This window comes from Pezoporus occidentalis, unplaced genomic scaffold (assembly GCF_034315485.1).
Source record: "Pezoporus occidentalis ecotype Australia unplaced genomic scaffold, CSIRO_AGI_Poc_V1 ctg13, whole genome shotgun sequence".
In the NCBI taxonomy this organism is placed as follows: domain Eukaryota; kingdom Metazoa; phylum Chordata; class Aves; order Psittaciformes; family Psittacidae; genus Pezoporus; species Pezoporus occidentalis.
This window is the reverse complement of record NW_026913103.1, coordinates 13,054,811-13,307,603: the sequence shown is the minus strand read 5'-3', so window position 1 is coordinate 13,307,603 and position 252,793 is coordinate 13,054,811. Positions and strand designations below refer to the sequence as shown.

Here is a 252,793-nt window from a genome sequence, read left to right as displayed (position 1 = left end):
AGTTGTTTATGCCTTGTCAGGATTATAAAAGGCTGGGGGCATATAGAATCATGGAATAGTTTGGGTTGGAAGGGAGCTTTAAGGATCATCCAACCTCCTGCAATGAGCAGGGACATCTCCAAAGATCAGGTTGCCCAGAAGCACATCCAGCCTGGCCTTGAATGTCTCTAGGGATGACGCATCCACCACATCTCTGGGCTACCTGTTCCAGTACTTTTCCACCTTCATTGTACAATGCAAGTATTTTCCAACACAAAAAATGATAATCAGGGGCATTTCTAGATGTCCCTGCTTAAGTGTACTGAAAGTGAAGCAGGGTCATCCATAGTCTATGCTAACAGTCATGTGCTGATGTCAGATTGGGCAGATTATTGATCTCCTCTAAGAAAGAGCCTTAGGGAGTATGTAAAGGCGTAAGGTGATTGGCACTACAGAAACAGATCTTGTTGCATACTTATTCTTTCTTCCCAGTATGCAAAGCTTTTTCTGGGGTGGGAAGAAAGTCTCCATTTCTTCCTAGCTATTACCATGTATCTGGCTAATTTGGTGTAGAACTAAGTCTGACTAGTAAAAAGTGTTCTCATGTATCAGCAGCTACAAAAAAAAAACAACAAACACAAAACCCAGAAACATTTTTAAAGACACATGGTGAAACTAGAACAGTAGCAATGAATTGTGTTTGTTCTATGTGACCTTCCCTTTCTGCCTGCAGTGGCTTGACCCCAGCCAGCAGCTGAGCCCTTATCCAGTCACTCACTCACTCTTCTCTACGATCTGGGATAACATTAGAAGTGTGAGCATAACAGCAGAGAAAAAGGGTTACATATTAGAAATGTATTATTCCAAAAATTATTTTACATCTATGACGAAAAACACTGATGTAGTACAATCAGGAAATAACAAGAATGGGGCTGCCCCACAAGAGAAAACAAGTGAGAAGCAACAGTGCAAAGATCTGTGCCTCTTCTGACAGAGGCATAGACCTGAGAAGGGTAAGAATGGGTACAATTAGAAATGCTATTTACAGTCTAGTGATGATCTGAGATATGCAAAGTAGCCAGCCAAAACAAGCCAGGAACAGAACTGAGCACAAACATACCTGTAACATAATTCAGGCAAGGAGCTTAACTGTGGTTCCTGGAGCAATGGGGCATAGGTGAAGGTCAAAGCAATTAAAACCTGTTGATGTACTGAGGGCCATTACAATTAATTTTTTAATTCAGACTGCTAGACTACTAAAACTTTAACTGGAATAAAAATACATTCTTAGCTTCATTTATGTGATACGCTGCTTTTTGCCCATAACAGAATTTGAGTCTTACAGCATCTCTTTTAATCCAGCAGCTACAGCTCTAGCGATAGCCCTGTTGACAAAGAGCAAACGTATGGACAAGCCTGTGCCCTGATATAGTATAAGTATGACCACTCTCACTACCTGGGTGAATTTCCTTTTAAGCTGTTTCCAGTGATACAGCGTAGTAATTAAATTGCTTCTTTAGAGCATTTGTACAGATACTGCCTTAGGCCTGCACAGCTGGATTCCTGGGTGCAATGAGCACAGCCCCCAAATAGTTTTTCTGCTGTAATCTGGTGTTACACTCTGGTGCTACAGTACTATGCAGCACTACTGGCACTCAGGAAAGGAAAAATAAAAAGGAAAAGAAATGTAGACCAAATCCTTATCCACGCATATACATTCACACACACAGAGCCACATGAATCAAAACAGAGGATTAAATTTACTTGCTTGATGTCCCAGAATGGGCAGTGAGAAGGGAATGAGGTTGGTATGTGAACAGTCTGTTAAACTTTGATTGCTCTCAGCTAACACTCCTGCTCATCTACCTCCACATCTATGTAAAGAGAAAGTTACTCTCTGTAACCTATAAAACATGAAATATATTATCTGATAAAATTTGTATTTATTATTAAAAAATTCGTGTCTCAGGAGAAAGCTTTGATTTCATTAATACCAAACAGGCAAGAGCTTGAAAATAGCACAGATACTTTTTTTTTCCAGCTGTTAACATCTGTTTAGAGTTTCTGTTGTGATACTTTTGCTTCTGTGATTAGCGCATAGCTGGGTATGCATAGATTTACAGACTAGAATCCACAAGATTTGTATGCAGGAAGAGCAACGGAATGTACCACATACCTATGTTTGTTCACTCTTATGCTCCAGGTAATAAGCAAACAATCTGAGGAACTTTTCAATATCACGTAGCTGAATGCTGCAGTGTCATGTTTAATTGTTCTGTAACATCTTCACTGTAATCATTAATGGTATGTCCAGTGAGGCTGTGCAATTTTATATGATTTATTTTGTACATGGAGCACAGCACATACACATTATTCTTCCATCTGAATATATACAGTATTGAATATAAGGATGTTAAATATTTTGTATACACATATACATATATTTAAATAATGAAAAAAGGTGAAACAAGCAGGTTAACAACAGTCATTTGGGAAGTAACAAGCTCATACACTTTACTCAAAATCTGCTTCCAGGTTGTAAAAATTGTCATGCGGAAGGTGGAAGAGGATTTCAAATGATGCCTGATGCAGAATGCAAAACAGTGGTCTGAATGCTGACTTGCTAAGTGGATGCTATGCTCAAGGAAGCAGTAGACAACCTAGGCATAAACTGGGTCGGCTTCATGGGAAGTAGTCCAAAGTCAAATATAAGCTCTCAGTGCAATTCTGTTAGGATTATTCCTATAATCATTACTGCTATAACCATCTTTAATATGTCAGAGCCTTTCAGAGAGGCTCCTTATTCTGCTTACACTGGGTTGCTCATACCTAGACAAGAACTCAAGTCGTAGTATGAATGCACTAACCTGTGTGGTCATATTTGTATGTGGGTCTTTGTTGCTGTTAGTGAACTAAAGTAAAACCCCCACAACCTGAGTTCCCTCAAGTTATGAAAATTCAATTCTGGTTCTTATGAAGGAGAACCTAAGGCATAAGCCTCTCCCTGAGAAAGGAGGGGTTTTATTACAAAAGACCGCCTAAATAGACATGCTCAGGCTAACATTGCTCAGCCATCCACAGTCTGTTTATGGAAGCTTATCCATGCAGCCAGAAGCAAGAAAAAAGTTATATTTATGTTCTCTGAAATATAAGCTATCTCATGTGTGCTGCATTTACAGTTTAAGGTTGTTGGTTTAATGCTTTGCTGTATCATACAGCACACATAAACATAGGTACTGTAACCTGGGATTCTGTGATTAAATATGATTAAAATTAAATGGTGAGCATGAGTGAAATTACACAATTAAATAATTATGTAGAATAATTATGTAGAATATTTTTATTTCCTTGAAAGTTACTGAACCGAACATTCAGTTGCCTCTAACCACTAATAGTGGTTCTAAGGCTTTTAGTTGTTGCAGGTCTCAATAGAAAAACCTGGAGCAGACTTGTGTGTGTGTGAGCATGCATATAGTGCAACAGAGGGTCAAGAAAATAGGATCATAAAAAACAAGAATGTATATGTTTTTCACTATCAAAATAATGACATGAAAAGATGAAAGTATTTGCTGCTGTATGTTAGAAAATGGGGGGAAAAAAGTGTCCCTTCCTTTAGAAAGGACCTTGTAACTTTCTCCTCCACACTTTTTGCACTTAACCTAAGCGAATATATGCCTAGTCTGCGAGTTTGTGATTAACACGAAGGATCCTTAATGATGGTATCATGCAAGCACATGAATGCATCATTACTTTACACAAGGCTAGTAAAAATCTACATATGGAAACCTCTTACATGTTCAAACAAATTATTCTCTTTCAACACAAACCCTAATGCAAGGTAAGCCTCAGAAGAAAGCATGCCAGCACAGTCATGACTAGAAGTTCCTCATGGGAGAATTTCAGTTTCTTTCATCAGTCCATTTCCAGTTCCCCTGCAAGTGCACTTCTGAAATTTCTTTCTCTCAGCCCTACCCTTAGTCTGATCCCTAGGACAGCGCTGGTACTTCAACCAAAACCAATCAATATTCCTAAGAAAAGAATTTCAACATTAGTCTTAACTTTAAAAGATGCTCCTGAAGTATCGTTCTAGGATTTCTCTTTCTCACAACAGCAACCAAAGCCTTAATTCCAAATCCTACAATTTAGTGGAGTGTCACAAAAGGCCAGATGAACTTTATCCATACTGAAAATCAGCCACAAATGCATTTTCCAGAACTCCAAGTTTCCTTTGGCATCCTCTTTCCAGACCTTGTCTCCCTGAATGTCTGGGTTGCTTCTTTTCCTCAACAGACATAAGCTTAGCTGTGTACCTTAAGCCTAGCCTGGGAGGAAACCCTTCCTGTTCAGAAATACGCTTAAATAAATACTATGCAATTCTCCACTTGTAGCATCAGCTCTTAACAGTGGAGGGTATGTTGTAGCCCCACTACAACTTCATGTCTGTGTTCCCTTTGTTTCTAAACCCCCTCTAGCTCCCACAGATGCTTGGCTGATGCATGTGCCAAAGATAGTGCTTCATGCAAAGATTCAGTGCTCTTCTGAGGAGAATATTAAAGTCTGCCCATGGATTTCTTTGTCAGATGCTGCCCATATGCAATCAAACTTAGCTCTGGACATTCAGTCAAAAATAACCTTAACCCAAACCCTAAAATGAGCCTTAGAAAAAACATGCCAGTGAAGATGAAAAATTCCTAAAGAAACAACTATTTTTGCACCACTCAGTTCCTTTAACAGCTCTCTAAAGATTGAGAGAAAATGCCTAGAGCTACAGCTTGAGTGGTGAAGGAGAAGTGCTGTCTGAGAAAACTAACCCTGTAAGCTAGATTTCCCCCTGAAGTAAATCCTTTTCTGGGTAAGATGAAGAGGGCAGTGTCTAGGCTTATTTTATGCTAGGGATTATATTTAGGAATAAAAATGCAGTTAGGAGAAAACGAGAAACTGTGAGATAAGTGTGTGTAGGAGTCTGGAAAATCCTGTAAGAAAATGAACAGCTGATAATTGAATTTTCCTCTCAAGAATGCGGAGCCTTTGATAGGAGCAGGAACCATGGCCAGGGTGGTCAGCCTAAGGATTCTTAAGGTGCAAGAAAACACGACCACAGAAAACCAGATGGAATGGAGCTGCAAAGGGCCTGCCAAAGAAAGATGTAGGCTGCAGAAGGAATTAGCCCTTGGAGAACTTTTTTGTCTGGGCCATGGCTCTGGTTCTTGGGATGGGACTCAGCCAAGACAAAGGCCAAGATCAGCAGTTTGGAAGCGGAGAAAGCCATGGTTAGAGCGCAGCAGCAAAAGAGCTGCCCATGGAAGGCATAGGTGGCAAACAGAATTGTCTTCTGGGAATCTGTTAACCTGGACCCTTGCTCAGTGTGCTGGGATATGATCCAGGCAAGACCAGTGTCAAGACCTAACCTTAGGACTGTGGTTAGGAAAAAGAGAAAGTGGTTGGTGCAGTGGTTGGAAAGGTGCAGAAAGGCTGCCAAAGGAAGGTGTGGTTTGACAAATGCATTGTCTCAGAATACTTTTTTCATCTGGGGCATCTTTGTCAAAGGTTCAGGTTCCTGATGCCAGGAAAGAGACAAACCATAAAACTAAACCAATCCAAGCTAAAATGAACCCTATGCCAAGACCCAGTGCAAAGAATATTTTCGCTTTTCCTGTCCTTCTTCCTCACCTCTTCACTTTAGATTCCTTCAAAATATAATCTACCTATTTGGAGCATTTCAGCAACTGTGAGGTGCCTTCTAAATCAGTTGCCATTTCACCCCTGCCTAACCTTGCATAACTTGTTCAGATGCCTGCATATTTTAACGGATGTTATTCCTCCCAGGTGGCGTTAGCTTCCTGACAGAGGTGATTATTTTGAGCAAGCAGGTGGTTTTTCTGAATTATGTAGGCCCTTGCAAGTACTATACACTGTGTGCAATGTCTCAGCTATGATGAGATAAAGTTAACTTTTCATTGTTAGCAAGTACAGGAAAGTATGGGAGATTATTTTAATGCACATCTGAAAAAAGCTAGTTCAGGGAATACAAGGGAAGCCTGGACTTCTGTCACTAGAAACTGGGAATGATGTCTTTCTTTCTTCCATGTTACATTTCCAGATCATCTTATTTAATGATTCTCAAATGAAAATAAAATCTAACTTAACATGAAACACATATCCGTGTCATTTAGTGCGTCAAAGATTATTTATAGACTAGATTGAGCACTTGCGAGACAAGGAAAATCTGAAGTTTTCATCAGAACTTTTGCTGTGGTATTTCTACTATTAGTTGTTATTTAATTGCAAAATAGATATAACTCAATGAAAACTTGCTTTGTATTGAATCATTGTTCAGGGAAGCAAACTTCAACTGTATATTGTTTCCCTTTATAAAATGTTTCAACATTTTAATGGAAGTTCCATATCATGTCGGACATTCATTCACTTGATAACAAAGATTTACACCATGAATTTTATTCATCCCTAGAGATGAAAATTCAAGCTTATTTTGGTTAGCAATGGTTGTACTCAGGAAAGCTTGCTTCTTTAATTTATTGGGGAAAATTTGTGAAATGTTTTTGCACAGTTACTATTATAATTTTAAGTAAAGTGGCAAGAAGGGAATTCAGCCTTCTGTACATTCCATTTTGATCCTCAGCTTTCCTAGAGATTGATACAACTTTATACATTTGAATTACCTATATTTTGTCATTTCTGGTAATACAAAAGGGTTAATTATCAAAATTTATGTAAATTCTTACTTTATAGCATGGGGAATTATTATTGCACAAATTATATCCACATAGCAAAATATGCAGTGCTATTTATTTCTCATGGCCTGAAATATTAATTAGATTGTATTTGTAAAATTGCAGTTCACACATAAGATGACTGAAATTCTGAAATGATTTCAGGTAATAGATGTCCAACAATATCCCTGTATCTATTAAAAACACACCGTTCATGAGCTATACTTGCACAGAGTGTGTGTAGAAGAATTTTTTGTCCCAAGGCTTTGGTGTAAATTCTTATCTCCTGTTACACAAGACGCATGTATTGAATGTTTGTATGACGTAAACATATGAACATATATTTGAGCAACAATAATGCCTTTTTGCTACTTACCAAGTTATTTCACAGACAGAATTGATGAGTTACTTCTGTTACTAAAACTGACTGGAAAACTATCATAAAAAGGACCTTGCATGAGCACATGGGAACACTCAATTTTATTAAGTTCTGCACATCATTCTCCTAGCTTAAGTTACCTCTCATTAAATATGAAAGAATCATGAGACCCCACTTGCAGTTCTGGTGTCCTCAACATAAGAAGGGCACAAGGATGATAAGGCGGTGTAGCACCTTCCACATGAAGACAGGCTGAGAAAACTGGGGCTATTCAGCTCTTTAATTTCAAATTCTCTTTCCTTTCTATGAACTCCTTCAAGTTTGGCAGCATCTTTTTAGTAAATTCTGGGGGGTGAACACATGCTATCAAAATCCTGTGCCTTGCCACTTCAGATTGCCAACCTGTCTCATTCACTTTCAGCTTTCACCCTTGGTACTTCTATATCATTAATCTTACCCAGACCTCTCCAATGGACTGAGTATTTTTTTAATCTGTTATTAATTGGATTTCACCAGATATACTAGATTACCCTTTTGTATTTTTTTTTTTTTTTATTATTTTTCCAGTAAAAAAACCTCATTTTTCTCCTTTTGGAGCAGATTTCTAATCTCTCCAGGTGGCTGTGTCATGTCATTTAGCTCATTGCTTTCCACAGCTTTGTTCAACACGGCTGATTTCAGATTCCTGTCCTGTTCACTTTATCTACCTGGTCATCCTTGAAGAGCTAACTGAAACCAGCACTAAATCATCTCCAAAGCCAATCAGTAGACCATTACCTTCCACTCCTGTTTAGGTCCTGTTTATCCATGATAACCATTTTTAGGCTACCCAATTTGAATGGTTCCTCTAAAAAAATTTTTTATCATGTTCTTTTTCATTTCAAAGTATGAATGAAGCCATTCCATACCTGTCTGCTGAAATCAGCAGCATGCCTTAAGCCAGTCTTCCAGCATGGACTGTAGATGGTATAGAGTACATTTCAGTTTCATCATTGAGAGTTTTTCGTGTGCTCTGGCTTTCATACCTGGTTGTGATGATGAAATTGCTGGGTTTTGAGGTACTAAAGCGTCCTCTGGGTTTGGAGTATCCATTATGTTGCATGTTTGTAGATATTCCTGGATGATTAAAATATGAATGGGGAGGAAATAATCTGATTTGCATAATAACATGAACGATTGATTATTGTTTCTTGTACCTCTGTGAATGGTATTTTTTTTTATTTATTATTAAACCAATCTATTTTCCTTGACATTTAAGTGAGACAAAGGCTGAATGCAAAATGATACTTGTTCGCTTCAGCTGGAATACCTACAATATGAGAAACTTATTAGGAGGAGGAAAAATGTGGAAGATTTATTTGATTGAATAATTCAAATCTTTTATCTGCTTAATATTAATTGTTAATATTATATTAATTAGATACATAGAAAGAGGTGAATAAAATCAGGTTAGATTTGAACTAATAAAAGGTAATAGTCCTGTAAAGTCAAATTTTAATTAATCTGTTAGTGTGCCTAGCTTTTAATGATATTATTCTGCAGTTCTGGAGTTGTTAATTCAACCCGGAAGTCAGCAGCCTACAGGCTGTTTTTTCACAGATTGCTCCAAATTTGCAACTTATCACTTGCTTCAAGCATTCTATGTACTAGCTCAATTCGTGCACTGGAATGAAAGTCACAAACAAAATATCCCATTGTGCTATGCAATAGTGTGGAAATGATACCAGATGCTATAAGCAATTCCTTTTTAGCTTTTTTCTTTTCTTTTTTTTTCATCTTTAAAAGTATAGTTTGGTTTCTGACCTGCTGCAAGGCTGTGTGATGCCTTGTTGCCATGCAGACAGTGATTATAGTGAAGTTGGGTTGAAATTGCATTGAGTGAGACCGCCCATATTAACTTTTAGTTATTGTCTGCATGTGGAGTATTTTCATTAACTATGTGCTGGAAATGTCCTGACTGAAATAAGCATCTCCTGCTTTTTTGATTTGTGCCTTTGAATGCGTGTATGTGTAATGATTACTGTGATACTTAGAGGAATGCCAGAATAGCATGTAGTCAAATGTGAAATTCACCTCCGGGAAATTACATGCTGTCAAAGAAATCAGTTTCTACAAAGCCTTTTAATTGCCAAGTAGTCAGGAAAAAAAAAATCAAAACATCCATAGCAACCACTGTCAGAGTTGCTGACCAAGTAAAAAAGTCTGTTGTGAACTCTGTTACTAGAGATATCTATGAAATACAAGCAGGAGTTCCTAATTTTGTTTCTTATGAATTCCAGACCTTTGGCATGTTGCTTATAGCCAGAGTGAAGAGCTGTTGCATCTGTCTCATTCATCAGCTGCAAAAGCCAACACAAGGAGTAGTTAATTCCTAGGAAGAAAGGAATAATTCATTAGGACACATCACAGAAATATGGAAGGTAACAGAAGGAAAAGGTAACAGAAAGGTATGTAGTAGGCAGGAGCAGAGTGAGAACTCATAAGAAAGTAAAAAAAGGATAACTGTATGGTGTTGCTGGAGGATTAAGACATTTGTCCCTCTCAGGCACAGTACAGTTGTACTCTTCACATCTGTGTGGTACCATATCTGAGAATACTTCTCAGGTTCATGCCATGCATGTAGTAGTAAACCGGTCTACTTTTGACGGCAGGTGGCTTATGAACGCTGAAGAATCTGTTCTTTTGTGAACTGGATTTACTAAGCCCTCCTACAACCAGCTTTCTGCTGCAAATAACCTTGCATAGGTCTCTCAACTCTGTAGGATATGGAGAGTCTCACAATTTTACAATATACTGTACAGATACATCAGACTTTTGTGGTATGAGGTGGCTGGAAAAGAATGAATGTATTAATGATTTATATTTTCTCATCTCTGAGTTCAATGTGTGAAACATTAATGCATTAGCAATATTTATAAGTGGTAGTAAAGAAGATTAATTCACTTGTAACAACCACTGATGTGCTGTTTTTCCTTAATGCTTCCTTTTTTATAAGAAGATTTAAGAACCTAACTCTTTTTATTCCATCAAGAAAACACAGGTACTTTATTCCCTTCTTGTATTATTCAGTAAGGGCATAAAAGAAGGCTAATGGCATCCTATGCTGCAGAGGGCAGGACATTGCCAGCAGGTGGAAGGAAGTGATACTTCTCTACTCAGCACTGGTGAGACTACATCTGGGGTACTGCGTCCAGCTGTGGGTTTCTCATTAGAAGGCAGACATGGACATACTGGAGAGAGTCCAGTGGCAGGCTACAAAGATGATTGTAGGACTGGAATCTCTCCTATGAGGAAAACCTGAGAGAGCTATGACTGTTTAGTCTGGAGCAGAGAAGGCTCAGGGGAATGTTATCAATGTATAGAAATGCCTGAAGGGAGGGTGCATATTGGACAGATCCAGTCACTTTTCACTGGTGCTCAGTGACAGAACCAGAGCCAATGGACACAAGCTGAAATACAGGATGTTGCTCCTGAGCATCAGTAAGCATTTTTTTTCCACTGTGAGGATAACCAAGCACTGGCACAGGTTGCCCAGAGAGGTTGTTGTGTTTCCAGCCTTAGAGATACTCTGAACATGGTACTGGGCAGCCTGCTCTAGGTGACCCTGCTTGAGCAGGAGGGTTGGACAAGATGACCTCTGGATGTCCCTTCCAACCTCAGCCATTCTGCGATTCTGTGCTTAATCCAAAGTGGTATTGGTAAGGAGGGGATTTCAGAAGAGTTACAACAGACTTCTAGCCAGAAATGATGAATGTACATGCTGCAATTCTCTAATGGGACATGGTATGTGGCTTCTACTCCTCTAAAAAGAAAGTCACATATAGTTCAAAAAATGTTAGCTGTGGCTTTGTATGTTAAATATTTGCAAGAAAGGAGGACTTTCTGCTATGTGTGAAAAGTCTTGCAGATCCCACTGATATAATGAATTTTACCACAGTTATTTATTTATGCTATGTCCTCTCATTACCTGAAACTCTTGTTTCACTTTCTTCTGTTTCACCAACCAAGGAATGAAAAGTTAAAAATACCAACAGAGGTCACCTTCATTCAATTAATTGTAGACTCAACCACCCACTGCATCCTGCTGATAGAAGTGGCACTCTTCTAGTAAGGTATACCCCTTGTTTCCCTTCCTTCATAAATCCTGCACAGAAAATTCATATAGTAGTTAGTAACCAGACTAAATCAGTTCACAGCAGAATAACTTTATCGCTGTTCATATGTTGAAAGCTTTCAGAAGCTGAAAGAATGACCAAGTGTAGAGGTAGCTCACAATCAGGACCCACATGGTGGCCAAAACAGTGGACCAGCTGGCTGGAGTCCTATTTCTGCTATCCAATAGAGTATGACTAAAGAGAAAAATTATTAGAGACTGTTCCTTCTTCATGCCTTCTCTCAGTCAGTAGCTGCAAATTCCAGTTCAATGACTTTAACAGCTGCAGTGAGTCTAAATCCTTTAAACCCAGTACATTGTAAAAGAAACTGGTTTGCTGAGAGCCCTTGCAGAAAATGACTTGTTTTACTACTAGGGATGATTTGATAAGTTTGCCGATGACACCAAGTTGTGTGGTTCTGCTGATACGCTGGAGGGAAGGAATGCCATCCAGAGGGACCTTGACACGCTTGTGAGGTGGGCCAATGTCAACCTTATGAAGTTCACCCATGGCAAGTGCAAGGTCCTACACCTGGGTCGGAGCAATCCCAGGCACACCTACAGACTGGGCAGAGAAGAGATTCAGAGCAGCCCTGCGGAGAAGGATGTGGGGGGTGTTGGTCGATGAGAAAATGAACATGAGCCGGCTTCAGTGTGCGCTCACAGCCCTGAAAGCCAACCGTATCCTGGGCTGCAGCAAAAGGAGCGTGACCCGCAGGTTGAAGGAGGTGATCCTGCCCCTCTACTCTGCTCTTGTGAGACCTCCCTTGGAGTATTGTGTGCAGTTCTGGTGTCCTCAACATAAAAAGGACATGGAACTGTTGGAACAAGTCCAGAGGAGGGCCACGAGGATGATCAGGGGGCTGGAGCACCTCCCGTATGAGGATAGGCTGAGAAAGTTGGGGCTGTTCAGCCTGGAGAAGAGAAGGCTGCATGGAGACCTCATAGCAGCCTTCCAGTATCTGAAGGGGATCTATAGGGATGTTGGGGATGGACTACATTAGGGACTGTAGTGATAGGACAAGGGGTAATGGGTTAAAACTTAAACAGAGGAAGTTTAGATTGGATATAAGGAGGAAGTTCTTTACTGTGATGGTGGTGAGGCACTGGAATGGGTTGCCCAGGGAAGTTTTGAATGCTCCATCCCTGGTGGTGTTCAAGGCCAGGTTGGACAGAACCTTGGGTTACATGGTTTGGTGTGAGGTGTCCCTGCCCGTGGCAGGGGGGTTGGAACTAGATGATCTTAAGGTCCTTTCCAACCCTAACTATTCTATGATCCTATGATAACAAAAATATCACTGGATTCCTGATCTTTACATAAGTTGGAGTAATTCTAATCAGGAGCACAAGACCAGTAAATCAAAATTCATACTCTTGCCTTACTTGCACCACAATTATATTTTACATTTCTAAATGAATGCATGCAAATGTCCACTTAATCTTAAGGGCTCAACCTGCTCCACACAGGTGTACATGGTAGCAATGGAACTGGCTCGTGATGGGTTACTGACATTACAGAAAACAGTCAGCTGTCTACTACTACTTGCTAATCTGCCCTTAGAAACCTCAGAAAGCATATAATTTAATAAGGGTTGCCATATCATGTAAAACTAACTCTAGATCTAAAGGGTGCAACCTATTGTATTTTGGTACAGAGCCCTCTCAATTCAGACAGAAGGAAGAATCTCCTTGAGAGCTTATGTTTGTAAGGGTAAAGATACAGGTTCTGACAACCTGAATTCCACTTTAGTCTCATTGTACAGTGCTCCCTATTAGCCACTGATCTCTGAGGACCTACCAGTGGGGAACAGAAAATGATGGGAAGGTGCATTGGAATGTAATCAACACCACCAGAATGTGTGCTCATGCCAAAGTCGTAATGCCTACCATCAGCTCTCAGGAGGCTTTAAGACGGAAATAACAAAGTCAGCAAAGTGGAAAATCAGTCATGGGAGAGATGCATGACAGGGTAAGACTGTCTCAGAATAAATACATACTACACTTGTTAAAAGGTAATTTCTCTCAGAGAGTATCAGGCAAAAAGTTTACTTCTGAGAGGAAGAAAATAAGACAGAAATATCATTAGCAATCTGTGATTTGTGGGTTGCTGGAGGTAAAAAGCAATATTTTTAAGGAAAGACATATGAAGTGACAATTTTATGATAAAAATGGAGTGAGGAGAAACAGAACAAACAATGCATCTTGATTTCTTTCTAAAACCTATATCTCAGCTTCTGTTTCTGTCAGCAGTGCTAATAAGTTTGGTAGTCCTTGTTGAATAAAGGTCATTTGTGTTTTCACTTACAGACCAAATAACATAATAGTTAATCAAACCCAAAGAGAACAAAGACAGAAAGAAAAAAGATAGGGCAAAGTCTTCCCAATCTCTTCTCTGCCCACCTTCAAACAGGGAATTGTGTAAAGTTGAGGTATGGGAAAGAAGCCAAATATTTTTAAACTTCTGGACATGAAAGAGTTTCAGGTCTTCCAGCTAATAGTTTGAAAATAGAATCTCATAGAAGGACCAATAGTGGCTTATCCCAGCTGAGGAGCTGACTTGCTGCATTACTGTTCTCAGAGTTTGGTGAACAGTTTAAAGACACATATTGCTGTATCACAGCAATGCACCCAAATGGGCTGCATTAGCTGGAGAAAGGATACTGACATGGTGAAGCAGCAATTTGCACATACCACTGCTTATTGAATTCAATGAAACATCTTTTGACAATGGGAGCTTCACATTCCTCCTAACTGTGAGTACAATTTTATGAGCAAAAATTAGATCCTACTTTTGAAAAAAAACAGCACTGTTCCTGGGCAATTCTCAGTATTTTACCTTCTTTCACTCCCCTCTGGTACTATTCTGATTTTATGCTACTCATCATTTGTGATTACTGTTTTATTTTCTTCAGGTATCTGAGATATGCTTCACTTCATCAGTTTGATACAGGGACTGAGAAAGTACTTAAGATGCTTGGCACTTATTTATAGTGGCCTGAGGTACTTTGCAATTATAAGTTAACACTACAAATAGTAAAGGTTTGAAGTCTTAGCAGTTTCAAACCGTCATATCTGTTTCGAACACTCATACAATAATTAAGTACCTGATACACAACAACCTCACAAGTGTTTGCTGTAATAGGTCATTGTATTGTCATGTCTTCTGCTAATTTTGTGATTTAGAATTGTTTGATGAATTGGTCCATATTATTTTTGTCCCAAGTACAGAGATAGCAAGAGAAATTGTAGATCCACTAATGATACTGAGAGTGATTTGTGGTAGACCCTCACATCATAAATTTTTCCTATCAGCTGCTGTTCAGCTGCTACTGTAGAGAGGAAGTCATGTACTGGTGATCTGCAGGGGATTACTAAATTATGGGTCCACAAGGTGAACCAAAGCTACTGAACTTTTGCAACATTGCTGCTTGCATTGCATTAATTAAAAAATCTGGAAAATTCTTAGAGAAAAAACTATCCAGCTTGCAAAGCAAGTAGTTGAAAGGGAGACTGGGAAGCCAACATGTGGCTAGATTGCTGGCTATACTTGTAGAGTCTCTGTAGATCTTCATAAATAGAAAATGGCCCGTAAGAATCTTCTTATATATTACTTAACATGTAATGCAAGAGAAATGGTAGCGCCATTCAGTTTTGTGATATTCATGCTGCAGAGGAGACTGATTAACAGCTGAAGACTACAGTACTGAGAAAAAAAGAAAAAATCAAACAGCTTCAAGCTGAACCACCAAATATCTGTCCATAAAAGCGAAGAGGGCAAGTAAGTTAAGTCTGTATATAGAGCTCCCCGTGATAAAAGATTTTTAAAAAAATTGAGATAATGCCTTTTAAATATTTTTCTGAGTGAAAAAAGAAAGCAAATAAATGGGACACCATTGTTAGAAATGATGTCTGAACACAGGAGAGAGCAATTTGATGAGTTCTGAGACAAAAACTGTGGATCAAAAGATGTTCCAAAAACTTGCACAGTTAAGAATTTTTCCATTCCCATGTGATTTTACAGAAAGGAATCCCTAATCAAAGGCTGAATCTCTTGTGGAGTGTGTGAATTCAGCTTAGTAGGAAGACTTATGAGAAAAGCAGCTTTATCTCTATAAAGATATCTCCTATTGAATGTCAGGGAGAGCACTAAAGTAAAACAGCCATAATTTTGGAGCAAGTGAATCAAGCTAAAGGAAGACAATAGATAAAACAAAGATAGAATAATGAAGAAAATAACCTTCATAGGCTGGTGTGCTGCAAAGAGCAACAGAAATTTCAGGAAGAAAAAGGTCTACCCTTTCGGCTATCACACTGAGGAGGGAGGGAAATTAATCCAAGTAAAATCCTAAACATCAGGTAGCTTGAGGAGAAAATATTTTCTGTGTACACTCACTTAAAATAGCTTTATAATGCACAGAAGTACACATCTAGCAGATCTGTATGTTCTCAGCACACAAACTTGGCTGCCAGCAATTCTACTGACATATTCAAGACCAGTCCAGCCATCAGTTAGGTTTTGGCTGGATATTTCAGCCAGCTGCAACATTATCTCAGTGATAATCATAAGTGGTAATGTTAACTCAGAAAAATGCAGCGAAGTGATGTTAATGTTTATACAGCACTGTGTTCTGGACAAATAAAAATATCAATGAGAATCTCAAGTAATTGAAAAAAAAAATGCTAGACTTTCATTCACATTTCTTTACAGTAGAAATTTCTTCCCAAAATATTGGCTGTCAGCTACCTTAAAATATGCTGAAGCTTTTGCTTTAGAGACAAAAGTAAAAGAGAAATTACAAATGAAAAAAAATATGGTTAATATGTTTTCTATGGAAAAAAGATTTGGGATGATAGAATACATGAATGTTTGTGTGCTAAAATAGCCTTTAGGGGTCTACTCTTGTTAATTTTTTATACAGTTGATGATAACTAGCACTCAGAGTCAAGTCTCCTCAACTGAAGACTGGTAATGTGTTTATGTTTTCACTCCTAGCAAAGAAGTGCTCTTAAAGCAGCTGGCTAAATTCCCTGTGGAGTAAATGCAGATGAGTAGGTGCCTTTAGAGATCTTGATGACCATAGTTTAGGCATGAAAGTTAGTTGGACAGTAAGTGCTTCTAAAAGCCATCAGAAATAATACTTCTTTCCATACAGTGATAATTGTGCTAAAGCACGCACACAGAATCACCAGCTACCTAAAACTGAGGTGCAAATGACAGGCTTGAATTTGCTTGACTAGTCTGCAGGCTAGTTCTCCAGTTTGATGAAAATAGGTGGATAAGTGAAGTACTTTGCATATGCAATACCTGAGGCAAGAACACCTCTGGGAGCTCCCCCAGTGGAGCCACTGGACAATCCATGTAGGAAGGAGGCTGAATTTCCAGCTGGAGTTAGTAGAGATTTTTTATTTACAAAAGTCTGCTACATTGGTTAAAAGTTCATGGAAAGCCAGGTGTCCTCAGTGCTGGAGCCTGTGGAACTACATGCTTGTTTGTAGTTTACTGTAGTTTACTTGCTTTTTACTTTGTCATAAGACTGCTCCAGAATGTAGTAGACACCGATGATGGAGCATGGCAGAATTACACGTATCAGTAATGGTGAAGTACCTGTCCTGTGGAGCAGCTTGAGGTGTTACATTTATCACTTGAACTGACTGCGGAAGCACATTATATATGTGAAATGTCAGTTCAAAGAACTGAACCTCATCAAACCTTCTGCATTTTACAGACTAATACGGTTCATTTTGCTGGAAGTGTTGAAAGACAATAACTTCTTTCTCACTACATCAGTGGTTCCCAGACTACAGGATTACAATTCAAGGTGAGATAACACAGAAACAATGTTACTAAGAAAACTTTGGAAATTTTGGATTGAAATGTTTTTTCTCTTGAAGAGATCAAGAGATCTACTTGAAGAGAGTGAGGGAAGGTCAATTCACCACATCCCTGATGTTTAGATTGTTATAAATGTAAGACTTCTGATTTTAATATGACTGGCTTTTTCTGTTAGATCTGAGAGCTCTTTAGTATTCGGTATCATTCAGAAACACACATACAACCTGAAATAGTCCTCTGCCATTTGAACAGGGTCTGCATCTACCCTCTACTGCAGTAGTTGGCTTAGTGGGAATACTAAACCCTGTTCAAATCTGCTGTGTTCACAAAATAGTCCCTCCCTCTGAACTATATGTCTTGCATGTCCTACATATTTTAGTGTAGTGCATCCTGCCTTAATGGACTCAGTTTACTGAGCAATTTACCAAGTGCACTGGTGTTTCTTCATCAATCTTGCAGCATTTGATATGATTTTATCAGCAGTGATTTTATGTTATTTCCATACCACTGAAGAAGATACTGATTGGCATCATCTGTGTTGTCAGACCCTGCAGATTTTCCATAGAAAATAGGCCTAGGCTGGTATTTTTACAGGTCCTTTTCAGTGGATTATATCAATATGTTGGAATTAATAATCCTTCATAGATCATGCTCGTTTTGATGAGATTTTCACAGAGAGATTTCTCAGATTCAGGAATATCTAATAAAGGTAATAGAATTCCCTTCTAGAAAAATGAGATATACACCTCCTAGGAATTTGGAATGTCTGATAGCAGATTCCTCTTTTTCTTGATTCAGCTAAGGATTGTATTTCAACCCAAATTACCCACATCCCAAACAAAATGTTTTACCATACTGTAGTCATTCCTAGGAGGGTCTCAATACCTCTTCTTTGCTTTATATCTAGAGCTAAATATTCACTGGGTAAGAAGGACAAAGTCCTCCCTGGTGAGAAGTTCTGTCTAATTTTATAACCGTTTCTACCACAAAATGCTAATGCTTTTTTACATTAGTATTGTCAGAGGCAAGAAAACCTTTTCTAGTTTGCTCCAGTAGAACAACTAAGTGATAGTGTCCACTGACTTTGGGGGGTTTGTCAGCTGAATGATTCTTAATTCATCGATCATACAGACAACTAATTTTTAAATCTGAATTTTAGTCATCAATGCTTAACTACTTAATTACACCTCTGCATTTATCTTCATCAATCAGACCTTCAATCTCAGCCAAAATTAAACCTTATTTGTTTGATAAGATCTATTTTCCTTCTAGCCAACCCAAGTGACATTAAATGTATTCTTATCCTTTAATTATTTCTTACCTGCGTCTTGTTCCAACCTTTTTGTAACAGAAAAGGCAAGGGGCATGATTAAGAAATTATGAGTTACTTTATTTTACAAAATAGGAAACATGATGCAATAGAAAATGGAATTTCTAAGAACAAAATGCAGTGTAATGAACGAGACATGACTCTTTAAGATTCTTCTCCACATTTTCCAAAACAAAAGCAAAAGCACCACCCAACCAACCAATCAAAACCAACCAAACAAAAAGGCCATAAGCAAGAAAAATATCCTGTAAAGTATATATTTTAAATAGCTAGAACATTGCTGAAAGTTTTTCATGAATCACTTGATTTTTGAGAAAGAAGTCTGGTGTTGAAAAAGCAAAATGCATAGGAAATGCATCAAAGAGCATAAAAAGACATCTCATCTCCAATTTTCATATTGGCCTGATTAGAGGATTAATTTCTTAGCCTTTTTTGTTAAGCATGGATAAAGCATAAAGCATCATTTCAGTGACCTCTGGTTATGAATGTGCCCTCAACTGTATTAGGCTTTGATATAGATCTTTGCTGATGTGATTCTGTATAGCTCAGATAACTTGATTGCTCAGAGGAATTAGTTGCTTTAAATCACTCTAGTAATCTAGCCTGAAATAGATCATTCCAGTTACAGAGTTATCAAGCATCAGAATACTCCAGCCATATTGCCTTACATCCATCTGACCTTTTTTAATGGTCCAGCTATTAAAGCCATCCTGCCTTTCTGAGGCAGTGCCTCATGTAGAGACTTGACACAATAATTTCCTGCCAGAGTCAAAGGGAACAAAATTCTTTCATTCTTTATAACTATCCCCCATGCTCCTGCATAGTCCAAAATCATCAATTTGCACACCAAGACATGGCCAGGAGTTTTTTTTTTTGTTTCTTTTGTGTAGAGCAGGCCAACTCCTACACAACATAATTTTCTATAAAATACTGGGTTTATCTTAGTAATAATAATAAAAAAAATCTATTAAGGGTTCTTAAACCCTCATTTTTGCTAAATTTAAAATGTTAGTTTCACTTAAGCATTAACCTGGATCTCTTCCTGTCACTAAAATTTCTTCACATCTGTGGATTAGGTGCTTAGAGTCCTGCCTTACAGACAGTCTGTAATCTGTGTTTCCCAGATGGGTTATAAGTCTCATGATGCCATATAGTAGTAGCCTTTTGATTGAAACATGTAAAGATTCGTAAGTGTCAGTACATTGTGAAAGATGAAGTCCTGAGCACTGCTTATGAAGTAGATTATGAGCTGGTGATGGTACAGCTCCTGTGAGACCATGTGAAATGGCAGCTAATCCAATTCGGTGTCAAATTGACTCATAACACAATATTTAGCTATTTCTGAAACAGATTTTTTCTGAAGCTTCTGATGAGAAAAACCTCAACATTTGGACATTGATTTGGAATGAGATGATGTTTTTCCAAAGGATTAGAAATTCAAACTTTTGCCTATATTATTTTTGCAGTATAATGCAATAATCCAAGGGCTACAAAATCCTACTGAAGGGGCAACCTAAATCACAGGCTGCCTTGGATCATGCTATTCCCTCCTTCTCCATCCTTCCCGCTAAATCGTTTTTTTTTAATTATTGTCTTTCTACTACTACTTAAGTGATGCCTTTTGCAGGCACCACAGGTTGTGCTTTCCTACCGTTCCTTGGAACTTACTTTTACAAAAAAAAGCTTTGGTCAGAGAAAGTAACGCAGCCACATTTGAAACACTGTTAAGGAAAACTGTCTAGATGGAGAATACAATTTTTTCTCCTATTTGAAAGATATAACAAACCAAACATAATTCAAAATTACTATTTCCCTTTTGCTTCCTAACCAGTAACTCAGTGGGAAATTCTGCGTTTCTGTGGTAATTCAAAATTGAAATCATGAATGAGCCACTGCAAACAGAAAAAATTTGGTACAGCATAATCACAGAGAAAGGGTCCAAAAAGGTCTGAAGAGCCTTGCTGCGGGATAGTGGCTGTCAAATAGTGATAACTCTTGCATCAACAAATAACATTAACAGCTCCTGTTTAATGAATAGTAACATGAACTAGAGTGTGATGCTTCAGAGATTAAAAAGCTCAATTCTTGCGCAGCCTACAGTTGTGTGTTTGTAACAATTGTACAATTTGCAGTTTTGATTGCTGGGTCAGGCCTTCAGTCAAAAGAATAAAGCTTTCTAACAATAGTAACTTTCTGTGGTTTGGGTTAAGAAAGGGGAAAAAACCCTTCATCTTTAATAGGAACCTGCCATTGTGGTTTCACTCAAAAGTTTCAGGGATTGAATAAAAGAAATAGTATTTTCATATGGAAAATGATTTGGATTTTTTATCTAAAGGTAGTTAAAAAAAAAAAAGTAAATCAGTTAATTCCATCATCTAGCATATGTAAAGCATCAGAGTTCCTGAGAGTATTATGCATTTTTAGATATTTCTATCCAGATTCCATACAGAAAACGCTTAGTTTTCAAGTGCTCTTGGCCTCTCCCATAAAGAAATTGTAATTTCTGTTGCCATTTTTAGCTAATTTAGACTGGTGAAGGTCTGAAAGATATTTGATTCCTATAATTGTCATGAAATAAAAGTTAACAAGAGTAGTTCTCTGCTAAAGGAAAGGATGAAGCCAGAAACTGACTTTATTAAAGACACTAAAGGATCTACCCTTTCCGGCTTCAGGTTGGTCATAATGTAGAGAGAGCTGAAAAGCTTTTACTCAGGCTTCTTGGACAGGACTTAGAAATTTGCTGTATAAAATTATCCTAATTTGGTTTGAAGTTCTCCAAGGTTGAAGAGTGAGGCAGGATGTGTTTGCAGTGTGTCCTGGTCAGTGACCGGATATTACTGTGGGAAGGAAGGAAGAAAAGAAGGAAGGAAGGAGGGAGGGATGGAGGAGTGGGTCTGCCTGACAGAAAGAAAAACCACTGCAAGGGTTTCCCATGGTTACTAACAATGTTCTCATGCTTGTCATTTTAAAAGGCTGATTAAACCTGAGACCTTTTGCGCCAGCTGCCTGAGAAGATGACAGTTGCTCAGCAGCTGTGGTCTCAGGTGCTGAGAGCTGATTTTCCAAGGTTCATCATAAAAGCATCAACATAAAAATGAAAAGCCTTCAAGGTGTTTTATTCTATCTATATTATCTTATCTATTGTCTTTGCACACTGCAGATCTCTATGGCACCGAACTGCTGGTATATCAATTCCTAAATCAAGCACCACAGGTGTAAATAGAGTTGAAATTAAAGCCCATCCTCCAAAAAAAACCCCAACCAAAAGCAGCTGCCTGCACATATCCGTCAGGAGTGGGAGAGCATATCCTCACTTAGAAAAAAATACCCACCCCAAAAAACAAACCACAAAATGAATTCCTGTATGTCATGTTCTTCCAGACCCCTTGCTCTGCCTTTCCATATGGAAGACAAGGTGTGTTAGACTTCCCTCTCTGATATTTTATGTAAAACAATTGCGACTGGTAAGGTACTGATTTTAGTGGGGGTTGGGAGCACTCACTTAAAATGTCAGTGAATCAGGTCTTTGATTCTGCTTCTACCTTTTACTTTGGGTAAGTGCAACAGGAAAATTATTACATCACCTTTCCATTTAGCTGTTAAAATGGAAGTGTTGGAAACTGAAATTATCAAGAAATAGAATCTGATTTTTTTATTGTTTGCACCAATTCTCACGTTTTTCACCTGTGTAAATAAACTCGGGGTTTGTGACACAGTATTTTTCTTTTTTCCTGTTTTTTTTTTTTTTTCCCCTGCACTTCAGCTTTACATCAAGGAAGCAATAGAGCTCAGACTGGACAGGCAATATTTTACCAGTTTCTTCTTGACATTTTCTGTAAGAGCTGGGAAGCCCTGAAGAGTAAAGAGACTTAACTCTATACTTATTTAGGAGTATGAAAATTATCTGCACATGGACAGACAGCATCTGCCCTCTCAATTATTTAATATTTTGAGATATATAATGCAGCCTTATGAGTGTTTTCATATCTAATATTCTTTTATATGCTAATGCTTTGATAGGAAATGCAAAGTCCTGCACCTGCGGACAAATAACCCCATGCCCCAGTACATGCTGGAGGCTGACTGGCTGGCAAGCAGCTCTGCACAGAAGGACATGGGGCTTCTGATATGCAACAGCTCGAACGCGAGATAGCAATGTGCTCTTGCAGCAAAGAGGGCGACAGCTCCTGCATTTCCAGCAGGTTGAAGGAGGCATTCCTTCCCCTCTGTTCAGCACTGGTGAAACACATCTGGGGTCCTGGGCCCAGATGTGGACTCCCCAGTACAAGGGGCAGACAGGAGAGAATCCAGCAAAGAGCCACAAAGATGATTAAGAGGTTGAAGCATCTTTCCAATGCGGAGAGGCTGAAAGAGCTGAAGTTGTTCATCCTGAGGAAGGGAGGGAATGCTCAGGGGGTATGATCAATGTGTATAATGGGACTGATAGGACAGTGTAAGAAGGCAAAGCCAGACTCTTGTCAGTGGTGCTCCGTGACAGGACCAGAGGCAATGGGCACAAACTGAAATGCAGGAGGTTCCTTTTTAAAAGTAAGAAAAATATTTTTTACTGGACTTCTGAGTGTACAATTTGACTCACAAAGAGAAACACAGTTTTTCCCAGACCTTGTAACTATACAGATAGAGCAAAAAGGAACTGTTAGCTATTGCAGGGTTTCCTTAGTGAAAGACCTCAGTTGTACAACCAGAAGCATGGCTATGGTAATAACAGGAAAAGAAATTTGGAAAAAACCCTGTGATGGTAAGCAATTGTTCTCTGAGCATGATCAGTAGACATGTGGACACTGCTTAACATAATTGCTTGTGTCCCTAGTATTGAGCTTGCATGTTGTACATTTTCTTCTTCTGTTGCATTTAGCTGTGTTGGAACATGCCCCCAGGAAGTGCTTGCACCAGACTTTAAACTGGCCAGTAGGGATGCCAGGGTCTCATCTTCTGCATGCAGTCGTGTCGTTCCAACATTCCCCTCTGGTGCCACTGGTGCTTGGGAAGCTCTGCAGAAAACTGACTTTGTAGATGGTTTGCTCCCACGATAAATACCTATAGAAATATAGACTGAGTTAGATCATCTTACTGATCTGGCTCCTTGGTTTCATGAATGTCAGTGTAAGGGTTGGGGAGACAACAAGTTGGGGAATCAGGAGTGCTGCAACTCCCTGATTGCTGCAACTCAGCTGGAATGGAACTTGACTACAATGCCCTAACCCTTCAAGTCATGTTTAGTTGTCTGTCAGTCTGAACAATAAGATTTTCACGTCAATAAAGACTTAGCAGTCAGGGAAAGTGACGCATGATGTAAAGCCATAGTCCTTCTTGCAAACTGTCACTGCATGCTGGCATGGGGCATGAGCCAAGTCTTGTTTTAATTCAACTGCCTCTGACCTCTCTCTGCTTTTCTGCCAAGGCTTTTCCAGCCTCTAGTCCTCTCACAGGACCTGTACACTCCATAGCTAATCCATTGTTTGCATATATATATAAATGAGCTGTATTGCAATGCAATCTAGAATTTTATTGCTATTTTCTAAAATGCATTACTCCTAAATATGTTTTTATTTTTGCATTGTTTGATTAATACTAAGCAGGAAATGTTAGCTCTTAAAGGAGTAAGTGGTGAACTCACTTGCATATCTACCAGCCACTTCTTTATTTTCCATCTTCCGTATCTTCATAAAACAAAATCCTGACTACTGTAAAGCAGGTTGAGCTTTAATTTTACTGTAGGGTCCTTGGTTTTTGCAGAATTCAGGCTTTGAGAATCCTGGCAAATATAAACAAAGGTTTTATTACCCTGCAGAGAAAGGCTGTAATGTCTCATATCTGTTTTGTTATGTACTCAGTGCCAAATTGTCACAGCTCCTGCTCCACAGTGAAGAAAATGAGTTCTTTTTAGCTGGTGACAGAAGTTTCCCTCATGAGAGTGGAGTCATGATTATGGATTTGTTTCTTTGTTTTGACATTTAGTAAGGGGTGAACTTCATTGCAGAGGAAACAAATGGGAGATATCTCCTCTACTTAACTTGTCCTCAACCCCTCCCCCAAGCACTTCAGAAGCAGATATCTTTGAGCTTTTACCTCTTTGTGAAGCTCGATACCCTCTGAGTTCAAATACTTTCAAAGATAGATACATAAATCAACACAAAATGACAAGATCACATAAGCCTCTTTTCCTCTAAAAATGAAGCTGAAGAATGCATGAATCCTGTCCCTAATATATTCGTCTGAAGTTATGTGCCTTCATCTGGATTCTGCTTAGGTTTTCTTGAAAACAGCTTTACAGATGTTTAAGGAGATGAGTATCTGTAATTCCAGGGACAAAAAGTCAAATATTTAAAGCTTCATAATATGATAGTTTAATATAAACTAGAAAGATGCACTTAACTTTTCCATAGAAGTTTAGCATGCATTGCTCTTCATATGGAATTGTTAGCGCTACTGGGAGACTGGCTCACTCCCTCTCTGTCTGTTATTTTTCTTTCTTTTTCCTTTGGATGATATGATCATTCCTTCTTGGCGTCTAATTCAGCCTCTCTTCTTTCCAATTCTGACCCAAACCCTATGCTTTATTGCCAGATTATGGGTTTAGTATGATGTTGGCCTCATATTTGTGGTAAACAGTTGAAAAAAGAGCCAATTCAAGGTAAGGATCAGATGGAAATTTGTTGACATTACGTGCTGGCTTGGTGAAATCGAAATATTTCTCAAAAATTATTCTTTTTATTGAAGTTGTAATGAAACTGTGGGATAGATTTAATGAGGTCTTCTTTACAGAAAGCCTTCAGCTGGAAATTTGCCAGAGTTTTTGCCAGTTTACTTACCTGATGAATTCCAGCTCTTAGGCTCCTTGGCTCTGAAGCACCTTTCCTCTAAAATAATGGACAGCTGTGAAACTGAGGATAAATTCCTGCTAACAGAAAATTGTGACTTTTCCAAGAGGGGAAAAAAAGCATAATTTGAAATATATCTATATCTTCTTCTGTACTTTCTTGCTCTGTTGAGTGTATTGAGTCCTCCTCAGACTAACATTAGCTTGTAACTATAAATTTATAAGTCCCTGTTTCTGACATACAATGGATTAACTCAAAGCAGATGTTTATATAAAAAGAAGAGATGCATACATCAACTTCTGTTTTGTCTTGTTGGTGTCAGGGTGCAATGGGGAACAGATGCTCCCTAAAGAACAGGGAGCTGAGTGTGACACTAGATTAGGCAGAGTCCTCACTGATGAGGCTCCATCTCATAGGATCTTAGTATGCTGAGGCAGGGCTGGGTGCTGCTAACAGGGTCCCTTGAGAGTTCTTAGCCTGAAAAGTGAGCCAAGTCCAGGCTCCAGACAGGAAGACCAGTCAGGAACAGAAGGAGATATGGCCAGAGTCAGGGCTGGTAACAGCTGCGACGTACAGTTGAGGAGTCCAATCCAGGAGCAAGTTACCTAGAACATAGGGCCTGGGTTCATCCAGAGGGCTGTGACAGACACGGGGTAGAGACAGGCGCTCCTGTGGCATTGCTGGGGAGTGATGACTGATGACTCCAGGCTGTGCAGGACCTGTGGGCAGAGGATACACCTCCCCAGCATCTATGTTAGGAGACTGTGCAGCCTATTAAATTGTATCTATAGAGGTGGTGCCCAGAAGCCAGTGTCCAAGTTGCTTATTTACCAGGGGATTTTGTATCATATAGGATGTAGTCTGGTTGTATGGACTGACTGTGCTTCAGTGTCTTGCACTTACGGAGCTCATCTCTCAGTTTAATGTCATCCAGAAGAAGTTCCTGTATTTTGAGTCCACTTTGCATTGGGAACCAGAGCGTTGTAAATGGGGTCAATCTGGAGATTTGCTTCAAAAATACACTCCTGATCTAAACTAAAATGCTAGAGTAGACCCAAAATCCCTCTTTAGCTTTCCCCTGCCAGTTGTGTCTCTTAATTTTCTCATGGAGGAGAATGGATAAGGCTTGAGCAGATTCTCTAGCTTCTTTGATCTCCAGATTAGCTCTATTATTTGAATTTCAGAAATGCATATAAAAAACACCCAGAAAATTGGTGATTAAATCATACTAATGCAATCTCTGAGACATCTTGTGCTGCCCAGAATATCCTAGGCTGAAAAGCAGTTCCCTTCAGCGTAAATATCTCCAACTGGCAGACAAATTAAAAATCCCAGAAGGAAGCTGTAATACTTAACAACGATGCAATCAGGTAATGGCAGGGAGAGAGACATAAGTGATATCTGTTCCTTGCTAAGGGTCAGAACTGCTGCCACCTTTGAGCCTTTTAGCTTAGACTTCAAACTTAAAATGTGAAGAGCCACCACAATGGCCCTCAGAGGGTTTTAATTCTCTGGGTCTCCTGATGCTCATGCTGAACTTCACAGGAGGAGGTCAGGTGTCATCCAGCTTACTTGGCATGTCTCTACCAGAGCTGCCATCTAACATTGGTCCATCCAGGTGGGTTGATTTGCCGGCAGAGTGGCTAACTTGTCTTTTCCATCCCTATGTAATTTATCTGAATCAGACTGAACTTTGTGAATTTGGCTCAGAAACAAGGCAAAGATTTGGGCCAGTTTCTTCTACTGCAGGGTGTGGCTCACCTTTACTCATTGCAACCCATGAGTTTATTAATGGATCCAAATATAGCCAGTGACCTTCTGTAACAGATGGTGAATTGTATATTACTTCCAGTGCATAAATTAACATTTTAAAAGGATTTTTAAAATGCTGTTGACTTTAGCAAATGAAATATAATAACAAGGATTTGCTGAAGTATGATGCCATAAGTTTGGATATGATGAAAATTCATTGTCTGAGGAAAAATCTAGTATTAGTGTGCCATTAACAAGGACACTGCGAGGTGCCATTTGTTTTAGAATGATGTATGGTTTATGATGCTGAAACTGCCATCACAGACAAGTCATGATTATTTGCCTTGAAGATGATTTATGAACCATGACTCTAGAGGAAATAATTTGTCTCACATAGGTTGTTGGAAGTCAGTCCCCTTGGCATTAGATTTCATCAGGAAGGGTATGTCATGGCCCTCAAAATTTTGGTCAAGACTTCCTAAACCTTTCCCTCTGATTAAATAAAAAAATATTTTTCTCATTGGTTTGGACATAAAGGGTTTAGTTATGTTTTTTTAGCCCATTTTTTTTTTCATACTATGTTTAAGCAACATTGTCAGAACATGGTAACACACAATGACCCAGATAAGATGTAGATAACTAAGAGAAGATTAAGTTATATATCTGAGCATGAGTGTGAAGTAGAAGATACAGTAAAGAAATATAAATATCTTGCAGCATTTTACTCTCTCCCTGAAAAAAGTTGCATTAGCACAGTAAGAGCAATACCCATGGACTGAGCCCCAAGGAACTATTCAAACCACAAGGGCATGAGTGTTTTATATAGCTACTATAGTTTTATTATGTCTTTTCTCCACTTATATAATATGTGGGATAATACCCATCATTGTCATCTCTCATACTGGAACAGCAGCCTGCTATTTTAAATGTCAGCGAGAACAGAGAACAACTAAATGCACATTCTTGCCCTTCCCTCACTCCTCTTCCAGCTGCAGGTGGGAGGATCTTTCTTGTAGATATGGAGATGTTGCTTAATGATATTTGGATTCTCCAAATTAACTACTTATTTGTCTGAGTCACTGAGATACTTCCATGAACTGGTGATACGTGAAACCTGGAGAAAGCACAGAAGGTGTTAAGTGTTCTCCTATTCAAATATAAGCAACTCAGAAAAAAAATGCATTTGGATGGATGCAAAACCATTCAGCCCCTCTGTTCATCCTACATGCAAAATTAGAAAATTCAGATTCTGACAGTGAGCTTAGAGATTTCACACTGCAGAGCAAGAAAGCCCAGTAGAACCGGAGTACAAAAAGACATGGAAAAGAAAAGGTCTGACCTAAGGCAATTTGGTGCTGCTATTAGTAAACATGAAGTAATGATGGAATATAGACCAACTTTTGTGGATTACAGTGTAATTACACTAAGCAGATCTAAAAGTAATTAACTAGTAACCTGCAGTGCTGCTTAGAAGACAAAAGTCATATATTTATCTCATAATCACATGGATACCACATGAAAATTAAATACCATGTAATTATATGATCAGTATTTACCATATTCAGATAGTATTTGTGCCCCTTTAATTTGAAATGCCACTTAAGTTTGAAGTACTAAATTACAACCCCCATGTGACTGTGATCTAAATCTAGAGTAGTAATCACTGTGTGTGGTAAAGCATGTAAGAGAAAAAGCCATGAATGCTGAATGACTCAGTTCACTTTCTACGTGCTGTCGTGTTTTAAACCCAGTCAGGTAACTCATTCACTCACTCCCCCCCTTCTTTCCCTCCCCCTACTCCCAGAGGGACAGAGAGGAGAATCGAAAAGAATGCAACTCCCACGGGTTGAGATAAGAACAGTTTAGTAACTAAGGTATAACACAAATCACTACTGCTACCACCAATGATAATAATGATAAAGGAAATAACAAGGGAAGAGAATACATCATCTCACCACCAGCCGACTGATAACTCGCCCCCCTCAGCCCAACCAAGCACCGACCCATACCTCCTCCAACCCTGCAGACTCCCAGCCCTTCCGGCTCACTCCCAGTTACATCCTGGGCATGACGTGCTGTGGTATGGAATACCTCTTTGGTCAGTTTGGGTCAGGTGTCCTGTCTCTGCTTCCTCCCAGCTTCCCCTCCTCCCTGGCAGAGCATGAGGCTCACAAAGTCCTTGGCCAAACCAAAACATCCTTGTTATCAGCTCTGTTCCCAGGCTGAAAGTCAAAACACTGCACTGCACCAGCTACCAAGAAGGAGAAACATGACTGCTACTGCTAAACCCAGGACAGTGCACAAGGGAAAAAAAGCATCTGGCTGATGGAATTTCACTGAGTGTCCCTCTTCTGGATTATTTTTTCATGTTCTCTCTAAAATAACTCTGTTTTGACAGACCTGGAGGTTTAATCTAGTTTAGGTCAAGACAGCATTTAAGTGTATGCTCAAAGCTAGCTACTCTGCTTGAAGACAGAAGGGTTAGAATATACTTTAAGGTTGGGGCAGTATTCAGTGCTATGTTGCAGATGAGTAAGTCATGGCTCTGAGCTAATTTCATTTTCTTAGATGTAGCACAGCAATTTTCAGCAGTGTTGGCAAAATTTGATATGCTGCTCTAAAAAGGCAGTTCAGGTTTTGATCGACCCTGGGTTACTCCTGCCAGAGGAACAGGAGGAACCGAAGAAAGGAGACAGAGATGGATGAGGTGCTATGGGAGAAAACCTGGGGAAACCAGCTTGCTGTTTTAGTAGCAAGAAGGATGGCAATGGTAAAGCACAAAGTTTAAAGCTTTTATGGGGGTCAGAGAACCAAGCAGTGGCCTTCACCTTTCAGCCTCTCCTGGGTGGTGGCAGCAAAGCAAGCCAATTTTTCAGGGCAATGAAATAGTTATGGTGAGCAGTGAGCCATATCCAGCTCATCCTCCTCAGCAGTGTCCTGCCCAGGGCATCTGCTTGCTTTGCCTGTGCTTTAGGTCTGCTCTGTTTTCTTGAAGCGAGAGGTATTTTTTCTTCACGTTGGTACAGTATAGTTAGTTTGTATGTGAGATCCTGGGTGGTGGCCTCTTACCCTGTCTTGGTATGGAAAGCAGGAATGGCTTTTGGGGTTGAGAGGAAAAAAAAGTCTGCTTTCAGTTGTCACTGAAATTTAATTGCTGTGGGAACGTGTATGATAAGAATATCTGCCCTATAGTAAACTCTCTGAGACCATCAGCTACTACTGATATTTGCAAGGTGATAATATCCAACCATTCATTGGCACCTGGGGTGATAGAATAGAGAGAGTTTGCCTGTCCTGAAAAAAATTTGAAAATTAATAGAATAGTAGCACATAGCAAGTCATTGCCTTGGATTGAATAAAAATTAATGAACTAGAGTGGAAAAGTCTTTAACACAGTCTGAACCTTTGTAGGAGTTCCTCATGCTCCCTGACTTGTTTTCAATGCCTGGTTACAAGTAGTACGTTCCTTCAGTGCTTTGCATATATGGACAATTACGTAATGCTCCATGCAGGTGAGCTTTGGCCTCTGCATGTGAAGGCAGCAGAGAAAGAGTAGGATGCATCTCCGGAATACTGAAGCAGAAATGCAAAGATTTTCATCACTGATTATTCCTCTGAGGCAACATATTGTTACCAACCTCTCTTTGAAATCTACAACATGCAGAGCCGTAAGAGGGTAAGTATGAGATGTACAGAAAATCTAACCCGAGATCTGTCTGATATGGCTGGCTACTCCTAAACTCTCTTGATCTTTGAGAACTGAAAATACATCTCTTGATCTGAAATCTTCTAGTTTCAACAGCTGCAAAATGAAAGGACTGTCATTTTCCAGAGCCAGCTAGAAGTGATAACATCCCAGATGCTCCACCTTGGTATAATTCACTTCGTATTTTGCTGGTTTTAACTTGTATGTTTCCTAATTGTCTCTTTTTCTTGGGCACATCTTTTGAGATTTCTTTTCCAGTTTGGTTGTAGTATATGGAAGTAGCTATGTGAATGGTATTATTCATTATCCTTTGAGTAGCTTATGAAGACATCTATTCAAACACATCGGTAGGTCATCATTTTTGTGCTAACAGCATGAAAGGAGGTACAGTGCTGGGCAAGAAAGCTAAAATTTGCATAGATATTCATGGTTTCATGTTTTTTTTAAAAAACAAAGAATGAAAGACACCCTCTGCCCAGAAATTCTAAATGTATGAATACAGAATGTCTTTCACCCCTTACTTGTTAAAGTCAGAGTCTTGCAATCTCCACATTCAATGCTACCCTGTCAAATGAGATTTATTTTTCATGCTAGCAACAGCCATAGTGGATAAAATCCTTATATAAAATCAATAACTTTACTCAAGTTAGGCCAAAATCAATTGATCTCACTTACTGTTTGTAGTCCCAAACTCTCCTAGCTCTCAGTGGCTATTTGTCTCCTTTGCCTTTCACCATTTTAATTATTCTCTGCTCTGAAAATCTAAGTTGTTAAGCCATTAATTTCTACTGCCTTTCTATATTGGACTAAAGAATGTTATGTTTGAAAAAACAAAATGCCACTCATTATTCATCAATAGAGTGAGAAAGTGGCTTCCAATTGCCTCTAACCATGAACAATGAGGGGGGTAGAAAGAATTCTTTGAAATAACATTGTGACTTTTAAATATAAACACTTGTTTACTCACAAAAAATGCTTTGGGATTCATCAGGATGACAGCTTCTTTAGGAGTCCTTGCACTTGGGAAATTATTTGTTTGCTTTGTTCTATTTATCACAAGCTGATCAAGGGGTAGAAGCTGTCCACAGTTTTGTTTTGTGAGTGAAGTTTTGGAGAACCATTGGAGAACTATTCAGTTAAGATGGCTATATTTGTCCTTTAGTTGTACTGAAATGAATCCAAAGGGATTGCTGATTGAGGACTTACAGTAGATTTATAGCAGTACAAAGAGCAGAACTGAGGGTAGGATGGTGCATCTGTATTTGTATGTCTAAGGGAAGGAATTTATCAAATGATATACAGTATGAACTGGCATATTCACACACTGATAATGTGGAGCTCTTGCTGCTTTTAAATTTTTTTCTGGTTATCACAGAGCAGCTCAGTTTCTTATTTTTGAATGCTAGAAAATATTATAATTTTGAAGCATATATCCCATTTCCAAATTATCAGACAAAAGAGAAATAAGATTCAATGTATAGGTTGGGATGGCTCAAAAATGAAGATGATAGACATATATTTTGGTCTTCTTGATTGATTAAATCTATACTTGTGAAGGTGAAACAATCTGATATGATCTGTTGTTCGTACATTAAAATGACCATTCTTATATGGAGTTGATGTGGGGTGCTGAAAACACTTGATGGAACCCAGCCTTATAAAAAAGTGAGCAGCAGAAAGTGATGTGCTTTTTTCAAACTCTTAAACAGGCTTTTGTTTGGCAGCAACACACAACACTTTTTCCCTGCAAGTTTTTTGCCTATGGCCTCTAATACTCACTAAGGCATCTATGGAAACTGTCAGGACTTCCAGGTAGAGCTGGACTTTAAGGACAATTGCTATTACTATCTTTGAAAACTGAGACACTTAAAACAGTTCCATATTTCTCAATGTTAATATTAAAGTTGAAAAAATGGTTACAGTGTTTTTTGATTCTTCAGATCGAGAATGATATTCCCAGTTTTGCTTGGTTTCTATTTTCTCATCTAAGCTTCCTGAACATAGAAACTGCAGGTCATAAAAATACCATCTGCTGGGAGAAAGAGACAGCCTACATAATTTCTGGGAAGATGGTGCAGCGACTGCCAGTACTGCAACTCTGCCTTACACTGTGTAATGTGTTGCAATTAAGTGTATGTGCTTGAAAATGCTACATAGCCTTCTGGTGGCTTTTCCATAGACAGGATAAGACGCATCGTTTACATAAAATTGCAGACAGTTTTTCACTTAAAGTGGTTTTGGAGACTTCTGTTTCTGGAGCTGAAAGATGTTGGAATTACATTCATTACCTGTTCTTGACACCAATTTTATGCACCCTTATTTTGACACTTCTTAAAAATGTAAAAAAAAAAGCACAGCAACAGAATTAAATCGGAGAGGAACGTAACATTCAGACTAGGGAAAATATGTATGCAGTGACACTCAGGATGATATTGTTGCCAAAGACTGTGTTTTCATCTGTAGCAGCAGCATCACACATTTATTAACCTAATAATAGTATTGAGGATTTTATTGGCAGAGCACTTTGACACTCAACGCTTTGTCCTTGTGGGACATACTTCTCCACAGGAAGAAAATGTAAACCGCTTTTATGGCATAGCAGAAGGAGTCAGCATGACACCTCACCTTTTGCCTCAAAATACTTCATAAACAATAACAGACACTGTAAATATCACTACCCCTATTTCTATAGATGAGGAGAACATAATTTTCTTTCACAGTGTCATGAGTCATTCTGAGCAATTTCAGGACTGCTCAATTTCAATTTCTGTGCTCTTAACAAAAGCAGCATAGTGATGAACAGACTACTATTACAGCCTCTCAAGCATAATTATTCCAAGCTACAGTCTATTTACATTGGGAAATGTGAGTTATGTGTATACAAAAAGCTGTGAAGGCAGCATAGCACACCTACTATGTGACATTCATGCACATGTAAAGCTGAGAGAGAATGAATTAGAGGTTTAAATTATTTGTTCTTAATCAGAAGCTTAATATTTCATACTCGTGATGTTAGTTATTCAATCCAGACCTTTAGTCAATTCTAATTAAAAATGATGAGTCATACGAAGCATATAACATTTTAAATCAAGTGCCAATAACATGATTACTGCCCTAATAAAAATGGGCAGTAATATCAGAGATGATATCACAAATCAGAAAAACTGATTCTTACCAAAGATGTTAATAGCTTGCTTTATTGTTTATTGACACATATATTCCTGATCTTTAACCTCATTGACTTTACAGAAAATGGCCAACGTACCCTTACCTCAATACAATCTTTTATTCCATAAAGGTGAAAAAAACAGGATCAAGGAATATCTTTATGCAATCATATTGTACAGAAATTATTTCAGGTTTTCTAATGATGAATTGTGCAAGCACTATGAATTGAACAATGAATATTAGTAAATCTAGTATTAGATGAAATCACTGAGCTAGCCAAACACATAACTCAAAAAGTCCGATAAGATACAATATCTGTTACTAATATATTTTTCTTCATCTCACGACAAATTACAGTAATGTAAAGTTAATCTTGGAAACTCTGATGAATTTACTTGTGTTATTCCAGGCCACTTTTGTGCCATTATTCATAGGGTAATTTCCAAAAGCTGAGTTAAGGCTGGGGTGGAAGTGCGGGTATGCTGCATTATCGGGATTTATTAAGATTAAACTACGTTCTTTTTGGAATTGTGGTTTATTGCAGAAGGTTTACTGCAATAACAAGATGACTGTGTATTTTGAGTGGAAAGACAAATGGCTGAAAATGCTTGTCATACCTGTTGAGCATAGTTAAATATTTTCCTATGTAGGTGTAGCTCTTCATAAGCAGGAGAGGCTGAGGGTGACTTCATTTAGCCTGGCATTTTCATGGCATTCATGAAAGGTTCACTTTAAAGCACCAGATCTCTGATGACAGTTCTGGCTTCATTCTGGGTCTCAATTCTCTTTTAACAAAGTCCCAATACCAGTTACGAGTGGGCAAGGAGACTATGCTGTAGCATAACGAAGTCAAAGTTTTAGCAACATGCTTGTTGGGATCCCACATTCAGGTCACTCTGTTTTTTCATACACCAGACAAAAAAAAAAAAAAAAAAGAAAAGTTTTTTTTTAGGAGTTCTAAGAAGACTTATGGGTGCTATTTTTATAGCTATCTTCACATTAAAGCCATCCAAAGTAATAATTCAGAAAGAAACTAAAAAAAATAATTATCAAAAATAGTACTTACACTCCTAGATATATAATAACCTTGTATGCTTAATCAATGAAGTTTTAATATATATTCTTTTAAAAGTATTCCTACATGTGTATGTTAGAGAGCAAGATAAGCAAAAGAGCGAGGAAATATGATACATTGTAACCGATGAAGGATTCTCTGAATATTTAGATCTAGAAGTTATGTTAAATTTGTTTCTCCTTTATTCCTTCTAGTCTAATACAGATGCTTTCATTTGAGTAGAAATCTTTAAAGCTAAAGTTCTATTATAAAATTCCATTGCAGTTTTGAACCATATCACAAATATATGCATGTGTTTAATACTGCATCAGGTTGTTTTTAAGAGAGGTTTTGTGTCTCTGTAGGAGCTTCATAAGAACCATTATTAACGTATAGCAAGTTATAAGAAAATCTACAGAAGCTTTTCAGTCTTTAAGTCTGGATATATCATAGTGAAATAGAAATACCTTGTAAGAACACAGGATTTACATGTTAGTCTACAGTAGAATATAGGAGCTGACATAGCTGACCAGTAATCTGTCTACCCAAACCACTGGCCTATGCCAATGGAGTCCAGAGCCATGAGGTCTGTGCAGATGCTAAAAAATCTGTGCCACATTTTGGAAATTCTCCTGTCTCCTGAAATACCTCCTGCAAAACCTCTGCAAGAATGCTCCTGTAGGCAAAAGTATGGATGAATGCAAATGTGGACATCAGCCTGGTAATGTAGAGACAGACATTGTACTCGGATTGAATACATACTAAGTAGACACCAATTTTGGTTTTGTTTTTGTGGGGAAACTTGTCTGCAATACAAATTCTGCATTTGCATGTGTAAGGCTCCATATGACAGCTATAGCCCTAAACTTGAGCCTCAGGTAGGATTTTAAAATATCAGTAAAAGCCTGCAGCCTGACATCCTGGTTTATGGTGTTAGACTATAAATATCTCTGTACAATTTTACGGGCTTATTTTTAGTTTTACAGACACTTGTTCTGCCTATGCTTTAAGCCAACAGGATACTACCTAGCTTTAAACAGAAGGCAGCGTATTTGAAGTAATATAGTAAGCCTTGCTCAGAGCAAAGTGCTGCTTAATGATGCCATGTGGTTTCTGGATGAGACCTTGCTTGCATCCAGCCAGGTCTGAGCACAGGGAGAACAGGCTCAGGGCTGTCTGCAAAACATTTGCCTGAAATGAGGCACTGAACATGTGGATAATGGCTAGCTCCCCAGTTTGGGGAGAAAGGATAAGACCAAACTACTTGAAAAACAGTAACATTAGGCCAGTATTTTCCCATAATTGTGGAGCGCTTGCATGTAGGTCCAGTGCTGTATTCTACTGTGTGAATACAGCACAGATTTATTTGAGGGTAATGAACAAGCTTTGGTTCAACAAACATAATTTTTTAATTATTTTTAAAGTTTTTAGACATTTCTATTATTTTAATGTGGATGGTCTTTTTGGGCAACAATACGGAATCAATATATATCTGTATTTGTGTACATGTGCAATGCATCCCTGTATTTGTACTTCTCTGTGATTATGTTTGTTCTTATTCATAGATTCTTTAGGAGAAAAATAATAAATTATTGAAATAACAGTGGGAAAGTTAACATAGACACTGGAGGCAGAAGGCAGAATGCTTTCAAGTGTGTCAGGTGAAGGTAAAGCTAACTCCCTGATGTAAATTCTGATGAATAGTCCATTGCTTGTTTTCCAATATTTGTACTTGTCCTGGGTTCAGCTGTAACAGTTATTTTTCTCCTTCCTCATAGCTGGTACACTGCTGCGTTTTCAACTTGAGTCTGAGAATAATGCTGATAACACACCAGTGTTTTAGCTGTTGCTCAGCAGTGCTTACCCTGATCAAGGACTGTCTCTCATGCTCTCCCAGTGAGGAGGGGCACGGGAAGCTGGGAGAAAGCAGAGACAGGACACCTGATCCAAACTAGCCAAAGGGGTATTCCATACCACAGCATGTCATGCCCGGTATATAAACTGGGGGGAGTCACCCGGAAGGGCAGATTGCTGCTTGGGTAGGGCTGGGTATTGGTTGGTGGGTGGTGAGTGGATTGTGCCTCGCTTGTGTTTATTATGTTTTTTCCCGTTAGTTTTATATTCTCTCCCCTTGTTATTTGCCTTATCAATCATTATTATTAGTAGTAGTAGTAGTTTTGCGCTATACTTTAGTTACTGGACTGTTCTTACCTCAACCTTTTTACATTCTATAGATTCTCCTTCCCATCTTGCCTGGAGGGAGTGAACGGCTGTGTGGTGCTGAGTTACCAGCTGAGTTTAAACCACAACAATGCTTGCATCATTCATAAGATATTCTCTTACTGCAGGCAGTAATCTTGTGGGAAGAAATCCTGAAATCCTTATGCTTTAGCCAAGCAAAACTGTCAGACAGATCAATTATTCCTGAGTGGATTCACACCAGCAAAACATGCTTGTTATCTGTTGTTTTCCACAAATTCCATACGATATTAGTATGCAGAATGCAGATTAGGTCTTGCTGTGCAGAGAAGTGCAGCAAAGGGGTTAGACTCTGATACTCAAGGCCTCATCTCGTCATGCCTCTTGCCTCTCCACACTGTGTGATTGTAGGGCAGCTTATGGAAGGGGAAGAGAAAGTCTCTGTGACTAAAGTGATGATTTGGTTGTTTTCTCGCAAAGCAAGGTAACCAGCAAGGATTGAATTCTTATTCTCTGGGTCTCAAGATACAGACTGCTGTGTTTCTGGGGTAGTACAGCTACATGCTGCTGGCTATTCAGGGCTCAACATAAATTGACAGTCTTGCCCTTAAAAAATGCTGGATTTTCTTAACATGAGAAAAGACACTCTTGGAGTGACACATTTCAAAGTGCTGTAAATAGCTCAGCTCTGTTAAACTTGGTGGAATTTGACTGCTAACATCAGTTCAGGATTTTGATATTTTGGCAGAAATGAGCCTTGAGGTTGAGCCATAGTGAGTTCATTGTTACTGTTATTTTCGCTTTAGGTTGCACAGCAGGGAGAAACGAAATGAGTGTGAAATCTTGTTAGCTATCTGAAGATCATGCATTTTCTTAACGAATGCTGCACTCCTCTTGGAACCACGAAATATGCAATACTGTATGTTGATTCTAAAACAAATTGTGTGGAATTTCAACTTCATATATACACTGAAGCTTCCTTTATTTAGCAGATTCTCATGTGAAATCTACCAATGCAATATCAATCATTTAGCAGCTGCTACAAGAAAGAGCTCTTATAACGCTTGGCTTAGTCTTGCACTGGAGAAACTATTTAGTGACTATAGACACTTGATACTATCCAGTAAGGAATTCTGAATTTTAGCTTATTACTTTTTATGATGACTATGTTCTTTAGTGTAAACCTGTCATTGCTTGTAAGCAGCCTATCTATGTTACAGCTATAAAACACAAGGATGGGGGAGGAAGAATTATAAGTGCAGCCTACAAGAAATCCTTTGAAATCCTTTGAGGAAACCTCCAAATAGTACAAAATGTTAATGAAGAATAGCAGTAAAATATTCAGCTGAGTTTCACAAATGAAGATGGGTATTTCATAAGTGTCCCAAAAGACCTACAAAATGTCAAAGCTTATAAGCCATTAAGTATTAGGCTGCTTAGATTCTGAATTCAGACTTGGCGTGGTTTAATTTTTGCATTATCATTAACACAATTATGCAATACATTGAGGTTTCACAGAACCTTTTAAAAAGCAAGATGCCATGAAATGTGGTTGGGGAATAAGAGACAGGCTGTGCCAGAGAATCTCCACTGCTCCCACTTACTAAAATAATTGATACTTCATTATATGAATACTGTGGGATCTGGGACAGGTTTGCTGCTCCTAAGAGCAAATGCACATCCAAGCCACAACCTAACTCCCTGCTGGAAAAGAAGACAGGCATAAACCACCCCTAGAGCAACCTGACCCTGGTTTCCATGAAATGAAATTTATACTACTGAGGGGAAGAAGACCCTGGTGTACTTCCCACATAATCCAGTTTGGACAATGAAGGGTCAAGGCTGAGAATGGTGCTACAAAATATACCTGAACTGTGAGCTAGGTGGCCAGGGAGACAACTTTTCTGTAAGTCCAATTAAATTCTTTGCTGAATGTACCTAACATTTACTTAACCTAGTCCACTCATTACTTGAAGAAATAGGATAGAACAGTTTGGCTTTACAATCTATAAATTGCTAGGTTTATAAGAAACTACCTGCTATAAATGAGGCATGGGAAAGAAAACTTACATAAAACGAGGATTAAAATAAAAACCTGTCAGGGAACATTAAATTTAGGTATTGTTACTACTGTATGAATATTGCAATTAAGCATCTTCTTAACTTTGAAACATTAATTGGTCCCAGATTAAATGAACTATTTGAATATACTACAAGTCTGAGTATACAGTGTTTGCAAAACCAGCACCACAATGGTGAATGTGCACAGCTGCTTTTGGTTGTAACCTTTTCTTACATGATTAAATGAAATTTTTCCTATTCATTTGTATTCCTGAACCAGGGACTATGCCTTGGAGGAGCTGCATATCTGTATCTACATAAGTGGAAGGAGATTAAGGCATCCAATAATACCTCTGTGTAACAGGAAATTTAATTCTTGAAGAGACCTTACAGTCTGAGCCTTGAGAAGCAGAGGTCAAACTGAGGAAGCTCCACAGTGATGTTCCTGTATTGAAGAATCACAAAGAATGAAGCAAAAGGAGCTGGGGGTTTCCTGGTTAGCTATTTGACACTGGTAATCAACAAAGCAGTAAACAAAACTGTGGCAAGAAATAAATAGTGTGGTGTGCTTACAGTTATTTGCATTTGTTGTCATAGTCCCTTGTCTTTGCAGAACTAAGGACTGTTTCTAGATGTGTTGAGAACTTTATTGTAACGGCAAATAGAAATTAGATGTATATAAAGATTTTTTATATGGGTTTGGGGGACTTCTACATTTTGTATTGTTCAAGATAAATCTTTACATGTGCTTGGACAATTAAGGTCTCTTAAATACTGACTGGTGTGATACATGCATTCCACAAAGCAAGCTGATGTGTTTTGGAAATGTAGGTGAAGAATTTGTATATGTTCAAGTGAACTGCTACATTTTTTAATTCTAACTGTTGAACTCTGCTTGGGCTGTATGAAAGTGAACAATTGATTTTTCTGCTTTGGTAGCTAAACTGAAACATTAAACGTTAGGAGGAATAAAAAAAGGCAAAAGAAGGAAAAGAAGACGCATGTGTGTTTAACTGAAATAAGCATATTTTCATGTTTCTCACTGAAAAAAAAAAGGACAATGCAAAGTCTGTATTTGATGCCAAATGAGAGATTTAGTTTCCTGGTTGGGTCATATTTGACAGAAAAGAAATCAGTGAAAATGTCAGGTAAGAGTTAGGTACCTGGTAGAAGCTCTGCTTGGTGTGGAGGCATTACTTATACTGAGTACAGTAATGTTCTGTTGTTCCTATTCTCATGCTGGCTCCCTTCACTGAGTGGGGGGAATGGGGAAAAGAAGCATCTCGAGTGGGCAACTTCCTCACTGCCTGGCAGTTCCTCCTCCTTTTCCTTCTCTTTCCCACTGTTTGGTCTTGAAATTCTCCCTCACAGAAATCCCTCACAGAGCAAAGGATTGTATGAAAATCAGATAGAAACCCTCAGGTCCCCTGATACAGAGGACACACCATTTCAGAAAAGGACAGAATAGAGGATTTAAGGACAAAGGGATAAATGTTTTTCAGGGAATGGAGGCATTAGTTGATGGGAGGCCTGACTGAGGGGAGGCCTGATAGAGAGAAATCTGTGAATGACTTGGGTTTTGGTAAGCAGAAAGGTTATGTGAGAATATGCACTTTAGGGATGGCATCCTACCTCACTCCTGTGCCCGTGTCTGGGCACAACCTGAACAGCAGTACATCTGGACCTGTCGTGCAGAAGCCAGAAACTTCACACTAACTCTAATTCAGACTCGCATGCTGATGATTGTACTATCCAATGTGGCTGCAACAGAGAGGAGGTGCCTCAACACAGAATTAGCAGGTTTTTATGTCTCTCTGGTGTCTTTACCTGAAGAGCAAACTGCTGCATTATATAGAAATGATCTTCCCCTGTTGGGCAGCCCATGTATTGTTCCAATACACAGCTTTCCAATTAGCTGTGCTGACATTTTCAGAATTGAGAGCTATTTCACTCTATGTTTCCCTGGAATTTCCTACCAGTGCTTAAAAGGAACATGTGCAAAGAAAATCTGAATGTTTTCTGTGGCTTGAATTTTCATCACACACCCCATTGTGCAGGGATTAATCTCTGAAGTGAAATCTTGTGTAGATCTGTTTAGACTTAATCACAATGTATTTAACATTATAATATATATAAGCTGGGGAACTATCATATGGGATGCTGTTTAGACCACATTCATTTCTTGTAATATGTACATTGTTAAATTCAATAATATTTGGTGCTTGAGGGTAGATAGGATTAGCTGCAGGCTCTGTTTTGGCAAGCAGGAAGCAGCTGCTTAGGATGTGTATGTGGGGGTACTGAAAGTGAAATGAAAAGCAGCAACTGGTAATGACAGTTGTTCACACTGAACCAGAAAATAATATCAAATGAGGCCTTGCTGAGTTTTCTGTTTGACTTAGCCTTTTCAGTGCTTGAGTCTTGCTATGGCCTTGTGTGTCTTGCCATGGTGTTGGTGGAGACTTGATGGTCTCTGCATGACCATAGCAGGAGTCCCTGTAAAGAGGGGTTTCGTAACTCATAGTGGCTTTGTATTCTTTCTGTAGAGTTCAGAATTCCTGAGCCTTCAGTACAGCTTATTGCAACTTGCACCTTTCTCACCCCTACAGGCACTCATGTAGGACAGCAATGGAGAGATTTATTTCCACATGCTAGCAAGGATGCCATCTTGTGAACTGTTGGATATCTGTATCTCATTTCAAAGTCAATCAAAGCTGAGGGCCCTCAGGCTTCTCCAAGACCAAATAGATAGAAACCACAATGTCTTCCAGGAAAGGAAAAGAAACTCTGTCTTAGCCCTAATCCTACTTGTTTCTAGGCTTAGTCATTCTTTTGAAAAGCATTGGTGCTGGTTTCTGTAATTTCTAACAATCCATTTGTAACTGCTCCTATTAAAAATATAAAATTTTGAAATTAAATGGGGCCATGAAAAGACACTCCACTTTAAACCGAAAGCTAAGAATAAAGTCAGGCCAATTCAAAACTATTGATGTCATTCTCAAGGCTACCCTTACTGTTAAGGTGATTCAGATGTTAAACCAGCTTAAACCCATAAACACCAGGTGAAATTCTAACACACTAATTTGTTATGTCTACTCTTCATTCACAACACTGCAAAGCCAGGGTGTTTTTAGAACTCCGATGTTTTATTCATAAATCCATTTTTAAAACAAGACTAAATTTTAAATGCTGCTAAAGCAAAAAAAAAAATATTTAAGTTAGAAGCAGACATAACTACTTCTTTTCAACCAAAAGTTAAATAGGGATTATAGTATTATTTACTTCAACAATTAGAATTATATTTTCCTGTATACCTACTTTGCCCAATTATTACCTTATTGTAAGATAAAGAGAAAACAGAAAGAAAAAATAAAAGCCAAGTGCCCATCAGACAGCATAGCTTCACATAGGCTTCAGAGCACAGAGAATGAAATGGAAACCATCTCTGCAGGAAGAGTGCTTCATAATTCAAAAGTGAAGTACACAAAAATCAACTGCTATGTGTTACTGCTTTGTATGCCATATGAAGGGTGTTATCACTCATACTTTTTAAATAGCTCTTTAAATGGCTTGTTCTGTATAGCTTGCAGCTGTTTGCATTTTTATATGTCTGGAGGAAATGTACAAATTGTGGACAGATTTGCACCCATTCAGCATTTTATCTCAAAGATTTTTCAGAGATAAAGCCACTATAAAAACAATTCATCAAGGAAAACCAAGCTTGGATAGACTTGACTTTGTCTTATAGAAATGGTACAGCAAGAGATTTCCTTTTCATCACCATTAATTTATGTAGAATCATAGAATAATAGAATAGTTCGGGTTAGAAAAGACCTTAAGATCAGCTATTTCTAATCCTCCTGCCATTGGCAGGAACATCACACACTAAACTATGTCACCCAAGGCTTCGTCCAACCTGACCTTGAACACTGCACTCACAACTTCCCTGGGCAACCCATTTCCAGTGTGTCACCACCCCCACATTAAAAAACTTCCTTACATCTAACCTGAACTTCCCCTGTTTAAGTTTTAACCCATTACCCCGTGTCCTATCGCTACAGTCCCTGATAAAGAGTCCCTCTTCCAGCATTCTTTTAGGCCCCCTTCAGATACTGGAAGGCTGCTATGAGGTCTCCATGCAGCCTTCTCTTCTCCAGGCTGAACAGCCCCAACTTCCTCAGCCTGTCTTCATATGGGAAGTGCTCCAGTCCCATCATCATCCTCGTGGCCCTTCTCTGGACTTGTTCCAACAGTTCCATGTCCTTTTTATGTTGAGGACACCAGAACTGCACACAATACTCCAAGGGAGGTCACACAAGAGCAGAGTAGAGGGGCAGGATCACCTCCTTTGACCTGCTGGTCATGCTCCTTCTGATGCAGCCCAGGATATGGTTGGCTTTTTGGGCTGTGAGCGCACACTGAAGCCAGCTCATGTTCATTTTCTCATCGATTAACACCCCCAAGTTCTCCTCCACAGGGCTGCTCTGAATCTCTTCTTTGCCCAACCTGTAGCTGTGTCTGGGATTGCTCCAACACAGGTGTAGGACCTTGCACTTGCCATGGGTGAACTTCATAAGGTCAGTATTGGCCCATCTCTCAAGACTGTCAATGGCATTCTTTCCCTCCAGCGTATCAACAGAACCACACAGCTTGGTGTCATTGGCAAACTTGCTGAGGGCACACTCAATCCCGATGTCCATGTCACTGACAAAGATGTTGAACAAGACCATTCCCAGCAACAATCCCTGAGAGACACCACACATTACCGGTCTCCAGCCGGACATTGAGCCATTGACCACAACTCTGCATGCAGCCATCCAGCCAGTTCTTTATTCACCAAGTGGTCCACCTATCAAATCGATGTCTCTCCAATTGAGACAAGGATGTCATGCAGGACAGTGTCAAACACTTTACACAAGTCCAGATAATTGACATTAACCTCATCTTAAACATTATAATGGTAATTGTGGATTCTCTTAGTTTCCAAATAGCTCTCACGTACAACTCGTCCTTCACTTTCAGCCTTCAAAACTAACAAGCAGAAAGGTGTGTGCATCTTGATTCTACCTCTTGCTCCAGAAAATTAACATTTCCCCAGAAAATCTTCCTTTCCAATTTACTTTATGTTTTACTCATATTGTAATCCCTTTTCCCTCCCTTTCACTCATTAATCCTCTCTGCACACTGCAACAGTTCTTTGGTCATTCAAGACTGAAAAGACTGTGCAAATCAAAATGATGTTATTTCATGCTAGACTTCTAAGGTAGGAATTCTGCCCAGAATTAATATCTAAACTTCATTTACAGTCATGGAGAGAGACAGGCGTCATCAAGTATATATTCATCTTACATATCTAAGATATATATCTCATTAATTATTCCTTGGAGATATTTGAAAGGAGAAAGTCTAGGTGGCAGGAATAAGATGCAAAGCTACATGACCAACCTTAAGACAGCTAAAGTTAAGTGAGATGAAGCAACTGTACTAAAAATCTAGTCGGTTCCTAACTTCTCATACACTCATTCCATCTGGGAGGCCACTATTCCCTATACGTTTCCAAATTACTTCCTCCATATTTTTTTTCACTAAGCCAAATCACATTTAGTAATGATATTTTCAGACATCTCTGTTGCTGGCTATTGAGGTGAGAGGCAGTCAAATTCACATCAACTAACATAATTGAGGATGTGCTAGAATAGTTAGCTTCTTACTGAGGAATAACATAGGAAAGTCATAACAATTTCATAAAAAGTGATCTCTTCAGGGTTTCTCAGATCTAGGCAGCTACTGAATGTTTACATTGCTTATGAGCTAGATTTTTTTTTTCTTTTAAAATCTTTGATTTTCATAATAGTTGATGTTTATCCCTAGAAATTTTGTGTGTGGAACAAATGCAGGGAATAGTATAAGAGGTATAAGAGGTACTGACCCTATATTATTTATGTCATTAAAAGAAATGGAAATAGCTTAATAAAAATGCGTGTTCTGTTTGGACAGCACAATACAAAGCAGTAAAAGTTTTTTTTTTTGTTTTTTTTTTGTTTTTTTTTTTTTTTTTTTTTTTTTTTTTTTTTTTTTTTTTTTGAAATAGCAAATTTTGTGGTTTGTGAATGGTAATTTCTAAGAAAAGTCTTATTTGTTTTACACTTCCCTGTCAGATGCTTCTGTTTGAACCTGTCTGACTTCTATAACTTTTAATCATTTTTACTCCTGTCTTTTATCCAATAAATCCCAATTGCCCAGTGTTTGTTCCTCCTTCTTATAGTTCTACACCAGCAATGAAAATAGCATAAACTGTCCCATTCCCTGCTTTGCTGCTACGACACTGCAATTTCTGTGTTCCCAGTCCAAATCTATGCCTTTTTCCTGTGCAAAAGGCAGGGAGCTGGTGTTGAGCTGTGGTGCTTCAGCAATAGGTGTCTTCTCTCTAACTATAGCTGTGCATCATAGCCCTACGAGCTTGAGGGAGGATGTGATAGGTAGAAGAGTTCCCTTACCACGTGGTTGGACATCAGAGAGAATTCTGTGTTACTTTACGCAGTTGCAGACATTCAGTCTTATTCACATATCTGCTACAAGTACACTTTTGAAAATTACACAGGCTTTGGGTTTAGGCCCATGAGCTTCCTCAGCTGTATTGCACACTTTCCTGGAGCAAGCAGGCAAGTGATGTGTGACAATTCTTTTTCACCCCTCCGACCACACAGAGTTATTAAATTCATATTTCCATCACCTGGACTGAATCAGGGCCAGAATATTCATCACCTCATAAGACAATAGGATCCTTTGGTGAATGTGCATGATGAACACGGCATCCAGTCCAGCTCACCATATTATCAGACAGATAACTTCAAAGAGAAAGTCATGATGTAGGTTTCCAATTTTAGCTGCTTTTGAATTTTATCAGTAAAAATCTGCTGAATTTAATAGCATAGCAATAAAGAACAACGTAACCAAAGAGAAAACCCAGATTGCATTAAATCTTTTGTTTTTCCTACCTGCTAAATTTTGTGAAGCAGCCTGTTAATCTCACACTGTGATGCAATGCGTGTTTACTTGTCAAGTCTTCACCACATCAAGTGATACAGAAATACAGCATAAAGAATGGGATTTTTAGTCTGCGAGGAGAGTTCAGGTTGGGTCACTCAGCCTTTTTCTGATGCTGTTAAGATATCCTTATTGATGATCTGGATAACTGAATAAAGAATAAGCTTATTAAACTTTTATATAATGCCAAGATGGATGCTTTGAAAGCACTTTGGAAGAATCAGAAAGATCAGAATTCAAAAGTTCTTGATGACTTGAAGAAATAATCTAAAACTGAGGAGACAAAATTCACTGAACACGTGTATGGTTCAACATTTAGGAAGAAAAAATCAAAGGTGTAAGTACAAAATGAGTAATGTCAGTTGTCAGAGATATGGCACTGAAGGCTGTGAGAGTTGTAGCAGATCACAAATGAAACATGAATCCCTGCTGGGATGTTATAACAAAAAGAAAAAAGTGTATCTCATTCTGTGATGTATTAGCAAGAATGGTGTATAAAGGAACCAATTACTTCCTCTATTAAGTACTGGTGAAAAACTGGAACTTGGGCAATACAGTTAAAGAAGAATCTGTAAAAAAAATAGAGAATACTGAAATGAAAGAAAAAAGCACTTCTGAAGCAGTTGATCTTATTTAATCTAAAGAAGAGAACAGATGGGAGCATGGCAGCCGGCTGTGGCTACCAAAATGTCAGCATAAGGACATTCTCCATAGTTATCAGTGGCAAGAGAAAGGTTACTTTGCAGCGAGGAAAATTCAAGGCAACTACTCAAGGGAAAAATGGGTTTATTCCCACTTTGGAGTATAGGAAGGTGCTTCTTGGATGGTTTTTAGCATTTTATTTTGCTGAGATGGTGTCGTTCAAATCAGTTTACTTCCAGATACCACACTCAGTTCTTAAATTGCCTCCCTGACAAAAATGGTGTTGATTCTATAACAAAATCTGTGAAACCAGTCAGTCATTAAGAATACTGCCTGTTTTATTTAGTTACTGTGAAAAATGTTTTAGAAGAGATAAATATAGATTGTCCTAACTTGAGAGACAATGCAAATACAAAGAGAAATACATGGAAGATTATTTATTCTACTCATGGGATTTTATTCTACTGTGGGATTTTACCAAAATCTTCCTTCCAAAATATTTAAAGAATTAAACAGATGGGCAGGAATTTATTCTTGCTATGTGTCTACTAAATTATAATTTATGCCTACCAGGTGATGAGCTTTGTCCAACAGGTGACCCATACCTCTGCAGATTCAGTTTTACTCATAGATTATATGCTTAATAGAGAAATAGGTGGGTATCCTTTGAAAAATCAACACACATGAAAAAAAACAAAAACAAAACAAAAGCCAACTAAGGCCAAAGGATACTTTGGAATAATTTTAGAACAAAATTTAGTGAAAACAGCTTTGTATCATTTTGGAACCAAAATCTGTTTTCTTCAGCAGACTTTATTTTTATCCTAGGCCGTTGGCAGATAATCTAGCATGTCATGCACTGCTAGTGATGATCCTTAGTGAATAAACCAGCTATTCACCTAAAAAGCTGCTTGGCCACATTAACTTGGATAAAGAATTGTGTTAGAATGAATTGCCAGTGGGTTCAGAGGCATAGTACACCTAGAAACTGGACTTCCTGAAATACACAAAAAAGACCAAGTAGCGTATTTTCCTTGATGAATTTGAGAGAAATTAAAAAGTAAGCAAATAGAATTACAATAATTAATTAGCTCCCAGTCTTGCCTGGAGTTGTATGAAGGTTTAATATTATAATCATGTGGCAGTCAAACAAGGTTCATTCAGGAAAAAAGGTAAGTGAACACATCCCATCCCTACACTCAGCATGACCTCAAAGCTTCTGAGTAGTGTGGGCACAATTGAATGTTGCCATACCAAGAATGAAATAGGAGGGCCTTGTCATGATATTGAGGTTTCTGCCAAAAAATGGAAGAAGAAAGATGGGATCTGGGTCAGATTTAAAAAACAAGTTAAATAAAAATCTCAGAATATGTAGCTTTCATTCACTATGCTAGATATCAGGCAGCATCATCTTCCTGGCATCAGACTGATTCAGTACCGCTTGGGATACTGGATGCAAACTCAGCTCAGCATAACTTGACTTTTTCATAAAAGCCATTGTTCTTCTAGACAGCTGTAACCAAATCTCATATTTATGTGGTGCTGTGTTGAGATGCATATTTGTTTTACCAAGTTTTGATGATGAAACCATAACCCATTAGAACCTTACAGAAGAATGTTGTGCCAGTGAAGAATTTTGGATGGAGGATCTTATTTTTTTGTACTGTAGTGAAAATCAGAACATAAGGAAATAGTAGTGGGGTTCATAAACAAAATATAAATGCATTTTTTTTTGTGTGGGCAACTTTTAGATGTTAAATTTTAGATCTACTAGGTTTCACATTCCTTCATCAAAACCACAAAAAATACCCTAGGTGAAACAATGCATTAAAAACTATTACAATACTATTGTAATTTGTATATTTCAGGATTTTTGTCTAAAAGGTACAACATCTTTACCTAGCGATTGAATTAATTTCCTAACTTTCTTTTTAAAAGGGAAGTGCAATATGTGAAATAATAGGTGAATTTGGAAGGGCTCTGAACTTCCATTCAGTTAATTTGCAAACACTGCAAATTTTAATTTGATTCATTAAAATCCCTTCATGTGGGGCCTCTGACCTGCCACAGTGCATGCTTCTCCTTTGCTTCTATAAATGTATTCAGTCCCTACTAGATTCATTAAAAAATGTGCGCCCAGGTTCAAGAATTTTCAACAGATGCTTATCAAAAGAGCAGAATTTCTTCTGCTTACTTTTTTTTTTTTGTCTTGCCTATCAGTTCCAGTTCTATGCAGCTCATAATTTGAAATATGAAGAGAATCTTGCCTTCTATTTCAATTATATGGAAGCTATCCTTTTTAGGGAGGAAAAATGTCTATCCCTGAACAGATACTGTGTGCTGGGATTTAATGAATGAACTCTTTAATTGAGATCTGCCTATTCTCCAAATATCTGAACAAGAATGGATTTTCACATGGTTGAACTCTGCAGGAGGACTTTTATAGTAATCAAGGTAAGGAATGTCATCAAACCACACAAAATTTAGATACAAATTAGGTTCTCATTTTATGTAATAGCGGTTGTAAAATTTTGGTTTCATTATGAAGAAATTGCCACAAAAAGAGGATAAATTCACATTAAATACAGGAGCGTAAATTCTCATAGTGCTGCCAAATTGATCATTCACTGAACTTTAACAGCAAAAGATTTTTCCTAAACGAGTTTATAGCTCTTTCAGCATAACATGATTACTATCCCCAGAGAATATGACAATGCCTTTTGCAGGTGGTGGGATGTGATGCTGTTATAGTTCATGAGAAAGACTTGGTTCAAGAATTTAATTAAGTACATAGTATTAAATGATTAAATCTGTACTTTAACTGCATTTTACTAGTGAAATAAATTCATGACCATTCCCTGAGACTAGCCAGTGTCCACACTAGTCAAGTCTATCCTCCAGAACAGAATAGTCTCAGATTAGGTGTCTATCAGCATGAAATGACTCCTGAAACATGATAGGGAGGTTACTGGGAGTGCAGCAGCTGGCCTGAGGCATACGTTGTATCAGGGTTCACTCTAACAATGTGATAATATAAATCGCTCTAACAATGTAATACATCAGATTACAAAGTCTGGGGCATGACAGAAAAGTTGACCATACATATCTAATTCTGACTGTATCTACATTTGAAGATTTGGCCCATAGTAAGGCAGATTTCAGAGAAATTTGATAGTGCCCATGTCACCTTAAGGGCAGGCGAGGAAAGCATATTGGTGTGCCTGAAATATGCGGGAAAGCATGTACACAAGCAAATATTCTGATGTTCATGAGAGAGGACTGAGGGATTTTTCACTCACCTGTAGCTTCCAGAGGCTAATGCTGGCTCTGGAATTGTATTTTACAAAAAAATATGGTAACAAACAGTCTACTTGTGATTCCCCATAGAATGTCCTGATGCTGACAGTAGTAGTGAGATAGCTCTATCCACACAGAATGTCCTGATGCTGAGAGTAGTCGTGAGATAGCTCTATCCACACACTTCTGCCTCTGAGGTGTGCAGTTAACTTGCACATTCCTGGCAGCATGTTTAGCACTTCTGTGAGTTAATGCAGGTATGGCCAGATAAGCTTTCAATTAACACACAAGACTTCCACTGAAATAAACGCCATTAGACAAACTACCATCTGCTGCCAGATCTAGGGCCGACTGAAAGTTGTGTGCCACTGTGATTGCCTGAAGAGTGCACCCAGACTGATAAGTATCTAAGGAAGGTATCTTAGAAACTGGCCAGTGAATGTGGTGCTGCCATTGGTCTCCAGGAATTAAAAGCTCTGGGCACCTGCCGGTCAGTTTTCAAGTGCTGTCATGGAAAGCTCACCACGGCACTCCTGTGTGAGGACATGAGAAAGATTAAACTGAGTTATACTTAGGAGTCTGTCTAGCCTGGTGGTCTATCTCCAAGCACAGACACAAGCAGATGTCCAAATGCGCAGTATAGTAGGCTGCCTAAGAATTGTTTTGTCATGGCTGTTTGGCTGCATGGTTACTTGTGAGCAGCTTGTGTTGGAGTGAACAGTTGGGGGATGGTTGTTATCAGCAAAAAATCTTAGCTGTCATTCTCACGTTTAAAAAATTGTATCTGGACACTCAGGGAACATAGTCTTTGTAGATAAGAGAAATATTATGTGGAAGGAACTGAATACAATTCTTATAAAATCAAGACAGTAGAAGAAGGAAGAGGTTTGAAATTGGATGAAAAGTGAAGCAGCATTTGCTTCATCACAAAAAGTGACTTTGTCTTTCATGTTTCTTCAAGGAAGGTATAAGGGTGAACTTGTGTTTCTCTAAGGGTGTGCAAAAGACAGATATTTATACTGCTGCATAGTGGAAGGAGATATGTATCAGAATTAGATATTTTAGTCATTTTCCAAGGATATGAGGCTTAAGGGATAACTTTGCCTCCTACCCTGCCTGTCTTTACCTTTGTTCTCTTTTTGTCTCTCTCTTTCACACTTCATAATTTATCATCATGAGTCAATTTCATAGTGTTAATGGATGCAAAGATAATATGTTTACATAATGTTAATGAAATTAGGTAACTAGATAGTTCAAATAGACCTGTAAAGTCTCCCTTCTGAAAAAAAACCTGACTCAACCCCTCAGAGATGTCTGGGAATCCGCAAGATACAGCTATTATGTGTGTCCTGATTGTGGGAAAATCTTTAATCAGACATCACAACTAATTATATGCTAGAGAATCAAACTACAAGACCTGAATTCACAAAACTAAGCTTTCTTGCTTCATCTACTAGAGAATCTTAAAAGAAATAAATGTCTTTTAAGAGGATGGGCCTGGTGATAGACTTTGTTGAAAGACTGCTGTGGAGCAGTATTGTTATGTTTAATAAAGAGTGAGAAAGAGCAGCATGTTGTCTAGGTAAGAATGATGGTGAAGAGGGATGTTTTGAGAAACTTTTTAAAACCAGAATGCTTTGCGAAGCAAAACCCATAAAGGCAATTAGCTTCAGAGGAGATAAGAAAGCTTATTAAACACATATTCTTCTTTCTTAGGGAGATGTAGTATCATACAATGGAGATTTTACTGCACATATTAGAACAATGCAACCAACAATGACTTGAAATTAATGTTTCTGGGCACCACATGTAATTTCAATTATATTATGTTAATATGTTAAGAAAACAAAATTTATGTAAGGCTTTTAGATAACATTTGAGTGCTGAGCTGGTAAATGAATGAAGGGAATTCTCCTGTAGTGGGAATAAGGGACTGAGAAAAAATTAAAGGGAGGTAATTAGAAAATGCTCTCAAACTGAAACAATCAACTATTGGGAGAACAATAAGTAATCACTATAAGATCAAAGACATCATCAATAAAGGACTCTTTGGGGAGGAAGATGGAAAAAGAATCAATAATTTTAGAGAATTAATATTGAAGCTGCTTTTACCAAGCATCTTAAATACTGTATAGATGTCTAGTCACTCAGATTCAGAAAGGATAAATTCCTCTTGACAGCTAAGAATATCAGGGCACTGCAAGACCATGATGTGAAGAGCAAATAGAAGAGCAAACTAAAAATGGAGAAGGGTTGCAACACTATGAAAACACATCATGGACGTAAGCTTAAGGAAAAGTTTCCCCCCTCTTTAGCTGAGGAGCAGTGCTGTCACAAGATGAGATGGGCTTCCACAAGAAGGAATAATTTAACTACTTGAAGCACTGTCGTGGTTTAAAATCAGTCAGAGGGCTTGTCCACTCACTCCCTCCCTTCTTGCTCTCCCCCTACTCCAGGAGGGATGGAGAGGAGAATCGACTAGAATGCAACTCCCATGGATTGAGATAAGAACAGTTTAGTACCTAAGGTATAACACAAATCACTACTGCTACCACCAGTAATAATAATGATAAAGGAAATAACAAGGGAAGAGAATACAACATCTCACCACCAGCCGACCAATAACTCGCCCCCCCAGCCCGACCAAGCTCTGACCGATACATCCTCCAACCCTGCAGTCCCAGTCCTTCTGGGTAACTCCCAGTTACATCCTGGGCATGACGTGCTGTGGTATGGAATACCTCTTTGGTCGGTTTGGGTCAGGTGTCCTGCTTCCTCCCGGCTTCCCCTCTTCCCTGGCAGAGCATGAGACTCACAAAGTCCTTGGCCAAACCAAAACATCGGTGTTATCAGCTCTGTTCCCAGGCCAAAAGTCAAAACACAGCACTGAACCAGCTACCAAGAACGAGAAAAATTACTGTTACTGCTGAACCCAGGACAAGCACTGAGATTCCAGTGCAAAAAAATTGCTTCGAAAAGAAATTTTAAGCTTAATTATGACTAGTATGCTTAGATTTGCTGATAATTGATAGTTCTGGGTGTGCTGGCATAGAATGTGTCCTTTCCAGTCTAATCGTAAATCTTAGAATATCAGGTTGGGTTATAGAAGAAAGATATAAGCCTGCAGAGTAGAAAAGCAATTCATAGGCAGAAAACAGCTACCTTTTCATAAGGATATTAGCATTAAATGTTTTACAAAACCTTAAAGTGTTTCATTGAAGACAAGTTGTAGTTGCCTTAAAATGATTGTTTTGAGAGTTTAAGAGAAGAACCTCTGAGATATCTTTTTTAACTATGTGGTCATCTGTAAAGTCAACTGCTTTCTAAAGGTGTGCATTAATATCCACCACAAGGAAATGCTCCAGGGTAATTTTGTCACAGGTTTCATTACAAGATTAATATTTTAGAAAACCACCGAAGGACTGTTTTCTGACCAACTTCACTTGCATGGAAGATTCTAAATATTTCATGAATGCAAAGGTTTAGCAGATCCCTTGCAGAAGTGCAATGGCTCGAAGTGAGCTTGCTCAGGTACTGGGACAGTGCAGGCATGTTATACTGTTGTACAGCTGTGCATGCATTCTGCTCATGATCGTACTGGGCTGTACAGGTGGCCCAGCTACCCAAAGTGTAGTATGTCATTCATAAACTCTGCCTTGACTCTTTAATGCAGAAGATGGAAGCATGAGTTTTTATTCAAGGTGCCAGTTCGTCTGGAAAGTAAAGGCCTGAATTATGCAAACACTTGCAGCAGATGCTTTACTTAAGTGGGGAAGGAGTCTCAAAACCATTTAAGTCTACAATTTGCAACACCAAGGAAAAGCATTTTTATAGATGCTGAAGGGTCAGATATATTTCACTAACTCTTTGATCTCCTTGGTTGAATAGGATTGGTAGCAGTGACAATTATTATCATTATGGTGCATATTCCTGCATCTTTTTCTGATAAAATAGAGCTCATGAACCATGTTTTCACTTGTAAATACATATTTGAGCTTTACAAAAAAGGTAAATGAGCTTTACCTTGCTATACAATATGTTTATCTGTGAAAAGCATTAATCTTGAACACAGACTAAAATGTAATGCATCAGAGACACGTGAAATCACCACAAAGATTAAGGTTTTGGTCCTATAATTTGTGTAAGAGGTTTTGAGTGATAATATTAAGTGCCATTGCTTTCAGAGCTAGTGAGAAAGAGGATGCTTTTCAATATCAAACAAATAGAAGATAAAAGAATTTTTCAGACATTGAACATGAAAGACATGAAAAAGGATGGAGACAAAGCAGGCTGCACTTTGAACATACTCTTTTGTTGACCTATATCTCATTTAGCCAATGGCTTGCCTACAGGCTCAATCCTGCTCACCAGGGAGTGCTATCCAGTTCTCAGGGATGCCTAGAGATGCATCTGCACTGTATAATTGATGGGCAGCTTGTCCAGGGCGCTGGAGAGTTCTGTGGGTCTGTATGATGCTCTGTGCTAGCCAGAAGCCAGAATGCTAGGTGCAGACTTCAAGGGATGTACTGAGACAGAGCTGATAAACCCTGCTGGACCTGAGCTGAGCCTGTGCAACCAGATATCACTGTAGTAGATGATATGATATCTCTAGCCATATCTGGGTTTTTTCCTTATTAATCAGGATTAATCAAATAACACCTCAGCAGATGGTTATCCTGTGCTATTAGTTTGTCTCCTCATTATCACTTTGTGTCTTTTTGCTCAGGACTGGATTTAGTATGGTATAACTGCGTGATACCTTTGAGCTGTATTAGAAAAAAAGGTTTCAAGGGTGAAACCACCACTCCGGATGTAATTGACACATTCAGTTGGTTGCATTACAATTTATTTGGTTGACAAGCAGAACTCATTAAAAAGCACCTGATTGCCCATGTACCTTATTACATTTAATTTCAGTGCATTAAATCTAATGTGAATTAAATTGAATTTAGTGGCAATGAAAGAATAGTGGTGTAAGGGTATGGGGCTCACTAGATTAAGGTTGCAGAGGCTTGAATCATTTTAGCTGGAAATGTATATTTTTCCTACGTCAAAATGCTGACCGAGAATGTGAAAATATATAGTCAATGTAGAGAGGGGATGATATGGCTGAGGAAACCAAGTGGACATAAAGTGGAGGCAATGTCAACAAATGCCAAAAACTGTAATGGTGCTAATAACACGACTAAGCAGCTTAAAAACCAAAGTGAACTGCTAACTTCAGAGTATCTGTTTGAAAGAGAGATCAGCTATTAGATGAATGCTCCTATTGCAGGAACAAAATGACTATGGTATAGCGGCAAGTCTGTGACTATATAGAAGTTATTTTGAAACCTTTTGCAACAACTCTTCCATTTTGATTAGCCACAACCCATTGAGTATGTGTTCTTCACATGACAGAACTCAGATGACAGAACCCAAGAAAAGAATGAAAATGCAGTTGATGTCATTTTCCTCATTCAAGAATCCTCTCATTGAAAAATAGCCTCCTTTGGGAAAAAGAAACATCTGGTAAGAAGTGTTGAAATTAGTATACAATATCCCAAATTAATATTATTTTAGCTACTACTGAAAACTTAAATATTTGATTAAATGCAAAATTTTTTGAGAATGATTTTGATCTTTCATAAAAGTATCAATTCAAATATCACAAGCAACTAATTTTAACTGAAAAAAAAAAAAGAAACCTGGCAAATTTTCACCTTTCAACACAAGCAGCTTTGTTCTTTTTCATTTTTTGTGACTTGTAGATCAAAATCAATTGTAATAATGATTGCCATAGAAGTGCTACTTAACATGTTATTTTTTTTTGTGTGATTTTAGGCAGGATTAAAGATGAAGACACACCGTGTAGGTAAGTTGAGTTTTTCTTCGCCTCCATTTACTTTTTTAAACCTGTGACTCCTTTACATGTAGGGGGAACTTAGAAATTTGTTATGCCTCTATACACCTACATGTAGAAGTCTGCTCTGAGATATCTCAAACTACAGTCATGTTTTTTGTCTAAAGGCTTGTTATCTGATCCAAAGACTTCACTGGGGTTAAAATGTATATTGAGGCAATATATTCCTTGAAAGGAAGCTGCTGTTTTAGTCAGAGTGAGAATTTACATGGTGTATTTTGAACTGTGGTGAGCCAGGATGCAACCTGCTAATGGGCTGAGAAGCAGCATAATTTTTTGTCTTACTTTCTTTATTAGCCTTGTTGAGAGGTGCAAGCCTGCTCTCAGACTCACACTGACTGCATGTTTGGTTCAATGAGCTGTTTTGTGCTGAAGGACCAACCTGTATAAAGCTTATGTGGGCTTACTGCTTGCTTCACTGTTCCAGGAAGTTGTGCTACATCATCCTTATCACCCACAAATGTGGCTTCTGCATTTGTAATAGCCTTCCATTGCTGGCAGTGTTAAAAACCTGCACACCTTCTAGGCATGACCATGGTTTTCTTTCTGATTTCACCTCAGTGCTGTGCTTTCAGAAGCAGATCATCAGGTTGACTGTTTCTGACCTTCAGGGGCAGAGACCTGGCCTTCCAAACACACAAAGGCTTTGTGTCCAATAGGTTGGTGTATCAAGGGGGAGGTTGTAAGCAAGATGAAGAAGAAATGGATAATTGCAGAAAAAAAATTCTGGTTTAGACAGAAAGTTGTATGTTCTGTCCTGCATTGGCTTTCTGATGTGGTATTTGAATGTAAGGAGAAAATGGGAGGGGGATAATGAAATGGAATAAATGTGGCAATGACTTCTTTCCCATGTACTATTAAAAACATAAGTCTGTCTCTGTACTCATCAAGGATGAGTTCAAGATGACTATAAGCTTGGTTTGAGTAAATGGCATAAATTAAATACATTTTTAAAGAATGTATCAAGTTAGCAAAGTTTTATTAGCTCAGGAGGAAAGCAAGTTTGCCCGTCTGATAGAGAGGAAAAGGATTTTTGAAGTCACAAATCCATTCATTCTTCAAGCTGCACAGTAGTCAGGCATATTGTTCTCTCTTGGATGAACTTTGTGATCACTGGGACCAAATGCTCTGTTCCACTGCATTATTTATTACATTTATTTCAGTGGCAAACCTGTTTTCCAGTAGCAAACATAAATACAGAAAAATCAAATGATTGCTCAGACAGTGCTCCATAATTATGTTGCTAAAAGCAAGGCAAAGTAAGTTGTAGTACCATAGTGATTCAGCTGTATTGTTTGCTGTACGCAGCAAATGAATGTAACAGTCCATATGAATTCAGTCTGACCCTAAATGCTTACAAGACTTTCATGTGTAAGACCTTAAAAAAAACTAAAATGCTGTTTGTGATATCTCAGCCAGAAGTCATGGGAATGAGTAACGATCTTTAGCGCAGGCTCTTCATGAGAACTACCGCAAGAGGAAAAAGGATGACATTAGGCCTATGAAATAATAATCAAAGACTATGGTACGTGGAATGTTCTCTTTTTATTTTAAATATACCTATTACAATAATTTGTTAGGCTTATATAGAGCGCTACTATTTACATAATTCAGTGTTTATCCTTTGGGGAGAATTCCAGTGCTGAATAAATATGAGTCAGTGAGCTGCTTGTTAACCATCTTGGAATCAGAGTTCTGAAATATTAGTTTCATATAGATGATTAAAGTCCTTGAAATGGTTACAGTTTCCTGTAGTTTCATACAGTGAGTATCTTCTGACTGCAGTCAGATTGTGTTGAAAACTCTAAACATAGCTATAGGGAATCAGAAGAAAGTTTAACAACAACATCAAATTAAAAAAACCAAAATTCTGAAAAACATCAGTGGTTGAAACCCTACATTTTTCAGATGCATTTCAGGATGATGGTATTGTTAAAAGGAACAAACAATAAATTTGGTAAAAACTTTGCTATAAAATGTATAGATCATGGGGTGAAATATACAATCAATAAAAAATACAGATTTTTACAAGGTCTTGTTTGAACATGGCATCTTAAAATGTGCTTGCAGGTAAGAATGGTTTTCATTTTTTTTAAATAAAATTCAATTTTCCATGGTTACTATTTCTTACGCATGACTTTATGCATCATGTATATACTATGTAAAACACATAAAATATTAAATTGTCAGTACACGGAATATCATTAGCTGAGAACATGAAGCAAGGGTTCATATAAGATCCCACTCAATGCTATGTGTGTAAGCTCAAATAGAAAGGGACTTTGGTCCTGATCTTGCACTAAGAAAGTAAACGTGGTCCCATGTTTCTACATACAGAACCTTACTGTCTTTACAGAGATCATACTAGTCCTGTATGTGTCAACCATCCCATTTTCATGTAACCCACCACAGAAAATGGGTTTGAATCAGGACAAGCAGCTGAAAGGTTTTTTTCTCCTAATTCTCATCAATATATTTCAGAGGTCAAGTCCATGGCACATTATGTGAGTGTCTGAATATCTATGACATTCAGCTATGGCACTCAGTTTCATTTCCCCAACATAGAGAAGGACAGAATGGAAATGCAGCTCATGACTACCAGGCATTTATCTAAAAAATATAACATTATTAGCATTATCATGGAATAGAAACTAATTGACAACACAAGCCTGTGTGTTCAACAAAACATCTTTGATTTCAGTAGCATTACAGTTTGGCAAAGAAGAGTTTCTGAATTATCTTTGTTACAGATTTGAATCTGGCACATTTAAGACACCCACCCACCTATTAAAATAATATTTTAAAGCAAAATTAATGTCTGATATAAAATAACAGTTGTGTTGTAAATGTGGAAAAATAGTCTACAAAAAATAAGTATAAAAGTGATCTCAGATTTATGACTATGTTTCATATAAACAAGTCCAGGTGACTATTCTGTCTGTTAGAAATGGCCCTTGGTAGGCGGTGTCACAACAGTACATCACAGTTTTCACAGTTTACTATAACACAGTAAGATTCACAATGTGATGACACCTAATTTAAGAAAAATAGTATTTTACAAACTATACATTTGGCATCTATTTTTAGATTTTTTTTTTGTTTCTTTTTCAGTTCCTTTTTTCATTTCCCTTTTTTTTCTTACAAAATAGTGCAAAATTACAGTGTGTTAATAGAAGGTTTTGTAAATCCTAATAAAAAGTCAGTATATTTAACTGTTTTGCTCATTCACTGGAAACAGTTTGGCACGTTAGGATTTTGTATAGATGGAAAAGCTTCTCATTTTCTTCTCTTCAGTATATCCACTGAATCTTTAAAACATTAAATTGCACCAAGGAGTTAATTTTCCAGATTTTAAAATCTCATCTCTTATAACGTGTATTACAAAACAAAACAGCAAAGGAATATGTAGATTTTGGGTTATTTGCCAAAGAGCATATATCAGGAGGGCTTTTCCTATCATGTTATAAAGGGATTGATGTGAACATTTTTCATCTGGTGACTGCTGAAGTGTTTAGTTAGAGCTTCAAAGCCCTATAGGAAATTTATGCCAACTTTATATATATGTAAGTGTTAGTTTACTTTATATCTTTCAAATTTTGCTATCATGTATGTGCGGGTATCTGGCTGTATTAAGCCATGGGGATAAAGTTTCATCAAAGCCTGATTTTGACTGGACTGATTCATATAAAGAATAACAAACAATCACTTTTGCTGCCAATTTGTAATGATTAAATGATTTTCCTACTAATTATTTACTTAGGAATGTTAATAAAGAGCTCCCCCTGTAAAAATACTTCTTCATTTTTACAGACTGTCACCATAACTCAGAAAAATACCAGTGTTCATTTCTTGGAACAGTGAAGTCTTCTGCATAAACAGGTATGGTACAGACTGCAGGAGTGAGAGTGTCCTAAGTCATCCCGTGAGTGTGTCAAGAAATACACAGAAGAAGTCCGATGAGTTTTGGTTCAGTTCTATGCCTCCTTGGCTGAAAGCAAGAATGAGAAACCTGACTAAGATCACCAAGTCACCTACAAGAGGTTGCCAAGCAGCTGTATGTACCAACCTACTCATAATACAGGCTATTAACCTGGAGGTAAAAGGCTATCTGCCACATGAGCAAACCTCTGAACTGTTCACTGCACAGGGACTGCTGGTTTCAGTTAACTGAGAATATGGTAACATAAAAGATTCCAAATTATCTTTCCAAAGGAGTAATGAAGTGACTTTTTTCAATATGAAAACTGAAGGTTGATGTCTCTTGACCTAATAATTTCCCATGAGTTTATGTTTTTATCATATGTATCAATCTGTGGCATTTGTACCATCAATTAAAATTACTGCTGCACTGTTTATTTAATAAATTTCTTGGTGTTTCTGTACCTTTTATGAACATATCTAACCAGTATGAATTTTATACTGATTTTATGAAGGTAGAATTTGTTATAGCACTCGAGCTAGTTATTCAGATATTAGAAGAGAAACATCCATGAATAAGAAGGTGATTTTTTACCCCAGCCATTCCACCCTTGGCTCAGTGCATTACTAGCACGGAAATTTCCCAAATCACCTGCTGACTTTCATGGAAGATTTGCCTGAGCAAGGAGTGAAAGATGAAGCTGAAATAACTATTTTCTATTAATCATATTGATTGACTTCTGACAATTAAAACTCACACTAAAACCAAACAAAACAGAACTGTCAGTCACTATTAATGAAAAAGCCTACCAACTGGCAGATAAACAAATATTTCCCCTAGACTGTCTTCTCAGTAATGTACTAGTTTTGACCAAGGAAACACTTGAGTATTTGATTAACTTTCACTGTTTAGTTTAAATAGGTGAGAAGCCTCCTTATCAGCCTGTACAGGCACAACTTTTGTTCCCACTCTTCATGTACAGTTGATCCCTCACAGAGTCCCATCTAGGCTGAATCAAATATATTCCTCCAAAAGGAAAATGAGGTATGGCTGAGACTGACCGTCTCTAGGGCACACTCAGTCCAGATTAAAAGAATGCACACACGGCCAGGTCCTTGAAATACTATCTCAGCAAGCCTCAGCTCCTCTCAGCTCCTTACATGACATGCAAGTTCATTCACCCTGCACAGCACAGGCAGGAGGTTGGGTGGAGTGCCATGCTGAGTGAATGGCATGAGGCAATGGTAGCATATATAGTATGCTGAAGCAGAAGTGTAGGGCCAAAACATATTGGATAAACTCTAAGGCAGAATTGGTTCAAACAGTTTTCAGTGTGGAATAGCCAGTCTACTCATAGAATGGGCACACATAATGCAAAAGGCTGTACAAATCAGCCTCTGTTGCTTACAGACTGTATTCTCTGGCACAATTCCAAAGGCAGTAAAAACATACTGTTTGAAGCCCCAGTGCATTAAAGCATTTAAGATGCTCTTAAATTTAAGCCCATGCTTGAGTCTCAGGATCATATGCATATGTGCTGAAGGTTATTCTTGAATCAAGTCCAGAAAATCTTACTGCATAAGGACAGGAAGATTTATTTCAAAATAAAAAAAGAAAAGAATAGGATTCTTGAAATCAGATAATAAATATATTATAGCTTGCTGACAGACTTCACTCTTCCCCTGAAAGTTACTTTTCTGTCTAATAAAGGAGGTAATACAAAGCAAGCAGGAATCCCATCCTTGAATAATCAGCAACAGTTGTTGCTTGTTTAACTGAAGCTTGTTTGATTAGAAAATTACCTTATGTTGTTGGTTCTTTTTAAACATACATAAGTAGCAAGAAAACAGTAAGTAGCTGTTTACTATGCTGAGTAGTGCCAGTTTCACATATCTTGCTCAGCCTGCATGAACTGTAGATATCTCCACATACATTCTTGCTCAGTCCAACATTCATTTTATTTGATATATTTCTTAAAAGACAAATATGTTGTTGGATGTGCCTTGCAACTTCTGGGGGCTTTGGTCAGACTGCTGCTTCATTGTGAGTACAGCCATCTTAGACAGCAAGAAGTATTCAAAGAAACTGGCAACCAGGATTCACTAACAGATGGCGATCTGCTGAGCAAGAGCTACTATGGTCATTGAATGTTTGTGAAATTAAATTAAACTCTGCTTTAGAAGGATCTGCTGCTAGTTCTGACTGATGTATGTTCACATTCAGCAGAGTAGCGATGCATCTGCAGTTAGTATTTTATCTGGTTTGGGTCTTACTTTCCACACTGAGAAAGGCAGTAATGTTGATAGCTCTGTGCATGACAGAGAGCCTAAAAACATCCAAAAGAAGTTGTAAAAGGAAGAATAATGATTACTGTCTGTCTTCAGTGACTGCTGAGTTAACTTGTGACAAGTGCATATGGAAGATTATTGTGGACTGGCAAATAAAATAAACTGAATACTTGACATAAATTTGTTGAGAAGATAGTAAGAATTGGTGTGATTTCTCATCTTTCATTTCTCTTTTCTTGTACAGCTACCTTCTTTACCAGTGGTAGCAAGGTGTAAATAATATCATATTCTTTATTTGAACTAGTTCCATATATTAATTATATATTTTAATCCATACTTAATTGGTTTTGCCCATTCTTCTTCACAATGATTTACTATTTGAATCTATTTATGCTAGGCTGTTCATGTAGGGTAGCTCACTGAGTGAGCACAGACATCGCAACACAATATTACGTATCTAGACTGGAATCAATCTTCTGTGAGTTAGGCATATATGTTTAGGTAGACTGCCTTTATCCATGCAAGGAGTTCAGATGTTTTACATCCTTCACTTCACATCATTTACTACGTAGGCTGGACATGCCCTAAGGTGATTCATCTTCTGTCATCAAAGCTCTTTATATCCAGAACTGCTTAAGGTTTGATACCTGCAGATGCACATTACTTTAATATAAATGCCTGGCTTACTTATGTTCCAGCCCACACTCCAAGAATGTCAGTGAAGGTGAGGTCATGTCTCTTCATCTCTCTTGCTTAGAATTTGGTCATGATTCTTGGTCATTTCAATCTGGATTAGATTTCTCTCCTGTTTCATTAATCTCTGAAATGATTTTAGCAATGTGTCCCAAAAGCAAAGTATACTGGCCATGTGTGGAGTTTCTGTAAAGAGAACAGCTCTCCTTCCTGTTCCATCATAAGATTTTCAATTACTTAAAATTTCAGATTAGCCATGCTGACTGGATCCAGTGCTCACAGAGGTAATGACATTACTTACAGGCTTACAAATCAGCATGTATTTCAAAGCTTTCCTGTGCATACACTGATTGATATTTGTAGTAACAAATCATATATCTTATTATTGGGCTTACTTGCTATTAATATAAGAATTTATTGGCTAAATCTTGATGCCAAGAAACCAATCTGATTTGATATAAGGCCTCGTGACACACAAAACAACTCCCACTATCTGAAATGAGGAATGAATTAAGTGACTGTGCACATTCACCAAGGGGTGAATGCAATTCCACTGAGATCAATGCAAATAACTTCCAAATTCCAGCATCAGGGGAATCAGATTATTCAGCCAAAGCAGTAGCATATTCAGTGACAGAGGGTTTCACTGCCCTCCTGAAAACAAAAGGTGTTATATCCTAGAGGACAGACTGTAAGCAATAGCCACTTGCTTTAAAAATGATGGAAATACTACTCACATCTACTTACATATACATCAATACCAGCACTTTGTTTTTAGAAGTCTGGTTTCATTATATTGCATTAATTTGCAAGGTAAGCTCTCTTGCTTTGTATTGGAATGCTGGTGAGTATAGGAGGTTCACAGTATATATTGCAAACTGGCTTTTAAAGACAACAATAAGTAATATAAATAAATATCTCTATCAGAATCCAGCTTTTGAAGCCATAGGGAGAGCACAAGTGTTTCTATAACCTTCCTGTGGAGTTTCCTGGTTTAGAAATTTGACTACATTACTCTTACAGTCTTCTGTGTTTCTATTCCAACCTGGGGTAAAAAAAAAATAAATCTGGCAAATCACCATATCTTTTGCTAAATGTTTATCATAGTTTATCCCTTATTTCTTACTTCAGCAATGCTCTCTACAAGTTTAATCTTAATTAAATATATGACCAACTACTTTGCTTGATCAGGGTCTTATACATCAATGGTGCTTTTCCAGTTAAACTTTTTTTTTTTTTCCAGTAGAAGATGTGATTTGTAACACATTCTGACTTGAAAAAACAAGCTTTCACTTGATACCAAAACACGTCTGTACATTTATGTCATGAAACCAGCCTTGTACACATGAATACGTATATAGCAATCACATATTTTTGTTCTAGCTGAAACAAATAAGTAATAAAATCACAGAAAAGCAGACATTTTAAACAATCATGACAATCATCACATTTTTGTATTTGCTATCAAAGAAAACTTGACACTTAAGAACCTATTTATATATTCAAAATTCAACTGGTGCTCTTGAGTGCATTTTTTGTACCTGTCACATAAAATATTTTCAAAAATCAAATTTCATTAGCTTAATAAGTTTAATGGTTGAATGTGTCAGCCTGATAACTTATTTACTGAATTTCAGCATATTTCTTTCAGAAAATAAACTCTTTGGTCATTTTTTTGTTTCTTCACATTCATCAGTCATAACAGCAAGGTGTTCAGCTACAATTAAAGTTCAACAGATACAATTTTGCAGAACTGGGGACAAATTCACAATTATTTGAGAAATTATATGAGAGAAATTGATAAAATTTTCAACAGTCTATTTCTAAAAATCCATTACTACCAGCTGAATTCAGTGCATTAGGCTAATGTAATCAAACACCTATGTTAAAATCTGTTTGTCTCTGTATCATCAATGTGATACCACTTACAGCCCTGGTTCAGGTAAACAATATTTGAGACACAATGAGACTTAAGGACATGCTGCGTTTAAATGCACTCAAAACTTGGATGAATCTGAGATTTGGCCACTAAGGTTGTACGTCTTCTCTATATCTGACTTTATTCTTCAAAGACTAAGAACAGACATATTCCTAACATAACTTAATGGAGAGATCTGTTAGAACACATCTTATTTTTAGAAACAAAGACTGTCTACTGCTGTCATACCTTTTAGAAATTATATTTCTAGGTTTCTCACCCTTAAAAAGGAGTGAAATTGATAGTATTGGACTAATGGCAGGTATTTAACTTTACTGTGTTCTTAAAATGTAAGAAGAACCATAAAATACTGTCTTTTTAATATTACACACATTTCAGGCTGGAACAGCAAATTATGTTCTTAAAGTTCTCTCTGGCATTTAAAGTTGTGTCCTCATTTTCCAGATAGGTTAAACAGCAAACGTAATGTTAAAAAAAAAAAAAAAAAAGAGAACTGTTAAAAATGACTACTTTAAGTGTAAGACTGGGACATATTTCACAGAAAAATCTTGTTTAAAAATCATAGTAAACAATCAAGTATTCTTCAGTGCACATAATTAGTATGTACATTATAATTTAAAACCAAGTATTGATGACTGCTGCTGCTGATCTTTTAAAATCTCTTACAAAATATAAATAGGATAGCCAAGAGAGGATAGCTGATAAACCATGACATAATGTTCTCTTTTCCTTCCTTTTTTTTTCTTTTTCTTTCCTCTCCACTTGCACTGAAGTTTCTTCTGGCTTCTTCAAGAAAGTGCACACACATACACACACCAATTAATTAATTCCAAAACCATTTTTCTAAATTTCCAACGGACTTGTATTCTTGGTGTCTTTTCACATGATCGCAAGCAAGACATGCATGTGATTCCCAGAACCTAGGAAGGTGTACTGAGAAATCCTTTTTCCAGTTGAAATAACTAAGGTACATCTTGTTGTTTTTGTCAAGCATCAGAAGGTATTCTGCCAGCTCTCTGGGAGAGAGAAAATCTTCCACATGTATGAAAGAGTCTGCTGGAATGTAGTTCTCATAGTTTTCTCTGGAAGGGCCCAGTACAACTGGTACTGATCCAGCCAGAAGAGCATTGTAAAGTTTCTCAGTAATGTAATCTTTGTGGATTGAATTTTCAAAGGAAAGGTAAAATTTGCAAGTGGAAATAGTTGGAATCAAGTTTTTGTCATTGACGTAGTCTCCGAAGGCTTGTCCATAGGTATGGATTTCAATGTATTTGCTAAGCTCATTGTAATACTTGACTCGAGCGTGCTCAGGGTTCCAGTTACTTACAACCCAGCAGACCAAGTTTTCCTTACTTGGCACTTCAAATGTAAAGGAACTTGTACCGACCATCATGAAGCCATAAGGCACCTGAATATCTGAATCACGCCGGTAAGTCAGGGTCAGGTTAAAGAGGTGTTCAATGCCACTCTTTTGTGGAGTATGAGTTGGAGACTCCAAGTTCATCCAAATCCACTTCTGGAATGGTGGCCTGGCTTGTTGAGGTAAGTTAGTCAGATCCCAGCTAATATCCCTGTGATGAATGAGAACAGCATGGGATTTGTTATATAATGAGCGGTCAATAGTCAGATGGCACCCGTGGATATTGAACATTGTTTGGCAGGATGTTAGATCAAATGTTTGACCAAATGGCCAAACCCAGATCAAAATAGTAGTTTCATTAAGATTATCAGTTTTGGAAGAAAAAAAGCTCTTCATTTTCAAAACTGAACTGGCTGATTCTATGGGACCAGAGATCCAGCTATTTGTTGGTTTGATATAAATTAGTATCAATGCCATGAAACAGCCAAGGACAATGAAGATAATAAAAAATGGCCGGAAAATTCCTTTAGATGTCGATGTCATAATTTGTTCTGAGAAAAAAAGAGAAGAAAAGAAAGAGAAAATAACATCAGGTATTAAATTTCATGTCCTGTTAAAGTATAATGAAATAATTATAATTGAAATATATTTTACTATAGAAATTAAATATGATCATAATGGTATAATTATATTATATGTCTGGTTAGAGCAATCAGATATCAGACATCAAAATGGATAGGACTCTGGTATCACCAAGCTGTAACCTCAGAAATTTCCTTTGAGTGGAGACAGTAGGGGCTCTATTCATAACAAAGATACAATATTTCTCCTCTTCACATCAAAAGCTAATTGACATTAATTAAAAGCAGAATTTTAATGCATTTCATACTTGGTATAAATCAGTATGTATCTTGAGAAGTCTTTTTGCTTAGAACCTAGGCCAAGAATTTTAAGAAACACAGAGAAAGCAGACACAATTACCCTTTGATTCTGTCCTTGTGCCTGTAAGAGATAATATGCTGCAGATTTTGTCCACCCATATTTGTGTGCATATATGTATGGAGGATATAGGATTAAAGGAATGAAAAAGGAAGGGACTGGAACTTAATTCTGGAATCAGTAATACTGTTAGAAAACCAGTTCATGCCTAAAGGCTACATAGGGATGAACATTCGTGCCTTCTCCAGAGGACTCCTGAATTAGCTAGGGAAGGAAAGCAGCAACTGAGCAGCAATAGGGCAGCTTCTCTCTCTGTTCCCTTATGCAGCCTCCCATAGTTCCCACATAAAGAAAAAATAGTAAAAAAAAAGTCCTTAAGTATTTATGTTTTTATGCCACAGTTCTGTGTTAAGAATTAGAGAAAGTAGAGATAAAGCTGCATCTTTGTGAGCTACCATTTTTTCCATGGAAAAAAAGAGGTGAGGAGTTCTCATAGCTTCCTTTATCCTCTCTCTGGTTGTCTCTTTCTAAGGGAAGTGATAAAGCTCCTTCCCGAACTTCTCTTCCACATGGTTCTTGTGAAATCTAGTAAAGTTAGTGGTTGCTTACTGTTAACCTTTGCTTCTGAATGTAGTCCTATAACTTGGAGGTGTTCTAAAAATGAAAACGTTTAACCATGTAAAGAGCGTGAGCATGAAAACTAATGTGTGAGTGTAGCACTTACGGTTACATCAAAATGTTTTCAAATTTGCTGTTGAGGAAATGAAAAAGGAGGGAATAGCAAGCTTAGCTTTACTCTAACATTATATCTTGAGGAAAAAGGAATTAGCCACAGTGTGTTATCTGTTTTGGGACAGCAAATGGTCTTAATTCTGATTTTTGTTATTGTGGTGGGTTAACCTTGGCTGGCTGTCAGACATGCCCCAGCATCTCCTCAGCAGGACAAGGGGGAGAAACTCAGACAAGAATCATGTGGGTTGAGGTCAGGACAGGGAGATTACTTGCCAATTACTGTCACAGGCAGAACAGACTCACCTTGGGAAAATTAATGTAATTTATTGCCAATTAAAATAGGTTTGGATAGTGAGAAACAAAGACAAAAGTTAACATAATACCTCCCTCAACCTCTCCCCAGGCTCAACTTCCTTCTTCATTCCCAACTCCTCTACCTCCTCCCTGCCCCTGAACAGTGCAGAGGGATGGGGATGGAGGTTTGCAGTCAGTCCACAACATTCCTCTGGGCTTCTTCTTCCTGCTCACATTTTTCCCCCACTCCAACATGAGTCCTTCCCATGTGATACAATCCCTTCGGGAAAAAACCCTCTGTTCCTGTGTGGGCTGTCCATTGACTGCAGTTCCTTCAGAGCATATCCCCTCACTCTGGTGCGGGGCCCTTCTTGGGCTGCAGTGTGGGTACTGCTCCACTGTGGTACTGCTTGGTTGTGCTGCAGGGAAATCCCTGCTTTAGTGCCTGGAGTACCTCCTTCTTCCCCGACCTTGGTGCTCACAGGGTTGTTTCTCACATTTTTTTCCCTTCACGCCTCAGTGCCTGTCCCTGCCTTGAAATACACTTCCCCAGGGCCGCCACCATCTTGGCTGCAGGGCCCAGCCATGACCTCTGGTGGGTCAATTGGAACTGGCTGTGTCCTGCACAGGGCAGCCCTGGTCTCTCCTCATGGGGGCCCCGGCAGCCCCTACTGGGTGTGAACATGCAACACAGTTATATAAAATGTACTGGCATGTTGAGTCTCTTTTGTCTGGGCCCTTCTTTTTAGGACATAATTTAGCAGGTCCTCTCTGCTCTTAGCAAAACTATCCTGAAGGGATTAAAAGGGAGGAACTGCAGCGTCCATGGCTTTTGCACTTATCCTCATCAGTTTAAATACCTCTGAAAGAAAAACGTGGGTTTACAGCAACATCACACAGGCTTTCTTTAGCCTATTTTGGTTTTTGCTCGAAAACATGTCTAGAAGGGAGATTTTGACCTACAAGAGCAAGAGGCTGCTTCCCTGCCTTATTATAATGGAAGTCAGAACTGGGTCTCTGAGGAAGAAGGGATTTATGTTGAGCAGCTCTAGGAGATGAAGCTCAAGGAAAAAAAAAAAAAAGAGGCTAAGCCAATCCTCGTGTAACTTCGTTCTTCAGTTCTGTCGTATTGAAACCAACACACAGAATAGGTATAGCTTTTAAATGAACAGATAGCATGAGCTGAATCTGAACAATAGATTTGGAAAGGTTTCTATTCACAGAGACTGATCATTTTCTGAGGATTTAAATGGATGAGAAATCAGAAAAGGGCCCTAACATTGTGCCTTGTAACTTAGTCACCCTCCAGCTAATAGTCCTTTGACACAAGCATCTCTGATAGGGATTATTTTACACTAAGCTCTTCTCCTAACTAATAAAAAGCCCTGCATCATCACACGGCAATTCTTGCTACATCAGAAATAACCAGATATTATGTAGTCTGTTCTCTGCTTTAAATTCTAGTGTATCACGATTTTGCATTTGTGTAGGAAGCTTTTGAATTGCAATGCCAACGTGAGGATAAACACTTGCTGTTTGCGTTACCCAGAATACAAGTATTAACATCTCACAACACTGAACAGGTGAATATCCTTATTTTACCCCTTCCAGATCTGTTTTCTCACGTTGCTTTGCTGTCCTGTGAACTCATGTGCCCCCTCCTGACCAGGGATCGTGTTTCTTATATTTTGCCTTTCACCAAAACACTGGCCTACAGCCAGGGTAATCTTTTCTAGTTTTTCATCCTTTGGATTCAGAGAACTAATCATTTATTATGCAGACTCATTCATCCATTAGATGTATAGGTATCAATGGCATGCTTCATTTTGAAGCTACTGCTAATGGGATGGTCGCAAAAGGTTGTGAAAGCAAGACCCATTAAAACCTGGAATGAGAAATTTGCAAAGGAAGCAGAAGACCTGAGCAGACTCGGAAACCCCAAGGAGCTGGACAGAATTTTGTCATGAAATTCTGTTTTTCTATTCCATTTTGTGCTAACTCCAGTAATAACTGTGAAGATGTATACTGGGAATAGCAATAGCTTTCAGGATGAAGTGCTAACCTCAGATACAATAACTTTTGTGCTTCATAAAGCAGATTGAAGAACCTATGGAATGGGCCAGCAAACTCTACGTTCATGGCTTTTGAGACTGAGTCCTGTGCACAATACCGTGAAGGCATGATGTAAACACCCGTTGACAAATACTATTATCTTGAGAAGTAACTTGTACTGTTAGGAAGTATAGTTGCAGTTTTTTGTTTGTCCACTAGAATTCATGGAATATCTTTTTCCCGATATTCTCCAGAATGTGGAGTCTTTTCCATATTTCTTTTTTCCTTCTTCTCTTTCATGCCCAAGATAACTACTGATCTCCTGCAGTAATTCTCACAATAAAGGTGTCTCTAAGGAAACACTAGTTAGAAGACATCCAGCCAAGTAACCTTAGCTCACCCGTCCTCTTCCATGGTTTTCCTTCTACCACAGAATCACAAATTTCCTTCTTGTGGATCCCCTCCCCCATCAATTTCTGACATGCCAGACCCACTCTGAAAAAAAAATTTTGTCCAAAAAAAAAAAAAAGTGTTTGCTGAGACTTTTGCCAACCGGAAGAATTTGGTATTTTTGATAGTTTTGTTTTAAAGTGTATTTTAGAGTGTTATGGCGTAACAAGTGTTTTCTAGATGCTTTTGTTTCCAAGTTGAAAGTATACTATTTCATCAGTACAAGACTATTTTTCTCAGTACAAAACCTAGCAAGGCTCCTTTTTAAGTGCAAAACTTGGCGTTCCATCAGCAAGCAATTCCATTTACTAGCAACACAGACAGGGAGGTAATAATGGGGTACCAACAGTGTTAACCCCAAGTACACCAGCCAAGGCTTGCAAAAGTATGTCTATTTTGTGAAAGCATGATGCTCACTAAGAAATAAAATGGAATTTTATGGAAACTGTTTTATCTTGGCTTCATTACAATAGTGACTTCTCATTCATTCCAGCTGGGATAGACAGGAGGTTTTTTTTCTGATTATGTTAACACTGTGTAGGGGAGAAAATGTAACCCTTTTTGGTAAATAAAATCAATACCTGTTTCCCTGGTATATATTTTCATCAGTTTGTCTGGTATACCTTCAAGGTTTTGCCAGTAGCCCAAAATATATCACTGCTTGCAGAGCTATATGCTAGTCTAGAACAGATTTTCTGAAGGTAAAGGCACAAATTTAAAAGTAAGCTGAAGAAAAGATTTTTGAAATCATGGATACTGAAAAATGAATAAAAAAAAATCACTTCTTACTTTTCTCATCTTAGAATTCTTAAATGATCTTTATCATCACTGGGTCTCAGGATAACTCAAGAAGATATACTTAAAAACCTCAAGATAATCTCTGAAGATCATTCCTGGCATCAAACAGGGCATTTCTGGCACAGAGGACTTACGAAGATTTTGGAGCAGAAGAACACAGAGGCAAACAGAGGTGTAGGCCTGTTTAGAAGCAGACAGGTAGCTAGGTAGATGATCTAAGTAGTAAAAGGACAGTCAAATGCAGTGGGAACTGATAAGAATCACAAGCAAACAACTGTTAGAAAGAAGGCTTGTTTGAAATTGCTCTCCCTGTCCTCTGGCACGTTTCATCAGCTTTGGTCATGGCATATCTGCATTTATGCTAAGAACTGTGTTTTCTTAGACCACACTTCCAATTAACTGGAGCTTTTTCACCTGCAGTACTAAACGAAAACTGATTGCCTCAGGATAGACTTAGTGGGACTTCTTATCTCCAAGTTGCTGCTGTCTGTATGTGCCCCAGACTGCTTTGCTTTAGCCCTCTGAGAATGAAGAATGCTTCTTTTTATTGGAATTAACTCTCACTGCTCCTGGTTATTGCTCATCTGTTTCAACTGGAATGGTGGATTTTCACCCCACTACCCAAACACGGGTTTGCTTCCAGTTCTTTCCACTCCTGTCCCACAGATTTCTGAAAGCAGCCCAGTATGAAAAGGTTTGACAGAGTTGCATAGAGTTAAAGGCTGAAAGATGAATGAGCTGCTAACCTCAGATGGCATGTTTTCATTCTATTGTTTGCAACATTCTTTTTCTTCCCCTTTCCTCCTCCTTTGTATTTCGGTTATTTGTTCAGTTCCACAGATTCCAGTTTTATGTATTTGCACTTTGAGAACAGCACAGAATCATTTTATACAATAGTGGTAATTTTTGTTTTCAACAGTTTTAAAACAATTATCTAAGAGCACCCTGAGGACAGGTAGCCATTAAGATAGACTGCTTAGGGATAGAGCTGAACCTACCACTGGGGACTGTTAAGAGCAGAATACACAAACACCACTAAACGATGAGACATCAGACTCTGCCCCCAGGTCCAGAGGGTGGGCTAGATGACCTCACTTTTCAGAGAATCGTAGAACTGTAGAATCATAGAATCAACTAGGCTGGAAAATAATTTTAAGATTATCTAGTCCTACTTTTACTTGGGACCGCCGAGTCCACCACTAAACCATGTCAGTTGATTCCTTCCAGCCTTGTGCTCAGTGTTAATATTAAACCACAGATTATTGTAAAATTCACCTAATAGTAGCATAAATTGGCAGCCTAAAACTTCAAAGAATTGCTGAAAAAATGAGTAAAAAAATTCTCCCATCTTGAAACTTGTATTGCAATCTATGAAACAACTATGCTGTGCACAGTGAAAATGTGAAGGAAGATGAAAATTGCATGGACAACAACAAAAAAGCCCCTATTTTCAAAGGCTAAATGTAAAGCGTCCCGGCAACTGTGAGCTGGGATACTGCTGATTTTAGACAGTTTCTGAATCTTGTCCCCTCAGGCTTTGCTGAGGAAAACCCTGTTCTCAGCAACCTTCTCCCAGTTGCTGTTCAGCACACAGCATGCTGCTATGGCTCAGTAATCCCAAACCCTCCCCTGTGATTGTCATCTACCCTCTCCTCCCCAAGGCAGCGACACACTGTCACTCTCCAGCTGCTTAGGCAACAGCTCAGTGGTTCCTTTCTGCAATCCAACTGTACAGCAAAAGGCATTAGCCAGGAATACAGAGTGTCTCAGAATAACAGACTAAATAGCTACAGCACTGCTCTCCATACTGGAGTGACCCTATATTCACCCCCACTGCCACATATCAAAATAAATAAAAAAAAATAAAAATTGAAATCCTATCAATAAGGAACTTTTCCAGGCAATCTGGGATTAGTGTCAGGACACCCCACTTCACAATGTAGTTGTGCCTCTTTGTAATTATGACCTTTTAGGTTTGTCTCAGAAGAAACATGGATACTCTCCATTCCCCCGCTTGGCACAACTGGAAAATACATGCATAGCACAAAGCTATCAGAAACTTCAGCAGCATTGAAGCCTTGGTAACATACAGATACAGGATCATTTTTACCCTAACTTCCACATTGGCTTGCTCACATCACAGCTAATTTATGACTGAGCATTCTGTGAAAGGAGTGGTGGTTTTCCATACTTGGTTAGCTACAGAAAAGGGAGTTTTTCACCACAATAGCTTAGTAGCTAACTTTATCTGCTTTGCCAGATTTTTATCTTTGTGAAGACAAAACTCATCCTAGTGCTGCAGAATAAGACAATCCACACTTCCTTCAAAAACCCTGAAAGGGCTCTGCAAAAAAATGAAGCTGAACAAAGAAAAGCTGCTCCAGAAGCAAATGGTTTCTTTCTTTCTCTTTTCCATGTGGCTTGAGGACAGCAAACTGCTGTTCTCTCTGATTCTGCCAGAACTGCAGAAAGAGCTCTTCTGTAGCTTTGTGGCTGGCTTGTAAAACTGCAACCAAGCAGCTGAAATATGAATAACATACCTGCACAAGCTGTGTATCTGTGATCGTCACCAGCCCACCAGAAAGTCCTGGTTAACTCACAGTAGCTGTGAAAATGGTGTGAGCTAAGCCAAACAGGCAGCATGAAGTGGCAGAAGAAGAATCATAGGCTTTTGTGTATGCGTGCTCAAGTCCACATCCTAGAATCATAGCTGCTTCTGGCTGATTTCCTGGTATATAGTTCCCTTGTACAATGGAAAACACCTCCCCATGCAAATCAGACAAATCAGAATCAGGAAAGAGCAGAAGGGTGCCTGCTTATAATAGTGAACACTTACTGTAGGGGACATGACTTCTGTGGCAAAGCAAGACTTTTGGAGCTCTAAGCAGCAGCTGTTTGTGTAGTATGATTAGACGGAGTGCAGTAGTTACACTGCTGAATCTTGCTGCTTAGGCAAGCTCAAAAATTTTAATTGGGATTTAATGCTCGGTTTTTTGCAGATACAATTGCATAGATCTGGATGATTCTGCCAGTGGCAGCATAACTCCTGAAACAGCCCTGTAGCCTACAAAGAAATCCTGAGAGGCCGCTAAAAAAAATACCATAAAATCCTCATAATCTCTACTTAACATTTCACTTCTCTGCCAGCCTAGCACCTTTTCCTTATGAAACTGATTATAGCTCTGGGTTTAGAATCCCTACTGATGTTAACTGTTTTTTTTTAGGATGCGGGTCAATGTTCTTGCTGTAATTTGCAAAGTTGTAAGTGCTATGGGTACTAGTCACCAGAGAGATAACATCTGCCCTAGAGAGAAAAGAAAGCAACTAATGTACTCGAACCAATTGCAATATGCTCTATGGCTGAAAGGGAGAATGGCATTTACTAATACAGTCAGAAGAAACGTGGTGAAGAGAGGTGATGATTTATAAGCCTATTTTATTTTTTTTTAAATATGCCCATAATCTTTGCAAATAAGACTTTTTTAATTTTATTTTTTTTCCCTTTCTCCTCCCTTCACAGGGTGGGAAGATGGACGTTTGGTTTAGAAATCCTGAATTCAATTCAACTGAATTGAATCTCTTGTCTACTCTGAACAAAGAAGTAACCAAGTATTGGTCAACAGAACTCATGATAGCCAAGAGACTTTAGCCATGTTCTACTAGTTATTGTCTAAATGACTCAAGCAGACATCCTCACTACTCTTTCAGTATAAGAGCATTAGTGACTCAAAGTTTCAGATTAGAGCCTGCGTACAGAGAATAAAAATCCTTTATATCATACTGAGTGCAAAAAATGATGGTTATTTTCCATCTGGGAAAAGTGCATTTCAACTAAGTGATGTAGAGCACATGTGTGTGCAAGTATAGCAGCACTAAATTAATGGACTATTGGAAAAATAATTTTCCCATTGCAGGCCACCAGCTATGTATTTAAGGTGCCTTGTGTTGGTAGTCCTAAGCATTTTAAAGAAAGAGGCTGGTGATTCTAAAACAAGACTCTTAAATAAAGTGCTTTGTCTTACTGGAGCAAACAAATTAGTAATTCACTACAAAGAATAGACAAGTTTAGACACTGCAAACAAGAACAGAAGACTTTTAAGAGTCCAGTCCAAGTGGCTTCTTCCTCATGCATAAAAAGAAAGAACCCATACAAAGTAAATTCAGAATCATTCCTAATAATACTATGAGAAGTTTAAATAAATGCATACACACAACACAAATAAAATCCTCCAAAACCTGAAACATTGAATACAAAGATTGAAAGCATAGTTTAAACAGAACATATATTTTAGATAGTGTATATTGTAGCATCAGCAAAAATAACAACACTTAAACCATTCACACTGCACACTCCTGTGAGAAAGCAAAATCACAGTTGAGAGAAAACAATGGTCAATTTCTTTGTGTGTCTTTTTGTGTGCATCACAAAAAGAAGAGCAGAGTGCTGGAACTACTAGTATGAGAAGCTGAGAAATGCAAAGCTTAACAAAAAGTCATTGAAGACTTTTTGTGTAGAAAAAAATATCCGTCAGAAATAGTAAATACATAAGAGGAATGGGTTGAAGGAACAACAGTCAAAAAATCCACTGGTAGTTACAAACACCTAGATGTTCTAAGGTGATGTCTTCCTGTTACCACTTACTGTCTGGTTTGCATTGATGCCTCTGAGAGCAACTCTCAAGGTTAGAATACAGTAATGAAGAATATTCTGCACAGGCTGTTGACAGTACATTGTACAAAGCAGAACAGTAGTTAGTGCAGAGATCATACTTCATTTGAAAAAACTCAAGCTATTTGCTATTTCTTAGCTTAAATATTTATGGTGTAAGTTAAAGCAGTTAATTCTGATGTTCAGTCACTGGGTTTTACTGTCATACATTATTCTACTCTTAATAGAGCAAAAATTCCACAATGAATTAATAAATTTTTTAGCACTATATTAACAATTTAATATAAAATTACTTTCTATATCTTAGAAATACAATTTGCCAAGCAGTCTTTTTTCCTACCTTAAGGTTTGCAGCCCATAGTCGTTCTCTGCTACAACCCTACTGTACAAAAGAAAACCAAGTGTTTAAAAACAGGGCAAAGAAAGAGTTTTCCTTTGTTCCTACATGAGGAAGAATTTATATAGCCATCTTAAGCAGAAAGTAACTTTCTAAGGAAAGTCAGCTGAGATAGCTAGGAGGAAATACACGGGAAAAAAGAGAGAGTAAGAGAAATAAATTGGAAATGGGTAAAAAAGGAGCTAGATAAGAGGTCAGCAGAACTCTATTTCATTCTGTATTCTGCTCTAAGGACAGCGGTGTAAAGAAAAATCATGTCAGGCAGTTGCTTTTGCAACCAGTTTGTGAATCCCTGCAGTTAATACAGCTTAGCAAATGTGGGTAGGAATGATTTGATGACTAGAATAGTAAGAGGGACCTAAACCTCTGGTTGATTAGTCTACCCCAAGCCCTGAAACAGGCAATACTACTAGGGATCAGGGGAAATGCTGGCATCTGGCTCTGAAACTGCAACCCTGAAAACCTCTGCTTTTTGGCTTTTAGTGTGGTCATGCTTAAACTCTCCCTGGCCCTCTGCCTTTCAGGCTCTTGTGCACTTAGCAGCCTGCTGCTGGCACATCCCCAGAAGGGGCTCATTCTTCAGAGGGAAGGGCCACTCAGAATCAGTGAATCAAGCTATTAACTCAGCTCTCAGCCCTAACGATGTAGTTGCACCTACAAGAGCAGATTTCCTCTTATATGTGGTGGTAACAACTTTTATTTCTTTTTGTCTGATTTTTAAAGAAAAAGACATAGGATGAAGTCCCTTTAAGCAGTAGTTAAAGCTATGACGTATTAGATATGGAATCCTACTTTAGCCTATAGTAATTCAGACCTAGTTATTTCACTTTCCTTAAAGATTTGCTAGCTCCCAGGCAGAAATGGTTGTCAATTTTAAAATGTGTGAGGAGCTTTAGGATTAGAGATGAAGAATCCTTCCTCCTTAATGGAGCTGTAGCTGCTAATCAAGAAACTGATGTTTTCCCTTGGTATCTTTCTGTCTATTGCTTGTTGACTCCTTAATGATTTATTTCCAGGGCCACAACTACATCAGTAGAGAGCAGAATCAACTTAATTCCCTGTGCAGTTGACAACCCTCTAAAGATGGCAGAGGTGGTTTGAATTTCCTTTTTTTGGAAAGCTCACTAAAACTGGGCTGGGTTTCTTTTTTTTGGTGAATCCTCCTCTGACTGTGCTCCAAAAGGTGTAATTCCCTCATTTCTTTATAAAAGAAAGGGATTTGGGGCTACCTTGTCTCAGGGGAGGATTCCCAGCTCTGAATCCCACTCCTTCAGAGCACTGGATGTGCCTCGGTGAGGGATGGAGGAAGACCACCCCACCCCGTTCTCGGCAGTCTCACAAGCACATTGCTTGTGCTGCAAGTCTCCATCTTTCGGTGCCTAAATTATTTCCTGTTTTAGGTAGGTGTTCTAATCAGCCTAAGGAGGCTTTTGGGCAGACAGCCAGACATGCTAATGTTTGGTGCACAAGCTGCTTTTTGAGTGCAGCCTTTGGTTTGCATGATCACATGTGGTCAGATGTCTCACAGAACAAAGATTAAAATACCACAAAGTCTCCCCCCCCAGACAAGATAAATGGAATTTCTGCTGGAATATATGTACTGTACGTTTTACCAGGGCAGTTATAGAGCCTGTTAGTGCTCTGACAAGTCTGGCAGAGGACAAAGTGGTACGAGGACTTCCTGGCTCTTCTGTCAGTTTAATGTGAGTTTAGCTGAGTGGGATTTAATTTATGTTAATTTAAGTGTTAATCATTTTCTATCTCATAGACATATAACATGATGCTAATGACATATTTCCTCCTTTGAAATCTACAAGTTACAAGCAAAATAAAATCTTGCTCTAGTAATAACAATAGTTCCATTTCTGAAATGCCTTCCATTAAAGAATTTTTGGGACTTTTACAAGCAGTAAAGAAGTTTTAATCACAGCACAGTTAGAAAATTATTCCTGAAACTGCTTTATGTGTAGTAAAGGAGGCATGAAAATCAAGTCCCAGAAAGATAAAGTGATTTTCACAATATCACTAAGATTTTAACAGATATTTGACAGTGATGACTTCAGTTTACATCAAAACAGTTGAGTCTGTCTATTGAATATTTTCCCTCAAACAAATGTCACCAAAACCTAGTCATATCACATTTATTCAGATCTGGCACATATTTTTGTTTCAAATCTCTGAAAACACATCCTAATCTTGTTTGCAGTAAATTAGTAAAGGGAAATGGAAGATTTAATCAGATTAAAGTCAATGACACCTTGATCTGTACAATCACAGAAACCACAACTCTTTTTCAGAGCTATAGTTGAAAGTGTCAGCAAAGCTGGATTTACTGAAAGACAAGAAGTATCAAAGATTCAATCTTTCTCAAAGAAACACTGCAAAACCTATTAATTTCAGTATGCTTAAGGTTTTGCTCTTTCAGTTGATTGCAGCAACATATCAGAAGTGAGAAAAATAGCTCAACAGATATTCCTTTGTGATGAAAGTTAACTTAGAAATGAAAAACCTAAGGCAACTTAGGAAACAGCAAGACAGACGGAAGTCAGAGCTCAGGGAACCTAAACACTGGAACAAGTTACAAATAATAAACACTCCCATATACAGACATAGACACAGGCACACACAATCTGTAATGTTAGGAAAGATTTAATCATCCATTAAATGTGCTTCACAGTTTTCACACCTGCACCATTTTATAAATAATATAAATATACATAAGTATAAACATAAATATAAATAAAAATATAAATATATACACCATTTATGTGGCATTTAAAGCACACTTAAGTCTTTAGATTCCCTGAATCTAAAGACACCTGAAATGTGTCTTACCAATTCTGCTTTATGTTTCTTCGTAGGCATACCCTTACATTTATCTGTATGTATGTAGTATATACACATGTACATGTATGCTTAATGAACACCTAGGGAACTACTGCCCAACCTGCTGCATGTGGACAGAGGCAGTGAGATGTGCTACTGCTTTGCAATGTGACAGCCAGTAGGTGCAGAAGGCAATGGAGCGACTACTACTGCCATACTGGCAAATAGAAGGGAGAGAATCAGAGCACTGAATTCACTGAAGCACTGAGGCAGGGAAGGAAGAGGTGGTGGAAAGTGGATACGAGGATTATTATTATTTGAGAAATAATATCTTTTTCTGTCTTATGAACCTTAACTCTTTTACCAGAAAGGCCATGACACAAGGCAGTGCTCTCAAATACTTCAGCAAAAGCACAGCAGCAGGCTGACTACTGCAGTCCTGAAGATTTTTTACAGCATGAGATGCATGAGACCTCTGTATAAATACCTGGAGATGGGAAATCTGCCTTTAGACTTTTGGAAAAACTCTAGCAAGGAATAGAAGGCAGCTGCTGCTGAAATACGACATGGGGGAATGGGGTGGATTTACTCAAGAATCTTTCATAACAAACAAACAAGCATGTTTATTGACACAGTTGATATAGACAGAAAGCTTCAAAGAGAATGGATTCTTAAAATCCAATTTAGTTTCCATTTGTACTATACCCCTTTTTGTATTTTCAGTATCAGCAATTATAATCAGCTCAATTTTTATTACCAGTCAGTTTCTTTAAAGTTTTCTATGCTTCTAGGTTTTGAGTCATGAATATAACAAATATGATAATTATTTTCAAGCAGCTATTTCTAGTGGCTTAATATTAACTGCAATACAAAGGTCTAAGATTTACGTTCATGTTTAGTTTGTTGGTTTTATTTTTTTAAATAAAAAATTCTAAGGACATTGTAGAATAAATTCTTTCAAAGTTTGGTTTTTTGGGGAGTTTTTTGTTTGTTTTTTTTTCAACATATTGCCTGCTTTCATGTAATCTTAGTATCTTCTGTTCATTTTCTGAATTATTCCATTCAGGTTCCTATGTCATGCTCGACACCTTAGCATCTGGGTTTGTAATTTACTGTTCTGCATAATCATGCTGTACAATGCCAAAAGGGAAGATTAAAATGTAAATAGAATACATGGGAATTAATTCTATTTAAACAATTCTGTACTCACAGAGGTGGTTGTTTTGTTCTGTCCTGTATGCAAGAAGAGGATGACCTGAATGCACGCATACAGTTTGCTTTCTTAGCACTGTTAAGGCTAGCTGCCTGCCTGGGAAATGTACCTTCAGCAGAACTCGGCTTCTGTGTAGGATCAGTCTCTTTCTTACAGACCACAACCTTCAGCAACAGAGAGGGTTTCTTTCATGGAGCTTTATTCATCCTGCAGACTGATTTACCACTAGAGAAAGTTTGGCCGAGTTGGAACAAAGAAGGCATTGTGCGAACATAGATGCTGGCAGGAGGAGTTTTCATAACTGTCTTTGGTGTCCATTATGGAATAATCATCAGGTGGCAGCTAATATGTGCTGCGTAATAGGTAAATACACCATATGTAATATGCATATTAACCAAATGCATTTTGCTTCCTTTAAACAAGTAGAACAAAACATGCGTGTTTCAAACTGTTAGAAACTAGACATATTCATTAGAAACCTGAGGTTGAAAACCTAGCTGTGAGTCATTTCTATCTTATGTCAATCTGTTTGAGCACATAATTAAAGTGAATTCATGATTTTATTTCTTGGATGTTGAAGGAGTGGCAAAGAGCCTGAAGATGCAGTTGCTGGTGGCAGTGAAAACATTCAGAGCATGTTAGAAATTGGATGGCCCTTTACAAAGCGTGAGAACCATTTCAGGCTCCTGAAGGAGCTCTGGCTGGTTTGGAAGCACTGTTGATGAATGCAGGAAAGGTTAATGCTGCAGGACCCCAGGGTGGTCTAGCCCTCACCTTCGTTTGGAGCTGAATATCATTGTGAAGCTATAGAGAAATTCTGAAACAAAGCCTATAAGGATGCTGGGGAGGGATCTTCATTAGGGACTGTAGTGACAGGACAAGGGGTAATGGGTTAAAACTTAAACAGGGGAAGTTTAGATTGGATATAAGGAGGAAGTTCTTTACTGTCAGTGTGGTGAGGCATTGGAATGGGTTGCCCAGGGAAGTTGTGAATGCTCTATCCCTGGAGGTGCTCAAGACCAGGCTGGACAGAGCCTTGGGTGAGATGGTTTAGTGTGAGGTGTCACTGCCCATGGCAGGGGGGTTGGAAGTAGATGATCTTAAAGTCCTTTCCAACCTGACTATTCTATGATTCTAATAGTCTGTGCACACATAAATGTCTAAGAACTGAACGAACAGACAGTGAGGGAAAGCAGTCAGGGAATCCTTTTCAGAATTGCAATATGGCTTCAAAGCAGACCACTTATGCAGAGGACAATCACAGCAGCAGTCACAAGAATAATCAACCATGCTTGATTATTTTTTACAATCTCAACAGTAAAATATGCCAAGACCTAGTATGTTTGCCAAAGGAACAAAAAAAAAAACCCTGACATATTGGATGTATGCTTAATAGTATGTTAGCATAGTGTATCTGCAAGTTATTTCTGAACTTGCCTGCAGTTCCTAGTGAGCTCCCAGTGACACCTATTATTAACAATTGATTAACAGAGGAGGAGAAAGTCTATGTTTAAAAATCTGAGGAGTACGTCTATAAAGTGAGTTACTTCAGATCGTTAAGTGTAACTACATGTGCATAATGCTTTTTCTAGTTTCCAAATACTGTAAAATTAACTGCAAGACACAGATTTTCAGGTACTAATGAAATATTTATAAAATTCCTTAAAGCTCAAAGGAAGTCTTCCTGCTTTAAGCTGTTTGTCTGAATGCCAAGCAAGCATTTATTCAATGTCCATGGGGTAAGCATTTAAACAGAAAGTAAAAGATTACTTAACAGAAATTGTGTGTGATTGACAGATATTGGAATTTGACTGCATTTCTGAGTTATTTAAGATGATAACAAAGGAAATGTGTGCATCCAGAAAAGCTGGTTTTGGATGGCTGACCTTTACTTCCTGATGAAAGTAAAATGAAATAAATTACATTTCATCTTCTCTGAAACTGTCGTATAATGCTGAGCTGAATTGTAAATATTTCACTAGGAGACTTCTAATAGGTTCTCAAGGATTTTATTTTTCTTTTCTAAATAGAGAATAAAATATGATAATCTCCCAGGAGACTTCTGGAAGGATATTTTAAATTGTCATTTTGTGCAAGGAAGCAAGACAGAGTTTTGTAGAGTTGATGTGTTGATAGTATGATTGCTGTAGCTAGATTTATTTTTCCATTGGGATTTTACATCACTGTTTTATTTAACTGCCACATATAAGAGAAACTACATAAAAGAGATAGTGTTCAGGCAAAGTGGTACAGAATTTAGCTTTGAAATAACTTGATTTACAAAAGCTAAAAACAATAGCAATGTTTCCACTACTATTATTGTTTGAAATGCAGAGGAAAGATTTTTATTACTTTACAAATTTCTGCAGTGTATAAGCTGTTTTTCTCTGGTAGCGGAGGACAAGCTCAAGTTTGCTGGACAGTTTCTATAAACTATGTTGGGAATTACTTTCTTGTTTTCATTGGACAAGGTGAACTAAGTGCCCTTTGTTTCCTATTCTCTCTCCATTCTCCATTGGTTCTCAAATGATTTTGGATTCTGATGAACTAGGCATAAAACTATATTTTGATCTATGAAAATTCAAGGAAACTTGATCACAAAATGTTGTGGGGTTTTTTGTCCATTGTCAGTTTGTCAAAACTAAAATTTTTTTGAGAATGTCATGTTTGTTAACATTTTCTTGGGGATATTTTTTGTAAGATTTTGAATAAATTTTCAGGGAAGCCCATAGCTGCTTTAATACCTGCTCACCTCATCAGGGAGGAAATGGTTTGAAATTTAACGGTGATAAAAATTAGAACATTTTCAATATCACAACAATTTTCAGAGGAAAAGAAATCATTCCACCTATCAATTTATGATACCCTTTAGGGTATCATATGGAAGATTTCTCACCCCCCCATCAAGCCTGGAGGACAGGAACACAGTGTCACGGGCTGTCAGTATCGATATGACAACACCACCATGTTTTTCTCCTTGAGCTATACAACTGGATCACCCTCTAAAGCAAAGCAAGGGTAGAAGAAACATAGCTCTCCTTGATACAGATGTAGTCTGAGTAGTTTCCATCAGTAGATAATCCAGCAACTGTTGCTCTATCAGCAAGCACCCAGAAGAGTACCATGCTTCCCAGTGTCCCCATAGCTTTTAGATAAGGGTACCTCAAAGGATGTGCCTTAAAGAGCTTGTACCTGTAACATGCACATGTACAATACCTCTGAGATAGATACCTTTTGAAAATTTCAGTCTCCTCACTGGTCCTATACTGATCACCTCCAAAACAGGATGGTGATAATGATAGCTTCATGGTCTCAGTCTCAGACATTGTGATTCTTATTAAGAACATCTTTGACCCACTCTCTTACTTACCTACCTCTTTCTTTTTTCATTCTACTGCTGCTGAAAAAAGATCTTTTCTTTATCCTCTGACCCTATCTTCATCTTTACTTCATTCCTTTTTGGGGCAATATCACACCCTTTATCAGAATTAGGGAAATCTGGCAGTTCCAGTAATATCCTAACAACATACTGAACTAATCAAATACTATGGCCAGTGTCACTTTTCCTATCCTTTGTCCTGATTTAGAGTTTACTATTTCTTGTGTATTTGCCCATTTTAAGGCATATCAACAGAACTTTGAGTGTTCTTGATAGGGCCCAGCATGTTAATCCAACAATTATTACACATATGGAAATCCTGGAATAAAGTCCTGTGAGAAGGCTGGGAGAACAGCACTTGGAAGCAGTGCATTATTTTTTCTTCTGGTATTACTCCTCAGAGAGGGGAAAGATTACCAGTGCCCATATAACTAGAGCTAGATAAAGAACTGGAAACCTTAAGACTTCAAGACGTTCAGGAAAAACAGGATCTCTAGACTGTCCCAGAGTAAAGATTGAAGAATAGAGGCAGTTTCTTGATAGTGTTATTCGTTTTTTTAAACATATTTTGTATTATCTAGATTTCCTACTGTGTCATTTATTCTGTATTATCAATTCAGTATTGAAGATCTATGGGTTTACTGTGTTATTTGCCATGCAGAATTAATTTCCATTCCTACAAGTATATACTTGACTAAGGGTGTTAGTTTCTTTCATGGAGACATGGTGCAGCATGTATTACATCCCTGACATTTCCTGCAAACTTATTTCTTAATCTTACATGCATTTCATACCAGCCTTGCTCTGCTTATTATTCATTATTAGAGTTATTCCTCATTCCCCTAGCAGCAGACATTTCAAGTTAAAAATGGCTGCAGGATCCAGATCACTGATGTTTTCAGGTGAAAACTTTGCCTGATTAATGAGCATGTATTAAAATCCATTTAATTTAGTTATAATACCAGTGTTTTGCATATATTTTCTGGACCTAAGGTTGCAGGCTTCATGTAGATTACTACGCAAATGCCTCATTGGAAATAAGAGGCATTATGTTCTTCCACCTTTGTTCAGCTCTGCCTGCTTCTAACCCCAGTTCTCTCCCTGCCCTGCTTCTCAGGTCTTCTGGGAGATGCAGGTGACAGTGCTGCCACCACATAATGCTGCTCTGAACCACCAAGTCACTTCTTCCTATGCTCCTCAGTAAGCCCATACCAGAGACATGCTCTGGCCTGACATCCAGCTGACACAGGTCCTGCCCTGATGTTTGGTGGGGCTCCGTGCTGTGCTTCACTTTTAACTTGTTTTTACCTTACCAATTGGGAATTGCTGTTCTTAAAGATACTCTAATGGTTGGGAAAGTATAAATATGACCACTAAGCTATTAAAATATTTACAGTCCATACCAGTCAGGCTATGATACCACAAAAAGCAGCATAGTAAACAAAGACACAAAATGACATAGAGAATAATTAATACCAAATAGAAAACAGCACACTAAAGTAATTCTTGCTGTAGCTGTTAAGGAGAAAAATCACTTAGATACAGCAAAGAAAGGAAGGCTTTGAAAATAAATCATAGAATCAGCAAAGTTTCACATCATCAAGTCCAACCGCTACCCCAGGATTGCCAAGTCCACCACTAAACCATGTCACTAAGGGCCTCGCCTACACAGTCTTTGAACACTTCCAGGAACGATGATTCCACCAATTCCCTGGGCAGCCTGTTCCAATGCCTGATCACCCTCTCTGTGAAGACATTTTTCCTAATATCCAATCTAAACCTCCCCTGATGCAGCTTGAGGTCCTTTCCTCTTGTTCTATCAGTTGTTACTTGGGAGAAGAGATCAACCCCCGCCTCACTGCAACCTCCTTTAAGGTAGTTGTAGAGCAATAAGGTTCTCCCTGAGCCTTCTCTTCCCTATACTAAACAACCCCAGTTCCCTCAGCCATTCGTCATAAGACTGCTTCTCCAGACCCTTCACCAGCTTCATTGCCTTCTTCTGGACACGTTCCAGCATATCAGTATCTCTCGTGTAGTGAGGGGACCAAAACTGAACACAAGATTCAAGGTGCGGCCTCACCAGTGCCCAGTACAAGCAAATGATCACTGCCCTGGCCCTGCTGACTACTCCATTTCTGATACAAGCCAGGATGCCATTGGCACTTTCGGCTGCCTGAGCACAAGTTGAATCCTGTTCAGCCGGCATCAATCAACACCCCCAGGTCCTTTTCCACTGAGCAGCTTTCTAGCCACTCTTTGCCAGGTCTGTAGCACTGCATGGGGTTGTTGTGGCCCAAATGCAGGGACAGGCACTCCCACTCAACATAGTGTCGCCTGCAAGTGTACTGAGGCTGCACTCAATCCAATCATTCATATCATCAGTGAAGATATGGAACAAGACTGGCCTTAATACCGAGCCCTGAGGGACACCACTAGTGACTGGTTGCCAACTAGATGTGACACCATTTGCCACCACTCTTTGGGTGCTGCCATCCAGCCAGTTTTCCATGCAGTGAAGACAATTCTTAGCCCTGTGCTTTTGGACTTTGGTGGCAAAGTCTCCTAAGCAGAACAATTTCAATGGTGTGATAAAGAGGAGTACCAGAAGGACTTTCTTGTTAAGTGCAGAAAGATACGGGCACATCTCCCACAAATGTGGGCTTCCCTGGTCCTCAATCAGCACTTTACCTTTTGCTTGGCAGCTTTGAAAGCTGTTGTTATGTCTTGAATAATAAGGCCCACTTTCTCTGTATTAATGGTGGCAGATGTTTACTACCACGCATCATAAGTCTGAAGGTGTATTTCCATTGTAAATACAGAGGATGAAACCTACTATTTGAATGTCATTCCCACAGCTCGACTAACACTCTGTCACTGTCATTTTAGCATCCTAATTACATCAACATTGTCCTTTGTGACTCATACTGCAGATTTCCAATCAAAATATCTCTGATGAGGCAAGTAGTATTATGGCAATCAGGCAGCTGAGCAACATCTCTAAATAATCCTAGCCAGTGCAACATCCCAACTGCACTGTAGAACATAGATTTGAACAGCTAAATACAGCAGGAAGGTACACATCACTCTGAACTGCTCTAGCTTAGCTAGCTATTGAGGAGAAATTAAATATGCATGAGAATTGCCAGACTTCAGTGCATCTCACCCCTGGAACCTGATAACATTGAATGATGGTAAAGAAACAGCAAGAAAATATAATTTATGTCAGTTGGCATCTTCCCTGTGTGCTTGCATACATGCAAATGGATTCCCACAAAAAAATTCCCACACCATAGGCTTATTAAAAATGTTTTCCCCAGGAAGCCTTATGTTCCTGGGTACTGCAGCACTGTGAATGCACAGAACTTCCATTTTCCTGAAGAAATAAATTTCTAGGAATCGCAGCTGTCGAACAAAGGTTCAAAAATTAACCTGGTTCACTCCAAAAACTAGAGAAGAAAAAAACACAGTACTGACTAAAAGAAATCCTGTTATGGGACTGTGGGAAAGCAGCTCTGGAGTTTCACTGTTTGGTACTTTCAATACAGTTTAAGGAACTTGCTTCTTGTCCTCTCAAGGCAGAGGACTTTTAATGTGAAGGTTTGAAATAGTCTCAAACAAATGCTCTTTTTTAAACTTTTTTTTCTTTTCCTTATATGTCACACAGATCCAAACCATGACTGCAGAATACTTTGTGTCTTGAGCAAAATTAGGCTGAATACACTTGGCTGCAAGGCTTCATTAGGAACTGGTTTAGCAATTGAGTAGACCCAGAGAAGAAAAATGCTTGAATGAAATTCTTTGTATTTTGGAACTCATCAGAGATATGGCATGGATATGGTTTGAACTGCTCTAACACTATTACTGGCACAGGATGACTGCTATAATTTAGAGAAATTTGCCATTGATTAGATGATCCCATGATGTTTTACTGCATGTCAGGGCTATGCTAGTTGGGATGTGCTGTGATGTACTTTCTGGACAGTTTTGGGTGGATTTTTTTGTTGTTGTTTTTTTTTTTTTTCCTCCTAAAATGAGCCATGAAGTTTTGTAGCTTAGAGTCCCATTTTTTGTTTAGTACTCCAGGACTAGGACACTGGTAAAGCAAAGATTCTTGCTGCTTAAGCTTTTCTCCTCCCTGAGAATGGTATGCCACTGCTGTCTGCACATGATTGCCATTTGATAAAGAAAACAATGCCTGTGGGTTGCCAGCAATTCTGAAATCACTGCCCTCACTTCTAAAACATGAGGTGAAATTAAGAATGTTTAGTTTGTGATAGTGCAAAAATACATAGAACTTTTATTCTTCTGGGGAAAGTTATCCTGAAATGAAAAAACCCAATCATTTCAAAGCTGCTTATGCTATAAGTAGCTAAAAGAGATCTGGGATCTGTTCTTGGGCAGGAATCCATCAGAACTCTCTTCTGAATAGGTCATTGATCTGCAGCAAGTCTTCCCAAATGTGTGTGTTCCCCATTCACATTCTACTCTTTTCCACAGATTTTCCTCTGGTTTTTAATCTTAATACTCAATCAAGGTATCAGTGTTTAAAATTGCTTCCAAAGGACTGCTGACTGTTACAGCATAGGTTTATAAGTGCTTTATATCAAAGGCATAAGTAGCCTGCAAACAAGCCTCCTTTTCCAAGTAACTGTGGAAATAATAATGACTGGGCTGGTATTAAATTTTGCTGTGAATGAAAAGATTTATCTTATACAAATAAAATCTCCCTCTATACAAACAGGGAGAGGTTTATCTCAGTGTAACCAAGACCTGTTCCCTTGTACTGATTGAATTCTCTATTGAGTAATTGGGATCTGTGACAGCTTTGGGCTTGCAAATCAGCACAGATGAGATCCAGGAGACTGGAAAAATAAAAAGGGAAAAGTAATCAATCAATTTACTTTCTAATATCAGTGTCAAGTTCATGAAATAGGTTGCACTGATCACTGAAGAGACTAAGCTGCACCTCTGGTAAGTTCATATCATTGGATCGTAGCCTTGGCACGTGTGCCCTCCAAATAAGCCCAAAGTAAGCCATTTAGGTTCAGATATCATGTGAGCACAAGCTGTAATCTATGTCCTTCAGGAGGACTGTCTGCACTGATGCCCTTAAACACAACTCGGAGCAGAGCTGGCTTGCTTCTTGAGTATGGCCAGAACGGTTATACAAGATAAAACTTATACAGCACAAACACTGTGACAGTCCTTAGAAATTATAGTTTGTTAGCAGTTCTATTAATTTGTGCAAGAGGGCAAGGAGGTCAGAACTTTGCTCACAGAAGGTATGCACTGGTAATAGTACACTACATACTTTACACTTTTAATGTGAATTAAATACATACTTTACACTTTACTTAAGTGTAAAGGCTTTGCCATCAGAAAGATTGACATGCACTTTTTTTTTACTTGAATGCTCGAAAGAAACCATTCTTACTCTCAAGGTGATACTAAGAAAGGATAGATGGATACAGAGGAAGAGCAGAGTAGGTAAATACACTCCAAGCTGATATGCAGTACAGCTATTATTTTTGTTTCCTCTCCCTTTGTAGATTGTGTACTTAGAGACTTTGTGAAGATACAAACAATATGCTATAAAAAAGCAAATGTTAAGTAAAGATATATTCATCACAGGAAAATGACCCAATTTATCATTCCATTTTCTGAAACATAGGAGTAGATAGTATCAGCAGTCTCTGTTCATCTGTTCATTACTTTCAGAGATGTTTCAACTGCTTTTTAGTTTGCATGGATTTAAAAAAAGAAGAAGGAAGGAAGGAAGAAAGGAAGGAAAAGAAAAAGAGAAAGAAAAAGAAAAAAGAAAAAGAAAAAGAAAGAAAAAGAAAACGTAAAAGAAAAAGAAAAAGAAAAAAAAAGAAAAAGAAAAAAAACAAAAAAGGAAAAGAAAAAGAGAAAAAAGAAGAAGCAGTAGAGTGTGGCATATATGCAGTAGTAAAAAAAAAGAATATTTATGGACATCTGTCCTATTTTAACTCTTTAGTGCATGTTACTGTTGTGTTATGACATTGTGGCCTGTTGCTATTAAGACACAATAACAAAGGAATTTGAAAAAGATTTTTTTTTGGTTGGTAAAGTTTGGTTTGTTTAAGTTTGGTTGGTTTTGTTTGTTTGGTTAAGTTTTTGGTTGTGACGGACTCTACTGTCCATAAGGCAAAAGTTAGCCCTACTTCCTTCCTTAGTTCTCTACTACTCAGTTACCTCAGATTATTTCCCCAGATCATGATTTCCAATTCAGAGCAATTACAGATGTGATCACCAGTAGCTCCTTGCAATGAGACTGTCCGTTGCAAATCTGTAAGAATATGCTGTTTGTAAACTCATAATATAGTTTTATGAACTTAGTCATCTTGTCATCCATATGGTTTAGAAATCCACCACTATTTTCAAAACCTAGGCATTTTAATTAACCTAGAGTCTTCAATTTCTTAAAAAAAGTTAGATGTCTGTTCAAAGTTGTTTTTATAGTCTACTTCTTATATTAAAGGAGAGAGCTAGACATCTCAGTAAGTAATTCAACTCATCATAAAATAACTGTCTGGGAGGGAGAGTAGATACTTATTTTTTATTTCCCCTTGGGCTGTAGAGTCATCAATCCTCTTGGAGTCAAGTGTATGAAGCAAGGTCAATCCTTTCTGGGTTGGCAGGTAGGGGATGTAAGGAGCAGCTCTCTGTAACACTGGTCTGGAAAACAGGCAAATCAAATCCAAACCCCTTCTATGTTTGATTTGGCTTCCTATCTTCTAGTAAAGAAGCTTAACATCCTAGAAGACATATAGAAATAAAGGCCTTCATGCATTCCAGGTGAAACTTAAATGTTTCACTACTGTAGCAAAACATGAACCTGACCAAAACTGTGGCTGTGGCGACAAACGTCCTCCATCTGTGAAGTATCCCAAAATACAGCACCTTTATGTGAGAGCCTACAGCAGGCGTAAATCTCTGCTTCAAAACTTCAAATAAAACAGATTTTAAACATCATGGAATTGTAGGCAAGTACTTTGAGCTACATGTCAAACAGATATCCTTCCCCTCTCTCCGTGCTGAGTCGTGAAGCTCAGGCGTGCTCCCAAAATGGCAATGGAGCCCAAGGATGTAGGTAACACAGGGAGAACTCATGATTTGAGAATCCTAGCAGGGTAATTGTGTAACCCTGGGCTTTCAACTGTTCAATAATGGTAAAAGGGTGCTTTGTTTCCTCAGAGCTCAAGAGCCAATATATGGACTTCTAAGGTGAATACTCCACTGACAAAATCTTGGGATGCAGAGATCTCCAGATAGGGGAATCCTATGTGGCAGCTGAGAGGGTGTAATGTCTCACAGGTGCCTAAATGCTTGAATTTAGCAACATGAAGTGCCTATAGGTCAAATGTTTTCCTTTTATGTCAGAACTTAAAAATTCAGCTAACATGCCAGGGTGAATTTTATAGTTTCTGGGTGTTATTGTATTCAATAATTAGCATTTATGCCTTCAAATACTGCCTTTTCCAACCCTTCTACTTACTTTTGAAAATGAGAGGTTAGAAATTGTTGTATAACATGCTTTTAAAAGCTACCTTCCCCTTTCTTCAGAAAAATATAGAGCCTTTGATGTTTCAAACAGTGCTTTAATTTTCATAACAACAGGTTTGCATAGAATGTTATGGAGAAGAAATAAAAAAGGAGAATGTAAATGCTAGTCTTTTAGGGCTTTGATACGTTTGAAAGTGGAATCTAATTAAACCTCTGTATTTGATAATCTTTGTCTTCATAAAATTTCTGTGGGTGTTATTGGCTGTTTTTACCATGAAAACATGAAAAAACAGCATGATTATTTTCAGATTTGTGTTTTGGTTTTTTGCCATCATAATCACATGAGAAGACTGCTTGAATATATTCAATATTAAAATCAGCAAATAGTTTTTAAAGGAGAGAAGGTAGTTCACTTTTTAATGATGCTTTTAATTTAGACTATGCATGAGATGTATCATGAGTGAGAGAGACTTTGCAGAAAAAAGACTGTTTTTTGGATAAAGATCCAAATGGGAATCAGCAGAATTTGAGTTTATTTTCACATCTTCAGCAGACTTACTGTGTGACCTTAACTAAAGTATTTAATTATTCTGCTCCACAGTTTATCTATGAAATGGAAATAAGGACAGTCAACTTGCTGAGAGGTTGTGGGGATTAATTATTTAATATTTAGATCTTCAGATAGAATACACATAGAATTGCAGATTATGATGGATGATTAACATTCTTTTTCTATTACCAAAATCTGAAATTATAGCCTTGCTAATTTATTGTAGAAAAATCTTCATTTTTTATAGCCCTTCATCCAACAACTACCCTTCCTGAAATGTACTGAGCAACAAATGTAAAGTTCTTCTCTTGACTCTTAAATCTAATTAATATCCAAATTACTCTTAGAGGCAGCAGAGATCAGTAATGTGCAAGTCTACCTTTGTTGCTTGCACCTGCCATCTCCACAGAAGGATGAGTTCAGGGTATCATCTCCTGGATAATGTATACTTAGCATAATCTAACATTTTAAAAAATAACCAAAACCAACAGAGAGCACATTGACTGCAGGCTTAGCATGTAGGTCCAGGAGGTGGAAAAAAAACCCAACTTTCTGCTGCTTGTCAGAGCTGAAGAGTATGCTCACAGGCAACAGAAAAAAATTGTTTTGAAGATGCTGGGCTTCTGAAACACAGATCTAGCCAACACAGTTGCTGAATCTGGCTACCTCAGATAGCATATTAAGCAAACCTCTCAAGCAGTAATTGAAAGAAAAAGGCCCCATATACGCACCAGAGGTGTGCCAAACGCACTCTAATTGACACTGATGAATTGTTCAGAGTGGTGTTACAAGTACCCATTTTGAACCAACAAGTAATTACCAAAAATGTCTTTGAAAATTCAATATACAAAGGTAAATGGTCTTTTTAATCCAAACACTTTCTGATGTTACTGCCTGTACTTCATGAATTATTACTTTGATTGGGGTATGTTGGCAAAGGTCTTCAACTTCTTTAAACACCTGATGTAAGGGTTGCATCAAGTACTGAAACAGTTTAACTTCCCACCTGATTTGTCAACACACACTAGAAAAAGGTGGTATGTAACATTTCTGGTATTAAAATGAAGGAGGTGTTGAGTATAGGATTGATATATCTTTGGCCATATCCTAAGATGAGTCCTACACACCAACATCCTGCTCCTGACTATGGGCAAGGCACATAGCAAAGCCCGAGTTAGCTTACAGCTCATCTGTGGTCTCCTCCTACATACGTGGAAGGAAAAGTGGTTTTCACTGTAGGGCTGAGGCACAGTTTGGAGAACAAAGAACTCATGCAATCATTTTGGAGAAAAAAGAGAAAGCAAGACTCCACTCTTTCATAGGAAGGCACCAAACAGATTTAGAATAGATGAGAGAAATCCAACAGTTTTACCTATGCTACTCTTATGTGTGAGAATGACACTAAAAAGGGGGGGGTGGGGGTGTTACATCAACCTCATAGCTTAATATGAAATTTTTACAAATGCACTTGATTCATGTCTTCATGAACAAAGAGATCCCCTGTGAAAGGAAGATTAATTGCATGAGCCTTGGGAGACCATCCACTGTGATGTTTAAACCAGGGGTAACAGACAAGAATTAGCCTATGATCTTGCAATGCTGGTGCAAGCAAAGATTACACTATACAAAAGGATCTGTCTATAAGGGTTCATGAAGCTTGAATTAGGCTTGAACAGTCTAAATGACTTTCCTTATTTTTTTACTTTCTGTGACCACCATTTCTGAGTGTGGCGGTATAAACACAGATAATTTTAAGTACCCTCACCTATGTAAATACCATTTAGGAAAGATCTTCCACCTGTGACTTGACTCTCTTCTGGTACTTTACATATATGTTTCGCCTTTGAACTCAGAAACTGTTTCTGATAACCCTAGGTCCTGCCCTGCAGTAAACATGGATTCTCTTCCGCAGCTGCCCGAGAAACTTTTATTTCTTGGTCTTGATGAACAAACAAAGTCCTGCTAGTTCTACAGCATGAAAAAGAGTGAAACCAGCTGCTCTGAATCAGCTCAGTTCTGGTATGACTGCTGCTCAGAGAAAACCATACATTAGGCAGCCAGAAAAATGTAACATGAAATTTCACTATATTTTCCTCACATAGAAGAGAAATTCATGTTTTGAGGGCAGCTAAGCCCACCCGAGAGCCTTATTCAGAGCCTATGAAATCTGAGGATCAAGATCTCTTAGATAAATCCTGCCGGCTTTTGCTTCTTGAGAAGAAGATCCCAGATGTGGTGATTCCCCAATGTGAAAAGTCATCCTAGGGCTAACATCTTTTTGTCCAGTAAAGAGAAAAAGAAATCCACATCTTCATGCAGAAAAGTCTAATATCATTATAAAAAGCATTTTCTTTAGCACAGAGAAAAATCTAATGTTATCACATAAAATATCTAAGATGTATTGTCATGAGCAGTAAGTATGAAATGCAATGACATCAGAAGCATTCTACCCCTTGTCTATAGACTCAGTTAAATTGTATAAATTGAACTGGTATAAGGTGCAGGGTAGTGTATATACACCTTTTCTCTGTACATGTCTTATCTAGCTTCTTTCAAAATAAAGATTTAAAGACAGTGTCACTAGTTATTGTGTTGCAGATTATGAGGAGCCTGTTATTGGTTAATTCCCAGCACTAACCCAGGATCTAAATTCCATCATGTAAACACGAGGACATTGTAAACACGAAATAAAAAAAAAAAAACAAACCAGAAAATAAAAGCTGCTCACAACAAACCAGATCCAAATATGTTTTATGATAGTGATGTGGCAAAGAAAATATCAGAATAAAATAATTAGAAAGTAGGAAACAAAGATTGCTGTTTACTTAATTAAAATGATAATTTCATTTTTATCATTTAAAATGGTTTTAGTAATGTAAACCTATAAATAAGTTTTACTGTGACGAAGAAAAACAGTGTCTTTTCAGGACAGAATCATAATCTTTTATATCAAGCTCAAACAGAATTAAACATATGTCAGTGTGAACATTATGAAATTCACAAAAAAGGAGGAAGAAAGTACAATTTCATATCATTGAATGACAGTTATGGACATCAGAGCCCCGGGCCATGACAACTGAAAATGACAGATCTGAACCACAAAATAAATAAAGTCCAAGTGTGTTCTGTAAACTAAGAATGCAAAGGAAAAATCTCCACTATTTCCAACTTACAGGTCAGAAAATTGGGGATGCCCTTAGGAGGACAAGTTGCCAATATGTCAAATGAATATGATTATATTTTAACACGTCAATTACATTTACAGCCTTGGATACGCATTTGCAATCTATCAGATTAATCTTAACTGTCAGATGTGATTTGAAGTAACAGAAGGAAGCAACACAATTAGAATACAAAAAGGCACAACATGTTTATCCCTTTTCTTCATGTTGTTCTGTCAAAGTTTCCCATATGTTTGTCACACCTCTCCAGTACGAACTCCAGGAAATACAACCAAACATGCAAAACATCAGGTATCTTATTTTGCAGACTCATAGCTTCTTTTCCAATTTTTTTTTACCCTTTCCTAGGCATTTTGAACCCATTAAGTACTTCAGTTGTAGTTTAGGTCTTTTCAAACTTAATTACATTTGTAAAGGTTACAAATATGAAAAATGTTGATTTTTGTATGCTTCGTACACACTAAAAGATTTCACTTAGTTCACTGCTGTTGACTATCTCAGTACATGCCTGAGTTTTGCTCTTGATTAGTCTTTGTTTTTCTCTGGATTATGCCACATTCTCTTTCAAAACTGAGGTCAAAGTCTTTTGAATATTCCCATCTTGCTGCTGTGTAGGGCAAGGATTTCAAGTGAGTATTGAAGCTTGCATCTTTTTGGTCTGCTAAGGATATAGCGAGGCTTGTGCTAAATGCACCAAATGCACAGGACGCTTCGGAGCACAGCTCCAGGAGATAACAATGATTTTGCACACCCTTACTTTCAAGCAGTTGATAACTCTTGGGTTAGAGCATATATTAGATACGTGCTTATAAAGTAAAAATTGTACTGCAGGTAAACATGCTAACTTAAAATGGAATTAACAGCTACTCGCTACAGTAAGATTTACCAGTGAGAAGTCTTCTGGATACCCTGAGCAGTTTCTAACACAAAATATTGTAAAATTACAGCACAAAACCTCTCAATTCTCTACATTTACAGACAGTATTTTTTTCCACTCCCTCTGCTCCAACAGACTTTCATCTCAGTGTCCCTGTTTACCCCGCCAGGGAAGTAAAACGTGAGTGTGTGTCTTTGTTCTCTTTTGCTTCATCTCATATCGTATTAGCTCTCATTCGCCTGCATTCTCATGAACTTTCAGTCTGATCTCATCTAGGAATCATAATCGTTAGCTCAGCTGAAACAGCAGTTTACAAAGACATCACTAGTATAATGTAGACAGTACAGAGTCAAGGTCAGGTTGCTTAATATATGCATTTGTTCAGGTATTTTTGACTTTGCGCAAATGTGAGCTTGGGAACTGAGTTAGCAAGCTCAATTTTCTCAGAGATCATAAATGGTATAATTAAAGGTAAGTTTCTTCAGCGGTATCTGCAAAATTGGGGATTCAGACTGGGCTTTTAAGATTTTTTGTGGTGTTCTTTTAAAGACTTCTTTTGTTTTAAACATTAGCTAATATGTATAGAAAAGACATAAAGTTAGAGGGCGTTACATTACCTGAGAAATACTGAAATGCACGGAAATGGTGACTGTACTATAAAACATACGTGGAAAAGAACAAGGTTAAGACTGCAAACGTAACTTGTCATTTCCTGGTGGCTCTAATCTGTGCTGCTATATATTACTAGAAAAATTGCCACTTTTCTTCCCCTCCACCCCATACCACACAGAGATGACTTTGATCTTCTGGAAACGTGAAATACTTTTTTGCATACAATATCTTTTATTATGAATATTATTAGTTCAGTGAAATTTGCCCTGCACTTTTCTATTAAGAGTGCTGTCTACCTTATGTAATGGATGATAGACGGAGCCTACTCCATAACTGATCTGATTTGGGTCATGAAGTGGCTCAAAATTCTTTAATATTTTGCAAAAAAATGTATGAGCACAGAATCCTCCCCTTTATAAAGGTGTATGAGTTTGGCCAGCTGATGTGCCACTTACAGTTTGTAAAATACCACAGAAATATCTTTTGGCAAGTTCCTGGATGACCCCATCAGAACAGAAATTTGGTTGTATTAGCATTAAGAACATTCACATGCAGGCAGAAAACTTGCCACAAGGAAAGTTTTGCCTGAGCTAAGATACAATAAAGGATTGCAGCAAAAGATAAGACAAAGATAACAGAGGTAAGACTGGTATATCAAGCATATTGCGTGGAGAAGAGATTCAAAGCAGCCCTGCAGAGAAGGACTTGGGGGTGTTGGTCGAGGAGAAAATGAACATGAGGTGGCTTCAGTGTGTGCTTGCAGCCCATGAAGCCAACCATATCCTGGGCTGCATCAAAAGGAGCATGACCAGCAGGTTGAAAGAGGTGATCCTGCCCCTCTACTCTGCTCTCATGAGACCTCACTTGGAGTATTGTGTGCAGTTCTGGTGTCCTCAACATAAAAAGGACATGGAACTGTTGGAACAAGTCCAGAGGAGGGCCACGAGGATGATCAGGGGACTGGAGCACCTCCCGTTTGAAGACAGGCTGAGAAAGTTGGGGCTGTTCAGTCTGGAGAAGAGAAGGCTGCGTGGAGACCTCATAGCAGCCTTCCAGTATCTGAAGGGGGTCTACAAGGATGCTGGGGAGGAACTCTTCATTACAGACTTGTAGTGATAGGACAAGGGTAACAGGTTCAGACTTAAACAGGGGAAGTTTACATTTGATATAAGGAGGAAGTTCTTTACTGCCAGGGTGGTGAGGCACTGGAATGGGCTGCCCAGGGAGGTTGTGAATGCTCCATCCCTGGTAGTGTTCAAGGTCAGGCTGCACAGAGCCTTGAGTTGACATGGTTTAATGTGAGGTGTCCCTGCTCATGGCAGGGGGGTTGGAACTAGATGATCTTAAGGTCCTTTCCAACCCTAACTATTCTATGGTTCTATGATTGTTTAGTATATTGTGCACCTGCAATTGGTAGCCATAGTGACATGGTTACTGCATCTTATGCTTGGGACAAAGTGAACGTCTTGAAACAATAAGGAATTCATGGGCAAAACCAGATCCTGGTGTTGTTTGAAAGATCAAAGGAGAAAATTCGGGATTGGTAGTACTAAAGGATGAGTTATTTGACAGTTTGGCAAAGTGGCCATTTGATTACCTGACTTGGCAATGAAACTAACTTTTCAGGTGTCCTGATGTGAACTGCCTTCATTATAATACTAAAAATCACACCCACAGGTCTAAATGATCCTGGTTCAGGGGAAGACCCCTCCTCTGAGCATGCATGGTGATTAGAAGGAATGACAGAGCAAACGTTATAATTATATGTAGATAATGGATTTAGACCATTGGAACTGGGAGTGTGCTACTTTGTAACTTCTGTGTATATATGTAACGAGAAAGCTGGCATTGGTGTGCTTGATTTGTAAAAAGATCCGTTGAGCTTGCAGGCCTGAATAAACACATTATCTCTCCTGAGTGTGTGAATTGGGTTACTGCACACTGGGCACTAATCCTCTTTTCAGTCAAGATCATGTGTTTAATTATGCATGTCCAAATTGCTTTAGAAAGCTTAAAATAGATCTATATCAACCATCCTGATTGCTGGTAAATTCACATCAGGCTACTCTTTTTTTTTACCTTTTATTTGTTGGGTTTTTTTTGGTTTTTTTTTCCAGTACTTATTTTGTTTGCTTTTTTTTTTAAGAGAAAAAAAAGGTTTCTTTCCACACAGTGTGTCCTTAGATGTTAATGGGAAGATCAACTTTAGGAATCTATTGTAGCATTAAGGGGCTTAGAAGGAATCTGGGAGATGTTTGCCACCAGCCATAACAGCAAAGGGAGTGAGGATGGACATGTTCCAAGGTGATGTGCAATGGCAAAAAAACAAAGGCTGACTCTGACGTGGTAGGAAACAGGGCAAGAAGGTAGAGCTTCAGTACAGAGGTGAGCCTGCCATAATGACTGACATGACTATTCTGGCAGCTCTATTTTTTATGAGCAGGAATGTGCAGTGAGAAGACTAGTTAAAAACCCAAGGTAAGAGGTTTAGCAGCAATCACAAGAAAACACAATGTAAATTCCTTTGGAGGAACAAGTGGCCATGGATGGCCTTATCATGACAACAAAGGCAATGGAAAAGGAGGAAGTGAATATTTTCTCTAGCAAGTTGAAGGGTCACTGTTGTTTATACCATTTGGGTTGTCCAAACACTTTGCAAATAATGCCTTGTGTCAATCCAGATTAATGGTGAAAAGGGATAGTGTAAAAGAAACACAGTGTCCTTATGTCCACACACTAAGTCAATGCGCTCACTACTGCTCCTTAGTTTATTCCCTTTCTCTCCGGTGTAATTTATAATTGTTCTATGTAGCAAATATTCCCCAGTATGGTCTTAAGTCTCTCCAGGCTGATTTCTATTTGCTCAGTGCTTGCTGAATCCCTGAAATGATCCAAATTCTTTAATCCTAATTGCATTATTTATTAGCTCAGTGCTTTTTGAGCAGTCAACTAGCTTTGCACATAGCTTCTGCGGTGTTAGAACTTGCGAGGATACTGTCTTGGCTGCCTCAAAAGCCAGCATCATCTCTTTTGAGTTCAGTAGTGTGGTCATAACAGCAAAGTTACTCTCATCTTGAATTTTTCAATGAAGAGGCTTTCCCTGCAGGATATGTTGTCTTTGTGTACAGGTAAGGAAAGAGCTTTATGAGAGGCATTTATACTCAACAAGTAGAGTTTAAAAGACACATATAACTAATCCCATGGGTTTTATTTCTATGAATTGTGTCTCAATAATTACATTGCTCCTGTTTTAAATAATTTCCTTACTCATTTTCCCATCAGTTTTCTCTGTTGAATCACAGGTACATTATCTAAACGCAAAATTGCCCTAAAAATTACCCCAGCATACTAGAATCTTCCCAAAACTGAAAATTTCCATCCCAGATTACATTTCACAAATCAGCTTTCCATCTTACAACTACTCCCTTCTCTTCACTTTAAACACTTGTCTCCTAGGTGATATCATCTTAAACACTTTTTGAAACAAATTCTGCACAGGAGTTAAGTGCATTTTCCTCTGCTCTGAACTCATACATCTTCTATGAATTGCTGCAGGCAGTGGAGTGACCACTTTTTTTCTGTTTTTTCTCAGTAGAATTATGATTTTTCTTTCTGCAACAGGTTGATTATAATCCAACTCTCATGACAATTTTTGTAATTATTTTTCTCTAGCGAAAAGGAAAACTAGAGAATGGAAGAATACAGTGCTCAGTGTCACTTGTCTTAACTAGAAAAGGATTCAGGCAACTACAGCTTAATGCTGCGATACCTAAAAGTTACACACTTGGAACCAAGAATAATGTTTGCAGTGAAAAGTTCAGTGTGCTGCTAACAAGTGGAGAATCTGGAGCAGGGTTTGCAATAGGAAGTCAGGTGCCCCTGCTCCCTTGAATGAACAAGATGTCTAGAAGCCTGCAAGAGGGATTTGCACCTGTCAGAAAGTGAAATGTTTTTTATGCGTAAACCTTTCCAGAGCAGGGTGAATTTACAATTCTATTTGTTACAAGTAGGCATCTTAAGGTGGTAGGTAGTCATATTTCTTAAAGTAGAATAAGAACCTTGAAGCCCAGCACCTGAACTTTGACTGGTCTTTGCTTCCTATGATGTGAAGGACACATGACTAGAGTACAGTACTCAGTTGGAACAAGTAGTCGCAGAAGATTGTCCAAGTCAAAAAGCAGTGACTCATTGCGGAAAGAAGTTGATGAGGTAACTTTTCCTTTTTTTTTTTCTCCCTGTTGCAACTTGCGGCCAAGAATATAAAAGACATGATGTTAGTTCAAAACCAAAGCTTGAAAGGCTTGTATCTTGCATAGCTTGGGAACACAGAGCTTTGTGTTTATAACATTCACATGAGAAAGAGCATGCTAGAGGTCTTCTGCCAGTGTGCTCAATTGTAACTACTCAGTAAATGTATTGTTTGACCTGGAGATAATTGAAGAGATAAGAAGTAAATTTGCCCTGTGTTGAGGAGGAGGCATCACAGTTACATTGCCTTGAAACACTCATCTTTAAAACAGAAGCTGCCTGTGAATCTTAGTTGCTACCTGGAGGTGTTTATCTTTTTCTATTTGAACCCTCTGAATGTTTACACTTAAACTCAGCAAAATTACTCATGAATTTAGCACTGAGCACAGACAAAGTATTTGGATGGCCATGGACACAAAATCAGGTACACAATGATTAGTAGCAGATAGGAATTTCAAGATACGTCTATCTAGGTTAGTATAGACTTATCTCCCTTACTTTCTAACTCATATATACAACTGGCATGACTACTTTGGCTCCAAATGACGAGGTTCCTACTTGATTCTGGTCTGCTGGGAAAGCCTCTCTTCAGGAAAGACCTTTGTGAGTCTTGAAAGCCTTTTTTCACTTTCTCCAGCTTCATCCAAGAAAACCTATTTGGTTTTCATCTTGACATTATGTAAATTCTTTTGATGGAAATGAGGCTGCATGATACTTTCTAGAATGGGACTAGTCTCTTGAGACCTGAAAGCCCTTCTATATTAAAGTGTTGGTTATTGATGATTTCTTGCTTGGTTCACACAGGCATAAAAATACCAATAAACATCTCTGTAAAATCCAGTGATGGTCTAAATATCATTGAAAAACTGAATAAGACTTCCCAGTGTTCTATTGCAAAAAGGTATGCTACACTACATAATTGTCTTTGTTAAGACCAAATGCTTTACAACTGTATAACATTTTATCTCCTTTTGCTGCCTATGCGTTCAGCTGGCATATAAAAGCAAGTAATCATATAAAAAAAAATTGAATTTGTGGCTAAAGTGAAATTCTAGTCTTTTTATAAAACAAATCTGCTGCTTCAACCTCAGGTAATTTCTTTTTCAGCATTATTAAGCTGATTCACAGTCAGTCCACATTTTTCATCAGAAAAGTTGAGAAAGCCATTTCTACCACAAGTTCTTCTCTGTTACTTTAAAAAGATCAAATAACTTCCTGTATCGTTCTAGTTGAAATGGCATTCACCGTATCTAAGATTTTTTTTTTCAGTTTTATGCTTCTTTTCTATTGTCTCAATTTAGTCTGATCCTATTGTTGTTTTTTTTTTTTTGCCTAGAACTGATCTTTTTTGCTATTTCTCTTAATCCGTAATATTTTTTCTTATGTTATTTCATATGCTTTTATTTAACTGGTTATGATATATATCTACCCAGCTCATAAAAAAGATGGTTTAACAATACTTTCTTGACTAAGTTACTTCAAGACACAGAATAGATTTTAGTATAGTTTGCAATAGCAGGCAAACAATTTCTATAAATTAATAACTAGAATCACTTTGTATTTCTCACAATTCAAAATACTGTAAAGTTGTTACTGTTCCTTATTTTATTAAATTTCTAAAGGAACTATCATTTACATTCATGTATTCTTGCAATTCTACTGACCTACATGCAAAATCATTTCATAGGAATAATTTTAAGACAAAAATAATCTTTGTGTACATATTTAGAGAACACTGCTCTGGAACAATTTAAATTCAAGCACCAGATTTTTGGTTTGCAAAAAGCAAAATTAAGACACATACACATGTGTTTCTTCACACCTGCATATAAGTGCTAATATTTTTGGCACCTCCATCTAAAAAAAATGAATATTGCTTAGGTAGCTGTAACGTGAAAAATATCATTGTAGCTTGTCTATATAATATATTAAAAAAATGACATGACATCCTTCTGGAAGTTCTGCATGAATGGTTTATGATAAATTCCAAAATCAATTCCCAAATCAAGGTTTATATGAATATTTGCTCCAGCATACATGTCTGTGTCCTGTGTCCTCTGAAGACACTGCAGCTACTTGTAGGCAAATACAATAGATAGCAGAACAGGCTTAATAAAAATCAACAAGAGATTTGTTTGAATAAGGACTGCATGACCAAGTTATTTACCAAGAGGCTGGCAACTATCCAACGCTACACGACCTTAGAGGGAAAAAATACTCTACACAAACAGTGAAGACAGGCTGACATTTATAGAAAATATTAATTTAGAATTTGAGAACTACTGTCTTGGGATACACAGCAACATTATATTTCTGCTATATTTCAGCAGTGCTACCTGTGTGGGTCCTAGAATTTCAATCTGTATGTATTAGGGCAAACTATATAACTCACAACTACATTCTGCTCGCTGTTTCCTGTTATTTTTCCTTAAAACCGGGGCATGTGACACACATGAGTTGGCAGTACTAGAAGTAGCACAAGCGACTTTTTGATGTATTTCTCTCTTATCTACCTAAAAAGATTAAGTGATGTAACATAGGTAGCATGTAACATAGGTTTTATATACAGAAGATTTTACTTGCAGAGAATTATGTTTACATCTACTTCTATGAAACTTATCTTTAACAAGTAAAATAATCTGAGAACAACATGGCATTAACAAGTGATTTCCATTGTTTTCTCTCAAAACTCTTAAACAGTGGCACTGTGTCCTTTCACATTAAGTTTTAATTATAGACACATTTATGCTACAGTACTAGAAAGGTTTATGCACCTTCTTGTCACTTTGCATTGTAGAGATGTTAGTTAAGCTAAACCTCTGAGCATGCCTTTGCAGGATCAAAGCTTACCTGCTTCAAATTTCAAACAATAATGACATGACATGCCTGGGTCAACTTCTCTACTCTTTCAACCATCTGTTTCTATAGTTGTTTTTGTTAAATACTCTGTACTAACACACATAATTAAAGTTGTTGTTCAAATTCATACTTACTTAGTGACTTATTAAAATAAAACTGAAGCGACCTCTGCATGGTAACTGGTTTTGAAAGAAAACCACAAAATGAATAATGCAGGTCAAAATTTTTGAAGGCAAAATAAAACCAAACCAACAGGTTAGGTAGCAACACAGAAAACTTGAGACTCATTTAAAGACGTGCACAGAAGAAATCTTTCTTACAATGAAACTGGGAAGACAAACAAAATTGTTTGCTTACTGATTAAATGCCTGTGAATAGCACAATGCAAAGATTGCTCAGGTATTTCAACTGAAAGCATAACTATTTTTCAAAGCATGAAACAGCTCCATAGCTGGACATAAAATAACTAATGGAGTAATGCACAGTGTAAAAGTTTCTTTGTTTCACTCTAACAGATTCTGCAAGTGCAGCAATCAGATGACACTTATTATCCTTATGTTTTAAATCATTTGCAGGAACTTTACCACATGACTGTCTTACCTCAGAAGATTTTTCTTCCTTTCATTTAGAACTAGTTTGTACATTCATAACATAATGGTTTGCTAGCTGGAAAACCCAATATCTTTAAAACAGACTTCCTGATCTGGGAGCTTTGCTTTCTAGATTAAAGGCAGAGTAGTCAGACTTTATGTCAGGCACTCATGAATTAATCTGACTAGGCCTGTCTATGGTGGATGTTAAACTGCTGATTAGTAACAGATAGAAGTGAGCTTTATTGGCTGCTAAAGCACCTAATAGCTTAGAAATGTCCAAGAAACCTCCAGTTTATGAAATGTGTATAATAATAATCTAAGGTGGATTAATTTTGTCTCTTACTGCAATTCTTACTGCAATCAGCCTTCAACTTCATTATGAACTTGGAGAATATGCACAAGAGACAAGATCTGTACTCAGTCCCCAGTGTCACAGTGCTGGGTGACCTGTGGAATCTGGGAGAAAAAGGGAAAGTCTTTAAGTCTTTTTCAGTCTGCACAGGTCTGGCATGTCACATTATCGGTTTAACTAGGGTTTGCGTGGGGGATTTTTTTTTTTTTTGTGTGTGTTTTTTTTTTTGGGGTGGTTTTTTGGGTGGTTTTTGCTGGGGAGTTGCTTGTTTTTGTTTTTAGTTTGTTTTGGTTTTGCTGTTGGGTTTTTTTTTGCTTGTTTGTTTTTCAGCTACGTTACTAGCTATGCTATTGAGCATATATGAACTGAAACACCTCAACCAGAAAAATCTAGTTCAAATGATTGAAATTTTATGAATTGGCAAGGAACTAAAAAAAAAAAAAACCAAAACACCCAAACATGAATATATGAATTATTAGCTCTGGCTATTAGAAATGACATGACCTTGTCTGTCAAGGTCTGTCAAGCTGACTCTTAGGCCACTTCTTCACCTCTTCTTTTTGCCTTCAGAAGACGTTGTCAAAAGTTCTGGATGGTGGTACTGACTGCTTTTGATTCATCCACGGTTTATTCTGGACTAAGTGATCAAAGTGTTTGGCATTATTTCTCAGATCCTGTCTTCTGAGTTTGGTGATCTATGGACTTTTCCAGATGGTGAATAATGTTCATAAGGTAGTAAGACAGTAAATCATGATCAGAGAAAAATACTGTCATCTGAGGCTGAATAGGAGCAGGATACTTTCCTGTATCTAATGATCTTCCAGTCATGCTCCATATAATGAACTACCTGATCATCCACAATCTACTTATCCTAGTGTTGCCATGCTCTATGTTCCTAGCACTAAAATTAGCAGCACATTTGTTTCTCTAGCTGCCTTACTGAGTAGCAGTTAAATACAACTAGACAATTACTTCATAATTTGTCTGTGTAACTGGGCTGTCTTATCATTTGTTTCAAATGGTGCATGACATTCCCCATTATCAAATACAATATGGAGAAATATTTGTGGTGGTGCAGAGGCATGTAGTTGTGCAACTACTATTGACATTAATAGAAGCCATACATCCTGATTCTTTTAAAACTTTCTATAAGTACACAAATATTCAAAACCTTGTTTAAGAAACCATAATTCCAATCAACTCCCACGTCAAATATTTATCGGTATTTAGACACCTTGATGCCGCTTCTTAATATTCTCCCACTTTGCCTCTGTCAAATGAAAATCAGTTTCTCTTGGATCACTTTTGTGTTATTGGCTAAAAAGACTTTAGCTTTCTTGCAGGACAATAGTGCCTTTTGAACAGCTGATCCTTTATTTCTTCAATCACTTTACAACTTCTATGCAGAGTGAGTCAGAGGTCATTTGGGGAAAATAGGATGTAATCATGTAATTCAAGTTTTAATAAATGGATTCATATGAGGGTAGATTGAAGACTGACAAACAGCCTTGATTCTGGCCTTTTCTTCCTGGCTTTCGAAACCAAGTGACATTCTTTGACCTATATTCTGTGGGTCAAGAACTGATTTGTGTGAGTGAACATTTGTAGGAAGTGTGATACATACAAAGGAATAGTCTGAACTAAATTCCAATGTTGCAAAATTCCCAGAGAAGGGGATTTCATTGTGTATCATGTAGGCTAAGAAACTTTTTCTATTTTGCTCTCAGAATGCATTGACTTGACATCATAATGTTTCTCTTTAGTTTTCTGTGCCTCTGAGGCAACTCCTCTGCTCTTCATCATAGCTTGTAATTATCTTCCAGGTATGTTTATCTGTGGCTATCTGTATATTCAGCTTGCAGGTTACAAAAGTGACTTGATTGAATTTCCAAGTTAGTCTGCAAGAGATCAGTATTTGAGCTTTGAAGTTTAAAGGCAGAGCAATAGGAACTTTGGAGGGATTTTCATATGCTGTTACTCTGCTATGCTAGTTTTTGGTAGAAGAGAGCCTGTTTGGTGTAATAGGCTGCATTCTGAAGTAAAAAATATACTCCTATAAATCTATGTAAGCTAAATCCTAAGGATCATATAATCACCGTATCTTTTTTGATCTATCCTGCCTTGAGGGAACTGAGACCTCTCTCTGATAAGGAACCTTTGCTCAGTTCTCATCACTCACCACAACAGCTTGATGGATATTAACTATGAGTTTGTTAGCTGTAAACAGATAGCAACAGGATGTTTTTTTTTTTTAATGTTACTATTCTGAGATTACATTTGAGTCTGCAATTGTCTTATTAAAATTAAGTGAGAAAATAAAAGCAAACAGGCAGTTGCACATATAAACCCAAGCTACCAGGCCACAAAAAGATGACATATTTACCATAATTTTAAGACAGTGTGAAGCAAGCAGTAGATATTGGTCTCAGTGAACAAAGCTCCATCTTTTCCTTAGTAAGTGGACCTGTAGATTTCTAGAGCAGCAATGCCATAATAAAGACAAAGGTGCCTGCCATCTGTTCTGTTTTATGAAGATTATTTGTTGCCCTTGTAATGCAGGAAAGTTTCCAGCAAATGTTGCAGCAAATTTGAACACAAAAGTAATCAGGTATGAGGCATATGACCATTATTGTGTCTGATGTACTATAAAACATGAATCAGCAAGAGAACACAAAGGAGAAGATAAAAATAGAGCACCAAGAAAGCAAATGTTAATAGAGATAAAGGATATTTGGCATTTTTACCATTTCCACTGAAAATTAGTAATTCCACACATAAAAAAAAGGCAATGTTAAGGTTGTGATTTCAAACAAAAGTATGTTGTTGGTGAATTCCTGATCAATTTCACAGAGGTCCCTAGTGACTTTGGGGAAACTGCACTGCCTGAGAGGAGCTCAGGCAACTGTAAGGTTTGGAGCTTGTGACAAAGATGACAAGGTACTGACATCGGTTAAAATGGATGACAGCAAACAGCTCTAAAAAAGAAGCTCTAAACAAATACATGGATGACACTTTAATTAGGAAGAAATTACTATGAAATCATTACGTTTGGAAGAACTGATAAGAGGTTAACACATTACATTTGTCTCATTTTTGAGACACTGCTCTTTTAGTTTGATTTCCTCAAAATTTTAATTGGAAATCTCTGAAGACACAAGAAAAATATTTAAAAATACCACTCACTCCTCAAAACCTGAATGGAAAAAAAGTCTCAGGTTTCTTTTTCAGTTTGTTTGAGTTTTGTGAGTTGGTATTAGATGTTTAGTTAGTGCCTCTAGAATCTGGAATAAAGCTAATGCAAGACCTAGAATCGTTATGCAAAATGAACACTGCTGTCTCAGTTCTCCCTCAGTATAACTAAGCTTAGTCTTACAAAGTTCTCCAAAATTGCCAGTAGTGTATTTGACCAGCTAACAAACAAATAAAGTGTCTATTTTGCAAAGAGCAAAGCTGTCACCCATAGTGAAGAGAATAGAGGCTGCCAGAATTTTCAGGGTTACCAGAGAATAAAAATATCCTCTAGCTCAGGACTACTTTCTATGTTTTTGCAGGTAAAGCCTGTTTTCATGTTAGGATAAATAAACTCAGAATGTAAAAAACAGTTTGTTTTGAAGATGTACTATAAGAAATAAAGAATAAAAGAAGAAAAAAAAAACAATAAAAAAAGAGAATAGTTCTCTGTACCTCAGCGGAAGGCACAGTTCTGGACATGGTGTTGTTGAAAACAGAGCAAGACATGAAGTAGAAGCAAATTAATAAAGAGTTCTGGAGGAACTGACTTATGAGAAAGATCAGAAAGGTAAAACAAATCTATAGCTAAACAGTGAGTAAGGATGAAAGACAGCAATGGAATTTGGCATGCTTTATAGCCATACAGAGACAACAAGACTAAATTTTTAATTTCAGACTTGTTAGCAGATTTGTGTTAAACTGAAGCTGGAAGAAAGAATTGATGGTGCTGGACGCTATAGTGGCTGGCCTTAGCCTGCAGCAGTTGCCTTTTTTCAGTGATCATCTCCTGCATTGGGCAAGGATAACATATCTACGATGCTAAGGTGCTTGTGAGACAGGAAAAATTCTGTCTAAATTCAGTGCATGAGACTGTGGAAAGAACTGAACCTTGGTCACTGTAATTAGTGCTTAAGTCTCTGAATTCATCTGCCATAATCAGCTATTGTATGGGGACAAATGAAGGACATCTCACTCTAGTGACCACAGAAACATTGCGTCAGCTGGAGAAAAACCCTTTTGTTGACCTGAAATGAAATACTGAAGGACTTCTCTGGTGTCTTGAGTTGATGGGAAGATCTTTTAATGCGCTGTAAAAGAGGACATTCCTAGGTTTATCATATGAATTGCAGTTTGGCAGGTACATCTGCAGGAGAAAAAAGCCAGGAGGAAGGTGTTCACCTTTTCTCTTTCAGATGAGAAGAGACTCCTTGAATACTCTAGTGAGGGAAAAGCACTGCATGTATATGAATGGAGCTGTCTGCCAATGGCAAACATGGCTCCAGGATTTCTGGCACTGAAAAACCAATGAGTGGGATTTAGCATATTAGGAAAGAGAGATGATTCAAACAAACTTGATACAGCTTTCAACAAATGTAGTTCAGATCCTGCGTCTTTCTGAAACAGCCCCATTCTGAAGAAAAGCAAATCCCAAAGGTGTGCTAACTCAGCAGTGATGGTCATTTGGGGGCATCCAAAATAGACCTTTCAATAAAAAATTGTGTTACTGTGGATTAAGAATGCCTTTAGCCTTCAGGAGTTCTCCAGTTCTCACTGTTCAGCTGATTTGTTGAAAACCATTACCCATGCACACCAGCTACACCATCTATGAGGCTGCTGCACTTCACACAGGATGCAACTCCTTCTGCAGGAGTCTCTTGTGCCTGTAAAGCCATAAAGCCATGTTTGTGCCCCAGACCATAACCTAAATAAAGTTCTTTCAGCGTTCAGTGCTGATATTTTTCACATGTAGTACAGCAACTCTCTATGAGCCGCGTATCAGGAAAGCCAAATTTCCTATGACAAGAGACTCTGTCATCTCTTCAACTGGGAAAGTTTTCAAAGACTTCTGTCTATATGACTAAAGTGTTTCTTGGTAAGGGGTGTTTTGGTAAAACTTTATTTTTTCCCTTGGGAACAAGTAAGCAAAATACTGGGGTCTGGCTGGTTGGGGAACAGCTCTGCCAAAAAGGACCTGGATCTTGGCAGACAGCAAACTGAACATGAGCCATCAGTGTGACCTGGCAGGAAAGCAGACTAGCAGCATCTGGGTCTGCATGGGAGAATAGCCAGTAGATCAAGGGAAGTTATTGTCCCCCACTGTTGCACCCTGATGACACCTAAATTCTGTGTCTGGGTCCCTCAGTTTTGGGTCCCCCAGTACAGGACAAACTGATAAACTGGAGTCAGTTCACTGAAGGACCACCAAGATGTTTAGGGGTCTGGAGCGCTTGCCCTGTGAAGATAAGCTGAGAGACTTGCTTTTTGAGCCTGGAGAAGTGGCTTTTGGGGCACTTAGAAGCACCCCAGACCTATGTACCACTCTAGTGGTACATGGTGACAGAACAACACATGATGGGCATAAACTGAAAAAGGAGGCTCAATCTAGACAGAAGAAGAAACTTTTTCATGCTGAAGACAGGCAAGCAATGGAGCATGCTTCTCAAAGATGTGCATTCTCTATCCCTGGGAGGTTTTCAAGACCCAGCTGGACACAACCCTGACCAAACTGGCATGACATAAGGTCTGAGACTGTCTTGAGCAGCAGATTGGGCTATAAATGTCATGAGGTCCGTTTCTACCTGAATTAGCCTAGGGTTCTTAATAAATGTTGAGGAAGTACAAAGCACAGGAAGGATTACCTAAAGGGAGCCTACAAGAAATCTGGAAAAGGACTTTTTACAAGGGTATGTAGTGACAGGACAAGGGGGAATGACTTTAATCTGAAGAGGGGAGATTTAGATTTAGATAAGGAAAAAGTTCTTTACTATGATGGTGGTGAGGCACTGGACAGGCTGCCCTAGGTTGTGGATGCTCCATCCCCTAGAAGTCTTTAAGGCCAGATTGAACAGGGCTTGGAGCAACCTGGTCTAGTGGGAGATGTTCCTGCCCATGGTGGGGGGGTTGGAAGTAGAGGACCTTTAAGGTCCGTTTCAACCCAAACCATTCTACGATTCTATGAAACTGCAAGTTCAAATGGGACATCTTGCACGGTCTATGCAATTGGAATATACTGAAGGACTTAAAGGAGAGTATTAGATTGAGCTGAAATCAGAGAGGACTGTAACCAAGAAATTTGTTAGAGTACTAGATTTAATACCAAAATCTGTTGAAATGTATCATAGACTTAAATAATTTCAGGACTTCAGCTGCATTTTATTTAAAAGAAATTAAAAAAAACCCCAAACTATATGTGTATATATATATGTATATATGTATATATACATAGGTATATATAGGTAAGCTAATTTCTGCTCACAGGTATAGTGACTTAAATGCTTGGTTTTCCATCTTATTGTATATGCAAAGAGGAGCACTTTCAGTGATATCCTAGTAGCAGCTGAAATATAATGATTCAGTGTGCAATCAAGGGAAAATGAGCTGCACATGGAAATGATATTACTCTTTTCTGGTTTACCTGTATAATTTACAAAATCTCTAAAAACCAACAAACAAACAAAAAGTCTCAGCAGAAAGAAAAGAAAACACATTTTTAAATGAATTGCACCCCAGAACATGATTCATCCCATTAATTCTGTGTATTATTTAATCAAGCAATACAGAACTCTTGTTATGCTACAAAGTCATTTTAAAAAGCAAGTAAATCATGCTCAAATGACTGACAATGCAGCAGCACTTTCCCCAGGCTTCATTTTGAATCTATTTAATCCAACAAGCATAACAATGCAGAAGGCAAAGTAGTCTTTTCTGTTTTAAGTAAAGATATAGAAGGGAAGAAACTACATCTTTCAGAAACTATAAAATTTAACTTTTTTGCTTGATTTGCCATCCACAAAACTGTTTTAAATAAAAGGACATCAATTTTATCCTGTAATTACCTTTATCAAGGTTATGAAATTTATACCTAGGTTTAGCCAAAAGAAAAAAGCTGCTGATATTTTTTTCTTGTCATCTTCTTCTCTGCTAAAAATATTATAAAATGAACTGAAAGGCACTTGCAGTGCACCTGGAAGATCTACATTTAAAATCTGTACACACTATCTATATTAACATACATTATCATTATAACAAAGGTGCAAAAGCAAATATGCTATGAATTGGATTAACTTGGTTTAAAAGTGGACACAGATTTTCCTTTATGTTTGTTGTGCTGGGTTATGAATCTCTGTACCAATAATAAATATGGATTAAAATCATCTTTTTGTGCATTCTCTTTCCTTTTACCTTCTGAATGCTTCCTTTCTTATGTGTGTTTTCTCTTTACCTCCTTTTACCTTCTGGAGGTTATCCATGTTATCTCTATATTTGAACTGCACATTCCTTTTCTGCTTACTCTCCAGCACCCTCTTTCCTTTCTCTTCTTTGGTACAGACTCATCTCCCTTTTATTCTAATCCATGACTTGACATTCATTACTCTTAGGACTGGATGTTCTGGAACCTGTAATATCTCATGAGAGATAACAGCATGGAGCGGGAGAAGCATGCAGCCTATTGAAAAGAGGAAGGGAGAAAAATTCAGTTTTTCTGGAGGCTGGTTCATCTGAGAAGGGAACAGTCCTCACCCTCCCTTAGATATCTGGATTCTAAGACTGATAAATGGAACACCTGTGTCATGAAACATCAGCAGAGGCCTTGCTCAAGACAGATAGGAGGAAGGCAATATCATAACTAAAATGTTATATATATATGAGCCATCATTATTATTATATTTTGAGTTTTTGCTTTCAGAGCTAGAAAATCTCTAATATTTCTTTCCGTATAATTTGATATCAGAATTGATCTTTAATTTTAAACACTGCGTTTCGGTTGTCAACTGCATGCTTTCACCACAGGCTGCATAATTAAGAGACTATTGTGACTATCCTAAAATAATGAGTAACGTGCAAATTAAATTGCCTGTGGAAGATGTTACAAATTTCTAATTATGGAATTCATCCCCTTGGAATATGAAAACAGAAAAGTAAACAAGTCACAGCACTGCTTAACTTTCATTCTAAGAAGACTGTAATTACATGCAAGTTATACACAAACACCAGGTATTGAACTATTTATTACAGCTATGTTCTCAAGTCATAGTAGAAACATGCTTCTGGAATTATAGTCAAATACAAGGGTATATACTTTTTATCAGAAGAGTTGTGATGCTTCAGACTTCTAATGAAACAGTTACTATATGAAATACCTGCATTGTAAAATGCAAAAATTATCACTTTTCTTAAATTGAAATTAATTTCATATCACATTAAAGATGGTGACAGCTATTTTTGTAAAACTGGGTAATTTCCAAATTCTATACTGTAGGATTTAAAAAAAAATCCAGCAAGCAATTAAGGATAATAGGAGTCACTGTCACAAGTAATGAGGACATTTTGTTTGCAAAATATTTACTAAGATTTATTCAGGACAGGAAGAACTGATTTGCACTGGGGATTGAAAAGAGACTTTTAATGAGCACTTGAAGTACTTATACATCATATACAAGTTATTACAGAAGTACTGCATGCCTTTTGATGAAAATATTGAAATAAACTAAGTTAGAGGAAAACAGGATTTATTGGTGCATGTAAGTCACCATGCCTGGTTTCTGTCTCAAACTGATGATTTTTTAACATAGAGACATGCTGTGATTTTAAAACATGGAATATCTTCTTTCAAGTCTGATATTAAAGCACAAAGATTTGAATTGTCATTTTTGATGTTTTAATACAATAGGTGGTCATACCCTACTTCCATGGGTGCAATGTAAAGCCCTAGGTGTTATTAGCCAGCCTTTCCAAGAGAATTTGGGATCATACTTCAACAAAATTTAAGTAAAGTGGCAAGCACATACCTGAAAGAAAGAAATACTGCCCATTATGGGAAGACTGTTCAGGCCATATGGTACTGAAATTCCACATCAGAATTTAATTTGGTTTTAAAAATGAATTAAATGAGCAGGTGTGGGATAACATACCATGAACAGAAAGCTTTTAAAACATGAAATGCTCAGTAAAATGGGTAAGTTACAGCTCAGATTGGAAAAACACAACATAACTCCACAGAGATGTTTGCAAGCAACTGTCCTGCACATTAGACCCTAATCAAATATTCTGTTCATCTCTTTTTTTTTTAAGATCCCTAATAGCCATCATTTTCATTAATATTCTATTAACATCTTTATTGAAGAGAAAGATGAGACATCAATGTATGCCATCATGCACAAATTATCCCAGACTCTCAATGGTGTTCGAAAGACCTCATCTTCCCTTTCATCCCATGTGTTTCTTCCCTCATGGTCACTAGGGATAAAATGGACTTTTGACAATGCAGGGGGGGAAGGGACAGGTCCTGTCCTGCTGACTAAGAGCCATCCCACTGGTAGTTCACACTAACAAAAAGAGGAAGAAAAGACACATTTGTTGTGTGACTCAACACACACTCTACTAAAAGGAAAATTGCCTCTTGAAATTGCATTCCTGACACATTTTGGAGTATGTGTAGGCAAAGGCATTTTAATTAGGATGTTGTGATCCCAAAAGAGAAAGACCTCCATGAGATAAAGCAGTGCTTCAAAAGTGCTTTTAAGTTTTATATTGTGTTCTTGGAGTTAAATGCTAACATTTTCACCGTGTTCTCTGAAGTGCGATGAGAGGTGTCTTCATTTGTAAGATCACATGCCATTTCTTAGATAAAATGCTATTATACCTCCAGCCCTACACAGATGATCTTGTAATTATGCAACCTACTTTTTTTAGTTCCTTTTTTTTTTAATGTTTTTATGCTAGTGCTACATTTCATAGTTCTAAATACATTTCATATTGAACCACATTTTTTACAATTTATATTGATCACTTTCATGTGATCTTCCCTTTGTTCTGACACATGCTTTAGTAATTGTCACTGCGTACATTTCTTACACCATTAGCAGAAAATGTTTCTCTTTTGCAGATAAATCCCTATCTGACCTGCAATCTGCTAATATTCTATTTCATAATTCTTTCTTGTGTAGCTCAAATACTGAGTATACTGAGCATAATTTTTTGGGTTTCTTTGCTATCTATTCTCTTGACTGAAAACAGTAGACACTACTTTCTCAAAGTACTGAATATGTCTTAAAAATATTATTAAAATATTCAATGGATGGAATGCATTTAAAAATATATACTTAGTACCATATTTATAATTAGAGGAATGCAAATATAAGGAAAAATGTACTTCATCTTTTCAAGTTGACATGTTTATGTTTTCAGTTGCAAAGACTAATTAATATTGCAGTTTAATGACAATCAGATATTTGTGCTGAAACACAAGGATCATTATTCAAAGAAAATATGCCAAATTATTTTCCATGTAATATAATGAATATGAGAACAAGGAATGAGGGCAGAAAGACACAACAATAGAATAGCAGTGTTCACGTCATACCAGGATCAGACATTTGTCACAATTTGGCTAATGTTTGGCAGGATAATCCAAGTCAAGATTATTTATCATGCTATCTGAATGGATAAAACATGGCTAATTAGATAAACAATGGATGAGATTTTTGTGGGCATCCCAGAAGAATGAAGCTATTGAGAAGGGATTTAAAGGATAGGGTAGAAGATCTGTAGCTATCTTGATAATGGTATATAGGCAGAACACAGAGGAAAGAAAGGGTCATGGAAGAAGCGAGACCAAGAAGCTGAGGCTGAGGTACCCACACTGAAGAAATTGAGGTAGTCACAGAGCATGCAGACTGTATTACCACTGAATTCTGCACTTGTAGGCTAATAAAACGGAGGGAGTGCACACATGTATAATCCTAATGGCAGTGAAAAAGAGCACAAAATTTGGGAATAGCAAAGAGGAATTAGAACTGAAGGAATAACAATAAATATAATAGTGACAAATGCTTGTAGATTTTTAATCTGTGTGAAAAAAAAAAAGAAACATAAACAAGTAGTGCAAAGACACATCATTTAATGCCCAGGTTTTAGGAAGCAAGCTGTATTGAGGAAAATAGCTCCTGGAGAAAATATAGTTGCAATTCATTTCTAAATACATTGCTCTAAAGAGCAATGTGAAAATGGGCTGTCATACTGATACTGTGTTACAGGCCTATATGGTGAGTTGGAAATGTGTTTCACTCACAGACTGATTATTGAGGTTTTTCAGGGGAATTGTTTACTGGGCACAGAATAAAATGTAGTCCTCCAAGAATATGTGCAAGTGTCTGCCTATAGGATAAAGAGGGAATAGTGCCTGAGATAATATTTGATTTGAGCAACGTTATTCAAATACAAAACACTACAAGAATACAGAAATCTTGTAATGCAAGGATTCTGGTATGTATGATTAGTTTCAACCTGTGGAATCTTTACAACTGTGACATTTCATTTCAAATAATTTAGCTTCATTTACTATGTTAGTTTACCAGAGAACACTAATCTAAAAAGTTTCCAAAAAAGGGACTTTATCTAAGGCTGTGCTATTTCCTGAAAAAAAATAAAAACCAAAGGGACACAGTCTTGTCTTCACTCAGGTCAAGAGCCTGAACTCACGTCAAGAGTCTGAATTCAAACAAGCATTTTCATACCCATCTGGTACTGCAATCAACTTTGCTGTGATGCTAATGGGGATGAAGTTATTCATCTGCTCAGTGAATCCCAGATCCAATACCTGTTCCCTGTCCCATAACTTTTGGATTATGAGTACGGAGGTATGAAAGGTAAGTCTAATTCATGTACATGCCTAAAAAATTTGGTTCCAGCAAGTAAGTTCTATTAATTAAAAAAACATTGTTAAAGGATTCAAGATCACATTTTCATTTGTTCAAAAGCTCCAAAAATCCTATTTTCTCTTTAACTCTGGTTCTGGGCCATAACATGTCACAGGGACTGAGCAATTTACTAAGCACTCATTATTGAGTGTGAATTTGCTCAAGCACCTAGCTAATGAGTTTAGAAAAAAACAAGCAAAGGAATAACCAGACTGTTATTTCTCAAATTAATGTCAGTGCCTTAGCCAATTTGCTTGTGGGTAATACCTGTCTATATCGCTTTTGCTGTTCCAAGTGAAAAAGCTGTTCTTCCTTTTTCACCTTTGAACTTCTCTGTTCTGTTGATATGTGCCATTAACCTGATGTTGCAGTTTACCTCCAAGCTGTTTGGTTTTGTGTCTTTTGGTTTTGTTTTCTTTTTGTTTTGTTTTTTTTTTTAATTCCTTTTTTGTTTTTTTTTGTTGCTCTAATTAACAGTGCTCACTACATAAGGGGCTGATCCTTTATCTTCAATTTACATCTATGCTCTTTAGTTGATTTACATTTATACTCTACTTACCTGGGTCATCTAGTCCTAAAAGTATCAGTTTGCAAAAAAATGACCTTTACAACTCTAAAGCGCTTTCAGATGAAATAGGAATTACTGTTCTATAGCAGATTCCTAGGCCCTCTGCTGCAATCGCTTGCTTCTTTTTGTAACCAATGTTACAGTACTTCAGAGAAAGATTTTAGAAACACGCTGTTTTTTTTTCCAAATGTTTTCCTCACTTAGGTCATTTCTCCATATCTTACAGCTAGAGACTTGTTTCAGCCTCAAAACATGAAGCCCCAGGACTTTTCATGTTGTAAGTAGTAATGGCAATGACTATGGTAGGTCTTGTTTTTATTCCGTTTTTATCAAATGACACAAGATATATGCAAACATGATCAGTTCAGGATTGATCTCACTATATTACATCTCATGTAACTGTTCACACATCTGCTAAGCTGGTGTAAATACCTACACCATCAGAACCGTGATGCTCTATGTCTGTTCTGGAACTACCCTGCACTGGTAAACACGTGTGTTAATAAAGGTGGGGGCCAACGGGAGAGAAGACAGAGAACTAGAGCTCCCCAGTTAAGACAGAGTTTCAGTTCATAATGGAATTCCTGTAAATTATGATCCTAGTAAGTGCCTGAGCTCCAGTAAGCTAAATGCCTTCTAAATTTTGTTCCTAGATGAAATTTCAGAAACTGATTTAATTTTTCTTACAATTCAAAACAGATGTTTCTAACTTGTTAGAAAAAAGATTCCTTCACAATGTGGATTATTGAAATTATTTTAGACTTACTGTCAAATAAACTCAGTTAACTATTCAGAAAGCCTTGCAATTTTCATTCTACTTCAGAGAAAGTCTTGAACAGTGAAAGGAGTGGGCAGTAGGTAGCACATTAGCTGAACATGACAAAGGGTAACCAACAGAGAAAGAAACCACTCAGCCTTTAAAATTAAATCTTGCTCTGTGTGCTGTGTATAATATATCCTATATGCTCTTTTTGCTGTTCTTGAAGTTCTTTTCTGGTCCACAGCCAACAGTTATTAGTGTAACTAATCTGGATAAATGTGTACCATATTTAATAGCATATATTTTGATAAATACAATTTTTATTCAAATAATCCATATCAACATATAATTATCCACCACAACTTTCTCCTGGAATATTACCAGTAAATTTCTAATGAGCTGGCTGAGAAATAAATATAACTTAAACTCTAAATAAATATAATATAAGCTCTATTTCTGTAGAACTCTGAGATCAATACCTCTGAGGCTGTGGAATACTCTAGTTTTATGAATATGATGTGAATTAAGTTACAGCCATGACTGATGTGCTAAAATGCATTATTTATTTCATCCCAGTCTCACTGAAACCTTTGGCCTGCTCTGATATAATACCTGAATTCTCCTCATTTTCCCCCAGTTACTAACTGGTACAGTCTACAGAATTGCTCTCAGTAGAGTCTAAGGCAAAACTTCATTTGCTTCAGTAGCACAGGGTGAATTACAATAAAACTGGTCAAGACAAAATCAATTTCTGAATTTATTTCTTTTATGCTTAAGATTTACTCTCTGTAAATGTGTGTACTGATGAAAGACATGCATATGAAACCAAGGTATGTGTACTGGTAAGTGTATTATTTCAATATGAATATAGAGTTTAAATGTAGATTGTGTCCATAGTTCTCTATTTCTGGGTATTTTCTGAAGCCTTGAGCCCTGTTTGAATATAAATTCCATGACCTTTCAATTGAGAAGTATCAGAGCTAAATCCAATGAAGATATAAAGGTTTATAAAGTTCCGTTTCTATGCTAGCTATGCATGCTATGCTATGCCATACTGTGCTATGCTGTGCTATTTCTGTCAAATTGCATCTGTTTACCACGTCTCCTGGATACACCACTTTTTTCAATAAAGAGAATTTGAAGGGACAAAAGTTTCAGCTTGGCCAGAAGGAAACAGGAGAATGTATGAAGAAGTGCTCCAAGGTCATAGCACTATTTAGCTGGCGGAGATGATCCATAGAGAAAAAAAAATGTACAAGTAGAACCAACCACATGTTGGTTTGTTTTTGTTTTTTTTTGTAGTGAGGGAATTAGAACAATCTCCTGAGATGGAAGAGGAGAGTTGTTCCTTAAAAGTCAACATTATGATCAATGTTGGCTGTCAGCTAGGGAGTTTAATTTCAGTTCTGAGTCATCTAGAAGGGAACTAGATGTAGACAGTGCATCTTGTAGACCCAGTGTAGTTCTGCTCTACATCTGTATCTAAACTGTAAAATGGCTTCACTACAAAAGAGAGAACATGATTTAGAAACAACCTAGCATAGTTTCTGTGATATCCAACCTACTCTTAAAAAGACTTGCCATGAGTACTATAGTCTATTAAATCCTGTAAGGCTGTAAGGCAGGAGGAAAGAATGAGTACGTAAGAGATACGGAAGGGTAGTAACGAGAATTGCTGGAGGAGATACAAAATACTGGGTCACCTGAAAAAAATAAAATAAAATAAAGAGACATTAGAAAAGAATGTATTGGCTACTCTAGTTTTAGATGCCATATATTGCCAATGCTGGGAGATACAGATGCTGTCCTTAGATGTTAACTCAGCAATACGGATGTATAGAGGAGTGAGCTTTGGTTTTAACATAGCAGATTAATGGAAGCAGCTGATGGACTGGTTTAGTATTTTTCATATTTCTTACACTAGAATCATATTTGGCAGTGTACATGCAAGCATATACTTATGTCTTTACCAAAGAGGGTCCTAAATTCAGATGTGGTAGTGCTGCAGCAACTCTGAGAGCCAGCTTCTGACTGTTCTGTATAAATGCTGAGTCACAAAACAGCATTAGTGAAGACCTTATGCCTTTTATTTCCTTTTTCAAAATGATGAGCTGTGGCTGATCAATAATAATTCAAAAGAAGTTTGTAGTGCATGATTTAAAAATAGAAACATACAGTAAAATACAATTTTGCTTTTTGCACACAATAAAAGGAGTAAATATGGATAGAGAGTTGAAAAAAACTGTAATTCAAATGTAAGTAATATATTTAGAACATATATTTGGATTCTGTATTTTTCTACAAGAAAATCGTGAGTTGTCAGAATCAAAGCTGTTCAGTGAAACAACAAATCCAAAGAAATGTTCTTTTTTTCTAGGGAAGTGCTCTGCAATCTGGATGCTCTAGAATAAAACCTCTGGTCAAAACTAGAAGCATGACCAGATTCCTCCTGTCTAAATTATCTTTAACCCAGGACTGAAGGATTATGGTCAGACACTGAAGACCCAGTTCAAGTATCTGATTCAAGGACAGCTTATTGCGATGAATCTAGTCACATACAAGCCAGAGCCAGAGAATGGCTTATGCTCAGATGGCTTTGCACAAACCTATTTCTCTTAAAATGGAGCAGATTTATCAATACAGCTAATTGAGCTAGTTCTGTGCGTTTTACCAGTCCCCAAACCATGTTTTGGAATTTATTAGCACCAGGTAAAATCAAAGCAGGGAGCACGGTAAAAACTGAGCTGTGAAGGATCATGCTAGTGACTCACTTATTTTACTAGCTCTGATGTAGCCTTAGTGTCCTGTCATCCAGTCTCCCCTTCTTTTTCAGGTTCAGCAAATGTTTCCCTTCTAGTTCAGCAAAATGCAAATATTCCCTCTCAATAGAAAAGGGCATGAGAAGATCAGCTCAAGACACTTCAGTACAGTCACTTCTGAATCCATGAGTACAAAGGCACTGGTGACAAAGCATATGAAGCAGGACTGAAGAATAATGGTGGTGCTCATTTTGACCAAAGTAAGGCCAGTACTGAGAAAGGCCTTAGCCTAGTTTTTGACAGCACTCATAGAGAAGTCTATGGCAAGTCACCAAACATCCATGTGACTCGCTTCTCTCCTTTATTTGGTGATCTTATTATGATGCTTTCAACATCAGAGAATATGCCTACGAGATTTACTCTTCTGATATGTAGTGCTAGTTACTGTGGCACTTGGCTAAACTGATGTCACCACTCTGATGATTCTTGCTCTGGAGCTTGCTTCTTTGAGCTGGGAACCTATATGTGATGCAGCAGTGAGCTGCATACATACCTTTCATAGTGTTGTTTGAAATAGCATTGTGGCACAGATGGTTACCCTACTGCTCTATATCATGTATGAGGATGCATATGTTGTTTTATCCTGTGAGTACCAGTGGCTTTGTAACCAAACAGGAGTGAAAGCACTGTAGTTATGGTTTAAGCTGATGCTACTGCTCATGCTTAGAATGAGATGTGCTCTAATTAGCCTCATAGGTACTACTTTTAGATGAATCTGCTATTTAAAACGAATATCACAGCATGTCCAAATTATTGACCATATATGGATTCTGACTGCAAAACTTTTTTTTCCTTTCTACTAAGTAGTCTCACCTGTGATGAAGTTTTCTTACATAATCTTTTCTTCCTATATCAATTTATGTTGATCTTTTTTACACATATATCAGGTTTCACAAGGTTCAGGATTTAAATTTCTCTCAATCCCCTTTACAGCAACAGCTATGAATATATCTTTTTGATTCTATTTTTTCCCCCCACAAATAATTATTACAGATGCTAAATAAAGTTCCAGTAACCAGGTAAAATTACAGGAAATACTGAATAATTAATCAGACAATGCACTCGTGCTTATTCTTTTATTTAGTCCTTCAGAATTTGCACTGTATAGGTTTATAATCTTAAATGAAGGTAAAACGATTCTGCCCAACTTTTCATGGAATTCTATCAATTTGTTTGGTGTGAGGCCCATGCAGATGAGCTACATCTTTGGCAGTTTAACAGCATATCAGTCTATGTAGACAGTAACGGCATAGATTCATATAATACTTTGTAATCCTTATAAGAAGACCTGTTATCATGTATTATAAAAGCATATTATTAAGAATCATTTAAACTACACATCGCTGATACAATACAGAGTAAGACTGTACTGTTTTACCTGCACTTCTATAAATCATGTCTGAATTGTCAGCTCTTTTAAGACTGGCAGGATTTTGGCGTGATTGTTACATCTGTACATTATGGTAATAGAATCATAGAATCATAGAATAGTTAGGGTTGGAAAGGACCTTAAGATCATCTAGTTCCAACCCCCCTGTCCAACCTGGCCTTGAACACTGCCAGGGATGGAGCATTGCAACTTCCCTGGGCAACCCATTCCAGTGCCTCATCACCCTAACAGGAAAGAATTTCTTCCTTATATCCAACCTAAACTTCCCCTGTTTAATATTTAACCCATTACCCCTTGTCCTATCACTACAGTCCCTGATGAGGAGTCCCTCCCCAGCATTCTTATAGGCCCCCTTCAGATACTGGAAGGCTGCTAGGAGGTCTCCATGCAGCCTTCTCTTATCCAGGCTGAACAGCCCCAACTTTCTCAGCCTATCATAATAATGTAATTTAAAGTAATTCCCATAAATGTACAAGATCCATTTATGCAGTTGCTTGAGAAATCTTTTTGTGAAGTATGAAACATGAAAAGATATCAATTCCGGCAGGTAGGCCATATACTTAATTTTTTAAACACATTTTTGAGTGAGATCAGGCAAGGAATAGTCTTCCTCATTCAGCAACATTCAGCAACAGCAGCAGAGAAATATGAGCTATTCCTTCCATCTTCCCATCTCCTTTCACCTCAGGATCCTGGAATTATATATATGTATTATATATAAAATAGATATAAAATAGACAATATTTATATATATATATAAAATATATGTAAATACATCTTCCACTGGCATATTGTCACAGTTCCATACACACAATAGGAAAAATTGATATTCATCATGAAAAAAATACAAAGGTTCCTCACCAGTAATACTGAGAACATCTTATTCATATTTTTAAAATGTGCACTTTCCTTAAGCTCCGTGTAATACACAGTTCTGATGAGAAAAATTGGTTTAGAGTCAACGTCGCAAAGGAAGTTCAGTCACTTCTCATTACACAGCCTACTGTACCAAAAACAGTTAAAGAAGACAAGAGAATTTATTAGTATTCAAGTGACCTTTTAGACAGACTGTATGGAAGTCCTGATGGCTAATTTACGGCTAAAGTAATTAAGATAGCATATAACAGTTAATTCTTTCCTGTTAGGATGGTGAGGCACTGGAATGGGTTGCCCAGGGAGGTTGTGAATGCTCCATTCTTGGCAGTGTTCAAGACCAGGTTGGACGAGGCCTTGGGTGATATGATTTAGCCGGGGGGGTGGAACTAGATGATCTTAAGGTCCTTTCCAACACTAATTATTCTATGATTCTATAACATACAAGGTCAGACTGTGGTCTTTCCAGAGTTTTTCTGTCTGAACAAAACACTAATTCTTCATTGTATTATTAAAAATAAAAACAACCCAAACCCCACAAAAAACCTTATCTGAGTCCTAACACATGCAAAAGATTTAGGAAACTGAAGAATAATGAATCTCAAAAGGAATTTAATTCCAACCTCAAAGCAAAATTGTAAATAAATTCTTCATTTCTTTCTTGGAGAAGCTATTGATATTGTGTAAAGTGCAAAGGAGATTATACTGAACTCATGAACTTTAATGAGTTCTTACAGTTTCGGCAGAGAAGGGATTCAGAGCAGCCCTGCAGAGAAGGACTTGGGGATGCTGGTTGATGAGAAAATGAACATGAGCTGGCTTCAGTGTACGCTTGCAGCCCAGAAAGTCAGCCTTATCCCGGGCTGCATCAAAAGGAGTGTGACCAGCAGGTCGAAGGAAGTGATCCTGCCCCTCTACTCTGCTCTCGTGAGACCTCACCTGGAGTATTGTGTGCAGTTCTGGTGTCCTCAACATAAAAAGGACATGGAATTGTTGGAACAAGTCCAGAGAAGGGCATGAGGATGATCAGGGGACTGAAGCACCTCCTGTATGAAGACAGGCTGAGAAAGTTGGGGCTGTTCAGGCTGGAGAAGAGAAGGCTGCATGGAGACCTCCTAGCAGCCTTCCAGTGTCTGAAGGGGGGCTATATGGGTGCTGGGGAGGGACTCTTCATTAGGGACTGTAGTGATAGGACAAAGGGTAACAGGTTAAATATTAAACAGGGGAAGTTTAGGTTGGATATAATGAAGAAGTTCTTTCCTATTAGGGTGGTGAGGCACTGGAATGGGTTGCCCAGGGAGGCTGTGAATGCTCCATCCCTGGCAGTGTTCAAGGCCAGGTTGGACAGAGCCTTGAGTGGCATGGTTTAGTGTGAGGTGCCCCTGCCCATGGCAGGGGGACTGGAACTAGATGATTTTAAGGTCCTTTCCAACCCTAACTATTCCATGATTCTATGACTGAGAGAGGTGCTGAGTTCTGTCATTCAATCATATTTTCAACCATCTTTTCCTTAAATCATAAATAAATGCAAAGTTGCTAATGATGCATTAGTCCAAAGGTTGGGGGGGAGAGGGGGAAAGAAAAAGTTAGAAATGGTATTCAGAGGGAAAGGGACAGATCAGAAAACTAGTAAAATAGAGCAGTGATCACAAACTACGTGAAGTAAAAGCACCATTGTTTATATATATTAAAATTTGAATCTAAAAGTGGAAAGCACAGGTTGGGTGGTTATGGTCACTTTTTGCCTTAGGAGTATTCAGTGTCTCCGTAAGCCACTATTGACTGAATAGGCTTATCAGATCACATGGTGTCTTCTTTCCCTTTCAACCATAAGTAATCATTACTTTTTTCCACAGCTGCAGCCCTGTGAAAGTCATTGATCACTTCATAGCATTTATGGCCATAAGAGAACATTGCAGCCATTTAGTCCAACATACGATGTGACACACGCAGTAAGACCTCACCCAATAACATCTACATCAAGTCCAATAATTTGTGGTTTAATACAGTACACCTTTTAGAAAGAAACCAATATTGATTTTAAAATGTTGTATGATGGACAGAAAATCTACTACTTTGCTTCATAAATTTCCCCAATGGTTATTTTCTCTCAATGATAGCAATGCGTCTCATATTTCAACTTTGAATGCGCCTATCTATAACCCGTAGGCGGTGTTTTTTGTTGGAGCTATAAGTAACATGACACCCATTAGACCTCTCTTATTGCATAATCCTAATTTATTATTGTTATAGGTCTGTCTCCTTTTCCCCTTATAGATAGATTATTTTCTCCAATATTTCCTTATGAGGGAGACTTTGAGTCCAATGATTTATTATTTTGAGTAACAGAGCTCAAGCTGGGTTTTCAGCCTACTCTTTGGAACTGTAAACTAGAGATCTTTGATTTATAGAGGCAATATAAGCTTTTGAGTCTTGTTTGGTACTTAGCTGTATATACACAACATAACTTTTTTTATTTAGTGTACACTTTAAAATTGGGGGGTGCGTGTGTATTATTAAGTCCTAGAAATTAGGTCTAAACTTGGAATGTTCTTAGCAAATCCTCAGGTAAATGCACTGGCTGATTTTCTGTCCTTATACTCTCCTCAAATGTATTGTAGAGGTCCTATTTCACAAGGGCCAGTAAACTCTCTATTCTAGATTTGGAAATTAGTTTCTAGACTTTGAGCAGTCCTTTTCTGAGTAAAGCTTTCTCTGTTCTTTCATAACCCAATTTCCAGTTTAAACCACTGTTCTCAAGCACTGCAAAACCAAATGAGACATTGGTGGGTTTTCTGAATTGTTCTAATAGCCTAACCAGGTTTTCACAAAAAGCAATGGGAGCATTACCAATTATTCTAAAGGAAGATAAAATGGCAAACTTGAAAAAAAATCTAAACATGATTAATCAGCATTTGTGTTTCTGATAGCTCTGTGAAGTTGAGTTGTACTTAGGAGCCAACAGAATGGCGGGATACCTAATGTTACAATTAGTATGCAGTCTGTCAGAAGACCTTCTTTTTTGAAAACAATACCACACTTTTTTCACTTGAAACCTCTTCATTTGCTGATAGAGAAGAGCTGATAGTGTTTGGACACTTGGTGAGGAAAAATCTTGTATTTACAAAGGACAACAGGAGCAATAATTCCTAGAACTATGAAAGACCAATTTTAGGATTTGAGGATTTGTTTGATCTTATTTTAGCAGTATAAAATTTCAGCAATATATAAATTCAGCAGTAATCAATCTAAACTTCTACAGTCGATGTAGGGAGATGGTAAATCATTCATGACTAACCTGATTGCTTTCTTTAGTAAAGTGAATGGATCTGTAGACAAGGGGAGAGCAGTGGATGTTAGTAGCATGGGTTTTAGGAAGGCTTTTAACTGTCTCTGATAGTGTTATTGTAGTGAATGGTAGACATCATGGTCTGTTTGGGTGCAAAACTTTATGGATAGAAAGATAGCTGAAGGGTTAGACTCAGAGGATGGCATTTAATAAGTTATACGCTAGTTGAAGGCCAGTAACAAGTGAGCATCACAGGGGTCCAAATTCGGACATTTCCTCTTTAACATTTTTGTTTGTGACCTGGATGAAGCAATGGGGTGCAATGGGGTGTACTCTCATCGAGTTTGTGTATGGCACAAAACGGAGGACACAGGTCTTTTCACTTGAAAGCAGGGTTGCCATCCAGAGGGACCTAGACAGGCTGGAGGAATGGGCCGGGAGGAACCTTTAAAACTCAATGAAAATATTAAGTCTTGCACCTGTGAAGGAAGAATCCCTTATGATGATACAGATGGGAGACTGGTTGGGTAGTACGTTTGTGGAAAAGGACCTGTGGATCCTGGAAGAAAGGAAGCTGAATGTGAAACAACAGTGCACCCTGGCAGCTAAGGCCAACAGCATTGGAGGCTTTATTATCAGGAGATGAGCCAGAGATCAAGAGAAGTGACTACTCTCCTTTATTCAGTATTTAATAGGCAACATCTAGATATAGCATCCATTTTTGAGGCTCTTCCTCCTCCTGACCTCATTCCCCACCCTCCCAGTCCAGGAAAGGCATCAATAACCTGGAGCAATCCCAGCAGAAGCCACCAAGACACAGAGTGAGCTGGAGCACTTGCCCTGTGAGAAGACATTGAGGGAGCTTAGCTGGAGAAGGGGCAACTCTGAGGAGACTTAAGAGCAGCCCACTAGTAGCTACAGGGGGGTCATTGAGAAAGTGGAGCTAGTCTCTGCACAATGATGAATGGTGGAAGGACAAAAGGCAATAGACATAAGCTGAAACAAGAGTGGTTCAGACTTGATATAAGGAGAAATGTTTTCTGCTGAGGACAGCCAGACCAGCAGAATGGGTTGCCTGGAGAGGCTTGTGCTGTCTCCATCCTTAGAGGACTTCCAGGCCCAACTGGAAAAAACAGGTTGGACTGGAGATGTTCTGAGGCCACTTCCATCCTGAGCTATCCTATGATTTTAATTCTTCATAAGAGCTCATTTCCCTCACAAGGTGCCTAAGTTATGGAAAAAAAACCTTGCTTAGGTTAAGATGCCTGATTTTTAAGGTGCTGATGTCAAATTGGAATGTTATCCTACGAGGGAACTTAAATGCAGCTAACAAACTGAGTGGTAATATAGAAAAGGGCTCTTAAATGACAAGCCACTATTCCAATCTCACCCTTACAATAGTGAGGGAGAAAAAGGCTTTTTCCTTGAAGCCATTTTCTGTTCCCATCATGCATATTTATACATCTTCCTCCTTCACTCACACCTTGTTACATACAGTAAAAATACAGAAGCCGTATCAGCACTTCCCCTGGTTTCTGAATTGTATTTATGCCTATTTTGCATACCTCAGCAAGCAGAAAGTTACTATAACTTCCTGTTTATGGCTGGTGACATAACGGGTTAAAACTTAAACAGGGGAAGTTTAGATTGGATATAAGGAAGAAGTTCTTTACTGTGATGGTGGTGAGGCACTGGAATGGGTTGCCCAGGGAGGCTGTGAATGCTCCATCCCTGGCAGTGTTCAAGGCCAGGTTGGACAAAGCCTTGGGTGACATGGTTTAGTGTGAGGTGTCCCTGCCCATGGCAGGGGGACTGGAACTAGATGATCTTAAGGTCCTTTCCAACCCTAAATATTCTATGATTCTATGACATGAGACCCTGAAGGACTTTGCTATTGTTGTTTCTAGGCTACTTCTATTGTTATTGGTCTACACTTTTTAATAGGATGGTCTTCTTTGAAAACAATTTTTCTACGTAACAGTCTAATCAGGTGAAATAGTCAAAGACGAAAGTGCTGCTGGTCATGCTTTATTCAAACAGTGGCTGTTTTTCCCTTATTTGCTAGCTTCCAAAGGAGTACTCGGCTTCAGGTCCAATGCTCTTACAAATGTCTCTGACTAGCTTTTGGCTTTTAGCTCGTTACAACTATGATCTACTAACTCATGCATAGAAGAGTAGTTAAATTACAAATGCAGTGTCCTTTGGTGTCAAGAAGGACAAATGTCTTAAGTGACAGCAAAGTCAAAAATGGTTTCAAGGAATATAAAGAAAGTTATTGTCTGGAGCAGACGTGTGATGATGAGATGAGCACAAGGGGAATGGATAAACTGGAGTGAAACCTGACAGAAACCTGACATAAATTATGCCTGCTTTATTCTTAGATGAGTATTCTGCTATCTTTATTAAAAAGTAGGATAAAGAGATATAAGATGTAAATAGCCTTGAAGATCTCTGTAAGGAGGATAGCAGGAAGTCCAGGAGCAGACACGCAGCCTTCCTGCTCTTCCTTGCACTCTGAAATGAGTAGTGGGAGCCTGAAAAGCTGTAGACATCTATGAACAATATGAAAAATCTGAAGACAAAATATAGACTCTTTCTTCATAAGAACAAAAAAAAGAGTTATTTGTGGCTTAAGCCTTTTATCTCCATTCTTTCCCTTCAGCAGTTAGGAAATTAGTAAATTTAATTTGTAAATAATCCGGGAGCATTTCATTTACATTATTCCAGTATACATACATTAACAAATTAACACAGCTTTGAAGAACTCTGTCCTTTCTTGTTTTTAAACTCCCAGTCACGCCATCTGGTCTTTTGCAGTGGCTGCTTAAATCATTCATTTCCTTTTTAAGCTGACCTTGGGTTGACTTATTCACATTCCATGTAACTGATTAAATTTAGTGACAATTATTTTCAGACATTATAACATAGTCTCAATCCTTTTTCATGTACTTGCCAGAAATCTAATTTTAAAATAAATTTGCACATGCAACATTTTTGCTGTTTGCTTTGCGTGTATAATTATACTTGCACCACTGTGCAGGCACCTTCAGTACGTTCTAAATGGGTATAAAAAACTGCCTGTAAATGTATTCACAAAGGTAATCTTGGCATCATCTTTCGAACGTACAGGTAATGATGAAACAAGGTCAATCACACATTCTTTAAAATTTGGCCTGTAGTAATGCATATGTTCTGGTAGATTAATATCTCAAGGAACATAATGTGTAAAATGCCATCTCAGTCATCTATTCTATTCATGTTGGAAATTTCTTGAATCTTTGCCATATGCTAAGGCAATCCCAATTCAGTAGGCTTGTCAAATTACTGAATAAAATTCAAATGTCATGCGGGCATTTTGTCTCCATAACTTGACTTGGTATTGTCATTTATACTCAGAAGTTATTATAAATTAATTAAAAGACCATCTGAAACCCCTCAGGTAATTTCCAAACACAAGAAGAACCTCCCTTTTAGTGATACCGCTGTCCCTGCCAGTCTGTGGATCTTTTAATCAGACATTTTAATTTTACTGCACTAAAACAAAAGGGGGAAATGCATAGTTATGGTCTGTGCCTACTGTCAGTAAGGCATAAATCTACTGGCAAAAGTAGGACGCACAGGCTGTAAGTCAATGGCACAAACCCAGTATATTATTTCACTTGAAGTATAGCAGCCTGTAACAAAGTAAAATATATTCTGTAAAGGCTGTCATGTGTAAGAAAGCCAAGATGCAGAAGGATTTGTTTGACACCTTTGGCAATTAATATACATACGTGTTATGATAGCTCATGGATAGGTTGGCAACAGTACCCCCTAAAATAGCAATGTAGCTGAGATGCTTAAGGATTTCAAGAAATGCACTGATGACGAAAGGTGTCTGTCTGAAAGCTGCTTCTTTCTCCACATCTTTCTCCCAGTCTTCTTAAGGTTCTCAGCATGCAACCTAGTTCATGAGCTGTCATACTGCTGGATGGACTGGAAGATGATTCTTCTCCTTCTCAAATTTTCTCTTGGTTTGGTCTTGTGCAATGTTGAGACACCCACCATCTCCTTCTCCAGGCAATTTTGTTCCCAGATGCCAAATAACTTCACCTTAATGAAAATATAGCTCATGCGATTGGTCTTTTACTGCTTTTCTGCTCATGCTGACATCTCTGTATTAATAATTAGCTATTGCAACACATGCTTGAGCCTTATTTTCATTTTATTGTATCAGTATGGAGTCAAAGCTCCCACCGATTAACAGTGGCTTTTAAAGATGTTGCTGTCTTTCTATATATATATTGACCTACTGTTGTCTGTTACTGCTAACAAAAGTGAAAGTGCAACCTCTGGGTTGCCACAATTCACAATCTATGACATTTATATAAAATCCACACATTTCAGTTTAGGATGATGCGCTGAGCCACAGGGTGTCATGAACAGGAGGAAAATATAAACTTCCTCCTGCTATTATGGCACAAAAAATGCAGAGCAAATAAATACTGATGGTAATTTCTTAAAATATGTCACCTGGAATCAGGCGACCTCGTTATTCACAGCTAGCTGTATTGTTCCTTCTGAACCTATTCCTACTCTAAACCTAATAGGTTTGCACAGAAGCAAAATTTTTAGTCGTTCTTCTAGAATGGAGAATGACAAGAAATTGTTAGCAGCTTGCAAACTAATCTGGAAAGAAGCAAGTTATGTTTTCATTAGAGGTTGTCTATAGTTTGGTGGAAGCTTTTTATATCTTTGAAGGAAGCCATGTTTCTTTAGCTATTCCTAATAATAATAATAATACCTTTTGTTTAATCCTGATTCCCAGCCATGGATGTTTGAACCTATAATGTGAATGAGATAAAAGTAAAGTAAAAAAATGACAAAATTTTTCAGTTTGCTTATGAGCTTTGCAGTTTTGTATTTTTATCTTCCTGTTACCTGTACGAAAATGAATATGACAGAAAGTGTTAGTGAACTGTCCTATAGAAGAGGCAGTCCTGACTTGGGTTTGGGTTTTTCCTGTTACCCTACTGTAACTTGTATGGAATCAATGCAGAGAAAGGAGGAGAGCAAAAGAGAAGGGGGCCCACTTTTTGAAAGCTGATCAAATCAACTATCTCTAACACAGTTTAGTGTTTGAAGGAAAATATGTATCTTCTAGGCACGAATACAATGATTGCAGTTCTAGTCCTAGGTTCTGATACCATCTTTAAAGTAAGCGTAGATGTTTCTAATCTTAAAATGTGGCAGATAACAAGCTACTTTAGGACTGTTCCTGAATTTGAATTCCATGCTCACTCAAAATGGAATATACTGTTCTGTAGACTGGACTTGCAAAGTCATGTCCCTTTTGCTTTAACTGGCATTTAACCATTGTTCTTTAAAATACAGTGTCATTATCCAACACAGGACTACTGCCACAGCCTTGTAAACTAAGTGTTTAAAAATCAACTTGAGAGGAGTGTGTCAAAGAGTAAAAAATAAAGTAAAATAAAGCAAATATCACATATTTAGGTATCTACCATCCACAAATGCATTGCCTTGTTTGTTTGTTTAGTTTTTTTCCTATTTACTTAAAGTTTCCTATTTATGTAAAAGAATTTTAGCACAGCATATCTATGCCCACACTTAATGTGGGATTGATTTTTTTTTCAGTGGGGCTGAAGACATTTATATGAGCCTATCATTTACCAGTGCAAGGTCCTATAGTTACAGATAAATGACCATGCACAACATGTAAAGCCCAGCTAATCATTTAGGATACCACTTTGGATGCATTTTAGTAGCTTTGCAAGCAGCATCAAAGCAAGCATCACTGTAGGATTCACAAGCTGTTTAGGGGGACATCAACCTACTGACATTATTTAATTTGTAGAAGGAAAACTGCCCAAACTGCCCAATTGGGAATTCAGTTAATTAGATCTTGTGGAAATCAAACAGATGAGAACACTTTTTGTTTAAAAAGCTCAAATACTTCTTCACTATTTACTCACAAACAGCACTAGTAGAAGGCAGTAATTCCAGGCTGAGTCAATTCCAGTATAGTTTATTCTTTTGGGGACCAGTGATGGTCCCATTATCAGCAAGAGAAATTAATTTTTAAGAGGTAGTTTAACAGCCTCCATTACTCAGAGGAACAGACAGTATAACAAGATGCTGGCAGAACACCACTCCTGCTAAAGGAAAGTTACTTTTAAAGGTTAACAGCACATCATTTACAATAATTTTTTCTCTTGACTGTAGCAAAATGTGTTGAACTCTCCCAGTGCTAAGACTAAAAAGCATACCGATTCACAATTTTTTTCCCAGGTCTTGAAATCATTCATCACTTTACTCTCCTAGAACCTCTGCTTTCATGTGACATGCCAGAAAAGCTACATTAGTGAATCATATTAGCTGTAGCAGTACTTACAATATGCTCTGAGGTTATAGTCTTAGGTAAGCAAGTAATGGGTCATTTTAAAAATACATTCTGCTGCTCAGACACTTTTAGAATGAGATATTAAAAAAAGGAAAACATTACATGTTTTCATTCTTAAAATGTATTTTCTGGCAGTGAAAGAATCCAACTGACAAAGAATTTCTTCTAATCTTGGGCACAATTTAAACATGCACTTAAATTTAGTGAGCAGGTTAATGTCCCTCCAATTGGATCTCAATTACATACACTTCAGTTCTTGCATTTAGATCGTTGTTCTCCTTAACAAATCAATAAATAATTCAGCTCCCCAGGGAATACACTGTTAAAACAAAATCCAGTGGACTTTAAGAGATGTATGTTTGCACTTTCTAAGCAATATTAGAAGTCCTTCATCAATTGTTGTGCAAAGCTTCAATAAAATCATGCTGTTAATGAGACCACCTTGCAGTTACATTGGCATCACTTACTCATTTTCCCAGTACAAGCCATTGTCATGATTTATTTTTTCTCAGCTGCTTATTTTGGTTAGCAAAAATTAAATGGCATTGCTCAATTTTCCGCAGCTTCAGTGAACACTCTTTTACTTTGCAGCAACCAATTATCATTATTTATTCATACATCCCAAAGTGGGCTGGTGCCAAAGAAAGTCCTTCACAGGGCTGAGAGCACTGGTGGACCTAACTATCCCTGCCCAGATCTTCCCGGACTACCCCTACCCTGCTCACAACACAGGTCCCTATTTTAGCACTCTCCAGAGATGCTTCAGGGTCTCCAGCCCTGCTCTTGAACAGTTATTTGGATTTCCCAGCTTCTCCTTGTCCCTGGATTGTTGCCTTGGATTGGCTAATGTTCATCAGCCTGTCAGCAGGGCCTGTTGCCACCCTGTCTGGCTCAGCTGGTTCAGGTGCTGCGGGGCTGCACTCCAGCAGTGTGGGCACAGCCCCCCTGCACTGTGCCTGCCCTTGGCCCCAGTGCCCTTGCCCTGAGGGAGCTACAGGCCTGCAGAGCACCCTGGCAGTGAGATCAGACCTGGAGACTGGCCCCTAGCCCCTGCTGTCCTCCAGAGCTGCCCTTGCCCCACACCACCCCAACCCTTCCACACTGACTGAGCAAGGGTATGAGGGTTTCTCCATCAGATGTGGTTAATACTCCTTGCTTCACCCAGGGGACAAGAGGTACCAGACCCCTGGCACCATTCGCTCCTGGCTTCCAGGAAGGACCCCAGATGATGTGCCCCCAGTACTCAAATTGGGTAGAAAGTAACCACAGTTATGGTAAAGGAAGATGAACTTGTGCTGGGGAGTTGGACTAGGTGTTTTCAAGAGGTCCTTTCCAATCTAAATGATTCAGTGATTCTGTACAAGAGTCAATTCAAAGGTGTGCTTCAAAGACAAAGATGGTAATAAAAACAGAACTAGCAAAGGAGCAAGAGAAGTCAGCGGTGCTTTACGTTGGCATGCAGTTTCCTACAAAACCTCACTCTCAGAAACTGCATCTTTAATATAAATAATGTATACAAATAAAAAGTGCTATAACACTGCTGAAAGGTAAATTTAAGCCTAAAATTTGTGACTCGCTTCATGCATTACAAACAAGAAATACAGTATTTTACCTTCTCAAAGTCTGAATTACTGCTTTTCAAAGAGAAGCATTAATTCTGTGGTGCTTGAAATGACTTAATTAAATCCTGGAACCACTGAAGTCTATGGAAGGTTTGCCACTGTCTGGCAGAATCTTGCTTAATTTATTGTCTAGTAAGAGTCATTACATATATATGTTGAAATTCCTACAGTGCACCTGTAAATACTTTAATGAAGTAATTCCTCCCATCCCCCTCCATTTTGTCTTACTAGCGTGTGCATTTTCCCTAGTGGAGAGGACGCTTGCTGGGCTACACTTGTCTTTTCCACAGCCTCAGTAAAGCTCTGGCCCTGTCTTCTTCTGTGTCACTGGTACAGCACTATTAGCACCACAATACTGAGTAGTTCACTGAACACACAGCCTGTAGAACTCAGCACTGACATGAAGCATTGAAGATGCATGATGCATCTGGATCCTTCCTCATACCATGCCAATAACTCTGCCAAGACTCCCCAACTGCCCAGCACAGTCAAATAAGTAGAATCAAATGAGCACTGGAGATCCTACATAAAATTCTGCAAATCTGATCAATGAAATACATGTGCAGACTTCTCTGTGCAGCCTTGGTGTCTCGTTCTAGGGACAGCTCATGGTCTCTGTTACATGTTATGACAACTTCCAGTGACTGTAGTGGAATGCACATCAGAAATTAAATTCTACTAAAGATGACACCACATGAACAAGTGTTAGGAAAAGTAGATAAATGTGACAGATTGGATTCACTCTTGCAAGATGTGACATGCTTGACCTTTTACCACCAACTGGTCTAAGGAAGGAATTGTGACAGAGCAGACTTCTGCCTAATGTAGTTTGAAAATCCCATGCCACGGGTAAGGAGTGATGAGAAGCAGAGAAATATTCCATTTAAGAAAAATAAATAAGCAACCAAATTAACAAAATCCTGTACAAAATCAAAATCCTTAAACAACCTGCCTCTATTAGAGAACCTGCTGTTTTCAGCACAAACTTCCATTATGTCTGAAAAAATAACTCTGGAAGAATAGCACAGTTATAGACCTCAGTGTCTATCTGTAACCACTGAAGAACATTCAATATCCTAGACTCGACTAGTACATACCCGAGACCACCAATTTGCCCTGGTGTGACATAGGATAGTGAGGTGTTTAATCTCTTCAGTTCATATGGCTGAAGAACTAATCTGTGTTTCTGAATGATTGATGATCACTCTACCTGTTGTACTGTCTAATTAACATGAGGTATGAAACACTTGTGTAATGGACAAGGTTGGAGGGGTACATCCCAGGTCAACTGGAAAGAGTAGAGGTTTTAATAGTGGTTGTCTCTAAAGCGTAATTAAGTATCATGAGCAAGTGTTCCTCAGGTTTCAATTCCAGGGCCAGTCCTGTTCAATATATTTATCAGTGATCTGGATGAGGAAGTTGAATGCACCATTAGCAAGTTTGCTGATGATACCAAACTTGGAGGTGCTATTGACTCTCTTGAGGGACAAGCTGCCTTGCACAGAGATCTAGACAGATCAGAGTGCTGGGCTCTAACGGGATGAAATTAATGGGATGAAATTTAACAAGTTGAAATGCTGGATTCTGTGCCTACGGTGGAACAACAAATAAAGGCTGGGAGAGGAGAAGCTGGAGACCAGTCCTGAAGAAAGGGATCTGGAGGTGCTGGTTCGCAGCAGGTTCAGTAGGAGTCAGCAGCAGCCAGGAGGGCAAACCACATCCTGGGGTGCATCAAACACAGTATAGCCAGCCAGTCAAAAGAGGTGATTCTCCCACTGTATTTAGCATTGTTGCAGCCTCACCTTAACTATTGCATGTTGTTCTGGGCTGCACCGTTCAAGAAAAGTGTGAAGGTCCTTGAGCGCATCCAGAGGAGGGCAACAAAGCTGGTAAAAGGATGGAAGGAATGCTTTATGAGGAGCAGCTGAGGGCTTTGGGCTTTATTAGCAAAAAAAGAGACTAAAGGGCAGCCTCATTGCTCTCTACAGCTTCCTGAGGAGGGGAAGTGGAGAGGGAGGTGCTGAGCTCCTCTTCCCGGGATCCAGCGACAGGACATGTGGGAATAGTTCAAAGGTGTGCCAAGGGAGGTTTAGACTGGATATTAGGAAGCATTTCTTTACTGAGAGGGTGGTCAAACATTGGAACAGGATTCCTAGAGAGTCAGTTGATGTCCCAAGCCTGTAAGTGTTTAAAAAGCATTTGGATAGTGCCCTTAACAGCATGCTTTAACTTGGTCAGCCCTGAACTGGTCAGGCAGTTGGACTCAATGATCACTATTAGGTCCCTTCCATCTGAAATAGTCTCTTCTACTCTAACAAAGTAATGCTTATAAACTACAGACTGCAAGTGACTGACTGTAGATATGAACTTTCAACTAGAGATGGAAACTTCACCTGTGTAGCAGCAAGTTTTTCCAAGAACTTTCTGCTGAGCACAGAAGTAACTTCTGATTTACTTCAATCCAGGTTCCACTGGATGATCTTTGCTCCTAGGTGAATTGTGTCTAGATGCTGCAGTTGTTAACTGCTCTTGAATCAGTCCCTATGGAAATGGAAATAAAACAGATCATACTAAAAGGTTGCTAGGAAACAGCCAGATGATGATGATGATGAGGACACTATCCTGTCTTCTTCTGGGTAGGCCTCTAAGGTTTGTCAATCAAGACTGCTTTTGACAATCTACCAGTTACAGGTGCCACTAAAGAATTCTATTAGATAGAACATCAGGAATACATTTTGTACCTGGGCTTAGTAAGACAAATGCAGAATTGCCTTTCTAATGAGATTTTGCTGCCTTCCTCAACTGTACATGGAACTACTCTTAAAATTCATTTTAGCTTGGGCTGATTCAGAATGCAGTAGATTGACAAGTTATATAGTACATTTATTATGCTTCCTATTTCTCTTTATAGAATACTCAGAAAGAATATTTGAGTGTCTTCCAGTACTGCATTAAGCAATGTGACTAATGCTTGTTACATGTTTATTCTTTCATTCCTCTCCCCAGGGGAAAATGTGTCTACTATGCAATGTTTTGTTTTACAACATATAATGCTTGTCTGATTGTTTGTCTAAATGTTTATGTTACAGAAGGAAAGGTTAAGGAAATCCAATTTACACTTGCAAAGGAAGGTGACACTCAAGCTTGCGCCAGTCCTTGCCTCCTGGAGAAGTCAATTTCTCAGTCTCAGACTGGCCCCAGCAAAAGCACTGTTTTTTATTTAATAAGATTTAATGTCCTCGAGAAGGTTTCCCTTTGCCAGCAGAATTAAATCGTCAATCACTGTTTTCGTTCTGGGACTTCAGTTTAGATAGCCTGGGCCCTGGCCACAAAAAGCCTCAGAAAATCAGAGCAACTTTGAATCCAGCTCTGTAGCTGATGGGCCTGGAAATAACACTCTGTAAACTACATCAGCTGCTTGTCAGCTGGAAGAGTTCAAAATTCCCCACAGCTCACCATTGTCCTACCAGAAAGACTTCCTCTTGCCACACAATATCCAAAAGCACTGCAGCCAGGAATTACTTTTACCGGAAGTAGGTTTCTGATGGCATATGCTTTGGGAGTAATGCTTATTTGTACAGGAAGCTTCTGAATATGAAAAATATAAGGATTGGCAGCAGTTAGACTGCCCTAGAAAAATCAGATTCCTGGAGAAAATAATAGCTGGGAAGACGGAGAAAGGGTTTGTGGTCTTGTTTGTTTTGATACATTGTTAAATCTGAGAATTTTTGAAATACGTACTTTCTCTAAATGATTTTTTTTTTTTTTTACTATTTTTCCAATACAATGTAGAATTATTTACTAATTAATCAATGTCATGAACCATAAATTACCTGAGCTGCAGGCATTTGTATAAAAAGAAAGTATAAAAGAAATATTGATTTCAGTTTTATCTTTATTTTACATGTACTCTATAAATAGAAGAATTTTTAAATAAAATTCTCGCTTCATGTTTATAGTATTTTTATATTTTAGTTGCATTATTGTAATTACTGTATATTTTCCATTTCAGAGAATAAAGTGTTTCTCGTAGCAATAGTAATGTCTTTCTCACTAACAGGCAGTCTCATAAAGGCACTTGAAGGTATGGTATTACTTCTGGAGATCAGCTTTGCAGCAGTCGGGACCACATGCCCAACCGAGAACACATGGAACGGCCCCAAGGCTCTGGATTTGTATACTGGTGAAACTGAAAATAAAGAGTTTAAGCAGATGTTAGAAAATTCAGAAGAAAAAGGTTACCTTCTTGCAGCAATGAGTGGATCAGGGTCTCTTTGTTAACACACATCATTCATTCTTATTTATCTTCTTTTTTTTTATATGGCAAACAGATTCTCATGCTTTTTCTTTGCAAATTGCAATAATCTTTAAAACTCAAAAGATACTAATGGATCAAACCTATTTTTACAAGTATTTTTTAGGGAAAAAAGTTATGACTACTCTAAGACATTAACACTTTTTTCTTCTCTGTTCTCCCTTTATATTTTAATAGATACTAATTATAGTTTGTCAAAACTGCATCTGAAATGCTTGCTTTTCTGAAAGAATATAAAAATAAACCTTTTGTCTACTATACTCTACTAAAGAAAAAAAATCCATTGTCTCTTTATGTCCTGTGTTTAAAAACATAACATTAATTGGATATATGTAGGCAGATTAAGATTCCTTTTTATATCTTCTTATACCATGAAAATGTAGTTTGATGTTGGTAAATTTAACTCTTTAACATTGCTGGTTTTGTGATCTCTCCAGTTAGTTATAAGTAAATCAAACAATCAAACAAATCCTGTTGGTGACAGTGACCTATCATTTACTGTAGCAGTGATGATGGGTCCCATGGCTTAAACAAATAATCTTGCTATCGACCACAGGACTGAACAGAAGTGTTGAAAAGAGTTTACTGAAACATCAGTGCTACAGAATTTGCTGCCAAAACACAAATTGACCTGCTGGAAATTCTCTTCTGAATGCAGCCCAGGATACCATCACGATTTAATGACAATGCAACTATTTGTGTGTATGATTATATTCATGATTGCATGCAGTGACAATTGATATAGTTGAGATGTTATTGGAACATTTATTCATCAGCCAATGATATTTCAATGTAAAACCTGCACACAAACTAAATGGGACAATTACTGTCAAGAGTTATAATGATGAGGACTAAATCTGTAACTGCTGCTACCTGTAAAAAAAAATAGTAACAAAAAGTGATCATTAGCACCATCACCATACATGTTAACTGCATCTTAACTTAGCATTTGCTCTGCAAATCTCCTTTGGTGTGTATGAGCTTTGGTTTCAATAAGAAATAGTGAATATAATGTTAGATTGCTGCTAACAATGTTAGACGTCTTGCTAACAGCCAGACATCTTCTTTTGGTTTCAGCTTTATCAAAGCATTGTTGCTCCTTGCATGTGCTTTACAGTGCTACAGAAAGTGATTTACCCCTGCAGCCCAGAAAGGGAGACTTGGCTGCAGTCACTGCCTCAGAAATCATGTTAACATTACTAATCTTTATGAGGATGTGACCAGTCATCAGTGGACTAGGATTCACTGTCACTTCAATCTTGGGATTTACCAGAATTCCATGACCTGGATAAACTGAAAACAGTAACAACAGGAGTAGCTAGTTATAGGACCATGGTCTGAAGGGTTAGAAGAAACATGAAAAAGCATGGAAGCTACACAATGTGCAGCAGAGAGGAAGAACTAACAGGTAAGAAGGACAGAGCAGAATGAATTAATTAATGAAAAAATAGGATGGAAGGAGAAGGAAAATTCTAGACAGAACTAAGTAAAGTTAGCATTAGAATAAAAATGAGCTGCAGTTGGAAGAAGTTGTTGGTGAGTTCAGCAGGGACTGATATATTTAATTGAAGAAACAAGAATCCTGAAAAAAATTTAAATCAGTGTTTATGAAACCACTTAAGCTTGCTTTGTGTTGAGGATGAAGGACAGTATTGCAGAAGTGACCCTGAACTTGAGTTTTGAAGAAGCAATACGTTCTATATAAGAGGTTAAATAAAGTCTATCCTCAAAACCATTTTACGCAGAAGACAGCAGAGACAAAGCTTGATCTGTGTAGTTTAATTCTAAATTTGAAACAGCACAAGACAAAAAAATATGAATTATTTACAAACTGTTGTTCCATACTGTCCTGCATTTTTATTATTATTCTCATTTGTGGAAAAAGGCAGATGGATGAAATAACACATTTCATTTATAACAGCCAATTTTAGCTGTAGGCCCTTGTAAAACCTATGTAAAGTCAAATGCATCAAAGGATTGCTGCTTAGAGCCTGGAAAGTTTAGAAGCAGAGCAAGTTTATTGCTTCTAAATATCACCATTAAGCAGGAAATACATATGCAACAAGATCATCTAAATTTATGTACCAATTACAAGCAGCATTTGCATGCTTAGCTAGCTTTCCTCAAAGGCTTACCCACCTCTTTTTATGCTCCAAATTACACAGATGATTTCTATTATTAGGTAAGCAGTACAGATGTATCTGTCAGAAAATTCAACTTCCGAAACTTAAAAGGTGAAAAAAAAAATGTTGGGAACTAGTAGGCCTTTCACGATTAATATCAGACTCTGACTCTTACATCTTCTCCTGTGTCACGTATCTGACATGGAATTCAGGCTCTAGAAATGAAATCTTATTCTACTGAAGCCCATGGGAGCTACACCACCTGCTCCCTGTCTCTTCAGCAGCAAAGCAGGACCTTCAGCAACATTCTGCTTGAGAAGACATTGAAAATTGGGTAATAAAGAGGCCATTTTTTTGTGGTAGCTTTTCTTGATCTTTATACTATAATCAAACAAAGCTATCATTTATAAACTTAAAAATATATGTTAATCACCAAAAGTTTGGCAATATAGTACACAGATATTTGTGAATGGGAATATATCTTAAAACAGTTTGCATAAGATGCAATTGCTTCCTTTTCCAGTGAATTTGGAATGACTTTCATGAAGCATGGAAAAGGGAACATTCAGGGTGTTTTGGAGAGGATGGTAGTTAGTTAAAGAAAACAGTTGATCTGGTCTTTTTACATTCATTAGACTAACCTTGCAATTAAACTGGCTTATTTCAAGAATTTATCTTCACATAAAGATGTTCTTGAGTGCCATTATGTGACATGTACAAGACAACCAGGTGATCAGACCCAGTCGTCATGGATTTATGAAAGACAGATTCTGCTTGATTAACCTGATCTCCTTCTGTGAGGTGACCCACTTAGTGGATGAGGCTGTGGATGCTGTCAACCTAGACTTTGGTACAGCCTTTGACGCTGTTTCCCATGGCATTCTCCTGGATTCAACAGACTGTTCATGGCTTGGACAGATGTACTATTTGATGGGTAAAAATCTGGTTGCACGGTCAAACCCAAAGAGGTTCGCTGAATGGAACTAAATCCAGTTGGGGACTGGTCACAGGTGGGCTCAGGGCGCAGTACTGGGGCCAGTTTTGTTTAATGCTTTTATCTGGAGGAGGGTGTTGAGTGCAGCCTCAGTGAGTTTGCAGATAACACCAAGTTGGGTGGAGTGTTGTCACACCTGAAATCCTGTGTTCAGTTTAGGACTGCTTGCTTAAAGAAAGACATTGATGTGCTGGAGTGTGTCCAAAGAAGGGCAACAAATCCAGTGAAAGACCCTCTAGGAGTAGCTAAGGGGACTGGGGTTGTTTAGCCTAAGGAAAAGGAGGCTCAGAAGAGACCTTATCACTCTTTATAACTACCTAAAAGGAGGGTGGAGTGAGGTGGCTGTTGGTGTCTTTTCCTAAGTAACAAGCAATAGGACAAGAAGGAATGGCCTCAAGTTGTGTCAGGGGAAGTTTAGATTGGATATTAGGAAAAATTGCTTCACCAAAAGGGTTGTCAAGTTTGGTGTTGTCAGTATGTGTGCCTTTCCGTTACATCCGAAAATCCTTTTTCTTAACATTTCCTGCTAAATACCTCTTCAGCATTCCAGTCTTATTCTTGCTGTAAAAAGCCCTAGTCACCAGCAGAGAAATCTCTGCCTCCCTGATGACACAGACCCAAATTCCCATTTTGGTGCTGACCACCTCTTGAAATGTGTATTGACCTTGTATTTCTCCAGTCTGGGCATTACACACACTTTCAGTATTTGGGAGCATACAGCCAGGACTACTCATGAAAACAGAAAAATCATGCATCAGAATGAGATAAATATTGCCAGTCACTTGATAGTCACTTCTACCTATCCTAACTACAAACCTCCATTCAAGGAGGCATGCTTTACATTAATCATCCTATGTTATGCAGCAATCATTTATAAAGATGATTAGAGTTGTGGCCTTTGTGTGGTTATTGACAAGTCTCACTGTGCCTTGGTGATGAATTGCTCTTATTTTATTTGCTTCCCACGCCTGTTTCTACACACACAAACCAGTATTTATCCTTCAGGGTATGTCATAGATTCAGCTATGATTCTCTGTTAATTAGACATTTAGCATTTATAGGAATGCCCCTTTTTATTTGTTTTTTATATATCTTTGCTTAAGCATGTTTTATGTAGCAATTATTGAATTTGAGTTCTCTGCAAACTAGCCATAATTTAGTTTCTCTCCTTTCTGTGCTGACTTAAAATACTATTAGCATCTTTTTTAGGTAAACAGAAAAGTGTGTAAAATACATCATTAGCTGGGATACAAAAAAAATGAAGCGTTTCTGTAGGGAAACTAGTTTTGATTATGCCTCCTTTTCCCACACATTTTTCAATCTATTTTAAGCTCTATTCTCATTGGCATAAGGGATTCTGCACTATAATAGCTTCTTCCCTACCCTCAAAGGAACTAGAAGTGATAGCACCCTTTTATATTAAGCAAGCAGCAGTGAAGTCAGTGTGATGACAAGATGTTAATTTTTTTTAAGTTTTCTCATTTTTTTTTTCTGATATTACTTCATTGTAGATAATTGGCCTTGTGTGCATGTTTTAAACCCAGATGGCAATTGTGTTGTTGCCTGCTTTCCCGTTTCAAAATATTTGTAAATTAATCCATTAACACTTCAAACATTTGTTTATATATTTTTCACACAGGATTATTACACACTTAGGTTTTATTCATTTTAAAAGGTTATGCTGGGTTAATTCTTTAAAGGAATCCCAAATCATTCAATTATGTCCTTAAATGTAGCTTTTTCTTTTTTTGGAAGAAAGCCAGTTTCCCACCCTTAGCTCTCTCCCTCACTGTCCCTGTCCACTAATTCCAGTGGTCATGAAAAGAGCTTTTCTTTCAACACCAAGTGCTCCTCTCTTGTTAAAAAAGTCAAGCATTTCCTACTAAAAATTAAACTGACATTCTTATTGTACTGCTGATTCTGCTGATTGAGACAACCTCAGACAAAAGGAGCCTGTTTAAGGGAACTATTCACAGGAGGCACTTCATTTCTCTGGAATGGGGAAAGCTTTACCTAGTGACAGCTAAGGCCACCAAAACAGAACAAAACTGAATGCAGTAACAGCACCTCAGGTTTCCCAAGCTGAAAGCAAATGTGATCAGTTACAGGCTCTAGCATTGACCCTTTAAAGGCAGAAGATAATGAAGCTGAATATCAAACAATAAAAGGAGGTGGGTCAAGCTAGATGAGGTGGTATTTCCTCTTCCTAGCTTTTAATGCTATGATCATTAAAAATGATACAGAAAAAGGAAGATTGAAAATACCACAACTGCAGAAGAGTCATTAAACAGACTGCTCCCTACTAGTAAGACCATCAGTAAGAAGCAAATTGGAATGAAAAAAAATTCATGCGTCTTTGCTAATAAGTCAAGACTTAGAAGTTAATATTTTGCCTACTTCAGTACCTAAACACAGCCCTGCCTCATTTTTTCATTTAGGATTAAAAAAAAACAATTTGCCACCTGCTATATTTGGCTTTAAATAGAATTAGTGGAAATTATTTTTATTATCCATTAATTTGTTTGGCCAGCTCTAGTCATAACGAGTTAGGGGCTGTTGCAAAGAGGGTCAAGCACAATCCCGTTTTTGGAGGTTTCCCTTCCACAACACTTTCTTCAGCCAGTATAAAATTTTCCTAGTGTTCATGACTAGTACACAAGAATTTCAATTCTTGGTATTAGCCACCTCCTGTGTCTGACAATGATGATCCCTAAATCAAAGCATGAACAGATTCTAACAGATCCCACAGATTCTCTAGAAAAAGGACTATCCCTTACTTAACTATGCAATTTAAGTACCAGTCACTGTTAATGTCATTAAAATGAAACAAACAAACAAAAATAATAATCTTTTATATAATGTAACACTTGAACAACAGTTTAGTATTGAATCTGAAAGTCTGGTTAATTCCTCTAATAGAGAAAATGATGTCTTTGACTACTTTCAGAAGTTTACTAAAGTAATTTTTGATTTATTATGTATGATTTCTTTAAATATATTTGAATATACAAGTTTTCTTAGATTTTCTGGAACAGAGGAATATGTTTAGCACTGAGAATATGTTTCTAGCTCCATGACTAGGCTTCATGTGCTGCAGTTCCCCAGAAAAATTTGTTGTGGAATTTTTAGCTCATGAAACATGCACAGGGAACAGCTATCATTTTAAATTGGCATTGTCTCATATCTACGGACATGAAAGATGGCCATCTAACTGGAAATTATATATGGTCCCATTCCCTGACAGTGCCCACTTCCTTGTTTTCTAAAGAAGAACCTACTTTTAACATAAAACAGATTTCATTTTTCCCACTGAAAAATCCTGGGTAAATCTGCTATAAGTGACATGAACATGATCACTTTTGCTGCCAGTCACACTGGGCTTTTCTTTTCCTTTTTTTTTTTTTTTTAAGCAAAGTATTCAAGCATTTCAAGTATTTAATATGTGACTACCCTCAGAAGGAGATTTTGGCTAGAATTCGAGGTACACGCGCATTTACACGCTTCAGAAACCAGGTTGTATAAGTTAGGTATGTAGCACCTATTGCTTCAAAAATCATTTGTCCCTTAGAATTTATGCTAACAAACAGCAAGATTTTTTTTTTTTTTTAAATAAATCTACTTTCTTTTCTTACTAATTTTAAAGGCAATTTCTATTTCACTATCTGGAAACACATTTAGAAATTATTTCCACAATTCAGCCATTGTGGTTTCAACAATTGATCTGCAGTGGCTGTTGCAGTCTTCAATACTTCTAATACCTTCTCTCTTTTGAAAGGATAAAACTGGTTTATTTCATTTTTTTTCTGCCTTTGTTTTCCTTAGGACCATTTCCTGGATGTAAATTCTCACTTTGTTAGATGCTGCCAGTGTTTCTAGTCAGCAAAAAAGTCTTTTTATCCCTACCTCTTAGCACAATATTGAAAGGTCATTAAAACACCCACTTTGAATGATAAGTTCACTGTAATTTCTTCCTGATAAAAATCTTTTATCATAAAGAGACAAATCATCTCAGGCATAAAGTTGTCATTCACTAACCAAGTTTCTTTCAATTTTCTTAAGAACCAGACAAACCAAACTAAGATTTCATCATACTGGTTTTGCAAGGAAATGCTACCTCCTTGAGAAAATGGCAGAGCAGGTATGCTCATAATCACTCAACTACAGTAATATTTGATGAGTCCACATTAAACTACAGATATCTGAAAAAAGAAGTGTTACATCTTAAACTTGTCATTATTCATTACAATTTCTGTTCCTTGCAAAAAAAAAAAACCACCCAAGCCAAACAACAAAACAAACTACAGCCCCCCACAAAATCCATTCAAAACAAATGAAGATTAAGAAAATTTCTAGAATTTTAATCACTGAAGCTCTATTTGCTTTTTTTCTATTTCAGTCAATGGATTTTTAAGGGCTTGGAAAACAGCCAGTGTGAATGGAAATATAAACTACCTCCATTCAAAAGAAACTTTGTGAGAAACTGTTTTGGTGGGTGTCATGGTTTAAACCCCAGTCAGCCACACAGTCTCTCTCTCACTCCCCCCCCTTTTTTGCCCCCTGCTCCCGGAGGGACAGGGAAGAGAATCAAAAGAATGCAACTCCCACAGGTTGAGATAAGAACAGTCCAGTAACTAAGGTATAACACAAACCACTACTGCTGCCACCAATAATAATAATGATAAAGGAAATAACAAGGGAAGAGAATACAGTATCACCTGCCAACCGATAATACCCAGCCTGACCAAGCACTGACCGATACCTAGTCCTACCCCGCAGAGCACCAGCCCTTCTGGGTAACTCTCAGTTATGTCCTGGGCATGACGTGCTGTGGTATGGAATACCTCTTTGGCTAGCTTGGGTCAGGTGTCCTGTCTCTGCTTCCTCCTGGCTTCCCCTCCTCCCTGGCAGAGCATGAGGCTCACAAAGTCCTTGGCCAGAGTAAACATTACGGAGCAGCAACTAAAGCCATCGGTGTTATCAGCGCTGTTCCCAGGCCAAAAGTCAAAAACACAGCACTGCACCAGCTACTAAGAAGGAGAAAAAATGACTGCTACTGCTGAAACCAGGACAATGGGGTTTGTTGTTTTTTGTTTTTTTGTTGCTGATGATGTTTTGATTTGATTTTGTTTTTTTTTTTGGGGTGTTTTTATGTTTTGTGGGTTTTTTGAATCAAGCTATTGGTATAAATAAGAAAGTTCTAAAATTAAAGAAGAAAAATGGATTCTTAATCATCAGTGCAATAATTTCACCCAGAAAGCAGATTTCTTGCATTTGCTATCACAGCAGGAGCTTTTTATATTACCTCTAAAAATATATGCGGAACTGAGTTTAATTACTTTCTTAAATAAATAAAAATGATTATTGCTGTAAAGAGATAGTAAAAATCAAAACCAGAATAAATCTGAAGTGCTAATAAAAAATAGATTATGCTGACCATACCCAAGCAATTTTTTAAAATTAGCATTAAAGATCTAATTTTATGCATGTAAAGTTTCACATTATTTAATTAAATATATGTATATTCAGCATAATTCAGTTTCATTTAGTATTCACTAAGCAGCTATATGAAGAAAAACTTCCTTTTTTATCCAGTGAACACAGTCATAAAAATAATCTTAATTTCCAAGGACTTAAATTTATCACTTTTAGCAAGACTTGGCAAATTCTGGAGAATGGGCTGATAACTATACTATGGCTGTAATACACAGAAATCAAATTACATCAAATGTCCCCTTAAACAGTATATAACAAAGATGACAAATGCCAATTGTGGAATATTTTGGCTAGGAATTTCAGATGGGGTTTCTTCTGGGTTTGGCGAAACAAATAATTTCCTTAATTAGAAAATAATTTATCAAGCAATTTTATTCAACAGCTGTGAACAGGAGATGATCAGGATTTCTTGGAGGATAGGTGTTACAGGGGCCTTTTCCCTCCATTTGAAAACAAGCATATAGACCATGGCTGGTTCTACAGTCTCTGTGAAGAAGATCTACTATCCCACAACTTCCCAGACTACTCTGGGAGCCTGGCATAGTCCTAGTGAAGGACTGTGAGGTTAAACTTTTCGCTTCCTCTCTGTGGTGTGTTCCTCATGACAGCCCTCCAGCTGATGGGTGTCTGCAGAGAAAGCCCAGAGGGCACCCAGCGTAGCTGCGCTGGCTGCTGTGACCCTGTATGAGGAGCTTCAAAGAGCTAGGAGTTGCAGATCTTCAGGACACCAATAACTGTTTCTTTCTCTGGATGCTCCAACACATCTGTGATGCTACAACCTTCCACAAGGAAACTGGGTCACAGAGCAACAGGAATGATGCTATGAAGGGTTTCCTAGAGGCCTGCACTTATTTTATGTGCTTGCACAACTCCCTAAATGGAAGACTGCAAAACTGAAATAGCAGGAAGAGTATGAAGCAAAATATACTTCCTTTGATAATATTTGCCAATGTCTGAAGCAAAATTATGTGAGCTGCAAAACATGACAAGCATTCAGGAACATAAAATCTGTCAAAATACACATAAAAACTGAATATTCTCTCCTTACTCTGAAGTCTGGTGTCCAGCATTAGCCTTCTGAATGTCATTCAATGGCAGTTTATAAGAATTGGTTCACAAAAGGATGGTAACTCAGTGCTTAAAACTCTTCACGGGCTTTCTTAGTAACAGAAGGAAAAGGTTGAAATCTATCAAAAAATCTATATTTATCTGTATAGCCAGCTGATGATCCTTCAATAGATATAATAGGACAAGAGCACAGTGGTCCCTGAGTCACTCAGAGGATACGCTGTTGGCCTACACACTAGTTAGGTATCACAGTAAACGAATTGAGCTTTTCTATTTTCAAAATCCATTTGACAAATAATAAATAAATAAATAAATAAAAGCCTGTGAGCCAGACTCCAATTTAATGAGACTGTAACAAAATTCAATTATCTGAATAAAATACAGCAAACCAAAAGTTTTCCTGAAAATATTGGAAAGAATTTCATATTGTCATGAAATCATTGTTTTTATAAGTATTTAGAATACCATGGTCTAGAATGTTGTATGGGAATAAAATTCAAAATAGAAATGGTTATTGCTTGGGGGTATTATTACCAGGAAAAAATTGAAAATATTTTTAATTTCTAAAATTATCAAGTAGATAATGTATTTAATCTGTTACAGCACGGTGCTAATAATAAGAATGTACAGACGCTTATGGAGTAAAAAGTATCTAAAACAGTAAAACACACATAAAGCTTAAACTCAAATACAATCCACTGTAATTAATGATAAAAGAAATTACTTAATAAACATGAAGCGTAAGTCACGGAAATACTGCTACCTCTTTTTCTTAGGCAAAACTCAAATAAGAACCTCTCCTGTGAAAGTGGGAAATCATCAGATGCACAAGATATTAAACAATACCTTCTCTGTCCGTTTGGAGGGCTCAGAATGAATGTTGGCAGTACACAGCCAAGGACCTGAGTATTTTCCAAGTGAAAGCGATAGTCAGAAGAACAATTTGCAGTAAGTGGCATGCGCTCATGTGCAGACATTTAGCTCTCAAAACTGCAGTAGAAAAACATACACCCCTAATTTTCTGCACCTCCACTGTTTTTGCTTCAGCTGGGTACCCAGTGATTCTGACCCCTTTTTCCCATTATTTTCTTAAATTCTAATCTAAACCTGCTTGTCCAAACTTTCAGCAACTTCTGCAGAAGCAAAATAGAAAACACAGCTGAAAATACTTGACAATCTTGAAACACACGGTAGAATAAATACAACAAATGAAACAGTAATAAACAAAGAGCAAGACCTAATGAACAAGTAAAATATGCAGAAAATCAAAGGCTTAGTATAGGCCATTATGTTTGTTAGGAAAAGCAGCTGCTCTGGAAAAGCTGCAGCTCATGGCATCAAATCATAATAAGTCAGCATCGCCAATTCCCCACACATTATCCCATAACAGAAAGACATATTAACTGAAGATTCAAGTGTAAGGCTGAACTCTAGATATGAAGCAAGATGAGCAGTCAAGGGAAGTGCTACTTTGGAAAATATTATAATTATAGCATTAGAGATTTCCATACTGATTACCCACCCTGATTTATATTCATGCTGGTGAGTAATCACACTGATGTCAATAGTAGTACCTACCTAAGTATATGATCATCAGAGTATGGGAGGTAAATTGGAATTAAGATTCACCAAGGTTAAGACAGTTCAAGTTCTATCTCAAAACAATAATTTCTTAACAGTTTGCTCATGAAAACTATTCCATGTAGAAATGCAGCCATTTTATTCCTACTGACCTTACTTTCTTATCACAACAAGTAAAACTTTTATAAGCCAGAAAGATGCCTTTATTTCTGCACAACTTCATAGTTCTCAAAAAGGGTGAGAAAAAAAAATCTTGGAGATTTTTCAAATTATATAAAAAGTATGTGTAAAAAAAGTCTCCTGTCCCATTTTTGAAGCACAAATTTATCTGACTTCAGTGGATTCACTGAAAATCATTGTGACTCTCCAGGTTCCATCTTAACTGCCACACAGGTACAGACTGGACTGCAGAAATGTCAAAAGAGCCCAAAAAAATGGTAATTCAAGCTATAAGAGACTATGAGATTTGCTCAAAATTATGTGATTTAAGCAACTTTCAAAATATGGTTTTCTTATTTTTGTTTTGTTTTGTTATGGGATGTATTTTGAAGCTGTCATCTACAGTCATGACACCTAGAAACCTAGAATTCATAACACATCATCCAGTGTCATCCTTTTGCTACAGCTAACTTTCATCGCCCATCACTCCGTTAGCTGAAAGTTCTAACTTCTGTGATCTAGCAGTTCTATTGCTCATATTAGTATATGCTCATATAACTTGTTCATAATTTGTTTCAGACTAAAACATGTCATCTAACCTAAATCATTAAAATAATATTTGTTTGCTAACATAACTGAGAAAACAATAATATTTATTAGTCTTAGAAGAAGCATTATGCATAGAAAGTGTACCATGTATATTCCTAGCTTTCTCTTCTGTTCTGTTTAATGGCCTTTCAGATTTTCATGCAATGCTCTGATTTTCTAAGTTGGAGCACTAAGAGAAAAAAAAGCATAGAACATATCATAAAATAATAAGATTAGGTATCACAAGTCTTTTCATGTGCCCATAAACAGTACAGAAATTACTCAGCAAATTTGTAAGTGTAAAGTGAATATACTGCTGTTATAAAACAAATTTTAGTTCCTTTTTTTTTTTTTTTTGTATGTCTTTTTACATTTAACCAAAAAGCCCAGTAAAGCACTTGTGTATATATAAAAGACTTGAAGTCAGCTTTCTGTCCAAGAAGACAGAGCTGGATCTGAAACCTGCTGTCTCCATTTTCTTCTCCTGTAGCAAATGTAACTTAGGAAAATAGACAAATGCTCATGCTGTCCTGACAGCTCACGGGCAGGGGCATTCGCAATTCCCTCTCAGCAGATCAACTCCCAACATACCTCTGCTGAGAATAGCAGCGATGAAAGTAATTGAGCCTCTGTATAATTGGTTTTGGATTTCCTTACACATAGATTTTTATTTCCCAAGCTAGAAGGACTTTCTGGTGAAATAACATAGTACAGTCTTTGTGAAAAAGAGTAGCAAACCAAAATGGGGAACAGCCTTCATCCCAATGTAAAAGACATTTCCTTTGGCAAAGACAAATTTGATTCTACCCAGTCAAAACAATTCCTCTTAAAAAACAGTATGCAGCACTAATATTACAAGCTCTAATTTGAATTATTTCCATTTAGGAGTCAAAATGATAGTAACTGCACAGAAATTCAGATTTGCATTGCAGGCTTTCAGAGAAGATTGCAGTTTTATCCTCCATAGCCTTGCAGTTCTAAAAAGATGTACTGATATGTCATGCACAACTTCAGAAATCTTCTTTGGAATAGTGCTATGAGCATTTATTGTGAGGTTTGTATTGTGTATCCTTTCATTTTAGCAGTAATTAATGGTATGCACTTGTCTATTAGTATTCAGATTGTCTTCATTCACACAAATTAATGAAAGGACTTTTCTGCAATTAAATTAAGTTACATCACTACTACTACTCCAGAACTGTGTATCAGGATGCTCTCACTTTTTCTATGATTGGCGTAGCCCTTAATATAGATAAGCTTACATATAAAAATAGCAGGAAAAAAGGAATGATTGCACTGCTTCCCAGGAGAGTATGTATTCTGTAACAGAAAACAAACTTGTACAAGATGTGTTTAAGCTTGCTGAATTTTTATGATGATTTGTTCAAAACCAAGTAAGAAACTGGAAGAAAATGGTAAACTGGAAAAACCCTGCTAAATATAAAGACTGTTCTATTGGTCTATTTGCTATAAACAAATTTCATATAAATTTGGGTACTGTGCCAGTGAATGAAGCTGGTTTCAGCAACATTTTTTAACTCAGTGTGCAGTGCTGCATGAACACATCTGTGCTGCTCTAGTCCCACAATGGTTTCTGCACTGCCAGCTCAAACATCTCTGTACCATACTCCACTGCTTTCCCTACTGTAGGGATAGCACAGCAAGCTCATCTGGCTCCTTTCCTGTTCTCTACACACAGCTCAAGTCAATCACAGGTGATTACACTGGAAACTGAAAGTCTTATATAAATAGAAATTATAGTCTTAATACTATGGCATTTTTTAAGAAAGTTGTTCTCCATGGTACTCAACTGAAGCTCCTTTATAGTCCTAAACAGATTCTCTCCTATATAGAAGGACAAATTCCCTTAAGACAGAAGTCCAGAAAGTGCACTCAATTTCCCCCTGGAGATGTCTTTCTCCCTCCTAACTAGAGAGGATACCTCAAATGTTAGCTTAGTTTTGGTGGCAGAAGTTAGATGGGAGGAAAGCCACTCATGAGTGAACCTCTCCAGACTCACAACTTTGGGTCAATTATAGTATTACAAGTAGGATCGTTTCCCTCAGTGATAAAATACTTCTAAAGGAGATGGGAAAATACAGAAAACGAGAGGCAAAGGTGCAGATTACTAGTGACAAAAAAGGAGAAAAAAAAACCCTGATATTAAAATACACTGCCATGTTTGTACCTAAACCTAAAACATGGCTTCACATGGAAGATTAGGCTATATTTTAAATTAGTTAAATACTTCACAGTCAGAGGCACAACTCTAACTTCATTCACAGCCTTTAAAAAAACACTCAGGATTTCAAAATGCAAATACTTAAAGTTGGCTTTCCCAGGTGTATTAATGTGCAACAGATTAGCAGCCAAGGATTTGACTAACAGGAAATAAGACCATTCTGGCATATATATGCTTCCGACAGAAAAGCTAGCCTTTCCAGAAGTCAGAAAGAGACATAAACCCAAGAATAATTTGTAAAATTAGGATAGTGTAAAATAGATATATTCTAGTCACTGGACTGTAAGTCTCAGAAGAATACAAGTCAAAATTGGTCTATCAAAGAATTTCAGGCTACTCATCATAGAAAAATTATACATGCAACTATGAAACCACAAGCTGCAATTAGAAAAATAATCCTCTCCAATGTGTTACAATTTAGATTAAATTTTTGCAAGAAAACACTTTATGTTGGAGTCTGTAATAAAACATATTCCTACTGCCTGCCTACCACCAACAGATTTCCAGCCATTGACAAGATAATTATCTGGGAAATTCTAATGTTCTTGTCAACTTATTCCTGCTTCAGAAAGGTTTCAGTCTAATCAGGGAGTAATAAATTCCAAAGGTTTCTTCTCTTCCATCATCTATACCAAAGAAGACTTACCACAAACATCAAGGCTTTCACTGAATCATATCTATGGTTTGATAATGGCTCAAGGAGCATTAGGAAGTATGAATGACTAATTCAACTTGAATAAATCAGATTTCTAAGGACTTCATCAAAGGTTTTTTAGTGCTACAGAAACTTATGTAAGAGTTTGCTTTGTAAAATAAGATATATAACATAGGTTGGATTAAGTCAAGTTACCATGTTAAGACATATTGTTTTCAAGGATACAGGAGCAAACACGACAAAAGTCTCTGCCACAAAGACTTAAAAAATCTTAAATAGTGACAAAAGGCTAACAAAGACCTTTTCAAGTAAACAGTCTGTCAAAAAATAATATCTATGGGAAAGTGATAGATATTTACTTTCATTCAAAGCATAATTCTCTGAACTAACATTTTTCTACTCCTCCGGACATTAACTTATTTTATGCCTTTACCACAGACCTGAATACCTTCTAGTAACAAACAGAGACACAGTGGTGAAGCACTGTGGGAAAGCCGTATTATCACTCATTGCACTATATCTATGTGAAAGGAGATGTTCAGTTTCACAAACTGGATACTAAACACTTGATATAAAACACTACATTTGCTGAAGGTTTCCATTATTAGCAGCTCTGTATTTCTAAAGGTGCTTAGGAGCATTGCTTTTTAACACCTTAAAATGAAGTATAAAGTCCATCCAGGGATTTAGCTGCCACTTTGACAATGCTAAGTAGAGCGTTCAGCCAGCTCTAACACTTTCCAGCCCCCACACAAACGCATGGCCAAGCTCATGGTACTCACATGCCATGTCCCTCAAGCCCTGACCCTGCCAGGTTCTTGGAGTATGAACTTGCTTGCAAGGGGCATCAGTCTTGCCCTGCAGAGAGCACCAATACATTTTCTGAGAACATACTTGCCAGACCAGACCCCACATGGGGGGGGGGGGGGGAGGAAAAAGAAAAGGTAGGAAACAAGAAAGCAAGACTTTCTGAAAACACAGTAAATGAAATTCTTGCTTGGGAGACAGACAACCCCACTTAATCTGATCTATAGAGAGTATTAGATTTGAGACTGACTGACTCCCAGAAGGTTCCCATTAACCAGAAAGTACTTGTTATTTGGCAAGATAACTGTTTAATTTTCCCCTCTTGGAATGGTTCAGTTTGCTTTTAAATATTTATTCAGCCAAATAGCAAGCAATTGACTCCATAGACCAATGTCAGTCCACTCATCTGTGAAGAAAGGGGGTCAGGTTTAAGTTCCTCTTCCATTAGCTATTTAATCAATTACCAAAATTGGCAAAGTTTCAAGAGGAGAAAGTCACTAACTTTATCCTAAAATAACCATTCAGTCAGTAGTTAGGGCACGCTTCTGACCTGAAAGTGCCTGTGAGTGCAATTTTTTCTCCAACTCAGAAGTGTGGTATGCTTTTAAAAGATCATCCACCTCAATGCTAAGTGCTCTAATTAGTGGATATTTGGGCATCAATTAGCAGCTCGTTCTAATTATTTTGGAGAAAAGATAGATCTATCTTATGTGCTTCCTTGCAGGGAACCACAGACACTTTCCCAATGCTGAAAGTAGATGCCTTTAAGGTGTAGGTTGTACGTGTATTACTGTTGCACCATATTTCCTTGAAACTCTCCCTTCTTTTGCTTGCTGATTTCTCTGGATCCTGATCTTACTCATCTATCTCCTATGCTCTGCATAGGAAGCCTAATTCGGGGTAGAGAACAAGCCTTTATAAAGTACCTGTCAGTAGACATGTGCAATGGTTGATTGTTGCATTGAATAACAAGTTTGGATACTAAAAGGCAAAGCAATTCATTATGTCACTTCTGGCATCTTAGCTCACATTAGATGAAGCATCAGTGTTTATGACACGGACACCATTCCCCAGGAAGGTAAGTGGTACAGACTGGGTAGTGGGCAACCTGCACACAGAGGACAGGGCTACATAAAGTCATGACACTGGACTGGCAGTCTGATACAGAAGGGAATGCTGATCATTAATTCTGTTTTAAATTTCACCCAGACAGAAGTTAAGCACCCTGCTTAAGATTCGCAGGATGTGCATCTACCTGTCCAGGCTTCAGGATTTGTTAGCAAAGTGCACTCTTTTTTTTTTTTTCAGAAACTGGAGAAAGAAAAGGGATAAAGCTTTTCTTCTACAATAAACAGAAAAGAGATGTGCTGCTGCTTCCCAAGTAGTACTATGGTTACATTTGCTGCCCAAAAAGTTGGCAGCCTGTGTTGATTTCAGCTGGTTCACTGTTCTGGCTCTGGCACTGCAACTTGCTACTCTCCAAGACTGTTCTGAGACAAAACAGGATACCGAAAAGAGCGTGCAGCAAGCTCACTGACCTGGACTGAAAGAGACCACTTTGGCCTCTTCAGGAACCTGCTTAGTAAGGTTCCATGGGATATAGCCCTAGAGGGCAGGGGGGCCCAAGACTCTTGGCTGATATTCAAGGATCACCTGCTACAAGCTCAGGAGTGTTGCGTCCAGACTAGAAGGAAGTGCAGCAGGAGGGCCGGGAGACCTCCTTGGATGCATGAGGAGCTGCTGAGGAAACTTCGAGGGAAAAGGGGGGCTTATAGAAGATGGAGGCAAGGACAGGCGGCCAGGGAAGAAGACAGGGATGTTGTCCAGGCAGCGAGGGACCAGGTAGGGAAAGCTAAGGCCCAGTCAGAATTAAACTTGGATAGGGATGTGAAGGATATCAGGAAGGGATTCTAAAGGTACATTGCAAATAAAAGAAAGACTAGGGACAACGTGGGGCCTCTCCGGAGGCTATCGGGAGAACTGGCTACCCTGGATTTGAAGAAGGCTGAGGTTCTCAATGACTTCTTTGCCTCAGTCTTCACTGGCAAAGGCTCTGACCACATCACCCAAGTCTTGGAAGGCAGATGCAGGGACTGTGAGAATGAAGACCCCAGGCCCACTATAGGAGAGGATGCATCTTAAGAACCTGAACGTGCACAAGTCCATGGGACCTCATGAAATCTATCTGCAGATCCTGAATGAGCTGGCAAATGAAGTTGCTAAGCCACTGGCCATCATATTTGAAAAATCATGGCAGTCAGGTGAAGTTCCTGACAACTGGAAAAAGGGAATATATAACTCCTATTTTGAAGAAGGGGAATATGGATGACCTACAGGACTACAGACCAGTCAGTCTCACCTCTGTGCCTGGCAAAATCTTGCAGCAGATTCTCCTGGAAGGCATGCTAAGGCACATGAAAATCAGCAAGGTGCTTGGTGACAGCCAGCATGGCTTCACTAAGGGGAAATCCTGCCTGACCAATTGGGTGGCCTTCTATGATGGGGCTAAACAAAACTGATGGACAGGGGTAGAGCAGTTGATGTCATCTACCTGGACTTGTGCAGAGCATTCGACACTGTCCCACACAACATCCTTGTCTCTAAATTGAAGAGACATCAAATTGACAGGTGGTCCACTCGGTGGATAAAGAACTGGCTGGATGGCCACACACAAAAATTTGTGGTCAATGGCTCAATGTCCAGCTGGAGACCAGTAACGAGTGGTGTCCCTCGGTGTTGGGACCGGTCTTGTTTAACATCTTTGTCGCTGACATGGACAGTGGGATTGAGTGTGCCCTCAGCAAGTTTGCCAATGACACCAAGCTGTGTGGTTTGGTTGATACCCTGGAGGGAAGGAATGCCATCCAGAGGGACCTTGACACACTTGTGAGGTGGGCTGATGCCAACCTCATGAAGTTTAACCATGCCAAGTGCAAGGTCCTACACCTGGGTCGGAGCAATCCGAGGCACAGCTACAGGTTGGGCAAAGAAGAGATTCAGAGCAGCCCTGAGGAGGAGGACTTGGGGGTGCGGGTCTATGAGAAAATGAACATGAGCCGGCTTCAGTGTGCACTTGCAGCCCAGAAAACCAACTGTATCCTGGGCTGCATCAAAAAGAGCATGACCAGCAGGTCGAAGGAGGTGATCCTGCCCCTCTACTCTGCTCTTGTGAGACCTCACCTGGAGTATTGTGTGCAGTTCTGGTGTCCTCAACATAAAAAGGACATGGAACTGTTGGAACAAGTCCAGAGAAGGGCCACGAGGATGATCAGGGGACTGGAGCACCTCCCGTATGAAGACAGGCTCAGAAAGTTGGGGCTGTTCAGCCTGGAGAAGAGAAGGCTGCGTGGAGACCTCATAGCAGCCTTCCAGTATCTGAAGGGGGCCTATAAGGATGCCGGGGATGGACTCTTCATTAGGGCCTGTAGTGATAGGACAAGGGGTAATGGGTTAAAACTTAAACAGGAGAAGTTCAGATTGGATATAAGGAAGAAGTTCTTTACTGTGATGGTGGTGAGGCACTGGAATGGGTTGCCCAGGGAAGTTGTGAATGCTCCATCCCTGGTGGAGTGCTAGTGCTCAAGGCCAGGTTGGACAGAGCCTTGGGTGGCATGGTTTTAGTGGGAGATGTCCCTGCCCATGGCAGAGGGGTTGTAACTAGATGATCCTAAGGTCCTTTCTAATCCTAACTGTTCTATGATTCTATGATTCTATAAAACACTGGCCACACCTGTAGCAACCATGTCTCTATAGTCAGAATGGGGGAATGAAATACTTGTTTTCCCACACAAAAGAGACTAATGACTGTACACCTTAGTGCCTGACAGAGCTGCCCAATGAATGGGTACCTGGTTGCAGTACTTAGTCCATGAGCTGGCGCAGTGATAGGTTTACACAGTCCTTGAACTTGTCCAGTCTTCAGAAAGCTGAAGATTCTTCTGAGGACACACACAAACACAAATTTTAAGACTAAATAATGAATTAGGTATGGGCAACTCTGGGGCAAGGTGGCGGTGGAGTTTACTTTTCAGAGCCTAGGAGACTGTCATTTGACTGGGAGAGGTAGCGTGGGTTTGTAGTGATTCCCAAATACCACACATTGGTCTGGTTTGCAAAGCAGTCTCGGTGTGTATGGGTTAGATTTCTTTTGAAGCAAAGAAAATTAAAAGCTCTGCTTAAAGACTGTACCAAATCTACGACAACTCGCAGTGAGGACAAAAGGATCTGAAGTATTTAGTCCTTTGAACAGCCTCAGAGTACATACAAGGTAGTAACATTTGGTCCAAAATACCAAACTACATCTAGTCCATAGTAAAACACATTGATCATATACCTTAAATATAATAATCTCAGCAACAGCTGCTTTGATCTACCAGTCTGCTCCTATTGTGCTGAATTACTTGCTAATAAGACAAATATGTCCAAGTCAGATTTCTGCTGCCTAAAACCTTTAATGTATTTAGCTGTAAGTCTCTGTCTGGATTTTGCCCTCAGTCATCACATATAATTATTAGTGAAAACTTCCAAGTTCTCCAAGTTCCCTCTTCTTTTTTTTTTTTTTTTTTCCTGGGGCAGATAAAATAACTTGTCAATAATTAAGTAGGAAGTGACAATTTGGTAAATTATGCAAAGGGAAAATTGGAAATTAAGAACTGCAATAAAGCATATCTGAACAGTAAAAGAAACAAAGGCAGGAAGAAAGTATCACAGAAGTTAAGGAAAGATCAGTAATAACTAAGAGTAAATGGCCTAGAAAGGGATACTGGTAGTAATGAAGCAGGAGGAAAATACTATTTTGAAGCAATGCTTTTTAGAAAGATTAAAACAATACACGTACCAGTTGATAGCACAGTTTACCATCTAGACCAGCCAGTGACTATTCTCTCAAGGCTATACCAGCCTTTTCTCATTGTTGCTGAAATAGCCTGTGATTATCATGTATTACCTTCCCCACATGGCATCAAAATTGTTCTCCATATTTTTGGGAAAATCTGTGCAAAAATAATTTTATACTGTAAGAGGAGGCATGACCAGACCTACAGACTGGGAACCTAGTGCCTCAGCTTCCATTTCTAGCTGTGCATCTCTGACCTTCAGAGAGACATAATTTTGGAGTCATTTTCTCTACTTACCTGAAAACTACCGATAATCCATGAGTATTACACAGCATTAAGAACTTACAGGAATGGGGCACAAACATAAAAATGACATATTCTGTAACTACCTGGCGAAAGAAATAAATATTATTTGCATAGTAATGTGAGCAAAAAGAATTACAAATTAGGTCAGTCCAAGAAAGGTAAAGAAAAGAGATAAATCCATAAACCCACACAGGGAATTGCTCTATTAGGGGTGGAAAAAAGAAAAATAAAAAAAAAGGTAGGGTGCCTGAGGAGCTCAGCTGCTATTATGGACCTGGAGGAAGAATGTATGTATGTATGTGTGTGTATGCATATATATATATATATATATATGTATATTCCTATATAAGTGTGATAATTGTGTATATATACTTAAAAGCTGTATGGTTAAGACACAGTGATTCTCTTCAGCTGATTAGACTATTGTCTTTATATACCTTAAAACAGACAGCTGCATCCAATAAGATATCATATACTTCCTGTAGATCTAGAGTTGCATGAATTATTTTCAGAGAAGAATGAAAAATACTTTGATGTTTTTACATCAGAATATTTCTAGGAATTGTGCAAATTTCAAGAAAAAAATGATGTGAAGAAGTGAAAAGGGTATATTTTTCAAGTTTCTGTTCTGAAATTGCTTTCCACTTTTCCACTACAGTGTTTTTTTTTCACCATGCAAAATAACAAATTGTTTTGGTCTTATCATAATCAATCTTCTGAATTTATCTACAACTAGATTGTCCTACAAGCAGAATAACTGACTGAAAAAAAAATAACTTATTAATCTGTAGAAACATCTAACTTATGTTTTTGTTCTATTTATAATAAAAAACTGGCAAAACTGTAAAATTTTCCATAAACAAAATGATATTTTCATATGGTTGAATGCTTCATTACTAACTGTGCAACAGACTCATAACATTTTTTCTCCCTGTGTACCTTAGGTGTTAAGGAAAACAGATTTTGCTCCTCAGTGATGAACAGTATGCATAATATGGTTGCAAAATCATTATTTGAGAAAGTGAGTTGTCTCCACAGCTAGTCTATTTTGCCACATAACAAGATTGAGAGGAATGTGGTGATGTGAAAGCTAATTAAATTTAGGCTTATTTGAAAGTGTCAAGATAATGTGGGATGAAGCTACCTATTTTAATAACAGGTAGTCTCCCAGTTTCAAGTTATACTTTAAAGAGTGGCATTTGTCTCCATATTTTGTAATCATGTAAATGTGAAAAAGATGTGACTGCTGATATCTTCTTTGGTTACCCACTGATGTAGTTGGCAGGTTTTGGTTGTCTGCTTTCTTTTTACTGCATTGAATTGACTTCTTCACACTGTAGTTTATAGGTACATTCACATACCAAACTTTTTTTTTATTTATTTCATTAATTACAGGAAATCAAATTACTCTCAAGCACATGCTGGATATTAACAACTGTGTAAAAATTCCCAGCCCAGGTTACATAGCAGTGCTGCTGTGTTTGACTCCAACATGCAATCAGTTTGGAACTCCTCCCCATTGACTCCTGGTGCTATTTGTCATGTAAAGCTTAAACTTGTCTTGCCTGGAATGATCTAAACCCCAAACGTAATTATTAGTTTATGTTCTTTTTGTTACAGTTGCTGTAACAATATGGATGCTCTCAGCTGCTTGCACTTGCCTGCCCTAGGATACCTGTGGAATAAAGGTTCTTCATTGCAGTGGGACTGAAGGACACACACTTCACCTAGCTATGTGCATTTTAACTGTTGAAATATTTTAAATGCTATTTTGCAATCTTCTCATTGCTTTCTCCTTTAATATCCTTTAGTTAGAATCTCAAATACTATCTGCTTGCTGCAAACACGCACATGGGCCTGTGCTGGAGGTCCAGCAGGTCTGGAAGGCATAGCACAGAGCATTCAGGCTCATCAAAGTCAAGACATGGGGAATCTTGGCTGTGTCCCCCAGGAAGCTTTACTGGGGAAGCAGCTCGTCATTCTTTTGCTCCCCACACATGCTGCCCAGCAAGGGTGACTGGTAAATAGCTACAGGGGAGGTGTGGAGAATGTACAGGCAGTGAGTTTTGATTCCTTCTCTAAACCCAACCCAAATGGTGTTTGGGGCAAGCATTCTCACTTAAAACTCTCATAATTCTGTCAAGCTCTAGAATTAGCAAGATTCTGATGCTCAAAAATGGCATTTATGAATAACAGTCTTACGCAGTTAAGTTTGTGAAAATCCTGTATTGCCAGCTTAAATAAACTGCTCAATTGGTATAGCCCTAGGCTGATAGCTTTGGCTGATAAATTTTATTCCAAAGATAAAAATACAGGCAATAATAATAATAATAATAATAACTTGATTGCTTTCTAAGTGTAGTTGAATGTCCTCCCATTCCATTTAAATGCAATATTCATCAGTAGTGACCATAAAATATTTTCAAATTCAAGTTCTTAATTTTGAAATTTTGTGATTTTCCACTTTTCAAAATTAAATTAAGTTCTTCTATTACTGACCCATACTAATGCTAATTCTAAGTTCAAAGCATGAATTATTTCTACTGAAAAATAATTTTGATGGAGAATTCCAGATCAAGTTCTATTATCAGTTCTACTGTCTCCCTCTAAAGCCAAGACCTCCACTGCCTCGTCAAATAGAAAGGACTCAGTTTTAATAATGTCAGAGTACTTGTCACATGAGTAACTTGGTGTACACAGTCAGTCAATTTATTGGAATACACATATTCCTAAAGCTCTGCATTTACATAAACAATTTCAGGACTGACGCCTTCATTCAGCACACTCAATTTTATGGAAGGTCTTTCTTCTTCTGTAGTTTAAGCCACTGAAGAAACTTCACTGAAATCCTCTTGTCAGAATATGCAGTTCCATTGAAATCACAATGTTCCACGAAATTGAACTGATTTTGCTAAAGTATTGGTTTCAAAACAAACAAAAAAAATCCTTAAAAAAATAAATATTTAAATTGTTTCTTATACACTGGGATGTGTATTACAATATTGAACATTTCAGTCTATCCAAAGCAATTCCGGGAAGAAACTTTGGTTTTTGAGGACTTCTAAATTTGTGTCATTCATTTCAAAAGGAGACATTTGTAAATTCAAAAACCTCTGAAATATCACCCTGATAAGCAGAGAAAACTGGTTTTGTTGCTTTATGAAGCCGGCTTCACCCCATGGTACCTGGCATGGTCTACTTGCCACCTGCATCCATCTGTCCTTGGCTAGTAGTCTGCCCTGGGTACTGCTGTTGGTACCTGACTTCCTAAGATGTGGCGACTCATCTGAAGAAAGTCTTTGAATATACAGGGAGTTAATACTGCTTAATAATTCAGAGTCTATTTTAAAATATTTTGAACTCCTACCCAGAGCTTCCATCTGGGATGAAAAAATAGGTGAAAAAAAAAAAAAAAAAGCTGCAGGAAGAACTGTAAGGAAATGTAAAGACAAAAATGCAAACCAGATGCTTAGTGATTAAGTACAGGCAGAGTTCGTTCAAAGTAGTTTAGATTTCTAACTCAAATTGTAGTTCAAATCTGCAAGAAAGACATCAACTATTACATTCTGACTAAATTTATGCTTTTCAGCATTAACTATTTTCCTAAAGAATATTTAAGCATTACTCACTCTTAGCATTAAAACAAACTAATCAACAGTCAAATATAAGCATTATACAAAATTTGATACTGTTTTTTTGCTAATTACAAAGAAGTCTACATCTGTCATTTGTTTAGAATTTTAAGTTGGGCATTTTAATATGGCAAATGATGATTAATGCTTTAATGTTAGCTACAGGCTTTGTGATGGAAGTTGATATATGAAGAAAATATTTTCTAGGATTTATTAGGTAAATAAAACGATAATAAAGACTCTAGATAAATGCAAAATTAAAACTCTTCAACACACATCTTAAACATAAGAAGTAATTTTGAAAGAAAAGCATGTTTAAGTCATCGTGTCTTTCAAAGATTATTCCTTACAGATCTCTTCCTCTATTCCATTCCCATGGAATGGGAAAACAGGTTTTCCTGCAGTTTCAGTTCTAACACACTTTCTCAGTTTGAAACTGCTGTAGTTGCTGTCCTGGACAAACTAAAAGAAGAAGACATCTGCAGAAAAAAACAAGAGACCTTTGAACATCTGGATTATCACTTAAATGTTCACTTTTGGTGTGCAATTGGTGGCTTCTCTTAGTTCAATAGCTTTCTTTACATAGTAGGTTTAGATTGTAGTATAAAACAATTACAATGGTTTTAAGTGGATTTTTTTCCAAAAGAGTAGTAAGCTTAATTTATACAAAATAAACCATTATATAGAGAGATCCATTCTAAATAATAGATTTTTATTTTATATTTATTTAATATGTTTTCTGAAATTTTCTGCTGCCGAATAGCAGACATTAGGGGGAAAAAAAACAACACCAAACATTAGTATTGGAATGATTTATTTTCGCCAGGTATGAGACTGTAATGTTAAATCATTGGCTACTGTCAGATAAAAAAATACAGTATTATGTGGTAATAAAATATAAACAATAGGGCTGTTTGCTCATGGATTATATATGCGTTTCAGAACTGAATAGCTGGCAACATGGAATTAGCAGACTCTATACCAAATTAAAAATAAAAAAAAAGAAAAAAGTGTGAAAGATTTTTTGAAAACAAAAGAAAAATATGTATGTTACTAATTCATTTTTCTCTCTGCCCCCATTGATGAAATACAAATACAAGTATTTCCAGTAAGATATGCTTGAAGAACTAAATGTCTCAGGAGATTGGTAATCACATTCTTGGAACCTTTCACCTCTAGTTCACCGCTTCAAACACAGACAACATGAAGTAGTGATGGAAAATCATTGTGATTTAAAAGCTGGTTTGTGGCCCTTGTGAAACAAACTGGGTATTTCACTCCATTTCTTAGAGGATCTTGGAAATGTACTCAGCACTTTCAAAAGCACCAGCACTGAGTATACTGAGCCCCTCACAGGATCTGCCCAGGACCCATGGAGCCACAGCCAGGCCCAGTTTCTCTAAAGATGGCAGAGGCTGAGGATAACAAATAAAATCCCATTCTAGGCAAATTTCTTCCATATGGTGGGCTTCTGGAGAAAAGAGGTCCTTAGCCACCTGGAAGATTTCGGTATGTGAAGATTTTCTCCATGTCAAACACCCAGCCAAGACAGGCTGAAATGACAGCTCAGTGTGGGGTCACCACATTGCACTGCTGCTCTCTATGCCACACAGATGCTGGGTAAAAACAGTGTTCATTTTCCATTTCTCCCAATCTGGTACTTTTCATTAGCATTAAATATATTTAATTTAGGAGGAAAAACAGCAGAAAGACCCCACAGAAATGACTATGATTTCTGAGGGAGAAACTGCATTAGTGTCTTTTTTTACACAAAGGTACATACCTAGATAGGAACAGTTAATAAACTGTCCTTTATCAAAATCATACCTTCCACCTTCTAGAAAACCTACCTGAAGATAGTTTTTCTCATTAGCTACAAATTATCTGTTTTTCCCCGTTAATGCTTTGCATTGTCTCCTTTTAGGATTTAATTTCCTTTACACTGGGGACTTGTCTTTCACAAGAGGTGTTTCTCTTTTTAAGAAAATATACTTGTCATTTTTTCTGAACATTTAATGTTTTGTATTAGGAGTTTCCCCAGAAGAGAGAAAGAAAAGTCTATCTTCATTAAACACTAAGTATAAGTGGGGAAATTAAAACATTGGGATGTCATGACAGCTATATACATTGTCTTCTATGATGTCACATTTGATTTTCTTTTTTTATGACTTTGACAGCATCATACTAAAAAAGTGATTCCACAATGACAGCGCTGGCTTTGAATTATTCAGTTTATGAATCTTACAGGCAGACTGTTTCGTATTTCCTGCCATTCCTGAAAAACTGACATTTAAAAAACTCTGAAAGGAAAGGGAAAATGATTGCTAATAACTAATTAATAACTCATGCTTGGCAAAGGTAACTTCGTTTAAATAGAATATCACACAAATTAAAACCAAATTAAACATAATATACAAAGTATTTCAAAAGTCACTTGAAAAATAATTCTCAGGGTGACATTTTGCACCCAATAAAATTGATAGCAAGACTCCAATTCAGTTTCGGTGGAGCCAGGACTTCCTCCTAAACAAAGAAAATCCCTACATTTCCAATCTGAGTTTAGGAACTATCTGTCAGAATTCTTGTGGTACTTAATTTAGTTAACTTTACCCATCCATTCTCTTAGAATACACTCCAGCAATTAATACTTACTGAGGTCAATGGGGCTTTTTCCATTTGACTGCCATAAGGGATTCAGAACCTTAAAGTTGGAACCTCAGGGGTAATTTTGACAATAGTCTCTCAGGGTTTATACTGTGTATTTTCCTATCATGACTGGGTTTTGTCAGCTTTCATTTTTTTGCTCTATTTTAGCTCTGTCTAATGTTAAATAAGTGCAATCTCTTGGTTCATTAGTATCAAGTAAGTTCAGCTATAACCTTTTTCAGTGTCCAAATTTGTCTTTTCTTCATTACAATTTAAGGTTATTTTTAAATCACTAAGGATATTTTTAAATCACTGAAGTTGGAAACATCTGCTCTCCAGCTTGATTAAATTCAGCTAGTCATTTCATATCAGAACTATAAACCCAATAATGCCATTTTAACATGCTACTCCCAACACCTAAAATGAAATTTTAGTGGTAACAGATATGAAAATATCATTCGAAGTCAAACCCTTTTTCCAGTAAACGTGACTGTTATTTAACTGTTTGGTTTCATTGAAACTGTCCCTCACGGTATGTACATCATTCTTTCTTACAGGAATTATCTCAGCTGAGCTGTTTGGACAGGTAAGAACTATGGGCTTGAGTACAGCCCGGAAGGGTAAAGTGTAGAATATTCTATATGAGACATGAAATAGATCCTTCCAGCTATGGCAACAGGGAAAAATACAAATGATCTTTTCACATTCTGGTTGCTCAAAAATGGTTAGCAGATGTCTTTGAATCTGGTCACAACAGTGCCTAGGGAGACTTTCATCCTCTCATCTGATTTAGCTGGGTTCAGAATCATGACCACAGTTATATGAAGAAATGTGCTGGTATTCCCTCAGAAACATCTGAGGTTTATTCAGGAGTTTATTTTGTCATTAAAAATATCTATCTGGCTGGTGTTAATCTCTCTTCCAACATCTCTCTATTTCAGTTTGAAGATGACAAGAGTGCCTGTTTTCTTTACAAGCAAGGAAAATTAGTTACGGATCACTTGCACTACATTATTTTAGTTCACCTATTTAACCTGAATCTAGTCTCTTTCAGCACATGAATCACCCTGGGACAGCATTTTCTCATTTTTAAACAAACAGTTACACACTCATCTTCCTTTCCTACTGATAAGCCAAACTTATTGCAAAATGTACAATTGGAAACAAGGTATCACAATTCCATAACATTTTATCCTGCAATATCAATATTAGTCTGCAAATATTATGCCGGAAATAAAAATGTGGGAGCTTCCAAGACAGAATCCTTTTGCCCTTATTATTTACTGCTTAACCTCTACTCAAGCAAAGTCCAGTTGAAGACAACAGATGGTACCTACACAAGTACAGAGTAAAAACTACAAAGTAATATAGACCTCTGCCAATTTATTTCATATGTTTTTAAAACCCGTCCTCATCAAAGGCTTCATGGTTTAAATGCTGGTTCAATAGAACAGTAGTAACTACACTGAAATCAGAATCATTTTTCTTCACAACTGTTTGTGGTTTGGCTGACAACAGGCTGACCATCACAGGTGACAGAGAAACTTATGTCTGTAACAACCTCTAAATCTTATTGATTCAGGGTGCCACCAGCTGTGGCATTTAAAATGTGATGAAACCTTTCTGATCAGCATCATGCACATTCCCCTTCCTACTGCAAGAAAACTCATCATCCTGCAAGTACAGGAAAGCTAAACCTACAGAATTACAAGCTTTTCATTCTGCAAATGTTGTCCTTTACTTGTATGTAGAACAGCATGAATCCCTTTACCCAGTGCAATGCAGGACTAAGAAATCCTCTGTGAGAAAGGCTACAATGAAAAAGTAGAAGTGAAAAACAAACAAACACAATCAAAAAAAAAAACACCCCAATGTCAACCCAAGCAAAAACTCCAACAAAATTTAACAAAACCATGAATTGTGGAAAAAAAAAAAAAAGAATGCTTTCCACCAGCCTCCGTCAGTTTTCAGTGTTATCACAGCACCAGCTTCTGGAGAAGGGAGTGAAGATTTGGTGTAAATTTTCTGTGCATACTTGTTGGCTATTTGGCAAAGAGGCAAAAGGTTGTTGCTTTATTTTTGTTTTGTTTTTCTTTTTTATTTATTTTCCCAAGGCAGTTTCCAGGTCTTTAACATTGCTCTGAGCCAGAGATGGTAAATAAAAGAAAGCAGAAGTGCTGCTGCCATAACAACCCTTCGAAAGGGAACTATTGAGATACGGATAGCTACTACACTACCTACAACCACCCGTGTGCATCATGACACATAAAAACCAGAAAACGCTTTTCAGCCACAGCATCCCATCATTTGCGGGCTCTGGGCAGCGAAAGCAAAACAAGCACGGACTCTTCCCCCCGCCCCCAAGCTTCATTTCTTTCACTGTTTGTTGCAGGGAGGCTCAAAAAAAAGTCCATCCGAGAGCCGAGTCCCACCCGGAGCTGCGCCCCGTGGCCCGCGGGAATGGCCGTGCTCCGCTGCTCCCGGGGCCCCGAGAGGGTGAACCGGGACCCTCCGCCGCCCCCCGGGTGGTACTCGGGGGAAGCAGCCGGGCCCACCCCGCATTCAAATGGTCTCTCGCAAAAGTTGAAGAGCTGCCCCCCCCTCCCCCTAGCCCCCGCGGGAGGAGGGTGCTACGCACGGCGGCGTGGAGATGGGGTCAGGGGAGTCCTGGCCCCGGCTGGGAGCGGGGCTGCCGGGGTGCCCATGTGCGCGGCTGTGCGTGTGTGAGACCCCCGCGGGAACGGGCAGCGGGGCGGGAGCCGCTTCCCCCGCAGCCCCCGGGACCGCGGGGACACGCCGGCTGCCCGCGGACCTTCCGCCACGGCGGGGGGCGAGGGTGGCAAGTCCGGGCCGGAACCCCCCATCCTTTGCCCCGGGGCGGTGACAGAGGTGAGCGCGGGGCCTCCCCCCCCTCATCCCCGGGGCCGCTCCGGGATGGGAGGCGCAGGGGAAGGAAGAGGGGGGTGCACGGCAGGTGCTTTTGGAGGGAGGGGAAGCAGGGCCCGGTGACTCACCCGTCCGAGGCGGGGGCTGCGGGTAGCGCGGCGGCGGCGCTGCCCCCGGGGCGCGGGGGGCGGCGGAGCAGGAGCAGCAGCGGGCGCGGGAACAGGGGGGAGCGGCGGGGCCCGGGCTGCTCCTGGGCGCGCTCTCGCTGCCCATCCCCGGCGCTGCCGCCGTCGCCGCCGGAGGAGGATGCGAGGGAGAGTCAGCCCCGGGCGCGGGCACGCGCAGCGGCGGAGCGGGGAGGGGGAGGTGGGGGCGCGGAGGCGCGCGCGGAGGGGGAGCAGCTGGAGAGGGCGGGTGCTCGCTCCTGCAGCCCTTCATCCCTTCATTCTCCCTCAGTACTCATTTTCTCAGTCTTCCATCTCTTCTCCCTCTGCCCCTCATCCCTTCTTCCCACGTCTTCCCATCACTGCATCCTTCACCCTTCCATCTTTCCAGACGTCCGTCCTTCCAGCCGTTATCCCTCCATCCCTCACCCGTCCATCCCGCCATTCCTCGGTCCGTACGCTCCCCCCACGCGGAGCCGCGATCCCCCCTTATGGTCGGTGTCCACCCCCACCCCCGTCCTCCCTCTTCCGCAGGGTGGCCCCGGAACCCCCAGAGCCGCGGCGGGATCGCAGGCAGCGCCGGTGGGCGCGGGAGCGCTGCTGCCCCCCGGCGCGTCCCCGCGGAGCGCCCACCCCCCCCCCCCCCCCGCTTTCCCAGTTCCCACGGGAAGGACGACCTGCTCCTCTGAAGGGCAGGAGGTCCCCAGTTCCCCCCCAACTCCGAGGGGAAAACCTGTTTAGCCCTCGCCCATCCTCTACTCTGCTCTTCCTTTTTTCCGTCTTTTTTTTTCCCACCCGGCAGCAGGAAACAAACCAGTGCTGTGGTAGGGAAAAAAAGGCGGTAAACAAGAGGAAAACACACAGATTACGGTCATCATTGACTGTATGAGGAACGAACCATACACCGGAGTAGTTCTTAAAAGCAGTCTTTCAAATCTTCACCCGAAACCTAAAAGACTTCTTGGATGTTTATTTAGGATTAAGAGTAATGATTTTAACATTAAAAATAAAAGAAACAACATATCAAAAGTGCACCGTGTAAACAGGAGACCTGTAAATCAAGTATGTCAAATAAACATGCACACCAAAGCTGGCCATCAACTCTTTATCCTTGCTCTGAACTCTCCGGGCATTATGTAATGTCAATAAACTGCTGCAAGTACATTTGAGGAAAAGATACAGCAACGATCATGAGAACACAGTGCTATTTATTAAAGTACATCAGTAGCCTTACCTGCCAAGTAGTGGCTTCAGAGGTTTATCTGTGTGTTTCTCATGAGCCCTCCAAGTAAACAATTTACTAGCTGCTCAGTGCAGACATATGATTCCCTGGTGTCAGTGTCTCTGTCCTAGACGTTTCTGAGTGGCTTGTGGATTATTAACTTTCGATGCTCTGCTCTGCCTTGTACCAAGAGCCGTGCAGGTATCAACAGCTCCCACTTGTGAAGCCAGGGAAGAAAGAGATTGGGTAGTTTTCCACGCAGCTCCACATTTCCAGCTGCTGATTTGCTGTATGGGCTACAGGCAATTAGAGAACCGGTCTGGTCTTCTAACAGGTTTATTCCGAAAGAAAGGCCTGACCCAAAGTTCACTAAAGACAATTACAAATATTTCTGCAGTCACGGTAGGAATTGGCTCAACCTACTGTGAGCTCATTGTTGGGGTTAACAAAAGAAGCCCTGCCCCTACAAACGGAGGGACTAAATTTATGGAAACATTATCAGTGGACGAACACAGGTTTCAGCACTGCATGCCACTGTAAGAGCTAGCAAGCTAAACTGGGAAAAGGAAAAATCCAAGCTGTGCACCTTTTTCATAAAATTGTTGAGAGAAAGCGAGGGATCTGCTTCTGCTTCCCTACAGCTATTGGCAAAAATACATACATGGCCAGAGGATGTCCTCTGGTTTCCACAGGCTCAACCAAGCCACCATATGCAGTAGCAAGGGGAGGGGAAAAGGGGATATTGTGAAATTATTAGGTTCAATTCTGGGCATCTGCAAAGCCAGGAGGAGCAAGACGTAAAGTTTCATTTTAAGGTGCTGCTGCTCACAAGGAAATTCTCAACAAATTAATCTTTCAATGGTTTTCTCTTCTCTGGTCTCAGTCCGGGGATTAGATCTGAGCACCCCTTTAACTTGTGGATTTCAGTCACTTCCCCCATACTTGCTGACTCCATCCCTTTTGTGCCTTCAGCAAGGGCTCTAGGCTAGTAAGAGAGATGTCAGGGAAGGGAAACCAGGCAGTGGGAATGATCTGGGTTTTGCATAGATAATGACATCTTAGAGTGAATACTTATCTAGTGTGAGTGGTACAGGAATTTGCGCTTTTTTTTTCTTAAAATAGTTAATATGGGGTTTTAGTATATTTAATGCAGGTGTTAATATAGGTTGGTTTTTGTTTGTTTTTTAATCTGTAGTTGCTGATGAACAGCTCTAGTACGTCCAACTGAGCCCAGCGTAATAGTAGCCTGCTAGTTAAAGTGATTCCTGAGAAATGGGAGACTGAGTGTAAACATTTTTTTCCCTGAGATTCACAACAGAAAAAGAACCACTGAGGTCCCGTCTGTTCTCAGATGAATTACTTTAGCTCTCTCCTAGCTTTGACTACAAATTGAGTCTGCATCAAAGCAAGCACATACATGCTCACAGAAGTTTTTTTTTCACCAAAATTATTTTGTTGGAAATTCGTCAGATCTCCAGGAAATTACAGGGCTCGCTTTAGATTCTGGCATACTCTTTATATGTATGTGCAAGGATTTGTTTCTGCACAAGGATTTATCAAGATTTTCTCTTTTTTAATTATAGCATTATTTTGTTTATGAAGAATACAAGCATTAACCCTTACATTTCAGAGTCATTGTAGTGAGTTGCTTTATTAGATACAAGATTGCATTTCTTCTATAAAACCTTTTCATGAAAGCAGTAAACATTTTTTCTCATTGGAGAGAATATGTACGCCTTTTGTGATTATACCATTGCTACATAAATTGCCTTTGCAAAAGCTGGATGCTGAGCTTGTCACCTCAGACTGGAAATATGCTGTTTTCTGAAGGTTCCAAAACATATTTTCTGAGAGCACAGTTTGATAAAAGTTTTGATTCACATAATGGAAAATGTGGATATTAATAGATGCTTTAAAAGTAAAAAAACACAGAAACTGACTTTTTTAAAAGGAGGATATCGTAAAGGTCAAAAGAAACAGAACACAATTACAAAAATAAACCAAAATGAAACAATCCCCTCCCCTAACGTCTCCGCAACTCCGAAAGTAGATATTTATCAAAACTATGTAAAACAGGATGAGGATTTGTTTTTTACCGTATGTGGTCTGAACATTTATGTAAGGCATGTTTTCAGAATAAGAACATTTAAGCATTTACTAAAAACTTACATGCGGTACTGAAACATGTTCTTCCACTGATGATGTTTCCATAAAGTTAGCCCCACCAGTGCTTACAGGGGCAGGGCTTCTTTTGCTCGTTGGAGTCCTGTGTGCATTTCTGTATTTGTAATTGATTGTTGGCTTGCGAGTTAACTGCATCATTTAAAAATCTATCATCCTTTGGCTTACTGTACTTGACATTCGTCAGTTATGGCTTGCCTTTAATTTGGCCCCGATTCCTGGATTGACTAATGCCAGTACCTGATGCTGTGCAATCAGCCTTGATGACCTTGGTGCAGTTTGCAGGGTTGTGGGACAATGAATAGGATCCTAGATCCAGAAGGAAACTGCGTTGTACAGTAGGAGTTGAACCCAGGCTGAGGCTTTGGACATGATTAGTATAAAAAATAACACAAAATATTACTTGTATGTTCTCAGATTTTACTTTACAGCAGGTTGGACACATTTAACTCCAACACACAAGTGGTTTGAGTCTCCATTCTTAGGTGCATTGACAGTATCTGCTACTGCCTTCATTTTAGAGAAAATAAAATAAAGCACTTTAAAAAATATCTTCAATGTAGCTAGTGGGCTTTATTATAGCTTTCATTTATTCACCAAATATTTTGTTTGCTTCATATGTTTCATGAAGGAAAAACAAAGATTAAGTGAAATTACATAATCTACGGTAAACTAGGGTGGTTTCATGGTTTGAGGGTTTATGTGTGTGTGTGTATAGTGCCGTTTTTATTGAGTAAGGCTTTTTGCTAAATAGCAGTTTCACATTATACAGACAAACAGATTTAAAATTAAATGCTTTTGCACTATGGCTCATAGGACTGATCCTGGAAAAGTGTTGTGCTGTAACAGGCCAAGATAAAGCAAGGATTTCCTTCATTAATCCAAACTGGTCTGGGGTGCCACTACCTATAGAGACATACTTTTCGCATTCAAGTATCAATCTCCACTGAGGACAGCTGTGAAAAGTACAGCTTCTCTAGTTAAGACTTTCTGTCATGAATTTCTTCATTTTCCCATACCAAACACATTTACCGGTAAGCTTATATCATCTAGTGAAAAATGAAACAAAGAGAAGAAATGAAATACAATTGCCCCTTTTCCATTACAAGAACAATTTAAGAGAGAGAAGATATCATCAAAAACTGAACATAAAGGAACTGGTATAACTTTCTTCCTATTTCAATCAAATGCAAAAGGGACAAATAATGGAACTAAGGAACTTCAATATACTTACAGGTTATCATGATATGCAGTAAATCTTTACAGTTCTGCTCTCCAAGGAGACTCTTGGGTAAATAATAATGACTTTGGCCTCTTGGATAAATGAAGATGGATGTACTGAGAAAAATCTAATTATGTATTTCTCCTGCCTTGACTCTTATCTTGAGTGCCAGTATTATACTGTTGATGCTACATATATATATACCTATCTATATATATTCCAGCAGTACTGTACTAAAATTAAGCTTAATGCAGGAAAAAAGGAGCATACACACATCAGCAGATTTGTTTCTTTAATAATTCAATATTAAATCTGTGGATTTTGGAAATAAAGAATGTACCATTTTCTTTGAACGTTGGCTAGTGTAACTGAGTCAATACAGCTACACTGCAACCTCTAGTCTGTTCTGTGTATCGTCAACACGATTGTTCACTAAGGACCATGTCTTCACAAGGAATGATTTAAAAGTATTCCTATAGTAGTGTACCACAGCAGTAACTCTTTCTAGTAAAGATACAGCTTATCTTGTGAAAGATAAAATAATATTGCATACTTTATTTGGTTACCTCTGAGTTAAACAAGCTAAACAGCTGAGCAAATTCAACTGCTAAAAGATCTAAAGCTCCGGATTTTATTATTTTTGTTTTAAATGCAAGTGGGTTTACAACAGCAGTTTTTGGAAGATATTGTTATATCAGTGACTCACAAAGCTATGTCAGCAGAAGTCTACAATGTAGGTATAGCTTAATATCAGATTGATACAGACAGCAGAATATTGGAAATGTTATTGAGCGCCTCACTGGAAGAAAATATCTGAGGTCGCAGCTTGTCTGGCAGTCTTTACTGCTAACACTGAGGGGAAAGAAATACACCCTTTTCATGCAGAGCCCAGTCTGGTTGGGCAGAGCCTACAGTTACTTAGAAAAATGAGCATTTTTTATGTTGGTTCTGTCTATATGAGACAAGCTATTGGAGACAAGCAAAGCATTAAACTCCACAGTACCCATTTTTACAGTGTCCTTAGAGGGATATATTAAACTTTAAAAGTCTTTTCACCCACGTGAGAACTAATCCTCTGTTCTCTCTTTGTGTTTTTCTTCAGAATTCATTACAATATTTAATGATTAATTTTAGATCTGTCTTTTTGTTCTGAGGTCTTCTCTAACGTTCCTGGCTTCATTCATTTGCCTGGAAGGACCATGAGCTGTTTGGAGTCACAAACCATCTATTTGTTTCACATTTTAAAGTATGTAGGACAACAGAATCATGGTCCACCAGTATGGTTCCACATAACAGCTAGTAATAATGAGAATGTATTGGCTCCAAATCCTGTATTCACATAGGCTAGACAGCTGGGAGGTGTGAAAAGCCTCAAGCTCCTTTGATGTAAGAAAAATATGCAATGGAGTAAGAAGCAGCCATGAAAATTTGTGTATACAGGCAAGCCAAAGTTAGTAGCCCACAGAGGGATCTGAGAAACTTCCTTCATGCTGACTGCAGGAAATGTGGTGAAAAATCCCCACTTGGTGCTGTGGACACCTCCACCTTAAGTATGTATACAGTCAAAGATAATTTAATGGTAAGTTAACGTTCAAATCTTTGCAAATTTGCAGAGCAAGTAGAATATTTCAAATTGTTTATGCTGGTTGAAACTAAATATATAAAAGCATTAATGTACTTTATGAATCAGCAGAGAAATGATAGGCACAAAATCCTCTTGCGTCTAATGGATTGAAACTTCTAAGAAAATATATTTGGAAAAGTTTCAGGTTTTTGGTGAGGGCATAAGGTTAAAGAACAAGTTGGATAGTGATTACAGTTTTGAGTAAAATCCACATAGTAATGAATATATTTTTAGTACAGACAAACTCCAAAACTCCATTGGTGCATTTGAAACATGACCAGTCACACTGGCCATAAATATTCACAAAGTCTAGTTTAATTTACTTTTCTGAGGAAACACTTTCCAGAAACCTAGCAGCTATTACTAAAACCAAAACCATAAGATCAGTCAAGATCTTAAAATCAAAAAGTACTAATCTGTATAATTACTGTTGTGGCTGTGATAGCCTAGGGACATAAGTGAGGCAAGGTCTCTGCAGGGAGTAAATCTCTCTTGCAAAACTAGCTAATGAATTTGGAAAAGAAGCAGTACTCCCATCCCACCTTCAGTTTATTATCTCCCCTTTATTTGAATAATATTGAATATATAAATACTGTGTCTGATGAATCTGAGTCATGTGACTGCAACAAGACTATTTGCAGCATGAATAACAAGTGGCAAGGTTGCGTCCTGTCATGTTCTTTCTAAATGCCTAACTGAATAACCTGTTACAAATCAGTCTAGATGCCACTGCCTGAATTTATATGAACTCTAAATCCCCCTCTGGAATTTTATTCAGGGGAAAACCAAAAGATATGTGAAAATGCAAGGTTTTCAAAGTGGCTAGCATGAGAATTTTCTCTTCCCATTTATCAGTTGTTACTCTCTCAATTATTGTCATTCTTAATTGGCTAGAATGTCCCAGATAGAGTGTTCGACATAAAGTGGCTTCTCTATGAAGGTTTCCTAACTGCCTTTTAAACTGTATTGAATTGTAGGAACATACAGATTAAGATGAAAATACATGGTTAATACAAAGAGACACAACCCTTTTGAAACTAATGGCATACATTTATTTATATATTTACTTATGTTTAATGCTGGGAAAAATAAGTTAAAAAATCTATTCTTATCATCTATATTACCCTTGAGAAGGAATATAGGCTCTGGAACTTCTAAAACCTTCATTTATTTTGAAATAATGACATTGAAAGCAAATGCAAGCAGATGACAACAGAAGCAAAGACCAGAAATGTCATTGCATATGCTTGAATGCAAACAATTGCATATGCTCGAATGTAAACAATTATCACTATAATGTAGTTTAATCTTTCCTTCTTTTTTGCCCAGCTTATTACTTAATTTATGATAGAGTAGTCCAGGACAGTGTTTTAATTTACATTCATAAAGATCAGTGACTGCGTGCTATACATCTTATGGTATGTGCCCAACTTTGGTTCATCATGAAAGGCAATCAAGTGTAGACATATTTGTTTTAAGACTAGAGGAGGTGACACTGACTTGGTCTGGATGACCGCATATCCCAGGACAGACAATGTTCCTCTGCAGGTAGGAGTTATTCTTCCGTCTTGCTATCTAGCATCAAAATTTATTGTTTGTGTCCTGTTCTTTGCAAAGTCATTCAATGTTGAATTAAAGACTTAGGACAAATTTGCTTCTTCCCTTGGCAAGCTGCACCAATGATTAATTACTCTCCTTGCTAAAATTTGATTCTTCTTCCTAATTTGTACTTTTTTGTCTCCAGTTTATTCAGAAACTGGATCTTGTTCTGCTGCTGTCTGTCAGATTATAGTGTCCCAAATATCAGAATTCTTCTCCTCTGGGTCCTTATGAGCCAACATCAAGTTGCCTTTTAAACTTCTGTTTGAAACACGAAGTAGTTTATGAATTATGATAGCAGAACTGATGAGATGATGAGTCTCTTGCATTGCTGAAGTCACTCTTGCTCAGATGATGGTGTGACATTTGAAGAGTTTCTTAGAGATGTCTGTATATTTTTTAATACTTTTTGATGTTTTTTAATTGACATATTCCTAAAAAAAAAAAAAAAAAAAAAAGAAAGAAAAAGAAGAGCACAGATCCCACCCCTCAGAATCATCCTCACAAGCTTGATTCTGCTGACTAGGTATAGCTTGAATTGTATTCTGCCTACATTATCCAAACACTGCACTGTGGGGTAAGTCTGCACATTATCAGATGCTAAGATATTTCAATAGCTTGCTCACTCTTGTTTCTGAATGCTTCAAAGCCTTTGGCTCAATGTATCTTCCTGACAGCCCTGTGACACAAGATAGTATTATTATCCTTTTTAAACAAAAGGAAGTGAAGCAGAGAGTGACTTAGGCAAATGCTGTCAAAAATATCAATTCATTTAGGCTGCCAGCTTTCAGATACTTGGGGCAGATTTTTTGAAACCTTAAAAGTGCAGGTAGGCAAATTAGTCCAAGGAGATCATTAGTCTAAGGAGATGCTAGCTCCTCCTCATGGATTTTAGGCTTCTAACTTCTCAGGTCCTTTTGCAAATCCCTGTAGGCAGGATTTTTGCAATTTTTGATGCCTAAACATATTTAAAAATATGGCCTGTGGCAGACTTATTTTCAGAATACTTAGAATTGCTATAGCACTTAGTACAGCCAGAACACATCTCAAGTACACTTCACTTGCAGATGTGAGCACTCAGCTCTTTTATAAATCAGTCCCCTTATGCCTTGGGTTGGATATTTACAGATTTTTTTTCTTCCTACTTATCTTTCACTCATTAACTCATTTTTTTCTCCAGTCACTGTATGCCATTGTTTACTTTTCCCTTTTACTTCAATACTCTGGTTACTTCAGTACTCAGCATCTCCAGTCCTTTGCCAGGAGGAGAGTGATGTTGATGTTTTTTTCTTCCTCAACCAAGTGCATATTTGGGGCTATTCATGCTTTCTAACAAAGCCTACACCTAACTCTTTCTTAACTGACCTGCAATTTCCAGTTCCTATAGAATTTGTTGTATGTGCTATATTACATGTATCTTTTATGTATATTGCATATGTCAGACACTTGTTCCCATGTTCTCTTGGTGACCCCTAAAATCAGTTTCACTGATCTCCAGGAGCTGCATTCTTTTAGCGCTCAGTAGCTGATAAGGGGTAAGTTGTGTACAGCCCTGAAGCCTCCAGGCCCACACATCCATAACCCCTGCTAGCATGCTGCACTTGCATTGCACCACATTGCATAGTTATTCTGGAGTCATAGATAGTTCATTCTACATTGATTAACTACCAGAATAGCTATCTGTAACCAGAATCTACTACTTACAGGAAATACGTCAACACTACAACAGCAATAGGTGCTCCAGCACAAATGAAATAGTTTTCTTTTTTGGTGTTCAGCTCTGGTACGCTGAGGGTACTCCAGCACCAGAAAATGTCTGCATTTGAGAGAAAGGCCATGAGGATGCTGATGAAGCATTTTGGGAAAGCATTTTTGCTGCAGCCAAAGACAGACACCTGAAAACATGATCTAGGTCTTTGAACTTCCAGCCAAACCATTAAGCAAACAAAAAACCCCAAACTACATAGAATCAGATTCTAGGCTTAGGCTCACATCAGTAGCTCCTTTTAAAGTCACTGGTAGTTGCCTGTCTACATCCAGAGGAAGAGAGTGGTCTTTAACAGTAATTAAATTACTCTTGTTTATTGCCATCTGTTGATTAGTGTGGTGAATTGATATAACCTGTGGGAAACCACTCAGCAGGCATCTCAAAGCACAAATGAAGCCTCAGCAATTTTCTCTGACAATTATTTTCGATCCTTTGGGTATGTAACCTCACATCACATTAGTTCAATAGATGGAATTCTTGTCTGAAACAGTCTCAGGACTATCTCATTGTGACAAAGACATATTCACTGTATCTTCTGAGAGACACTGAAGTGCTAATACAAAATGCAGTTTGTTATTAGTCCAGAGTCAGCTACTGTATGTATTACACATATATATATTTTATATATCATATAAAAATATGATTTTGATCCATTTTGTGGTCAATCTTTAATTACATCCGCATTTTCTTTATTTATATCTTTCAGTATAAGTGGCAGCAGAAGGAAGCTTCTTTTTGCAAAGTTAGGTACCATGTACTAAGGTTAAGCTTTTCTTTATTTTTTTCTAGGTTATAAATTCGCTTTCAAGATGCCACTTAGCTTTAATACTTAATTATTGGTTAGTGTAAAATTAGTCATAAAGGGTTTATCTTATAGTCCATTGTGTGGGTCAGTATTTTAGAGCATGTTTTAGACACTGAGTTGGCTCCAAAGGATGTCTAAGACAATGAAAGATTTCTATTAGTTACAGTGGTTTTGGAATATATCCAAAGCTATATTGACTGGAATCACAAGGAAAACCCTTTTAGCCTCCAGAATTAACCTACTTTAAAACTTCAATTATGTATAAGAAGAATAAAGGAAATAAAGAAATAATCTTTGGCTGACACTAGACTCATACAGCTTCTCGTGCAACTCACAACTTTGTAATTCAGAAAACTGCTGTACTTACTCTTTACCTTTCAGTGAGTAGCAATGTGGAGACTTGTTTTTCTTTGCATTTTGTTTGAGTTTTTTTTCCTTAATATTTGGACAAGGGTTTATTCAAGTTTGAAGCATTTAAGTGAAAACTGATGTCTTCTTAAGGGCTATGTTGTTGCTCAGCTACAAGGTAAGGCACTGAGTAATTCTAACTTGCACTGTAGGGAAGAATATTTGTTTGCTACAGGAACTATTAGATGAAATTGTTTGTCCTGCACTAGGCAGCAGGTCAGACTAGGTGAGCCTGGTGTCCCTACATTATGAGTCTGTAGCTTGCTTCTATTTGCCACTTAAATCCTTATCACCATTAGTTTGAGTTATTTATAATTCTCAGAATTAGTTCTATCAATCTGAAATTAGTGCAGAAAATACTATTTTAAAGAGGATTTTTTTCCCCACTTAATGATAACTGCAGAGGTCTGACCTTGCACTGGGAATTTTGGCTAAGTGCAGCAGTGAGCCAAACTACCTCTTCAGTTCTACTTAGCGGCATCCCCAACCACAAGTTAGGTAAGTACAATTTCCCCACAATGACTAGAGAAATACTTTAATGACCAGAAAGGTACCTCAGAATAAGATTCACAAAACCCAGTGTATAGAACTTCTAAGGCAATTAGGAGGAGTTGCTAGATTAAAGAACTTGGCTGAAAACCCCCTTCTTTATCAGAGATGCCTGAAATCAGTCTGGATAGACTCTGAGCACTCATTAACTCCTACCTGGGCTTAGGTACTGAAGTCAGTACCATTTTGTAAAGGGCTAAACCTCTCAGAGCAGGTGGAAGTTTCATTCCCCCACTTGCCATCTTATATCTGCTATCAAGTTATAGGATATGATATGACATTAATATTAGTCTCTGGTGATTATGTACTTATTTATGTAAATATTTTAAATATTTATTCCAAGCCAATGCTTAAATCGGTGGTCTAATTCATTCATACTAATCCTGGCTCAAGATCAGTGCAAAGTGAATGTGTTAACTCTTGTGTGGTCAGGGATATTTTCTCCTGTAGGTTTATGCCACGTGTTTAGAGCAAATGGTCTAGATCACAACCTCATAGCTAAAAAAACGATAAAGATACTTGTGTGTCCCACTGCATCTGAGGCACAAAACAGGCACAGAACAGTTCATTGTGGCCAAGAATTAAATAATTAAGTCTCATAAGGGTTTTGCTGCCAAAAAGGTGGGTCTTTAAGTGACTCCCATGAGGCACTTTCAAAATTAAGTTCCTTAAGAGACAGCTGTTTGACCAAACCCCCTGTTCTTGATTGTTGAATTAGTATTTTCCCCCAGAAATACTCTTTTAAGCTCAGCATTTAAAATCTGCGATAAATGCTGTACCTGTTCTGATGAGGGGCCAAAGCACTGCAGGTAAAAAGAGGTATTGCCCTGGAAACAACTCCCAGAGGACAGAAGCAAGAGAAAAAGGCTTTGGAGTTGCCTGCAGAGAAGTGATTTGAGGGTCTCATTATTAGAGGTACAACATGCCCTCTCTCTCCAGTGGACAGTTTGAAATATTGGCTGGCAGAACAAAAGCATCCTGCTGCAGGTGCAACCAGCCATGCCTTTTGGGAATATTCAGTGATGCTAGTAGTGGGCCAGGTCCCTCTCACTTGAGAACGAATATTATTCTGACTACTTATATATACATATTTTCAAAATGGGGTAGCATATCTTTGGCCTTTGATTCTTTGAGAACACACAAAGGAAACTAGGCTCTGACCCATCAAGTATAATTTGATGGCTTATTCCCATCTCGTTGTCACCAGTCCTAGGGACTTTAATGCAGAATTTAGCACAATAGAATAATAAAGAGTGAGAATTTGAAACTTTTCTGTTTCTATTTCCTGGTAGAAAACAGAAACTTCTTAGGCTGACATGGAAAAAAATAGAAAAAAGAAGTTAAAGTTAAGAACTGTTTATTTTGGACAGAATTACAAGAAACAATGGCCATATTCTCAGTCAGACCATATTGGCACTGGTCTGCTGCTATGACTGGCAGCAGTGAAAACTGACCTTTAGCAATGGAGACTGACCTGTCACACTTCTTTTTAATCAGAATTCTGACTGTGGCAAACTCAAATGACATTTTTACTACAAAATGAGTGTATATACATATGTGTGTGGATCTGATGAATAGAAAACTGAAAATCTTTTAAGGACCAATTATTTCTAAACTAAACAGAATATGCTTCTAGCTCTTTTTCTGGCACAGGCATCCATTAAGCAATAAGAGGGCATCTGTTAAATAGATATGCACATGCAATGCAAGCAGGCTTAATTTTTATTTGTTACTCATAAAAGATGTTGCCACAGTTTTATATATTCAATTTTGTATAAACATTTAAATGAATAAATGAATAAAGTACAGTTACAATGAATAAATGCCAATAAAGATTGTGATTAAATGCAAAGCAACACAGCAGGAATTTCAATAGGTTGAAACTGTAGTTATGTCTACTCAAAAAGGTGTTAACAGTATGTTTCAGATTCCCTGCTGTCTTCTGAGGCAACAAGAATGCCTGTTTCCCAAGTGCTTCCCAAAACAAATACCTTTATAGACTGAATTTCTTTCTGAGGGAAATTCAGGTATTGGCTATTATTGTTAACATAGAGCTCTGCTGCGTGGCTTTGAATTTGAAAGATTTTTTTTCATTATTGGTCTTTAAGGGAGAAGTTTTGATGCATTAATAAAGAAGACATGTAGAAGGGACATAAGTATGGCTTTACTAATAAATTGGACATTACACTGATTTTGATTACAGATTTATTGAGCATCAGAATGGAGCCTGATCCTAATCCTAAATTTATAGGAGAAATTACCACCTGTATTGATGTTGAAACACCATGTTCTGTAGGAAGATATAGCATGATTTTTGTAGATACAAAACATAACAATATAAACATTTTTGCAATATTTTTGTTTAATTCTTCCAATAATTATTCTATATATATTTTACTGTTTAAAATTTATCTGAACTATTAGTTATCAGTTGATTTCAGTATTTAATATATAACAAAACATTCACAGCTGTATCCTCCCTGGCTACTATCTCCAGCAAGCACCATAGCTCTCCCAAACCAGGGAAAGAAATAGGCTCACCATACTAGACAAATAGATAGGTCCTCTGAGCTCATACAGAGAAAGATGCATTGGGTCTCTTTGTTGTGTTAATATACTCCTAAATCTTATGTCCTATTTGGCAATTACATGCTACTTTGACTTTAAGATGCTGGTCTTCAGTCATTTTAATCAGCTGCTGCCAGATGCTCAAAAAGAAAAGTCTGATAAGTGTTGGCATATACTTACTAAAATGCTTACACACTAAAGAGTGTAGCTCATCCAGCCAGCCTACAGGACTATTTCCTATGTGGAATAAACTATGTGCACCCACATAGTTTAGTTTTCTACAGGTTTAAATGTTTCCTCAGCAAATTCTTTCCATGTTCTCATTACTTCTGCTTATATGCCTCCATACTCAAGTCTAATGTTTTTTGTGTTAAATGTCCTATGAACCCTATCCCATCAAAATTGATTCCTATCAATTGGGTCAATTACAGGACAGCCCATCTGTTCTTTGAAAGAATCATGGGATGTTTCTCAAGAGGTAAGGACCTCAGTTGACTGATTTTCTCTATGTCCTCCTTTCATGGTAGCGTGCTTCTGTCAGAGCATAACTCTGGGGCCTTCCTATCAGTCTTCCTAGGTAGTCAGAGTTTCAGTTAGTGCAGGTTTAAATCACTTCTAAAAGCAGATTAAAGGTTATTATTTGTTGGTAGGAAATGTAGTAGTACTGGCTGGCAAAAAACCCAGTTAACTCTTTACTGAAGGAACGACTAATTGTGGGCAGGACAGTAAATGCCAAGGTGCGTTTGCCAGACGGCACATTTATCTCACCTGAAAAGTGCAGATGAGAGAAAAGGAAAAAAAAAAAAAAAAAAAAGAAGAGGTCATTAAAGTGGTTCTTTCATGCCATCTGTGACCTTCTGTGAACTTCTAGCAAGTTCATAACCTAAGTGTGCTAAGGGCAAAAGATGCTACCCCTTCTCCAAAAAAAGTTTATAATTTGAAGAACTGTTCTCGCTACCAGGAAAGTCACAGCATCACATCCATTTTTTCAATCACCAAATCCTGAGAATCCTTACAAACACAAAAAAATTGTCATCTTTAAAACCTGTATCTTTAATAGCTGAAGCACTACTGATACTACGCTGCTGCATAACTTGCAGCAGTACAGCATATGCCTCCTTTAATTACAACAGCATAAAAAGTTTGGTGATGCTGCCCTGTTGCTGTTCAGACAGATGCTGAACCAGCCAAAGGTACAACCTTGTATGTAGGAATTCCTTCCCTGAAATCCACATTTAAAATTGTTTCATTTAATTTTAATGTTACTGGAAGCTGAAAACCTGTGCAAACCTGCTGGAATTTGTTTTGAAATAGAGTCTGGAGACACTGTTAATTTAGCAGTGAAGCTCAAAGGAATAGTTCCCACTAATCCCACAGCAGAGATTCCTGTAAAATCTTGTAAATTCCATTCAGAGATATCTCAATGCCACTGAAAGTCACCAGAAAAAAAAAAACCAAACATGTATAAAATTGTCCCCTAGTTATTTTTATCAAAAATCAAGGATTATTGATCCTCACATTTGATTTTCATGTGCATAGTATAGCAACAATAACACACAGTGAAAGCAACACCAGATTGAGGTTTCTGCAAGGCCTCATAAATGCAAGTGAAAAAATGTGGCACTGATGAAAAAAAAATTCAGGAAGGCAATGAAAGATTCAACACAGAAAAATAGGTAAGGAATACCAGTAGAGCAGGACAGCATGTGTAAAAATGTTGCAGGGTAAAAAGAGAGCTGCTCTACAATCAGGTAAGAGTTTAAGCAACATCAGGGTGGTGCAAAATGTGAAAAGAAATTGCCTTTATCCTTCCAGAATGAGGGGATATCCCCTCCAGCTATGAGGAAGATGAAAGTGAAGCTGTACATTATATCCAGGCTGTTCACAGAGGAGACATCACTTTGCCTGTTTCCTCTATGTGTTAATTCCAAATTTGAGTAGGAATTGTTTCTAATAGGAGTAAAAGCCCAGAAGACCAATCTGACACAGCTCAATTAGCTTATTGATCAGAGCTATGAGACCGCAGCCAATCAAAACCATAACATATGTGTTACCAATCTCTGCTGAGGTATTCCAGTGGTTTGGGTGAACCAAAGCATATTTTTCTTGTGTTGAGTATTTTTTTCTTGTTATGAGGCAAATCTGCAGAAAAAAAATAACATCCTTTTGATACTTCTAAAAAATGAGAATATTGTCTGCATATGTTGTGCTAATTTAAAAATACATTGAAATTATATCATTTGCACTTTTTTTTGTCATTTGTGCCGTACAGACCCCTAATAAAAGTTTTTTTGTGGTAGAGCTTGGGAATCATTTGAGTGTAACCAACAATTTACTATCAACAGCAGAAGGTCTTTATCAATCCATATTTTAAAATAGCTTAGCTAACAAAAGATGTTATTTTGTACTTGCACAGGTGGAGTTTAGGCATTGTCGTCCAGGACCCGCATGACCGGCAGATAATATATATACAGTTTTTGTAATTTTTTGCATTTGTCAGTTCTAGTGACAGAGCATTTCCCCTTTCAACATTATTGACAACGTTATATACACCTGCTAATGATTAAAGTTTCCCAGTAATTTCTGGCCAATTTTATATTTGTGTTCCTGTTATAGGTGGGATGGTTTTTGTGTTTCTTTATTTAGGGTACTTTCAGCTGAAATACTTCAGAAATTTTTAGACGATGGGACTAATATTTTGCGTATTTTTAAAGTCTTCTTAAAGGTATCTCATTAGGTCTCTATCCTATGGAGCAAGGACTTGACATTTGGTAGTGTGACTTCTGAGGTAATAAGAATATGATTTTTTTTCACTGATTTTATGAAAATGTCATAGAATCATGGAACAGTTAGGGTTGGGAAGGACCTTAAGATCATCTCGTTCCAACCCCCCTGCCATGGGCAGGGACACCTCACACTAGACTGTGTCACTCAAGGCTCTGTCCAACCTGGCCAGATGAAGCATTTACCACTTCTTTGGGCAGCCTGTTCTAATGCCTCACCACCCTCACAGTAAAGAACTTCTTCCTTATATCTAACCTGAATCTCCTAAAAATTTCAATAAACTGTAAAGCTTTTGAAATACTAACTTGATTATGTATAACTTGATAGAATGCATTTCTATCCTCTGAAGATACTCGTCCTTCAGTGTGTTTCCTAGTTGCCTCCTGATCTGTGGTCCTGTTCCTGCCACCCCGAACATCCAGGCATGGTCCAGCCTGGGACCTAAATGTTCATGAGGATACTCCTGGTTATGAGAATATTCCTGTGTTCATTGTTGCTCCTGCCTTTTTAACAGTGCTGTGGCTCTAGTCTCTGTAACTTGAGTTCCCATGTTACAATCAACTCGGAGTAATTAGGAAAAAATGTGGAAAAGAGGTTTAACTGACTGGTTTAACTGCTGGGAAGGGATAGGAGAGATTAATAAAAAGGGTAAGAAAATTAGAAAAGGAAAGGAAGAGACAAAAGAAACGGGAGGGGAATAAAGATAAGTAGAGAATAGCTCAAAACCACTTTTCAGAAGCTGAGCAGTTCTTTAATCATGCTGGTGGATATTCTTTTGCCATGTAACAAATTGCTGCCACACCGCCAGCTGCATGTTTCTGTCCCTTTCTGCATGGTGTCCCATTCAGAACAGTATAACCTTCTGCAGCGACTGCCTAACCTTTTCTTTTATGTGTTAGAGTGCATTATACACATATCTGGAACCCTGCTTGATCCTATGAAGAGGAGGCTCATGAGACAGGGTCCTTCAGGAAAACCCTTTGAGTAGTATTTACAGGGACTTCCATAGGAAACCTTACTTTTGTAATTTCTCAGCTTTTGAGAAATTCTGATTTGCAATTTTAATATTTTTTCTGAGAATTTTGGTCAAAATATAGGTATATCTGTGGAACTATCTACATTCTCTTTGAAGTTAGCCTTAGCTTTTTTTTTCCCAAAGAGCTGAATTTTAGACTGTCAATTAAACTAATTGTGTGCTTTTGAATTTTCTTTCCCCCCAGCAAAGTACCTTGAAAAAAAGATCATTTTCACCAACTTATTTTGTGATTGAAATATTATTCTTTACCATTAGGCCTGGTTGCTTTCCTCAGTTCTAATAAACATAGCCTCCCAAATTCATCATTTCTCTGCTGGGCTGCTTTTAGCTTCTTGTATGAATGCACGAGCAGCAGCCCCGCTGTACCAGCTAGATAGACATTTTCAGGGGATCTGACACTGAAGAGAGATAATTGTGTTTAATTTCAGCTTAGGAAAGTCTATTGTAAAATCTGGAATATAATCAAGTCACAATTACAAAAGCAACTGGCTGAATTTCTTCCATTAAAAAAGCAATAAGGAAGCCTCACATGGAAATCCATTATTAATGAGCTAACACATCCAGTACAGAACAGTAATTTGTAAATTGCTTTTAAAATTTAAACAATTTCATTTATGGGACAGATCATTTTTAAAACAAACACTTTAAAATTTAAAAACAAATATAAAACCAAGGTTTCTTTACAACAGATCATGTCACCGAAGCAGTATTTTTCAGTATCCAGTATATTTTCTAGGATGCAATATACAAATGTTGGAGGTAGAGTGATTTAGAAAACATTCCACAGTCAAGTATGCATCTCTTCTGTATTATTAAAGAGAGGATTATTATTTGCAGTGGCATAGTAACAACAAGGAAAAAAGAATGGCAGAATATCAGGATTGCTAGGGACAGAGGATGTCATTCAATTATCCATTTAAGGCCTATGGGATCGTCTTTTCCCTGTTTTGTTGTTGATGTCTGGTCCCTCCAGCTGTTCCTTTGCAACTTTGCCTCACTGTAGCACTTTTAGATATTTTTCTGCATGCCTCTCCTAGGGATCAGGAGTCTCAGAACAATCATAATCCCTAGCATAATGTGGGAGTTTCAGAATGAGGGCAGAATCATTGCATACAAATCAGGGTGGCTGGTAAGCCTGTACAGCATTCATCTATCACACTGTGCTTTCAGAGGACTGTACCATATATCTCACACTAACCATATTAAAGGGGCTTTTTCAGCAAGATGTTATTACTACATTGCCTATGATTTTGAAAATATAAAGGGTGGATATTTGTCTGAATTGCAAAGCTTTTCAGTATAAGTAGATTAAATGGACTAATGAGGGGAAAAATCCTCAAGTTCTCAGCAGTTTTAGGCAACAAAACGTGAGGTATGACTTCTGCGGCAACAACGATACAGCCAAGTTTCTATAATGTTGCATGATTTCCTTCCCCAGTATTTATAAGAGAAAAGTTTCCTTCTTTTTAGGTAGACAGTGTCCAGGGGCAGCATTTTATGATACTTGATTTTTTTTTCTGTTGGCTTCTATTTTGTTCTGTCATTCCTTGAGATCTTGGATAGGGACCTTCTAGAAAGAGAAGGAGGAAGCCTTCCAGTAGGAGAATCTACCGGTCTTTATGAAGATTGCAGAAAGATGCTGAGGTGAGTTAGGGTACACAAACTTCGCTGTCATCTGCTGGGAAGCAGTAATTGTTCTTGCTCTGCTTTTGTTGACTGATAATGTTGAATAGTTCCCAGTATTTCATGCAGTTCTGTCCTGCTCATGCTCAGACAATTTTTCCTGATTGGACAGAAAGCTTACTGGTCTCTGCATTTCTAAAGATGTATTCTTTATGCTTGATGAAATACTCTTTATCATCTTCAGATCCAAATGCCACATTTGCTCATTATTTTGAAATTTTCTTCCTCACTGATTCACTCAGCTTAGCAGTTTTATTTTTAGGCATGTTTGAATTCATTTTTCTTGCTTTGATACATGCCATTCTTCTACGGTGTTGTTAATGAACCAAAATAATCCATTATGTATATTTTTCCCTGTTTACTCTGTGTGGAAAACCTAATATACAATTTAATTTTCATTTTTCACTTGATTTTCTGTTTTGCCCTAAGTTTCTTGATTCCTTTTTCTACTTTTTTTTTTTTTTTTCTTTCTGCAAGTCATAGATCTTATAATTTCCCTATGTGAAACAGCCTTTTGGCATCTTATGGAAAGCAGAGCATTGAATTAGACATAAGAGGGACATACATCTTTTCTAATAGTCCCTGAATGCTACAATATGATTAGGTAATATACCACACTATAAGGAGAAATCATTTTTGTGTAGATGGTGTCCTGTGGAAGTGCTAACTTACATTACAGTGGAAAAATATAGACTCCATTGTCAAAGGACAAAGTTGATGAATGGCACCAGCGTACACTGTGAACCTGGAAAAAAACTGTTAATCTTACTGCTCAAAGAGTCTGAAGTCACATTGAATTTAGCACAGAAGTAGCTTCAAAAAGTACTGTCTCATATCTACAGACCTAGTCATTGCATCTCAGCTCATAGGGAAGCTCTGCCAGTATGGCACGGTGGAGCCTGGTACATTGGGCAATCTATCACAAAACAATCTGCTTCAGAGATTGGACTTGCATGACTGTGTTAGCACTACTGAAGACTCAGGTCTGTTGAGCCCAGGCAAAACTCATTCTAACCCAGCTGCATTGCTTTTAGTACCTGCTTTTTGCCAAAATACAGTCGAAGGGAAAGCATGATCAGAAACTGAAATAGAACTACAAAGAGAAGATTTTTCAGTTGAATACATGCCCCAGTGAGTGCTGCAGCACTGTGACAGCAGACATCTGCTGAGTATCTGCCATCAGCTAGTGATTACTATGTTTTTCATCCTCAGTGACAGTGAGATTCCTCATATCTTTAAATGGAAGCAATTAAATCTCAGGTGTGATGGGTACAAACAACAACTTACAGGCATGCTATCGTCATACCACCCTGCTGTTCTCTTGCTTATTTTAGTACATCATTCTTCCTAAGGTAAAACTATTAATTTTACTGGTGATCACATCTGAGATCAGCTATTCAAAGTGGAGCAGCTATGCTCATAGAGGCTGGTGGGTTTTCTCTTATTCATGAGCTTGAGAGCCATAGCAAGATTTACAACATATCTAAAAATGAGTGTTCCTGTGATTTGGTTAAGTTACTGTGTTTATTCCTATTATTCATGGAAATCTGCATATAATCATATACAATTTTTCAAGTAAATCTTTTGATACTCTGTCCATCAAACACTGGCACTCAGACTTGCAAATAAACATTACTTAACCAGAGGAAATCATGGCGTTTTTACACTTGGAATGTTAATTGAAATATTCATAGTGCTTATGGATTCACACATGAGAATATTTTAAAGTTACATAAGGCATTTCAGAATCTGCATAATATTTTGTAGCATGTTATTAAAAACAGAGGTCTAATATTTCCTGCTTGCTCACAGCTGTGGGGGCAGCAAGCACATATTTTCTACATTCCTCTAGGTGACTAGCATATAAACTGGGTGAATCCAGTGATACAGCAATTTATGCTGGTAGTCTGGCCTAAAGAAAAAACATTGAAAATAGATAGTTCTTGCAAATATTATTAATCTGAAATGTACTCTTTTCCAAAGCCCCTTCCACAATTCCTGAATCTGTATAAATTTCCAAGATTTAGCATCCTTTTTTTCCCTATGCACATAAAATCAGGTTGTTACGGATTTACACAGCTTTCTAGTATTCTTCTAATGCTAACAAGGATGGGAATATATCATACTAAAGGGCAATCTTGTGCCTCAGAACCTGGGGCCAATTGCACTGAACAATCACAGTTCACTATGATTTAAACAGGAATCAATGTCACTGAGCATTTTATGGGATCAGGTTCATTGCTGATAATTCATTCAGTCTTCAAGTGCCGTGTGGTATTTTCTCCTCCACTGGATCTTCAGAGTCTGAATTTGGGAGACCTGAGTCGGCTCTAAATTCCATTAAAATGGCCTCAAGGAACGCAAAGAGGGTCATTTGCCCTGGCTGTTCAGACAGGGAAACCACTAAAGGTTTCACTTGAATACATTTAATGTCAGCTTCTGCCAGGATTTCATACTTGAAACCTGACTTTCAGTAACGCAAACGGAAGCAACCTGAAATTCTCCTTGAATGCAAGAGAAACCAGCTAACTATTCTTCATCTATCATCTTCTAGCAGGATTTGGATGAGGTGGTACATTTTTTTCTATTACAAATTATGCTTGTCTAATAAGACGTAGTACAATTTCTGAAAAGCTGCAAGCACAGCTTGCAATGTCATCATCATTTTCTTACTGTTATCCAGTCAGCTTGTTGTGAGGATTTTCTCTATACATTAAAGAATATCTTTTGATTATAGGTTGTGCAGCTGCTTATACATAGGGCCCCTAATACCTGAAAGCTCTAGAACACAGTTAAGAATAAAAAAGTTAAACTTTTGGCATTTTAAATAATTACTGGTGACTCTGTATGCTAAATGTTAGCAATGTTCTTTGTTATATGCTGGTCATAGCTCCCCATCTGTTTGCCATTTGCTATAAAAACTGTCTTAATTTAGCAGTACAAAGCTCACTGGGCTACCAAAGCTTGGGTCAAGGCATGGACTGTGACACTTGTCAAGTTCTGCATTAATTCCTTGGATATCCTTCATACTGGTTTTCATCTCAGGCCACAGTCTCCGTACTTTTAATACGTGCTTGGGTTTTGGTTTGTGACATAGTGGGTAACTGTGGGCTCAGGATGGATTCTTTTTTTAAGTTGTAAGTCCTTTTCATTTTGAGTGAAGAAAGTGACAAGTGTATGTTTTCACAGGCTGGGGCTTAGACATACTGCCTCCATCTTTTCTGTTTACTCCTAATACCTTCATTTCTGCCATCCTACAGAATCTTGAAATCTGAAAGCTAAAAAAAAAAAAAAGCCATGAATTTGCCAAACAACATGCAATTTGTTCTTTTTGCCTTGACCACTGGAGGAAAAACCCTGAAATCTTCCCAAGTCAGATGAAACACTTGGCATCACCAACAAGAAAAAAATGGACTTATTGCAGCTTGTCTAGTGAAGGACACTGGACTTCGAGCATGGTCTGAAGCCATTTGAGCAATTTCTTCCAGCAGCTTTGTACCTGTAAACAAGTCATCTAGGTAATCCTACTGTCTTCCATAGCATCACATCTCCAGCCCTGATGTATGTACCTAGAGGAATTTGAATGGGACAGATGATAGGATTATTGTTCCCCACTTCAGATCTCCTTAAAAAGCTGTGACTCCCTTCCAGCAGCAGAACAAAACAGGAGGAGTATCTGCCTTTTAGCTCTTGCAATTTGCAGCTTATGATTTCAGTGTGAACAGCAATTGGCAGGAGTGTGGAACGCAAGGTCTGCATGCTTTGGCAGCAGATGCAGAGCCTGGGCAGTTATGCCTGCATCTTTCCAGAGGCAGGGCAGCACAGAGCCCTGGTATGGCTCAGAGCCCTAATTAAAACACAGTTTTACCAGCAGCAGTTTGAAACATAGTTGTTATGACTTAAAAATACTTCCCATTGAAAGGATTAGACTGTAATTTTATTACTGAGAAAGGGTAGGGCCAGACCATTTTCTGACCATTCTTGAAAGTAAGTGTGGGAGGGACCCAGTGCTGCATTGACCTGACCCAGTGATGGAGGAAAAAAACAGCTCCTGTGTCCATTCTTTGAGGTGATTGTATTTCTAAGTAAAAGAAGAGCTCCAAGATGATGAAGCAGATCAATTTTATTTATTTATTTATTTATTTATTCATTTATTTATTTATTCATTTATTTATTCTGTCTGGCAAAATGGCTTCCACTTTGCAGTGTGTTACAGTTGGTTTGATTCTACTTATCAGTGATCTTTTATAAATAAATTGGTGTTTAATGGAGCTGAAAATGCTTTCAAACTCACTGAGCACACTAAAGACCTTGTTTTGGGTGGCAGCTGCAAAAAAAACAATCTAATACAGTTCTACCAACCTATCAGCCTATTTGGGGAACCTCTGTTTACTATTTGGTCAAGACATTGTTTGACTGAGGTCATGAATTTTTTCATCCATAGTGGCTGCTCTCCTGCACTGTCTGACCACAGGAACAAGAGTCACTAAAAGTTCTGCCTCGAGGCAGAGAGCAAAACTGATCAGCACCTGTGTTTGACTCCTTAGTGGTTCTAAAGTGTTTTTAAGTGTTCAGCTTGGTAAGTTTTCAGGAAAGTTCACAATGCCAAACCTCATTGCAAATATTTAACATTTCATTGCATATTCATGAAACACTAAAAATATTTTAGGTCCTGATTCTTCATTAACAAAACAAGAAAACAGGCTGCATATTTCACCCAATATTTAAATAAATCCATCAAGATATTTTACATAGGTTTTTACCTTTCCTTAGTCCTTATTTTTAAAATAATCTCTTCTCATGTTTGCATATAATTGTGGGGTTTTTAGTATTTTGCATAATTGAACTTGTTTTGAATTTCTGAGCAAATTTCTTCCTTCTGGCAAAATAACTTAAAAATCTTCTGTTAAAAATATATTGAGAACCCTGTACTTAGGTACCCTCATTGTCAATATCAAAGTTCATGTTTTTCCCCAGAATTGGTAGTCATTTGAAAATCTGGCTTTCTTTACATTCCTTGCAAAGAGGGGTTTTGATTAAAAAAGTGTCAATCTAACCATTTTTTCCCTTCTCAGTTAAAGTTTCTGGAGCTGAGAGTATTTGGCTCTTCTGCCTGTTAACTAACATTCTTCTTCTTTCTGCATAACAGGGCATTATTTCTGTAACCCTTGCTCATGTTGAAATTGGTGAACTACCTGTTTAAGCATGACCAGCCACATCAGCTCTCACTGAAGAGACTGAAGACCCTTGTTTCAGAATTATTTAACTGTAGTTATTTGTGCATTCTTCTCCTCTTGACTGTATCAAGGCAGTATAGATATACTGGGGGGGAAGATACGAAGTCTTTAGACCTAACCACGGGTGATATGAAATATTGCATACTATTTCTGTACTAATAAAGGCGTCTGGGAGCAGCTCATAGCTGTTGTGTGGGCTACACGATATTTATTTGATGCTAGATCTCTGTCTATATCTTCAGGAATTTGATGTCAAATTCTTCTTTTGTTTGGAAAACATACTGAAATGGCCATTACAGAATCTTAGGATAAGACCATAGCCAAAAAGTGTGCTTCAGCACTTTGCACTAGGGATAATTTCTTTTTGTGTGTGAAGGACAAAACAGTGGTTGGCCTGAGACTTTGGGTTTAACTGCTCAGGAACTACCAGCAATCACCAATGCCATCACCTTTTCATCCAAATGGAAAAATTAAGGCAATTATAAAAACATACAGTGACTCGTACCACAGAACAAAGGGTGAAACAAAAAAAAGGAAAGCACCACTAAAGCCTGACACATCTCTGAACATACTTCCCCTGGGAAAAGACTCAGAGAACGAACAAACAACAGGACAGATGTACTATACAATACACCAAGTACATTAGTAATCACAAGATGACTATGAGTCATTGATGTGATGTGGTCATGAAAAAAAACCCAGCTGAAGCTGTAAGATGTAGCAGGTGAGGACAGAGAGGTAAGACACATAGAGACTTCCTCAGTATCCTGGTTTTGGCTGGATTAGAGTTAATAGCATACATAGTATGGTCCCCACGTTTAACAAATATTATTTTAAACTACAGCAGACACCAACAGGTTGTGAGATAATCAAGGAAATTATTTCTTGCCAGAAGGAAATTTATAAAGATTTTGATTATTTAGGTGAGCAAAATGCTACCAGGTATGATTACTTTCTACAAGTATGTAAGAAGGTCAGCTACCAGCTTGGGGAAGGCAAAGGCAATTTAGACTATGCTAACACAAGAAAAATCAGTCAAATGTCAATCGATCATTTTGGGGTAGAATTTAGGAGCATTTTTTATAAGCTTCAGGGCAGTGATTTTCTGAAACACTCTTTTGTGTTAGAAAAAGGGAAAGCAAGAAGCCTAATCAGTTTTAAGAAAGATATATTTAAGGTATTACCTGACAAAATGATGACTGGACTTGGTGACCTGACTGATCTAGTTCCATGCCTTTATTTCATAGTCATATTTCTTGACAAACTAAAAACAGGCACTTATCTATCACAAAGATGAATATCCTATAACTGAGCAGAATAGAAAAGGACAGAGTATAAACAGATGAACTCATGTTAGTTTACTTTTTTCCTGTATTTCTTCTTAAGCATTGATATTCCCTTTTTGTTTGTTTGTTTTGTTACTGGGCATTCTAAAATGCCTATTTTAAGGCATTCTGAGCCCAAAATATATCTTTTTTTTTTTTCCACTATTGCATGAATTAATCTCCTAGAGACTATTGTCTCTCCTTATAAACCTTGTATCTCGTACTCTATATAAAAGCACTATTATTTAAGAACATAGTTCAGTTTTCAGGTGACCCAGCTGCTTAGCCTATGTCTGTGATAGTGAGGTTTGCTGGGTAGCTCAAAGGCTATCTGTGGGTGGCTAGCACCCACACTACCAAAACAAAGCAAATAATCTCTGGACTCTGCTTACTCCAAGGTATGTCTAAAGGGTCCTTAAGACTGTTACAGCTGGTCTGGGCCAAAACTGTGCTAGGGCCTATTTTAATAACTGAACAGTATAGAGGACTAATTTCTGATGCCCTGACACATTCCTTTGCACTGCTGAAGTTTCATAAAGATAGGTGTTTCTAAGCTGCTAATGCAGTCGCTGGTAGCAGAAACTTTTTCATATCTTATCTTCTGAATGATTACATTTCTTTGCATCTTACATAAATATAAGAAATCTTTATAGCCATATAATGAAAGTGGTAGTGAATGAAAATTACTGTCTTCACATCATCTTTCTCGATATTCCAAAAATGAGCCAGAGGGCTGTCCTTTTGGCCTCAAAATTGAAACACTCTTAACAAGGATAAAATTGGTGTCAGCAAAAACATACTGTCCTCTAGCAAAATAAGAGTCACAAAGTTCTCAAAAGTCAGTGACTATTATTATGGAAAAGAAGATGTGGAAATTCACATTATAATTTGACTGAAATACAAATGCTCAATATGAAATGCTTTACAAGACACTTATCTGTAAGGCAGCAATTCTCACACTCACAAAGGGGATAAAAATTTGGCCAGGTTCTTGCAAATGAATGGAACCAAACACATCCTAAATTCTAAATTAGCCCTGGATTTTAATTAAAAAAGCTTAGTTCTTCACTGGGATCACATGGGAGAAATTCCCATTCCTTCAGCAAAACACAAGGGCATCTCTCTTAATCCTTTCTCTTCACACTTGCTGCTTTTGCAGGTTCTAATGAAGCCAACCTTTCTGAATAGAAATTCAGGTAATTCTCCTGAGTGAAGATGAAAACTATTATTTCGCCCACTTATAGATTATAGCATCCATGTCACTGGTCATTCTGTGAGTCTTAAACTTGCCATATAGACATCTTGAACAGTAAAGAGTCAGTGATCTAACAGACATATGTTTAAACCTTGCCCTGGCCATCAAAATTTTCTGCAGTGGATTGGACACAACAACTTTAGCTCTTCCACAGGTCAGCAAGAGGCTAAAACTCCCTCCCCTAGAACTGAAACTATGCTCTCATCTTGCATCCATTGCATGAGGTAACCCCAACTGTGTTTACAAAGTCAAACTTACTTTGCATCAAAGCCTTCCATTTGTCAGCTAATATTTCTCCAAAAGTGCTAATCCATCCACAGGTTTGCGGCAAAGTTTTGCATTAATCGCTTGCACAACAGCAGGTATAGCATGATTGCTAAATGCAATAGTAATCGGTCACGAGTTTTCACAAAGTTATGTCATTAAGACAATTTCCTCAGACTGATACGTTTGATTGTAAGCTTAAGTTTTGATTTTTAGGTGTCTTAGGTGAACAATCACATGTGAAACTTGCAAGTGTAGTCACATGTCAAATTTGCATGTGAAATGACCACTGTGGCCTTTGAAACCTTCACCTGCAGATGTTATATGCAGAATGGATAATTACACATGCAAATGGATGATGATCAGTTTTACATTCAGGAACGCAGCATGCACATCAGTAATTATAACTGCATGCTTAACATGTTTAAAATCATGGATGTGGTATTTCATACAGACCTGAACTTATTGCACAGAAATGATAAGCGACAGATGACTGAAGACAAAACCAGACTTTTAAAACTTAAGAGAGGACTCTTGGGAAGCAAATGAGGGATGATGTAGGTAAACGTCAGACAGGAAAAAAAAAACAAGTGCATTTGGAAAATCATTGAAGCATAGCAATCACAAGTGAAGCTGAGAAAGGCAAGTCTTCTGTCTAGCAGACCATTGCAGTAAACAATGACAGAGGGCTCTGGTCAATAGGAAAAATAACAATACAAAAGAAAGTTTTGAATGAAAAGCGACAACAAATTACCAGCTGTTAAACTTCTCTTGACTTTGAAGGCTAGTACCCAACTACTGGCTCAAACAGTGTGTGTTGAAAATGCTCTTCATACAGTGGGAGGCTCTACATTTTTGAAGTCAGTTCTTAGATGCCTGGGAAGGGTTGAGTCTTGTCGTCTGTTGGTAGAAATATCCAGTGGCATCATTTATGCCAGTGAGAAACACAGCAATAATTACAGACTGTGTATGTGCAGACTTCTAGATCAGAGGATCTTTTGTTTTCCTTTAAGAGTTAGAGCAAACTTAAGTCAATGCTTTACTAAGGACAAGGGGGTTCTTATTGTAAAAAATTCATAATTCAAGGCATTTGTCTGTAATACAGATCAGGAAGTTTTTTATATTGCTCTATGCATTTAAAACTATGGAAAAAACATAAAAATGCAAAAAACCCAATCCAAATCGCAAACCCCATTTTCATCAGCACAGCTCAGATCTTTGTTGATAAGCAAGAAAATGATATTGAACCCATGCAGATCTACATAGAGTAAAACTGCAAACAGATGAAGAAGTAAAAGGAAAAGCCTATGACTCTCTATAAATTGGCAATTTAGATTGGGCATGATATAAGTATATGAAACAGATACAAGTTCCAGACCACCAGTGCTACCCAAGAAACAGATCTATGAGAGTTTTATTAAAAAAAAAAAAGAAAAGAAAAGATGTTATGTTAAAAAAGTTATGTTGAATTTGATTAAATTCTCAGTGAGAGGATAGGAAATAATAAAATTTTGGGGCACACACTGCAAAACTATTTTTTCAGTCCTCCTCAAGCAGATGCTCACCTTATGACAATATTTGTAATTTTATTTTCCTTTTGATCTGAATCCACATAGACAGCAGTTTTAGTCGCTGGGGCCAGTTTGGCCAGTGGAGTCTGGGCTTCTCAAGGAATGCATTTTCTGAATTTATACTTCTGCATAACTCCCTCTGGTGTTAGGAATGAAGTCTGGCAAAAACACGGTAGTGCATCAACTCTGAGAACTTGGGTTTAACCAGGAACTTTGCTTCCTTTCTCATTCTCACTGCTGGCTGTTTGTGGTGCAAACACATCTCCTACTCTCAGGGAAATAAAAGATTCTTTTTCATATAAAATTAATATTTTAGATCTAGAATTTTCAGAAAGAGTGAATAGAGTCATGAAGAATTGGGAAAGGCTGTTGGCAAGATCAATACATTGCGGAGACTGGAACTGTAAAGCACTGACATCTTGTTTGACATGAATTAGGGACACAGAAGTGTTAGATATCCAAATCTAGGCAAAGCATAATTCAAAATACCAGACTTGAAAATTGTGATTCTTAAATGCCACACTAGAATTATGGAATCATGGAATCATAGTATCCCAGGTTGGATGGGACCTCAGGGATCATCTGGTCTAACCATTCTAGGAAAAGCATGACCTAGACTAGGTGTCCCAGCACCCTGCCCAGTCCAGGTTTTGGGGAATCCCCTTATTCCAATGGCTGATTGCTCTCACTGTGAAAAATTTTCCTCCTGTGCCAGTCAGAATCTCTCCGGCAGTAGCTTGTGCCCATTACCCCTCATCTTTTTCATGTGACTCCTTGTAGAAGGGGAATCTCCATGTTCTTTATAGCCACCAGTTAAATATTGGAAGAAATTTCTCTAGATTCTTCTCTCTAGGCTGAACAAAGGTGCTTGTACCATGAGCTGCTACCCATAGAGAACGGACATAAAATCTTCCCAGATATTTTATGTAAAGTACCCTGATGCCTGGGTTTGTTTTCTGGCCATGCTCAAAGTACTTTGTTTTGGCAGCACTGGACTTAGCTGTTTCTCATTGACAAGATCCACACTACCTACGGAAGTGCTCTGCCTCCACATTTGCCAGGTGAGGAGGCTAATTTGGCAGCATTTGTACAGCACGATGATCCAATGTATATAATATGACAAACATGCGCAGCAGAGGGGGTAGATGTGCTAGCTCATGTTTGTCAAACAGGTCGTCTACTTGAACTGGTGTCATGCTTGGGTTTTAGCTCCTTTGTCTTCTTACAATGCTCTCAAAATAAAACTTATTAATGCAGGGTGATCTGTCTGGAGCTGGGGGTGGTAGTCGGCATGCTTATCAACCCTCTTGTTGAATCTGGTCCAGGTTTAATACCCTGCTATGATGAGATGATCCTCTTTCACTGAATATTTATATGTAAATGCTGAACTACTCAAGAAATTCATCCTGAAACACTCATTTTCCTCAACAGGCACCCAAATTTTTCAGCAGAGACATCAGTGAAACTTCTCCAATGACACTGAAATAATTTTCCATTCCCTTAAAGAGCCCTGTGGCTTAAGGAACTTGTCTGGGATTGATGTGAGGAAAGGGCTCAGTCCAGCTGGAGTAGCATCCAGTGGGTGCCTGAACAGACGGGAAGGGCTGACAGTGGGCAGCATCTTCCCTGTGATTCCACCAGCCAGGTGTTGCAAGTCATGCTTGTAGGTACACCCACATCATGTGATCATGCGCCTGGAGCTTAGTAACCCAGTAGAGGTGCCAGGAGTCACCCATGGGCAGGGGGCAACCATCTCCAGCTTTCATGGATCTGGTCTGATCAGGATTTAATACTACATAGAACTCTGGTCAAGGATTTCAGTCACATGCTGTCTTGCCCTTTGAAAATAAGTTTGTGAAGGGAGTGCTGTCTCATATGACCTCTGCACCAGAGTTTTAAAAATTAAATTAACGGGACTGTGACATCTCTCGCTTTTGATATAAAGTGGGCTCTTAACTGTGTTCTTCCTTTCACTCTTTTTGCTACGCCTGAGTCTATAACCCATATCTCCTAAGCTGGTTTTGAAGTGTTAAAAAAGACCTGTCCTCAAAGGTGAAAATGTAATGAAAAATACACCATGATAGTAAAACTCCATTACAATTACACCTGTCCATGCTCCCAGACAAAACACAGAAGTATAGTTTTGAATAGGAACGAAACATAATTTTAAGGATATGGAGAGAAATAGATCTGTGAATAGGAGATGCTTTTTTTTTCTAATTCTCTCTCTCTGTTAGCCAGGAGAGATTCAGATTTTTAGCTGGAGGACTTTGATCTCTGATGGGATAGATATGAATGTCTCTTGTATTCTGAAACAGGTGTGTTAACAGGGTTAAGATTTCTAATAGATAAAGCAGAATAAAATGTGACATAAAAGAGAGAAAAGTTGAATTGCAAGGCTGAAGTGCTGCAGTGATAGACTCAGGTGGAGAATGAGGTAGCTAGGTGAATTGTTGGGTGTGCTTATAGACTTGTAAGAAGGGTGTTGCAGACGGAAGCACAAAAGGACACAGAAGGAGAAACTATTGCTTAGTTTCATTATACTCTACAAAATTAATTATTTCAGTTTTCCATCCTGAGATGGAGAGGGGAATTTTTCTTCCTTTCGTTTCTCTGAAAGCTTCCTTCAAAATGCTGTTAGTAACAAAACCTCAGGTTTCTACTGTTCCACTTCAAAATAATGTGATTAGGTGAACAGGTGGCTTTGGGGAAGTATTAAGAGAAACTTGTGATTGTCCGCTCTCCCTCTTAACTTGCCCATCAGACATCCCAGGATAGCAGTTAATGAGGGAGAGTCATGGCACTAAGTCATTAACCATACTGGTAGTGAGGTACATGGGTGACATATAAGTAAGGTCATATTTTATAGTTTTCTAATTATATTGACTACTACATAAAAATATAGCATTCATAATGAATAAGGTTATCACAGTGTGTACCTGAAGAATGGAAAGAGTCACAGGATAATTCATGTACAAATAACTCATGCTAGACCCAGATCCTCTCTTCTTAAAAAAAATTAGCAGTAGCAGATTGCAACCACACTCCACAGGATGTTCTAGTATATTTATTTCTAGTTGCCACTGAAAAACAAATACAAAATCAACTTGCCAAAAGTTCCAAAGGTAGCTGCCAGTATGTTCTAACTTTCTAATTTGAGATAAAGAAATATTTTTGTGCTTTCTGCACTTTTCAAGATTTTCTCCTATTTGCTTCTTTAAACTAGAGAAATTTTATCTCATAAATCAATATTCATGTATGCAGGTGTAATATAATGGATATATATTGTACACCTTTTTAATAAAGGCTTCTGAAGAGTATTTTGTAATGCATTAGTATATCAGATTTAAAACTTTTATGATAACTAGGTGATAACAAGCTGGAAATTTGAAATATACCTTTAGTTTCTTTTTAAATGCTCTTCTAAAACATAACTATCTAATAGAGGTTTGGGGAACCTTCATTTTCTATTGAACTTTTGCAGAAGCCTAGTGTTCAGATTTCTATTCATCTTGTACAGTAACATTCATCGTATTGGACATGATAATGTCTGCATTTCTTCAGCTGTATATACCATCAGTGATTCCTCAGTAAAGATTACTTACCTATTTTTGAGGATTATTTGTTCATGTTCTGTAACAGAGGTATAGTCAGACAATGAAGGAAAAAAAGGGAAGCTAAGTATAACATCACTTCAGCTGCATTACATCTCAGCCCTGATGACAGCCATGACATTGTCCTTTTCACTTCTGAGCAAGAAGAATCAGGGCTTGCATATAACTCAGTTACACTTATCCCATCCTGTCATTTCTTTTCTGGAGTTGTGAAGGCCTGAGAACACGAGCAGGGAAGCAGAGGAGAGTTTTCTACAGTTCTGCTGAAATTGAGGTGAATCACTTTCCACTTTCCTGGAGCAGGTGGGTGGGCATGGCTGCATGCATGCAGCTCAGAGGAGTGGGAATGATGCTGCTTAGAGTGGCAGCTTCTCCTGGAGCTATTCATTAGCAGCAGGCTAGGGGCAAGATACTAGTCATGGCTGCAGGGACCATGCCAAAAGGAAAAACCTGGTCCTACAGCAACTGCTTGGGGTGAACGGGTGGGAATCCTGTAGCTGTCTGCTGCTGCTTGATCCTACATGTGCATGGAGGTGCCATCTCTAGGTGGTAGGATGGGCTACAGGCTCAAACCTCAGCTGCCCTACTGCTCATTTGACTGCATTCCCCATCCCATGAAGAAAAGATTCAGGACTGCATTACAACAAAAAAAACACCAAACCAACCAACCAAAAAAAAAAAACAACCAACCAACAACAGCAATAAAAGCCATTCTTTAATTTAACAGCAATTTCATAATGTTTTGTCTGTGACTCTTGAGTACCTGGTATGGGCATGATAAGAATATATAGAGAGGTTAAATTTTACACTCTTATTTACAAAAAGAAATACATTATAATTGCAGAATTTCTTTGGGTTTTTAAGATTGCAGTTAGCAGATTATTGCCTTATCCATGTTAGTCAGGGTTACGTTGGCATCCACTTCTGTGTTAGGTTCCCATGAACAAAATGCAGAGCTATGGTTGTTATTTCATATATATGGCCTGTTTAGTCAGTTGAAGGGGATCTTGTGGTATTTCTTTTTTCATTCAGCTGTGCCTTGTCCCCTATCTGTTCATAGGCGACTTGAAAAATATATATGATTTCCTATTACAAATCAAGTACACTGAATAGTAATGCAGACCTGAAGAGAGAGATGAATCACGCTTCAATAAAAGCAAAAATAAAGTTGCCTTTCCTGATGGATAAAACCAGTAGTGCAACAACAGGCCACTATTCTCCTTTTTCTCCACCCCCACCATCAAGCCCTGCAGTCTTGACATATTGGGATATGGAACAAAGTTTGTACTTACCGAAAATGAATACAGATGGCCAGCTTATAGTATAAACAATATCCAGTTTCATGTGTGGTTCACAGTAGGTATTCAGAGAGCAGGAGACAAGAAGACTACAAACTGCAGAAAATAAATATTAATATTGAAGAGATTAAAATAAATTATGGTCTCCAAGTAATCATGAAAGTTTAAAGCTCAGTTTGAAGAAACTTCTCTTAGATGCCTCAGGGCCTTTGACAAACAGAACTGATAAAGAATTATACAAAAAACTGTTCTCTATAAAGAAGAGAGTATGAAGAAAATGACTACAGTAATGAGGATGAATTGTCAATAAAGTTTTAAGACTGCAAATGATTGTTTTCATTCTGTAATAAGTTCTCTATTGGCAGATCCATCCATTTCTGCAAAGTCCAGCCATTTTGATCGATAAGTTACCAGAATCAAAATTTTCAAGTCCATTTCAAGGTCTGGATTTAAGATATTAATTTTTCTCAATGAATATGTGTTTGGTCCTGTTTGTTTGACTGTATGTGTATTTTAGGTGAAATAAAGAGCCACAACTTTCTGAGTATTAATTTCCGATTATAAAGATTGGATTTTTACTATATTTTGACTTTTTAACTTCTTTTTTTTAATTTCCATATAAAAGTAATTTTTGTAAGGCAAAATTAAAACTTTTCATTGCATATGTTGACATTTAAAAGTGAAAATTATTTTAAGTGTTGTATTAATATGCTCCCTGATATTTTAAAGAAAGATGAATGTTTTGCATATTGATGGCTTATAATTAAGTGCTACCCACAGTTAATGCAGGAATAGATCAGAGATCACACAGTTATTTTAGTATGAACAACCAGCTTCTGTCTCAGTCAATATGATATTTTCTGATAGTTTTAGACTAGACTGAAATGAACAGGAAGCATACCTCACTCATTACTTCTTTCAAAGGTGTATTTAAAACAGATGGGTTTGTTCAGGTCATACCATATATTGCAAAGAAAACTACGAGGTACAAAGGAATAATGGGAGAAGCTGAAGGACAAAAAGAGGCAGGGAAATGTCAATACAATAAAAAGAAATGTTTTGATGTAGATTATGACAGGAGATTTATGGTCTAATACTGGTCTAAAGCCAGAAGGAAATAGGAACATTTCAATAATAGCATAACAGAGGTAGAGTATTTATTAAATAAAATACTACAGTTGCTGCTTTGGGAAAAAGGAAGATCAGAGCATACTGATGGCTGGGAGAAGGGGTGTTTGCCCTTCAGGACCACATCTGGGACATATTTTGTTTCTTGTGACAGGGAAGAAGTTGCACTAACATACAGTCTCATATCAACACTGCAGCTGTTTGTAACCTTCAGTTTAGTATGGTATAAGGATAAAAATTTTTCAGTTCAAAGGATGTAGGTATATGTTAAACAAAGACTAAAATGCCCAAATATTTTAAAATAAACAAATACAGGTAATTTGCATGCAAGGCTTTTAGCAGAGCTGGCTGATGATCTCCTTGAATGGTTAGGCTTGATTTTCAGTACTAAATTTCACACTGGAAGCATTTTGTTGCTCCCAGAAGTAACCAGGAGATCCAATTCTGTACCACTATAAACAACAAAAAAGTGTAATTATTGATTTTTCAGCCTGATAATGATCTCAAGCAGAATAGTGAAACAGATGATACAGCAACCCTGTTTTGTTTATAAAGGTAATAAAATTGATGGAACGCACTTAGTCTTCTATAAGGCATTTCATCTGTTAGCACTGCACGTTGATTAAGAAATAAAATCAACGTGGCATAGACTGAACTGATTAAAACCCAGGCAACTGAAAGGTCTTAAAATATTACTATAAATGAAGAATCATCATTCTTCAGATGTCTGTCTATGAGCTCCACAGGGATCAGTATTTGACTCTATTATATTTAATATTCTTTTTTTCACAACTTGGAAGAAAATACACAATGATACTGATAAAGTTACAGATGAAAAATGTTGTGAGTGTAATGAATAATAAAAAACGAAGTCTTTGATGCAAGTTGATCAAGCCTGTCTAGCAAGCTGGGTGAAAACAGCTGAATTTACAGATGGCCAAGCATAAAGCCATAGGCCTAGTATGAAAGGATGCAATTTCCAATAAAGGAGGAAAACTTTTCTGTTCCAGGAAGACTTGTCTGTAAAGCTCAGATGAGCATAAACTGCAATGTAATTGCTAGGATTATGTGTACAGAAATAAGGAAGTTATGTCACCTTTGACTATTACTGCTTTCAAGTACTGTACTCAGATCTGGTGCTACAGATGTGAATAATTTAGAGACATTACAAGATAATCCTTGGGATTATCCTACTGGGAAATAAAACCATAGAGTGCATAACTCTAGCGGCTTAATCTTATTTAATCTAGTTAAATTTATCAAGTAATTATTGTTAATAGGTGACTTCTTTGCAATCTAAATGTATTTCCATGGAAAGCAAAAGTTTGAAACTAAACCAAAAATACTGGTAAAATCTGAGAGCAAGATGTTAAATGAGACAAACTCAGATCAACAGAGAACTATGGATCTTTTCCAAGTAGGAAAACTTTGCAAAGGTTAGTACCAGTTCTCTGTAGCTGGGATTATTGAATAGGTAAGACTCTATCCAGGGTACCCTACCTCTTGTGTTCAACAGGTCAGACTCTGTGTTCTCAGAGTTTGCTCCTGATCTTGGAACTGATGACTTCATATACAGCAGCAGACACTGAATAACACTACAGTTTTGAGTTAAGCCACCACTGTAATGATGCACTGCTGTAAAATACAGTGTAAACCATAACAGGTCTCCTCTTTTCTCTGACACTTGTCCTCTTTTGGTTGAAAAATTCTTAAGTATTTATCAGTTTTTTTGCAGTCTATCTGTGAAACCATCCAGAACTTTATAATAATCGATTTTCTTCAACATGGTAGTATTTTAAAGGGCAAGAGAGTTTACTAATATTTTCTGCCATGTCCAGCTGCTAACTATAAAGACTCATAATTGCATTTGGTCTTATATACCACATGTAGTCTGCTGCTAAATAGAAAAGGTAGTGAAGATAAAATCAATATAGCTGTGTCATGCACATGTTCTAGAATACTGCATTACAGTATGGAACATCTGTTCTAGCGTTGCACTGATTAATTGAAGTAACGCAGTATATATTAATTTGAACCAATCTCACTGTATTACTGTTATGTGTTCATGGCAGTCAGAATTATTGGTCATAGGGGCATTGTGCTGCAAACTAAAGATGAAAATGTGACTTTAATGGTTTTAGAGGCATTTGATCACTCCTTCTGTTATACATCATTCGCAGCCTGGATTCAAGGCACCGCAATGTGAGTATTCATATATGTGTGTGCTGGGAGTGGAGAGAATGCTCAGGAAATGAGGAACATTCCGTCTTTACATCTCAGTAATCAGCAGGTTTTGGAATGGTCTATTTGGGCTGAAACCAACCAGCTCAAATAAGGAAATCCTGAGGCATATGCTAAATATATGTCGACCATCATCTCTCTTCAGTATGGTTTTTATACAGTGCTTCATTGACTGTATGAAGCTCTCTGTAATTGGGAATACTCCATAAAAGGTACCCAGCTGTACATATAGCTTTCAATCTCATCTCGTTAGGTAGTTTATTTTAGCCCTGCTATTATGTCATTATGATTTTCTGATTCCTCTTCAGTAACTGTTAGTATCTAACATTAATTACGTTTGTTTTCAGTTTGGAACAGTTTTATAAGATGTATGTGAAGGACATTGTAGCATATTTTTTTGTTTCTGAAAGAGCCATCTGTAATTGCACTCTTACAGAAGCTTGGGGCTGAATTCTGTCCTAAATGATCTCCTTTGAATTAATTTCATTCAATGTAAGTGGAACAGATTTTGACCTTTATTCAGTTCTGAAAAGGTATTATGCAAAAATGCACCTTCCTATTCAGCAGATCTGCTCTATATGCAGTCACATTTTAATTCAGTGACAAAAAATAAATGTGTTCTATATCCTGCTGATAGAAGCAGAGAGCTGGTGCAGATGTGGGAGTGTGGTATGGGTTCCCTTCTGACTCACCATCATTAACAGAGATGCTGTGTAAGGGCTTCATTTGCCAAAGCCTCCAAACACCCACAGCCCAATCAACTTCAGCTGGAATTAAATGGACAGAGATCTTCAAAACAGAACCCTCCCTCGTTGTATTAATAGGCAAAATCCCATTGGAAATCTAGATGCAAATGAAGAAAGATTTCTCTAAAATAAAGACCTATCAGTAGCAGCCCAGCTAGAAATAAACATTTGAGTTTCATTTTTGATGGCAAAGATGAAAAATCATTAGCCAGAGGAAGAAAGACAACATGTTTAGTTGTAAACAGAGCCAGTTTGATTCAAAGATATTGAGCAAATAAAAGCTGCTTCTGTTGCAAATTAATAGCATTGCAGAAATTCTATTTCTGTTGTCTGTGCTGAAGTGAAACACTATCCCCCAGAGCTGTGCTCTGACTGTTGTCTTCACAGTGCAGGATTAAGTCTTTCTGGAGTGCAGTGGCTGTATTTTATAACTATGTAGACACTGAAGCCTCTGAGAGTATTGTTGTTTGCTTTTTTGGTTTGGGGTTTGGTGGTTTGTTTCTTTTTTGGAGGAAATTTTCTTTTCGTGGGGGGATCGGGTTTGGTTTTGGGGTTTCTTTTTTGGTGTTTGTTTCTGGGTTTTCGTTTTTTTTTTTTGGCTGGTTGGTTGGATTTTTTGTTTTGTTTTTTGTTTTTGAGCAGATGAGACAATCTTATCGAAAATGCCCAATGGCTAAGGAAAATTGATTTAGTTTGTAGATATTGGGGAAATTCATTTTACCATTGACTGTCAATATTAAGGAAAGCCTTGCTCTGAGAAAGCTGACCTTACCCTGATTGCACAATGCATTTGTACTAGAAAAATACAGCTAATCATTGCAACTTTAACCCTACTGTTTAAGGCCATGGTTTAAGTACTGTACAATCATAGTGGCACTTCCGAAGCCATGGTTTAAGTCCTGTACAATCATAGTGGCACTTCCGAAGTCATTAAATCCAATCTCTTGGTATGACAAGTGGCTGAAAGTCATAATGTCTCCTTTATAACCTTTAGCAGTGATTTGATTAAGTTTCTGTTTTCACTGCTTGTTTATGAAAACTGTTTAAGAACCTTCTGGTTTAAATGACATTCTTCTGATTTGCAGCCTATGTATATGCATAATTAATTGACATTATGTATATATTTTTTCTGTGGCATTATCTCTTAGAGAGCTTCTTTACCAGTTCAGTATTTAACATTAGGATTTACTTACAGATATTAGGCAGATTCCCTTGCAGCCTTTGTTTTGTAACCTCCCTTCTACCTTTGAATGATGGGCTTTTCAAGCCCTCCTTGAACTTTTTTCAGTTTGAATACATCCTTTTTAAAAATGAGAGATCAGAGTAAAGTGGTGGGACGGAGAGGGAGGAGAAGGAGTCAGACAATTGCTTCTATCTGCTGGAAAGACCTTTCTGATCCATTCAAAGATCATACTTGCATATTTTAGTATTATACTATACTAATACTTCAAGAGTCAGGACTCTTCAGTCATTTCCAGTTCTTAACATACAACAGAAGTGCTTATTATCTGTTCTTACGTTTATTTCCTTTCTTATTTCTCCATTCTGCAAGATCACCTAGTACTTTCTGCATGGTAACCTGAGCTTTTCTTTTATTAGTGAGTGCTCTCAATATTATATCATCAGCAAACTTCACAGCCCACTTCTACTTAACACCATGAAAGCCTAATTGCGTCATTAATACACACTGAAACAATATCAGCTTCAAGGAGTAGTTCTGCTAAGACTCAGACTGCTATAACCTCTTTTGACACTACCAGTGTGATGAGTGCTTTGGCTCATTCCTTAGACATTTTACAATCTCTGCTTTCTCAGGCTGTAGAGCAGCTGTCAGGTCACAAAATGCCTTGTAGTTCAGCCTTCTCTCTTACATTTCTTCTGCAATCTCCTAGCAATAAAATATAGTGAATATTTTGTATCCTGTGCTTTGTATTCTTGGTGAAAATGCTACTGAGGAGATGCAGTATAGCACACAGTGGAACTTCAGAGTTTGTAAGTGCGTGGTTTGGTCATCATGTACAGTTTCCAGCTCGAATACATGACACCAGCCCATCCTGACCACTTGAGATCAGGATGCATCAGAATGTCCTTCTCAACTACAGGTGAAAAAAAAGCAGTTTTGTGTATTCTTTTTACCTGGTAAATCGTAAAATGTCCATAAACTATGCATTAGATTACCAAAGGGTAGTAACCATAGGTATGAAAACTTCAGAAGGTTTACCTTGCCCCAGTTGTGTGGTTGTGACTCTGAGCTCAGTGCCATTCATCAATGAGTCAACCATGGGACATAGAGCAACATTCAGAAGCAAAGGAGGGGTAGAGCTGGCCATTATCAGCACTGTTGATGGTGGTTCAGTTTATGCTGTCTGACCACTGTGCTTATCATTTCCATATAGTTCCCAGAAAAATGTTTGTATCTGTGTAATCTATATTTATATTTATCTATATCATCTGCATCTATATCTGTATTTATCTTCATTGATTTTTCATGGTTTTTTTTTAATTCCCATTATTTATTACATTATATGACAGTATCATTATTAACCATTCATTATCTTAATAAAAATTATCTATAATAATAGATGTAAATGTTATCTATATATAATGTCAATTAAAGACTTAACTTATAGTCTAAACCCCTCTAAATATCTGCTATCTTGCCAGTTATTATTCACCTAGTAGAATGAAGAGACCAATTCATTTCTTAGCAAAGCTACCCACCTAATTCTTAGCAAAGCTAACCACTCTAGCAGTGGCACACACTTAACAGTATTTTAAATTAATACATCAGAAGACAGAAACAGACTAAGGTACTTTAAATACGTGGTTAAATTAGTTACCTTCAGCATCCATTCAGAGAGGTGTACTCATATGTAAACCAACATATATCAATGAGAATAAACAATTAATTTAATATTTTTAAAATACTTTTTGCTTATTTTGTCATATTCTGATATTGAATATTTACAGAAGACAAAGCTTTTGTCACTAAAATATCCTCAAAAATGTATGGATTTGTGTCCAAAAGAAAAGTAATTTGGGACTTTATTTCCTCATGCTTTAAAAATTAGTTCATCTGATTTAATATAAGAAAGTGTCATAGTTTCTCCTTAAATATAATGCAACCAAAAGAAAATGAAAAGTATGCAGAAGATTAACTCTTTTAAATGAAGCTGAAAGCTTCAGTAGATTTTAATTAGAACTGCATGATGAGTTTTACATATAAAGCATATCCATTCAAATTTGGCTTTTGGCCAGTTCTGCAAAAACAAAATAACATGAAGAACTATCCTTTCACTTCACACTTTTTTCTTTTTCTTCAGAAAAAAAATGTTGACATTTAATATGAAGTTTGTAAAATCAAGTCATGTAGTAAAATCTACAATTTAGTTTGATGTATTTTTTTAATTAGGATGAAATTCTGCAAAATGCTGAATATATTCATTAAAAGACTCTACAGTTACTGTTTGGTAACCTGCTTCCAGTCAAAAACTGAGTTTGATTTTGAAAAATCAAGTTGTTTTTTTTTTCACTGAAAATGAACACCCCTACCATCAGGTACTCGAAAACACTGCCAACACAGGAGACCAGTCTCTTTCAGGTTACTTTTAGCTGCATTTTTAAGCACCTTTGCAGATGGAATCATATTGCACTTTACAGGATGACAAGAATCACGTCAAATGTCAAACATTCAATTGGAGATGAAGATTCAGATGCAAAAAGGCAAGTTTCAAATATCATTTCTTGGGTTACAGAGCTATGGCTCCCCTGTTGGGACTCTTAGATTAATATATTCGTGTGCTTCAGATGGGCATCTAGTGTCTCAGACTTGCTGATTTTTAACATTCCATTATGCAACTAAGTTTCTGCCTCAGGGCATGAGTTGGAAATTTAGTAGTCTTGAGATAGATTCTATCTGATCTTTTCTCCCTAGGATGACTAGTGCCCAACACCAGCTCTTCCACTAAAATGGTCTGATCTCACAAAAGGTTTCATCCACAAATGTTTCAGAAAGCTACCCACAACTTGTCTGGTCCATCAAGAAAGGCTGGTATAATTGAATTTTTTAAGTGTTTTAAGTGAGTTTTTGAGAGTTGGGTTTTAAACAATTTTAGCATATGTTCAGGGATATCTTGTTTACACTTTGTATCTTTGTTTCTAGTTGGGTAACTTGCATTACAGAATGCAGCAAATTGTCATCTGGCTTTGAAGTGAAAATCCAAAACCCCCAAAAGTAGTTATCGAAAGTAGTTATTTCTAGTGTTTTGACTAACGAGGATCTGGTTGAAGCAGCAAGGGTTGAGGGCTGCCTTGGTTGCAGCGACCACGAGATGGTGGAATTCAGGATCTTGTGTGGTAGGACTAGTAGAATACCAAGTAGAATTGCAACCCTGGACTTTAGCAGGGCAAACTTTGGCCTTTTCAAGCAATTGCTAGGGGAAATCCCATGGGCAAGGCTGTTTGAAGGTAAAGGGGCCCAAGATAGTTGGTTGGCATTCAAGGATTGCTTTTTCCGAGCTCAAGATCGGAGCATCCCGACACGTAGGAAGTCAAGGAAGAGGGCCAGGAGACCTGCGTGGCTAAATAGGGAATTGCTGGGTATGCTCAAGTGGAAGAGGAGAGTTTACAGGTCATGGAAGGAGGGGCTGGCCACTTGGGAGGAATATAAGGCTGCTGCTAGAGGATGTAGGAAGGCAGCTGGGATGACTAAGGCCTCCTTAGAATTAAACCTGGCGAGAAGGGTCAAGGACAGCAAAAAGAGCTTTTTCAAATACATGGCAGATAAAACTAACACCAGAGGCAATGTAGGCCCACTGATGAACGGGATGGGTGCTCTGGTGACAGAAGATACAGAGATGGCAGAGTTACTGAATGCCTTCTTTGTCTCTGTCTACTCTGCTGCAGGCAGTCCTGAAGAGCCCTGTACCCCTGAGACCTTAGATGAAGTCAGGTCAACGGAGCAGTTTGCCTTAGTCGATGAGGAAAGGGTTAGAGACCAGTTGAGCAATCTGGACATCCATAAATCCATGGGTCCAGATGGGATGCACCGGCAGGTGCTGAGGGAGCTGGCGGAAGTCATTGCTAGACCACTCTCCATCAGCTTTACCAAGTCTTGGGAAATGGGAGAGGTGCCTGAGGACTGGAGGAAAGCAAATGTCACTCCAGTCTTCAAAAAGGGCAAGAAGGAGGACCCGGGTAACTATAGACCGGTCAGCCTCACCTCCATCCCTGGGAAAGTGATGGAACACCTTATCCTTGGTGCCATCTTAAGGCATATCAAGGATAAGAGTGTTATGAGGGGCAGTCAACATGGCTTCACCAAGGGGAAATCATGCTTGACCAATCTCTTAGCCTTTTATGAGGAAATAACACGGTGGATGGATGACGGCAGAGCGGTGGATGTGGTCTACCTTGACTTCAGCAAAGCATTTGACACAGTCTCCCACAGCATCCTCACAGCTAAATTGAGGAAGTGTGGACTGGATGATCAGGTAGTGAGGTGGACTGTGAACTGGCTGAAGGAGAGAAGCCAGAGAGTTGTAGTCTATGGGGCTGAGTCTAGTTGGAGGCCTGTAACTAGTGGAGTACCTCAAGGGTCAGTACTGGGACCGGTATTATTTAATATATTCATCAATGATTTAGATGAGGGAATTGAGTGTACTATCAGCAAGTTTGCTGATGACACTAAGCTGGGAGGAGTGGCTGACACGCCAGAAGGCTGTGCTGCCATCCAGCGAGACCTGGACAGGCTGGAGAGTTGGGCAGGGAATAACTTGATGAAATATAACAAGGGAAAGTGTAGAGTCCTGCATCTGGGCAGGAACAACCCCAAGTTCCAGTATAGGTTGGGAAATGACCTGTTAGAGAGCAGTGTAGGGGAGAGGGACCTGGGGGTTCTAGTGGACGACAGGATGACCATGAGCCAACGCTGTGCCCTTGTGGCCAAGAAGGCCAATGGCATCCTGGGGTGTATTAGAAGGGGGGTGGTTAGTAGGTCAGACCTCCTTCCCCTCTACTCTGCCCTGGTGAGACCCCATCTGGAATATTGTGTCCAGTTCTGGGCCCCTCAGTTCAAGAAGGACAGGGACCTGCTGGAGAGAGTGCAGCGCAGGGCAACTAAGATGATTAAGGGAGTGGAGCATCTGCCTTATGAGGAAAGACTGAGGGAGCTGGGTCTCTATAGTTTGGAGGAGAAGAGGAGACTGAGGGGTGACCTTATAAGTGTATATAAATATATAGAGGGGGAGTGTCACGAGGATGGAGCCAGGCTCTACTCAGTGGCAAACAATGATAGGACAAGGGGTAATGGGTGCAAACTGGAACACAAGAGGTTCCACTTAAACTTGAGAAGAAACTTCTTCTCAGTGAGGGTGACGGAACACTGGAACAGGCTGCCCAGGGAGGTTGTGGAGTCTCCTTCCCTGGAGACATTCAAAACCCGCCTGAACACATTCCTGTGTAACATTATCTAGGTGTTCCTGCTCCGGCAGGAGGATTGGACTAGATGATCTTTCGAGGTCCCTTCCAATCTCTAGCATACTGTGATACTGTGATACTGTGTGACTATGAATTCACTTTTTCATGTTTAGCAACTCCATACAAAGTCATTTTGTTTTGCAAGAAATTAGCTAATGATTCTGCTCAAGCACATGTTGATGTCTTTCAGTCCTACCTATTGCTTTTCTTGCAGAGCTCATTAAAATTCTTGTAAAAAAGTCTATTAAGTATATTAAATAGTAAATAAGCATTTGTTCTGTGAATAGTGAATATCTGTTGCATCATGAAATTATTAACTCATAAAAACTTCTGTTTATCACTATAAGTTAATTGTAGCTCTGCAGTACCTGGCATTATGAGTTGCAATACACTCTAGAGGCATCATTGTAGTTATCACAAAGGCTTGTCCAAGAGAATGGTCTGATAGACCACTGCTAAATGATATCAAAAGTTCATTTTAAACATAATTGCCATAAGTACCTCCTTAACGTATTTTGCTTGTTCTGAGGTACCCTAAGCTTTAACGTGAGGATGTTCCTCTCATCATTATTCTAATTCTTAAAAGCTTTTTGTCTATAAAGACACTTATCATTGCATACTACAGATGTGATTTCTTTGCTTCCTAATTATATAAGTTGATGGATATTTTAAATGTAAAGTCTTGGCCAGATTTAGGATACTGTAGAAAATGTGAAAGCACTGCATATGAACACCCTATTAGAATTGTTCAAGCATTTTACATTAAAACAATACAAACGAAATAAGTCTCTGGAGTACTAAAGGCTTAGACACTGATGCAATTCAACTCAACATAAAGACCAGTTATTGCTGGAGATGTCATTCTCATCTTTTCGTACATTTCCCTGTCAGTTGTGAGTGGCACCATTCAAATCAATGGTATTGTTTTGACATAATCTTAGACAATTAAAAACTGATTAAGCACTGTGTATCATGGTTACTACAAAATTAGTTTGTCCCTACAAAGTCTCTCTTCCGTGTCTAACTGTAAAACTGTATATACAATACCTTTCTCACCATATTACAAAGTTGCATTTGAATTACATGTCCATTATAGGCTTCGTAAAAGTAATCTTTATATCCTCACTTGGAAATCAACTTTTATTTTGTAACTCCTTCCTGAAAATTTTAGCCAGTATTGGTAGTATAGGTTCCCTTTTATTCTACATGATTTGCCTGTTGAGATAGATGATGGGGGATGGAAAAGGGGGTAGAAATTATAAACAAGTAGCAGTAGACTGGCCTAGGTATCTTTGCAGTTTTGTCAGATTGTTTCACTGCATAAATTCATCAAGTTTTGCATATGCTTTGCCTATGGCTTATGCCATTATAAAAGTGCTAAAATGGAATTTACAGCCTTCATAAAGAACATAGCAGTTGTGGAAATTTTTTTAAAGCAATGACAGGTAAATTTAAATTTTTTTTTTTTTTTTTTTACTGAACTTTTCTCAATAACAAGCATCTGGAAGAAATTAGATCTGATTTCAAGGAAAAAAAAGCCAACAACAAAAAAAGCCTGCTTCCCCAAGACCATGTTAATAATTTCATTATGAGAAACGTACCTTGAGGTGTACATTTTGGTTCCACAAATCAGTGAAAGATATACATGCTGGAGAGGGAAATGTTAATGGTTTTCATTATGAATAGGTCAAGGATACAGTTGTCACAAATTTGGAAAAACATAAAAAGGAGATACAGAAAATAAACTCTATCTTAATCCTATCTACTACTGTAAATCACAATGTTGAAAGAGAAAGTGGGTAGGATACCTTCTTTTCCACAGGCTGGAGAGGTCTGCAACATATCTGTAATTTTTAGGAATGTGTTGCTAGTGTCATCTTTTCAATTAATTTATGATTCACCAGGGCATTCAACTGGAAAGACCACACTTCCTGGAGACTGTGGAATAATCCTGCAAGATTGTTCTGTATGTAAGATGTCTGCAGTATTATTTTGTCCCGAAGCTTATAAAGATCATCCTTATAAATAACATCTGGAGGAAGTAATTGTCTTTTCTGCACTTCCTCAAAAGAACAGAAATTTCCCTATATTCCCCTTTCCCTTCCTTTCTCTTCCCCTCTCTCAAAGTCTAGGTGCTCTCAATACAGCAAGCCATTGAAATCATAGCAATGAAGCTTCTAAATATTTTTAAAGCTGTCCGCTCTATCTTCATCATGGAGTGGAAAAAATATTTTTAGCATTGTCAATAGCTCCAGTTCTATCAAGGGAAAGAATAAATAACAGACTAGAGAGGAATTAAGTCCTCCTTTCTTTAACAGTGATGGTAAGACATCAGTGCCTTATCTTTAAGAAAGGTACTTCACCTTAATCCTATATCTCTGCATTGCTATGACAGCCTAGTATATTTCCCTGTCAAATTCATCGGGCCAGTCAGAAGCCCATCCTACAGCTCAAGTGCATTATGGCCTTGCTACGTGTTCTCCTCTTTCATTATTAAATGGGCACAACATTAAGATATAAATTTATATGTAAATAAAATGGAGATAAGCATCACTTTGGAAATAGAGCAAATTGCAGGTGCTCAGGGAAAAGGCTCTTTCCTAGAGTGTACTTTAGGAGAACTGGAATGGTAGTTACAGACAACTTGCAAAATATGGCTTCATAGTACAGTATTAGGTATTGTTTATGTGTGAGGATCCAGCTCAAATGCCAGGTGTTAAAAAGTATACGTTGCTCAGGATTATTTTCAGATGTGGGCAACATAAAGCTTTTGCAACTTGGAAAGGACTGCAGTGGATGGACGTTTAAATGACACAATTCCTCATTGTCAAGATATTCATATAACAGAGGAAAGAAGGCTGCTGTCCAGTGCTGTGTTACTGTTGATACACAGTGGCATTCAGTACAGCCCATGGTGGTACTTGATACTTCTCTTTTAATTTACTGAACTAATAATTTTAGTTTAGCAATACATTAGTTTCCTAAAATGTTAGGGATTAATAATTTAAGAGATTCAGTGAATATACATTAAAGGGGATTTAATCATAGAAGGATCTTGGGTTAAAGGACTTATTTAAAACCCACAGAATGAAAGTGAATATTCAATGAGATACTGCAGCTTTAATCTATGCTGTTACATCTGTTATTCAGCATGACATTCCAGCTTTCATTTTTTCTGTTTTCTATCAAAGTCTTTGAAGGATACCTTCTGCCACCTTTTATTCAATGCAATATTTGGACATACTGTGGTGATTTTGAGTAGGAATGTCAGAGGATTTTCTTTTTAAGCTTTGAGTTTTCTCCCCTCTGTCACTGTCAAGACAGACCTTTAGCTTTTCTTTGTGCCTTAATTTATGTACAAAGTAGAGCAACACAAAATGAAGGAATATGTAGAAATGTAATGTTATTTTTAGATAAGACATTTATTCTCTGCAAGAGGCTCTACAGCCTCAAACATCTTCAGAGCAGGTGGTATTTAACGTGTTAAGCCTCAGAATGAAAGACATATTTGCAAGTACTGCACTGCAGACAAAAGCAGATAAGCAACTAAATATAACAGCTGTCTTGGTATCTAGTGAATGCTCAGAAACTTGATAGGCAAAGTTGTTCCATGATACTTGTTACAAGGACCCCAGTGCACTGAATTAATGCTGTTTCCTGTCTCTAGGAATGCTCTTTGTGAGTGTTTTCCTACCTGCAAGGAGCAGAAGTGATTGTTCAGAGCAAATGATTAAAAAGAGCCCATCTTTCAAAGCAAATAAGTCAATATGCAAATAGCTTGAATATATTAAAACAATGTGACTATATGAACAAGTCATGCAGATAGCCAGAGTGTTGATAAGTTATCTGTAGAAAGTACTTTCATTTAAAAATGTAAAAAACCTTATGCTCTCTATGGATGTCACTATGAATGACGAACAGGAAAAACAGCAAAAGCTTTGTTCAGGTCAATAAGATTGTATTTTATCAAACTTTATTACAAGTGCATACACATCCATTTCAGAGCCGATAATAAAGCTGTTTTCTGGGAAAAGAGGCAGTTTAAAGTTGGTGTTTCTCATTTCTTTTTTGGCTGAGTGAATCAGTAATCTGCAGAATACCTGTTAAGGTTTTCTTTCTAGTAAAGATTGCTTGAAATGATGGGAAAAAAAGCTGCCTTTCTGTCATCACACAGCTCAGAAGATGAATTTTCATGTAACACAAGAGACTAAAGGCAATTACATGGGTCGCCAATGAAAGCTGGTATGAAAATGTTATTCAGCTTTCAAAAAATGCTACATGCAAAATGTAACAGATAGTAGAGAAAGACTGACTCATTGATCAAGATAGACTATGACTTATTGAGTCTATGATTCTATGAGTCTATATTTTCTGATTTAAAATATGAAACTCTGTTACAAATTTTCAAGAGCTTTGAAGTCTCTTGGAAAGATAATCAGACCCTATTGTTTACAGAAGATACTCCCAGCAATATATAATTGGGGTTTGCTACTCACAAACTGGTGAAAACGAAATGCCTGGTAATTGACTAAAGAGAACTTCTGAATTCACACAGGGACTCCAGCTTTTCTATCCACCAACTTGCTAGATGGGTTCACCCAGTTTGCTATTCTCCTCTTTTTCTCCATATAGAATATCTGCTAGGCAAGATACAAAAAGTATTGTGATACTCTTCACACTTAGAATCATAGAATCACACTTTTTCTCCATGTAGAATATCTTCTAGGCAAGATACAAAAAGTATTGTGATACTCTTTTCACACTTCGAATCATAGAATCATAGAATGGTTAGGGTTGGAAAGGTCCTAAAGATCATTTAGTTCCACCCCCCCCTGCCATGGGCAGGGACATCTCCCACCAGACCAGATTGCTCAAGGCTCAATCCAACCTGGCCTTGAACACTGCCAGGGATGGAACATTCACAGCTTCCTTGAGCAACCCGTTCCAGTGCCTCACCACCCTCACAGTAAAGAATTTCTTCCTTATACCCAACCTAAATCTCCCCTATTTTAGTTTGAACTAAAACTTTTTCAATTCCTATTGTTTGTGAGCTCCTGCCATGAAATGTTGGAAGGAATTTTTTGAGTGTTCCTCACTAAAAGTGCTAGCTTCAATCCTGGCACTGGTAGCACCATACTGCATGCGCTACAGTTATAATCTCAGCGTGCAGGGAGACATTATGCCCTCTGCAAGCATGTGACTGGCTGGAAGTGCAACATCCTATTATCTTATAAAAGAGTGTGTATATTTAATATCTGAGTTCTTGCTTAATTATCCCTTCTCTTTCCTACATGGCTTTCTATCTTCATTTTCAATTTCTTTTTGTACTTCTCATTTTCTTCCCATTTCTTCGCTTTCCTTGAGTTTAGTGGATTTAAAAGAGAGAGAACACTGGGCTTTTGGTAAGGCTGCTCAAAATGCTTAACAAAGGTTTGTCATAATACATAAATTAAAATGCATATCAGTAAGCTATTTAATCTCATTGCATTTCAGATCCTGATTTGTAATACAGAAATTATAAGATGCTCTTTTCTGATCTGTTTAGACAATACATTTTACAGAAATACCCTTGATTTTGTCTACACCTATCCCAGTTTTTCTGGTTATAAAACCATGGCTTATGCTAGCTGGCAAGGTATCCTTACTGAGGACATTCCTATTAATCCTGTTTTGAACCACTGTTTTTGATTACATTGCAAAGTGGTCACTGTAAATTTGACTGTATGTTCAACAACACAGACAACTTCTCCACTGCTTGGAGATTTGTACTAGCAATTTGTCTTTCCAGACCTTCCCTAGACCTTCTCTTCTATCTCGAATTCTTCCCATCTCCCTTAAGCTTTTCACTTGAATCCCTGTCGTGGTTTAACCCCAGGCGTCAACTCAGCCATGCAGCTGCTCGCTCACTCCCTCCCTGCCCCCCCCCTTCCTCCCCCCTCTCCCAGAGGGATGGAGAGGAGAATCCAAAGAATGCAACTCCCACGGATTGAGATAAGAACAGCCCAGTAACTAAGGTATAACACAAATCACTGCTGCTACCACCAATAATAATAATGATAAGGGAAATAACAAGGGAAGAGAATACAACCACTCACCACCTGCCGACCAATACCCAGCCCCACTGGAGCAATGATCTAGCCCTTCTGGGTAACTGCCCCCAGTTTGTGTAGTGGGCATGATGTGCTGTGGTATGGAATACCTCTTTGGTCAGTTTGGGTCAGGTGTCCTGTCTCTGCTTCCTCCTGGCTTCCCCTCCTCCCTGGCAGAGCATGAGACTCACAAAGTCCTTGGTCAGACTAAACACTACTGAGCAACAACTAAGAACACCGGCATTATCAACATTGTTCTCAGGCTGAGAGTCAAAACACAGCGTTGCACTGGCTATTAAGGAGAAAAGTGACTGCTACTGCTGAACTCAGGACAATCGCCTACTCTACTGCTAGCATTTTCCTCTTCCTCTTTCTCTCTTCTTAACTTCTTTACATACTCTGAATTATTTTTTCTTGTTCCCGTTTATAACACTTTTTTTATATTTCCATCACTTTATTTAATTTTCTTTCTGTTGGTTCTCCTCTTGGGCATCAGTAGATACAAAAGACTAAGTGACGGTAGTCAATTAGGCTTCATCCCACTGAATTTTAAGGGAAATAGAAACTCTTTTGAAGACTTCAGAATATTGCCATAGGATATCATGAGAGTTTTTTTAACACACATGTCAACAAGATCTGTGATGTTATTAATAGGGCTGACAGCATTGCTTGCTGTCTCCTAGGATGAAAGATTTATGTCAAAATAAGGAGGGAAATATTCCTGGATTCCATCAGAGCATGTATGCAGCTAAAGACACAACATAAATTCTTTAGATTATAATGCTCCTGTCCACAGATCATCACACAAAGGAATTACAAACTATTAGTCTCACCTGAGAACTAACAGGATTTCAAACATGATCATACTCTGCCATAAGTGCATGCCACACATTTTGGATGTCCTCCTTTCTAAAATACCAACATACATATTTTAACATTTTTTCTGAAAAAAATCTGGTCAAGTAGGGCATCTAATTCTGCTCTGGAATTCTGACTGAAGAGCAAAGAGTACACATGTATTCTCCAGGCTTAGCATACACCAGGATAATATGATAATCAATACAGGATAAGAAAACTTGAATGTATATCAAGCAAGACAAATGGACATGAGTGAATAATGCAATCACCTTTTGCTTTCAAGGAAATACCTGCCATTCCTGCCACCAACTAGGCTTTGAATACGTATATTACGCAGCATAGGGAAGGAGTATTATAACTATGAGGCCATAAATCTTTAGCTCCTCCTTATTTTTATCTGCGACGGTGAAGTAAAAGAAACAGAAAGCATGGTATGCTACCCTTATTTTATTTTCTATCATCTCTATAGTTTGATAGAGTTGCCCCAGAGATGTTATACATTTTTAGATTAAAAAAGATATGTTACACGTACTTTTGAAGTGGGATATTCACAATTCCTGTACAGAGAGAAATCTGTGAAACTCTGGTGTGGAATTTCTGGCAAATACATAGGCATAGTAAACTAAGCAACATTTTTGACTCTTTTGCTTGTAGAAGAGGTACCGGGGGTTGAGAAATCTTCAAACAGAAAAATAAGAAGTGTAACATATGCATAGATCATAAGAAAAAAACCCAAGCCTGTACAAATGTCAAGTGAGTTGAAATGAAATAAAAATGAAAAAAAGAAATGCAAAAGAATAGAAAATTAGTACGATCCCCAGAAATTGTCACTCTTGGGCTAATTGGAAGACTAATAGCTTTGATGAAAAGAGAAGGCAATGAGAAGTCTGTACATTTCACAAAAGGCATCCTGTCTGCCTCTCATTTGTAATCTACCTATTTGCATCTGAAAAATATGTTGGCATGAAAAGGTGCTATTGTGTAACTAGCACTGTATAATGGAGAAATGACAGTCAATGTGAAATAGGGCAAAACAATTTTCCCTGTTAAAAGGAATTAAAAAAGAAAGTATTAGAGAAAACATATCTGGTGCCAGACCAGCAAAAATATTTCAAGGTAGAAGACTATTATTTCATCTAAAAAAGAAGAAATAAAAAAACATGGATATGTGTTACTACTGTAATTCTGAAATGCCTAAATATAAAGAAAAAGGAAAAACATCACTCAGCATCATTTACTTAGTATACAATTGGTCAGAGTAATTAAATCCTACCAGTGCTATCAGGGCCTTGAAACCAGCTTTTTCTAGCTCATTTTTCTTCTTTCTAACATTTTAATTTCTTTAAGACATTCTAGAAACACACAAATAATTTTCCTAATGTCACTTTGCCATAGACGCAGTCACAGTTGTTGTAGCAGTGTTGTTAAGTCAATTATGAAAGGGGGGAAGACAGATTGGGGATGAAATAGAAATGTGATAAAGAAAAGAATCATTGTATCAATATTTCTTATGAAAGAGTCTGACAGGCTCTTAAAAAAGGGAGAGAATTCATTGTGGACTATTTTCAGAGGAGAAGAGTCATCTACATGATATATCATGTTTGCTATAGCATTATCAGGGATTTTATAATTGAAATTTTATTTGTTTGCCTAATTAGAATGGTATCAGAAATATGAAAACATATTTTTAAAGGTGTTTTCTTGGTCAAGGTTAATATTATAACTGATGAGATGTGATTATACCACCATATTTCCATTCATTAGAAAACACAGGGAATCTTAAAAAATTCCCTGAGTTTTCTAAAGCCACAGTGATGTCTGAGTATCTACAGAAATGTAGTAGATGTCAGTACCTCGCATCTCAACAGTAAGAGTGCTTTTATAGGTAATTATTCAAATCCTGACAAAGCATGCAGGGATTACTGTTTCTCTTTAGCTTTCAAGTACATTTAGGATTCTAAAAATATATTAAGCTGTGCAAATGTCAGCTAATGCTATCCTTTTTTTCCTGACTTTTAGCCTTTCTCTAACGCATGTCCCTCCAGTATGTCCCCTGCAAACAGCTAAGAAAGGATAGAGACCAGCAGACTGACTTTGAGCTAATTCCTGCTTAAAAACTAAGAAACACAAGGTGTCTGGCCTCTGTGCAGGTCTCAGGGTATGACATGAGAGGGAAGGCCAGCTCACATGGATAGTTCAAGGCAACTCAAGTATCTTACTTATCAGTGTGATCAGTTTGTGAGGTCACAGCTACTGCAAGGAAACAAGTTACCATACTGTTGTTCCTCAATTTTGAATCTCTGCATCTTGTAGTGCAAGTGGAAACTGTACTATGAAAGTGAGTCAGAGTCCTGGAGAGGCCTTGGCTACATCCTTAGGTTAGGGGGAATCAATGTTCTGAACTGAATACGCCTGTTAATAATATTGCAAGCTAAAATCAAGTTCATACATCAATACAACGGAAGGGCCAGGAGACCTCCTTGGATGGATAAGGAGCTGCTCAGGAAACTCACAGGGAAAAAAAAAGGCTTATAAAAGGTGGAAGCAAGGACAGGTAGCCTCAGAAGAAGACAGGGATGTTGTCCAGGAAGCTAGGGACCAGGTTAGGAAAGCTAAGGCCCAGTTAGAATTAAACTTGGATGGGGATGTGAAAGATAACAGGAAGGGATTCTATAGGTATATTGCGAATGAAAAACAGACTGGGGACAACGTAAGCCTCCTCAGGAAGCTATCAGGAGAGCTGGCTACACAGGATTTGGAGAAGGCTGAGGTTCTGAATGAATTCTTTGCCTCAGTCTTCACTGGCAAAGGCTCTGACTGTGCCACCCAAGTCTTGGAAGGCAGAAGCAAGGACTGTGAGAAGGAAGAACCTAGGCCCATTGTAGGAAAGGATCTGGTTTGAGACCATCTTAAGAACCTGAACACACACAAGTCCATGGGACCTGATGAAATCCATCCACAGGTCCTGAAGGAGCTGGTGAATGAAGTTTCTAAGCTGCTGGCCATCATATTTGAAAAATCACGGCAGTCAGGTGAAGTTCCTGACAACTGGAAAAAGGGAAATATAACCCCCATTTTCAAGAAGGGGATAATGGATGACCCAGGGAATTACAGACCAGTCAGTCTCACCTCTGCAACCTGGCAAAATCTTGGAGCAGATTCTCCTGGAAGGCATGCTAAGGCACATGAAAATCAACAAGGTGCTTGGTGACAGCCAGCATGGCTTCACTAAGGGGAAATCCTGCCTGACCAATTGGGTGGCCTTCTCTGATGGGGCTACAGAACTGATGGACAGGGGTAGAGCAGTTGATGTCATCTACCTGGACTTGTGCAAAGCGTTCAACACTGTCCCACACAACATCCTTGTCTCTAAATTGGAGAGACATCAATTTGATGGATGGACCACTCAGTGGATAAAGAACTGGCTGGATGGCTGCACGCAAAGAGTTGTGGTCAATGGCTCAATGTCCGGCTGGAGACCAGTAACGAGTGGTGTCCCTCAGGGATCGGTGTTGGGACCAGTCTTGTTCAACATCTTTGTCGCTGACATGGACAGTGGGATTGAGTGCACCCTCAACAAGTTTGCTATGACACCAAGCTGTGTGGTTCGGTTGATACGCTGGAGGGAAGGAATGCCATCCACAGGGACCTTGACGTGCTTGTGAGGTGGGCTGATGCCAACTTTATGAAGTTTAACCATGTCAAGTGCAAGGTCCTACACCTGGGTCGGAGCAATCCCAGGCACACTTACAGACTGGGCAGAGAGAAGGTTCAGAGCAGCCCTGCAGAGAAGGACTTGGGGGTGTTGGTCAATGAGAAAATGAACATGAGCCAGCTTCAATGTGCGCTCACAGCCCAGAAAGCCAACCATATCCTGGGCTGCATCAAAAGGAGCGTGACCAGCAGGTCGAAGGAGGTGATCCTGGTCTCATGAGACCTCACCTGGAGTATTGTGTGCAGTTCTGGTGTCCTCAACATAAAAAGGACATGGAACTGTTGGAACAAGTCCAGAGGAGGGCCACAAGGATGATAAGGGGACTGGAGCACCTCCCATATGAAGACAGGCTGAGAAAGTTGGGGCTGTTCATCCTGGAGAAGAGGAGGCTGCATGGAGACCTCATAGCAGCCTTCCAGTATTTGAAGGGAGCCTACAAGGGTACTGGGGAGGGACTTTTCATTAGGGCCTGTATTGATAGGACAAGGGGTAATGGGTTAAAACTTAAACAGAGGAAGTTTAGATTGGATATAAGGAAGAAGTTCTTTCCTGTCAGGGTGGTGAGGCACTGGAATGGGTTGCCCAGGGAAGTTGTGAATGCTCCATCCCTGGTGGTGTTCAAGGCCAGGTTGGACAGAGCCTTGGGTGACATAGTTTAGTGTGAGGTGTCCTTGCCCATGGCAAGGGGGTTGGAAGTAGATGATCTTAAGGTCCTTTGCAACCCTAACTATTCTATGATTCTATGATTTCTGCTAGATGCTCACAGAGTTTTCCCAGATGAGAATTTGTCCTGTATTAGTGATGCATACCCCTGAACAGTCAAATGTCAGCACTGATTTGATATCATTTGTAATTTGCCTCTGACTAAAAGGTGCGATGAATAAAACAAAGTAAAAGAAGTGAATGTGTACAATGAATGTAATGTCCATACCCTTCAGAGGAGTCATAATGTAGTTCTGCTGCATGATTCATAATTTTTTATTCTTCTAAAATGAAATATGGATTTAACACTGAGCTTTTCTTCAAGGGATATCTCCATTGCTTTTATATCTATTACGTATTCATGTACTTGCATTAACAATAAGTAGTATAAAATAAATTACTCTTAATGCTCATTGCATTAAAATTAACCATTGTATGTATAAAATCTGGTGGACATATTTCTGTGGCTTTGTCATGTCTAAATATTTGGTGCCTGAAGGAAAAAACCTAACCAATTGCCAAAGTCACTAATATAATTGGTGGAGAAAGACCTATCTGAACAAAATGAAGAACAAACATTAAACTGAATAAAACATGATTCCTATTCCAATTAATGAAGACATAAGAAACAAATGCCATTCTTTAAATACGGCAACTCTGTGCCATTTGAGACATCCTGAAGTATCTAAACCTTTTGCATGGGATGAACAAAGACCTGTACACTTCGGAAGGGTAAGCAGAGCTGCACCCAAACCAGAATGAGACAGCTATGTTTAGGCAACTAAATGTAGTTCCTTGTCAATAGAGTTAAGGCAGCAAATCGGTTGAATGCTGGTGTCTATTGAAGCATTAGTTGAGTCACCCTGATTCCTTTGACTGCCAGTGGGGGGCTTAAAGGTTCAGCTTATATACAGGTACCCACATAAAGATGCCTTGATGACAGTGTCTTTATCTGAAGTTGATTCCCCCCCTGGCACTTCGGTTCAAGTTAGTGACACACAGAAGCACATTCTTGACTTTTTACACTGTGGTTTTCAGTACAGTTGTATGCTGAATGACATTTAGAACTAGTTTGATTTTTCTGTTGTTTTTATTGAATAAAATCACACATAAAATAGCAATTTTGTTGCAGATGCTGCTGCAGTTACGGTTGTGAAAGAGTACATTTTTTCTGTGCTACATGCCATTATCTTCTTATGTGCTGTGTTATTTTCATCACTTTAACTGAAAGTTTTTATATTTGAGGCATTGATGAGACAATCATTTTGGTGCAATTACCTGATATTTCTTTTTATGTCCTTGATTCTTATACAATGAGGAACTACAGTGATATAGTTTCCTATTACCTTCTCCACAGTTTTCTTGAGCTTGAAAAGACATAATTACAAACACTTTGAATTACAAGAATGGGCATAAATGTGTAACATGCTGTTGAGCTGTTGTCTGTCCATTATTTACAACCTATATGTGCTCTGGTTTGTACAAAAGAAGAACGGATTGTGAGACATTTTCCTGAAAAATGTCCAGGCAAGGATACTGTGTAATATTAACAAGATTAATTCCCTCAAATTAGGATACCGGAGATTCAGATAAACTCAGAGACTTTCCTCCACACAAGATGTTCATACTGTAAGAACGTAGGCCCAGACTGCAAAGAAAATGGAAGGTGAGATATGGCCTTTTCTGTCCTCCTTTGATGCTGTATAGAGAGGGTAACTTTTACTTCTCCAGGTACTGGCTTCATTGAAAAAAATCATATTTTCTGTATTAATGCTTTAAAAGGGATAAAGCAGTAGCTCCACAATAGACTTTACTATATAGGGAGCAGGTAAACATCATATGCCTAAATCCCTAAAGTAGAAAATTCACACCTTAATATTGCAGAGCTTTATCGTGAAGGTGCTAAATTTTTACCAAGTAATTTACTGCTTATTTCCAATTCAGGTTTTCTTTTGGTGTGTCATTAGGCATGCCCAGTCTTAACAGCACAGAAAAAAATTGTGCTGCTTTTATGCCTGAAGATTTACGCAGTCATGTTTACCTTGATGCTCAGGCACTAGGATGTAGTACACCTGGACTTTGATAGCCACTAGTTCTGCTGTCTGGGTATGAACATACCTTCAAAAAGCAGGTCTCTGGCATGCGTATGACATGAGGAGGTGTTGCTATAGGTTGTTTGCCTGGAAAATTGCATGGCATCATGCCAGGCAATAGAAACAGAGTGAAAATTTGCATTACCTCTCTTGTTTAACAGACATATGTTCAGGGGGAAACCACTGTTCTGCACTGCAAACCTACAAGATTCATACATTTAGACATGAAATTTGAGATCCCAGAAAATTTAACATTCACAGTGTGACTGCTATCTTGTGTGAGGAGCTCAAACTAACAGCCATTCTCAAAGGGCAAATTATCAGGACAAATCCACAAAGTTTGTTTGTTCTGCTATGGCTTGGCCTATGGCAGTAGCTGAGTTTGGCCGAGTTGTTCAAGCTGAGGTAGAATAAATCTATACAAAGTCATAATCAGTGGTGCTTGGGACACCTAAAAGTGAAAGAGCAGGGTAACATACGGGGAATAGATACATTCAGGATAAGGCAATATCTGAATAAATATATTTTTCTCATGTTTGACTTTAGTATCTGTGGACTTTATTTGGGGATCTACATGGAATTTGTGACTCCAACCTGTTTCCTTGAAGATAAACCATCCTTACAGTGTACTACTGCATCAAAACTGCCAGTGGCTTAACAGACTCTGCAGAAGGACTGAGTCCTCTGCAGGAGGAGCAAATTTCCCAACTGTCACACTTTGAAGTGATCTCTTTAGGATAAGGTCAGGGAAAAAGCAGCAGCACTATGGGAAAGATGCCACACACACTCTCGGGTGAATAAACATAAGTACCACTTTGATAAAACTTATTATCAGAATTTCAGCAAGTTTTCAAACTGCATGCTTGGTAGGATGAATTATCCTCCCTTTCTTAAAATCTTGCCATTTTTTGGAGCCCTTTGTTCATGCACAGTCTAGAGACCACGAGAAATATTCAGATATCAAAAATCTTCGTGAGGAACACTATTAGGTAGGCTAGTAACATTGACTGAAATGAAAAAAAAAATTTTATTGACATTAATTTTAGTTACCAACACTGTCCTTAGGCTTTTGGAGAGAAGAATGATTTTCTGCAACCCTTTGGACTCAACTGTTGCTCATTGCAGTGATGTTCTACCTCTCCTCGTTTTTGTAATTGACAAAGATCAGTCACTGACAACTGACTAATGACTTCTGTTTACTTTCCTTAACAAGACTATCAGAACACTAAGACTTCTTTGATGCTGGTAAACTGTTTTCTGTCCCTTGATATTCCCCTTGAGCAGTGTGATTGCATGTATCCCTGCACTGTCCTGCAATGCTTTTTTAATATCACACCAGTTTTAGTCTCCGTTATCTCTTTGAACAGAGTAACATTTCAGTATCTTCACTAAGAGTTACAGACAGCAACGAAAAGAGCTGGTGTATCAGGAAACAGTTTTCTTAATCCTGCAAAGCCTTTGGCTATAGACTTCAACCTGTACAGTATGAAGTAAGCTAGACCACACAGCCTCTGATTCAGCAAAACACTTAAAGGGAACATTTTCAAAGGTACAAATGGCAGTTAAGCAATAATTTCCAGTTGAGGATGAAAGTAGTGAGCATCCAGCTGTCATCTGTGACCTTCAGATCCAGGCCTACAACCTGTGTAACTGCCAGTGTTTCATAAGGGTGTAACAATTAAGCAAAATGTAGAAGCGCAAGACTTGCTTTTTAGGAAGAATTACCACCAAATCATATCTTATACACTGTCACCTGTATGCAGCAAAATGCATAAGCATATCCACTTTAAGACTAAAAGGACAAAAGTGCTTCAATAGCTGCATTCTACACACAGTGGCTCCCTTGGAAATAAAATTCTTCTCCTGTGGTAAGATTATATCTTGAAAGAATACCTGCTATGAAAATGAATGAATTTTTAATATCATAGAATCATAGAATGGTTTGGGTTGGAAGCGGCCTTAAAGTTCATTTAGTTCCAACCCCCTGGCATGGGCAGGGACACCTTCCACTAGACCAGGTTGTTCAAAGCCCTGTCCAACCTGGCTTTGAACACTGCCAGGGATGGGGCAGCCACAGCTTCACTGGGCAATCTGTGCCAGTGTCTCACCACCCTCATAATGAAGAACTTCTTCCTTATATCTAATCTAAATCTACCCTCTATTAGCTTAAAGCCATTCCTCCTTGTGCTATCACTATGTGACATTCTAAAAAGTCTTTCGCCTGCTTTCTTGTAGGTAAGTTCTTCCTGAATTGTTCTTTTCGCCAGGCTGAACAAGCCCAACTCTTTCAGCCTGTCTGTACAAGAGAAGTGCCCCAGCCTTCTGATTATCTTTGTGGCTCTCTTCTGGACTCATTCCAACAGGTCCATGTCCTTCTTATGCCTGGGGCCCCAGATCTGAACACACTACTCCACGTAGGGTCTCATGAGAACAGAGCAGTGGGGCAGAATCACCACCCTCAACCTGATGGCCACACTCCTTTTGATGCAGTCCAGGATACAGCTGGGTTTGTGGATGCACATTGCCAAGTCATGTTGAGCTTATCAATCAAGGCCCCCAAGTCTTTCTCATCAGAGCTGCTCCCAATCCTCCACCCAGCCTGCATTTGTGTGGGGGAATTCCCCAACCCAGGTGCAGGATACCTTGCACTTGGCCTTGTTGAACTCCATGAGGTTTGCAAGGACCCGCAACTGTAAAAAACTGGATAAAATTTTATCTTTTTCTTCCTACTTACTCTCTTGCAGGACTGCTGGAAGTCCTATAAATAATCTGTAACTGCATTAAAATGCTGTCAGTTGGCACAGTTGTAAAAGTGTCTGGAAGTTCAGTGAAGTCTGGAGCGATGGTATGAAATGATTACACTGACATTATATAATTTCTGATATTTCTTATTTTCTTCTCTGCCTTAGACTCTTCTGGAAACATTTTCTGTCTTTGAACAGCTCTCTAGTCTTCTGTACACAAGTAGGAAAAAAAAAGTATAGACTCTATAAAGCAAGAAGAGTAAAAAACAACAAAACTGACTGAATTTGTTTGCCTCTTACTCACAAAAACAAAAGTCAGGAACAAATTTTCCAAAACCAGTGAGGCCAACTCAGCTTTGGAACACGTATAAATCAAAAATTATTTCATTATTAATAACTGCAGTGAGCCTAAAGTTGCTGTTTGGAAACCTTGAGAATGTCAAGGTGCCTCTTGCAGCTCTTGACCAGCATAGGAGCAGAAACATGAGAAATTTCGTCACTGCATTTTTCATACTCAAGCAATTTGGAAATCAATATGAATGTTTTTTACAGGTAAACATTATAGATTGCCAAGTACTCTGTAGTGCTCTTTGGTCTGTTCCTTAAAGCTGCGCTGAAGTTTTCTTTGGTTTAGGAGTAAATACCACATGATGAACTGATTAGAAATACGTGTCACTTATTCTTTATGACTGAAAGCTCTAAGTACTTGCTCAATACAAAAGATCTTGCAGAAATCTGATGGTGAAGTGTTTCCACTCCTGGGCTGTTCCTGGCAGCAGACTCACAATATCTCCGTATCTCCGTCCTCGTTCAACCTCATAATGAGTGCTAAAACACAGAAAAATATTTAGTGTTTTTCCCAGGTTGTTTTCCAATTTGTTGGTGAACCAACTCATGGTAGAGTCAGAAAAAGCTCAGTCCGTGGGTGGGATGTAAAGGCCAAAGTGGGATGTAGAGGACAGGCAGACTTGCCTGCACCCTGCCAGCAGCTTTCAGTTAGATGAGCTCCATCATATCCTTAATCAGTGTCCTTAGGCTCCTGAGGCACTTCTCCCAACAAAGGACTATGTCACATGACAATGCAACAAAACCTGATTTAAGGGAATTTGTCTTTCCCTTCACTATGCTGTCTAGAATCAAGGAGCAAAGAGAATTTGGATCAACCCATGAGCTAAAAGGTCATGGCATGACTTAGAAAGAAGGCAAACGTAATTAAAACAAAGAAATCTTAGGGCTGGCAGGAAGATGAAATACTAGGGTGATGCCAGAAAGGGAAATATGTAAAGGCTGGAGCAGCTTTGCAGGTGTTGGTAACATTTTATGCTGTAAGAATGTAAGTGAAAACTGAACTGCTGCCTATCTGTAGGTCAGGGAGACTTTGTGTTGTTACTAATAACTTCGTAAATCCTTGTTGACTGCTTAGCTATTACATCTTTTCTATGGGAAAGGGAAATAATCTTTGAATAATAGCCAACACTGCATTCATTCAATCAGGCACAAATGTCCTCACATTTCTGGGGGAATCAAATCCTTCAAGGAATTGATTCTTCAAAGGTAGGTGTATGGACTACTTGTAATCACCATGACCCTAATATCATTCACAGTGAACAGAGGATAAAATATTTTTTTGAAGTCCTCCAAAGCAGACACATTTTGTCTAATCTTTCTCTGTTATACAGTAGATACTATTGCTATTTCTGCCATAATGGTCACTGAAAGAGGCTAATCAATTCATGATGATAAATCTATCAGTCTCATTGCTATTGGCTATTATAATTCCTAGAACCATGCTGGTCATTTGCTGAATCATTAGTGTTCTTGTGTTTCGATATATTTTGAAAAAGTCTCATCAAACAGCTAAACACAGGTATTTACAATTGTGGATAATTTTTTTAACAGCTGAAAGCACTGGAACCTGCTTAGTAAGGTTCCATGGGATATAGCCCAAGAGGGCAGGGGGCCCGAGACTCTTGGTTGATATTCAAGGATCACCTGCTACAAGCTCAGGAGTGTTGCATCCCAACTAGAAGGAAGTGCAGCAGGAGGGAAAGGAGACCTCCTTGGATGGATAAGGAGCTGCTCAGGAAACTCACAGGGAAAAAAAAAGGCTTATAAAAGGTGGAAGCAAGGACAGGTAGCCTCAGAAGAATACAGGGATGTTGTCCAGGAAGCTAGGGACCAGGTTGGGAAAGCTAAGGCCCAGTCAGAATTAAACTTGGATGGGGATGTTAAGGATAACAAGAAGGGATTCTATAGACACGCTGCAAATAAAAAACAGACTGGGGACAACGTAGGCCTCCTCAGGAAGCTATCGGGAGAGCTGGCTACCCTGGATCTGGAGAAGGCTGAGGTTCTCAATGACTTCTTTGCCTCGGTCTTCACTGCAAAGGCTCTGACTGTACCACCCAAGTCTTGGTAGGCAGAAGCAAGGACTGTGAGAATGAAGACCTTGGGCCCACTGTAGGAGAGAATCTGGTATGAGACCATCTTAAAAACCTGAACACACACAAGTCCATGGGACCTGATGAAATCCATCCACAGGTCCTGAAGGAGCTGGTGAATGAAGTTTCTAAGCTGCTGGCCATCATATTTGAAAAATCACGGCAGTCAGGTGAAGTTCCTGACAACTGGAAAAAGGGAAATATAACCCCCATTTTCAAGAAGGGGAAAATGGATGACCAGTCAGTCTCACCTCTGTGCCTGGCAAAATCTTGGAGCAGATTCTCCTGGAAGGCATGCTAAGGCACATGAAAATCAACAAGCTGCTTGGTGACAGCCAGCATGGCTTCACTAAGGGGAAATCCTGCCTGACCAATTTGGTGGCCTTCTGTGATGGGGCTACAAAACTCATAGACAGGGGTAGAAGAGTTGCTGTCATCTACCTGGACTTGTGCAAAGCATTCAACACTGTCCCACACAACATCCTTGTCTCTAAATTGGAGAGACATCAATTTGATGGATGGACCACTCAGTGGATAAAGAACTGGCTGGATCGCCCCTGGAGCACCTGCCGTATGAAGACAGGCTGAGAAGGTGTTCAGCCTGGAGAAGAAAAGGCTGCATGGAGACCTCATAGCAGCCTTCCAGTATCTGAAGGGGGCCTATAGGGATGCTGGAGGGGGACTCTTCATTAGAGACCGTAGTGACAGGACAAGGGGTAACGGGTTAAAACTTAAACAGGGGAAGTTTAGAATGGATATAAGGAGGAAATTCTTTCCTGTGAGGGTGGTGTGGCACTGGAATGGGTTGCCCAGTGAATGCTCCATCCCTGGCGGTGTTCAAGGCAAGGTTGGACGAAGCCTTGGGTGATATGGTTTAGTGTGAGGTGTCCCTGCCCATGGTAGGGGAGTTGGAACTAGATGATCTTAAGGTCATTTCCAATCCTAACTATTCTATGATTCTATGATTCTGGAAGAGGTCTGTAAAACAAGCAAGTCCTTTTGTCTGTAAGGATTTTGCAAATTTAAGCTCAATACGAGCTTCCATTTGGGTCTCTGGATAAAGTCTGAAACATTATTTTATAATCAGAAGAAGCAGTTAGAACAGAGAAGCAGTTAGATAGAGGACACCCTGAAACAGGCTGTTGTATGTTTCCAAACAGTAAAATCCTTGTGGATGAAATGCAAAGAAAAGGCTACTTATAATAAGAGTTGGTGCTGGTTGGAAACAACCCCAGTCTCTGTTAAATTTGACATTTGTCCCACTCAGAATGCAGATGTATCTGCACAGATTGGCCATAAACTATGTACAATGAGTTGGCACTTCTCTCATAGCTGGGTTTTTGTAGACACACAATTGTGAATTAAAATAGCTTTTCATATGAACCCTGAACATGCCAAAATAAGCTGACATTCCCACAGAAGGAGCTGTATTTTACATCTTTTTGTGTTAGCTAAACTACCTCTTCCTTGTTGTAATTTGAATGAGATAGTTGTTTTAAAATTTCATTTCCTTAATGCAAGTTATTTCCTTTTATCAGCACTCTTGGCAAAGAAAAAAGAACGTACAAACAATTATCTTTGTGTAAAAATAGATGAAAACTGCAAAACTGTTGAATTTTCCAAGGTTTGACTAGATTAAGCTATAATATGGTGAGAATTTTTATTCACTCTAGTAAAACTAAGAAACATTCAAATTAACAATACTAACTGAAAACTACTTTTTTTCCAAGCATCTCTGGTTTCGTGTACTCTTTACATCCTCAGTCCAAATTAACAAGAGTACAGCAGTGAGCTACCCTTTAGCAAACACTGAAGTATCCTTGCTATATTTCTGTCTGACCTGAGTGCGTTAGAAATAGCACGTACCAGCTAAAGTATCAGAGTGATTTAGATTATTGACCACACTTTTTTGAGAAAGAACCCTCCATTCACTGGTTATTTACTCATTCTAAGAAATATCTCTTGCTTTCCTCACTTGTTCAAGTATTTGAGAACAGATAAGCAATCTGAGAAATTTTCCAGTTTAAACCATAAAGTAGTAAATAATTAAGCTCCTTGGCATTTAATGCATGAAATAGGATCCTTGTGGTCTAAAACAAAGACTGAATTCAACAGTATCACTCTGGAAAACTCTATTTCACAATGGAGTTACCACTATGAAGTTACAGTTCTGTCTGCAGGAAACAGAGTTTTCTCAGGGCCTGTTCCAGTACTGAAATGAATTGATTTAAAAACCATGACCTGTTCATAAATGTCTGCAACTTTCACTTAAAGTGAAAAATATTTTGCTTTTACCAGATAGGAGACATTTGATTGCTTATAAATTTATTTCAGGGAAGAAAGGCATAATGAAAGACGTATGAATCCTAGTCGTACCAGCTAATAACCATCTAGAAAGTGATCAGACACAGCACTGGAGAAAACTGGTGTGAAAGAAGACACAAAAGGAGCCTGGTTTCTTTCATCTGAGAGCATCCTTCTAAGAGTAGGGAAGCCTGTTTCTCACGCTGAACAGGGCTTGCTACAGAAACAGAAAAGGAATAGAACTGGGAACTCCACCTTTCCAGCCAAATGCTGTAACCACAAGGCTCCTGTGGTCTTTCTTCTGGTGCTCAAGGTTGCAGAGATCTCATGCAAGCAGATCTGCTAGCAGCAGCTAAGGAAACCTGGATAAGTAAAGCTAACCCTAAAGTGGGCACTCAGGGACAGGCCAGCTCAATTGCTCTCCAATTCCACTGACAGCAGTGGAAATGTATATGGATATCTATATGTGGATATTTAAATTTAAGGATCATAAGCTCAAATACAGCCTCCCGATGCATTGCTTGCTGCCTGGAGGTGCTGGTAAAAAAAGGAGAGGTAGACAATATGGGCTTGGCGTGTCCTAAGCACCCTTCTGTTTAGGGGTGCACAAATATTTTGTGTAAGTCCCTGAATCTCTTGATGCTGGAGAAAGCACAGAACATCACCAGCTGTGGCAATAATTTGTTTTATATCCATCACCTCTTATTCCTAAGGAGTAGGAATTCTTCCTAAAAAGCGAGCACGTACCATTGCTTTGACTCATTGACTCACCTAACTTAATGCTTCATTCCTAGCCATGCAGTGTGGGTAGCGAAAGGAGCAGCTACACAGACTTGAGACATAAAAGGGAATTTTTAGGTCAGTTGGGGAATAGTGCAAGGGAAATGGAGAAAAAGTCTGTAGGTTTGGATTAAAGTGCCAGAAGTCCTTTGTCCTTATTTGTATCTAGCCTATGTCCTTTGTCCAGAAGAAACTTGGATCTCAAAGGAACATAAAGTTTCTGCTACTGATAGTATTATAAAATTGCATTCCGAGTAGCTAGACCAGAATTTTGCATCATTGGTTACCTGTAATAAGCTGCCAGCAAACAGAACAGGCAGAACAGTTTTCTGCCTGTCAGAGGAAGGTTAAACGACCTTTGCTTTTTATTGGTATTACAAATGTTTTAATAAGTCTTTTAATATGTTCTTTGTTTACCCTGGTATTTCACAAAGTGTTACTAAAAAAACAGATTTCTTTCCCTCTTCGATTATGATATACAAATCTCATCAATAGCATCCGTAGGTAAGGTTTGGCTGTCTCCCAGAGCAATGAAGAAGAAAATGTTGAAATCACACTGGGTTTGTTTTGATTTTTCAATGAAGTGGAAAAAAAAATCATCCCACTGTGTATTCCTGTCACTCTTGAAATCATTATCCACCAAAATGAGAACGGCTGAAATGCTCAGATACAACACAAGGACCAGAAAAATGAGGTACCAAGAGCATAAAAAATGACTTATTTTCCCCTCACGATTCAGCCAATAACAAACCCAGAGCAAACAAAGTATGTAAGTGCATGGGGTATATTATACACTAAAAGGTAGATGAAGATGTTTCAACATGTATTGTATCAACATTCTTTCGTTTATTTTGCGTTCCACAAAGTGAGTTTTCCTCCTCATCATCATTTTGAATGTTTTGGCTAAGATTTCACCTTGCTTACTGAGTAAGGCTTGAGAAAAGCACAACACCATTAAGGTTGCCCCTTGCCTGCTTGGCAAGGTTTAAACTTTCTAGAAGCTGTCATTTTCAAAAGATAGCACTCAATCTTTCTACCTCTGGCTTTACAAAGTAAAGCCTTTTCTTTCTCCCATTCTTTTAATTTTCTACTTAATACTATGGAAGTCTATTCTGTTGGTTTTTGACTATCATCTTTAGATATAATGCAGGAGTTACACCATAGGATGTTATACCATAGGATGTACATAGGAGTTACACCATAGGATCGTCTGTATAACATTTGGTGGCAGAGTGTAATCAACATGGATTTTTCTTCCTTGGAATCAAAATATCAGACAGCCAGGATTTTACACCACTTCTCACAAAGGCAAGGGCCCAAAGTTTGCTTAAATAAGAGCTGGGCTAGAAAAGTGCACCCACAATTTATAGTATCACAACCCACAGCTTCTAGTCAAGCTGGATAAAAGACCATAGGTTCAATTTCCAGAAACAAAGATGACCACAGAGTTCTTGGTAGACATGTGATTGTAAGAAAAATGGGTATGTGATGTCTTTACAAGACGAAAATCCTTTGCTAGTCTCAAAAAACTTTATAGGCTAGAGAGTCTTTAAAGGTTTCAGGCTGACCTGAAACCCAAACCTTACCTGAACAGCAGCTGCTCTTAGGTTATGGTTTATTCCATTTCCTATGACCTGCACACCACCATCTCTCAGAAGTCAGATTTAGTAAGCTAATAAAATTGCAATTGACTACTGAAATATTCCCCTAGCCAAATCACACATCAGAAACTTCTGAATGGGGATTAGGAACTCCACCATAAACAGGCTTGGAGCAATGCAAATCAGTTCACCAAATGGAAACAAGAAATGTGCACATCTCTCAGGGCATCATGCAGAAGGATGCTGGGGCTAGAGACACAAGAAGTAAATATGGGTGAAAAGGGCAAATTGGCATTTTTGGAGAAGCCACATGGCTCTGTAGGGGCTTGGCTGCACCTGTCGTGAGGGCAGTGCATATTCTGGCTTCTGCAGCATGCCACAGCAGAGCCAAAGGTGTTCTGCTTGTAACTCAACCTCTGATGAGTTTCTTCTCCAGCTGCTGCCTTGGCAAACCACATATTGCAGTGGCTATTGCTGGAGGGAGAAAAACATCTCAGTTCATATGGTTTAATTCAAATTACAATCAAAGCATTTTATTGACTTCTTAATGGCATAATTTAGCAGCAATCAGTGTACTATATATTCAGGGTCAATATTGTCAATACAACAGATAAATGATGAAACCAGTCACTTACAGACAATTAACAAACACCTACACATTTCCAAGCCCTAGTAACTAATGTCCAGGAGCACGCCCAGCTTCCTGGCAACCCCCCTCTGTCTGCCCCTGGCCCATAGTTCACAGCCATTGCCACCCCAACTGTATGGGTCTCCATGTGGGTCAGCTGCGAAGCAGGAAGCATGCAAGCAACCCCAAAGCTGCAGGCTGACCTGCATGGAAAAAAGAATTCTATAAACATGCACATATATACCTACCCCAGCATACATACAGACTTATGGTTGAATTATTTTCCTTCTGGATTTTGGAACAGAGGTTTTATCACTTTTAATGACAAGGAAGTAAACACAGTTAATAACCCTTAAAACATTTCAGTCTTTTTATCTGAAGTGCATCTTCTTTTCAAATGAAAATTTCCTGTTTCTGCCAAACGTACAAAGGGACGATTCTTATCACCCTGCTAACTTACAAGGTATGTTAACTGCGAACCAATCAGCTTTTATAGCTGCCTTCCTCTACAGAAATGAAAAAAAAAAAAAGAAGCTATTAAAGGGATAAAATCAACTTTATTGGATGGTATTCTGAGGAAAAAAAGGCTGGGGAGTGGTTTAGAAAGATGGGGGGAAAAGAAAAATGACACGTCATCAGTGAATAGCCATCACCAATTAACTCTATGAATGCCAACACCAGTAACATAGAACTCACCTGATTTTCTGTGAAGGGATTAGGAGATACCAAGTATCCTCATTGAAACTGGACAATCTTTGACGTGATCTCTCAGTGTTCCATGGCTCGGTTATGAGTCACCAGAATTCTGGGTTAATCGAAAGACAAACAGGCTGTGTAACACATGTAGAATAGTGGGGCTTTAAGATCTAATTTATTTTTCTTTTCACATTAACCAGTGTAAAAACATCCACAGACTCCAGCTTCCTTCTCCATTTGTACAAAGTTCATATTAAATATAAGACCTAAGAGCTTTCAAACGTACAAAGTGTGAGCTGAACTGAGAAAATGGATGTGTCTCAAGCAAATTTTTAATTTTTTTTCTGGGTCAGTTTAGGAAACTTGCAGCTATGACAACCCCAGTGTAGTATCTAGTAACACTTTCATAGAAATATGATAGAGAAGGCTCTGACTCTGCATACAGTTGTCTTAATTTCATGCACCCAATTGATTTTCTGTATTTTTTACCTGCAAATAGCTGTCATTTCTCCTTCATCAGTTCACACACACTACCTTTTTTCTTTGTTGACCTTTCCTAGCAAGTACCATCCTACAGGGACAACCTAAAATGCCACAAAAACATTCAGAGGCAGTATGGTACATTTCAGAAATGCAGTGTGTTTCTGGAGTGAAAGAATGCTGTTTTCTTTTCCTCTTCTTCCAGCTGTGAGTGACAGAGGAACAGCTATGAGTGTTGCTTTTTTTCCCCTTAGGTGATGTGCAAGACATATTTATTCATCATTCTGTTTTTTCCTGCTGTCCTTCAAAATCCTTGACTTTAATTCTTCTTCCTGAAAAAACAAAGATGTAACTTCCCTGCAGTGTGTGCAACCTGTTATTCTTCTCTTAATTGCATTAAAAGGAATCAGTATATGCTAAAATGTATACGATCTTATTGTAGCTGCAGATACAACACAGTCTATTATCCCTTTATCTCTAAAATCTTGGTGAAATTGAGATACGTTATGAGAGGTGAAGTGTTGGGAATGCTTCAATATCCCATGCTAAAAATCTAAGAGCACACTCTGATTTGAAGGGACTTCTGGACGTCATCTAGTTCAGCCTCTCCCTTGAAATGGGTTTTCAAGAATATACGCTTGTGCACAAAGGCCTAATAAATGATGGAAATGTACACATTGCATTCCTGATGAGGGCTACTTACCGTGCCTGCACTTACAGAGCAGCTGTCTGACCCAGTACATCCAAGTTCAATTTGCCAGTGTGATGAGAAAAAAGAATCTGAAAAAAAAATTAGTGACAGTTCCAATCAATAGCAGCAACACAGCATCCTCCTACCCTCCTTTCAGTCACCCTGCGTTCAGTTGCTCTGATTGAAATGTTTTTTTATAGCTAATTTTCAGCTTATATATTTTCTTTTACCTACTGTAATATTCATCTCTTTGTAGAATACTTTACTTTTTTCTCCCCTTCTGAATCTCCATTTTTGCTGAGATAATTTGTTTTATGAGTAATTTTCAAAAGCACTTGGATGCATTTATCCAAATGGAGCCCAAGTCACATTAAAAGTCACTGAACCTATGGATTCTTAAATGTGTAAGTATTTTTTTGAAGATGGAACTTAAACTCTTAAGCCAAGCAGCTTCTTTTGAAAAGTTATTCCTTCACAGTATGCTAGAGATTGGAAGGGACCTCGAAAGATCATCTAGTCCAATCCCCCTGCCAGAGCAGGAACACCTAGATAGTGTTACACAGGAATGTGTCCAGGTGGGTTTTGAATGTCTCCAGGGAAGGAGACTCCACAACCTCCCTGGGCAGCCTGTTCCAGTGTTCCGTCACCCTCACTGAGAAGAAGTTTCTTCTCAAGTTTAAGTGGAACCTCTTGTGTTCCAGTTTGTACCCATTACCCCTTGTCCTATCATTGTTTGCCACTGAGTAGAGCCTGGCTCCATCCTCGTGACACTCCCCCTTTATATATTTATAGACACTTATAAGGTCACCCCTCAGTCTCCTCTTCTCTAAACTATAGAGACCCAGCTCCCTCAGTCTTTCCTCATAAGGGAGATGCTCCACTCCCTTAATCATCTTAGTTGCCCTGCGCTGCACTCTCTCCAGCAGCTCCCTGCCCTTCTTGAACTGAGGGGCCCAGAACTGGACACAATATTCCAGATGGGGTCTCACCAGGGCAGAGTAGAGGGGAAGGAGGACCTCTCTCGACCTACTAACCACCCCCCTTCTAATACACCCCAGGATGCCATTGGCCTTCTTGGCCACAAGGGCACAGTGTTGGCTCATGGTCATCCTGTCGTCCACTAGGACCCCCAGGTCCCTCTCCCCTACACTGCTCTCTAACAGGTCGCTCCCCAACCTAGACTGGAACCTGGGGTTGTTCCTGCCCAGATGCAGGACTCTACGCTTTCCCTTGTTATATTTCATCAAGTTATTCCCTGCCCAACTCTCCAGCCTGTCCAGGTCTCGCTGGATGGCAGCACAGCCTTCTGGCGTGTCAGCCACTCCTTCCAGCTTAGTGTCATCAGCAAACTTGCTGATAGTACACTCAATTCCCTCATCTAAATCGTTGAATATATTAAATAATACCGGTCCCAGCACTGACCCTTGAGGCACTCCACTAGTTACAGGCCTCCAACTAGACTCAGCCCCATAGACTACAACTCTCTGGCTTCTCTCCTTCAGCCAGTTCACAGTCCACCTCACTACCTGATCATCCAGTCCACACTTCCTCAATTTAGTTGTGAGGATGCTGTGGGAGACTGTGTCAAATGCTTTGCTGAAGTCAAGGTAGACTACATCCACCACTCTGCCATCATCCATCCATCCATTCCTTATGCAACATGTGCAAGCCAGAAAGGAAACCACATAAACAGAAATCTCTGTCTTGCTTCAGTTCCATCATGGGTTGTGTGTAACTGTTGGCCAGTATGTGTATGTACTCAGAAAATATTTATTTCACATAGATTACTTATAAGTGACATCTTTGAACAGAGTTAGAATTTGTGGAAAATACATTTAGGGACTTAAAACTACAATACAGAAGAGAATAACAAGAGTAAAAACCAAAACCAAATAGGCCAGAAATTAAATGTCATCTTCGGTCAGACTAGACCAGAGAATCTCCAGAAAATACCTTTGTCTTGAAATTATATCAGGCTTGCTCCCACTTAAGCTGATGACAAAGCTCCCAGCTTCTTTTCTATTACTGCATCTTCAGAGTTTCACATGTATTTCAGAAAATTTTTCCTAAACAAATCAATATTATGCAAGCAATTCCTTCAGCAGAGCAGGTTATCTATCTGCAAATTAAGTGAAACCTTATCATCCCCAGCCTGTATATTAGGACTGTGTCAGGTAATTAAAATAGAAACAGATATGATTTTAACATTTCAGCCCTTACAAATTATTAATTTCTGTTATACCTAAGGGAAATAAATGCAGTCCAACTGGACTGGACTTCAGAAACTTTTAACAAAGTTAGTACTTTAAACACAATTAGCTGCATCAAAATCCATAAAGCTACATTCATATTTGAGCAAGATTAATGAGCAAGATTTGGTACCCGATTCAATAACTTATTTAAAAAAGTTCTGAAAATGAGGTAACTTTGAGGTAAAGACTCAGTGGAAGCAGGGTTGTCACAGCTAATATTGCTAGTGAAGAACAGAAAGAGTTTTGATACGTCAGGAATAAGCTCTCTGTGGTGGTTAGCAATGGGAATGACAAATTATTTCTCAGAGTAGTAAATGGAATCTTAAATGGATCTTCAATAACATGTTAATTTATCTTGACTGTGGAATTAATTTTCTAACTGCCAATTTCAGCTGGCCATACAACTGCTTCTCTAAATTTCAAGGTGACCTTTGTAGGGCCGTAGGAGCCCTGATAGCTTGGTGAATAACAGCATTGGATCATTTAAAGACCACTGTTTTGATTTCACAGTAAGTTGTTCTCAGTGAATTTATTAAACATAAGCAGCATTAACTGGGTAATCCTGTCAAGCATCTCTATTCACCACCAAAAAATTAATGTTTTCAGATGATAATGAGAATTTTTGTTACATTGAGATGGGTGGTTCTCATATACAAAATCTTTTTTTTTGATACAGAGATCAGAGACAGACAGTGGAGGGAGAAGGAAGAGGGAAGTGGGAAGGTGCAAGTGCTGGAGAGGAAGACGTGGAAATTTGACCAAAAGCAGCTGCTGTTTAATCTTGACTGTGATCAAAAGTAGGATGTCTAATCCTCCTTTCTAATAATAGCAAGCTGCAAGACCCAAGATTGGCAATTAATTGAGCTGACAATAATAAGATCTTGACTGAGGAATTCTTCTTAAGGAGTCATTGATGACCCTTTATAAGTTTTTTTAAACCTGAAAAGTGAATGAGCAGCTACTCTGAGTTGTTCAAGCAGAGCCCAAAGTAAATTAACTCTCTGCTTAAGATCTGGAAAACTGATGTGATTTTATCTTTTAGTCTCCTCTGAGGACTCGATGATACTTCTATAAGTAAAGACCTGGCAACTTCACATAGTTCATATCAGGGCCAAGAAGAGCAGAAACCTTTGTTCTTGGGAAAATGTAGTATACTACCATCCTGTAAGAAACCTGCCAATTAAGGGTCAGAAACAAACCTCCATCTATACCACTCAAGTGCTAGCGAATTGGTTTAGCAGTAAAATGAGAATATACTGCAGCCATCTACAAATGAGTATCAATTATTTTCCTCTTAGTGCAACTAGGCTGCTTTGAGAGATAACTCAGTAAGGAAGGAAGCATCTCTTTCAGCCCCATGAGGCAGTGCGTTTTCACACAGCTTCTCACAACAGGCTGTGCCTGGAGGCACAATTTTGTGCTCAGCTGAAATGATCAAATGAACTGAGTGTAAAACTAAAAATTGCACAAAAAAGAAAAAGACTGTTTAAATAATTTGGTAGGATGGGTTATATAATCATTTAATAACTCTGAAAGACCAATTAATATGTTTACTACAACAAAAAAACAGCCCTTTGTGCCAAAGCAGTACAGCTGTTTCTCTGCTTTAGGGTCTTGGTCTGAAACCTCTTCTGATTATTTTACAAAGAGTTCCTAAAAGCTCCACATGTTAGCACACTTATCTTCTGACAGAAGATCCAGATATGAGAATAGAAAATTTGTGGTATGCTTGAGAAAGAGAGATTTTCCTCAAAACTATTCCAAACACAGTGAAGAACAGTGCAGTTGTGTGACATACATAGTTACAGTTCTAGAAAAAATAATCTGGATTGTTCTTGAAATATATAATGTTAAGATAACACAGAAGAAATGCACATGTTTAAGTAGTTATAGGTGTACTTCACCTAGGAACCTGTACCCATGTCACTTACCATAATATGTTTTCCTCCAAGGGGGGAAATAACTCTAAACAATACTTCTTATAGCACTACTCTTCATTCTGAGGATCAGCCCTCTTAGGCAGAGAAAATGTAATACTAAACACTTTGCCTGTATTCCTTCAGAGACAAGAAAACCACCACAAATCCATCTTCAATTAGGTGACAGAATTTATCACAAAGGACTCCTGGACCTCCTGAAAGCTTCCTTTAGCACATCATTTAGTCTGTCTGACAGCATGGTGACTCTGCAATTATAGCCTATTTTATTCTTTTCAGAGATTTACCTCCAGAAGTCTCTAAAGACTTTCTTTAACACCCCTCTTTTTTTTTTTTTTAATTAAGAATTTTCAAGCTTTAGGGCTGATTTTTATTTAACAATTGCTCAGCAGTCATGAATAGGGAAGTGGCCTAACCCTATTGCTTCAATTAGTTTAATTGATGGAGGCTGGGGTGTATGGATTTTCTCAGCTGAGTTTAATGAAAGAAGTATTCAGTTTATGCGGAATATTTCATGCTGCAGAATGTAAGTCTGAGAATGAGGAGACCATAATTTTCTTCTCAGCTCCCCAAGTGATCTCTAATGGTATGCTGGCCAAATCATTTCACTTCAGTGTTTTACGGCTTGGGCAAATGACTTCTACTGAATTTTGAAGGGGTGATTTAGGAAGTCACCAGCCTCAGCTGGCTGTCCCCAACCCTGTAACAAAGGCTATTACAAAGAATGCCAATATTTCAGCTATGCCAGAGCCTGGTTCAGAGAAGATGATTGATTTGTGCATACTCTCAGCTGTACCCAGGAGGGAGAGATGAGTAGGTTGCACTGTGGCCCTTGCCAGCAGCCCACATGTCTGCCTGTAAGGTCAGGCTCTGGACAGAGACCCAGTCTTGGTGCAGTCCTGACGCTCCCTTACAAGCTTCAGGAGGACAGGTTTGCCTGTAAAATTATATTTTGTAAGTGTAAAATGATGGTGGATCTGTGGATGAAAAATGACATAAAAAGGATTAACTGCCTATATTTAACTTCCATTGGTGTTTTTTTCCTCTCCTTCATCTAAGAACCAAAGATATTTTTAGCTCAAAAGAAAATTTTAGTTGCTACACATTAATATTTTAAAGTAATCACATGTGATTGTTATTTTAATTCTTTTTTTAGGCTGAACTCTTCAGTGACTTCATTGGGGATTTATCCTTCACATTGGTTGTTCAGTGTGTCCATATGTAGCTAACAAATATTTTTTACATAAGGTACATTAAAAAAAAAGAGAAGAATTTAGGAATTATCTCAGTGGAAGGCCTTAAATTAGCGAGAGCTATGAGGGGAAAATGCCTTATATTTTTCTCTTGTCTGTGAGACTATCAAAAGAATCCAAAGGCTTTCCATCTCTCATGGTATATTTTATTAAGGGACAAAATACTAGGCTAGGACAGAATAACTCTTTAACACAGGGAAAGGATTTGGAACCAGTGTATGAGGCAGACTAAAGAAAAATCATGGGAAAAAAAAAACAACAGCTCCTCACAACGTATCTTTGCAAGCTGGGTCATTTCAGTCCCAAGTCTGTACAGTGTGATTCAGAGGCTAAGACCTAGGTATAAATACACAGTCTTCCTTTCAGCTTCCTGTTCTCACAGTATTTTAAACAAAATATATAGTGTGCAATAAATGTACTGATATCTGAAAAAGAACAATGAATATAGAGTCACTGTCTGTCACAAACAGTCGTTGCTCAGGGCTAGGCTTCTCTTCCAGGGTCAGTTACCCTTTCAGGTTATAGACTGAGAGGAACTGTGACTTTATGTTGTCTTCTAGGACACAGTTCCTTTGTCTGCCCTAGGATTAGACTTGTGCACTGATTTATCAGCTTACATAACATAAGGCCACAGGTCAGTCACAATGTTCCCCATTTTCTTTTACCTAAGGGTAGAATATTGGATAAGCCTCAATAATTTCTCTGTTCCTGATCTCATGAGCCAAGACTCAAGAATACTGTTATCTCATTTTCTTGATAAGCTTTATGTCCCTGTTTCAGGGACTACTTAGGTTTCCTGTAGCAGGCTAGCTTTCCACCTGAAAAATATCCTTCTAATCTGTCAATATTTCCCAGGAGTTGTTTGATTTGGCTACCCAGACACCCCCAAGACTGGAAAACCTGCCTGATTCAGTAGATGCCTCTGGACATTTTAGAACCCTTGCAAACACCACTGTAAAAGCACTGGAAACATTGCGAAGTGTAGATTTAAAAGTTTTCAGATAACTAGTATTATGTTAAATAGAAGAAATTAGAGACTTATGTTTCTACTACAGATGTTTCTGCCCCCTACTCTTTGTGGTATGAATATAGATTTAGACTTATCAAATAAATCAAGGTAAGGCTTTAATTTTTCTTTTTGACCTGTATTTTCCTTGCTATATTTGAGATTTTAAGAAAATGGCCCATCCAGATTTTTCTTCAATATTAATGCTGAATCTTACTGATTAAGTGACCTCAGCTCAGATTCAGATTTTCTGTGAAATTTGAAAGACCTACCACCTTGCTTGTCTTTCATAATAATAATAAGTTTCAAAATTAACATAGACTAGTTAGATATGTGAATAGATACAGATAAACAGATACCTGGATATAAATACATGGATCTATAGCTGGATTCTTCTCCAGATTTTACGAGAGCTTGATAAACCATAAGTAGTCATGCATCATGACTTTTACTGTGCCTAGGCATTGTAGGACAAAAAGGCACAGTTCCTACCTTTAAAATTTTTCTCATTACATATTAGGCCAGGGCAAAGATGAACCAGGAAATCAGAAAGAGTTAAGAATTAACTCTTGATTTGACTTTTGTTGTCAAAGTCGAGGCCAGTACCTGTACTGGTAAGTATGATACCTGTAGCTTAAATAGTGGCAGGCTTGCAGTCACTGTGGCAAAAAGATATTAAACAGCTTTGCTGAAGTTATAAGAAGTTAATCTGAAGTATGATTTTGGATTAAAAAAAAAATAACTTTTTTTTTTCCTCCTGGTTTAACAAATGGTAGGGAAAAGATGACTTCTCAGGCTGACTGGAAGTGAAAGGCGTCGTTTTAGCAATGAGTGAAGGCTTCATAGGTAAGGTGAATATATACCTGCAAAGTTACAGGTCAGGATTGCAAAGGATCATGCAATCCTGAGATACCCACAAAGGGCCTCGATGGTGAAGGTCTTCAGTTTATCTTTAGATAAAGTTGAGTTGGTGATAGAGTTGGTGTAGTGGTCTGGAAAAACAAAAAATCAAAAGACCACACTGCATGAGAAAGGAGCTGTTTCTATGAGTAATCTTCTGAGATGCAACCTATTTTATTGTTCTTTTCAACAGAGAGTGTTCACTAGTGTTTCTGGTCCCTGCAGGGAATCTGTGAATATTTAGATTCATTTTGCTACCACTAGTTCCTACCTGTGGAGACAGTGTTCTCACGGCAGAATGCATAATTGGTACATAAACTCTGAATAATCCTAAAAGATACAGCAAGGCCATGAGAGGCCCGAAGAAGCTTAAGCAAGCAAGATAAGAAGCTGGAATTCACTGACTTAATGAGAACTGTGGACTGTTGGCAACACACCTGTGTTTAACCAATTATATGTTAGTCACTAAGGGTCTTCAGGACATGTATCCAATCATAATATGCCAAATCACTGTAAGTGCATGTAAGAAATAGTATATAAGGGGTTAAGGATTTGTAATAAACGGCAATCGCTTGATCACATTGATCGTCTCTGCGTTGTCCGTGACTTCCGCGTCAACAAGTGGCTCCTGAACAGGGACCTTTTGATCGGTAACTTGATGAAGACGAGTTTGAAGGTCCGATGAAAAGGAGGGGGCGGAGAGCCAGCCGAAAGTCAGCACTGCCCCGGTGCTGGGAAGTCAGACATCTGCAAAACTTTGGGAATCTCACCCTGATCAGGTGAGCAGCCGGGGAGGAGATGGGGCACTCGCTATCCAAAGAGGAACAGGCGGTGGTGAAGCTCCTCCAACACATTCTCTCTAAGAGAGGTCTTCAATATGATAGTGCTGCCTTACAGAGGCTGTTAAAGTGGTCCCATGATTGCGGTTTTATCCCCACCATGCAATCGGCTTTTGAGGTTCCGGAGTGGGACTGAATTGGCCAAGCCTTATGGGATGAGGTCAGTAAAGGGACCAAAGATGGACAGAAACACTCTGGAGTATGGTGTTCAAGGCTTTGAAAGAAATGAAATCAGAAAGGGCGGCAGTAGCTTCTGTATTTGCCGCCACAGCTCCGGAAGGGGATGTCTCCCCTAACCCCCACGCTAATGCTGCGGCTATGACTTTTGCACCCCCTGTGGTACCTGGAACAGCACTGAAAAAATCAATGCCCCTAGCCGGTGCGCGTAAGAGCCAGGTCCGCGCACGGCCACATATCGAACAAGAGATGCCTGACAAGAAAGACATAGCTGCAAACAATGAAGACCCTGAGTCTGACCTGGGATCGGATGCCGAATACCCTGAATCCGACCCAGATTTATATCCTCCGCTTCCAGACTCCGACCTGTCGTCTCCCGGGTCGGTCTGTTCAACTCATCGACAACTACCCACTGGCCTTGGAGACGCTCAGCTGCAACAATTGATGAAAAAGCTTGAAGCTCTTGAGACTTGGATTGACGCATCTCTATCGGCGCCACACCTTATCCTCTGCAAAACCTCTTACTTAAAGAAGGCAACCCACAATACTGTGGAGTGCAAAGGATTGGGAAATGGGAAGAAGAGTGCTTACCCTTGCACTCAGACAAAAATGCAGGGTGCCTGGACAGCATCGCCTCAGCCACAGCCGGTAGCGCCAGAGTGGATGTGGCAACCGCAGCAGAGGTAACCGTTTATGACTCTCAAGTCCATTTAGTGGACTCGGTATTGTGGGGAGTGTTAGGACATGGGCTAAGTGCCCTGTTAATAGGACGGTCCTCAGTTTCACGTCGAGGTATCTTTGTAGTACCTGGATTAATTGATGCAGATTTTCAAGGAAATGTAAAAATTATGGTATATACTCTGCAGCCACCATTATCAATTCCTGCTGGGGAAAGAATTGCTCAATTGATACCCTTTGAAGCTAGAGTACCCCAACGTGGAACCCAAGATAGGGGAGTGGGAGGTTTTGGTTCTACAGGTCAGCGAACCATATTGTTAGCTTTAGACATTACCAAAGCAAAACCGAACAAAAGTCTGACACTTACTCACCCCAATGGTCAGTCAGTGAAAGTCATGGCTATTTTGGATACAGGCGCTGATGTTACAGTAATCCCAGTACATCTCTGGCCCCAGTCGTGGACCTTAAAACAGGCCCCAGTGGGAGTAATGGGAGTAGGGGGGTGCCAACAAACTTTTGTCAGTCAGGATTTAATCTATTGCTCTTTATCGGATGGCGCGGCGGTCGGTGTACAACCATACATCTTAAATTTGCCAACAGCTCTAGTTGGACGAGACATCTTGAGTCAGTTACATACCAGGCTAATAACTTCACCTTTTTAGGGACGGTCACTGAGGAGCAGCCACCTATCCTGAAGTTAACTTGGCTGACAGAAAAACCAGTCTGGACAGATCAGTGGCCGCTCAAAGAGGATCAGCTGCAATGCATTGAGGAATTAGTACAGGAACAATTAAATGCTGGCCATATTGTACCATCCACCAGTCCCTGGAATACACCTATTTTTACCATTCCAAAGAAATCAGGCAAATGGAGACTACTGCATGATCTTAGAGCAGTTAATGTGGTAATGCAGGATATGGGGGCCCTGCAACCAGGGTTACCTTCACCTACCATGCTTCCGGAAAATTGGGAACTGTTAATCATAGATCTGAAAGATTGTTTTTTCACCATACACCTCTATGCCAATGACTGTGAGAAATTTGCTTTTACTGTTCCTAGCGTAAATAAACGAGCCCCTGCAAAACGTTATCAATGGGTAGTGCTACCCCAAGGGATGAAGAATTCTCCTACCATCTGTCAGACTTATGTGGCTTGGGCTTTAGCTCCCATTTGTCAATGCCATTCAGACCTTTTGATATATCATTATGTGGATGATATTTTAATTGCTGGAAAAGTTTTACCAGATAACCTATTGCAACAATTAACTACTGAACTAGAAAATAGCGGGTTAAAAATAGCCCCCGAAAAAATCCAGTGACAGGCACCTTGGAATTATTTGGGGTGGATTATCACTGGAAGCAAAATCCTACTGCAAAAGCTAACCATCTCTGGGAAGACAGAGAATCTAACAGATGTACAAAAACTCATGGGTGACATTCAATGGGTTAGGACTGTATGTGGCATTACTAACAATGATCTAGCACCTTTAATGCCACTGCTAGGATGTGAGGTGAATGCAGATGCCAAACGTTCCTTAACAATAGAACAAACGCAAGCCCTGCAGGAAATCATTAAAAAGGTGCTTGCTGGATTTACAGAAAGACAGTTAGAAAATTTTCCAATTTCCTTTATAATAATCAATTCAGCAGATGACAGATGACACCTTCTTGGATTAATTGTTCAGGTTAAACAGGACACTATACACATTTTGGAAGGGGTATTTCTGCCCTATCAGACAAAGAAAACCATAACAACTCACCCAGAGTTATTTTCTCAACTTATTCTTAAAGGCTGGAATAGAATAATTGAGATATCAGGAAGGGATCCAGATAGATAGAATTCTGGTTCCGGTAGCTAAACAGTATCTCTTTTGGTTACAAACCTCAATGACTGAATATCAGATTGCAACAGCAGATTTTGCTGGAGAAATTACTAATGTATTTCCTAAGGCGAAGCTTTTACCTATGATCGCCACTCAGCACTTTGAAAACCTTCCAATCTGTTCTGAAAGGCCTGTACCAGGGTTAACAGTTTTCACCGATGCAGGAAAAAGGTCAAAAAGGGCTGTAGCCACTTGGCAAAATAATGGGTGTTGGCAGAAACACTTTCTTGATGGAGAGGCAGGAGATTCATTGCAAACTTTGGAACTTAAAGCGGTAGTTTGGGTATTCCTACACTGGACCACCACACCTTTTAACATTGTGTCAGATTCTCTTTATGTAGTGGGTATCGTCCAATGTATTGAGCAATCGATGATCAAAGCTGTAAACAACCACATTTTGCAGAAAGCGTTGCTGCAGTTATCTCATGTCATCAACCAACATACAACACCCTATTTTATTACCCATATCTGTAGTCATCAGCTCTGCAGTGGTCTCGCTATCGGCAATAACCACGCTGATCAGCTGGTTGCAGCTCCTGTTTGGTCTGGCCCAGTGCCTAAATTGTTTGAAAAAGCTCGGTATTCTCACGAGTTTTTTCATCAATCTGCCAAGGTATTGGCTCGTGTCGTGGTTTAAACCCAATCAGGTAATTCGTTTGCTCACTTCCCCCCCTTTCTTGCCCTCCCCCTGCTCCCGGAGGGACAGAGAGGAAAATCGAAAAGAATGCAACTCCCACGGGTTGAGATAAGAACAGTTTAGTAACTAAGGTATAACACAAATCACTACTGCTACCACCAATAATAACAATGATAAAGGAAATAGCAAGGGAAGAGAATACAACACCTCACCACCAGCCAACCGATAACTTGCTCCCCCCCCGCCCGACCAAGCACCGACCGATACCTCCTCCAACCCTGCAGACTCCCAGCCCTTCCGGCTAACTCCCAGTTACATCCTGGGCATGATGTGCTGTGGTATGGAATACCTCTTTGGTCAGTTTGGGTCAGGTGTCCTGTCTCTGCTTCCTCCTGGCTTCCCCTCCTCCCTGGCAGAGCATGAAGCTCACAAAGTCCTTGGCCAAACCAAAACATCATTGTTATCAGCTCTGTTCCCGAGCTGAAAGTCAAAACACTGCACTGCACCAGCTACCAAGAAGGAGAAACATGACTGCTACTGCTGAACCCAGGACAGCTCGGCAGTTTGATCTCTCTTTAAGAGATGCGCAAGGTATTGTACAGTCTTGTCCAGCTTGTCAAAAGGATAGTCTCGGAATAGGACTTGGAGTAAACCCTCGTGGCCTTCTGGCTCTTCAGTTGTGGCAAATGGACGTTACTCATGTTTTTGAGTTCGGCCGCTTAAAATACGTGCACGTTTCTATAGATACCTTTTCCTTAGCAGTCTGGGCCACGGTTCAAACAGGTGAGTCTGCATGGCATGTGATTAAACGTATGCATGCAACTATCACTGCCTTAGGCGTTCCCCTCTGTATTAAAACTGATAATGGGCCTGCTTATGTTTCCCACACATTTCAACATTTTTGTCAACAATGGGGTATTCGGCATATCACTGGAATCCCGCACTCTCCCACTGGACAGGCCATAATTGAACGTGCTCATTCTACTTTAAAGGCACTGTTGCAACAACAGAAAGGGGGAATCCCTCTCCCGCCGGCAGAACAAGTTGAAAAAGCTATTTATGTTCTAATTTTTTTGCGCTTAACTGGAAATAGAACAGAACTGCCTATTGTAGTGCATAATAATGCTCTTGCCTCAGGATCTGTAAAAGTAAATGGTGCTAAGGTAGTCTACCGAGACTTGCACTCGGGGGAATGGAAAAGTCCTGTAGAAGTTCTAATGAATGGAAGAGGGTATGTTTGTGTTTTTACTGAATCTGGGCCACAATGGGTGCCAAACCGATTTGTGAGACCATTTCGTCAGGGTTCTGTATCCTGATGATGATGATTAATGTATCTGTTTTTAAAAATTTTATTTGTATATTTCAGATGCTGAGCGTTATGGAAACATTATGTGGGGTAGTTTTTCTGTTCCTGAGCTTACCTTGAACAGAAGGATGGGTAATCTCGCAGCCTAAACAAAATGTTTGGGTGACCTTGGCAAATGCCACACAACAGGATACCCTGTGCCTTGCTACGGCGAGTCCTGAAAATCTGTTTTCTACTTGTCTCTTTGGATGAGTGGCCGAAACAAGCCCTGCCCGGAATGGCAGGCCTTTGTGCTTACCCCCAACAGTGTGTGGACAATTGGGATGGTATATATGCACATCTTCCAATGGTAACTCAGGAACCTCAGGAATTGGAATTGCTGGGATCCGTCATCATGGATGCTTGTGTGTATTTTAATTGTACATATAATACGACACGACGTGGTTGGAATGTTAATTCAAGTAGTGCTGTTTATCACAATCACACTGTTTGGTGCAATTATACCACGGACAAGTTCTCTCGCTCTTT

At 38.4% G+C, this 252,793-nt stretch overlaps 1 protein-coding gene across 5 annotated transcripts; it reads right to left on the bottom strand.

Annotated features, from left to right (window-relative positions):
• Positions 1-57,602: 57,602 nt before the first annotated feature.
• FUT9 (fucosyltransferase 9) lies at positions 57,603-170,822 on the bottom strand. 5 transcript variants are annotated; one of them, XM_062608416.1, is made up of 3 exons: positions 168,936-169,073; positions 158,315-158,440; positions 57,603-66,825 (listed from the first exon to the last, which is right to left on the bottom strand). In XM_062608416.1, exon 3 carries the CDS (start codon positions 66,815-66,817, stop codon positions 65,738-65,740), a length of 1,080 nt encoding a protein of 359 aa, XP_062464400.1. In that variant the 5' UTR covers positions 66,818-66,825; positions 158,315-158,440; positions 168,936-169,073; the 3' UTR covers positions 57,603-65,737. The 5 variants fall into 5 exon arrangements, with proteins under 5 accessions (XP_062464400.1, XP_062464399.1, XP_062464398.1 ...); XM_062608415.1 differs by lacking the exons at positions 158,315-158,440; positions 168,936-169,073 and adding an exon at positions 170,206-170,822; XM_062608414.1 differs by lacking the exons at positions 158,315-158,440; positions 168,936-169,073 and adding an exon at positions 169,401-169,433.
• Between the last annotated feature and the right edge of the window lie 81,971 nt (positions 170,823-252,793).

Excerpts from the sequence above, each read along its gene's own strand:
- FUT9 (XM_062608413.1), bottom strand. The coding sequence starts at position 169,245 with ATGAAGGGCTGCAGGAGCGAGCACCCGCCCTCTCCAGCTGCTCCCCCT. Across the intron at positions 66,826-168,935 it reads GCAGCCCCCGCCTCGGACGG|AACAAATTATGACATCGACA; the intron begins GTGAGTCACCGG and ends TTTTTTTCTCAG.